Source organism: Chlorocebus sabaeus, chromosome 4, assembly GCF_047675955.1.
Source record: "Chlorocebus sabaeus isolate Y175 chromosome 4, mChlSab1.0.hap1, whole genome shotgun sequence".
NCBI classification, from domain to species: domain Eukaryota; kingdom Metazoa; phylum Chordata; class Mammalia; order Primates; family Cercopithecidae; genus Chlorocebus; species Chlorocebus sabaeus.
Genome location: NC_132907.1, coordinates 51,544,949 through 51,833,306, shown reverse-complemented (window position 1 = coordinate 51,833,306; position 288,358 = coordinate 51,544,949). Strand labels below are relative to the sequence as shown.

Here is a 288,358-nt window from a genome sequence, read left to right as displayed (position 1 = left end):
CCGAATCCGCTGGTTTCGCAGGACGCAACGGGCGAAGGTGCGGCGGAGAAACCGCAGGTTCCGTTCACGGATTTTGCTGCGGGTGGGCTGGGGGTGGGGCGCAGGGTAAAGGGGAAAAATGCTAAGTTGTGAAACCAGCGGCGCTGGGACCCAGCGATCACCTGTCCCTGGCAAATGCCTATGCTGTTTTAAGACAACTTTTGGCGCCAAGAATATTGCCGCCGGAGAGCATCCGCTGACGCTGACAAAGGAGTGGTATTGGCGTTAGAAACCGCCGGCGCTGAGAAAGGAGCGGTGCAGCGATGGGCCAACTGAGCTCTCGGTTCCACCAAAGTGCTGCCCGCTCTACCCACTCTGTCCCCCAGTGGCTTAGGGAAGTCTGTTTTTGTTTGTTTGCTTTTTTTTTTTTTTTTTTTAATCCAGCCGTCTAGGCCTCCCAAAGTGCTGGGATTACTGGCGCGAGCCACCGTGCCTGGCTCTGTTGTCTTTTTCTTTTCTTTCTTTTTTTTTCCCCCTTCTGTCGCCCAGGCTGGTGCAGTGGCGCCATCAAGGCTTAGTAAAGCCTTGACTTCCTGGGATCCAGCGATTCTCTGGCCTCAGCCTCTGAAGTAGCTGACACCATAGGTGCGCACCACCTCCCCCCCTCATTTTTTGCATTTTGTATTTTTTGTAGACAGGGGTCTCGCTATGAGGCCCAAGCTTCTCCCGAACTCGTGAGCTCAAGCGTTTCGCCCTCCTGGGCCTCCCAAAGTGCTGGGATCACAGGCGTGGGCCACCTGAGGCCGGCAGAAAGTCTGCGTTGTTCTTGCATTCCACCCAGGGCCTTGCGCATGGGGAGAGGAGTCGGTTTAGGTGCTGAGAACCAAGCAGATCCAGCTGGTCCCAGGAATAAAGTAAAAACCATTCTGGTCGCCAACAGTTTCCTATGCAGGAAACAGCCCTTCCAACCTCCGTGACTGGGCTCTTCCAGGCCACCCCTCTCTCCCAGCCTCTTCTCCCCCTCCAGAACCCTCAGGATCCTACAAGAGGGGCCGACAGACCTGCGGTCCCGGTACCTCTCCTGCGGGATGGAATTCTGAAGGAATCGCTCTTTGATTCTGATGATTAACTCTGTCAGATGTCCTTGATATTTTGGGATAGGAGTTAGAAGGCGGCCAGAGAGAAAAATGGACTGCAAGACTCCAGCACAGGAGAAGGGATTGATGGCAGATGTCCGCTCCCTCTCCAACCCCAGGGAACCTCTCAAACTGCCTCCACTTTCCTATACCCTTGATCTGCGAAATGGATCCCTGACGTTTTCTCTCTTTCGGTAAATGCAAAGCAGGCGAATTTCCAAGCGCTTGAATTCTCACACTTTTCAGTCAGAGTGTGGCTATAAACTCCTTCCTCATAGGAAATAAGGAACTGCCACTGCCTGGAAGAAAATCGTCCTTTTCCCATAAGCTTTCACATTTCCCCCAAAATCTAAACATCCGGATGTAATCTCCCCAAGAGACCTACTGATCCTACCAGGAGCCTTCCCACTCGAACTCATCATCTCCCAGCCGCATCCTTAAGATGCTGTGCAACCAATTCTTTTCTAGATGAACCTGGACACAGGACATGTCCAGAGGAGCCCAGATAAGGGTCTTCACAGGTCAGGAGACCCAATATGAGGTAGCAATTCTCACCCACTCCCAAGGCGTTTGCCTTGATCTTGCCCTCCACCATACTACATCTTCTGCTAGCGGGTTTCTCCCTAGTATTTGAGGATCCTCCAATTGCCTCCTGGTCTTTCAGAGGGGAGAATAAAGGAAAAATGGCATCGTTTCCACCTAAAAAGTACCACCAGTTCACCAGAAGTAACAGCAAAGTAACTTTTTGAAACAAATGCCCGCCCACTGCTTTGCTTTCATTTCCACCCCAGCAGAGCATTTTAGCAGAAAAGCTGACCGGGAGCAGTAGCTCACTCCTGTAATCTCAGCACTTTGGGAGGCGGAGGCGGGAGGATTGCTTTAGCCTAGGGGTTCAAGACCACCCTAAGCACAAAGCAAGACCCCGCCTCTACAAAAAAAATTTAAAATAGCTGGATGTGGTCACGTGTGCCTGTACTCCCAGCTAGGTGGAGACTGAAGTGGGAGGATCTCTTCAGCCTGGGAGGTCCTGCCTACAGTGAATGGTGATCCATGACTGCACCACTGCATTTCAGCCTGAGTGGGAGATGTTGTCTCAAAAAATAAAATAAAAAATAAAGCCAGTATTAGGAACCCCATAAGAATACGTCACCTGAGACATTATTACATATACCATTAACAGAAGAAAATGCTGCAAATTATACTATGTCCCAATGGTAAGAGGCCACCCATTTAAAAATATATACCTATTTCAGAGACACTAAAATAAGAAAAATATTTTCCCTAGAATTGATTAAATTCAGGTATCCACTCCTTTATTTTCAACCGGTGGTGTAATTTTAGCTTGTTTGCCTCTTGAAAATTGCATAGAGATTAGAGTTCTTATTTTTTATTTTTTAAATTATTTCTATTTATTTATTTATTTATTTTTGAGACAGAATCTTGCTCTATCACCCAGGCTGGAGTGTAGTGACATGATCTCGGCTCACTGTAACCTCTGCCTCCCAGGTTCAAGCCATTCTTGTGCCTCAGCCTCCTGAGTACAGGGACCACAGACACTTGCCACAATGCCCAGATAATTTTTGTTATTTTAGAAGAGACGGGGTTTCGCCATGTTAGCCAGGCTGGTCTCGAACTCCTGGTCTCATGTGATCCACCTGCCTTGGCCTCCCAAAGTGCTGGGATTATAGGCATGAGCAACCGTGCCAAGCAGAGTTGTGATTTTTAAAACCTATTTCTATTATCACATTTGTTTTTTCACAGTGTAATTCGATACATTGAAATGGTTGGGTTGAGTGGGAAAATCATCTTCCTCACTCCTCCAGTATCTGTAAGGTGCAATTTCTCATAAACACTTTCAGCTCCTTGGCTCCCCTTTTAGTTCTCCTCACATATTGTGTGGTTTGTGGCACAAAAATCATTATTTTCAATAGACACTGTGCCAACTGTATTTTGTGCTTTACCTTGTTTCATTCTCAACCAAAAACCAGTGAGCACAAGCTTTGTTCTGGGCTTGCTTCTTAGTTCTCTCCATTATGTAGTTGCACAACCTCACTTAAGGAAGTTGGAGTGTGTATAGCTCTGCCTGTGGTTGAATAGATAAATGTAATTTTAGCATTCAGTGTTAAATCAACTTTTGGTGTAAATTTAGAGCTCATCTTCTAATATTTTGTGTGTGTGTGTGTGTGTGTGACTTACTGTGTTCCTTCCCCCTAACACTCCAAGATACCAACCTAAACTCTGAGTTGATTGTTCTGGACACACTCCCTCAAAATATGACTGTAGGACACCAAAATACACCACCCCAATACACCAATATACCTCTGGCATATTGACTATTTCAGGCTGGGCATGGTGGCTTACACCTGTAATCCTAGTGCTTTGGGAGGCCAGGAGTTCGTGAGCAGCCTGGGCACATAAGGAGACCTGTCTCTACAAAAGTATTTTAAAAAAATTAGCTGGGGTTGGGCACCATGGCTCACTCACACCTGTAATCCTAGCAATTTGGAAGGCCGAGGTGGGCAGATTACCTGAGGTTGGGAGTTCATGACTAGCCTGGCCAACATGGTGAAACACCATCTCTACTAAAAATACAAAAAAAGTAGCTGGGTGTGGTGGCAGGTGCCTGTAATCACAGCTACTCGGGAGGCCAAGGCAGAAGAATCACTTGAATTCAGAAGGTGGAGGTTGCGGTGAGTTGAGAACACTCCACTGCACTCCAGTCTGGGCTACAGAGTGAGACTTGGTCTCAAAAAAAAAAAAAAAAAAAAAAAAAAAAAAAAATTAGCTGGGCATGGTGGCATGTGCCTGTAATCTAGCTCCTGGGGAGGCTAAGGCAGGAGGATGTCTTGAGTCCAGAAGTTTGAAGTTACAGTGAACTATGATTGCACCACTGTATTTTAGCCTGGGTGACATAGTAAGGTCCTGACTCTAAAAAAACAAAACAAAACAGGACCAGGCACTAGTTGTTCATGCCTATAATCCCAGCACTTTGGGAGGCCAAGGCAGGCTTTGGCCCACTTGAAGTCAGGATTTTGAGACCAGCCTGGCCAACATGGTGTCTGTCTCTACTACACATATGAAAATTACCCAGGTGTGGTGGCACATGCCTATAATCCCAGCTACATGGAAGGCTGAGGCACAAGAATTGTTTAAACCCAGGAGGCAGAGGTTGCAGTGAGCCCAGATCATGCCACTGCACTCCAGCCTGAGTGACAGCACAAGAATCTGTCAAAAAAAAAAAAAAAAAAATTAGCCACGCACACTGGTTCACACCTGTAATCCCAATACTTTGGAGGGCCAGGCAGGCAGATCACCTGAGGTCAGGAGTTTGAGATCAGCATGGCCAACATGGTGAAACCCCATCTCTACTAAAATAAAAAATACCAAAAAATACAGCCAGGCATGGTGGCACACACCTGTAATCCCAGCTCCTCAGGAGGCTGAGACAGGAGACTCGCTTGAACCCAGGTGTTGCGGGAAGTCAGGGATCCCGAACAGAGGGACCAGCTGAAGCCATGGCAGAAGAACATAAATTGTGAAGATTTCATGGACATTTATTAGTTCCCCAAATTAATACTTTTATAATTAACAATTTTATAATTTCTTAGGCCTGTCTTTACTGCAATCTCTGAACATAAATTGTGAAGATTTCATGGAAATTTATCACTTCCCCAATCAATACTCTTGTGATTTCCTATGCCTATCTTTACTTTAATCTCTTAATCCTGTCATCTTCATAAGCTGAGGATGTATGTTGCCTCAGGACCCTGTGATGATTAACTGCACAAATTGTTCGTAAAGCATGTGTGTTTAAACAATATGAAATCTGAGCACCTTGAAAAAGGAACAGGATAACAGCGATGTTCAGGGAACAAGGGAGACAACCATTAGAACAGAGCCATATTTCTCTTCTTACAAAAGCGAATAGGAGAAATATTCCCGAATTCTTTTTCTCAGCAAGGAACAGCCCTGAGAAAGAGAATGCATTCCCAGGCATAGGTCTCTAAAATGGCTGCTCTGTGAGTGTCTGTCTTTTACAGTTGCAGATGAGGGATGAAATAAGGCCCGGTCTGCCCTAGCGCTCACAGGTCTATTAGGATGAGAAAATTCCTGCCTAGTAAATTTTAGTCAGACCAGTTGTCTGCTCTGAAACTCTGTCTCCTGATAAGATATTATCAATGACAATGTGTGCCCAGTGGGTCATGAAACTTCATTAGCAATTTTAATTTCGCCCCGGTCCTGTGATCCCACTCTGCCCCCATTTGCCTTGTGATATTTTATTGCCTTGTGAAGCATGCGATCTCTGTGACTCACACCCTACTGGTACATTCCCTCCCCTTCAAAAATCACTAATAAAAACTTGCTGGTTTTGCAGCTCAGGGGGCATCACGGAACCTGCCGACATGTGATGTCTCCCCTGGACACCCAGCTTTAAAATTTCTCTCTTTTGCATTCGTTCCCTTTATTTATCAGACTGGCTGACACTTAGCAAAAATAGAAAAGAACCTATGTTGAAATATTGGGGGCCAGTTCCCCTGAAAACAGAGGTTGCAGTGCATCCAGATGGTGCCACCGCACTCCAGACTGGGCGATAGAGTGAGACTCCATCTCAAAAAAATTTTTTTTAATTAAAAAACAAAACAAGATGAGAGAAAAATCTCATCTGTACTGTACTCCTGTACTCCTCTTCATGACAGAACACAGAAAGATAAAGACAAAGAAAAGATTATTCTGGCAGGAAAGGGATGAAACATGATTCATACCACAAACTACCAGAAAGTACAACAGAGTTGATACACCAGCACTAGTCACACAAATCCTTTTCTCCCATCAGTCAAGATTTGGACAGGAAAAATAGAGAGTGATTTTTACTCTCTGCTTGACCAGATTCCACAGAGTGGGGCCTGGAATCTGGCTGGTAAAAATTCTTTATCCTTATGCTGGCCGATCAGCTCCTGGTTTCCCTCAACTATGGGCTTCCAAAGGAGCCAAATTTTCTGTTCCTGCTCACAGCACCAAATTTTCAGGGGCCAAGGGAAATCTTTCTCTTAGCACTCTGAACGTTTGCTCTAAAATCGACTCAGAGGCAGATTAATAGGAGAAAACACTACAAAATATATGATTACCCAGCCCCTCAGTGAGGTGCAGGAGCTTATATACCATCTTGAGGTTACAGAAAAAAGTGCATCATGCCAAAACAGGTTATAGGAGAGAGAAAACTTTTAAGGTTTCAGACTCTGTTAATCCTTCCTAGATCTAGACAAAAGAAGGCCTATATGAATCAATGCAGATTTTCTACAGATGCAAATTTTTCTCACAAACCACGGCATTGCAGGGCTACTTCTTTCGCTGGTTCTCTGACAGTCATCTGAAAATATGTCAAATAAATATATTTTGAGGTTAAGCATTTTTATTTTTTTCAAGGTGGAATATTAACTGTATGTCTCATATATATTTTTAAGGGAATCCACTTTTTCTAATTTGTTAAGATACATTTTAATAATGACAAGGGGTTAAATTTTTAAAAGATTTTCTGCATTTACTGATATTATCACATGGTTTGCTTCCTTTTTAATGTTAATATGTTGAATAATATTAACTGATTTTCAAGTGCTAAACCAATATTGAGTTCATGGGATAAATCCCACTAGATCATGATGTATTTTTTAAAACATATATTGCTGGATTCAGGACGCTAATGCATTATAATTTTTAACACATGTGATCATGAGCACTATTGGCTAACCAAAAAATTGGGGGATTGACAAGAGTGATATACAAAATAGGCATATAAATATTCATACTTGCTTGGTATTTAAAAGGGCCTTTTTATTTTTCTGCCCCGCTCAGGCAGATTTATTAAATACTGGCATCATGTCTCACTTGGGCCCATTCAACAGTCAATAGTGACCCGAATCATTGTAGGCATCCTCATAATCTTTTCAATACAGATTGAATTATTTAGGATTCAGTCCGCAGAAGAAAAAAGTCAAAGCATGTAAGGTAAACAGAGAGGCATATTTTATTGGCCTGGCTTCCACAGGAAGCATTAGCTAAAGTGAAAACTTTGTGACACTTTTTAATTCAAAAGTGTTTTTTTTAAGAAAGTGAGAGTTAAAAGACAGGGTAATTGGAATAGGAAGGAGCAAGAGACAATTCAATGCTGTGCAACTGAAGCAGAAAATTTAAAAATAAATAGGCATTCATTTACTCCAAGAAAAGTAACAGGCAGGGCAAGGGTTAAAAAGAAAAGAACAAGTTTTCCCCTGCCTAGCAAGCTCACTACAAGGACAGTTATAAGATACCCCTGTCTGGAAAGCCAAGGTCAAAGGATTGGACTCCAGATACCTGCCCCCGCTCCAGAGCAAGGCTGAAGGGAAAAAAAAAAAAAAGAGAGAGAGAAAGACAAATTCTTTTACTGTTACTCCTTGTCCAGGCTTCTTAAGCATGCTTATGTTTTACAAATGTCTGTATTTAGCCAGTTCTTGTTTTTCTTTCAATGCAGCTACAAGACTACCAGCTATGCAAGGCCACAAATTATGCTATGCTATAGATTATGTGACCTATCATATGATTAGCTGCTTTTGTTTTACTTTTATAAGCCAGCTTATAAAAACCCCACTCTGTCTTTGTTCTAGGCTCAGCTTTTTGGATGCGAATCCACTGAGCTGGTGCGTACCTCAAATAAACAATCCTCCTGTTCTCCATATCAGTCTCTCTGGTCCTGAGTTTCCCACACCACTACCTCATTGGCCCATACTGGGTATCATGCAAGGTCAGAAGTGAATTTACCATGCAGCTAAGGAAGCTTAGCTTTTAGGATCCGTTTGAACAGGACTGTAATTTTGTACGCAAAATTTTTATTCTTTTTCTTAAAGAGAATCCCTCACTACTTTTATGAACATTGGGTTCTATGAACTGAACCCACCCTGAACACAACAGTTCGCTTGATCACATGCAACCATCTTCTAGGAAGCCCTGTCTATGACAGCTTCTAAGAATAATCCACTTAGGAGGAAAGAAAGGGGAAGAATATATCCACTGTGGGAGAAATAAAACAATCCTTACAACAAAAAGACAGGGGTCTTTTTGCACTCTTGTCAATCCCCCAATTTTTTGGTTAGCCAATAGCGCTCATGATCACAGGTGTTAAAAATTATAATGTATTAGCGTACTGAATCCAGCAATATATGTTTTAAAAAATACATCATGATCTCATGGGATTTAGAAGAGAGAGAGAACATTAGCATTGAGTTAGCCTTAAGAGATTCACATGCATGTAAGGTAGCATGACAATAACTATAATGCTGGGTCATATCTCATATGCTTTGAAAAAAGAATGGGGAAGAATGAGAACTTCCTTTACTGCTTCAAAACAAAAGAGGGTACACCTTGTGACAGTTTCCCCTATACTGAGAAACCCCCTCAGCTCATCCTTGGAAGTGCTGTTAAAAAACATCTGAATGTTATTTTCCTACAGCCTTGGGTACATTCTGGAGACCAGGCTTAATCCCTAGAGATATTATATTTCCACTGTTAGAACAAAGATTCAGAGTTGTTACCATGTTGAATGTAATATCACTGTTTTCTTTCCTTTGTGGTTTTTAGGAACAGAAACAACATACTCAGACATGAGAAACTGGTCTGACTTAAAAGGGTTCCTGGCCTTACAGGTGAGTAAGAAATGTCGCTTCCTGGCAGATTGAGGAACATCAGGATATCTGGAGGACTTTGACAAGGGAAGAATTCACCCAAATCTATAGGTATTCCAGGCAAAGTGTGATAGCAAGATCCTGGTATGGTTTCCTAGCCTTGAGAGGCTTTTAAAAGTCTAATTTGAGATTCCTTATTAAAATATCCAGAAAAGCCAACTTAAAGAGAGCCTATGTGGCAAAACACTATTCCTGCTGCATTTGTGTAAACAGTAGGCCAACTTTAAAGACACAAAATTTATTTTGCAAACAAATTACTTGTACTAATACTTTGATGATGTTTGATAAAAAGGGAGTAAGTATAGAGAAAAAAAAATTTCAGAGAAAAAAAAATTATAGTGCCCCTGTTATTAGACTTTAGCTCATTGTTTTTGAGGTTTTGTCATCTACCCGAAATCTAGACTGGATCTTGAATATTTTTTTTTCCTGTAATATCTGGCAATGGGCTGGGTGTCAGAGCTCGCACCTGCAATCCCAGCACTTTGGGAGGTCGAAGTGGGAGGATTGCTGAAGCCCAGGAGTTCGAGACCAGCCTGGGCAAAAGGCGAAACACCGTCTCTACAAAAAGTTCAAAATTTGCTGGGCATGGAGGCATGTGCCTGTGGCTGCAGCTACTTGGAAGATGGAGATGGAAGGATTGTTTGAGCCAAAGAGGTCGAGGCTGCAGTAAGCCTTGTTTGTGCCACTGCACTCCAGCCTCAATTACAAAGCAAGACCCCGTCTCAAAAAAAAAAAAAAAAAAAAAGGGGGGGGGGGCCGGACGCATTGGCTCATGCCTGTAATCCCAGCACTTTGGCACGTTGAGGGAGGTGGGTCACTTGAGGCTACGAGTTCAAGGCCAGCCTGGACAACATGGTGAAAACCCATCTCTACTAAAAATACAAAAATTAGCTGGGTGTGGTGGTGCATGCCTGTAATCCTAGCTACTCAGGAGGCAGGGGCAGGATAATTGCTTGAACACAGAGGTGAATGTTGCAGTGAGTGGAGATGGTGACGCTGTACTCCAGCCTGGGCGACAGAGCAAGACTTCGTCTAAAAAAAAAAACCTAGCTATGGCTCTTAAAACTAATATTTCTGATTTTTCTTCTACCCTTCTGGCTTTGAATTACTGAAATTAAACTATACTTTTCCTGAAGTCTTGTCAGCTGAAGCTGGATGGGTTAATACAGACTGCAGAGAAATCACCACCACTCATACATGGACTAGTCAGAAATTTAACCAGAATACCTCATGCAAACTGCAAACCAGGAAATTCTGTCAGATTGCCACTGCCTGCCCCCATTCAAACTGAAGATACTTCAAGCTCAACATCTAAAAATTTCTGACTGACTGCCTTCTGGACCCACAAAACTGAGTTTATAGTCAGTTCCAATCATTAACCTTTGTTTTTCTCGTTTCAATGAAAATATCTCTTTTTTTTTCTTTTTTTTTTTTGAGACAGAGTCTTGCTCTTGTTGCCCAGGCTGGAGTGCAATGGTACAATCTTGGCTCACCGCAACCTCCACCTTCCGAGTTCAAGTGATTCTCCTGCTTCATTCTCCCAAGTAGCTGGGATTACAGGAATGTGCCACCACGCCCGGCTAATTTTGTATTTTTAGTAGAGATGGGGTTTCTCCATGTTGGTCAGGGTGGTCTCAAACTCCCTAGGTGATCTGCCCACCTTGGCCTCCCAAAGTGCTGGGATTACAGGCATGAGCCACCACACCCTGCTGGAAATATCTCTTATTAAATGAATGATTGCTTAGCCCTAACTTTGGTGGATGCCATTCTGCAATCCCTGACTTGAGACAGTCCTGTTAACTGTGTAACTGGGCTGACCTATTCTCAGGACTGAGAAACTGGTATAATGACTAGATAATACAGTGACCCAGTTCCTGAACTGAAAAACTTCACAAGGAGGTTTCATGGTACCTTGACAATTGAGAAAACCACAGAAACAAGAAGGTCAGTATTACTACAATCATTATGCCTTTCTGTGTGGCAGCTGGCCATAAAGGAATGCTCTGACCTACCTCCCCTGAAAGTAGGGCATAAAGGCCTTATTCCAGAGTACTTCCTTACCCAGAGGCCAAAAGAATCTGAACAGAGAGCCACTTCTGGGTTCCCCAGTGCCCATTTATTAGCACTAGATAATACACTTATTGTGCAATCATACTTCTACATGACTTGCCTATAGAATCGAAGCATAGAAATATATGCTTTTCATTGGGTCTTTAGTCTTCATTTCTGAGGGCTCCCTTGTCATGGAAAACTTTGTTAAATAATTTTTTTAATGGTTTTCTCTTCTTAATCTGCGTTTTGATATAAGATTATAAGCCATAACTCTGGTAATCGGTGACAAAAAACTATTAACTTCTTTTCTCCTACAATAGACACTGTTAGTAACTGGACTCTAACCTTCCATGGAATTTCCCTCACTACTTCTTTTCTTGCGTGATTCAGTCATAACAACCCTGCTGACTCAATTGTGCCTACAATTTTCACCTTAATGCTACCAGGTCCTAAAGAAATTTTTCCAGACAAATTAGTGATAATCTCCCAACTATTTGGACTTTGGTGTCTGCTATTCTGTATATGACAGAACACACTATAAAAGCACACTCCGTACTGGACAGAATCATTTACTCCCCTTCCTAGACCAGCCACATAGCTTGGCCTGATCTGGAGGCTAAAATATGGAGCCCCACTCATCATCTTTGGAAGAGCTGTTGAAGGCAGCATGTCCAGAGTCCCACGTGCCACCTGGCCTAAGCCTAAAGTAAGCTGGGACTGGGCACTGGACAACTTCACTGCACTGAGCCAGTGCTGCCAATGTCCTCAGTTCTATGCACATATGAAGTGCAGTGCATTCAGGCTGCCATGCTGTGCTTACATAGGCTAGAGTCATTCCTGAAGTTTAAAGGGGACAAAAATGCTGTTGAGACCCACACTCTGAGGCCATTGAAAAGTAAGTATATGCTGAGATTGTTCGAAGAGGGCCGAATAGGAACAGCTCCAGTCTACAGCTCCCAGTGTAAGCAATGCAGAAGAGAGATGATTTCTGCATTTCCAACTGAGCTTTGAAGAGAGCAGTGGTTCTCAGCACAGAGTTTGAGATCTGGTAATGGACAGACTGCCTCCTCAAGTGGGTCCCTGGCCTCTGAGTAGCCTAACTGGGAGACACCTCCTAGCAGGGGCTGACTGACACCTCATACATCCGGGTGCCCCTCTGAGACGAAGCTTCCAGAGGAAGGATCAGGCAGCAATATTTGCTATTCTGCAATATTTGCTGTTCTGCAGCCTCCGCTGGTGACATCCAGGCAAGTAGGGTCTGGAGTGGACCTCCAGCAAACTCCAGCAGACCTGCAGCTGAGGGTCCTGACTGTTAGAAGGAAAACTAACAAACAGAAAGGAATAGTATCAACACCAACATAAAGGACATCTACACCAAATCCCCATCTGTAGGTCACCATCATCAAAGACTAAGGGTAGATAAAACCATGAAGATGGGGAGAAACTAGAGCAGAAAAGCTGAAAATTCTAAAAATCAGAGTGCCTTTTCACCTCCAAACAAATGCAGCTCCTTGCCAGCAATGGAACAAAGCTGGACGGACAATGACTTTGATGACAGAAGTAGGGTTCAGAAGACCAGTAATAACAAACTTCTCCGAGCTAAAGGAGGATGTTCGAAACCATCGCAAAGAAGCTAAAAACCTTGAAAAAAGATTAGACGAATGGCTAACTAGAATAAACAACATAGAGAAGACCTTAAATGACCTGATGGAGCTGAAAACCACAGCATGAGAACTACATGATGCATGCACAAGCTTCAGTAGCCGATTTGATCAATGGGAAGAAAGGGTATCAGTGATTGAAGATCAAATGAATGAAATGAAGTGAGAAGAGAAGTTTAGAGAAAAAAGAGTAAAAAGAAATGAACAAAGCCTCCAAGAAATATGGGACTATGTGAAAAGAACAAATCTACGTTTGACTAGTGTACCTGAAAGTGATGGGGAGAATGGAATCAAGTTGGAAAACACTGTTCAGGATATTATCCAGGAGAACTTCCCCAACCTAGCAAGGCAGGCCGACATTCAAATTCAGGAAATACAGAGAACGCTGGAAAGATACTCCTCAAGAAGAGCAACCCCAAGACACATAATTGTCAGATTCACCAAGGTTGAAATGAAGGAAAAAATCTTAAGGGCAGCCAGAGAGAAAGGTCGGGTTACCCACAAAGGGAAGCCCATCAGACTAACAGTGGATCTCGCAGAAGAAACTCTCCAAGCCAGAAGAGAGTGGGGGCCGAAATTTAACATTTTGAAAGAAAAGAATTTTCAACCCAGAATTTCATATCCAGCCAAACTAAGCTTCATAAGTGAAGGAAAAATAAAAATCCTTTACAGACAAGCAAATGCTGAGAGATTTTGTCACCACCAGGCCTGCTTTACAAGAGCTCCTGAAGGAAGCACTAAACATGGAAAGGAACAACCATTACCAGCCACTGCAAAAACATGCCAAATTGTAAACACCATCAATGCTAGGAAGAAACTGCATCAACTAATGAGCAAAATAACCAGCTAACATCATAATGATGGAATCAAGTTCACACATAACAATATTAACCTTAAATGTAAGTGGGCTAAATGCCCCAATTAAAAGATGTACACTGGCAAATTGGATAAAAAGTCAAGACCTATCAGTGTGCTGTATTCAGGAGCCCTATCTCAGGTGCAGAGACACACATAGGCTCAAAATAAAGGGATGGAGGAAGATCTACGAAACAAATGGAAAACAAAAAAAGGAGGGGTTGCAATCCTAGTTTCTGATAAAACAGACTTTAAACCAACAAAGATCAAAAGAGACAAAGAAGGACATTACATAATGGTAAAGGGATCAATTCAACAAGAAGAGCTAACTATCCTAAATATGTATGTACCCAATACAGGAGCACCCAGATTCATAAAGCAAGTCTTTAGAGACCTAAAAAGACACTCAGACTCCCACACAATAATAATGGGAGACTTTAACACTCCACTGTCAACATTAGACAGGTTAATGAGACAGAAAGTTAACAAGGATATCCAGGATTTGAAATCAGCTCTGTACCAAGTGGACTTAATAGACATCCACAGAACTCTCCAACCCAAATCAACAGAATATACATTCTTCTCAGTACCACATCGCACTTATTCCAAAACTGACCACATAGTTGGAAGTAAAGCACACCTCAGCAAATGTGAAAGAAAAGAAATTATAACAAACTATCTCTCAAACCACAGTGCAATCAAATTAGAACTCAGGATTAAGAAACTCACTCAAAACCGTACAACTACATGGAAACTGAACAACCTGCTCCTGAATGACTACTGGGTACATAATGGAAGAAGGCAGAAATAAAGTTGTTCTTTGAAACCAATGAGAATAAAGATACAACATACCAGAATCTCTGGGACACATTTAAAGCAGTGTGTAGAGGGAAATTTATAGCACTAAATGTCCACAGAGAAAGCAGGAAATATCTAAAATTGACACCCTAACATACAATTAAAAGAACTAGAGAAGTAAGAGCAAACACATTCAAAAGCTAGAAGAAGGCAAAAAATAACTAAGATCAGAGCAGAACTGAAGGAGATAGAGACACAAAAAATGCTTCAAAAAATCAATGAATCCAGGAGTTGGTTTTTTGAAAACATCAACAAAATTGATAGACCACTATCCAGCCTAATAAAGAAGAAAAGAGAGAAGAATCAAATAAAAAATGATAAAGGGGATATCACCACCGATCCCACAGAAATATAAACTACCATCAGAGCATACTATAAACACCTCTATGCAAATAAACTAGAAAATATAGAAGAAATGGATAAATTCCTGGACACATACACCCTCTCAAGACTAAATCAGGAAGAAGTTGAATCCCTGAATAGACAAATAACAGGCTCTGAAATTGAGGCAATAATTAATAGCCTACCAACCAAAAATGTCCAGGACCAGACGGATTCACAGCCGTATTCTACCAGAGGTACAAGGAGGAGCTGGTACCATTCCTTCTGAAACTATGCCAATCAATAGAAAAAGAGAGAATCCTCCCTAACTCATTTTATGAGGCCAACATTATGCTATACCAAAGCCTGGAAGACACACACACACACACACACACACACACACACAAGAATTTTAGACCAATATCCCTGATGAACATCAATGCAAAAATCCTCAATAAAATATTGGCAAACTGAATCCAGCAGCACATCAAAAAGCTTATCCACCACGATCAAGTTGGCTTCATCCCTGGGATGCAAAGCTCACTCTACATACACAAATCAATAAACATAATCCATTATATAAACAGAACCAAAGACAAAAACCACACTATTATCTCAATAGTTACAGAAAAGGCCTTTGACAAAATTCAACAGTCCTTCATGGTAAAAAACTCTCATAAACTAGGTATTGATGAGACGTATCTCAAAATAATAAGAGCTATTATGACAAACCCACAGCCAATATCATACTGAATGGGCAAAAACTCGAAGCATTCCCTTTGAAAACTGGCACAAGACAGGGATGCCCTCTCTCACCACTCGTATTCAACACAGTGTTGGAAGTTCTGGCTAGGGCAATCAGGCAAGAGAAAGAAATAAAGGGTATTCAATTAGGAAAAGAGGAAGTCAAATTGTCCCTGTTTGCAGATGACATGATTGTATATTTAGAGAAAACTCCATCATCTCAGTCCAAAATCTCCTTAAGCTGATAAGCAACTTCAGCAAAGTCTCAGGATACAAAATCAATGTGCAAAAATTACAAGCATTCCTATACACCAATAACAGACAAACAGAGAGCCAAATCATGAGTGAACTCCCATTCACAATTGCTTCAAAGAGAATAAAATACCTAGGAATCCAACTTACAAGGGATGTGAAGGACCTCATCAAGGGGAACTACAAACCACTGCTCAATGAAAAAAAGGAGGACACAAACAAATGGGAGAACATTCCATGCTCATGGATAGGCAGAATCGGTGTCTTGAAAATGGCCATGTAATTTATAGATTTAATGCCATCACCATCAAGCTACCAATGACTCTCTTCACAGAATTGGAAGAAACTACTTTAAAGTTCATGTGGAAACAAAAAAGAGCCCACATTGCAAGACTGTGGGGGAAAGAAAGAGACATCAGACTGTTACTGAATCTATGAAGAAAGAAGAAGGCATAAGAAACTCCATTTTGTTCTGTACTAAGAAAAATTTTTCTGCCTTGAGATACTGTTAATCTGTAACCCTAGCACCAACCCTGTGCTCGCAGAAACATGGGCTGTGTTGACTCAAGGTTTAATGGATATAGGTCTGTGCAGGATGTACTTTGTTAAAAATGTGTTTGCAGGCAGTATGCCTGGTAAAAGTCATCGCCATTCTCTAGTCTTGAGTACCCAGGGACACAATGCACTGTGGTAGGCCACAGGGACCTCTGCCCAAGAAAACCTTGGTATTGTCCAAGGTTTCTCCCCACCAAGACAGCCTGAGATATGGCCTCATGGGAAGGGAAAGACCTGACCGTCCCCCAGCCCAAAATCCGTAAAGAGTCTGTGCTAAGGAGGATTAGTGAAAGAGGAAGGCCTCTTTGCAGTTGAGACAAGAGGAAGGCATCCGTCTCCTGCTTGTCCCTGGGAATGGAATGTCAAGGTGTAAAACCCGATTGTACATTCTATTTACTGAGATAGGAGAAAACTGCCTTATGGCTGGAGGTGAGACATGTGGGCGACAATACTGCTCTTTACTGCACTGAGATGTTTGTGTAAAGTCAAACATAAATCTGGCCTACGTGTACATCGAGGCACAGCACCTTTCCTTAAACTTATTTATGACACAGAGTCCTTTGTTCACGTTTTCCTGCTGATCCTCTCCCCATCATTACCCTATCGTCCTGCCACATCCCTCTCACCAAGATAGTAGAGATAGTGATCAATAAATACTGAGGGAACTCAGAGACCAGAGCCGGTGCGGGTCCTCCATATGCTGAGCGCCGGTCCCCTGGGCCCACTGTTCTTTCTCTATACTTTGTCTCTGTGTCTTCTTTCTTTTCTCAGTCTCTCATCCCACCTGATGAGAAATACCCACAGGTGTGGAGGGGCTGGCCCCCTTCAAAGACAATCCTAAGCAAAAAGAACAAAGCTGGAGGCATCACGCTACCTGACTTCAAACTATACTACAAGGCTACAGTAACCAAAACAGCATGGTACTGGTACCAAAACAGAGATATAGACCAATAGAACACAACAGAGCCCTCAGAAATAATACCACACATCTACAACCATCTGATCTTTGACAAATTGACAAAAACAAGAAATGGGGAAAGGATTTCCTATTTGATAAATAGTCCTGGGAAAACTGGCTAGCCATATGTAGAAAGCTGAAACTGGATCCCTTCCTTACACCTTACACAAAAATTAATTCAAGATGGATTAAAGACGTAAATGTTAGACCTAAAACCATAAAAACCCTAGAAGAAAACCTAGGCAATACCATTCAGGACATAGGCATGGGCAAGGACTTCATGACTAAAACACCAAAAGCAATGGCAACAAAAGCCAAAATTGACAAATGGGATCTAATTAAACTAAAGAGCTTCTGCACAGCAAAAGAAACTACCATCAGAGTGAACAGGCAACCTACAGAATGGGAGAAAATGTTTGCAATCTACCCATCTGACAAAGGGTTAATATCCAGAATCTACAAAGAACTCAAACAAATTTATAAGAAAAAAATCAAACAATTCAATCAAAAAGTGGGTGAAGGATATGAACAGACACTTCTCAAAAGAAAACATTTATGCAGCCAACAGACACATGCAAAAACGCCCATCATCACTGGCCATCAGAGAAATGCAAATCAAAACCACAATGAGATACCATCTCACACTAGTTAGAATGGTGATCATTAAAAAGTCAGGAAACAACGGATGTTGGAGAGGATGTGTAGAAATAGGAATACTCTTACACTGTTGATGGGAGTGTAAACTAGTTCAACCATTGTGGAAGACAGTGTGGCGATTCCTCAAGGATCTATAACTAGAAATATCATTTGATTCAGCCATCCCACTACTCGGTATATACCCGAAAGATTATAAATCAAGCTGCTATAAAAACACATGTATGTTTATTGCAGCACTATTCACAATAGCAAAGACTTGGAACCAACCCAAATGTCCATCAGTGACAGACTGGATTAAGGAAATGTGGCACATATACACCATGGAATACTATGCAGCCATAACAAAGGATGAGTTCATGTCCTTTGTAGGGACGTGGATGAAGCTGGAAACCATCATTCTGAGCAAACTATCACAAGGACAGAAAACCAAACACCGAATGTTCTCACTCATAGGTGGGAATTGAACAATGAGAACACTTGGACACAGGGTGGGGGAATATCACACACCCAGGCCTGTCGGGGGGTGGGGGGAGGGAGGAGGGATAGCATTAGGAGGAATACCTAATGTAAATGACGAGTCAATGGGTGCAGCACACCAACATGGCACATGTATACATATGTAACAAACCTGCACATTGTGCACATGTACCCTAGAACTTTATAATAATAAAAAAAATTAAAAAAAAGAAAGCATTTTAAAAAACTACTTCCCAATAAATCACTTACAAACAAAAAAAAAGAAAACTAAGTGTATGCTATAGACAACACAACACAATGGGCCATGACCCAGCCAGGAGATGCCAACCAGCGAAGTTGGACAGATAGATGCCCAGAGCAGAGCCCAGGATGCCCAGAAGAAATTGCTGAAAACTAAGGCTTAGGACAGACTAGAACCCAGAAAACAAAGGAACCCCAGTCTTGGTCATGGCTCATGGCACCACTCCTTTCTATCAATGCCCTGGAAGAAGCTCATGCACCCCAGTGGGAGCCCTCATGCTGTTCTTGGGGACTTTCATAGGACCGTGCCCTGCCTGGAGCTGGAAGTCTCTGCAGTGGAGATCCTTCCATATTTTGTTCTTCATCTTCTGAATGCCTTCAAGGTTTTTCAATTGGAAAAATTCTATCTGCATAATCAACAATGTGCTAAAGAACTCTACTTTTAGATCTTCTCAGAGTTCATAGTTCTTTGTACATGAAGATTAAAGCATTCTTCCGTATTCTCCACCTGTGAAATAGATTTGAGGTTGGTGGAGTCAGGATTTGAAACACACACAGGTGGGCGGGGGCATGAAAGGGACTGGGACCCAGATCAGAGCTGGAGGCTGAACTCCAGGGAGCCTTTGAATAGCTATGGATATCACCAGGGTGGGAAGGAGCAGTGGTCCACTGTCCTGGGGTTCTCTTGAAACTGAGCTTGGCCTCCCTGCTGAGAGCAGAAAACAACCGTCAACAAATGTTCCTTCAATGGTGTAAAGTTTACATTCACAGGATGGAGGTGGAAATTAAATTTAGTGGGCCATGAGGAAGACCCCCAGCCCTTTGCCTTTTGAATTGACAATCATGGCATTTCAGGGCATGAGCTCCAGGTCAGGCATTCTCAGACAGCTGCATAATTCTGCCAATGTGGGGCCCGCCCACCTCAGAAATTCACATAGATTGGATCCAGCAAAACCAAATATTCAGCAAAACTTCAAGATCTAGCAACACTGAAGGCTAAAGTACATCACCGGTGCATACTTGGCCCAAGGAGGCTATTCTCTCACAAACTCTTATCCGTCTCAGGGCCTCCACATCTGAGACTCACTCCTTCCTGAAGGTATCCCAGGAGAAAGATTTATGCATCCTCATAGCTTCAACCTGCAATGTGTCAGGCACAGAAAAATGGTTGTCTTCAGAAAGAGAGAAAAAAACATGCAGTAGCAATCACCCTTTGGACTTTGAAACTTTTCTGTCATCTTAGATGTTAGAAACTAAAACCCAGAAACTTGGTGTTGGCATTAATTTGGTCTAGCTATGAAGACTTTTTTTCACACAGTGACAGTTCTGAATTTGAATATAAAGGAGCTTAGGTGCTACAATCCGAATGGAACATGGGAATAAAACTGTCTTTGTCTTGTACTTCTTGTTACATTAATTAAATACCAATTATCAGTATAAGAAAATGGCAACAAATTGTGAAAGTGGAATTGTAAAGTGTTTTTGTGATTTGGGTATGGAGCAGGCTTCCCATGTGACCATTCTCACTTCCTTTTTTTTCTTTTTTTTTTTTGAGACGGAGTCTCGCTCTGTCGCGCAGGTTAGAGTGCAGTGGCATGATCTCGGCTCACTGCAAGCTCTGCCTCCCGGGTTCACGCCATTCTCCTGCCTCAGCCTCCCGAGTAGCTGGGACTACAAGAGCCTGCCAGCACTTTGGGAGGCCAAGGCCGGCCGATCACCTGAGGTCAGGAGTTCGAGACCAGCCTGACCAACATGGAGAAACCCCGTCTCTCCTAAAAATACAAAAATAGCCAGACATGGTGGCGCGCGTCTGTAGTCCCAGCTACTCAGGAGGCTGAGACAGGAGAATTGCTTGAACCCGGGGAGGGGGTGGGGCGGAGGTTGCAGCCAGCCGAGATCTCGCCACTGCACTCCAGCCTGGGCAACAAGAGCAAAAGTCTCTATCAAAAAAAAGAAAAAAGAAAAAAAAGAAAGGCGGCAGGTTGGAATTTAGAAAAAAATAACATTTTAAAAATAGAAATGTAAAGGCACATGGAAGGAGAGAAATTGAACAACAGGAAATGGATACCATGCATTTCTGCAATAATAACTGTTGAAAATTAGTGTGTCAATTGTAGGGTTTAACGCATTAGTATAAACAAGTGGATAAACAAATATAAGTGCATATACCAGTTATGAAAACATGTCTTAAAATAAAGACTTGATTAAGACGTATCTATTAGTGTCATGCTTCTAATGGCCAGTTGTGTTTCTTTTAAAAGAAAAGTCCCTATAAATGTGGCTCCTAAATATCCAACCCTCGAAGTTGTTCCTTTGCAGGAGTCCGTTCCTTTTGGCCCTCAGCTAAACCTAGGGAGGCAGCATGGGATGGAGCTGGCAAACATCCTGCAAGTTCACGACCCATGAAGAGCTTCTATGGTACCACTAGCAGTGCTAGGACCCGGAAACTAGCGAAAATGTTTAGAAGCTGCGGGCTGGACCCACCAGTGGTGCTGCCACGGAGATCAATCCGGCTTGGACAGGTCAGCGGTGCTGCAACTGAGAAAGTTCCAGTTTGAGGAACCAGGGGTACTGAGACACAGGAAAAGGAGTTAGCCAGCTTGCTTTAGGCACACATTAAGGGAAGGGTCCCCACAGAACCTCCGGAATAAAAACTTGCACAGGGGCCTGACCTAAATATGCCCGCATATGCACTGGGGGAATGGGGGTGGAGCCACCAGGAATTTGCATCTTATACAAACAGGGAACCCAGCTCCATCAGCTTTTATATAAAAGCCTTTGTATTCAAATATGAAGGGGGCAACCGGAAACCTGCTCTCAGGACCCCTCTTTTTGCTGTGAGCTCTCCTTGTCGCTTAGTAAATTCTACTCCACTCACTCTTCGATGTCTGCGTGCCCATTTCTTCCTCATGGTGAAACAAAAACCCGAACTTAGCCGGGCGCGATGGCTCACGCCTGTAATTCCAGCACTTTGGGAGGCCGAGGTGGGTGGATTGCCTGAGGTCAGGAGTTCAAGACCAGCCTGGCCAACATGGTGAAACCCCGTCTCTACGAAAAATACAAAAATTAGCCAGCAGTGGTGGCGTGTGCCTGTAATCCCAGCTACTCAGGAAGCTGAGACAGCAGAATCACTTGAACCTGACAGGCGGAGGTTGCAGTGAGCAGAGATGGCGCCATTGCACTCCAGCCTGGGCGACAGAACGAGACTCCGTCTCAAAAAAAAAAAAAAAAAAAAAAAAAGGCAAAACAAACAAAAAACACAACAACCTGGACTTAGCTGAGCTGAGGAGCCAAAATCGTGCATCAAAATCAAGTGTCAACACTGAATAACCAGCGGTGTACCCTGCGGCAAACTTTATTTTTGGCGCAGTTAAGGTATTGCTAGTAAGAAACTCGTCTCTGAGAAATATCAGGGGTTGGAAGGTTGTACGGTGCTTCCACCGAGAAAGCGCCTACCCAGTGAAATGCGCCTGTGACAGAAAAACCAAGGCCAAGCCCTGCCAGCAAAGTCTCGCCCAGTTACGGTGCTGAGATAGTGAGACAGCCAGCCGGGGGAAAGTCGGGGGAAAGTAGCCGTGCTAGGACACAGGAAGCGATACCACAAAGAACTTTTGAGTCTTGTGAACGAGGAACGTTGTTTTGTTCAGCGCTACCAAGAGTGCAGCAACCGAGAAAGCACTGAGTCGCCCCTAGTGGCGAAAGTGCGAATGCGAAACCGCTGGCTCGGTATAAGAGCAGAGCTGCGGAAGAGAACCCTAGCCATCGGGCACCAGCTCGCCTTCAGTGCTCACGGGCGAAGGCAAGTTAGAAAGAACCTGAGATGTGACACTGAAAATCAGTAGAAGAAATACGCCACATTTATTCTACTGGGGAAGACAGTGGGTACGAAAAAAATACCGTAACATTTAAATTTAAAATAATTAAATTTTTAAAAGCAAATAGAAATGAAAATAAAATACACCAATAACCTTGCTCCCAAAACAAGATACACCAAAAAAAAATTTTTTTTTTGAGTATACATACAAAGAATCCTACAAAGAAATTGCAAACAGTGTCGAATGGTGCGATCCTACCATTATATTTGTTAACACTAAACCCGTGCCTCATGCGCCTATCCGAAGTTTCCTCGGATTAAGAACAGCCATGGTTAAACTGGTATTTGCGACACCAAAAATTATCTGTAGCCTACGTACCCCAACTTCTACATGAGTGAAAAATCACTAGTATAGCCAGGGCGAGAGTATTGCGAATTCTAACTTGGTATGATAAAAAATTCCAGGCACTGCTAAATTTTTTAAATTGCATTCTCCAGTACCCAGATTAATACAGGAGTTATAAACCACACGGGTGGCGATAATGGGGGTTCTTATTACGAAAGAGAAACTTGCTACTACTAAAATTATGTAGGCATGGTTAAAGTCAGAATAGTTACGGCTAGAAATCGCAAACTAGAATACATCTCAACTTGCTACGGTAAGAAATAGCTAAACTCTGACTTGGTCAGACTAAGAAATCAGGAGTTTGAGACCAGCCCAGGCAACATGGCGAAACTCCGTCTCTAGGAAAAATACTAAAAATTACCCGGGCGTGGTGGCGCGTGCCTGTGGTCCCAGCTACTCCAGAGGCTGGGGTGGGAGGATCGCTTCAGCCCGGGAGGCGGAGGTTGCAGTGATCCGAGATCGCGGCACTGCACACCATCCGGGCGACAGAGCCGGACTCCGTATCAAGAAAGAAAAAGAACCAAAGAAAAAGAAATTACCATCGCACAGTTAAGTCTGCCTTGCTAAACAATGACTTCTAGGACCAAGAAATCGCAGCCAGGGCTAGACCGGTGTTTGCCCTAAACTGGGACTTGCTTAGGCTGAGAAATCACATTTTGGCTATTGATTTGGACAAGAGGTAGCAATCGCAGGCACCGCGAAATCCAAACTTGCGAGAACCAAGAAGCCAACGACGCGCGAAACCGCAGAGGCCTGCGACAGAGACGCGAGCGGCGCCGCCGCCAGGGGACTGGGTTCTGGAGGCTAAGCCAGAACCCGTACGACGCCGCTCGCGGCGCTGTGAATAGAAGCGCCCGCGCAGCTCCTCTGCCACTTGGCTCAGGCGAGCGGCGGGCTCCCCCGCCCAGCGCCGCCGCCACCCGGGAACGCCAGACTGCGCAACTGGCTGCGACTCCAAGTCCCTCAGATCAGCTACCAGAGCGCTGCCGCCACCGAGAAAATGGAGGCACCGAGGAACAAGCTGTGCCGCCACCAAGAGAACTCGGCTCCGCGAAATGGCGGTGCCGGGGCTCTGCGAGTGACGCCAGCCGGAAGAGTTCCCAAGGACAACATCCGTTTTGGCGCAACCAACTGTGTTGTCACGGAGAAAATGACGACCCTCGGAAAAGAGAGGTTCTGCGACCGAGAAATTCGGTGCAACAAGTGCTGTGACAGAAACCCTCCCCCCAGCTCGGCGCTGTTGGCGAAAGAGCCAACAAAACGCTGGGTGCTGCCACCGTGACACCGACTTTAGGACACAGGCCTCGGATGGAGAAAGGAAGAGCACGGAGCCACCGCCTAACTTCCTAATGTCTTCAAATAGCGAAAGTGCTAACCGGAAACTGCCGGCTGGGTTTACCTATTGGTGTTTCGCGTGGGACCAGCAGATTCCAGAAACCAGAGGAACTGGAACCTAGTACACTTCGGCAATTGGGAAATGACCAACCAGGACAAATAACTGCTTCTGGCTCCATGGTGCTGCCCGTGAACATCCGCCGGCTCGGAGAAACGAGCTGCACTGTCAGTGAGAAACCGTGGGCACTGAGAAAGGAGCGGGCTGCAACTGATAACTGCCCACCCATTGCCACTAGGACGAAGTGCTGCCGGCTCTACTCCCACCCTCCGTCCTCAAATCAATCCTCTCCCGCTTAAGAAGACCTTTATTTTTCATAGCGAAGTCATACCGAGGGCCCCAGCAACCGACCCCTTGCGATGTGCATGGGAAAAGGAGGCAGTATAGGGATCGAGAATCGGGCGGATTAGGCTGGCCCTGGAAACAAAGTAAAAGCCATCCAGGTCGCCAGCCGTCTTCCACTGCAAGAAACAAACCTTCCAGTGGCTGGGCTCCGCCCTTCTCCTTGGTCAGAGCCCTCCAGACTCTTAAGGGGAAGCCGACACCTCATCCCTTTGGAATTTGAAGCTCTCAGTCCAAGACCTCAGTGGAGAGTGAAAGACACAATGCCGCCTGACCCAGGCTTCAGGCCTGCCCGGGCAGCTAGGTACCTCTCCAGGGGATGGAACTCTGTGGGAACTCCTATTTAATTCTGATGGTTAACTCTGTCAGATGGCCTTGATATATGGGAATAATCGTTGGAAGAGGGTAGAGGAAATAAGAACCGCAAGACTCTAGCACAGGACGTGTGGATTGATGGTGAGGCCTCTGTTCCCTCTCCCCTTGAAATCCTCAAAGGGCAGTTCCATTTCTATCACCTTTGACCTTTGAAATTCATCCCTGATGTCTTCTCCATCTTTGGGAAGTGCAGTGCAATTTCAAGCTCTTCATTCTTCCTTCTCCCCCATTTGTCAAATATGCTGACGCTACAAACTCCTTTTTTATAGGAAGCCTGAAACTGCCATTGAGCAGAAGGAAAACATCCCTTTCCAGAACCTTTCTCGTTTCTCTAAAAATCTGCACTTTTGGAAGTGATCCCCCAAAGAGACCTCCAGACTCTACCATGAGTGTCTCCAGCTGAATTCATCATGTCTAATCCTCACCCTAGCTTATCCTGTTCAAATCATTTCCATCTTTTTCTGGATGAACCTGGGCGGATGTCAGACCAGAGAAGAGCACAAAATGCACCAGAGGTAAGAAGACCCATTTTGGGCTCTCACTTCTCACCCACTCCCGAGATGGTCACCTCCAGTCTTCCCCCCATACCCTACCCTTTCTTCAGCTAGCCAAAACCTGCCCTGGTACTTGAGGCTTCTTCAATTGCCTTCTTTTGCAGGCAGTAGAATAAAGGAAAGAGGGCAGTGTCAATAGAAGAAAAGTTACAGTCACTCTATCTAATTGAAGATACTGTGCAGAGTCTTTGAAAAAACAAAATATCCCACCCACCATTCCTCTCTCTCCGTTTCTACCCTAGCTTCCTATTTTAGCAAAAATGCTGGGATCAGCACTTCTGGAGGGAAGGGATCGCCCTTCCAGGTTAGGAATGTGGAGAGGAGTTATGAAGCTCACTTCCCTAAAGGAGGGGGCATTCTAGTTCCGGCATTCAGATTCAGTCTGATTCCAATATGGTGTTTTTGTGGGGTGGTCAGAGAAAGGGCAAGTCAGGAACTGTATATTCCTCAGCTAGAGACTCTAAGACATTTGCATTTGGAAAATCAGGAGAGATGCTGATATTGTTTGGCTCCATGTCCCCACCCAACTCTCACCTTGAATTGTAATAATCCCCACGTGTCAAGGGTGAGACCAGGTGGAGATAACTGAATCATGGGGGGTGGTTTTCCCCATGCTGTTCTCGTGATAATGAGTGGGTCTCCAAGATTTTTTAGTTTTATAATTGGCATTTTCCTCTGCTGGCACACATTCTCCTGCGCCCCTCTGAAGAGGTGCCTTCCACCATGATTGTAAGTTTCCTGAGGCCATGCAGAGCTGTGAGTCAGTTAAACCTTCTTTCTTTATAAATTACCCAGTCTTGGATATTTCCTCATAGCAGTGCGAGAATGGACTAATACAGATGTGGTAGAGTTGGGTGCTGGGTGGCAGTGTCAGGTATATGCAGGTTCTAGGCACCAGGTCAAATCTGGAATGCAAACTATGGGACACAAACCGCAAATGATGTCCAGCCTTTAATATTTTCTTTCATTGTTTGTCAAATAGACGAAGAAACAAAGAATAAAGAAAAGCATTTTTTTTTTTTTTTTTTTTTTTTTGAGACAGAGTCTCGCTCTGTTCCCCAGGATGGAGTGCCGTGGTATGATCTCGGCTCACTGCAACCTCTGCCTCCCCGGTTCAAGTTATTCTCCTGCCTCAGCTCCGAGAAGCTGGGATTACAGGTGCACACCATCACACCTGGCTAATTTTTGTATTTTTAGTAGAGACAGGATTTCTCCCTGTTGGCCAGGCTGGTCTCAAAGTCCTGACCTCAAGTGATCTGCCTGCTTCAGCCTCTCAAAATGCTGGAATTACAGGCATGAGTCACAGTGCCCAGCCACAAAGTATATTTTTGTAAAATTTTATCAAGATAAACCTAGCTAAACCAATATACTAATAATAACAAAACTTGGGTTATTATTCACTAAAGGAAGGTGGCACAAAATAGAAACATTTTTAAACGTTCAAAAAAAAATCCGGCTAGGTGCAGTGGCTCACGCCTGTAATCCCAGCACTTTGGAAGGCCAAGGTGGGTGGATCACGAGGTCAGGAGATCGAGACCATCCTGACTAACATAGTGAAACCCCATCTCTACCAAAAATACAAAAAATTAGCCGGGCATGGTGGTGGGCACCTGTAGTCCCAGCTACTCTGGAGGCTGAGGCAAGAGAATGGCATGAACCCGGGAGGCGGAGCTTGCAGTGAGTCAAGATCACTGCCACTGCACTCCAGCCTGGGTGATAGAGTGAGACCCCGTCTCAAAAACAAAACAAAACAAAGGTAGTCTTTACACAGAAGTGGTATGCACAGGTGAATTGTCTGGGAAGTCAGGATGTTGCACAGAAGCTATTCAAGTCATAGATTAGAAAAGCAAGAATCCACATTCATGCTTTCCAGCATAGATGAGGAAATAGTTTTTCCCCACCTTCTTAGATTCAGTGGCTGGGGAGGGAGTGCTGTGAATTCATCTGACAACAGACAGATTAACAGGAGAAAAGGCATAAAAGTTTTTTTATGTTTTATTTTTATTTTTTGAGACAGTCTCGCTCTGTCTCCCAGGTGGAGTGCACTGGCACCATCTCAGCTCACTGCAAGCTCCCACCTCCCAGGTTCACGCCATTCTCCTGCCTCAGCCTGCCGAGTAGCTTGGACTACAGGCAACTGCCACCGCACCCGGCTAATTTTTTGTATTTTTTAGCAGAGACGGGGTTTCACTGTGTTAGCCAGGATGGTCTCAATCTCCTGACCTTGTGATCCACCCGCCTCGGCCTCCCAAAGTGCTGGGATTATAGGCATGAGCCACCACGCCAGGCCAAGTTTTTAAATTTTAATCTAATGTGCATGGAGGCATCATAGAAAGAACCGAATATCCAAAAGTGTGGTGAAATTTGAGACTTTATATACCATCTTAATGATAGTGGCAGGAGGCAGACAAATCCTAGGGAGACAAGGGCGGGTCCCTGGTGAAACCCCACCTTCAAACCAAAGACAGTTTAAAGCATGAAAGCGAAGCTACAAGTCTCCAATAAATCCACGGACCAGATTAAGAATCTCTCTTCCCATTTAGTGCACTTCCCTCTGATTGATCCACACACTTCACCTAGTGCACTTTCCTCTGATTGATCCCCAGACATCACCGATTTCACATATACCTGCCCTTCCCTAATTGGTTTTTTACACAGTTGTGCCCACCTTTGAGTGGTGCCTTTGTTTTAGCCTTTTTTGCATGTGCACAAACCAATCAGCACACACTCCCCCATTCTGAGCCTATAAAAGCCCCAGACCCAGCCACATTGGGAGAGAGACCACCCAACTTCTGGTGGGGGACCACCCTTGAATCCCCTCTCCACTGAGAGCTGTTTTGTGGCTCAATAAAACTCTTCTCTGCCCTCCTCACTTTTTGATTGTCAGCGTAACCTCATTCTTCTTGAATGCAGGACAAGAACTTGGGACCCACCTAATGCGGGTACAAAGAAGGCTGTAACATGGGAAGAAGCTGTTGGGCCAAGCCAGCCCTGGAGCTGTAGGCCAGAGCGAGACCACAGGACTGACAGAGCTGTTAACACGTTGACATATTTCGGGCTGCAGAAGGCAGGACTGAAAGCTATTCACATGTTGTAACACCGACTCTGGGGCTTTGGAGTCACGGGCATCCCTGTTTGGGTGCCATCACGTTCCCCTCATCTGGATGCCAGAGTCCACCATAGGAGTCACTTGCAACATGCCTGGTCTAGCCACAAGTCCCACACAGAGCCTGCTCCTGTGCTGGTGCTTGGAGCAACCAGCGGAACCCCACACTCACTAGCTCACACACCCCTCCTGCCAGGGGTTGAGTGCACGGTTGCAGTGGCTACAGGATCTGCACCAGAGGGCATGCCAGGCACAGCCCAGCAAGCCAGTAGACAGGGCATCTCCTGTGGTTAGCCTGGGCTCCAGCAAGGCCTGGGTAGGGCATCACCAACCAGAGGCCTCTGGCTGGCAACGTGGTTGAGAAAAATCCTGTGTCATTAAGGAGATGGGGCAGGGCAGAGGAGCACTTAAGGAAATATGAATGTTTTTTTTTTTTCTTTTTTTTGAGACGGAGTCTTGCTCTGTCGCCCAGGCTAGAGTGCAGTGGTGCGATCTCGGCTCACTGCAAGCTCTGCCTCCTGGGTTGACGCCATTCTCCTGCCTCAGCCTCCCCAGTAGCTGGAAGTACAGGTGCCCGCCACCACACCCGGCTAATTTTTTTGTATTTTTAATAGAGACAGGGTTTCACCATGTTAGCCAGGATGGTCTCAATCTCCTGACCTTGTGATCCACCCACCTCAGCCTCCCAAAGTGCTGGGATTACAGGCGTGAGCCACCATGCCAGCCACAAATGATTTTTTAGAAGATAAATGGTCCTTTGGAAGAACAGATAATAGATATGACAGTCTTTAGAGGATGTCTTTTTGTGTAGGGTGGGTGTAATCACCCAACGGTTTCATCTTGCCCATTGTCCGCAAAAGCCAATGCACTGAGAGCAGCAGCTTTTTGCAGCAAAGAAAGAATTTAATAATTGCAAGGCTGGCCAGTGGAAGAACAGGAGTTCATTCTCAAATCCATCTCTCTGAGAATTCTTAAGACAGGATTTTTTAAGGATAGTTTGGTAAGCATGGGGCTAGGGGATGGAGACTACTGATTGGTTGGGTTGGGGATGAAACCATAGGGTATTGAAGCTGTCTTTGTGCACTGAGTCAGTTCCTGGGTGGGGATCACTGGTCTGGGTGTCAGTTGTTCCAATGGAAATGCAAAGTCTCAAAAATATCTCAAACACCAGTCTTAGATTTTACAATGGCAATGTTATCTATAGTAGCAATTAGGGAAGTTACAAATCTTGTGACTACCCTTATGTGACTCCTGAGTAGTAAACCATGACTTGTTATCATTGAACTATGCATAGGTATTAGCAGAATTTAGGCACTTCCCAAAATTCTAATATTGTGTACTTTCATTTGTATTACAAAGATGGTTTCTTCGGTTCCTGAACTACATGGGAGAGTTTGGGGAAAGGGTTATTATGTTCCTTGTTTTAAGATTAAACTATAAGCTAAATTTCTCCCATAGTTAGCTTGACTTATGCCCAGGAATGAGCCAAGAGTTAGCTTGTCAGGTTAGAAGCAAGATGGAGTCAGCCATCAGATTACTGTCCTTACCAGCATTTTAAATCCTCCTAAATTAGAGAACCACCCTCCTAGAAGGTTTGTTGAGTCCCATCCCTTCCAGGTTTGGACTGGTACATGGGCTACTTTTCTGATGTTTGAAGTGATTTCTAGAACCCCTTTTCCGTTATTATCTATGTTAAGACAGCAATTAGAGATATTAAACCTACCACAGACCCCACCCTCTTCTGCTAATGAGTAGTCTAGTGCTGGCCTGTTTTGATAATTGCCGTGCACATTTGCTTTGTTGTTGCATGAGCATTTCCAGGGCTGAGGCGGTTTGGTTAGTGATTATCTCTAGAACTGCCTGTAGCCTTAATTATTCTATTTAGCATATATGTGGGAGTGTGATAACCCCATGAACAAGTGGCAGGACTGTAATATTCGATGATCTCTTGCGGAGGCCATTCGTCCTCTTGCCATCTTTGGCTTCCTCCTACCTTTAAGGATTGTTTTTCTCTGTTTAAGTTATCATACACAGGGACTCTGAGGATGTTGCCCGCTGTTAATGTTTTGGAGGGAGGTGTAGCCTTGGGGGTGAACTTGACACTGGTGCGATGGAACCAGTCAGGGAATCCTTGGACTCTTACTGCAATTGGCTTGCTGAGTGTCATGGTGTAGGGGTCTGTCCACTTCAGTTGTAGCTTTTGGTGAGGGTCGGATTGGCAGATAAACACATCTGTGCCTGCAAGACAGTTGAGAGGACAAGGAGGTGTCGATAGGGAGAGGCATGGCCTAATTTACTGCTTCACAAATGAAAGACCGTGTCTGGATTAAGGAGGGGAGGTAATTCCTGAGTGGCTCAGAGTCTGGTAAGGGTGGCGAACCTAGGACAAAAGTTTGGCCGTAAATGATTAATTTAAAGGGACTATAAAAAGAGGGTGCTTTTGATGTTGCGCAGTCTCATGAGGGTGAAAGAGAGATTTTTTTTTGTCCACGACTGGTGGGTTTCTAGAGCCAGCTTGGTGAGTTGGGCTTTAAGGACAGAGTTAATTTTTTCAACTTTGCCTGAAGATTGATGCCTGTAGGGTGTGTGGAGAACCTACTTTATTCTTAAGGATGTAGAGATGCCTTGGGTAATTTGACTGATGAAGGCGGGCCGGTTATCGGACTGGATGCATGTTGGGAGTCTGAAACAGGGAATTATATGCATGATGAGATATTTGCACCTTCTGAAGTTGTTGGGAAAGCTTCTACCTACCTGGAGAAAGTACAGAAAAAGACTAGAAGATAGCGGAGCTGTCATCGGGCGGCATGTGAGTGAAGTCTACTTGCCAATCTTGCCCGGGTACCTGGCCCCAGGCTTGGTGGGTAGGAAAAGGCAGTGGCTGGAGGGAGCCTTGGGGTGACACTGAGTGGCAGATAGAGCAGGACTGGGTAATTTCTTGAACACGGCTGGAAAGGTGAGGACAAGTGAGAATAGGGTGGAGAAGTTGCAAGAGAGGTTTGTAACCAACATGAAAAGAGTTGTGGAGGCGTTGGAGGTGAGGAAGGCTTTGAGAGTGAGGAAGAACGAAGTGCCCTTCCTTGACTTACCATGATCCTTGCTTTTGAAGGTTTTGGGCTCAAAAGTCCTCCTTTTCTTCTGAGGAGTAAAGAGGAGAGAACAAGGATGGGGACAGAAACTGGCTTTGCACGGGTTGTAAGGCTACTTGTTTGGCTACCTGATCTGCTAGCGCATTTCCAGCTGATACAGGATTGTCTGGGGTTTGGTGGCCCCTGCCGTGAATGATGGCAAGTTTCTGTGGGAGCCTGGTAGCTTGAAGGAGTTTGCTGATGAGAGAGCCATTTATGACAGGAGTGTTTTTTGCAGTTAAGAAACCCCATTCTTTCCAGATGGACAAGTGTGAGTGTACTATGGGGAATGCATAATGAGAATTTGAATATATGTTGATCTGTTGTCTGGCTGCTAGAGTGAGAGCTCAAGTGAGGGCGATGAGTTCAGCTTTTTGGGACGTGGTGCCTAGGAGGATCAGATTGGCTTCAGTAGTGTGGGGAGTTGACACTATAGCTTAGCCGGCATGCCAGCATCCTTAATGTAGGAAAGAGCTACCATCTACAAACCAAGTAAAGGAGGCACCTGGAAGGGATTGGTCTGTTAGGTTTGGAAAAGGTATAAGAAAGGTTTGAAGAGTGTTTACACAGAAGCATGTAGGGTCTTTGGCTGTTGTAGCTTCAAGTAAGAACGTGGCCAGGTTTAGACAGGAGCTGGTTAGCAGTTTGGGCAGTTTCTATGAATAGAGCATACAGTTGAAGGAGCCGTGGGGCAGAGATGAGACTTAGTACACTGCAGTGAGCTAGCATGTCTTTGATGTTATGGGTTGAATAAACTGTTAGGTTGGCATGGAGAGATAGTTTTAGGCTTTCAAGGGTGAAGACAACAGCTGCCACCAGTGCTTGGAGGCAGGAAGACCATCTAAGAACTGTGGCTTTGAGCTGTTTGGAGAGGTAGGTGACAACCTGGAGGGTGGGTCCCTTAGACTGGGTTAGAACACCTAGTGCAACTCTATGCCATTTGTCAGTATAGAGGGAGAAAGGTTTGGTGAGGTCTGGGAGAGTGAGGACAGGGGCTGAAATGAGAGCCTTCTGGAGTGGATGGAAAGGTTAGGTAAGAGACTGCGCAGGTTTGAAGGCTCATGGAGAGGGCCTTTAGTGGCTTAGTATAACGGTTTGGCAAGTAGAGCGAACGAAGGAGGGAACCCAGAGCCTAAAATATTCTAGTCCTAGAAAAGAGAGAATTTCTTGCTTAGTTTGTGGAGGCGGGAGGGACTGGAGGAGGGATATGCAGTCAGTTGTGAGCCCTCAGGTTCACGGAGTAAGAGCTAGGCCTAGATAGGTGACTGAGGGGGTGCATATTTGTGCTCTCTTAGGGGAGACCCAATACCCCTGTTCTGCCAAGTTTAAAAGAGAGAGATAGTTATGGGTGTTGCAGTCTCTTTGAGAGGGGCTACACAGGAGCAGATCATTAACACATTGAAGGAGAGTGGACCGTTTTAGGAATAAGGTAGAGGGGGTCGCAAGCAAGGTCCGGTCCAAAAAGGTGGGGGCTGTCTCTGACACCTTGAGGTAGTATGCACCAGGTGAGCTGACGTGAAAGGTGGGTGTTGGGGTTTTTCCACGTAAAGGCAGAAGTTTGGGGAATCGATGTAAGGGAATTGTGAAGAAAAAGCATCCTTTAGGTTTAAAACAGAAAAATGAGTGGTATTGGAGGGAATTGCAGAAAGTAAAGTATACAGGTTAGGAACTACTGGACATACTGGGAGTACAGCTTGGTTAACGAGCCTGAGGTCCTGGACTAAGCAGTAAGTTCCATCTGGCTTTTTAACAGGTAGAACAGGTATATTAAAAGAGGAGTTTGTTGGTTGGAGTAGGTGACTGGTGAGGAGGTGAGAAATGATAGCCTATGAGAACTGCTTGGAGGATGGGATACTGCTTCTGTGATAGTAACTGGGTGGGCTCTTTAAGGGTAATACAGATGGGGGTTTGGTATTCTGCGACTGAGGGTGTGGAAGTATCCTAAACACTGGGGTTAAATACGGATGGGGGATAAGGAAAAGTTGCATGTTTTAAGGTGGGAAGTTGGAGGAGTAGAAGAAAGTTAGATGCCCCAGAGGGTCTGGGTTGATATATTGGGTACTTTGGGGAACCTGGAAGTAGAGAATAGTGTGGAGCTTTGAAAGGATGTCTCTGCCTATGAATGAAGTTGGGCATGAGGGCAGGACTAAAAAAGAGTGAGTGAAGGAAAAGGTGTTCAGGGAGCAGAAGAGTGGAGGGGTAGCTTGGGGTTTGGAGACTTGTCCGTCAATTCCCACAACAGAAACTTGGGAGGACTGGGTGGGTCCTGAAAAATTAGGTAAAGCAGAGTAGGTTGCCTGGTATTAATTAAAAAAAATTACTGGCCTACCTGCCACCATCAGGGTTACCCTTGTCTTGGATGAAGCGATGGTAGTTGCCAGGGCGTCCGTTCCAGGGCACCGTCAGTCTTCAGCAGCAAGGCCAATGAGATCTGAGTAGGAGGTTTTGGCTGGCTCAGGAAGGGATGGAGGTGGTCCTTGCAGGGACTGCTCACAGTCCAACTTCCAATGGGGTCCTCCAGAGACGGGGCATGGCCTGGTGGGCTTACCTGGGTTTGGGCATTGTCTGGACCAGTGGCCTTCATTGCCATACTTGAAACAGGTGCCAGGTGGAGCCAGATTGCTAGGAGGCTTCTGTGTGGAGGTGCGGCCCTGTAGGCCCGTAGGGCCCCTGATGGCGGAGGCAAGCATTTGAAACTGTATGTTTTGCTCATCACGATTGTTAAAGATTTTGAAGGTTAAATTAAGAAGGTCTCGTTGTGGGGTTTGAGGGCTGTCGTTAAACTTCTGAAACTTGCACCAAATATTGAGGGTAGATTGGGAGATGAACCGAAGGTTTAAAATAGTGGTTCCTTCTGGGCTGGTTGGGTCTAGGTTGGTATATTTTCTCATGGCTTCAGTTAAACGAGAGAGAAAAAGGGCTGTTTTTTCATCAGGATCTTGGGTGATTTCTGAAAGTTTTTCATAGTTTATCGCGTAATGGGCACCCTTTTTGAGTCCTGCAAGGAGACACACAATCATGTGGTCTCAATGGTGGTGTCCAGAGGCCCTGTCTTGATCATCCCAGTGGGGGTCCTGGTTGGGTACTGCCTGTGTGCCAGTAGGCTGGGCAGGAGCTTGGTGATGAACTGCATCAGCATGTGCCTGAGCTAGGGTCCAGATATGGTCCCGGTCGTCTGAGGTGAGGGTGGAAGAGAGGACAATGTAGAGGTCATGCCAGATTAGTTCCTAAGAGTGGGTAAGTTACTGAAACTCCCGAATATAAGAGGTCGGGTCTTCTGGAAATGAACCGAGTCTTTTGCTAATTTGAGAGAGATCTGAGAGGGAGAAGGGAACATGAACTCTAACAATACCTTCAGTTCCTGCTACTTCCTGAAGGCGGCACTCTAGCACAGGCACTGAAGTAAGGGTGGGACATGGGCCAAACATGGCACCTGAAGGAGTGTGGAGTGTGGACGGAGAGCAGGAAGAACCTGGAAGTGGTTCCTGCTGAGTGCTTGAAGGGGGGAGCAGGGTTAACAGGCAGTGGAGGATAGATACGGGTGTAAGGTGGTGGGATGGGTTTACAAGCCTCAGGAGAGGGCAGTGGGGAGGAGAATGGGTACAGGCAATACTAGAATTGTCCTGAGGAGGGGACGGTGTAGGAAAAGAAGTGGATACTGCTGACTGGGAAGATGGCGGCTGGGAAGATGGTGGCTGGGAAGACAACGGGAGGCTTGGGCTAAAGAAGACGGTTAAGAGGAAGAGGTAGGGGCTGGGAGGGGTGGACAGCAGTGTGCTGGATCTAACAAGGGAAAAGAGGTGGAGTTGGGAGGAGAAAGGCAATCAAGGCAGCGAGAACGGAGGAGAAGGATTTGAACAGGTGAGCAAGAATTGCAGAGGTGGAGTTGTGATCTGAGTGTAAAAAGGCCTGAACATAAGCAATTTCTTCCCATTTGTTTAGTCGTTGGCAATAATTGCTTAAGTCAGTTAAAATTGTAAAGTTGAATGTTCCATTTGCAAGCCATTTGGACCTATTATCCAATTCGTATTGTGACCAGACTGAATTGCAAAAAAAAGACAAGGCACTTAGGGTGGATACTTTGCCTGAGGCCTAAGGTTTGCAGGCTTTTTATGAGGCAGCCTAGAGGGCTGTTTTTTGGAATGGAGGACCGGGAGTTTCCCATAACAGAGGGTAGACTCAGGAGAACAGGGGAAAAGGAGACCATCCTGGATGGCCAGAGGGAGACGATAAAAGGAGCGATCGTCACCGCTGCGCTTTCATTCCTGGAACGGGATCAAATGGCTTAGAGGTGTCTCCCTAAGGCCAGATGATCAGATGATCAGCGAGTACCTGGCACACACAGGAGCCTTTTGGACCAACGTTGGATTTTTCGGACTGTAGAAAAGAGAGGCCATGCAGCTTTTCCCTTGTTAACTGGGCTCCCAGGGAAACTTACCAGTAGGCAAGATCAGTGACCAATGTGCATGCACAAAGAGGCAACTGGAGGCTGAGGAGCTTCATTTGTTCTGCTGCTGTGGCCTGTTCTCCAGGGTGAAGGGGTAGATCCACAGAGCCTCTCCGGGGTTTTGGCACCAGATGTATGGTTCTTATATCGGTTTGAACCCCGAGAGCATGCCAACAGACAGCAGGAGGTGGTGTGGAGCAACATGCTATTTTAATGAGCATGTGGGTGCAGGTGGGCTGAGGCCTAAAATGGCATCAGCCCCAAGTAAGGACGGGACAGGGGATTTATAGTCCTCTGTAAACAGGACGTGTCCCAGTCTAACATGACTATGTAGTACACGACAGCCTCTTTCTCGATCTTCAGGGTTGGGAGGAGTTACTCATCCCTTCAAGCTTTCAGGCCCCAGGGAGAATCTTTCAAGTATGAACCTGGCCTTGTGAAAGCAGAGCTCTAATTACACAGTGTATCCTGAATCCATGAATGTTATGGTGCTATTTCGAACCACTAAGAGACCTTGTGAGAGTCTCTTCTTTACCAGAAAATGTGGGGAACACAGAGAGGGTCTTTCTGGATAGACATACCCAGGGAACTTCTGCTGAGGAAAGTGAAAGCAAAGATACAACTTCTCCCAGAAAAGGGAGTACATATGTAGATGGCGATAAGTAATATAGCCTGAAGTATTCACACAGATATAATTAGAGTTAGTGTTATAGTTAAGGAGGAAGGGAAGGGAGACAGAAAGAAAGCAAGTAAGAAAGGAAGCAAGAAAAGATAAAACTGTGTCCTAGCTTCTTACTTGTATTAAACAAATTATTTTTCTAGATATCATTAACCAAGATAAGGAATCCCTAAAGAGAGGCAGGCTTGATTTAGAGTTGTCTGAGGGCTTCCAAAAGAGCTGTTCAGTGAATAAGAAATCCAACCATGGAGTATCAGAGTCTAAGTTGGATGTATAGGTTTGTGTGTCTTCAGTATTGTCTTGTATTTTAAGACAGAACTAGATGTGCCCATCAGAAACGACTGTATGGCATGAAAAAGTTGCAGATGGTAGGCCACAGTGAACTCCAATTGTTTGTAAGGCTTAACTTGAACCTTCCTAGGCTGGAGAATTTTAAATGACTGAGATGTTTCTAATGTGTCTAGAACTTCTTTTCTAATGAGCCTAGGGAGGACTAGAATCTCTATCAGAGTTAGTCTGAGATGTAAAGGGGATCAGAATGTACCACCCCAATATATGCCACTTTAGCATATTTTATTTTAGCATATTAGATTATTTCGAGCAGTTGAAAAATTAGAAATAGCAGGCATGGTGCAGTGGCTCACACCTGTAATCCTAGTACTTTGGGAGACCGAGACAGGTGGATCACCTGAGGTCAGGAGTTTGAGACCAGCCTGGTCAACATGGCGAAACCCCATTTCTATTAAAAAATATATATATACAAAAATTAGCCAGGCATGGTGGGGCACACCTGTAATCCCAGCTACTCAGGAGGCTGAGGAAGGAGAATCGCTTGAAGTCAGGAGGTAGAGGTTGCAGTGAGCCGAGATCGCACCACTGCACTCCAGCCTGCGCGATGGGAGTGAGATTCCATCTCAAAAAAAAAAAGAAAAAAGAAATTAGAAATAGCAGACATATGAGGATCTCTCTGACCTCCCTTTCCTGCCAAAAAGCAGGGCATACATTTTGCTTTTGTAAAAAAAATTTCCATTTATAAAGACTTCCACCTCTCCCCTACCTGGAAGAGAAGGAAACTCTTCTATTCTAATACTTGGAGGGGGTCTGCCCCTCCACACCTGTGGGTATTTCTCGCAAGGTGGAGATGAGAGACTGAGAAAAGAAATAGGACACAAAGTATAGAGGAGAAAAGTGGACCCAGGGGACCGGTGCTCAGCAAGTGAGGACCTGCACCAGCACTGGTCTCTGTGTTCCCTCAGTATTTATTGATCACTGTCTCTACTATCTTGGCGAGGGGGATGTGGCAGGACTGTAGGGTAATGGTGGGGAGATAGTCAGCAGGAAAACGGGAGCAAAGGACTCCGTGTCATAAATAAGTTTAAGGAAAGGTGCTGTGCCTGGATGTGCACATAGTCCAGATTTATGTTTGACTTTACACAAACATCTTTCTTAGTGCAGTAAAAAGCAGTATTGCTGCCAGCATGTCTCACCTCCAGCCATAAGGCAGTCTTCTCCTATCTCAGTAAATAGAATATATGATCGGGTTTTACACCGAGACATTCCATTCCCAGGCATGAGCAGGAGACAGATGCCTTCCTCTTATCTCAACTGCAAAGAGGCCTTCTTCTTTTACTAATCCCCCTCAGCACAGACCCTTTATGGGTGTTGGGCTGGGGGATGGAGATCTTTCCCTTCCCACGAGGCCGTATCTCAGGCTGTCTCAGTTGGGAGGAAACCTTGGACAATACCAAGGCTTTCTTGGGCAGAGGTCCCTGTGGCCTTCCGTAGTGCATTGTGTTCCTGGGTACTCGAGACTGGAGAAGAGTGATGACTTTTACCAGGCATACTGCCTGCAAACATTTTTACCAAGGCACATCCTGCACAGCCCTAAATCCATTAAACCTTGAGTCAATACAGCACATGTTTGTGCAAGCACAGGATTGGGGCTAGGGTTACAGAAAACAACATCTCAAGGCAGAAGAATTTTTCTTAGTACAGATCAAAGTGGAGTTTCTTATGTCTTCCTTTTTCTACACAGACACAGTAACAGTCTGATCTCTCTTTTCTTTCCCCCACAATACTTGTCTGAGGACATGTATTATCACCAGAGAGAACTTGAGACTGCATAACAAACCTTACTTACCAGACATTTCCTAATCACCTTCCCACTGTTTACTCCCTCCCCTGATAATCCCAAAGCTCCCTTTTTCTTTGACTATTCTATTCTCTTCACAATGTATCACCCTTTGTTAAATGGTATATAAGCCCCCAGCCCTAAACAACTACTTGGGTTTTCACTTCTCTTTTGTGAAGCCTCATTATGTATGCAAAATAAAATTTTCCTACTGTTAATCTGCCTTTCAGTTTAAGTGACAGTCTGGAGCTGGGCGTGGTGGCTCAACGCCTGTAATCCCAGCACTTTGGGAGGCTGAGGCGGGCGGATCACAAGGTCAGAAGATCAAGACCATCCTGGCTAACACGGTGAAATCCCATCTCTACTAAAAAATACAAAAAATTAGCCGGTCATGGGTGATGGGTGACTGTAGTCCCAGCTACTCGGGAGGCTGAGGCAGGAGAATGGCGTGAACCCAGGAGGCGGAGCTTGCAGTGAGCCTAGATTGTGCCACTGAACTCCAGCCTGGGCGACAGAGCAAGGCTCCGTCTCAAAAAAAAAAAAAAAAAAAAAAAAAAGTGACAGAGTCTACACACTGAATTTAAGAAGGTAGAGATCAGGTTTTTTCCATCACCTACAGAGGTATTCTGCTTCTAAAATGAGTTAGAACAATGGATTTGACCACAATCAGATGGGCATTAAGGGTAAGAAAGAAAAGTGGCTCAGAGTAGCCTGAGGAATGTAAAGTATGCAAAATTTATCAGGCTCAGAGAGACCTGATCAAGAGCCTTCAGTCCTATCCCTCTCAGCCATACCCAGGAATAATTGTTTCAAGGCATTTTGACAGGGGCAGCAACTCAGCTCTTGCCTGTAATGCCAGCTACTCAGGAGGCTGAAATGGGAGGATCACATAAGCCCAGGAGTTTGAGGCTGCAACAAGCTATAATCAGGCTACTGCATTTCACCCTGGGCAACAGAGAGAAAACCTCTCTCTAAAAAAAGTTAAGATAAGTAAAAAATAAACAAGCAAAAAATAAATTTGGGACCGGGTACAGTATCTCACGCCTATAATCCCAGCACTTTGGGAGGCTGAGAGGGGTGGATCACCTGGGGTCAGGAGTTCGAGACCAGCCTAGCCAACATGGTGAAACCTCGTCTCTACTAAAAATACAAAAAATTAGCCAGGTGTGGTGGTGGGTGCCTGTAATCCTAGCTACTCGGGAGGCAGGAGAATCGCTTGAACCCGGGAGGTAGAGGTTTCAGTGAGCCAAGATCGCACCATTGCACTCCAGCCTGGGCAACAAGACTGAAATTCCATCTCTAAATAAATAAATAAATAAATACATTTTGGTGTTTTTTTTTTTTTTTTTTTTTTCATTCCTGTAGTTTCTAGACTAATAAATTACCTAAAATGCTACCACAAGTTGGGCAATGTGAGTCTCGCCCATTACTTTCTTGTTCCTGAAATTAGTGATATAAAGAAAAATGTATAGCCAACAATAGCTTATGTTATTTTAATAAATCAATGTAAAGTTTTGTTTGTCTTGTTGTTTGTTGTTTTGTTTTTGACAGAGTCTTGCTCTATCACCCAGACTGAAGTGCATCCAGGCTGAAGTTGGAGGCTATGGTGAGCTGCACCACTGCACCACTATGGGAGGCTGAGGCGAGCAGATTGCCTGAGCTCAGGAGTTTGAGACCAGCCTGGGCAATGCGGTGAAACCCTGTCTCTACTAAAAAGCAAAAAATTAGCCAGGCATGGCGGCCTGTGCCTATAGTCCCAGCTACTCAGGAGGCTGAGGCAGGAGAATTGCTTGAACCCAGGAGGCGGAGGTTGCAGTGAGTCGAGATTGCACCACTGCACTCCAGCCTGGGTGACAGAGTGAGACTCTGTCTCAAAAAAAAAAAAAAAAAAACAGAATATAAGGTGAAGAGCCAAGCAGACTGGCACATACCTGTTGTCCCATCTACTCAAAAGGCTGAGGCCAGAGGAGGATTGCTTGAAGCAAGTTCAACGCCAACCTAGAGAATATATTGAGACTCTGTCTCTAAATTTTATATATATGTATGTATATATGGTGAATTCACCTTTACCATATCTTTTATATACAAGCAATGGGATTGATTAGCAAGTAATGGGACTCTGAAATCAAATGGGTAAATTTGGGTAGATCTTTATAAATATAATAATCTTGAATCCCACAAATCTCTCTAAGCTTCCTTTAAAAATAGACTTTCTGTTTGAGTAGGTGAGTCCTTTTTTTGTTTGAAGATACTAGAAAGCTCTTACTTGAGACAGCTCCTAAAAGAATGTCAATTCAACAGAAGTCTCATAGCCAGTATAACTAATTCTAAACCCCTAACTAGAGGCAGATACTAGGATACCCCTAAGGGACAACAATGAAATCTGAATTTGGGTGTCATTGCTTACATATCAAAACAGTTGCAAGAGATAGTTAATTTATATTTGCAGAAACCATATGAATTGTATGAAAATGATTTTTTAAAGTGCTCTATCAAGAAGACTAGAGCATAATGCAGAACAAATAAAATTTACTTATATGGGTGCCAAGAATAGAAATTCTGGGTTCCACATACATCAGCATCTAGAAGAATCTGCAGTAGGTATGGATGGTTGATTGAGGCCTTTATTCAATGGTAGTCTACAAAGAATAAGACTGAGAAGTAAGAACTTTCCTGTTAAAATGGAAAGATAGAGTAAACAAGTTTAGGAATATCTCATAATCCACTGATTCCATTCTTAGGTCTATACCCAAAGGAAATTCTTACACGTACACAAGGAAACATGGAAGGGAATGTCCACATACGTACTGTTCACAGTAACAAAAATTTGCTGAGGAGGAAGGAACTAAAAGTCCAACAATAGGGGAGCAGATAGAAAGGAACATGTTATATTCACAGAATGGAATATTTTACAAAAATCAGAATAAACTACAACATTACTCAAAATCATGGCTGCATTATAGCAACATAATATTCAGAGAAAAAGTTTAAAAGACTACATAGAACTGTCAATTGAGGAAAATGACAAGACAAGTCTTAATCATTTTAGGAGGTTTATTTACCAAAGTTAAGGACAGGCCCAAGATACAGGTCTATGCCTTTCTCTGATGATGATTTTGAGGGCTCCAAATCTAAAGGGGAAAGGATGGGATATTGAGAAGCTCATAGTTTTCACATAAACCAAAGGGGCAGAGGAAAAATGTGGGGAATCTGCATTTTACATAAGATAACACAGACAAAATGGGGTAGGGGAACAATCAGATATGCATTTGTGTCTTGTGAGCAGGGTGACTGCACATGTAAAGATAAGCTATCAATTTGCATTGCCATGGTGAAGTTTTAACAGCTCACCAGGAATTTCCTGTTGGGCAAAATATGGCAGAGGTATATAGCTTTTCATCTTGTAGCCATCTTATTTAGGAACCAAAAGCGGGAGGCAGGTTTGTGTGACCCAGTTCCCAGCTTAACTTTTCCCTTTGGCTAAATGAGTTTGGGGTCCCAAAGTTTAATTTCCCTTCACAGAACACAGTTTTATTTTATAAAATTAACAAAAACACAATATGTAGATACATATTGATAAAAATTATGTAAAAAGGTAAACAACAGAATAATCAACTTAGTAATAAAATAACCAACTGTGGATGGTTATCTTGAATTGAAGGGTTGGAAATAAGGGATACAGGAAAATCACACACATAATAAACTAAATTGGAAGATGAGCCTAATGCTAACACCAAAAATGGACCTCTTGACACTGAACGGCAAAATTGCATTTATCTGTCCAGCCTCAGGAACAGTTACACAACCTCATGTTTCCTCAAGTGAGGCTGTGTGTCTATGAAGCGTGGGACATGGAGAAGCAAGCATAGCACAGTTTTCCAGGAGGAGCTGGCTTAACAAAAGAGGGTGGAATGTGAGGGGCCAAACTTTTTACATGCAGATCCCCCTCAAACTCTACAACCGGATAATTCATTAGTTTAGTGGTGAGAACTAAAAGATGAGACATGAAACTAAAATTATTCAGGTATAATTGTACCTTATAGAAACTGGACAAGGGGGATGCCACTTTTCACACTTATACAATCATTCAGTGTATTGAACTACCCTGTGAAAAGATAAGTACAATTGCATTAATAGATTAAGTAAACTACAGCAAGGTATGGTGTCACACACTTGTAGTCCCAGCTACTCAGAAGGCTGAGACAGGAGATTGCTTGAGCTCAGGCGTTTAAGGTTGTAATAAGTTATAATCATGCCACTGCACTCCAGCATGGGTGACAGAGTAATACTTCATCTCTTAAAAGATAAAGAAAGAAATTACAGCTTCAAACTCTATGCTATTTTGAAGACAAAGTAAAATGATAAAAAGGGTTGAAAATAAAAGAGTGGACAAAGATACATCTGAATCTAATCAATTTTTTTAACTTTTATTTTAGGTTCAGGGGTATATTGGGTACGTTTTAGGTTTAGGTGGGTGGAGAGATATCTTTCAGTTCTATCCTTTGTCCAGTTCCCATGAAGATAAGTTGTTAATTTACATTGTTAGGGTGAAATTCAACAGAACTATTTTAGGGTAAAGATATTAAGGTCCACAAGAAATTTCCTTGTGAGCAAACTGTGAAGATGGTATATAACCTTTTATCTTTGTAGCTATCTATTTAGGGAAAAAAGTAGGAGCCCATTTTATGTGACTTGGGTCCCAGCTTGACTTTTCCCTTTGACTTAGAAAATTTGGGATCTTAGTATTTTATTTTCCCTTGCTAGCTGTTATATGTAAGTTGCTCTGGTGACTTTTCCTGAAGTTTATATTGCTTAACTTCAGTTTGCATGGCTTGAAGAAAAAGCACAATTGTAATCTTTAGTGAGTCTAACCAAGAAAAATTGAAACATCAGTTTGGAAACTTGTAGAGACAAAACTATTCCATTTTTTTCTTTTTTTTTTTTATTATTTTATTTTATTTTTTATTTTATTTATTATTATTATTATACTTTAAGTTATAGGGTACATGTGCATAACGTGCAGGTTTGTTACATATGTATACTTGTGCCACGTTGCTGTGCTGCACCCATCAACTCGTCAGCACCCATCAACTTGTCATTTACATCAGGTATAACTCCCAATGCAATCCCTCCCCCCTCCCCCCTCCCCATGATAGACCCCGGTGTGTGATGTTCCCCTTCCCGAGTCCAAGTGATCTCATTGTTCAGTTCCCACCTATGAGTGAGAACATGCAGTGTTTGGTTCTCTGTTCTTGTGATAGTTTGCTAAGAATGATGGTTTCCAGCTGCATCCATGTCCCTACAAAGGACACAAACTCATCCTTTTTTATGGCTGCATAGTATTCCATGGTGTATAGGTGCCACATTTTCTTAATCCAGTCTGTCACTGATGGACATTTGGGTTGATTCCAAGTCTTTGCTATTGTGAATAGTGCCGCAATAAACATACGTGTGCATGTGTCTTAATAGCAGCATGATTTATAATCCTTTGGGTATTTACCCAGTAATGGGATGGCTGGGTCATATGGTACATCTAGTTCTAGATTCTTGAGGAATCGCCATACTGTTTTCCATAATGGTTGAACTAGTTTACAATCCCACCAACAGTGTAAAAGTGTTCCTATTTCTCCACATCCTCTCCAGCACCTGTTGTTTCCTGACTTTTTAATGATCGCCATTCTAACTGGTGTGAGATGGTATCTCATTGTGGTTTTAATTTGCATTTCTCTGATGGCCAGTGATGATGAGCATTTTTTCATGTGTCTGTTGGCTGTATGAATATCTTCTTTTGAGAAATGTCTGTTCATATCCTTTGCCCACTTTTTGATGGGGTTGTTTGTTTTTTTCTTGTAAATTTGTTTGATTCTTTATAGGTTCTGGCTATTAGCCCTTTGTCAGATGAGTAGATTGCAAAAATTTCCTCCCATTCTGTAGGTTACCTGTTCACTCTGATGGTAGTTTCTTTTGCTGTGCAGAAGCTCTTTAGTTTAATGAGATCCCATTTGTCAATTTTGGCTTTTGTTGCCATTGCTTTTGGTGTTTTAGACATGAAGTCTTTGCCCATGCCTATGTCCTGAATGGTACTACCTAGGTTTTCCTCTAGGGTTTTTATGGTATTAGGTCTAACATTTAAGTCTCTAATCCATCTTGAATTAATTTTCATATAAAGAGTAAGGAAAGGATCCAGTTTCAGCTTTCTACTTATGGCTAGCCAATTTTCCCAGCACCATTTATTAAATAGGGAATCCTTTCCCCATTTCTTGTTTCTCTCAGGTTTGTCAAAGATCAGATGGCTGTAGATGTGTGGTATTATTTCTGAGGACTCTGTTCTGTTCCATTGGTCTATATCTCTGTTTTGGTACCAGTACCATGCTGTTTTGGTTACTGTAGCCTTGTAGTATAGTTTGAAGTCAGGTAGCGTGATGCCTCCAGCTTTGTTCTTTTGACTTAGGATTGTCTTGGAGATGTGGGCTCTTTTTTGGTTCCATATGAACTTTAAAGCAGTTTTTTCCAATTCTGTGAAGAAACTCATTGGTAGCTTGATGGGGATGGCATTGAATCTATAAATAACCTTGGGCAGTATGGCCATTTTCACGATATTGATTCTTCCTATCCATGAGCATGGTATGTTCTTCCATTTGTTTGTGTCCTCTTTTATTTCACTGAGCAGTGTTTTATAGTTCTCCTTGAAGTGGTCCTTTACATCCCTTGTAAGTTGGATTCCAGGTATTTTATTCTCTTTGAAGCAATTGTGAATGGAAGTTCATTCATGATTTGGCTCTCTGTTTGTCTGTTACTGGTTTATAAGAATGCTTGTGATTTTTGCACATTAATTTTGTATCCTGAGACTTTGCTGAAGTTGCTTATCAGCTTAAGGAGATTTTGGGCTGAGACAATGGGATTTTCTAAATATACAATCATGTCATCTGCAAAGAGGGACAATTTGACTTCTTCTTTTCCTAACTGAATCCCCTTGATTTCTTTCTCTTGCCTGATTGCCCTAGCCAGAACTTCCAACACTATGTTAAATAGGAGTGGTGAGAGAGGGCATCCCTGTCTTGTGCCAGTTTTCAAGGGGAATTTTTCCAGTTTTTGCCCATTCAGTATGATATTGGCTGTGGTTTTGTCATAAATAGCTCTTATGATTTTGAGGTACGTTCCATCAATACCGAATTTATTGAGCGTTTTTAGCATGAAGGGCTGTTGAATTTTGTCAAAAGCCTTTTCTGCATCTATTGAGATAATCATGTGGTTCTTGTCTTTGGTTCTGTTTATATGCTGAATTATGTTTATTGATTTGCGAATGTTGAACCAGCCTTGCATCCCAGGGATGAAGCCCACTTGATCATGGTGGATAAGTTTTTTGATGTGTTGCTGAATCCGGTTTGCCAGTATTTTACTGAGGATTTTTGCATCGATGTTCATCAGGGATATTGGTCTAAAATTCTCTTTTTTTGTTGTGTCTCTGCCAGGCTTTGGTATCAGGATGATGTTGGCCTCATAAAATGAGTTAGGGAGGATTCCCTCTTTTTCTATTGATTGGAATAGTTTCAGAAGGAATGGTACCAGCTCCTCCTTGTACCTCTGGTAGAATTCAGCTGTGAATCCATCTGGTCCTGGACTTTTTTTGGTTGGTAGGCTATTAATTATTGCCTCAATTTCAGAGCCTGCTATTGGTCTATTCAGGAATTCAACTTCTTCCTGGTTTAGTCTTGGAAGACTGTAAGTCTCCAGGAAATTATTCATTTCTTCTAGATTTTCTAGTTTATTTGCGTAGAAGTGTTTATAGTATTCTCTGATGGTAGTTTGTATTTCTGTGGGGTCAGTGTTGATATCCCCTTTATCACTTTTTATTGCGTCTATTTGATTCTTCTCTCTTTTCTTCTTTATTAGTCTTGCTAGCAGTCTGTCAATTTTGTTGATCTTTTCAAAAAACCAACTCCTGGATTCATTGATTTTTTGGAGGGTTTTTTGTGTCTCTATCTCCTTCAGTTCTGTTCTGATCTTAGTTATTTCTTGCCTTCTGCTAGCTTTTGAATGCGTTTGTCCTTGCTTCTCTAGTTCTTTTCATTGTGATGTTAGAGTGTCAATTTTAGATCTTTCCTACTTTCTCTTGTGGGCATTTAGTGCTATAAATTTCCCTCTACACACTGCTTTAAATGTGTCCCAGAGATTCTGGTATGTTGTATCTTTGTTCTCATTGGTTTCAAAGAACATCTTTATTTCTGCCTTCATTTCGTTATGTACCCAGTAGTCATTCAGGAGCAGGTTGTTCAGTTTCCATGTAGTTGAGCGGTTTTCTTAGTCCTGAGTTCTAGTTTGATTGCACTGTGGTCTGAGAGACAGTTTGTTACAATTTCTGTTCTTGTACATTTGCTGAGGAGTGCTTTACTTCCAATTATGTGGTCAGTTTTGGAATAAGTGCGATGTGGTGCTGAGAAGAATGTATATTCTGTTGATTTGGGGTGGAGAGTTCTATAGATGTCTATTAGGTCTGCTTGGTGCAGAGATGAGTTCAATTCCTGGATATCCTTGTTAACTTTCTGTCTCGTTGATCTGTCTAATGTTGACAGTGGAGTGTTGAAGTCTCCCATTATTATTGTATGGGAGTCTAAGTCTCTTTGTAAGTCTCTAAGGACTTGCTTTATGAATCTGGGTGCTCCTGTATTGGGTGCATATATATTTAGGATAGTGAGCTCTTCCTGTTGAATTGATCCTTATACCATTATGTAATGGCCTTCTTTGTCTCTTTTGATCTTTGATGGTTTAAAGTCTGTTGTATCAGAGACTAGTATTGCAACCCCTGCTTTTTTTTGTTCTCCATTTGCTTGGTAAATCTTCCTCCATCCCTTTATTTTGAGCCTATGTATGTCTCTGCGTGTGAGATGGGTCTCCTGAATACAGCAGACTGATGGATCTTGACTCTTTATCCAGTTTGCCAGTCTGTGTCTTTTAATTGGAGCATTTAGTCCATTTACATTTAAGGTTAATATTGTTATGTGTGAACTTGATCCTGCCATTATGATATTAACTGGTTATTTTGCTCATTAGTTGATGCAGTTTCTTCCTAGCCTAAATGGTCTTTACATTTTGGCATGTTTTTGCAATGGCTGGTACCGGTTGTTCCTTTCCATGTTTAGTGCTTCCTTCAGGGTCTCTTGTAAGGCAGGCCTAGTGGTGACAAAATCTCTAAGCATTTGCTTATCTGTAAAGGATTTTATTTCTCCTTCACTTATGAAACTTAGTTTGGCTGGATATGAAATTCTGGGTTGAAAATTCTTTTCTTTCAGAATGTTGAATATTGGCCCCCACTCTCTTCTGGCTTGTAGAGTTTCTGCCGAGAGATCTGCTGTTAGTCTGATGGGCTTCCCTTTGTGGGTAACCCGACCTTTCTCTCTGGCTGCCCTTAAGATTTTTTCCTTCATTTCAACTTTGGTGAATCTGGCAGTTGTGTGTCTTGGAGTTGCTCTTCTCGAAGAGTATCTTTGTGGCATTCTCTGTATTTCCTGGATTTGAATGTTGGCCTGCCCTACTAGGTTGGAGAAGTTCTCCTGGATGGTATCCTGAAGAGTGTTTTCCAACTTGGTTCCATTTTCCCCCTCACTTTCAGGCACCCCAATCAGACGTAGATTTGGTCTTTTTACATAATCCCATACTTCTTGCAGGCTTTGTTCATTTCTTTTTCTTCTTTTTTCTTTTGGTTTCTCTTCTCGCTTCATTTCATTCATTTGATCCTCAATCGCTGATACTCTTTCTTCCAGTTGATCGAGTCGGTTACTGAAGCTTGTGCATTTGTCACGTATTTCTCATGTCATGGTTTTCTTCTCTTTCATTTCATTTATGACCTTCTCTGCATTAATTACTCTAGCCATCAATTCTTCCACTTTTTTTTCAAGATTTTTAGTTTCTTTGTGCTGGGTACGTAATTCCTCCTTTAGCTCTGAGAAGTTTGATGGACTGAAGCCTTCTTCTCTCATCTCGTCAAAGTCATTCTCTGTCAAGCTTTGATCCGTTGCTGGCGATAAGCTGCGCTCCTTTGCTGGGGGAGATGCGCTCTTATTTTTTGAACTTCCAGCTTTTCTGCCCTGCTTTTTCCCCATCTTTGTGGTTTTATCTGCCTCTGGTCTTTGATGATGATGGTGACATACTGATGGGGTTTTGGTGTAGGTGTCCTTCCTGTTTGATAGTTTTCCTTCTAACAGTCAGGACCCTCAGCTGTAGGTCTGTTGGAGATTGCTTGAGGTCCACTCCAGACCCTGTTTGCCTGGGTGTCAGCAGCAGAGGCTGCAGAAGATAGAATATTGCTGAACCGTGAGTGTACCTGTCTGATTCTTACTTTGGAGGCTTCCTCTCAGGGGTGTACTCCACCCTGTGAGGTGTGGGGTGTCAGACTGCCCCTAGTGGGGGATGTCTCCCAGTTAGACTACTCAGGGGTCAGGGACCCACTTGAGCAGGCAATCTGTCCCTTCTCAGATCTCAACCTCCGTGTTGGGAGATCCACTGCTCTCTTCAAAGCTGTCAGACAGAGTCGTTTGCATCTGCAGAGGTTTCTGCTGCTTTTGTTTACTGTTCCCTGTCCCCAGAGGTGGAGTCTACAGAGATAGGCAGGTTTCCTTGAGCTGCTGTGAGCTCCATGCCGTTCACGCTTCCCAGTGGCTGTGTTTACCTACTTAAGCGTCAGCAATGGCGGGCGCCCCTCCCCCAGCCTCACTGCTGCCTTGCCGCGAGATCACAAACTGCTGTGCTAGCAATGAGGGAGGCTCCCTGGGCGTGGGACCCTCCCGGCCAGGTGTGGGATATAATCTCCTGGTGTGCCTGTTTGCTTAAAGCGCAGTATTGGGGTGGGAGTTACCCGATTTTCCAGGTGTTGTGTGTCTCCGTTCCCCTGGCTAGGAAAAGGGATTCCCTTTCCCTTTGCACTTCCCAGGTGAGGCGATGCCTCGCCCTGCTTCAGCTCTAGCTGGTCGGGCTGCAGCAGCTGACCAGCACCAATTGTCTGGCACTCCCTAGTGAGATTAACCCAGTACCTCAGTTGGAAATGCAGAAATTACCAGTCTTCTGTGTCGCTGGCGCTGGGAGTTGGAGACTGGAGCTGTTCCTATTCGGCCATCTTGCTCCGCCCCCTCGAGACAAAACTATTTAGTATTTGGTCTAAATTGTAGCCAAATAACAAAAACTCAAAAACAATTGGCAGGGCTAGAGTCTAATAACAGGTGTACTACAGTGTTTTTTCTGAAATGCAATTTTTCTTTCTTTTTTTTTATTGAGATGGAGTCTTGCTCTGTCGCCCAGGCTGGAGGGCAGTGGCACTATCCTGGCCCACTGCAAGCTCCGCCTCCCAGGTTCATGCCATTCTCCTGCCTCAGCCTCCCCAGTAGCTGAGACTATAGGCGCCCACCACCTCGCCTGGCTAATTTTTTGCACTTTTAGTAAAGACGGGGTTTCACCATGTTAGCCAGGATGGTCTCCTGACCTCGTGATCCGCCCGCCTCGGCCTCCCAAAGTGCTGGGATTACAGGCTTGAACCACTGCGCCTAGCCCCCACAATTTTTCTTTCTTTAGTCTCTTATTTATACCAAAGACAAATCATAGTAACACTAATTTATTTGTAAAATGTTTTAGTTTTACTATATTTGGCCTGATTATTTGCATAAAGTATAGCAAGAATAGTATAGAAAGAACTTTTTATTTTCCTTTTTTTTTTTTTTTTTGAGATGGAGTCTCTGTTGCCCAGGCTGGAGTGCAATGGCACGATCTCAGCTCAGTGCAACCTCTACCTCCCAGGTTCAAGCGATTCTCCTGCCTTAGCCTCCCAAGTAGCTGGGATTACAGGCATCCACCACCACACCCAGCTAATTTTTATATTTTTAGTAGAGACAGGGTTTTGCCATGTTGGCCAGGCTGGTTTCGAACTCCTGCCCTCAGGTGATCTGCCCACCTCAGCTTCCCAAAGTGCTGGGATTACAGGCGTGAGCCACTGTGCTCAGCCACTAGAACTTTTTCATAAGGAATCTCAGGTTAGACTTTTAAAAGCTTCTTAAAACTGAGAAGCCAAGCCAAAGATTTGCCATCAGACTGTGCTTATAAAACCAGTGTATAAAACTGTATAAAATATGTGTGTATAAAACCAGTGAATTCCTCTCTTTTTGAGGTTCCCAAAATATCTGAAGAGTCCTGGGCCTGTCATAAGGTGATATTATTTACTTACCACAAGGTCAGGAACCTCGTAAGGGAGCCGTGTAGATGAGGCACCAGGCCAGTCTTTCCAAGGAGCTTTTTATGCTCTATGAAGACAACCTAAATTGCTCAAAGCAGTCTGGTCATATCTAAAAATATGTCATTCCAGTTAAAGCCTTGGTAAAATAACCAGTATATCTAACTGTGAGCTGTCACAACAGAAAGCAGATTCTTACTGAATGTATGCAAATAACTATATTGCCATAAGAATACTCACAAATAACTTCCAAATTTTGGAGAAATCAGGTAGAGACAGGTAAATGTTTCAATTTGTTTTGTTTTGTTTTGTTTTGAGATGGAGTCTTGCTCTGTTGCCAGGCTGGAGTGTAGTGGCGTGATCTCGGCTCACTGCAACCTCTACCTCCCAGGTTCAAGCGATTCTCCTGCCTTCAGGCACCCTACAGGGACTACAGGCACGTGCCACCACACCTAGCTAATTTTTGTATTTTTAGTAGAGATGGGGTTTCACCATGTTGGCTGGGATGTCTCGATCTCTTGACCTCGTGATCCGCCCACCTTGGCCTCTCAAAGTGCTAGGATTACAGGAGTGAGCCACCACGCTCAGCAAATGTTTCAATTTTATTCACAAAAGTATACTTTACCCAACTGTTGTAAACTATAAATATTAAGGTTAAAAATAAAAGTTTTTCTTGACTCATAAACAAACAAGAATCAGCAATATTTTAAGCAAAAAAGTTACAAAAATTATTTTAGTCTTTTATCAGTTTAGTTCCATGTAATTCATTTCCTTTTGTGCTTGAAGTTATCAACTTTCATGAACTATTAACTTTTTTTACTAGACTTTTGAAAAATTTCACCTTGTTCAATGTTATGCTCTCCAAAGTTATCAAAAACCTGTATTCAAGAGTACTTGTCAGGATCCTTATTATGACTTTTTTTGAAGAAGAATCAAATTTAGGACTTAGCTTATTATAAACTGTCTTTCAAGAAGAATAAAAATAAAGCAATAAATGTCTATGGATGGCAAAAGACTTAGAATAGCCATAATTAAAGACACAGTTGATGGTCAGGTGTAGTGGCTCATGCCTGTAATCCCAGCACTTTGAGAGGCTGAAGCGGTCATATCACAAGGTCAAGAGATTGAGACCATCCTGGCTAAGATAGTGAAACCCCGTCTCTTCTAATAATAATAAAAAAAAAAATTAGGTGGGCATGGTTGCAGGCGCGTGTCGTCCCAGCTACTTGGGAGGCTGAGGCAGGAGAAGGGCATGAACCCAGGAGGTGGAGCTTTCAGTGAGCCAAATCACGCCACTGCGCACATAGCGAGACTCCGTCTCAAAAAAAAAAAAAAAAAGACCCAATTGACAAGAAAATTTGCTTATTTCTGTGGCATATAACAATTTAACACAATAATCATATGATTCATTACACAGGCCATGATATCTCATAATTTTAGGAATCTCATACAATTTTGGAGCACATATTAATAACACATTTCTGCAAATGTAACCCAGAGTTAAATGCCACTATTTGACAGTGTTTTCCATATGATTTTTATATACCAAAATTAAAAGTTTCAGGTAAAAAAAAAACCTTAATTTTAGAATATAAAATTTGATTTTGAGAAGTTTGTCAACTATTAAAGGCTTAAAACACTTGATAGGAAAATAAGAAAGGTTTCAAACCCTGAATCAGAATAGGATCACACATAAGTAACCCTTAACTTATACAAATAAGTTACTCATTTAGCCAAAGTGATAATTCAAAGATTTCAAAAAGCAAAAACCTTTACTCTTTGATAGAGAGGAGACTCAGTTCTCTAAACAATCAAAAAGACAAAGACAGCATGAGGCAAACTCTCTTTTTTCCTTTTGCAATGTATTTAAAAAGTGAACAAAAAATCTTGTATTTGTTATCTCTTATTATATGGAAATTTTGTTAAAAAATTTTATCTTTGGCCGGGCGCGGTGGCTCAAGCCTGTAATCCCAGCACTTTGGGAGGCCGAGATGGGTGGATCACGAGGTCAGGAGATCGAGACCATCCTGGCTAACACGGTGAAACCCCATCTCTACTAAAAATACAAAAAAATTAGCCGGGCGTGGTGGCAGGCGCCTGTAGTCCCAGCTACTCGGGAGGCTGAGGCAGGAGAATGGCGTGAACCCAGGAGGTGGAGTTGCAGTGAGCCGAGATAGTGCCACTGCACTCCAGCCTGGGCGACAGAGCAAGACTCCGCCTCAAAAAAAAAAAAAAAAAAAAAATTATCTTTATATCAGTATATTATTAATGCTAAAGCTAATTTTAGTAAAACCTTACAAAAAGATCTATCTAATCTCAATTAGTTTTGACCACAGAAGATAAGATTTGTATCAACCTTTTATAACCTTTTATAATTTTTTAAATTTAGTTTTGTCTATTATTAACTATTAAAAATTTAAAACATTAAAAGAAACATCTAAACTAAGATAGGTGTGGCATCTCACACCTGTTATCCCAGCACTTTGGGAGGCTGAGGCGGGAGGATCCCTTAAGTCCAGGAGTTCACAACCAGCTTGGGTAATAAACGGAGATCCCGTCTCTACAAAAAAAATTTTTAAATTAGTCAGTTACGGTTGTGTGCACCTATAGTCCCAGCTACTTGGAAAGCTGAGGCAAGAGGAACCCTTGAGCACAGAAGTTTGAGGTTATAGTGAGCTGATAACACCACTGCAGTCCAGCATGGGAGACAGAGTGAGACCCTGTCTCAAAACAAACAAAACCCTCAAAACTGAACAACATTTTTCTTACAAACAACTATAATTTTATGTCTTTTTAATAACCCTTATTTTTTTTTTTTTTTTAGGAGAGACTAAGTCTTGCTCTGTCACCCAGGCTAGGGTGCAATGGCACGTTCTCAGCCACTGCAACCTCTGCCTCTTGGGATCAAGCGATTCTCCTGCCTCAGCCTCCCAAGTAGCTGGGATTACAGAAGTGCGCCACCACACCCAGCTAATTTTTGTATTTTCAGTAGAGACAGGATTTCGTCATGTTGGCAAAGCTGGTCACAAACTCCTGACCTCAGGTGATCCACCCCCCTCTTCCTCCCAAAGTGCTGGGATTACAGGCTTGAGCCACTGCACTCTGCCAACCTTCTTTATTTAAAACATCTTTTTTGTGTATGTTGCATGTAGAAGTGTTTTTGTGTATGTTGTATATATTTTGTATATAGAAGCACTTTTTATATCTAGAAGCCTTTTCTTTTCCTTTTTTTTTTTTTTTTTTGAATGAGAAGATCTTACACTCTTACTCTGTTGCCTAGGCTGGAGTGCAGTGGCATGGCATGGTCATAGCTCACTGCAGCCTAGACCTCCTGGGCTCAAGCAATCCTCCACTTCAGCCTCCTGAGTAGCTGGGACTACAGGTATGTGCCACCATGCCTGGCTAATTTTTTTTTTTTTTTTTTTTTTTTTTTTTTTTTTTTTTTTTGTAGACACAAGGTTTCATCATATTGCCCAGACTCATCTTGAACTCCTGGACTCAAGCAGTCTACCAGCTTTAGCTTCCCACAGTGCTGGGACTATAGGCATGAGCCACCATGCCTGGCCTAACCTAGAAATTTTAATTATACATAATAATTATAACATTAATGCTTAATAACTCTGATTTTTAGCTAAAAATCAAGGAAATAAGTAATTTTAACTGTTATGTACCAGATGTAGAGACCAAGACAAAGGAAAGGGCTCTCAAGACAATCTCTGTAGCACCTGATTTCTCTCAGCATGGCCAGGAGGCACAGCTGGAATAGGGAAAATGAGGCACAGGTCATGTCCCCAGTCCTCACAATGGCCACTGGTCTAGGCCACTGGTATGGGCCTCTCATATATATATGGCTTGAATATCAGCTTTTAATTAAGCTGACTTCTGACCATGTAGCTTTTTTTTAATTAAAAAAATCTTTAAAAATTTCCTATCAGATTTTAGCTGAGACAAACAGCTAACATTGCTAGATTTTGAGCTTTTTAACCAAAGGCACCCTACATAACCAAGAATGCATGAGGTGTCTCCAAAGAGGTACAGAGAAGTCCTCACAAGATCCAGAACTAACTTCAGAGATAACTCAAAGAGTAAGAGTTTTGCTAATCACAAACGGGGTATAATTTGTATCTGTCTGATTATATTCTCTCTAGCGTCTCAGCTTCTCAGCTGGCCATCACAAAGGCCCAAAAAGCCCCACGTGCCCTTACAGATGGAAGACGAACAATCAAAAGCTGTCCATGGAAAGGAAAAAGATGAAAAACAAATGGGTACCCCCAAAAGTAAAAAGTCACACAATTATTAAACCAAAAGGGGCTGATTCCCTGCCCAGGAGTCAAAGCCAGGCCACTCTGGTGAAAGCACAGAATTTTATCTGAACTACAAGGTGGAGCATACTACTTAGTGAATCTCAAACAGTATCCAAAGTAAGGAGTTTGAGTTCATAAAGGGTCTTAACTTTGTTTTCAATTAGGGGTTTGCTCTTTAATTTTGTCAAGAGAATTTCTAAGGCTAGCCATTACACCATTATATGTCTTTCTTTTAATGTAATCTTCCTATAAATACAAATAAGGCAATTGTTGAGAATGAGAGATCTTTAAAAATGTTTTTTGAGTTTAGGAGTCTTTCTAACTTAAATGCTCCATTGTCTGGACATTGGAAATTAGAATTTCCACTGGTATACTTAATTCAATGCGACTTAATGCAATAGCCTCTTCATTGGAAAACCCAAGATACAAATTTCTAGGTTTAATGTAAGTTTTTATCATTTAAGAAAAAGATGTTTCTTGAAGAGGCATAGAAGTGGCAATCCCAAAGAGTGTCTCCCTCAAAAATTTACCCCCAGGAATAAGCCAAGACAGAAAGATTCTTGTTGCCACACATGGTTAAGGATGCTGTGTGTGCATACAGTGCCTCTGGTGACTTAGAACTTTGTGGGGATCACCAGTCACAGACTTCTTAATCTGTGACACCAAGTAGGCTCTCTTAGGATAGGATTTTTCCAGCACTAACCAGGCAACCAGGGTTGAGGTGACAAAAGCCCTGTAGAGATGGGACTTTTAAAGACAAACTACCTCGAGAGCTTGACACATTTGGAACAAAAAGTGTGTTGCTTCAAATCTTATATGACTCTGGTTCCCAGCCATTTTCAGACTGGCCACCAGACATGATCCGAAAATCATGCCACCTAAATGATGGAGACAAAGAGAGAGTGCTCCCACTTGGCCACAGGTCAAGCTCTAAAGGACATAAGACAAGACGGGAACCCCATCCAGTTTTTATTTTGGAGACCCACAGCAAAGTTTATATGCTACTCTGATCACAATTACAAAACTGACTAGTTTTCAGGGTTGGCTTGAAAAACGGGCTTATCGGAGGTTTAGGCCCATGTTCCACCCTATGGTGTCCTTCTTTATCACAGAACAACACAGAAAGACAAAGAAGACTATTTCTGGGAGGAGAAAAACCAAACAATATGAATATTCATACCAAAAAGTACATCAGAGTTGTTAGACCCACTACTAGCCACACAAATATTTTTTTCCTATTAATCAAAATTTTGTAGAGGAAAAAGAGACATACAGTGATTTTTGCCATCCACTTGACTGGATTCCACAGAGAGAGAGAGACAGAGAGGCTGGTTGGTAAGAAAATCTTACCTTTCTGCCATCTAGTCAGGTCCTAAGTTCCCTTCACTGCAGTTTCCAGAACAGCAAAGAGACTTTGGGATCCTGCTGACAGCACCAAAACTGTAGAAGCTAAGGGAAAATTTCCCTTCATCCTCTGAAGGTTCAATGAAAAATCAACTGACAAAAGTCCGATTACTAGGGGAGATGGCATAGAAATTTACTAGCATGCATTGGGGGAAAGTCACAAGTGATTACCCTAACAATGGGGTATGAATGTTTATATACCAACTTAAGGTTACCAGAAAGAATGGGGGCTTAAGCCTGGCTACATCAATGCAGGTTTTCTCTACAGATGAAGGTCTCCCCCATAAAACACAGTTTTTAGGACTACTTCTGTTTGCAGGCCCTCTGAGCCACTATCATGAAGTATGTCAAAGAAATAGATTTTGGAGTGAAATGTTTTTATTTCCTCAGGAAACCAGCCCTAACAACTCTGAGGCAAGAAGAGGCTTCAGGACTTGATATGGGACTTATGGGACAGAAAGTCTCCTACCTCTTCAAAAGCGCAAACATACTTTATTTCTGTTAAAAAAAAAAAATTACATAGTTGTTAAGATGGTAAAGCAGACTTTATTCAGCATTATTGTCATAGGTATACTTCGCAGTAGAGGATAGAGATTGGGATCAGCTCCTAATACAAGGAAAATAAGGGATTTACAGCCAAGGACAGGTAGGGATGGAAAGTGGGGAAGGACCGGGGTTACTAAATGGAAAATTACTAAAAGGATAGGTTAATTTTTTCTAAAGTGACCTCACAGTATTCTTGCTATAGGCAGACCAGGGTGATCAGATATCAACTGGAGAATAAGGAATGTGGTCAGCTATTGAGGGTGAATCAGATATTGAAGATAGGGGATTCTGGCTAAAATTGGGCTCTTGAGGCGATGTCCGAGACTGTGTCTAGGGTTTGGTCAAGGAAGGTCTTTGTCAGTCCCTTCTACTTCACTCTGTAAAACCCCCTAGTAATTTTATTGGAACCTTAGGGAAGGTGTTACCCAAACACAATTTAAGCTCAAGGTTGCCAGGAGATTTTGACCCCTTCATCCTAGAAATTCATGTGGTGGCCACTGTGGTGAAAGAAACCCACATATCCTGGAAGACGGGAGGCTTTGCCCATTTCTCCCAAATCTGCTCATCCAGAATTGGCCTTACCAGTTAGGAGACTCAATTCATTTGGACCAATCCTGTCTTTCCACTAGAACTTTCCTGGCTATACTTTAGTCCATTTTCCCCAAACGTGCTCTTCCGGAATTGGCCTTGCTAGGTGACTGCTTGGTTCTCTCTGCCTCTTCCTCATGTGCCTTCCCAGTTCAGCATAAGCCACCACACTGATCCTAGGTTGACCCTTTCTTCAACACCTGGAACAGCATCCAGGAACCTTGACAAGTCAGTTTGGAGATTTGTTTGGCATCCTGGTCCCCACCTAAAATTGAGGTCCTAGGTCTGCAAACCGCCCCCAGAGTACTCTGGTGTCTCCATCATGCACTCCTGCCTTCTCTTCCCATTCCCAGCTTTCCTATGGTGCGGGAAGGTGCCTCCCCTTTGGCCCCACATCCCCAGTAATGTACTTGAGACAAAGTTGCAATGTAAAAAGCCATGTTTGCTCCTTTCTGTTGCCAGCATAATTTCACAAAGCCCCTGACTCTGTGATGATGTCCTTCTATCTAAGAGAATGCTTTAAAAACAAAATGGGCTGGGCATGGTGGCTCAAGCCTGTAATCCCAGCACTTTGGGAGGTCGAGGCAGGTGGATCACCTGAGGTCAGGAATTTGAGACTAGCCTGGCCAACATGGTGAAACCCCGTCTCTACTAAAATACAAAAGTTAGCCAGGCATGGTGGCAGGTGCCTGTAATCCTAGCTACTCGTGAGGCTGAGGCACAAAAATCGTTTGAACCCCGGAGGTGGAGGTTGCAGTGAGCCGAGATTGCACCACTGCACTCCAGCCTGGGTGACAGAGCGAGAGTTTCTCTAAAAAAAAAACAAAAACAACAACAACAAAAACAGATACAGCACATTGCCCCCCACATCTCCTGTCTGAGTCACCATATTCCTTAAAAGATAAGTGGGCCGGGCGCAGTGGCTCATGCCTGTAATCCCAGCACTTTGAGAAGTCAAGGCAGGCGGATCACCTGAGGTCAGGAGTTCAAGACCAGCCTGGCCAAAATGGTGAAACCCTGTCTCTCACAAAAATACAAAATTTAGCTGGGTGTGGTGGTGGGCGCCTGTAATCCCAGCTACTCGGAAGACTGAGGCAGGAGAAACGCTTGAACCCAGGAGGCAGAGGTTGCAGTGAGCCAAGATCGCACCACTGCACTCCAGCCTGGGCGACAAGAGCAAAACTCCATCTTAAACAAACAAACAAAAAACATAAATGAACTCAGTCCTTGCACATAATATGTGACACATATTTTCCTGCACATAATATGTGACAGGGTTAGTGATTATGCTCTATAATCTATAACCAGATGTACTCTTGCACCCAAGCATTGATGTGATTCTGCTTTAATGTGACATCTGAGCAAGTTTGATGTAAATTCTGAAGACATACTGAAACCTCTGTGACCTGTATATAAGTTATGAGCAGAAACGCTGTTTCTAAGCAGTCAGCAAAATCTCTCTAAAAGACTCCTCCAGGGCTATAAGTCCTCCATCTGTAGTCCTCAGAAATACTTCTAAATAAAACTAAATTTAAATATTTAAAAGCTTGTTTTTTTGTTTCTTTCTTTAGTTGACATTGACAAAGATTATCCCCTTGACCAATCTCTAGATAGGTTCCTGGGAATACTCTTTACTAAGCTTCAACCTTGGTCTATAAAGACTTGAAAAACACTAACGCATTGTTTAACAGCTCAAGGCTACAACTCGGATGACCCTAGCCCTCCTTCAGATGCCTAACTGAGAAAGGTCAAGGCTGCAGAAAGAATATACTGTGTGTTCCAGGCAAGACCTGAAAATAGAGCTGCTATCTCCCAGCCTCTGTGGGAGGGCAGGAGCCTAGCTAGCTTTGTTTAGCCCCAGTTAGGAGACTCAGTTCATATGGACCAATCCTCCCTTTCTACTTCCTATAATTTTTCACTATCCTGTTTCTACTCAGGTCTTCCTCACTCACATCCCTCCCTATTCCCTCTGCCTCCCTTTAAAACACCCAGTCACCTCTATACAAATCAAAGTTGTGTTTATGCTGGACTCCTCCCTATTACACCAAGGGCCATGCACCTGTCCTGGCCAAGCTCCCGGCCACCAGCTCCTCTGCTCTCTGTCCTTCCTCAACAGCCAAACCAGAAACATGCATGGGTAAGAATTTTGCATTTTTGCACAGTTTTATCTCATGGGCAAAAACACATGTACAGAGTTCTCTGCTGGCACAATCTCTACCATTGTGTTTGAGCAAACCTAGAGGTGTCATGGTAACAATATCTTTTGGCACAGGATCACCCATTGAAGAGTCTCAGTGAAAGAAAAAGGAGGCCAAAGGCAGGTGGCAGAGGCAGGCGTGCATCAACTCAGTCACTGCTCCTGGGCTCTACTGCCAACAAGACTTGGAACATTGGGTGGTGGCTGTTGGAGGCAGAAGGAGGGTGATGCTTGGTAGGTCTCCATCATCAGATTTCTCAGGCTCCAGTTGTCTGTTCCTGGAGCAGGGTGATCCAGCCAAGTGAGGCAGTCAGGGAGTGCATTGGCAGGGCTCAAGGGGGGCTGTGACTTGGGGGCATCTCTGGGGGCATCTGTGTCTCCTCCTGGGTTGCAGTGATCAGTTCCTAGGTGGATGGTTCTGTGCCCGGCTAAAGGTGCTATGCACTCTGGGTTCTTGTCTCATGTGGGCCCATTTCAGAAGTCCACAGGAATAGGAAAGCGGTTCAATGTCCTGGTGGTCCCAAGAGAAGTGGCCCAGCTTTGGATAGAAAGCAGGCTGCCAGGGACTTGAATCCTCTGGTACACTGGAACATGCTCTACGAAATCCCAGGCCTCAAGCACAAGTTGTTGAAAGTGCCTCACATCTGTCCTGTTCCAGGTGACAAAAGATGAGTGCCATTTTTTTAATGATCTTCTGGCTGATTAGGCAGTCCCAAGCAGATAGGGGCAAGCTGGGTAGTGACAGGAAGCCCAGAGCTGATTGCAACGAAGAATGGCCTGGTGTTATTAACATAAAAGCCAATCAATTACCTTTGATGAAATTTTCTAGAATGAAATCCTTTTGGTGATAGATTGGGTTAGAAGTTGGAAAGAAAAGTATTGATGGTTCCAAGATGGCCGAATAGCAACAGCTCCAGTCTATAGCTCCCAGCATGAGCAACACAGAAGATGGGTGATTTCTGCATTTACAACTAAGGTACCAGGTTCATCTCACTGGGGCATGTCAGACAGTGGGTGGAGCCCAGCGAGTGACAGCCAAAACAGGGCGAGCTATTGCCTCACCTGGGAAACTCCAGGGGTCAGGGAACAGACAGCATCTGGAAAATTGGGTCACTCCCACCCTAATACTGCACTTTTCCAAGGGTCTTAGCAAATGGCACACCAGGAGATTATATCCTGCACCTGACTCGGAGGGTCCCACACCCACGGAGCCTCACTCATTGCTAGCACAGCGATCTGAGATTGAACTGCAAGGCAGCAGCGAGGCTGGGGGAGGCGCGCCTACTGATGCTGAGGCTTGAGTAGGTAAACAAAGTGGCCAGGAAGCTCGAACTGGGTGGAACCCACTGCAGCTCAATGAGGCCTGCCTGCTTCTGTAGACTCCACCTCTGGGGGCAGGGCATAGCTGAACAAAAGGTAGCAGAAACCTCTGCAGATTTAAATGTCCCTGTCTGACTGCTTTGAAGAGAGTAGTGGTTCTCCCAGCACGGAAGTTGAGATCTGAGAACGGACAGACTGCCTCCTCAAGTGGGTCCCTGACCCCCTAGTAGCCTAACTGGGAGGCACCCCCCAGTAGGGGCAGACTGACACCTCACACAGCGGGGTATGCCTTGAGACGCAGCTTCCGGAGGAACGATCAGGCAGCAACATTTGCTGTTCAGAAATATTTGCTGTTCTGCAGCCTCCACTGCTGATACCCAGGCAAACAGGGTCTGGAGTGGACTTCCAGAAAACTCCAACAGACCTGCAGCTGAAGGTCCTAACTGTTAGAAGGAAAACTAACAAACAGAAAGGACATCCACACCAAAACCCCATCTGTACATCACCATCGTCAAAGACCAAAGGTAGATAAAACCCAAAGATGGGGAATAAACAGAGCAGAAAAGCTGAAAATTCTAAAAATCAGAGTGCATCTCCCCCTCCAAAGGAATGCAGCTCCTCATCAGCAACGGAACAAAGCTGGAGGGAGAATGACTTTGACGAGTTGAGAGAAGGCTTCAGACGATCAAACTTCTCTGAGCTAAAGGAGGAACCCATCGCAAACAAGCTAAAAACCTTGAAAAAAGATTAGATAAATGGCTAACTAGAATAACCAGTTGGAGAAGTCCTTAAATGACCTGATGGAGCTGAAAACCATGGCACGAGAACTATGTGACGAATGCACAGGCTTCAGTAACGATTCGATCAACTGGAAGAAAAGGTATCAGTGATTGAAGATCAAATGAATGAAATAAAGTGAGAAGAGAAGTTTAGAGAAAAAAGAGTAAAAAGAAATGAACAAAGCCTCCAAGAAATATGGGACTATGTGAAAAGATCAAATCTGCGTCTGATTGGTGTACCTGAAGGTGACGGGGAGAATAGAACCAAGTTAGAAAACACTCTGCAGGATATTATCCAGGAGAACTTCCCCAACCTAGCAAGGCATGCCAACATTCAAATTCAGGAAATACAGAGAATGCCACAAAGATACTTCTCGAGAAGAGCAACTCCAAGACACATAATTGTCAGATTCACCAAAGTTGAAATGAAGAAAAAACTGTTAAGGGCGGCCAGAGAGAAAGGTCAGGTTATCCACAAAGGGAAGCCCATCAGACTAACAGCAGATCTCTCAGCAGAAACTCTCCAAGCCAGAAGAGAGTGGGGGCCAATATTCAACATTCTTAAAGAAAAGAATTTTCAACCCAGAATTTCATATCCAGCCAAACTAAGCATCATAAGCAAAGGAGAAATAAAATTATTTACAGACAAGCAAATGCTGAGAGATGTTGTCACCACCAGGCCTGCCCTACAAGAGCTCCTGAAGGAAGCACTAAACATGGAAAGGAACAACTGGTACCAGCCACTGCAAAAACATGCCAAAATGTAAAGACCATTGATGCTAGGAACAAACTGCATCAACTAATGAGCAAAATAACCAGCTAACATCATAATGACAGGATCAAATTCACACATAACAATATTAACCTTAAATGTAAATGGACTAAATGCTCCAATTAAAAGATACAGACTGGCCAATTGGATAGAGTCAAGACCCATCAGTATGCTGTATTCAGGAGACCCATCTCACGTGCAGAGAAACACATAGGCTCAAAATAAAGGGATGGAGGAAGATCTACCAAGCAAATGGAAAACAAAAAAAGGCAGGGGTTGCAATCCTAGTCTCTGATAAAACAGACTTTAAACCATCAAAGACCAAAAGAGACAAAGAAGGCCATTACATAATGGTAGAGGGATCAATTCAACAATAAGAGCTAACTATCCTAAATTAATATGCACCCAATACAGGAGCACCCAGATTCATAAAGCAAGTCCTTAGAGACTTACAAAGAGACTTAGACTCCCACACAATAATAATGGGAGACTTTAACATTCCACTGTCAACATTAGACAGATCAATGAGACAGAAAGTTAACAAGGATATCCAGGACTTGAACTCAGCTTGCACCAAGCAGACCTAATAGACATCTACAGAACTCTCCACCCCAAATCAACAGAATATACATTCTTCTCAGCACCACATCGCACTTATTCCAAAACTGACCACATAGTTGGAAGTAAAGCACTCCTCAGCAAATGTAAAAGAACAGAAATTATAACAAACTATCTGTCAGACCACAGTGCAATCAAACTAGAACTCAGGATTAAGAAACTCACTCAAAACCGCTCAACTACATGGAAACTGAACAACCTGCTCCTGAATGATTTCTGGGTACATAACGAAATCAAGGCAGAAATAAAGATGTTCTTTGAAACCAATGAGAACAAAGATACAACATACCAGAATCTCTGGGACACATTTAAAGCAGTGTGTAGAGGAAAATTTATAGCACTAAATGCCCACAAGAGAAAGCAGGAAAGATCTAAAATTGACACTCTAACATCACAATTAAAAGAACTAGAGAAGCAAGAGCAAACACATTCAAAAGCTAGCAGAAGGCAAGAAATAACTAAGATCAGAGCAGAACTGAAGGAGATAGAGACACAAAAAACCCTTCAAAACATCAATGAATCCAGGAGCTGGTTTTTTGAAAAGATCAACAAAATTGATAGACCACTATCAAGCCTAATAAAGAAGAAAAGAGAGAAGAATCAAATAAAAAATGATAAAGGAGATATCACCACCGATCCCACAGAAATACAAACTACCATCAGAGAATACTATAAACATTTCTACGCAAATAAACTAGAAAATATAGAAGAAATGGATAAATTCCTGTACACAGTCACCCTCCCAAGACTAAACCAGGACAAAGTTAAATCCCTGAATAGACTAATAACAGGCTCTGAAATTGAGGCAATAGTTAATAGCCTACCAACCAAAAGTCCAGGACCAGACGGATTCACAGCCGAATTCTACCAGAGGTACAAAGAGGAGTTGGTACCATTCCTTCTGAAAGTATTCCAATCAATAGAAAAAGAGGGAATCCACCCTAACTTATTTTATGAGGCCAACATCATCCTGACACCAAAGCCTGGCAGAGACACAACAAAAAAAAGAGAATTTTAGACCAATATCCCTGATAAACATCGATGCAAAAATCCTCAGTAAAATACTGGCAAACCGAATCCAGCAGCACATCAAAAAGCTTATCCACCATGATCAACTGGGCTTCATCCCTGGGATTCAAGGCTGGTTCAACATACGCAAATCAATAAACGTAATCCAGCATATAAACAGAACCAAAGACAAAAACATGATTATCTCAATAGATGAAGAAAAGGCCTTTGACAAAATTCAACAGCCCTTCATGCTAAAAACTCTCAATAAATTCAGTATTGATAGGACATATCTCAAAACAATAAGAGCTATTTATGACAAACCCACAGCCAATATCATACTGAATGGGCAAAAACTCGAAGCATTCCCTTTGAAAACTGGCACATGACAGGGATGCCCTCTCTCACTACTCCTATTCAACATAGTGTTGGAAGTTCTGGCCAGGGCAATCAGGCAGGAGAAAAAAATAAAGGGTATTCAATTTGGAAAAGAGGAAGTCAAATTGTCCCTGTTTGCAGATGACATGACTGTATATTTAGAAAACCCCATCGTCTCAGCCCAAAATCTCCTTAAGCTCATAAGCAACTTCAGCAAAGTCTCAGGATACAAAATCAATGTGCAAAAATCACAAGCATTCTTATACCAATAACAAAGAGAGAGCCAATTCATGAGTGAACTCCCATTCACAATTGCTTCAAAGAGAATAAAATACTTAGGAATCCAACTTATGAGGGATGTGAAGGACCTCTTCAAGGAGAACTACAAACCACTGCTCAATGAAATAAAAGAGGACACAAACAAATGGAAGAACATTCCATGCTCATGGATAGGAAGAATCAATATCATGAAAATGGCCATACTGCCCAAAGTAATTTATAGATTCAATGCCATCCCCATCAAGCTACCAATGAGCTTCTTCACAGAATTGGAAAAAGCTACTTTGAAGTTCATATGGACCAAAAGAGAGCCTGCATTGCCAACACAATTCTAAGCAAAAAGAACAAAGCTGGAGGCATCATGCTACCTGACTTCAAACTATACTACAACGCTACAGTGACGAAAACAGCATGGTACTGGTACCAAAACAGAGATATAGACCAATGGAACAGAACAGAGCCCTCAGAAATAATATCACACATCTACAGCCATCTGATCTTGGACAAACCTGACAAAAACAAGAAATGGGGAAAGGATTCCCTATTTAATAAATGGTGCTGGGAAAACTGGCTAGCCATATGTAGAAAGCTGAAACTGGATCCCTTCCTTACACCTTATACAAAAATTAATTCAAGATAGATTAAAGACTTAAACGTTAGACCTAAAACCATAAAAACCCTAGAAGAAAACCTAGGTAATACCATTCAGGCCATAGGCATGGGCAACGACTTTATGTCTAAAACACCAAAAGCAATGGCAACAAAAGCCAAAATTGACAAATGGGATCTCATTAAACTAAAGAGCTTCTGCACAGCAAAAGAAACTACCATCAGAGTGATCAGACAACCTACAGAATGGGAGGAAATTTTTGCAATCTACTCATCTGACAAAGGGCTAATATCCAGAATCTACGAAGAACTCAAACAAATTTAGAAGAAAAAAAACAACCCCATCAAAAAGTGGGCAAAGTATATGAACAGACACTTCTCAAAAGGAGACATTTATGCAGCCAACAGACACATGAAAAAATGCTCATCATCACTGGCCATCAGAGAAATGGAAATCAAAACCACAATGAGATACCATCTCACGCCAGTTAGAATGGCGATCATTAAAAAGTCAGGAAACAACAGATGCTGGAGAGGATGTGGAGAAATAGGAACGCTTTTACACTGTTGGTGGGACTGTAAACTAGTTCAACCATTGTGGAGGACAGTATGGTGATTCCTCAAGGATCTAGAACTAGAAATAAGCATTTGACCCAACCATTACTGGGCAAATACCCAAAGGATTATAAATCATCCTGCTATAAAGACACATGCACACATATATTTATTGTGGCACTATTCACAATAGCAAAGACTTGCAAACAACCCAAATGTCCATCAATGATAGGCTGGATTAAGAAAATGTGGCACATATACACCATGGAATACTATGCAGCCATAAAAACAGATGAGTTCATGTCCTTTGTAGGCACATGGATGAAGCTGGAAACCATCATTCTCAGCAAACTATCGCAAGGACAGAAAACCAAACACCACATTTTCTCACTCATAGGTGGGAATTGAACAATGAGTACACCTGGACACAGGAAGGGGAACATGACACACTGGGGCCTGTGGTTGGGTGGGGGAAAGGGGGAGGGATAGCATTAGGAGATATAACTCGTCATGTAAATGACGAGTTAATGGGTGTAGCAAACCAACATCGCACATGTATACATATGTAACAAACTTGCATGTTGTATACATGTGCCCTAGAACTTAAAGTATAATTTAAAAAATAATTAAAATAAATAAATTAATTAAATATCTCACAAAAAGAAAAGAAAAGAAAAGTATTAGCTTTCTGGAAGGAAGCTCTTTTGGGGAACACTAGCTTGTAGAATGCTGATTATTGCCCCAGATCATGTAGGTAGTTCTGAAACCCAGGTCTCTTAGCAAAGGAATTCTTGGGGTGATACCTAAGGAATGGTTTTGGTTTTGGATTAGAGGTGGGGCAGAGATAGTTATACATTCCTAACTTGGACTTTCACAAGCCCAGTTTTGGCTTTTACTGATGAATTGCTGAGTTAGAAGGATTTCAGAGTGTGTGTACATGTGTAACAACAAGAAGTCAAGTTCTCCGGCTGGCTGACTCGGTTAGCCAGCTGTAGTGTTCCTTTCCAGATGGTGGCCCTCAGAAAGTTATTTAATTTACCTGGATCTTATTTTATCATCTCTGAAATGGAAGTGAAATTTGCTCGCATTTTACAAGGTGGCTTTCGTGAATGCATTCCATATAAAAGTGAATATTCAACAGTGCATAGCAGAAAATAATTTGGTCAATTGCTATTAATACAAATATCATTATTATTGATTTTATCATGGATTCAAAGACAACGTAATGAGAACAAATGTAAAATGGTAACTTTCTTGGAGTATTCTGTCTGAAAGTGGATTGTGTTTCCTTCTCATATCATAGCCATAATGAAATTGTATTGCAATACATTTTCATCTGAGTCAAACATTCCGTTTGCAAAAACATCAAGGGCTATGAGAACTAAAAATAAAATCCTAAGGCCTCCAACCAATTGAATGGACCCTCTATTGGCCAAGGGGACGCCAGAGAAACCTGAGTTCCTAGCTATGACAAGACAGCAGATCAGACATAGCTCTTTACACCTACTCCTTTTTGCAGTTTAAACATGACTGACTGGCATTATTACAATAGGGATCATGAGACTGACAGAACAGACTCCTTGTAGCATTAAGACACCAAATTATAAATGAGACCTAAAGCTGTGCCAGGCAAGGGTTAAATCACACATCTCTAAACTTAAAAAAAAAAAAATTATGTTCTAACTACCACAATGTTTTTCTTTTTCTCTAGCAGCTAATCAAGCACTGGCCTAGAGATAAGCATTATTAAAACCATTACAGTTCATCCATTGCCGGACAGTGACTAACTGAGGCCCTTGTTCCACAAGCTATAACTGAAGCTTTGATTGGACAAGAGACTGAGTTCAGTAACTTTCTTCTAATAAGAAGACCACCGACAGGAACTGTTCACACAGTCTGCGCACTTGAGTGCCTTCATGTCCCTGCTTCACCTTTTGACGTATATGGCCTAATTGTAATACATTTGAATGTTGTCTCCACCATAGAATGAATAAGGACTATATGTAACAGGCATATTTGTTCAGTACACATGCATTAGGAACACATTCATGAATATTTATATGCCTCCTGTAACCTGTTGAATATGTATACTTAGTCAACTCATTCAACATAAATCCCTGTTCCACCCTCCACTTCCTCAAAGTGCCTGCTTCCGTCTTTGGCTGGGGAGTACATTTTCCAGCCTGTCAGAATAACCACCCTACAGGCCGTAACACTTTATAAGAAAATAAAATTAAGTCTGGACATGGTGGCTCACACCTGTAATACCAGCACTTTGGGAGGCCAAGGCGGGCAGATCACTTGGTGCCAAACCCAGCCTGGAGTTCAAAACCAGCCTGGCCAACATGGCAAAACCACATATCTACCAAAAAAAAAAAAAAAAAAAAAGAAATAAAGTTGACCGGGAACAATGACTAACACCTGTAATCCCAGCATTTTGGGAGACTGAGGCAGAGGGGTCACCTGAGCCCAGAGGTTTGAGACCAGCCTGAGTAATATGGAGAAACCCCATCTCTACAAAAAGTACCAAAATTAGCCAGGCATGATGGCACATGCCTGTAGTCCTAGCTACTAAGGAGGCTGAGGTGGGAGGATCTCCTGAGTCTGGGGAGGCTGAGGCTACAGTGAGCCATGATTGTGCCATTGCACTCCAGCCTGGGTGATAGAGTGAGACCCTGTCTCAAAAAAAAAAAAAAAAAAAAAAAAAGGAAAGAAAATCTCGTTTCTAAATTAATGATTGTGTGATTTTTTTTTTTAAGTTGACAGATACAAATACAGATTTTTTTTTTTATCAAATATCATTCTTACTGTAAAAGTCTGATTAGTTTCAACATTTCACAAGCATGTGTTGATATCCTTCCATATGCCAGATGCGGTGATGGGAGCCATATACACAAAGATGAAGGATTGGCTACAGCTTTCACAGACCTTACAACCTAGTGAGAGAGCAAAGACACAGAGAAGAGACCATTCAGAATACAGCCAAACTCCAAGATCATTGGGAGAGCTTATCTGAAGACGAGAAAGGTTACTGAACATGGTGACTCTCTTCAAAGCTAGACCTTTTTCCTTGAATTTAGGGCTTAAAAAAACAATAGTAGGGCCGGGCACGGTGGCTCATGCCTGTAATTCCAACACTTTGGGAGGCCAAGGTGGGCGGATCACCTGAGGTCAGGAGTTCAAGACCAGCCTGGCCAATATGGTGAAACCCTGTCTTTACTAAAAATACAAAAAAAAAAAAAAAAAAAAAAATTAGCCAGGCGTGGTGGCAGGCACCTGTAGTCCCAGCTACTCGGGAGGCTGAGGCAGGAGAATGGTATGAACCTGGGAGGCAGAGCTTGCAGTGAGCCAAGATCTTGCCACTGCACTCCAGCCTGGGCAACAGAGCGACATTCCATCTTAAAAAATAAGTAAATAAATAAATAAATAAATAATAACTGAGGCTGGGCATGGTGGATCATGCCTGTAATCCCAACACTTTGGGAAACCAAGGCAGACCTTTGGTTTCTGATGACCCAGAAGTATAAAAGTACAAAACGAAGCCTATCACATCCTTCTCACTCTCAGCACAGATGTATTGTTTCACCATCTAGGAACCTGAAGGTTTGAAGGATGTGTATGTTTATTTGCATGCAAGAGCGGAGATCCCAGGTTACTGCCTGCTTGCACAGGACAGAAGTCTGGACAGCTTCCATGTGCTGAGTGATATTCAGAAAACACCCAGTTTTGCTAAGATGGGAACTACTCTATGTGCAGGGAAATGACTGGGACTCAGAGACTTTCTCATTGTCATGGGCATTTTGGAAGGCTGTCCAGACAGGCCTGTCTGTGGACAGATGTCCCAGTTTCAAGTGCCTTCAAGGGAAGTGAGTGCTACAAACCACGTGGCTGAGTGAGACTAAGAAAAGTCAGAAGACACAAGAGCTGGCAGACATGAGAGACTAGGGTCATGTTGTCCATGTGGACAGGAATCCTGGAACTCTGCCCTTCTTTAAGGGCTTTTGTTTCCTACTTAACATCCTTCCCTCTGGGCACTGATGCTATAGCCACTAGCCTGCCCAATGCTGAGTTCTTCTTACTGCACACGTCACCTCTTGGATATCTTTCAAATCATGTATCCCATTTTATTTCCAAGGGCTTAATCATTTTGGAATTTGCAGTTGCACTCTAACTTATTTTTTCCCAATCCTTTGTTGAAAAGCACATTTGGGCCGGGTGCAGTGGCTCATGCCTATAATCCCAGCCCTTTGGGAGGCCGAGGCGAGCAGATCACGAGGTCAGGAGTTCCAGACCAGCCTGGCCAACATGGTGAAAGCCCGTCTCTACTAAAAATACAAAAATTAGCCGGGCATGGTGGCAGGTGCCTGTAATCCCAGCTACTTGGGAGGCTGAGGCAGGAGAATCGTTTGAACCCAGGAGGCGGAGGTAGCAGTGATCTAAGTGCCATTGCACTCTAGCCTGGGCGACAGGACAAGACTCCACCTCAAAAAAAAAAAAAAAAAGGCCGGGCGCAGTGGCTCATGCCTATAATCCAGTAGATTACGATAGTAATCAGTAGTAGAAGAAGTGTGACAATTCTAAATCGATCTAGAAGCAAAGTTCTTTAGTACATTAGTACACGCCATTCATGAAGAGAGTTTTTCTAATTGAAAAATCTTTAAGTCATTCAGAAGAAGAACAAAATTGAAAATATTTCCAATAACTGAGCCCTAGAAGCTCTTAGGTCTGAAGGGTTTAGTCCCCGTGAAGTCCACAGGGCAATATGAGGGCCCTCACTGGGGTGTCTCCGCATAGGGAAGAGGGCAGTACTGCGAGCCAGGAGCAAGTCTGGGGTTCCTTTCCTTTCCTGGTTCCACCATGTATTTAGCCTTTCTTCACAGCTTCAGGGGTGGCCTGTGCTCTCCAAGGCACTCTGGACATGTGTCTGTATACCTCCCCAAGTGCTGGCTTTTAGCTAATGTAAGCCCCATTGGGCTGCAGCATCTGTGTCTTCTTGAAGGAACTGCAGCATCTTGGCAATTTCAGTCACTGATTCTTAGGCAGGTGGGTCTCACTGTTTTGGCCTCTCTCAACTCTGGGAATGTCTCCTTGCCCTACGTATACCCAACACAACAGCCAACATGCATGAGAGTTCAAAAAGGGCAGCTGGAGTGATACTTACCTGATTCAGTGTTTTCTAATTTCTGACCGTTTCACCCTTAGGGAGCCAGTTTGCAGTTTGGTTCTGAGAGCCGTTCCTGAAGTTCAGTTGAAAATCTGCCTTCACCTTTCCATCAAATTTTAAGTTATCTTTAACCCCTAATAAATCTCTATATGCTTAAACTATTTGAGTGTGCTGTTTCTTTTCCTAAAAACCAGAAAAGGAAATATAAGAGTGATATCACATTCAGTTTTATGTCTACAAACTTATTACATCCTTTTTAAAAATAATATTCTTAAAGAAATGAATCTAGGCCAGGGGCGGTGGCTCACGCCTGTAATCCCAGCACTTTCGGAGGCTGAGATGGGCAGATCACGAGGTCAGGAGATTGAGACCATCCTGGCTAACACGGTTAAACCCCGTCTCTACTAAAAATACAAAAAAATTAGCCGAGCATGGTGGCGGGCTCCCAGCTACTCTGGAGGCTGAGGCAGGAGAATGGCCTGAACCCAGGAGACGGAACTTGCAGTGAGCCCACATCCCGCCACTGCACTCCAGCCTGGATGACAGAGCAAGAGTATGCCTCAAAAAAAAAAAAAAAAAAAAAAAAAAGAAAGAAAAAAAAAATGAATCTAGATTCCTTAATAAAACATGTAAATATTCAAGATATATTTTGTTTTTAGGATGTTTTGAGAATGTTTATTTTTTATGATCACAACTTCTAGATAAGAAAAACACAAAAGAAAAACTCTCAACATTTCATCTTGAAAGTTTATAAATATTTTTTCTTAATGCTCTCCCACAAAGAAGTAAAATATTTAAATAGACATTTTGATCTCTTTTGTACGTGTCAATTCATATCTTTTTTATTTTTTATTTTTCATTTTACTTTGTGTGTGTGTGTTTGTGGCAGGCGGGGGGAGGGGGGGCTACCCTGCCTGCAAACAGAAAAATGTCATTTTCTAAACCCATGCTAGGATGACTGCAGAATAGGCCAGAATCAGACGTCTGTCCCCTACCACTTGCTCTTCTCCAGCCCGATTATTTGATCCAAAGCATCAAGAAGCAGGAGAACAGTAGAGATGGCAGGGAGAGCAACAGGAAGGCTTCAGAAAGGCGCCCTGGCACACTCGGACTAAATGTTAGAAGGACCAGTAGAGGCATTTCAGGGCTAAGCACAGTGTGTGGGCTGTTGTCTGCCAAATCTTTCCGCAGCCCAGCCTATGTCGGCAATTATGACTTCTGGCAGTTCTCTACCCTTGGCCGGCTTCCCGCTCCCAGAAGCCCTCAAACCCCGACCACAGACAACCCCACCACACACCCCTTGGCCAACAAAGCCAAAATACCTAGGATCAAGGGCCAGTTCCCCCAATGAGCCTCCCCACCACCACCCGCCCCACCAACTCCTCTGTCCTCAACGAGCAACCAGGAACACAAGTGTAATCCCAGCACTTTGGGAGACCGAGGTGAGTGGATCACGAGGTCAGGAGTTCGAGACCAGCCTGACCAACATGGTGAAACCCCGTCTCTAGTAAAAATACAAAAATTAGCCAGGCGTGGTGGCATGCACCTGCAATCCCAGCTATTCAAGAGGCTGAGGCAGGAGAATCACTTGAATCCGGGAGGCGAAGGTTGCAGTGAGCCGAGATCACCCCACTGCATTCCAGCCTGGACTACAGAGCGAGACTCCGTATCAAAAAAAAAAAAAAAAAAAAAAAAAAGCCTGCATGAGTCCTGATGGCCTTGGAAAAGATGATGAGGGCACAGGATCTAGGAGCTATCCGAGCAAGTGAATCTAGGGAGAAAAACAATGTGGAAAAAAGAAAACGGAGAGGACAGGAAGCCTTGGTTGGGAAATATAAACAACAAACCAGGGTAATTGAAGAGTGAATCAAACTACAACGGACCTTTTGTCCACTAGAGACACTACTGCCACACGCGCTCCCTTCCCAACCGTAACCTAAATTCATTTGCGGGGGCGGGGGGAGGGGGGAGAAAGACAGTTTGGCTTTGGGTTCCTGCTCATTCTGTCCTCAGTCCTCCTCCCCTTGGTTTTGCACCTTTGAAAGCAGGGAATGGCACTGAAGAGGACTAGCGGTGGGATCCTGCATTTCAGTTGAAGGACCAAATCCCAGTGTTGGGCCTGATGACTCCTGCACTACTTGATGATCTCGGATGCCTTAAGGGGAAGACCATGGACTTGGCTGGTTAGAGCATCCCAGCGGATTTCAGCGTTTGATAACCTGGAAGTTTTGCTGCCCCCTCACGTTGGGAGAAAAGCAGTGGATCCTGCACAGGCAGAAGAACCACTAGAGGGCAGCAGCACACCGGGCTCCATTAGACTGTGGTTGAGTGTCGACCGTGGCTCATAGAGTGCTAAGAGAATTGATCAATTCTGTCGTTCTAAATTCAGTCACGAGGAGGTGGTGCTGCTTTCCACAGACTGGGATGTTTCTAGAACTTTCTAGGACTTTCATGTCTAGCATACACCTGAGATGACTCTAGAAAGCCGCTCAATGAGTCAACCCTTGGGTTTATCGCTAATAAAATGGGTTCATGGAGTCAGGAGTTGAGGTATAGATTTCCTGTATTTACTGCCTTCCCTCCCCCTCCACACACACATCCTTTATGCTTAGATTTTTCCATGCCAGAAATTTGAATCGTGTTAGGAAAGCATGAAAGACAATCATCCATTGTAAGTTTAGTAACAGTTTGGCAAAGCCTGAAAATTATGTGTAAAATAGTGCTTTAGGAGTTCTAGAAACTGAATAGCAAACTCATTTTCTGGTATCTTGACTTTCAGAAGTCAAATGAACCATATTTAAAACAGTTTAGTTTAAAAACAAATGTCAACAAACATTTGTTGAGTGTCCACCATGAAGCAACCACTGTACTAGGCTTGTGGTACAAAGATGAATAAGACCAGGGCCAAAACAAGAATTTGGACTGAGGGAGATGGCAGGCACATTTGACTTGTCACTTCTTATATGTGGAAGGCCTCACAGACAGAGCTACAGTGACAGGACTGAAAGATGCTAATTCTTCAACTTTAAACTTTTGTCCCCCTAGGGCACAATGAATTATTAACAACATGTTCTTTCTTAGAATTCTGAAACTTAGCTTTTGAAAACCATGATTATATTGTATTATATTTTGATTTGTGAAAAAGTAGAAATTTGTTAAATGTAACTATTTAAAATCGGCTACAATTTTTGGAAACTTGGGATTTCTTGATTTTTTTTGGAAATGGAGCTTCGCTCAGTCTCCCAGGCTGGAGTGCAGCGGCACAATCTCGGCTCACTGCAAGCTCTGCCTCCCAGGTTCACGCGATTCTCCTGCCTCAGCCTCCAGAGTAGCTGGGAGTACAGGTGCCTGCCACAAAGCCCGGCTAATTTTTGTATTTTTAGTAGAGACAGGGATTCACGTGTTAGCCAGGATAGTCTCAATCTCCTGACCTCGTGATCTGCCCGCCTCGGCCTCCGAAAGTGCTGTGATTACAGGCCTGAGCCAACGCAACCGGCCGATTTCTTGATTTTTTAATATACCAGGAACCTCCAACATGGAAGTGACCCTGATGACCTCTAGGAGACCACAGGGAAGATATAGTCTCAGTTTCCTCAAAAAAATTCTAATCTAGGGGAGAGAGACACATTAACAGGCCACTTTAGTACTGTGTAAGAGAAAGCTTTCTTAGGCCCTATGCATGAATCCTTCAAGACAAACCAACACCAACAATTTGCCAAAACCATGTCCTAAACTGCACTGCTTAGTGCTGAGAGAAAGCATGCTGAATTTTTTAAAAATATTTTTTGAGTCAGAGTCACAGAGCCATGAGAGTGCTGGATTTTATCATTCTATGTATTCTTTATTTTTCAATTAATTCCATGTCCTATTCTGCTATTCTTATTTTTTCAATAAAGATTCTAAATGTGTTGATATGGCTACCTTGTCTGTTTTCATGTAACTAAAGTCATCTTATTAAGTGATGATATTAGTAATCTCTATTTCAGGAAAACACAAATTATTTGATTAGAAGTATATTCAAATCAAGGGTCTGCACTAATGCCATCCAGATCTCCCTATCACAGGTTATCAATACAATCCTCAATGTCTCTATCTTCACCACTATAATGTTATTTTTTGGCCAGGACTCTGCTTGGCCCTCAAAGAAAACAACAGGAGCTTAAAAGATTCAGAAGAACCCAATGAACATATAAGAAAGTGTTACCTTCATCACTAAAAATAATGCTTTGGACTCTAAAGTTTACACACAAGAGATGAAAAGGGACGGAGCCTGACTAAACTCATGCTTCCTCACTATCTCTCCCTGGTTTTCTCCCAGCCTTTTGAAACTCATTGATCACTATCATTATCAAAGTAGCCATGAGCATGGGCACTGCTTCCCTTTTAACTCTGTCTGACCCAATTAAGGACAAAACATTGATTACCAACTTACACAAAAATGGAATATTTAAAGGAGTCTTTAGTGATAACATCTCAGAAATGAACAATGAGAATAAATCCAAAAAACCTTTTTTCTTTTTTTTTTTTTTTTTTTGAGACAGAGTTTTGTTCTTGTTGCCCAGGCTGTAGTGCAATGGGGCAATCTCAGCTCACCACAACCTCTGCCTCCCAGGTTCAAGCTATTCTCCTGCCTCAGCCTCCCAAGTAGCTGGGATTACAGCATGCACCATCATGCCTGGCTAATTTTGTATTTTTAGTAGAGACAGGGTTTCTCCACGTTCGTCAGGCTAGTCTCGAACTACCAACCTCAGGTAATACGCCCGCCTCAGCCTCCCAAAGTGCTGGGATTACAGGTGTGAGCCACCGCGCCCAGCTCCAAACAATCTTAATAAAGAGGAGGCCTCGGATGTGGGTTAAAAGCCTAAGGTGCTACACTCTAGGAATAAAGGAGAACGGGTAATAAACTAGTCCTCAAAAGGAAGTAAGTTAATCTTCAAATTATCTCCATTTCTTTTTTTTTTTTTTTTTGAGACAGAGTTTCGCTCTGTTACCCAGGCTGGAGTGCAGTGGCGCAATCTTGGCTCACTGCAACCTCCACCTCCTGAGATCAAGCGATTCTCCTGCCTCAGCCTCCTGAGAAGCTGGGACTACAGGCAAGTGTCATCATGCCCGGCTAATTTTTGTATTTGTAGTAGAGACAGGGTTTCTCCATGTTGGTCAGGCTGATCTCAAACTCCTGACCTCAGGTGATCCGCCCACTCGGCCTTCCAAAGTGCAGGGATTACAGGCGTGAGCCACTTCGCCCAGCCGAATTATCTCCATTTCTAAAATTGAATTAAGGTTTTCCCAATTGCCAATACCTCTAGCTGCCAACCAAAAGCAAAAATCTTCTATAGAGAAAGATACAATTATTGCAGGCCTCAAATTATTTGTAAAAAATTTCACATACAGTATCCAGCATTCAATTTAAAAAAATGATTAGACAATTGAGACAATAGAACAACATGAAGAAACACTGAGAGAAGCAACAAAGAAACATTCTCTAGATACTGAAACATAGACTGTGAAATACATTCAATATGAATAAGAAAATAAAAAACAAGATTGAGAAACTCATAGAAAATTAGTAATGATAATAAAGAAGCAAAAATAACTGAAACATAAAGCAGCCATGGCCAGGCACACTGGCTCACACCTGTAATCCCAGCACTTTGGGAGGCCGAGGCAGGTGGATCACTTGAGGTCAGGAGTTTGAGACCAGCCTGGACAACATGGTGAAACCCCGTCTCTACTAAAAATACAAAACTTAGCTGGATGTGGTTGTGGGTGCATGTAATCCCAGCTACTCGGGAGGCTGAGGCAGGAGAATTGCTTGAACCTGGGAGGCAGAGGCTGCAGTGAACTGAGACTGCGTCACTGTACTCCAGCCTGGGTGACAAAGTGAGAGTCTCCCTCAAAATAATAATAAATAAAACATATAGCAGCCAAATCAACAACTCAATGAGTTCAACAGAAGATTAGCACAGCTGAAGAGAATTAGTGAACTGGAAGAAAAATCAGAAGAAAATGTCCATGAGGAACCAAGGAGAAAAACAATAGATGGGAAATACAGAACAGATGGGAAACGACATAGAGTATACAACAAGAAAGTCTAATAAATGGGTATTTGGAATCTCAACAGGAGGTTGAGAATTGAGCAGCAGTAACTTAAAAAAATATTGTGCCACTTCCTTCTGGCCTCTGTGGTTTCTAATCAGAGGTTTGCTGTCACTTGAATTGTTTTTCCCTGTAGGCAAGGTTTTGGGTTTTGTTTCCTTTTCTGAATGCTTTCAAAAATTTTTTTTGCCTCTAATTTTTATAAGTTTAATTATGATTATTGGGGTTGATTTATTTTAGTTTATACTTTCTAGGGTTTGGTCAGCATCTTGAATCTGTACCAAATCTTACCAAATTTGGGATGTTTCAACCATTATTTCCTCAAGTACTTTCTCAGCCTCACTCTTTCTCCTCTCCTTCAGGGTTTCTGAGAACACGAATGTTAAATCTTCCATTACAGCCGCATAGATTCCTGATGCTCTACTTATTTTTTTCAGTCAATTTTTTCTCTGCTCTTTAAATTGCGTTGTTTTGATTCTTTTGTTTTCCACTTCACTGATTCTCTGTATTCTCTAGTATTCTGTTCAGCTCATCCACTGAACTTTTAATTTCAGTTATTGAATTTTCAGTTCTAAAATTTCTATTTGCTGCTTCTTTATATCGTCTGTTACTTTACTGAGGCTTAAAAAAAATTGTTTCGGCCCAGCACAGTGGCTCATGCTTGCAATCCCAGCACTTTGGGAGGTTGAGGCAGGCGAATCACAAGGTCAGGAGATCAAGACCATCCTGGTTAGCATGGTGAAACCCGTCTCCACTAAAAATACAAAAACAAAATCAGCCGGACATGGTGGCAGTTGCCTGTAGTCCCAGCTACTCAGGAGGCTGAGGCAGGAGAATGGCATGAACCAGGGAGGCGAAGTTTTCAGTGAGCTGAGATTGCGCCACTACACTCCAGCCTAGGCGACAGACAGAGACTCCTTCTCAAAAAAAAAAAAAAAAAAAAAAAATTTGTTTCAAGCATGTTCATAATTGCTCCTTGAAGTATTTTTAATCATGGCTTTTATCATGGTTTTTGTCTACTAATTACAACATCTCTTTTATCTCAGTGTTGGTATCTATTTATTGTCTTTTACGTTTAGTTTGAGAGTTTCCTGATTTTTGCTTTGAAGTATGAGTGATTTTAAAAATTGAAACCTGTATATTTTCAGAAGTTATGAGACTCTGAGTTTTCTTTGAACCATCTGTTTTACCTGGCTTTTTATGACACTGCTCCCATAGAGGAAGGAGGTGGGGTGCCAGCTCATTACTGCTGGATGGAGGCAGAAGTCCAAGTTTCCCAACTGACCTCCATTGACACCCAAAGAGGAGGCTGCACCTGGTTATTACTGGGGAGGAGCAGGAGTTCTGGCTCCCCTCATGGTCTGCATCAACACTGGAAGTGAAGATAGTCCTATTCCTGCGGGATAATGGTGAGAGTCTTGACTCTCCATCACGCCTCCTCTGACATTACCTTAGAAGAAGAGAAAGGAGAACCTTGTTACTGCTGGGTGTGGATGAAAGTCTGAGCTCTGACTGAGACTTGGCCTCTGACACCACCCTAAAAAGGTGGGAATTGAGGTGCCTTGTTATAGCCTGAACAGGGCAGATGCTTAGGCTCCTCACCAGAACAGTTCTCGCTCTGTCACCCAGGCTGAAGTGCACTGACTTACTGCAGCCTCAACCTCCCTGGGCTCAGGTGATTTTCCCACCTCAGCCTCCTGAGTAGCTGGGATTACAGGCGCGCCACCACACCCGGCTAATTTTTGTGTTTTTAGAAGAGATGGGGTTTTACCACGTGGGCCAAGCTGGTCTTGAATTCTTGAGCACAGGCAACTCGCTGGCCTAAGCCTCCCAAAGTGCTGGGATTACAGGTAGGAGCCCCTGTGCTGGCCACCACAGTCTTTCTGACATGGATGCAGTTGGGTTCACATTTCTTTCCATGGTATTTAGCCTCAACACTGTGACTTTTGTCTAAAAGTTTTGTTTTGCTAGACAGCCCCTTTCCTGAGCCTTTGGCTAAAGAGCAGGCTTTCCTTAAGAGTTTTGTTTTTTCCTACGCTCATTGGCATTCCTGGCTTGCCTGGCTTCTTTAACTCAAAGTCTGTGACATGTAAAAAGAAAATTCAGGGAGTTTGCCACTGTGTTGTTCTTCAGTTTCTGAGATGCCTATAGTCAGTTTGCTTTTTTCTCTCAAACTTTCGGGTTTTTGTTTTTTGTTTTTGTTTTTTTTCTTTTTTCACTCTGTCCCTCAGGCTGGAGTGCAGGGGTGCGATCTTGGCTCACTGCAACCTCCACCTCCAGGGTTCAAGCGATTCTCCTGCCTCAGCCTCCCAAGTAGCTGGGATTACAGATGCCTGCCACCACGCCCGCCTTGTTTTTTTGTAGAAGCAGGGTTTCACCATGTTGACCAGGCTGGTCTCAAACTCCTGACCTAAAGTGACCCGCCCACCTCGCCCTCCCAAAGTGATGGGATTACAGGCGTGAGCCACCGTGCCCGGCCAATTTTGTTTTCCAGATCATATCCAGAGTTTTAAATTGTACTTAGTGGGAGAAATAAGGAAAAATACAACTACTCCATCTGCCCCAAAATCAAAGTCTTGTGTTCATTTTGCTTTTTAAAAATGTTGTGGCCAGGTGCGGTGGCTCACGCCTGTAATGCCAGTACTTTGGGAGGCTGAGGAGGGCTGATCTCGGAGTCAAGAGTTCGAGACAGCCTGGCTAACATGGTGAAATGCCGTCTCTACTAAAAACACAAAAATTGCATCAGGAATTGGTTCCTTTCAGTGTGTTCTTGGTCTCGCTGACTTCAAGAATGAAGCTGCGGACTCTCGCGGTGAGTGTTACAGTTATTAAAGATGGTGTGTCTGGAGTTCGTCCCTTCAGATGTTCAGATGTGTCCAGAGTTTCTTCCTTCTGTTGGGTTCATGGTCTATGCTGACTTCAGGAGTGAAGCCACAGACCTTCTCAGTGAGTGTTACAGCTCTTAAAGGTGGTGCGTCCGGAGTTGTTCCTTCTTCCCAGTGGGTTTGTGGTCTCGCTGACTTCAGGAGTGAAGATGCAGACCTTTGTCATGAGTGTTACAGCTCATAAAAGTAGTGCAGACCCAAAAAGTGAGCAGCACCAAGGTTTATTGCAAAGAGCAAAAGAACAAAGCTTCCACGGCAGGGAAGGGGACCCAAATGGTTTGGGGCTGCTGGTTCCCATGGCCAGCATTTATTCCCTTATTTGGCCCTGCCCACATCCTGCTGGTTGGTCTTTTACAGAGCACTGATTAGCCCATTTTACAGAGTGCTGATTGGTCTGTTTTTACAGAGTGCTGATTGGTGCATTTACAAACCTTTAGCTACACACAGCGCTGATTGGTGCGTTTCTACGGAGGGCTGATTGGTGCATTTACAAACCTTTAGCTAGATACAGAGTGCTGATTGGTGTGTTTACAATCCTTTAAGCTAGACAGAAAAGTTCTCCAAGTCCCCACTTGACCCAGGAAGTCCAGCTAGCTTCACCTCTCAAAAGTAGCCACACAGGGTGGCTCCTGCTTGTAGTCCCAGCTACTCGGGAGGCGAGGCAAGAGGATCGCTTGAACCCAGGAGGTGGAGGTTGCAGTGAACCGAGATAGTGCCACTGCACTCCAGCCTGGGCAACAGAGTGAGAATCTGTCTAAAAAAAATAAAAAAAGAAAAAAAAGAAAAAGTTGTGTTGGCCAGGTGCAGTGGCTCACACCTATAATCCTAGCACTTTGGGAGGCCGAGGCAGGCAGATCATGAGGTCAGGAATTCAAGACCAGCTTGACTAACATAGTGAAACCCCGTCTCTACTAAAAATACAAAAAATTAGCCAGGTGTGGTGGCACGTGCCTATAATCCCAGCTACTTGGGAGGCTGAGGCAGGAGAATCGCTTGAACCCGGGAGGTGGAGGTTGCAGTGAGCCGAGATTACACCATGGCACTCCAACCTGGGCAACAGAGTGAGACTCCATCTCAAAAAAAAAAAAAAAGTTGAGTTAAACCATTACTTATCTTGATTTCTGAGTTTTTGGCACTCCAGACAAATGCCTCACTCTCCTCACTGTAGTACTGGCCTTCTTTGGAAATCATCTTAGAGGCTGCCTATCCAGCAAGTGAAAATAAAGGTGACTTCAGAAAAAATCTGTGAGAATCTGTCACCACCAGAAAGTGAAAATAGTTAGAAGTTTGGAAGTAGAAATTAAATAATGCATAACATAAAGGATTTACGCTTGTGTGCAAATCTGAATGGAAGTTAACCACGTGAAACAATCAAAACAATGTCTTCTGGGACTTAAAATACATGAATTTAAAAAGCAAAAGACCTTGGTGGTGGGAGAATGAAGGAAATTAAAGTGTCTTGGTTTGGGAACAGGGTAACTGATTTAGATGTTTTAAGTCTAGAATTCATGATGTAATCTCTAGGCTAACCACTAAAAGAATGTATAACTATCAAGTTAATAGGGAAATTACAATCATTAAAAAATCCAAAATAAGGTAGGAAAGAAGAGGAAAGTAACAGAACAGTAAGACAAGTAGAAAAAAAATGTTAACATAACAGATTTAATCCCAAATATATTAGAATGACATTTAAAGTGATGAACTGGCTGGGCACGGTGGCTCACGCCTGTAATCCTGGCACTTTGGGAGGCTGAGGCGGTTGATCATGAGGTTAGGAATTCAAGAAACAGCCTGGCCAACATGGTGAAACCCCACCACTACTAAAACTACAGAAAAAAATTAGCCAGGTGTGGCGGCGGGCACCTATAATCCCAGCTACTCAGGAGGCTGAGGCAGGAGAATCGCTTGAACCTGGGAGGTGGAGGTCACAGTGAGCCAAGATCACACCTCTATACTCCAGCCTGGGCGACAGAGCAAGACTCTGTCTCAAAAAAAAAAAAAAAAAAAAAAAGTTATGAACTGGGACACTCCAGCACTAAGAGGTAGAGGAAAAGAGGTTGATCCACAAAAAGATGAAGGAGAGGGGTCCAATGAGTTCCAAGTTTGCAATAAAAACAAAACAATAAAGGCAGAAGTACTTGGATATTAGTGGACCCTTTGAAAATAACAACATCCTGGAGGTCTCCAATCTAGGAGAGCAGCAACTATTTCCACACCTGGTTATTATTGCTTTTCATATTATTATGCCAAGATGGGACAAGAGCCAAATTTGGACAAAGGATTTTTTTTTTGAGACAGAGTCTCACTCTGTCGCCCAGGCTGGAGTGCAGTGGCCAGATCTCAGCTCACTGCAAGCTCCGCCTCCCAGGTTCACGCCATTCTCCTGCCTCAGCCTCCCAAGTAGCTGGGAAGTACAGGCACCCGCCACCTCGCTAGTTTTTTGTATATTTTAGTAGAGACGGGGTTTCACTGTGTTAGCCAGGATGGTCTCGATCTCCTGACCTCGTGATCCACCTGTCTCGGCCTCCCAAAGTGCTGGGATTACAGGCTTGAGCCACCGTGGACAAAGGATTTAACCGCCACTGTGAACAACATTGCTGAAAAGAAAATTTCTGGCCTGGTGTGCAGTTCCTACTTAGCACACTATCTTCTGTGATTTTTGCTATCTGGCCCCTGTCCTGCCTTCTTTCCCAGCACCACAGGAATGATGCAGTGCCCCCAAAATTGGGAGTTTCCAAGCCAGCATTAGAGTTTACTATGTAAGTAAAGGCCAATATCCACCAGCTGGGAAACAACTAAGTAACTTTCCTTAAGTGCGTGCTACTTTCCTGAGTACAGCAGGTTGCCTGAAAAAGAAAAGAAGGAAATAGCCCCAACAATTGTGTCAGTTTCTTATTTGTGGCATATGTAAAATATCATGTGCTCTTCCAAAAGTTTGGACCTGTCATGATCCTTTTTTAATCTTGCTGTATCTGAGGGCTCATTGGGGATGCCCTGAATTTTCAGTTCCTTTGGACAAACACAAAGACAAGCTCATTTTTTGTTTCATAAATGCTTTTTTTTTTTTTGAGACGGAGTCTCACTGTCACCCAGGCTGGAGTACAGTGGCGCCATCTTAGCTCACTGCAACCTCCGCCTCCTGGGTTAAAGCAATTCTCCTACCTCAACCTCCCGAGTAGCTGGGACTACAGGCGCATCACCATACCCGGCTAATTTTTGTATTTATTAGAGATGGGGTTTAACTATGTTGGCCAGGCTGGTCTCGAACTCCTGACGTTGTGATCTGCCTCCCTTGGCCTCCCAAAGTGCTGGGATTACAGGCATGAGCCACCGTGTCCGACCACTTTTTTTTCTTTTTTTTAAGTCCAGCAGATAGAATGTAAATCTTATGCTGGAATATAACGATAATGACCGCTTGCTGAAAGCTAATGTATACCAGCTACTAATCCAAGTGTTTCCTGTATGTTACCTCATTTGCTTCCCACAACACTGTTTCAAAGGTGAGGAAATGGAAGCTTAATGAAGTTAAACTACTTGCCTGAAATCACCCAGCTAATAGGTCGAAACAAGATTTCAACCCAGGCTGTCAAACCAACCTTCTTAACCACTCTGTTATTTCCTTCCTAATGTTGCCCTGAAACATATAAAAGTGCCTGGATACCACTAGGGTAGCCAGAACTATTTGTCAACTCTTACTAAGTTTGAATAATCTATTTCAATTCCACAGAAAATCTATAAATCTGCTTATTATTAACTGGCACAACATCTGCACCACAGGGAACTGTGTTTTAACAATAACTCATTCTAAGTCATTTACCATGTACCTGACTACCAATGTTACTAGTGGAAATCATAATGTCTGGCAGATTGCTATCATATAAATTCCTGGCCACCAACTCCTACTGCATGCTGTTATTGCTGTGCTTCCTGTTGATGCTACTGTGTTATTACTGTGTCCAGGGTCCATTTCAAATCCTTTCCATTCTGTTCTGTGGTACGCAGCGTCTATGATTGTTCCCAATGATCATGCCTTCTGCTATTTGTGCCTTTGTGTCATTACTTTCCTTTGAGTGTAGGCTGACCCTGGTGGCTTACTTCTAAAATATAGAATATGGCAAAAGTGATGGAATGTCACTTCTGAGATTGGAATACAAGAAGACTTTGGTTTCTGTCTTGCTCACCCCTTCTTGCCTTCTCACTCTGATGGACTCTAGCTGCCATGTCCTGTGGAGAGCCTGGCATGAACAGAGGCCTTGCGGAGAACTGAAGTCTTCAGTCTAAGAGCCAGGGAGGAACTGAATTCTGTCAAGAACCACTTGAGTGACCTTGGAAGCAGATCCTTCCCCACTGGAGCCTTGAAATTAAAGCCACCTTACCTGACAACTCCATAGGGGCCTTGTGAGTGACCCTGAAAGCCCAGCTATGTGACACTTAGATTTCTAACCCACAGAAAGTGTGAAATAATAATATTGTTTTAAGCCACTAGGATTTGGGATAATTGGTTACCTTGCCTTCAATAACTAATACATCTTTCAACCTCATGAAACTTCTTCATCCCCAACACACAAACACTTTTTCTCTCCTATTCTTGACTTTTTAGTAGATGACATGACCATCTATCTAAAGAAGAAAATAGAGGTCTTCAGTTTGATAGGAATTTCCTTAACTTCTTGAAAGCTAATCTACACTCCTAAGAACTTTCAATCCATTAATCCCTCTCTTGTACAATTACTCCTTTTCCTCTTGTACTTTTATCTTCTTCCTCTGCTGGATCCTTCCCCCTCACCATTTAAATAGCCTAAGTCTCTCCCACCCAAACACACAAAAATAGTAAAACTGGCTATACTCTATAGGTACTCCTTTCATCTCTTTTTTTTTCTCTCTCATTTTTAAATGAATTGCTGTCCCAATTTTCCTAGCTATTTCTTAACCTACCTGAATATAGACTTCTCACCTCCCCTTTCTTCCCCTCAGAACTCCGTTAAATCTTTTCTTGCTAAGGTCTTCTGCCAAAGACATTCATGATGCTAAATATACCAGACCATTTCCAATCTTTTTTTAGCCTGACCACTTGGCAGCATTTGGCATTGCTAACCACACTTTTTTTTTTTTTTTTTTTTTTTTTTTTTTGAGACGGAGTCTCGCTCTGTCGCCCAGGCTGGAGTGCAGTGGCCGGATCTCGGATCACTGCAAGCTCCGCCTCCCGGGTTCACGCCATTCTCCTGCCTCAGCCTCCCGAGTAGCTGGGACTACAGGTGCCCGCCACCTCACCCGGCTAGTTTTTTGTATTTTTTTTTTTAGTAGAGACGGGGTTTCACCGTGTTAGCCAGGATGGTCTCGATCTCCTGACCTCGTGATCCGCTCGCCTCGGCCTCCCAAAGTGCTGGGATTACCGGCTTGAGCCACCGCGCCCGGCCTTTTTTTTTTTTTTTTTTTGAGACGGAATTCTGCTCTTGTTGCCCAGGCTGGAGTGCAATGGTGCCATCTCAGCTCACTGAACCTCCGCCTCCCGGTTTCAAGCGATTCTCCTGCCTCAACCTCCAGAGTAACTGGGATTACAGGTGCCTGTCACCACCACACATGGCTAATTTTGTATTTTTAGTAAAGATGGGGTTTCTCCATGTTGGTCAGGCTGGTCTCGAACTCCTGGCCTCAGGTGATCCTTGGCCTCCCAAAGTGCTGGGATTACAGGCATGAGCCACTGCACCTGGCCCACACCCTCTGTTTTGAAACACTCTCCTTTCACGGCCTTATTGATGTCATACTCTTCCAGTTTTCCATCTTTCTTCAGCTGCAGTACTCAGTCCTTTCAGCTTCTTCCTTTTCAACTCAATCCATAAACATTGATACTTCTTAGGTAAAAAGTCTTACACTCTCTTCTATTCTGACCCTATAGAATAGGAGTCCCAAACTCAAATGCCTTTAGGCACTAAGCAAATAAGGAAAATGAATTAAGATAGCTGAGTCCAAAACATTAGAAACTGGTGGGGATTGTAGTGAACTGGACAGCTCAAATCCTATATAGAAAAAGGTTCTCCATTTGGTTAAATTCAATTGCTATAAGAGAAGAGCGGCCCTATATACTGGAATTTCCAAAAATCCCATTTTTTGTATAATTTCTTCATCTTAAGAAACACCATGGCCAGGCACGGTGGCTCACGCCTGTAATCCCAGCACTTTGAGAGGCGGAGGCAGGTGGATCACCTGAGGTCAGAAGTTCGAGACCAGCCTGGCCAACATGGCAAAACTCTATCTCTACTACAAATACAAAAAATTAGCCAGACGGTGGTGGCGGACTGTGTGAATAGTAACGATTATGATACCATTTAATTTAACTTATGTGTTATTGATTTATTTATTTGAGATGGAGTCTCGCTCTCTCACCCAGGCTGCAGTGCAGTGGTGTGATCTCGGCTCACTGCAAGCTCTGCCTCCTAGGTTCATGCCATTCTCCTGCCTCAGCCTCCCAAGTAGCTGGTACCACAGGAGCCCGCCACCACGCCTGGCTAATTTTTTTGTATTTTTAGTGGAGACGGAGTTTCCCTGTGTTAGCCAGGATGCTCTCGATCTCCTGACCTCATGATCTGCCCGCCTCAGCCACCCAAAGTGCTGGGATTACAGGCGTGAGCCACCGCGCCCAGCCTTTTTTTTTTTTTTTTTTTTTTTGAGACGGAGTCTGGCTCTGTGGCTCAGGCTGGAGTGCAGTGGCACGGTCTCGGCTCACTGCAATCTCCGCCTCCCGACTTCAAGCAATTCTCTTGCTCAGCCTCCCGAGTAGCTGGGATTACAGGCGCATGCCACCACACCTACCTAATTTTTGTATTTTTAGTAGAGACAGGGTTTCACCATGTTGGTCAGGCTGGTCTCAAACTCCTGACCTCGTGATCCACCCACCTTGGACTCCCAAAGTGCTGGGATTACGGCATGAGCCACCACGCCCAGCTGATGATAATATTTTAAAACACCAATTCAATCTACAAGCTGCTAGCCTATCACCCCTGCAGACTCTCTTTAAACAATCCCATCTATTCTTAACACTTCAATATTCCTTCTATGCTGTAAACTTGCAAATCTCTATCTCTACCATTAGTCTTCTTCCCTAAACTATATGTAGGCCCATATATCCAAGGGCTTCTAACATCATCTCCTTATAATAACACCTCTCGTTCCATCCTCTCTCCCCATCCAGCTCCGCCAGTTGTATTTTCTAGTTTGGTAGATGGTACCAACAATCTACAGGCTCAAGCCAGAAATCCAGGAGCCATCTTTGACTATTCCTTCTCCCTTGTCACCAATATATCCAGCAATATTTATTTAGTATCTATGGTATGCTTTATAGCCAATGTTGGTTCTATCTCTAGATTTTTTTTTTTTTTTTTTGAGACAGGGTCTCACTCTGTTGCCCAGCCTGGAGTGAAGTGGCACCATCTCAGCTCACTGCAGCCTCAACTTCCCTAAGCTCAAGCAATCCTCCCACCCCAGCCTTCCAGGTAGCTGGAACAACAGGTGCACACCATCACCAATTTTTTTGTATTTTGTAGAGACGATGTTTCACCATGTCACCCAGGCTGGTCTTGAACGCCTGGGCTCCAGCGATCCTCCCCGACTGGGCCTCCCAAAGTGCTGGAATTACAGGCCTGAACCACTGCGCTCAGCCTATCTCTAGATTCTGACCAGCTCTCTAGTTCCATTTTCCCCCATGGTTTCATCTACATTACTAACAGTCTCCCAATTGATCTCTACTCCTAGCAGCTTTTCCCATTTAATCTGTTCTCCACACTAAGGCTAGAATTATCTCTTTAAAAAGCAAACATTAGGATGTCACCATACGTCAAGGCTTCCCCTTGCAAAAAGAAAATCTAACATCTTCAACACTATTTATAAGGCACCCTTGTGCGTCCAGCAACATTCTTTCAGTTTCCTGAATGCTATAATCCTGGTGCCTTTGCATGTGCTATACTTTTGGCTAAGAACACTTAGACTTCACATCACTTAAAAACATTTTTTTGTTTTAATACAGATGGGGTCTCGCTATGTGCCCAGGCTGGCCTCAAACTTCTGGGCTCAACAACTCCTCCCCAACTCCGGCTCCCAAAATGCTGGGATTACAAGCATGAGCCACCGCACTCGCCCATATCTCTTCTTACAGGTCAACTGGCTTTCCTTGACACCCAGTTACTTTGTTCTTCAGGTGTTGCAAAACTCATCAGTAAGCACCTAGGCAATTAGTGTTCAAAATATCTATGGACTCTACGACTTAAGATTCAGAAAGGCAGAAACCACACGTACCTTGTTCACAGCTCGATTTCTCAGTGCCTAGTACTAGGATTCTCAATACATGTCTGTTGAAACAATGATTACATTTTTAGCATATAGCTATTTGAGTTCCTCCCTAATCCCAATTCTCAAGTTCTTTGAGAGAGAAAAAAATAAATCTCAATTATAGAATTATCCTCAAAATTTACTTATATATATTTCTTTGGAGGAATGAAGGAAGCAGTCACATGCAGCTGACTGTGGGTCACTGGACTTTTTTTTTTTTAGACGGAGTCTCGCGCTGTCGCCCAGGCTTAAGTGCAGTGGCACTACCTCGGCTCACTACAACCTCCACCTCCCTGCTTCAAGCTGTTCTCCTGCCTCAGCTTCCCAAGTAGCTGGGATTACAGGCGCCTACCACCACGCCCGTATAATTTTTGTTAGTAAAGACGGGGTTTCGCCATGTTGGCCAGGCTGGTTTCGAACTGCTGACGTCATGTGATCCGCCCGCCTAGGCCTCCCAAACTGTTGGGATTACAAGCGTGAGCCACCGCGCCCGGCCTGGATTCTTTAATGGAGTGGGGAAGGTCTGCAGTAAGGGGATCCGGTGTAAATAATTCTGAGCAGCCCCAGGTCCTGAGCCCAGCAAACACGTGCTGCAGCCGGGCGCTGGGAGGGCGCGCTTCGCCGAGGAAGATCCCGGGCGGCCCGAACGTGCTCGCGCCCGTCGTTGCCGCTGCGGCGCCGCGGCCGCCCGGGTGCCCAACCGAGCGCACCTGCGCCAGCGGGGCCCGAGCAGAAGGGGAGCCCCTATTCTCACGAAGAAAATGGAGGAGGAGCCACGGGTTAGGGGTCAGGAAAGGTGTGGGGCGCATTATGCCCTGGGAGGGGAAAGCAGGGAACCAGAGGCTCTGAGGGGCCAAGAGGAAGGAGGGCGGCACACGAGCTAGGTAAGGCGGGTCGACCAAGGTCTCGGAAGGAAGGGGGCGGGGCAGGACGGGGCGGAAGGGGCCGCGCAGTAGCTGGGTTGAGGACGGTTGGCGAGTTCATTCTGGGCTCGGGTCGGGAAGTGTCCGCCCCTGAAGTCAAGCTCGGGAGGGTGAGAGGTGGAAGGGCGGCGATTTAGGTTCCCAGTTTCTGGCACTGCCAGGCCCTCCACGGGCTTAAATCGACCGCAGCCCAGTTCCTTCTCAGAGCTCAAGTCCTTGCCTTTCTTGAGCGCCAAATCCCCGCGCTGGGCCCCGCCCATCCACTGAGGGGTGTGGAAAGGGGCATGGCCCGTTCCCTTGCTGGTCGGCGCCCGGAAGGCGTCCGCGTCAGCCGGAGCTTGACGTGGTGACGCTGTGCGTCGACGTAAGTGACGCGCAAGCCTGGGCCGCTCCTCCTTCCCTCAGTGAGTGCCGGCCCGGTCGGGGCGGGGGAGAAGAGGGAGGGCGGGGGAGGGAGAGGCGACCCGAGAGTCGTTGTGGGTCGCGGGCCGGACCGGGTCCCGGGGCGGCGGGAGCCCCGGCCGGGCAGAAGGGCTTGGCGGGCCGTTAGAGGGCCGCCACCGCTGTCGAGTCCCCTCCCTTGTTGGACTTGCGCGCCCCGGCGCTTGGAGCCTCCGGCGCTGTGCCCACCCCGCTCCAGCTCGCGTCTCCCGACTCCAATTAGGTCAGGCTCGGAGTCCCGCGGCCGCGACTCCGGCCCCCAACGCGCCGCGGCCGCTCGGCTCGCCTTTCTTCCCTCGCCTTCTCTCCTCTTGCTTCACCCTCCCCCTTTCTTTTCACGTTGCTGGGTTTTTTTGTTGTTGTTTTATGCTTTAGGGGTTTTGTTCCTCGGCCCGAGCTCATGGGTGTACATTATCATGCTCTTCTTTTGTAGAGCAGCCCGATGGCCATGGAGGCTGAAGAGACGATGGAATGCCTTCAGGAGTTCCCTGAACATCATAAAATGATCCTGGACCGATTGAATGAACAGCGAGAGCAGGACCGCTTTACTGACATCACCCTAATTGTCGACGGTGGGTAGGGCAGTGGGCAGTGGAGCATTTTTGGCTTCAGTTTTTTTTCTGTCCTTCGGACACCCGCCTTTGTTTTTGTTTTTGTTTTTTTTAAAAACACATTATGGTCTCCCTACCAAAGCCTGCAGACCAGATTGCACTTGTCAGTGTCCACTCTCACAGAGCGTGCTGCAGAAGACTGGTTGATCAGACACGCTTTCCACGTAGTCTGGTGTTCATCTCATTTTAACTTCTTACATCCTGTTGAGTGCAAGATGATGGCGTTGGGGACAGGATGTCTCAAAATGTTTGGTTGATAGCCTCTTGTTGGTAAGCTTCTTTGAGAAGTCCCTCACAGGAGTCATTTGGGAAGTGTTGATTTCTAGTTTCCCAAATGGTCTAAAAGGGAGGAGGAGAGAGATTCCTTTGCAGCACTCATACCCCCTTTGACAATCTCCAAAATAAAATAGGGTCTTTACCAATCTTAGAAGTTGCCTCTATAATAAAAGGAAATCAGCTTGTGTATGTTTTCTGTTTAGTGAAAATAGGTTTCTCAAGGTAAGCTGTTTTTAAAATTATGGGTCTGCCATAGATGGAGCCTCCAAATATTAGGCATATTAAAATGTTTTTCATAGCAGACATATCCAGCTTTGTGTTTATGGCTTTTTTCTCTTTTTCCAAATGATATGTGACCTTTTAAAGGGTTGTCCTTTTATTTAGCAGTTTTAACTGAGTTGGATATGCCTCTCACGACTTAATTGGAAATAACGAAGTGGCAAGAGGCTCCTTACCTAGTGTTGTAAATTCGCCTTTATAAAACTAAAGGGGTTTGAAGTGAAGTTTTAGCTTCCTATCTAATTAAGATTAACATTTGCCAAGATAGCTGCCAAGAATATTCTGCATTTTCAATAATTTATATAGTTATGTAATGAAGGAAAACCTATTTTTTGTTTTATATAATTTTTCAGTCTTTTATATAGTTATACATTTGATTTTCCTGCTTGTGTATTATTTTCTTTCTTAATTTTACCTAGGACACCATTTTAAGGCTCACAAGGCTGTTTTGGCTGCTTGTAGTAAGTTCTTCTACAAATTCTTTCAGGAGTTTACCCAAGAACCTTTGGTGGAGATAGAAGGTAAGTGATTGTTTATTTTTTATTTTTTGTTTAATAAATCAAAGAAGCCATTTTATTTAAATACTGGTTTTAAATACAATACTTAGCAAACAATTGGTGAAGCAGTTTTAGACAGTTTATCAAGACACCATAGGAAATAGGCATCAGTAGTTCTATAGGTAAAGGTAGATAAATTGTTCTTTTGATACCTGAGAAGTCTTACTTTCAGTGAAGTGCTTGGTTGAATGATCTGCCAGGAAAAACTTAGATGGTAAGTGTTGGTCTTTTCCATTGTGGAAACTGGTGGTCATTGTCTTTTGAAAACACGTATTAAACGTGAATTACCGTCTTTGTTCAGTGGGTTTATGTTTCAGACCGGTGGAGATGCTGCAGGTTACAGTAGAAACTTTTACTGTACTCTGTAGCAGAAGTAGTGATGTAGTAGCAGAGGTACAGATGACATGCACAGTGTGAAGTGGGCTGCCATAATAGGAAGAAAGCTAGTAAAAATGAACTGAAGTAGCGTTCAGAGGAAATTCTGGCTCTACAATGGGATGGATCAATACCTGTTACCTTGAAGCAAAAAGTGATTTTTGTACTTTCTAAACATTTTTCTAATAACCTGCCAAGTGCCAGGCATTGTAATATGTAGTTTGTGTATTGTCTAATTGCTCACAGCAATCCTTTGATGTTGGGCATGATGACTTTTGCTTGTAGTCCCAGCTAATTGGGAGGCTGAGGCAGGAGGATTGCTTGAACCCAGGAGTTCAAGGCCAGCCTAGGGCAACATAGACCCTCTCTTTTCTTTCTTTCTTCCTTTCTTCCTTTCTTCCTTTCTTCCTTTCTTCCTTTCTTTCCTTTCTTTCCTTTCTTTCCTTTCTTTCCTTTCTTTCCTTTCTTTCCTTTCTTTCCTTTCTTTCCTTTCTTTCCTTTCTTTCCTTTCTTTCCTTTCTTTCCTTTCTTTCCTTTCTTTCCTTTCTTTCTTTCTTTCCCTTTCCTTTCCTTTCCTTTCCCTCCCTCCCTCCCTCCCTCCCTCTCTCTCTCTCTCTCTCTCTCTCTCTCTCTCTCTCTCTCTCTCTTTCTTTCTTTCTTTCTTTCTTTCTTTCTTTCCTCTCTCTCTCTCTCTCTCTTTCTTTCTTCTTTCTTTTTTAAAGGGAAATGGTGTTACATTTACACTTCAGGAAAGAGACTCTAAAAGGTTACTTGCCCGGGGTTGCCCAACTAGCAAGGAATTAAGTTTGTGCTATTAATTACCATGCTTTTTCTTCTGCTACTGCAGTAACTCTTCTCCTACCACCGGCATCAAAATCCGAAACAGTAGGAAATAAATCTGTTTGCTTACGTAATTAAAAATTTTAGCTTCTTTTAGGGTTCTTGGATTTTGGTTTTGTATCTATTTCATCGTGTATGTATTCTTTGTTTTGAATGGGTTGCCTAGAAACATGCTTTTTTTCCCTTTGATGCCTAGAGGAGTAAAGAAAACAAAAAAGAGTTAAGAATATTCTTTACTTTTGGTATGTTCCAGTTTAGCATTATAGCTGATATATTTGCAGCTAGATTATCTTTTAATATCTATGATCAGGACAGAGATATAATTATGGAAATCCACAAAACTTAATAAAGTGAGAATCTGACTGCCCAGATGATAGTGGTTTCTACTACAAAGTAAGCCTCCATGAATTCATTCACACCTGAGGCTTATTAAATATGTTACCTCAGGCAGGTTACTTTACCTCAATTGCATGCTTTTCTCCTCATCTGAAAAGTGGGTTCATAGGCTTATAAAGACTAATTGTGATAACATGCAGAATGCCTGGCATAATACTTGGTGTATTGTCAAAGTTTAATAAAACAGGGACCGGCCTAGGAAACATTAGGGAGACCGCTTCTCTACAAAAAAATTTAAAAATTATTAGCTGAGTCTGATGGCATATGCCTGTGGTCCCAGCTATTCAGGAGACTGAGGTAGGAGGATTGCTGGGACCCAGGAGGTCAAAGCTGCAGTGAGCCATGATTTTGCCACTGCACCGTAGCCTGGGCAACAGAGCAAGGCCCTGTCTCAAAAAAAAAAAAAAAAAAAATATCGTATTGAATACCTATATTATGTACTATGTTAGACCCAGGAGATGAAGAATTAATGAATAAGATATCCCTTAAAGAAGTCGGAAAATTCCATAGCAGGTGAGCAACAGGCAAATAAAGGAGTTTAAAAAGTATTACAAAGACTATTACTGTGAAATGGTATCACTGAAGAGGGAGAATGAATGATTTGGTCTTCCTTAGAGAGGAAAGATTTCAAAGAGGAGAGTCTGAGCAGAATTTTTTTTTCTTTTTTTTTTTTTGGAGATGGATTTTAGCTCTTTTTACCCGGGCTGGAGTGCAATGATGTGATCTTGGCTCATCGCGACCTCTGCCTCCCAGGTTCCAGCGATTCTCCTGCCTCAGCCTCCCGAGTAGCTGGGATTATAGGCACGTGCCACCACGCCCAGCTAATTTTGTATTTTTAGTAGAGATGGGGTTTCTTCATGTTGGTCAGGCTGGTCTTGAATTCCCCACCTCAGGTGATCCACTCGCCTCTTCCTCCCAAAGTGCTGGGATTACAGGCGTGAGCCACCGTGACTGGCCGAGTCTGAGCAGAAATTTTAAGTCTTAAAAAACAAGTGGCCTAGCCGGGTGCGGTGGCTCACACCTGTAATCCCATCACTTTGGGAGGCCGAGGGTGGGCAGATCACCTGAGGTCAAGAGTTGGAGACCAGCCTGACCAACATGGTGAAACCCCGTCTCCACTAAAAATATACAATTAGCCGGGTGTGGTGGCGGGCACTTGTAATCCCAGCTACTCAGGAAGGCTGAGGCAGGAGAATCCCTTGAACCTGGGAGGCAAAGGTTGCGGTGAGCCGAGATCACGCCATTGCACTCCAGCCTGGGCAACAAGAGTGAAACTCCGTCTCAAAAAAAAAGAAAAAGTGGCCTAAGCTGGAATATTTGTTGCTGGTTGAATGAGCACACACTACCTGGAGGAGTAGAAGTAGAGCCTAGTCTTCTGAAGATTAGTCGCCTTGAGATTTGGGTCCGTGGGGTCTTCGGTATTTGAACTCGAGATAGGTAAGAAAGCAAAATAGACACTCTTTTATTTCTGTCATTTGGTCAGATTCAGGTTTAAATAATTAATTTGGTTCAGTATCTTAAGCCCTTAACTCTGGGGTTACTGTACTGTCTAGCAAGGTCACCTGGCTGTGGAGAAAGCCCTGGGCATATAGTTAGAAAACTGAGTTTTAGCCCTGTTTTAACTGTGTGTTGTGTGACGTTAGACATCTTGGATTCCTTATTTTTCATATATCACATAATTTTGGAGTATGTCATGGATATTTGAATATTTTGTTACAAGACTGGATGCTGTTAAAATCCTCTGGAAAAATATTTTTAGTTTTTTGGTTTTGCTTTAGCGGGCAGTTAACCTGGTTAGGTTCAGACTGCCTCTGTGGGCTGCGATCCAATTTGAACTTAGTTTTCAAAACCTTTGTATTGCCGTTCAGGTCCCAGGTGTGCCATCCGTGCCATTGTGCAGTTCTCAAAGCCTTTACTCTGCCGTCTTGGGTCAGTTCCACACATGGGCATCTTGGTGGCAAACTTGAGATTGTATACACAAATGCGGAGGACTTTTCTCCTTTCCATGATATCCCTTATACACAAGCTCCCAAGAGTTTCTTTTCGTGGTTCTTTAGTGAGAAAACTGGGATTTTAGCTTCTTCGTGCTTTCATACGTTTTCTGTGGAGGGGCTCATTTCCTGGACAAAATGGAGAGAGAGAAAAGTTAAGAGAAAAAAATAAAATGAATTCCCTCCTCCATACTCTTCAGATCATCATCTTTTTCCTAGTTTTTTTTGTCAGAAGAACTTTCTTTAATAAGAGTTTAGGAGACCTCTACCAGCCACAGGTGTGCAGACTCAGAATTGGGACTTGCTTTGAGGCAGAGCTGAGAGAGAAGAAAAATTACCAGATATCCACCCCTCCCCATCGTCCCTCTCCCGTTCATCGTCTTATCTGGTTCTCTATCCAGAAGGAGTTTCTCTTGAAACTTTTCTCTGTCTCCACTCACTGCACAGTTAGATTTGGGCTGTCCTCAAGTCTAAGCTGACATTTGTGGGAGGAAAAAAACAGGAAACTCACTACTGTTTGAGTTTTGATTTCTCTTCCCAGTCTGCTTGCTTCAGCTTACTTTTCAGCGTCCTTGTATGTTTGCTTTATGTGTCCTTTCCAGGATTTTTAGTTGTGATCAACGGACAAGATAGGGTGGAGTGTGCATTCTCCATCTTAGCTAGAACTGGGACCCCATCCCCCACTCGTAAAATATAAATAATGACTTACAGCATGGAACATTAGATGGGCATTAGAGACACCAGGGAAGCTATCAATACAAATGTCCAGGTTGCGTTTCCAGATAATTAAGTCTTTCAGTAGTGGGATCCAGGCAACTATATTTAAAAGTTCTCTAGGTTCTTGCTATATAGGTTGTGGTCTGAGGACCACATACATGGGGATCATTAGGAAACTTGTTAGAAATGTAGACTCAGGTTCCACTCCAGACCTGCTGAATTGGAACAAGGTCTCCAGATGATGCCTATGCACAGTAAAATTTGAGGAGCACTGCCCTAGCATGCTTCTAGTGTGCAGTCAATGTCGAAGACCACTGTCTTAGAGGATTGCGTAAAAGCAGATGACGTGTATAAATTAAGATTGTAATATTCTCTATGAGTATAAACTCATTAGGTGCAAGCTGAGCGCACCCTCCCTGTTTTCTGTGTTCCTGGTTAAAGTAAGTTACCTTTGATTAGAACCACAGGTTCATCTTTGACTTCAATTCAGATTTGTTGCTATTGAAGCTAATTGGATCCCAGCTCACCTTTGTGACTTGGATTCACACCATACAAAATCTTCAACAGACCTTCATTCCTTTGTTGAGAACACACAACCTTCTAACCTGAACCTCCAATTTTCTAAATTCATTCTTTTTCTACTTCACCTGAAACCACAGATCCATAGCACTTAGTTTCTCTGTAACAGCAACTCTAACATAGTGTCCAGAAATTTTAGCCCCTCCTATCAAGGACAAAAAGCATCCTTGTACGTGTTTGTACATCTTTTTGAGTAGGAGTTTTCCACCAGTTGCAGGGATTCGCTGAGTCTAGAATAATGCAAGAATGCTGCCCCCTTTTACTCCGTTCTAAGCATTGCTGGCAGGGAGAAGACTCAGATTAAATTGTTCACTTCAACATTTTCCTTAGATACTCTCTTAGAAAAGTTGTATTCTGCACACTTCTGTTATGAAGGGAGTAAGGGATTGCTGAGATTGTTAAGTTACCAAACTAATCTTGATGTGTAATTACTATACATCTACCATCACTTCACTTAGGTGGGCAAGCGTTACCAGTTTGGTTCATGTTAGCTAATTAGGTCACTGGTTTGTTCCTAGGACAGTGTTGGGCTGGTCATATAAGTTAGAAGCACCTGGAGGCTGGGCGCAGTGGCTCACACCTGTAATACCAGCACTTTGGGAGGCCGAGGCGGCCAGATCATGAGGTCAGGAGATCGAGACCATCCTGGCTAACACGGTGAAACCCCGTCTGTACTAAAAATACAAAAAAAATTAGCCGGGTATGGTGGTGGGCACCTGTAGTCCCAGCTACTGGGGAGGCTGAGGCAGGAGAATGGTGTGATCCCGAGAGGCGGAGCTTGCAGTGAGCTAAGATTGCACCACTGTATTCCAGCCTGGGCGACAGAGCGAGACTCCATCTCAAAAAAAAAAAAAGCACCTGGGGTGCTCATAATAAACAAAAACCCAGATATTTATCCCAGTTTTGATTCCGAAGATCAGGTACCAGTACTTTTTTTTTTTTTGGAGACGGTCTTGCTCTGTCACCCAGGCTGGAGTGCAGTGGTACCATCATGGCTCATTGCAACCTTGACCTCCTGAGTTCAAGCAGTCCTCTCATCTCAGCCTTCTAACTGCAGGCACATGCCACCAAGGCCAGCTAGTTTTTGTATTTTTATTTTTTGTTATTATTACAGTTTTTGAGATGGAGTCTCTGTTGCCCAGGTTGGGGTGCAGTGTGGTGCGATCTTGGCTCACTGCAACCTCCGCCTCCTGCATTCAAGCAATTCTCATGCCTCAGCCTCCAAGGGGCTGGAATTAAGGCGCCCGCCACCATGCCCAGCTAATTTTTTTTTTGTATTTTCAGTAGAGACAGGGTTTCACCATGTTGACCAGGCTGGTCTCAAACTCCTGACCTCAAATGATCTGCGTGCCTCAGTCTCCCAAAGTGCTGGTATTGCAGGCATGGGCCACCATGCCCAGTCTAGTTTTTATATCTTCTGTAGAGAAGTGATCTCACTACTTTGCCCATGCTCGTCTTGAACTACTGGCCTTAAGCAATGCTCCTGCCTTGGCTTCCATAGTGCTAGGATTACAGGCATGAGCCACCACACCCAGCCCTTGGTACCGGTGCTTTATTTAGTCTATAGGTGATTCTAATCAGTCAAGACAGGGAGCTAGGTCCACAATTCCTTACTCACATCTTCTTGGAGGCCAGACATACTTCTCAACGTTCCAGATTTTAGAACTTTTCTAAGGGCAATGAAAAACATAATACTTGCAAATATTAATAGTTTAGCAGCATAGCATGTTAGTATTCACTGTAAGTGGGATAAAGACTGTACATAGCCTCATGTCAGTTGAGATCAAGTTTTGCTGCCAGATTTATGGAGAAACTTCTGGTTTTTTTGTTTGTTTGTTTGAGATGGAGTCTTGCTCTGTCACCCAGGCTGGAGTGCAGTGGCACGGTCTCGGCTCACTACAACCTCCACCTCCTGGGTTCCAGCAATTTTGCTTCCTCAGCCTCCCGAGTAGCTGGGATTACAGGTGCGTGCCACCACGCCCGGCTAATTTTTATATTTTTAGTAGATACAGGGTTTCACCATGTTGGTCAAGCTGGCTTCGAACTCCTGACCTCACGATCTGCCTGCCTTGGCCTCCCAAAGTGCTGGGATTACAGGCATGAGCCACCACACCCAGCTGAAACTTCTGGTTTTAAGAGAAATGGGAGGCCAGGCGCGGTGGCTCACGCCTGTAATCCCAGCACTTTGGGAGGCCGAGGCAGGCGGATCGTGAGGTCAGGAGTTCGAAGCCAGCTTGACCAACATGGTGAAACCCTGTATCTACTAAAAATACAAAAACTAGCCGGGCGTGGTGGCATGCATCTGTAATCCCAGCTACTCGGGAGGCTGAGGAAGCAAAATTGCTGGAACCCAGGAGGTGGAGGTTGTAGTGAGCCGAGACCGTGCCACTGCACTCCAGCCTGGGCGATAGAGCAAGACTCTCTCAAAAAGAAAAAAAAAAAAAAGAGATACAGGAAAGTAGAGACAATGTGGCTGAGATATAACAAGGCAGAATCAAAAAGATTTGTCATTGATTCAGTATGGTGGTGAGGGAGAGAAAGAAATAATGTATATGTTTTGTGAGATGAGTAATACAAGAAGAGTAAGAGCAGATTCAAAATGATATTTTTTCTTTAATAACTTTCTTCTCCTAACTTCAAAATCAGTTTTCCTGAATGCTAATAGTGCTGGTTGTTAAATGAGAAAAATGTCTGTAGGCCAGTTTTGAAAGGGTTGATGCTTCGATTCTTTTACCACATTTTTGTGTTTTTTTTGAGATGGCATTGTGCTCTTGTTGCCCAGGCTGAAGTACAATGGCGTGATCTCGGCTCACCACAACCTCCCCCTCCCGGGTTCAAGCGATTCTCTTGCCTCAGCCTCTTGAGTAGCTGGGATTATAGGCATGCACCACCACGCCTGACAAATTTTTTGTATTTTTAGTAGAGACGTGATTTCTCCATGTTGGTCAGGCTAATCTCGAACTCATGTTCTCAGGTGATCCACCCGCCTCGGCCTCCCAAAGTGCTGGGATTACAGGCATGAGCCACCGCGCCTGGCTATTTTGTTTGTTTTTTGAGACGGAGTCTCACTCTGCCACCCAGGCTAGAGTGCAGTGGCACAATCTTAGCTCACTGCAACCTCCATCTCCTGGGTTCAGGTGATTCTCCTGCCTCAGCCTCCTGAGTAGCTGGGATTACAGGCACTCACCACCATGCCTGGCTAATTTTTGTATTTTTAATAGAGACGGGGGTTTGCCATGTTGACCATGCTGGTCTTGAACTCCTGACCTCAGGTGATGTGCCCACCTTGGCCTCCCAAAGTGCCGGGATTACAGGTGTGCGCCACAGAGCCTGGCCTCCAAGCTTACTACTTTTTTTATTTTGAGATGGAGTTTCACTCTTGTTGCTCAAGCTGGAGTGCAATGGCATGATCTCGGCTCACTGCAACCTCTACCTCCTGGGTTCAAGCGATTCTTCTCCCTCAGCCTCCTGAGTAACTGGGATTACAGGCATGCGCCACCACACCTGGCTAATTTTTTGTATTTTTAGCAGAAATGGGGTTTCACCGTTTTAGCCAGGCTGGTCTCCAACTCCTGACCTCAGGTGATCCTCCTGCCTTGGCCTCCCAGAGTGCTGGGATTACAGGTGTGAGCCACCATGCCTGGCCCTTATCACATTTTTTGACTGGCTCTGTGTTGACATGGCAAACGGAGTTTTCTCCAAGTGGAAGATCTGCCTCTAAAGATTGTCAACAAGTATTTGGACTTGAGCAGGAAAGCAGAGGAATGATCCTGAAATTCTAATATATTTGAGAATGCTAGTGGTATTAAGATTTTCTGGCTAATATAGTTTATATCTCTTAGCATATGGTTCTCTCAAAGTTCAGCAAAGCCTTTCTGGTGAAAATGTTAATAAAAGTCAAGATGTAAATTGGAAGAATAAGCAGTAATTCACCCATCCTACCACCAGAGAATAACATGGAGGGATAGGCGTATGTGCGTATGTACAAAAAAAATAAATTGAGGGGACTTTAGAATTATGAGTAAGAGATTGTGAACCTATAGTGAATGAGAACATGTATCTTCAAACTTTTCCAAGCAGGAAGGAAAAGTTTGAAGTTTTTATCCTGTTAGTATCCTGTTTAAAATCTTTGTCATAGATTAGGAGTCAGACCATCTGGGTTTTATCACTTTATGGAGATGTTATGAGGATTAAGTAAGTTAATGCTTGTAAAGTATTTAAGGCCTTGCTTTTTATATATATAGAAAGTGTTATGTATGTGTGTTTGATTAAAAATCAAAATCTCATTTGACTTTGGAAACATTTACACATTGTTTTAAAAAGGATTTTTCTTGTGCTTTTAAACTTTTGGCCAAAACTTCTGAAAGACAGCAAAAGCTCGTTGTGTTTTCCTTGGGCTACTCTTATATACTGAAGAATAAATGATAGCAACAAGGAGAAAAAATACAAAGGGAACCAAATAAAACTAGCCCTCAGTGAGTCCAGTTATTTTTGTTTGTTTATTTGGTAGAGTGTAACTCGGTCTTTTTATATTTTATGGTGTTTCTCAATATTCAGATTGCTTTTAGACGTTTTGAAAATGAGTTTGCTGAGGTTCAGAGTTTCTGAATTGCCCCAGATAACTCAGTTCATGTAAGAGCTGTGAGTAAAACATGAAAGTTATAACTTCCTGAATGGTATCTTTTTTTTTTTTTTTTTTGAGACAGAGTCTTGCTCTGTTGCCCAACCTAGATTACAGTGACATGATCTTGGCTCACTACAACCTCCACCTCCCGGATTCAAGCGATTCTCCTGCCTCAGCCATCCCAGTAGCTGGGATTACAGGCACGCGCTACCACACCCGGCTGATTTTGTTATATTTGTGGTAGAGATGGCGTTTTGCCATGTTGGCCAGGGTGGTCTCGAACTTCTGACCTCAAGTAATCTGTCCACCTCATCCACCCAAAGTGCTGGGATTACAGGCATGAGCCACTGCGTCCAGCCAGTAACCTTTCTTTACACAAATAGAGGATGCTGCTTTGAATGCTTAAATCATATTCCACCAGCATTCTTATTGTTGTCCTGAAGGCTGCATTCAGATGTGTAAAACAGATGGGAAGAACATATTTTTGTGAATTGCAGTTTTACCTATTGTGTGCAATTTGGACTTGGGCATTTCTTAGTCTAAAATTTATGTTAAATATAGGTTTTCTTTTTGTTTTTCTTAATAACGCCTCATAGTCTTTCATTAGCAAACTGAACCAATAATACATAGCACTGAGAGACAAACAGAGTATGACTTTAGGACTAAATTTTAAACACAAAACTGTCAAAAGTATCAATGATAAATGCATAATTTTGAAAGTCACTTTAGGCCTGGCGTGGTGGCTCACACCTGTAATCCCAGCACTTTGGGAGGCTGCATGAGGTCAGGAGTTTGAGACCAGCCTGGCCAACATAGTGAAACCCCATCTCTACTAAAAATACAAAAAATTAGCCAGGCGTGGTGCTGGGCACCTGTAATCTCAGCCAGTCGGGAGGCTGAGGCAGGAGAATCGTTTCATCTGGGGAGGTGGAGGTCGCAGTGGGCCAAGATCACGCCATTTCACTCTAGCCCAGGCAACAGTGCGAAACTCCATCTCAAAAGAAAAAGAGAAAGTGACTTTAGTATTTATTGATTTATTCCTGCTCTATGTTCCTCCATTTTAGGAGGCACTGTTAGGTACTGTGATGTGTGTACAGATCAAAAATCTTTTTCCTCAAGTAGTTTACAGTCAAGAGATGTCCATGAACTGTCATTATCAGAGTGGGTACAGTTTATAGAATTGAGTCTTGGAGAAGTAATTAAAGAATGTTTCATGGTTAACCCATTTATACCTGAAATTGCAATTTTTTGAATTTGAAAAATCAGACCTTGGTTATGCCCCTGAGCAGTAGGATATTAATAACTCCCACACACTTAGCGTTCAAATAATGGAACACTAGGCATAAATGGATTAAATAATGAAGGAATAGAAAGTGTGAACAGACCTGCAATTGCTATAGCACTTGTATCAGTTGTCAGAAACCTTCCAACAAAGAAAAGCGTGGGACCAGATGGCTTCATTGATTAATTCAATGAAATGTTAAAAGAAAAGTTAATTTCAGACCTTCTCACAGCCTTCCAAAAAACCTGAAGAGGAAGGAATATTTCCAAATTCATTGGTAGGCATTATCCCAGTACCAAAGCAAGACAAAGAGGACGCAAGAAAGAAAACTAGAGCTCAATATCCTTGATGAATATAGATGCAAAACTCTGCAGTGAAATACTAGCAGACTGATTCTAACAGCAAGGTACAAGTATCATATTCCATGACTAAGTGAGATTTATCCTTAGGATGCAAGGATAGTTCAACATATGAAAACTAGTTGATGTGATATGCCATACTAACAATAAAGAAGCAAAATGACATGAGCATCTCAATAGATGAAGAAAAAGCCTTGGACAAAATTTAATACCATTTCCCAGTAAAAACTCTGAACAAACTAGGAATAGAAGGAAATTATCTCAAGGTAATAAGGGCCCACAGCTAACATACTCAACGGTGAATAACTGACACTTTTTTCTCTAAGATCAAGGAACAAGACAAGGATGCCTACTCTTATCACTTCAATATAGTACTGGAAATCCTCCCTAGAGCAATTAGGTAAGAAAAAGAAGTAAATGCCATCCAAATTAGAAAGGAAGAAATCAGTCTTTTTTGGCAGGTGACATCTTATATATAGAAAACTTTAAAGACACCACAGAAAACTACTAGAACTAATAAATGTAGTAAAGATGCAGGATACAAAGTCAGCGTACAAAAGTCAGTTGCTTTTTTTTTTTCTGGAGATGGAGTTGCATTCTTGTAGCCCAGGCTAGAGTGCAGTGGCGTAACCTTGGCTCACTGCAACCTCCACCTCCTGGATTCAAATGATTCTCCTGCCTCACCCTCCCGAGTAGCTGGAATTACAGGCACCTCCCACCACACCGAGCTAACTTTTTGTATTTTTAGTAGAGATGAGGTTTCACCATTTTGGCCAGGCTGGTCTCGAACTTCTGACCTTAGGTGATCCACCCACCTCAGTCTCCCAAAGTGTTGGATTGCAGGCATGAGCCACCGTGCCCCGCCATCAGTTGCATTTTTATATGCTAGCAATGAACCATCTGGAAAGGAAATTAGGAGAACAATCCCATTTATATTGACACCATAAAGAATAAAATAAGAGTAAGCTTAACCTTTCACCTCCTTAGGTGAGATACATGCAATACTGAGAACCATAAAACTAAAGAAATTGGGCTGGGCACAGTGGCTCACGCCTGTAATCCCAGCACTTTGAGAGGCAGAGGCAGGTGGATTGCTTGAGGTCAGGAGTTCAAGACCAGCCTGAACAACATGGTGAAACCCTGTCTCTACTAAAAAAAATATATATACACACAAAAATTAGCTGGGTATGGTGGCCCATGCCTGTAGTCCCAACTACTCAGTGAGCCTAGATTGCACTACTGCACTCGAGCCTAGGCGACTCCTTCTCAAAAAAGAAACTAAAGACACTTAATAGATCTTCATGAATTTGGAACACTTAGTATTGTTAAATTGTCCATACAGATTGAGCATCTCAAATTTGAAAATCTCAACTGCTTGCCAGGTGCAGTGGCTCACACCTATAATCCCAGTGCTTTGGGAGGCCGAGGCAGGCATATCACGAGGTCAGGAGTTCAAGACTAGCTGGCCAACATAGTGAAACCCCTTCTCTACTAAAAATACAAAAATTAGCCGGGCATGGTGACGCGTGCCTGTATAGTCCCAGCTACTCGGGGGCCTGAGGCAGGAGAATCGCTTGAACCCGGGAGGTGGAGCTTGAGGTGAGCTAAGATCGCACGTCTACACTCCAGCTTGGGCAACAGAATGAAACTTGGTCTCAAAAAAAAAAAAAAAAAAAAATCTGAACTGCTACAAAATTTGAAACTTTCTGAGCATCAACGTGACTCAAATGCTTGTTGAGCGTTTTGGATTTCGGATTTTCAGATTTGGGATGCTCAACCTGTGTCAAGTATAGTGCAAATATTTCAAAATCCAAAACAGTTGTGATCCCAAACTTTTCATATGAGGCATATCCAGCCTGTATTACAGAAAGTGTGCTACAGGTTCGCTATAGTCCCTCTCAAAATCCTGATGGGATTTTTTTTTTTTCTTTTTGTGGAAGCAGGAAAAGCAGTTCTAAAATTCATATGGAACCACAGAAAATCATGGACTAGCCAAATATCAGTCTTGTGAAAGAACAAAGCTAGAGGCATCATACTTTTTTTTTTTTTTTTTTGAGGAAGTTTTACTCAGTTGCCCAGACTGAAGTGCAATGGTGTAATCTTGGCCCACTGCAGCCTCCGCCTCCCTGGTTCGTGTGATTCTCCTGCCTTAGCCCCCCAAGTAGCTGGCATTACAGGTGGGTGCCACCACCCCCAGCTAATTTTTTTTCTTTTTTCTTTTTTCTTTTGTTTTAGTAGAGATGGAGTTTCACCATATCAACCAGGCTGATCTTGAACTCCTGACCTCAGGTGATCCACCAGCCTTGGCCTCCCAAGGTGCTGGGATTACAGGCATGAGCCACTGCGCCCAGCTGGCATCATGCTTCTTGATATCAAAATATTTTACAGAGCTACAATAATCAAAGGGACTAGCTTAAAGAGACATACAGACCAATGGAGCAGAATAGAGAGCCCACAAATAAATCCATGCAGATAATATGGTCAACTGATCTTCAAGGATGCCAGGAATGCACAATAAGGAAGGAATATTTTCTGCAATAAATGATGTTGGAAGAACTCTAGGTATTCACATGCAAAAAGATGAACCCCTATCTTCTACCATAAAAAGAAAAAAAACTCAAAATGAGTTAGAGACTTAGACATAAGACCAAAAAATGTAAATCTCCTGGAAGAAAACATGAAGGGAAGCTTCATGACATCGTTTTTAGTGATTTTGTGGATGTGACATCTAAAGCACAGCCAACAACAGAAAATAAGACAGGTGGGACTACATCAAACTTAAAAGCTTCTGTACAGCAAAGGAAACAACTGAGGGTGAAAAGGAAATCTAAGGAATGGGAGAAAATATTTGCAAAACCAAATAAATGATAAGGAATGAATCCCAAAAATATGTAAGAAACTCCCACAACTGATCGTAAAAAAAAAATCTACTCAATTAAAAAATGTAACTTTACAGTCCAAATGATGCAAAAAAAAATTAAAAATTTTTTTTTAATGTGCTAAGAACTTGAATAGACTTTTCTCCAGAGAAAACATACAGATGGCCAACAGATACATGAAAAAAATAAAAAAGTGTTCAGTGTCACTAGTCGTCAGGGAAATGCAAATCAAAACCACTATGAAGTATCACTTCACACTTTTCAGGATGGCTCTCAAAAAAAAGACAAAAGACAACTAGTGTTGGTGAGGATATAAATAAATTGGAATCTTTGCACAATGTTGGTAGGAATAGGTGCAGCCATTATGGAAAACAGTATGAATATTCCACAAAAAATTAAAATACCATACAATTCAGCAATCCCACTTACTGAACATTTATCTAAAAGGACTGAAATCAGGATCTTGAAGTTTTAGCCCTCCTATGTTCATTGCAGCACTATATATAGTAGCCACGAGAGGAAATAAATACTCGTCAGTAGATTAATGGGTAAAGAAAACGTAGTATATGTATCCCATGGAATACTATTCAGCTTTTAAGAATAAGAATATTCTGCATATGCAACCACATGGATGAACCTTGAGGACATTATGCTAAGTGAAATAAGCCAGGCACAGAAAGACATACACTGCGTATTTCCATTTATCATTTTAGAGGAATCTAAAATAGTCACTTCTACTCATATGAGCTTTCTAAAATAGATTGAAAGAGTGGAATAGGGGTTGCTAGGAGCTGGGAGGGAGGAGGAAATGGGCAGTTACTCATCAGTGGGCATAAAGTTTCAATTGAGCAAGATGAATAAACTAGAAGTCTATACAACATTGTACCTGTAGTCAATAATGTACACTTAAAAAAGTGTGTTAAGATCTCATGTTCTTATTACAATAAATGTTAAAAGGTTTCATTGAACATGTGACATTAGAGTTGGACCTTTAAGGGGTGAGTGGTAGGATGAGTATAATCAGAGATAAAATGATTAAGCATCCAACTAGGAAGGTGTTAATAAAGGCAAGTCAGGTCAGGCGCCATGGCTCACGCCTGTAATCCCAGCACTTTGGGAGGCTGAGCGGGCAGATCACCTGAGGTCAGGAGTTTGAGACCAGCCTGAAAAACATGGAGAAACCCTGTCTCTACTAAAAATTCAAAATTAGCTGAGCGTGGTGGTACATGCCTGTGATCCCAGCAACTCGAGAGGTTGAGGCAGGACCATCTCTTGACTCGGAGGCAGAGGTTGTGGTGAGCCAAGATCACACTATTGCATTTCAGCCTGGGCAACAAGAGTGAAACTCCATCTCAAAATACATTAATAAAATAAAGGCAAGTCAGCTTTTAGAAAGTGCAGGGTTTGTTTGAGAAACAGTATATAGTGTGTGTGTTTGTGTGATATAGTTTAAAATTTGGAAAGGTAAATAGGAAATGTGAAGGGCCTTGAAATAAGGTCAGAGAGGTACTAAATTTTGTTTGCGAAGTTGTGAAAAGCTATTGAAGATTTTGGAGCTGAGTTGGCACAGCTGTAATCTCCCTGGCAAGAAATGTAGCATGTCTGACATGTAATAGCCAATTCATATATTTGAGTGATAGAATCTTAACTTCTCCAAGAGCCTCAAGAAATCTTCCGGAAAAATCTTAGTTTAAGATTTTCCAGCTAGGTAGTGTTGGAATTTAGCTGCAATATTATTGTATTGCTAATGAGAATTCTGCCAGAATATAGTTTTCAAAAATAAATACTAATCAAGCTCCAAGCCCTGGGCTTTTCTTTCTTTACTAAACATTGTAAGATTTGAGGTCAATATGATTACATGCTCTAATGTACATCTTCTTTGCAGGTGTTAGTAAAATGGCCTTTCGCCATTTAATTGAGTTCACATATACAGCAAAATTAATGATACAAGGAGAAGAAGAAGCCAATGATGTATGGAAAGCAGCAGAGTTTCTACAAATGCTAGAAGCTATCAAAGCCCTTGAAGTCAGGTACTTATTTCTTTAATGGGGTTCAGATAGTCATTCAGTCATGTTCATTCTGTTAGTGAAGAATAGTATGTGTCATGCCATGAACAGAGTTCTTCAGAAGAATTAAGAATAAGGATCTATAAAAAATTTTTCTGGATGCTGATCTTTCACTTGACTTTGATTTTCTGTTCATGTGTTAAAACTGCTAATATTAAAGTAGCATCTTTGATATCTAATAAGTCTAGACAGCTTTTTAAGGATCTGGATCCCTGTAAACTGTTTTGTTGGATTCAAGTTACTGTTTGTACCAAGCCTTATCCTACAAAAAGGGTTTGGCTTACAAAGATTAACGTAATACTGTTTAAAAATAGGGAACTAGGTGGAAATAAATTGGTGGAATAAAGAGATAATCATTAAAAGTTAGAAGTAGAAGTATGATAGCCAAAAACGTATACTATAAGTCTGTATAGTAGATGTGGTAAATCTAGCTCTTAAGTGCACCTAGTTCAAAGAAAAAGAGTAGTCAGTTACTCCTTCTTAGAAGCCGAGAACAAATCAATTGCTGAGGAGCCGTTCCTAGTATTAAAATTTCTCCTGAGAAGTATTAAGAAAACATTAGGCCAGGCCCAGTGGCTTATGCCTGTAATCTCACCACTTTGGAATGCTGAGGTGGATGGATAGCTTGTGCCCAGAAGTTCACAACCAGCCTGGGCAACATGGTGAAACCCTGTCTCTACAAAAAATACAGAAATTAGCTGGGTGTGGTAGTGCACTCCTGTGGTCCCAACTACTGAGGAGCTGAGATGGGAGGATCACCTGAGCCTGGTAAGGTGTGGCTGCAGCGAGCCATGATCACGCCACTGACTGCATACCAGCTTGGGCAACAAGAGTGAGACCTTGTTTTTTTTTTTAAAAAAGAGAAAACATGAAAGGCTATAATGAATAGAAACCTTAACATCCTTACTTAATGGATAATGGCAGTGTAACATAGTTACTAAGAACAGGAGCTCTGGAGTCAGTTTCCCTCAGTTAATATCCTGTTTCTACCACTGTGGCCTTAATTAAGTTACTTAATCCTGTCAGCTGTGTCCTCTGTCAAATGAGAGTAATAAACGGTACTTACTACATGGAATTTGATTATTTGTGAGGGTTGAATGAATTAATGCATGCAAAGCATTTAGCATGGGGTCTGACTAAATGAGTACTCTTAAGTATGAACTATTATCTCCTGGTACTGTTTTTTATGTTTCTCAATACAGATCATTGGCATGATGCCAAAACAGTTTGGTAAAATCAGTTTCACATAGCGGCACAATGATTTAATCTTAACTCACTGTTGTGGTTTAGTTAAAAGATCAAATTTATTTCTCTGAGGATTCTACTGGAATGTTATTTTATCTTATTTTTTTGAGACGAAGTCTTGCTCTGTCTCTCAGACTCGAGTGCAGTGGCGCAATCTCAGATCACTACAACCTCCACCTCCCGGGTTCAAGCAATTCTCCCTGCCTTGGCCTCCTGAGTAGCTGGGATTACAGGTGCCCGCCACCATGCCCAGCAAAGTTTTGTATTTTTAGTAGAGATTTCGCCGTGTTGCCCAGGCTGGTCTCAAACTCCCAACCTTAAGTGATCTGCCCGCGTCAGCCACCCAAAGTGCTGGGATTGCAGGTGTGAGCCACCGTGCCTGGCTGAAGAAAAGTTTAAGAGATAAAAATTTAGATAACTCTAAGAACACTGAACTGTACTCGTCCATAAATATCATCTCTTAGTTTGACAGTTCAAGAGTATACCTTTCTGATAAGAGCTTGGTATGTATATATATTCTTTGATGCTTAGCACCTGGCATATAGCAGGTGTACAGGAAACATTTGTGAATAGATAGATGGGTACATGCTAATTAAAACCAGGTCAGTACTCTCTTGCAGAGACCTGAGCATGGATGTCAAACTAGAGATGCGTTCTGAGGATATATACCTGATCAGGCCATCTCTTTTCAAAAAGATTAAAGGAAATACATATGGATGGGGCGATGTCAGATTTGTGGTTAAATCTTGAATGAGAGCCTTCTGAAAGAATGTTCTCTGTGGCCCTTTTGCTACTCATGATAGTGAGTGGTATGTCACTTTGGAGAAGGTTGGGGCTCATGCCTGTAAATCCCAGCACTTTGGGAGGCCAAGATAGGTGGATTGCTTGGGCCTCAGGAGTTTGAGACCAGGCCCTGGGCACCATGGCGAAATGCGAACTCTGTGAAAAATACAAAAATTAGCTGGCATTGTTCCGTGCAACTGTAGTCCCAGCTACTCAGGAGGCTGAGGTGGTAGGATCGCTTGAGCATGGGAGACTCGGAGGTTGCAGTGAGCCGAGATTGCACCACTGCACTCCAGCCTGGGTGAGAGTAGGACCCTGTCTCAAAAAAAGCAAAAAACTGGGATCCCAATAGTACCTAAAATCATCAGGGCTTTTCAGTATAAACACAGTAACGTTGATTTGTTTCTTGAGCCAGATAGGCATGTAATATGTTCTGAAGAGTTCCCTTTGAAAAGAAGAAGACAGTAGTATTATATGTTGGCTGTTTATAATAATGCAATTTTTAAACTTCTACAGGGATGGTTTCTGTTGACTTTTTTCCCTGTTCATGAGCTGTATTTTACTGTTTATTCGTATATTTTTTAAAAAAGATATCGTATATCTTTTTTTTGTTAAAAATTAGATTTTTGGCCTGGGCATGGTGGCTCACACCTGTAATCCCAGTACTTTGGAAGGCCAAGGCAGGTGTATCATGAGGTCAGGAGTTGAAGACCAGCCTGGCGAAGATAGTGAAACCCCATCTCTACTAAAAATACAAAAAAATTAGCCAGGCATGGTGGCGGGCTCCTGGTAATCCCAGCTGCTTGGGAGGCTGACGCAGAGAATTGCTTGAACCAGGGAGGAGGTGGTTGCAGTGAGCCGAGATCTCGCCGCTGTACTCTAGCCTGGGTGACAGAGCGAGACTCCATCTCAAAAAATCGTTTTCAAAATGAAAAGAAAAAAAACAAAACAAAACAAATATATATATATATATATATATATTTTTTTTTTAGTTGGAGTCTCGCTCTGTCGCCCAGGCTGGAGTGCAGTGGCGTGATCTCGGCTCCCTGCAGCCTCCACCTCCTGGGTTCAAGCAGTTCTCTGCCTCAGCCTCTCGAGTAGCTGTGATTACAGGCGCCTGCCACCAAACCCAGCTAATTTTTTTGTATCTTTAGTGGAGACGGTGTTTCACCATCTTGGCCAGGCTAGTCTTGACCTCCTGACCTCGTGATACACCCGCCTCGATCTCCCAAGGTGCTGGGATTATAGGCATGAGCCATGGCGCCTGGCCAAAAATTGGATATTTTAAAATAAGTTGTATTTAGATCCCACCCCCTACCTCCCCACCCCCATTCTCTCTCTCAGACCTGATTTGTTTGGGTTTGGTTTGTTTTTTGAGGCAGAGTCTTGCTCTGTCACCCAGGCTGGAGTGCAGTGGCACAATCTCAGCTCACTGCAGCTTCAACCTCCCGGGCTCAAGAGATCCTCCCACCTTAGCCTCCCAAGTAGCTGGGACCACAGATGCTTGCCACCATGCCTGGCTAATTTTTGTATTTTTTTTAGAGACAGAGTTTCATCATATTGCCCAGGCTAGTCTTGAACTCCTGGGCTCAAGAGATGTGCCCACCTCAGCCTCCCAGAGTGCTGGGATTATAGGCATGAGCCACCATACTTGGCCAGACATGGTTTCTTTTTTTAATCTTTCAAGCTTTTTTTTTTTTTTTTTTCTGGAGACGGAGTCTCACTCTGTTACCAGGCTGGAGTGCAATGGCGCGATCTTGGCTCACTGCAGCGGCTGCCTCCCGGGTTCAAGCAATTCTGCTACCTCAGCCTCTTGAGTAGCTGGGACTACAGGCACATGCCACCACGCCCAGCTAATATTTGTATTTTTAGTAGAGACGGGGGTTTCACCATGTTGGCCGGGATGGTCTCAATCTCTTGACCTCATGATCCACCCGCCTCTATCTCCCAAAGTGCTGAGATTACAAGCATGAGCCACCGCGCCCAACCTCAAGCTTTTATTTAAGTGCAGTGATCCAGGATGGATTTTAGATCTTGTTGAAAGCAGCCACATCCATGGACTACATCATAGTCCTCAAAAGCAGTGATCTGCTTCTCCACTGTTGCAAGTTTATCATCTTCGACTACATACTGTATTTGAAGTTTCTTAATTTCCTATCCCACTGGAACTAGTTTAGATGAGCCAGACATTGTTTGATTGTTGTTACTGGTTTAGCAACTTTCCTGGACTTGTGTAATTCCTTTCCTGTAATTCTATACAGTCTGTATTTTGTGTGTATGGCCATTGAAGTCTCTGCATAGGTAGTTTACTGAACAAAGTGATCATTGGACAGAAATTTTCTTAAATGTCTTAAACCAGTAAGTCTCCACATTTTTGTTGGGGAACTCTTTATAGGGAACACCATCAGTGTCCCATCGAGCAGTTTACAACTACTTTAGCCTTTACTTCGTGTGTTAACAGAACCTCAAGGTCACGTAGAGAGTTGCAAAGGTCTTTCCTGGACATGTATACAGCTCTGTGCTTGTGCATGGCCTTCTAGGTTCTCTGGAATATGTCAGAGCTTTTTTTTTTTTTTGAAGTTGGAGTTTCGTGTTGGTATGATCTCGGCTTACCGCAACCTCCACCTACCAGGTTCAAGTGATTCTCCTGCCTCAGCCTCCTGAGTAGCTGGGATTACAGGCACTTGCCACCATGTCCAGCTAATTATTTTGTGTGTTTTTAGTAGAGTCGGGGTTTCACCATGTTGCCCAAGGTGGTCTTGAACTTCTGACCTCAGGTGATCCACCGGCCTCGGCCTCCCAAAGTACTGGGATGACAGGCATGAGCCATCAGAGCCATCAGAGTCCAGCCTGTCAGAGCTTTTTAAAGCCCCCTATGAACATCTCATTCTCCAGTTTTTCCTTTCAGTTTTTGTTCAGCTTCTTGATAACCCAAACTTGTAATGCCACCACAGTAGCTGCAATAATAAACAGTTGCCATTGATTGTTTTTTGACAAATGTCTTGTGGTTAGAGCTATTTGAAAAGTGAGCTGTGAGTCAGATCAAATCTCCAAATATTTTATCCTGTCTTAGATGTATCTTTTAAGGAAGTGGCATGTGTAAAGCTCTTAAAACCATACCTGCCACATAATAACATGATTATATGTTCGTTTCATTTCTTGGAATGCCATCTGTCTGGTTGTTCATTGGCAAAATTTTACTCATCTTTCTGGTCTCAGGTGAGAGTCAGCAACCTGTTCTCTGAAACTTTTCCTCACTGAGCCAAGCAGGTTGACTTAGGTACTTCCATTATTCAGTATTTTTGTTTTACATTTTTCATTGAAACAGTAATCATATTAGTGTTCCCACATTTTTCTAAGAGTCTCCAACCTCTCTGAGGCAGGGATTATGTGTTTTTTTCATCTTTAGGAGGCGTTTGGATGGTTTTGAAAAACTACCTCGAAATTACGCCTCTTGGAATACTCAGTTGCCAGGTTTATGTCCTTTTCTTCCCTCATAAGCCTTTAAAATCTCCTTCCTTGCTGTTCAGTTCTGAATACAAGCTGGCTTACCGCACTTTGCAAAACAAAAGCCTGGTAGCAGCACTTTTCTTGTTCTTTAATTATTCCTGTTTGGGATAGGGATCTGAGTTCAGTAGGTCATACCTAAAGTTAAGACAAGCATAAGAAAACTGGTTAAGAAGTAGTTTATAGCTGGGTGCAGTGGCTCACACCTGTAATTCCAGCACTCTGGGAGGCTGAGGCAGGTGGATCACTTGAGGTCAGAAGTTTGAGACCAGCCTGACCAAAATGGTGAAACCTTGTCTTTACTAAAAATACAAAAAATAGCCAGACATGGTGGCATGCACCTGTAATCCCAGTTTTTGGGAGGCTGAGGCAGGAGAATCGCTTGAACCCGGGAGGCAGAGGTTGCAGTAAGCCAAGATCGCACCACTGTACTCCAGCCTGGGTGATAGAGTGAGACTCCATCTCAAAACAAACAAACCAAAAAAGTAGTTTACAATTTACCTCAACACTTGTACTTGAAAAGAACAAAAAGAAACCGTACTTTTTCAACATAAGATGCACAATTTTTTTCGTTATTTTAATATATTTCTAATAGGAATTCCCTTCAAAAGTGAGTGGCCAGGCAAGAGTTAACAGTTAGTTTCAACTGTTAATAAATTATTGTAGTTATTTGTGTTACTGATACCAGACAAGTTGAGTTTGTCATTTAAAATGTCTTCCAATTGATTATACCGTGAGTTGATCCTTAAGTGGAAAGTTATGGTAGAATTGGTATTGGAGTGTTTCTAAGTGGGGTATTAATTTCATATTAATGGAGCAAATATTTGTCATCAAAGGAATGACTACAAAAGCAATAACCAAGGGCTTTATGGGACCTTAGGAAGACGTGATTTAACAGGCTAAACAATTCAGGAATAAAAATTAATTTAGCTGGACTACTTAAGGCAATTGTATGACTATTTTGCAAATACAGAAGGTGCGTAAGGTACGCTTGTCACATATGTATTATAGAATTATTTTTGGAATATAGGGTAAACCTTTTGAACAACACCGAAAAAAAAATTAGGACATCATTTTGCTTTGCTGAAATTACATTATTGTTTACTTAAAACTGTATGGCGGGGCACGGTGGCTCACGCCTGTAATTCCAGCACTTTGGGAGGCTGAGGCGGCGGATCATGAGGTCAGGAGATCGAGACCATCCTGGCTAACGTGGTGAAACCCTGTCTCTACTACAGATACAAAATAAAATTAGCTGGGCGTGGTGGCAGGCACCTGTAGTCCCAGCTGCTCAGGAGGCTGAGGCAGGAGAATGGCATGAACCTGGGAGGCGGAGCTTGTAGTGAGCCGATACTGTGCCACTGCACTCCAGCCTGGGCGGTAGAGCGAGACTGTATCTCAACAACAACAACAAAAAACAAAACTGTGTATGAGTTGGGCGCAGTGGTTCACGCCTATAATCCTAGCACTTTGGGAGGCCGAGGCAGGCAGATCACCTGAGGTCAGGAGTTCGAGACCAGCCTGACCAATATGGTGAAGCCCTGTCTCTACTAAAAATGCAAAATAGCTAGGTGTGGTGGTGTGCACCTGCAGTCCCATCTACTCAGGAGGCTGAGACAGAATTGCTTGAACCCAGGTGGTAGAGGTTGCAGTGAGCCAAGATCACGCCATTGCATTCCAGCCTGGATGACAGAAAAAGACTCCATCTGAAAATATATATATATATATATATATATGTACAGTGATAAAGATACCACCACAATCAAGATTGGGGAACACTTTTATCATTCTAGAAGCTTGTCTCATGATTCTTTGCAGTTGATCCTGATCTCTAGCCCCAGGCAATCATTGATCTGATTTTTATCACTAGTTTTTCTATAGTGTACCGTACAAAGTTCATATTTGACTTTATTTACCTTAGCAGTGTGTTTTAGAGATTTGTCCCGGTGGTCATAGGTGTTATTTTGTTCCTTTTCATTGCTGAGTAGTATTCCACAGGGTGAGTATACTACAATTTGTTTATCTGATGACTTGGGTGGTTTTTTTTAGTTTTTGTCTATCAGAATAATGCTGCTGTATACAACTCTTTGAGTGGATGTATGCTTTCATTTCTCTTAGTAAATATCTAGAAGTGGAATAGAGCTTAGTTGTTTGGTATGTGTATGTTTAACTTTGGAAAACAGTTTGTCAGTTTTTTAAAAGGTGGTTTTATGACTGGGTGTGGTGGTTTATGCCTTTAATCCCAGCACTCTGGGATGCTGAGGTGGGCGGATCGCCTGAGGTCAGCAGTTTGAGACCAGCCTGACCAACATGGTGAAACCCCATCTCTACTAAAAATACAAAAAAATAGCTGGGTGTGGTGGTGGGCACCTGTAATCCCAGCTACTTGGGAGGCTGAGGCAGGAGAATTGCTTGAACTTGGGAGGCGGAGGTTGCAGTGAGCCGAGATCGTGCCATTGCACTCCAGTCTGAGCGACAAGAGCACTTTTTTTTTTCTCAAAAAAAAAAAAAAAAAAAAAAAAAAAGTGGTTTTTTGTGCTGGGCATGGTGGCTCATGCCTGTAATCCTAGTACTTTGGGAGGCTAAGGCAGGAGCATACCTTGATCCCAGGAGTTTAAGACTAGCCTGGGCAACATGGTGAGACCCTTGTCTCTACAAAAAAAAAAAAAAATTTTTTTTTTTAAACTAGCTAGGTGTGGTGGCACATGCCTGTAGTCTCAGCTACCTGGGGAGCTGAGGTAGGAGGATTGCTTGAGCCCGGGAGGTTGAGGCTGCAAGTGAGCAGTGATCATGCCGCTGTACTCCAGCCTGTGCAACAGAACGAGACCCTGTCTCAAAATAAAAAAGTGGTTTTATCCATTTACATATTTGTGTGCAACACAACTACTTATGCCCTATCTTCACCAGCACTTGATATTGTCAAGATTTTTTTAAACTTTAGGTCAGGAGATGGCAAACATTTTATTAAAGGGACATAAATATTTAGACTTAAATGCCATATAGTCTCTGTTGCAGTTATTCAGATCTGCTGTTGTAGCAAGACAGCTATAGACAGTATGTAAATGAATGGATATAGCTATGTTTTAATAAAACTTTGTTGACATAAAACATGCTACTACTGTTAGGCCAGAGTTTACTGATTCCTGCTTTAGTCATTCTAATTGGATATATAGTGGTGTGTTATTGTAGTATTAATATTTTTAAAACTTTAATAAGGTATAATATGTAATAAACTGCCCATCACTCTCTAGTTGCCTTGTGTAATTTTGTAATCTATTCCTCTCTTCCTATTCCTATCTTCATCCCTACAATTTTATGTACACGTTAATAGTATGGTAGTGCTTGTCTGATTTCTTTCACTTATCATAATTGTTTTGAAATTCATGCCGGGTGTGGTGGCTCATGCCTGTAATCCCAGCACTTTGGCAGGCCGAGGCGGGCAGATCACTTGAGGTCAGGAGTTCAAGACCAGCCTGGCCAACATAGCGCAACCCCATCTCTACAAAAATTAGCTGGGCATAATGGCGGATGCCTGTAATCCCAGCTACTTGGGAGGCTGAGCGAGGAGAATTGCTTGAACCTGGGAGGCAGAGGCTGCAGTGAGCCGAGATCGTGCCATTGCACTCCAGCCTGGGAGACAGAGGGAGAAAAAAAAGACTGGGCACGGTGACTCAGGCCTATAATCTCAGCACTTTGGGCAGCCGAGGCGGGTGGATCAAAAAATAAATAAATTCGTGTATATTAGTGTGTGTATAAGTAGTTCATTCCTTTTTCCTGCTAAGTATTCCATTGTATGGCTATATCACAATTTGTTGACTCACCTGTTGACAGACATTTAGGTTGTTTCCAGTGTTTGGCTATTACAAATAAAGTGGCTGTGAATGTTTGTGTAACAAGTTTTTGGATATATGCTTTCATTTTTCTTGGTAGATACCTCTTAGTAGAATAGCTGGCTTGTATGGTAAATATATGCTTAATATTTTAAGATACTGCCAGACTCTTTCAAAAATGGTTGTGCCATTCTACATTCCATTCTGCAGCCTATGAATGCTCCAGTTTTTCACAGCCTTGTTAATACTTGATATGGTTGGGCTTTTTTATTTTAGCCGGGCTGGTGGGTATATGGTGGCTTAAATTTGCATTTCTCTAATGACTAATGGTGTTGGATATTTTTTAATGTGCTTTTTTGCCATCTGTTTGTATTCCTTGGCAAGGTGCCTGATCAGATCTTTTGCCTATGTTTTAAAATGGGGTTATTGTCAAGAACTGGGTGGAGGCAACATTGCAGGGGTCTGAGATTTTATCCTATTTGCAAGGTAGTAACTTTTTAACCAACAGTTTCATGGTTGCCGGCAAGAGACATGAGACTCTTGAGTCAGAGAGAAAAGGACTTGATTACTTAGAGCAAAGAAAGCAGCATGAGTTCCATGTTTGTATCAGTTTTTCTTGTTCCCTGTGCCCTAGTCCCACAGGGGTGACACAGTGGCCTAGGCATGTACTGTGCTCACAGTTTGTTTGCATCACAATTGAGGAATTCTGAGCTTTAGGAAACCCAAATCTTTATAATGAGCTGCAAGCAAACCTGCCTAACCTTTGCTGTAGAAGAAACATTATTATACTAGACAATAAATAAACCTACTCTCCACTCTGGAAGAGGACGGGCTCTGTTTTCCAAAGTCCTTTGCTATACAGACAACTTTGAAAAGATAGTCCAAAATAAAAGGCTCTCAGTGTCTTAGTTTATAAGACATGCAGAAACAGGATCCATGGAGAGTTGTCTTGTTCCATATCCTTGTTTCTGTATTATCCTGGCTGGTACTGAATTTTCCCCATAAGTACATCACTTTCTTTAGCCACTCTGAGTAATCTGACCATATGGACCAGGACCTGGCTGGGTACAGTGGCTCACGCCTGTAATCCTAGCACTTTGGGAGGCTGAGACGGGTGGATTATCTGAGGTCAGGAGTTCGAGACCAGCCTGGCTAACGTGCTGGAACCCCATTTCTACTAAAAATACAAAAAAATTATCCGGGCGTGGTGATGCATGCCTGTAATCCCAGCTACTCAGGAGGCTGAGGCAGGAGAATTGCTGAGGCTGCAGTGAACTGAGATCGCGCCATTGCACTCTGGCTTGGGCAACAAGAGCGAAACTCTGTCCCAAAAACAAACAAACAAAAAACACAGGGACCAGGACCTAATCCATTCAGTTTTTCTCATACTGGATTTATTTAAGGATTTATTGAAGTCAACAGAACTTTAAGCAGCAGGATTTGGCCACCCTGCCCTGTTAACCTTAATCATGCACCCACCCCACTAAGGTTCATTCTGGACTCAATCAACTGAACAAATCTCTAGAAAAACAGGTGACTTTCTTTTTCAGTTTCTGTATTGACTTTTCCACTTAGCCCTGGGCATTAATCTAAGTATAGCAAGATGTTTTACAGTTACAATTACAGACTCCACATTGTCCCATCGGGAGGATGTCTACTAGGGCAAGTTTATCATTCATGACAAACCTGGCCCCCCAGTGGCTTGAAGCTGACATAAATGCCTTCCAGAGCCCAAGCAGTAACAGTGTACACATCAGCTTAAGTCATGCACAATGTCGTACCACTTTTTTAATTGGATTACTCCTACTGTTAGGGAAAACTGCCCACAGGATGTGCATAAATAAGTCAGTTATTACTCTAGGAAGCATCCGTTTGAGAATTTCTAACCAAGAGTATCCTTAAATGAGACCTCCACAGTCACCCAAAGGCTGCTTGGTCTTCCTTAAACACTTGATGGTCTCCTATAACCACCTCTTAGGTGTAAGTCATTGTTTTGTTTTGTTTTTTTGAGATGGAGTCTCGCTCTGTCGCCCAGGGTGGTGTGCAGTGACACAATCTCAGTTTGCTGCAACCTCTGCTTCCCGGGCTCAAGCAGTACTCCTGCCTCAGCCTCCCTAGCAGCTGGGATTACAGGCACCTGCCACTGCACCCTGCTAATTTTTGTATTTTTAGCAGAGTTGGGGTTTCCCCATGTTGGTCAGATGGGTCTCGAACTCCCGACCTCAGATGACACACCTGCCTCGGAGTCCCAAAGTGCTGGGATTACGTGCGTGAGCCACCGCGCCTTGCAAGGCGTTGTATTTTTTTGAGGCAAGGAAATTAGTACCTGGCTTCCACACAAGCACAGTCCCAGGGGCACACAGGAACCCTGAAAGGAAAGTACTATTTGCAATTGTACATGCTTCCAAAGTAGGACCTGCATCAGTGTAGAGGCACAGATTGACATGGCCTCCAATATAGTCTCCTTTCCCAGTTCAATTAGAATGATTGAGTCTAGTTCTGGTTTTTGGAGTGACTGTGAGGACAGGACAGTCCTATTTATTTTTATTTATTTATTTATTTATTTATTTTTTGAGATGGAGTCCTGCTCTGTTGCCCAACCTAGAGTGCAGTGACGCGATCTTGGTTCACTGCCTCCGCCTCCCAGGTTCAAGCGATTCTCCTGCCTCAGCCTCCCCAGTAGCTGGGACTACAGGCATGTGCCACCAGGCTGAGCTAACTTTTGTATTTTTAGTAGAGACGGGGTTTCACCATGTTGACCAGGCTGGTCTCGAACTCCTGACCTCAAGTGATCTGCCGGCTTCATCATCCCAAGGTGCTGGGATTACAGATATGAGCCACCACGCCCAGGCGAGTCTGTCCTATTTATCACAAGCTCCTGAATGCCAGCTGAGTTAAGTAGTAGCTGTCCACGTCATGGACTGATTGCAGCTATGAGAATGGTAGTGGAGCATGGTGTTTTGCCTCTGACACACAGGAGTCATCCCCAGCTGTTTTTAGAAGACATGTTGGTAAAGTTAAGGGAAACAACTTGGCAGGGAATGGCAAACACAGCAGTCAGTTTAAAAATGCTTATAGCCGTTGGAGAGACTTGCAGCTGAGCATTTTTCTTAATTTGAAAGGTTCTAGGGGCAGTTCTGAAAGATAAAGTTGGTTTGTTTTGTTTTGTTTTTGGAGACAGGGTCTCACTGTGTCACCCAGGCTGGAGTGCAGTGGTGCAGTCACAGCTCACTGCAGCTATAACTTCTCAGGCTCAAATGATCCTCACACCTCAGCCTCCCAGCGGAGCTGCGACTGTAGACATGTGCCACCATGCCCAGCTAATCTTTTATACTTTTTTGTAGAGATGGGGTCTTACTATGTTCTCCAGGCTGTTCTTAAACTCCTGGACTCAAACGATCCTCCCGCCTCAGCCTCCCAAAGTGCTGGTATTATAGGTGTGAGCCACCACGCCCAGCTTGACAAAGATTATTGTCCCTCCTGCCCCATATCTTCTAGAGTCGTAAGATGTTTCTCTCCCTAGATGTCAAGATTGTCATTCCTCCTTCACCTCTTTTCCAGTCATCCCCTCCTCTTATCCAGACCTTTCATCTGGTATGGTCAGATACAAGAAGGGCAAGGACATTTAAAACTTAGAGACCCATTATGTTTCCCACTTGGGCTCACATGGGCTGTTATAAGTGAGTGTACTTGGCAAGCAGTGAATTCAATCCAAGTGGTCAGTATTCCTATAAAATGATGTCACTCCATTAAGAGAATCCAGATGGCCAAACTAGAATGAAGTTCGAATTTCCTAAGCCTGGTTTTGACCAGGCTGTCACCTTCAAGAGGTACCAGGCTGTTCCAGGATTATTGTCGGGGAAAAGAAAATGTTCAAGAATGTTCAGGACGGGCCAGGCGCAGTGGTTCATGCCTGTAATCCCAGCACTTTGGGAAGCTGAGGCGGGTGGATCACCTAAGGTTAGGAGTTTGAGACCAGCCTGACCAACATGGTGAAATCCCGTCTTTACTAAAAAGAAAAATACAAGATTTGCTGGGCGTGGTGGCACATGCCTGTAATCTCAGCTACTTAGGAGGCTGAGGCAGGAGAATCCCTTGAACCTGGGAGGCGGAGGTTGCAGTAAGCCAAGATCGTGCCATTGCATTCTAGCCTGGGCAACAAAAGCAAAACTCCATCTCAAAAAAAAAAAAGGATGTTCAGGGCACAGAATCCTGCTTTTTCAGATTAGGTTTATATTACTTCCCTCACCTTCTGTCTTCATCATTATCCAGGAAGTAGCCAAGAAGACATGATCCCTTTCTAGGGACAACGAAATTCAATGATCAAACTGCTTTACTCAGATTTTTGGACAAAGAGGATGTGAGGGAAGTAGAGTCAGAAATCATTTTGAGTCAGTGTTTGAGAAAGCTGTTGCCATACTCAACAAGATACTCAGTATCTATGGATGGTAGCATGAAAGGTCCATCATTACCTTGACTATTAACCAATTATTGATTAGCTTTTGTGGTCATTTTTGTGTATATGATAAAGCTGAACCATTATCAGACTGCAGATGGTCTAGAAAGGTGAACATAAGACATAGATTAGTTTCAAGAGCCATAGTGGTGTGGCCAGAACCAGCTGATGAGACTGGAACAGCAACAGTTTAACCTAAAGAAGTGTCAGCATGTCACCATGGCGGGGTGGGGTGGCTTACACCTGTAATCCCAGCATTTTGGGAGGCTGAGGTGGGCAGATTGCCTGAGGTCAGGAGTTTGAGACCAGTCTGACCAACATAGTGAAATCCTCTCTGTACTAAAAATACAAAAAAATTAGCCAGGTATAGTGGCGTGTACCTGTAATCTCAACTACTTGGGAGGCTGAGGCCTAATTGCTTGAACCAGGGAGGTGGAGGTTGCAGTGAGCTGAGATCGCGCCATGGCGCCCCAGCCTGGGTGACAGCTAGACTCCGTTTCCAAAAAAAAAAAAGGTGTCAGAAATGTCAGCAGTGGTGAAGCACCACTGACAGCCCTGCATTGGGGTCACAGCTCCATAGTCAGTCTGCAAGGAACAGTCAGAGACAGTGCTCTGTATTATGTGATCCTTCCCTATGAGACAAGCAGACCAAGCTGTAACAGGTGTCACAAGTCTGACGTAACAGTGGCAAACTTCTGCATAAGAAACATAGGGTCCTCTAATTTGTGCCCAGTCTCTGATGGTGGTGGATGTGTTACCATATCCAGAATAATGTTGGCTCTAGACTTCGTTAGTGGCAATCTGGGCAGTGCAGGCTTGGTTAGCAGCTTGATTCCAGTTGGTCTCATTAGAGAATAGTCCCTTATGCACATCTAAATGAGTGACCCAGATAGTTCCGGCAACAGCTGCTATTTTTTCTACAGTTTTGGCCCCAGAGGCGTGGATGTCTTTAATCTGCCAAGTCTTCCAACTAGCAGTCTAAACAGACCATTGGCAACAACGTAAGTGCCAGTAAAAATATAGCAAGGTTAATTTGGGGGAATGTTGACCAGAGTCATGAGGACAGCCTTGAGTTCTGCCCACTGAGCAGAGTGACCATGTCTGCTTTGGGTTTTCATTGTTGGTGCAGAGGCTGAGCACTTGCAGCAGCCCAGTGAATACCATCAAATTTCAGCTTAGCCAAGCCATCAGTGAATTAAGGGCTCCATTAATCTGGTGACTTTGCTTTGGGCAACAGTTGGGCAGCTGCTACTTTTTCATGATGGCCAAGGGGTCCACTGCTTTCTTAAGTATACCATTTCTATTTGACAAGTGAAACTTGGTGGACATTTCTCATACCTTGTTAGTCATGAAGTCTGAGTTGACTCACCCCCAGATGGGAATATCAGGCTGGAGAACCTCAAGACCTGCATGGGTGGTTAGGGATCAGTTTCAACAAGAGCCCAAAAGCAAACTAATTTTTTTTCCTCAGATTTGGTGTACCTTGGGAGCTTTGTCATGGTTCAGCAAGTCCAAAACCCAAGGAATAACCTTTGGGTAGAGACTGCCTCCTTTTGCCAGAAGCTCTAATCTACAAAAGCATCGGGTTCAGACTAGTAGCTCAAAGGGTTCATTAGCGTTGTGATGCCCTAAAGGTAGAGAGAATGCACTGCAGTTCGTTGGTTAACTTCCAAAGCAGCCTGTTGGTTGGAGCCCCACTTAGAGGTTGCTGATTTGCTTGCAGGTTAGCTGATAGAAAGGAGAAAGTAGAATGCCTAAGTAAGGCACATACTGCCCAGCACCCAGAGAGTCCAATAGGATGCTGGGCTTTATTTTTGTTGGGAGGAGGGTAGGAGAAGAAACAGTTTTTCTTTGTTGGATGGAGTGTTGTGAATCTATCTTTATAAACTTTACCTGATGAGTAGGCCTCTGAAATTTGCTGGGGTTTATCAGCAACCCCTGCTGATGGAGGTGTGATAACATTGCAGTTCAGGGCCTTTGAGACTGAGACTTCTGACTTACCAATCAATAGGATATCAATATAACATAAACTAGACATCAGAGAATAGAGACACTGCACTAAATCCTGACCTCACCACTAGTGGCAAATGTCAGGGAGGTTTGCGCCACTGTTCTCTTAGCTTTTCTTCTCAGTTGGGGTGATTCCCTCTGGTACTTACGGGATGAAGAAGTATAAAGGCACTTCCTGCTGTACATTCACATGTTGAAGCAACAGCAGTATGCATAGAATCAGCCGTACCACAAGGTCAAGATAGCTTCCCTTTCCTGCTGTGAACCATGCCCAAACCCCATCAGTTAAAAAATGCAAGTCCATCCTGTCCCCATGGAAAAGTGGTTATGGTGAGTTTGGCACCTTAATCTGAAATAGTCATGGAAGTTTGAGTCCTTCCATTCCTGAGTTTTCCCCAGTATACTTGGATGAGTATATTGCTTTCAGTCCCCTTTGAGAATAGGGAGAATTTGGCTCCATTCCTAATTATCTTTCTCCTAAAAGCACTAAGTCAGAGGAGAGGGTAGAGGAGGACGAGATGTGGAGGGAGAAAGGTGACTCTGTGCCAATAAGTAAGGAACATTTACTTTTGGTTTCAAGCAGCACAGAAGCTGCATGTGGCTTGACTAAACAAACCTCCAGTGTTTTAAGCCCACCCAATGACCTCAGTCAGTGTAACGTCATCCCTACTGACACTCATCTATTTCAGCTTCGGTGATTCCTGAAGAGTACACTCTTCAGTCACTGGCTGGGTGCAGTGGCTTACGCCCGTAATCCTAGAACTTTGAGAGGCCAAGGTGGGAGGATCACTTCAGCTCAGGAGTTTGAGACCAGCCTGAGCAACATAGTGAGACCTTGTCTCTCCACCCCCACCAAAAAAAAATTACACCTTAATTCTGGACATCGCTGCCCTGTTGTTATTCTTTTGCCTGGTTTTAACATAAAGGTTAGGGAGCTTTTCAGCAGCACTGACCGTAAGAATTCATATTACTTTGGATCCTTTTCTCATTCGCCAGTGGGAATCTTCATCAGCATTGTAAACCCAATTGGACTTCAAGGCTCTATCTATTCAATATCTTATCTATGGTTTCCCATAGGAGTTTATCTCAAATACATCTCTCAAAGAGGGCCCTTACAGAAGCCAAGACTTGACTGCAAAAAAATAAAAAAACTCGGAGACCTTTTACTGTCCTCTCCAAATAAATCAAAGGTGGGCATGATAAACTGCAGGAAGAACTGAGCCCAAAGCTGGCCCAGGTTTTAACATTCTTCCTTGATAAGTATTATGTTCTCCCCTCATCTCCCATGTGAACCGGCCAGAGCCGTGACTCACCTGGCTTCTGCCTATAGCAATCACAAATTTCCCTTCTTTTACATTCATTGTAGGTGCGTATTATTGTAACTTGTCTGAAAAGAGGCAGAACCTTCTGTCCCACCCACCCATTCCCAATGAATCTTAGTATGGTTGTTAATCATGGGCAGACATGGTACCAGATTGATAAAAGAGTCTCTCTTTCTCCCACAGAAGAGTTTGCAATAACCAGGGCACCATTTCAGCCAGCTATTCTTGAACTTGCTGCCTAGTACTCTTCCTGCAACCACCTTCCAAGTTTTGCTTCATTTATAGGTACTTTTGTTTCCTAAAGCTACTACTGTAACAAAGTACCATAAACTGGGTGGCTTTAAACAACAGAAACATGTTGTTTCTCAGTTCTGAAGGCTAAATGTCTGAAATCAAGGTGTTCATAGTGCCATGATGCCTCCCAGGACCCTAGGGGGAGCATCCTTTTTGCCTCTTCTAGCTTCTGGCTAAAAGGTGTTTCTTGGCTTATGGTAGCAGAACTCCAATCTCTGCCTTCATCTTCCCATTGCCATCTTCTCTGTCTTCATAATGGCTTTCTCCTGTGTCCAGGTTTCTTCTTCCTTGTAGATACACTAGTTGTATTAAGGCTCATCTTAATAACCTCTTTTTTTTTTTTTTGAGACTGAGTTTCACTCTCGTTGCCCAGGCTGGAGTGCAATGGTGCCATCTCGGCTCACCACAGCCTCCAACTCCTGGGTTCAAGTGATTCTCCTGCCTCAGTCTCCCAAGGAACTGGGATTACAGGCATGCACCACCATGCCTGGCTAATTTTGTATTTTTAGTAGAGACAGGGTTTCTCCGTGTTGGTCAGGCTGGTCTCAAACTCCCGACCTCAGTTGATCCGCCTGCCTCGGCCTTCCAAAGTGCTGGGATTACAGGTGTGAGCCACCGTGCCAGAATTTTTTTTTTTTTTGGAGACAGAGTTTCACTCTTGTTGCCCAGGCTGGAGTGCAATGGCGGGATCTTGGTTCACCACAACCTCCGCCTCCCGGGTTCAAGCAATTCTCCTGCCTCAGCCTCCCAAATAGCTGGGATTACAGGCTTGTGCCACCACACCCGGCTAATTTTTGTATTTTTAGTAGAGATGAGGTTTCTCCACGTTGGTCAGGCCGGTCTCGAACTCCCGACCTCAGTTGATCCACCTGCCTCTTCCTCCCAAAGTGCTGGGATTACAGGCATGAGCCACAGTGCCCGGCCAGATGTGCACACTTATTTCCAAATAAGGCCCATTCACAGATATTAGGGGCCAAGACTTCAACATACCTTTTGTGGAAACACAATTCAACCCATAATAATAGGCAATAAAGTAGAAGGCCATTTTTTGCTTTGTTGACTGTACAATGTAGTCAACATGTGTGCTGCTGGTTCCGGTGGATTTCCCTCAAATCTGATCAGTTGCTCTGTGATACCTCATCCTTCCTTTTCCAGAAAGCCTTTTTTTCCCCCAACATCTTATTCTCAATGCCAAAAAACTGGCAAAGAGCTATGAGGGATCTGAGATTTTACTCTACTTGCAAGCCTGCAAGTTTTCCTGCCACAGTGTCATGGATGTTGGAAGAAGATACAAGACTTCTGAGTCAGAAAGAAAGGATTTTATTACTCTCTACATAGCAAGCAGTATAAATTTCATTTTTATACCAGTTTTACCTTCTCAAGTCCCACAAGAGTGACATAGAGTGGCCCAGGTGAATGCATATGATTGATTTCTATAGTAACTGACGAATCTCCAGCTTAGGAATCCCAAATTTTTTATAGTGGGCTACAAACAATCATCCTAACCTTTTTCCCAGAGGTGGGGGGCATTCTCTTTTTTATATTGAACAATAAACCTGCCCTTTCTTCTACTATACTATACTGCAGACATTCTTGAAAAGTCCAAAACAAAAGTTTTCAGTTCACAGGATGTGAGGAAACTGAAGAGACTCAAGGAGAATTGTCTCCCAACAGGTGTCGTCTTTTACTGAGTTGATTGAGTTGTGAGAATCCTTTCTTTACTCTAGATATAAGATCTTTAGGCTGGGCACGGTGACTCTTACCTGTAATCCCAGCACTTTGGGAGGCCAAGGTAGGCAGATCACGTGAGGTCAGGAGTTCAAGACCACCCTGGCCGACATGGTGACCCTGTCTGTACTGAAAAATACAAAAATTAGCCTGACATGGTGGCGGGAGCCTGTAATCCCAGCTACTCAGGAGTCTGAGGCAGGAGAACCACTTGAACCTGGGACGCAGAGGTTGCAGTGAGCTGAGATCGTGCCACTGCACTCCAGCCTGGGCCACAAGCGATACTCCGTCTCAAAAAAGAAAAAGATATTTGACAGATAAATGTTTGCAACTATTTTCTTCTGGTCTGTGGCTTGCTTTTTTGTTAACTGTATTTCAGAGGGCAGTTTTTAATTTTGATGAAATCAATTTTATCAATTTTTGCTGTTTTGATTTCTGTCTTTTGTGTGCTGTTTATGAAATCTTTCAGCTGGGCACAGTAGCTCATGTCTGTAATCCTAGCACTCTGGAGGCCAAGGCAGGAGGATCACTTGAGCCCAGACTACCCTGGGTGACATAGTAAGACCTCAATTCTATGAAAAATAAAATTAGCTGAGTGTGATGGCATGCATCTGTAGTCGCAGCTGCTTGAGAGGCTGAGGTGGGAGGATCACTTGAGACCAAGAGGTTGAAGCCACAGTGAGCCAACATTACACCACTGCACTCCATCCTGGGTGAGAGAATGAGAAATCTTTCACTAACCAATGTCACTAAGGTCTTTGTTTTCTTCTAGAAATTTAATAATTCTTAAATTTAGGTCTGTGACCCATTTTGAATCTTTTCATGGATGATATAAGGTAAAGGTTGAGGTTTGTTTTTCCCATGCACATACTTGTTCCAGCACCACTGTTAAATGATTACCTTGGAACTTTTTTTTTTTTTTTTGAGACAGAGTTTCGCTGTTGTCACCCAGGCTGGAGTGCAATGGTGCGATATTGGCTCACCGCAATCTCTGCCTCCCGGGTTCAAGCGATTCTCCTGCCTCAACCTGCGGAGTAGCTGGAATTACAAGCATGCCACCACACCTGGCTAATTTTGTATTTTTAGTAGAGATGGGGTTTCCCCATGTTCGTCAGGCTGGTCTCGAACTCCCGACCTCAGGTGATCCACCTGCCTTGGCCTCCCAAAGTGTTGCGATTATAGGTGTGAGCCACCGCACCTGGCGGGCACCTTTTTTCTCCCCCCAAAAAAATCAGTTGACTAAGCGTGGGTCTCTTTCCATGGACTTTGTTCCATTAATCTTCATGTCTATGCTTTCACGAGTACTATTGTCTTAATTACTGTAGCTTTATAGTAAGTCTTAAAATCAGGTAGGATAAGCCCTGCAGTCTTGTTTTCTAACTGTTTATATAAATTTTATTGCCACTTTATCGGTTTCTTCAAAAAAGCCTGCTGGGATTTTCTTATATTTTTTAAACCCCTACATTATGTATTTCAGGAACAAAGAAAATTCAGCTCCATTAGAGGAAAATACCACAGGAAAAAATGAGGCCAAAAAAAGGAAGATTGCAGAAACTTCAAATGTTATCACCGAGTCATTGCCATCTGCAGAATCAGAACCTGTTGAAATTGAGGTAGAGATTGCCGAAGGCACCATTGAAGTGGAAGATGAAGGCATCGAAACATTAGAGGAAATGGCTTCTGCCAAGCAATCCGTAAAGTACATACAGAGCACAGGTTCCTCTGATGATTCTGCTCTAGCACTGTTGGCAGATATTACCAGCAAGTACCGTCAAGGTGACAGAAAAGGGCAGATAAAAGAAGATGGCTGTCCATCTGACCCCACGAGCAAACAGGTAGAAGGTATTGAAATTGTGGAACTTCAGCTGTCACATGTGAAGGACTTGTTCCATTGTGAGAAATGTAACCGTTCATTTAAATTGTTTTACCATTTTAAGGAACACATGAAATCACACTCCACTGAGAGTTTCAAGTGTGAAATATGCAATAAACGGTATCTTCGAGAGAGCGCATGGAAACAGCACCTAAATTGTTACCACCTTGAAGAAGGTGGAGTCAGTAAGAAGCAAAGAACTGGGAAAAAAATTCACGTATGTCAGTACTGTGAGAAACAGTTTGACCATTTTGGACATTTTAAAGAACATCTTCGAAAACATACAGGTAATTAGCAAATACTTTCTTAAGATATTTTTTTTCCCACATGTACTTCAAATTTAAATTTATAAATTCTTTTTTAAAAAATAGTGCCTCAGAAGCCATCTAATGTATTATCTCTAATGTGTAGGCTAAGTACACATTGTGTATAGTATTACATGTTCAAATATTGATGCTTTAAATGCAAATCAGTATCAACTTTGGAAGTAATTGTTATTTTTATGCCTTGCCCAATTTTTGTATTTTTTAAAGAAATAGAGAAAATAGTTTGTGATTTATTTCCTAAAGATTATAAATAATTAAATAATTAAATCTTATAGTGAGACTTTACCATTTCTATTTTTACGTTTCTTGTGTTGTGTTACTTAGAGTACATTTACAAGCAATCCCTGACGGCCGGGCGCCATGACTCATGGCCTGTAATCCCAGCACTTTGGGAGGCTGAGGCAGGCGGATCACTGAGGTCAGGAGTTTGAGACCAGCCTGGCCAACATGGTGAAACCTCATCTCCACTAAAAATACAAAAATTAGCCAGGCGTGGTGGCGGGCACCTGTAGTCCCAGCTACTCCGGAGGCTGAGGCAGGGGAATCGCTTGAACCTGGGAGGCAGAGCTTGCAGTGAGCCGAGATTGTGCGGCTGCACTCCAGCCTGGTCGACAGTGAGACTCCATCTAAAAAAAAAAAAAAAAAGTGGCTGGGTGCCGTGGCTCACGCCTGTAATCCCAGCACTTTGGGAGGCTGAGGCAGGTGGATCACCTGAGCTCAGGAGTTCAAGACCAGCCTGGACAGCATTGTGGAACCCCGTCTCTACTAAAAATACAAAAAATTAGCTGGGTGTGGTGGCAGGCGCCTGTAATCCCAGCTACTTGGGAGGGTGAGGCAGGAGAATTGCTGGAGCCTGGGAGGCGGAGGTTGCAGTGAGCCAAGATCACGGCATTGTACTCCAGCCTGGGCAACAAGAACAAAACTCAAGAAAAATGAAAAAAAAAATGCAATCCCTGACATGTTTATACTTCTTTTCGTTTTTTTTTTTTTTTTTTTTTTTTGGAGATGGAGTCTCTCGGTGTCACCCAAGCTGGAGTGCAGTGGCACCGATCTCGGCTCACTGTAACCTCTGCCTCCTGGGTTTAAGTCATTCTTCTGTCTCAGCCTCCCGAGTAGCTGGGACTACAGGCTTGCACTACCACGCCTGGCTAATTTTTGTATTTTTAGTAGAGATGAGGTTTCACCGTGTTGGTCAGGCTGGTCTCAAACTCCAGACCTTGTGATCCACCCGTCTCAGCCTCCCAGTGCTGGGATTACAGGTATGAGCCACCACATCTGGCCCTTGTTTATACTTTTTAATGTACATTGAATTACCTGCTTTGGCACAGTAGGTAATATATGTCCATCTCTCTCCACCTTTTCAACAGCAAATATGTCAGGACTGGCGGACATCCAGGGAGCTAAGGAGAATAAGGTTTTTATACTTCTCCTGGGAGCCATGCAAGCATGATGGAAATGTCCCAGGATACCTACCTCAGGGCCTCTCCCACATAGTTATTCATCCCCTATTCCAGTCATCTTCCTTTCAAGAGTCCCTGACCTTGCTCAGGTCTCTTGTTTGCTCCCACTCCCCAAACAATCTTTACTAGGTCTCCTGCACCAGACACAGTAGCTACCACCAACGAATTGAATCTTAGATAGTCCCTAAATGTACTGTTACAAGGGTATGGAGAGAACAGTTAATACAGCATGCTAAGTGTCAGACTTCTGGACATTTGTTCCCAATTCTTTGTTATATGTGGTGGTTAAGGCTGTTTAGACTGTTAATACAGTAAATACAACATAGATATCCTACAGTATTCAGAATCTTTCTCTTTGATGCTGGAGTTTGGAGAGCTTCTGGTAAAAGTTTTTTAAAATAGGTTTCTCACCGTCACTTGGTATACATCACTTGAAATTGAGGAACCACATAGATTCAGATGATGTTATCCCCCCCACTGTCCAAACTCTGTCAGTATTCGAGGACTGAATAAATACAGGAATAGCAAAGGGATCTTGTACTTAAGGCTCAGTATGGATTTAAAAGTCTTTAAGGTACTAGTTTGGATAACTAATAGGCGTTCATGAAATCTTTTGGGAAAATGCTTTCTGTTTTCAAACATATGTATATACAGTGTACTCTTGAACAACATGGGTTTGAACTGTTTGCATCCACTTATATGCAGATTTCATTCAGCTAAATATGGATCAAAATTATAGTATTCCCAGGATGCAAAACCCATATATGTAGAAGACCAGCTTTTAGTATGTGTGGTTCCACATGGCCGGCTGCAGGACTTGAATGTGCATGGATTTTGCTATCTGAACCAATCCCCCGCATATACCAAGGGACACCTACCTGTTTTATATAGTATTTGGAAACTGCCTATAGTTATAATTTTTGGTCTTTAGAAAACAATAGTCTGTTGGTGAACATATTTGTGGTAATTGGGTTAATTATGCAAAACGATTGTTATACCAGCAGCACAATAAACAAACGTTGGTGGCCAGGCATGGTGGCTCATGCCTGTAATCCTAGCACTTTGGGAGGCCGAGGCAGGTAGATCAGCTGAGGTCAGGAATTCAAGATCAGCCTGGCCAACATGCAAAACCCTGTCTCTACTAAAAATACAAAATAGCCGGGTGTGGTGGCACATGCCTGTAATCCCAGCTACTTGGGAGGCTGAGGGAGGAGATTTCCTTGACCCCGGGAGGCAGAGGTTGTGGTGAGCCAAGATCGCGCCATTGCACCCCAGCCTGGGCAACAAGAGCGAAACTTCATCTCAAAGAAAAAACAAAACAAAACAAAAACAAACGCTGGTAAGTAACTTGCAAACTTTGATAGCAGTTTCCAATACCCCAGCAGATAATCAGTAGCTTTTATAGCCTATGAATGTGAAAGTAGCCGCAGTTACCTCTTTCACCCAAAACATTACCTACTGACTTTTACCTCTTAGAAAATAGGACAACACAGACCTCTTTGGACATCTTTAAATGTGCCTCTCAGGTCTTAGATTTTTTATTTTGGATTGGACAGCAGAATATAGAGTTAAGTACATTATATTCTATGTCTTTCCCTTAGAAATGATGTGAGATAAGTAATTTAAGTAGTTATAAATTACTGAACCATATACCCATTGGAGGAACAGTTGAGCACGTAAAGCAAACTGAACCCCCACTTCATTGTTTTTTAACTTCAACCAATTTCTATACTGGTAATTAGTTCCAAGATAGTTGTTCTCTTCTCTCCTCTCCTCTCTCCTCTCTCTCTCCTTTGAAACAGGGTCTTGCTCTGTTTCCCAGGCCGGAGTACAGTGGCGCCATCATAGCTCACTTGCAGTCTCAACCTCCTGGACTCAAGTGATCCTTCTGCCTCAGCTTCCTGAGTAGCTGGGACTACAGATGTGTGCCACCATGTCCAACTAATTTTTCTGTTTTTTTGTAGAGACGTGGTTTCATCACATTCCCTAGGCTTGGAACATAGGCATGAGCCACCATCTCAGCCCTGTTTTTGTTGTTGTTTGTTTGTTTGTTTTTAGCTTTAACAACAGGAATTCATTTTCTCACAGTTCTAGAGGTTAGAAGTCCAAGATCAATCTGTTGGTTTCTTTTGAGACCTCTCTTTTTGGCTTGCAGATGGCTACCTTCTCTCTGTGTCCTTACACGGTTTTATCCTCTTCGTGCATACATCTCTGGTGTGGCCTTGTATTTCTTAATAAGACTGGAAAGTCAGAATTACTTCTTGATCTGTGGGCTGCAGAATAGCTGTTGTGTTTGCAGACTGAAAACAATATTAACGTTCTTGTACCTCTCCCTCTGAACTCTTGGGTGACCAGCTGCGTTGTCAGTGAGCAGTAGTATTTTGTTTGTGATTGTTTGTTTGTTTTTGAGCAGTAGTATTTTGAAAGGAGTCTTCTGTGCAGTAGGTTTCAACAGTGTGCTTAAAATAGTCAATAAACCATGCTGTAAACAGATGTTCTGTCAACCAAACTTTGTTCTTCCATTTCTGTAGCCCAGGCAGAGTACATGTAATAAGATTCTTAGGGACCCTAGGAGATTTGGAGTGATAAATGACTGATTTATTGGCTTTAACTGAAAGTCAACAGCTGCAATAGCTCCCAACAAGAAAGATATCCTGTCCTTTAAAGCTTTCAAGCCAGTCATTGACTTCTCCCCAACTATGAAAGTCCTAGATAGCATCTTGCAATAGAAGGCTGTTTTGTCTACATTGAATATCTGTTTAGTGTAGCCACCTTCGTCAGTGATCTTAACTAGGTATTCTGGATAACTTGCTACAGCTTCTGCATGAGCATGTGCTGCTTCGCATTGCACTTTTATGTTATAGAGATGGCTTCTTTCCTTAAATTTCATTAACCTCTTCTAGCTTCTACCTTTTCTTCTGCAACTTCTTAACCTCTCTCAACCTTCACAGAACTGAAGAAAGGGCCTTGTTCTGGGTTAGGCTTTGGCTAAAGGGAATGTTTGTTTGGTTTAATCTTTTATCCAGGTTATTCACTCTTTCTCCATATCAGCAGTAAGGCAATTTTGATTTCTTACCATTCATATGTTCATTAGTGTAGCACTTTTAATTTCCTTAGAGAACTTTACCTTTTCAGTCACAACTTAACTACCTGGCATAGGAGACCTAGCTTTCAGCCTGTCTCAACTTTTGATATGCCTTGCTCTCATAGACTTCATCACTTCTACCTTTTGATTTGCAGTGAGACACATGTGACTTTTTTTTGTGGCGTGATCTCGGCTCACTGCAATCTCCGCCTCCCAGGTTCAAGCAATTCTCTGCCTCAGCCTCCTGAGGATATGGGATTACAGGCGCCCGACACCATGCCCGGCTAATTTTTTTGTATTTTTTAGTAGAGATGGGGTTTCACCATGTTAGCCAGGATGGTCTTGAACTCCTGACCTCGGAATCCACCCGCCTCAGCCTACCAAAGTGCTGGGATTACAGGCGTGAGCCACCGTGCCCAGCCGAGACACGTGACTCTTCCACTTAAAGACTTAGAGGCTGTTGTAAGGTTATTAATTGGTCTAATTTCAATATTGTTGCTTCTCAAGGAATAGAGAGACTTGAGGAGAGAGGGAGGGAAGAGAGAAAAGCTGGTTGGTGGAATAGGAAGCATACAACATTTATCAGTTAAGTTCTTTGTTATGGGTGTGGTTCAGGGCACCCCAAAACAATTGCAGTAGTAACATCAAAAATCACTGATCACAGATCATTATAAGAGATGATAATTTAAAAATTTAAATTTAAATTTGAAATATTGCAATAATTACAGTGACACAGAGACATGAGGTGAGTACATGCTGTTGGGGAGAATGGCACAAATCTTCAATTTTTCAAAAAATCCAATAAAGTGAAGCACAATAAAAATAGGTATGTTTGTAAGCAGTTTTAAACTATGTTTAAGTTAATAAATGGACAATTTTTCCTTGTAACAAACTTAAGACAGACAATCCTCTTCCTGTTTCCTATTCTCAAAATGTATACCCCATTAGTTTCATATTTTGCATATCTTTATTAGTTTAATGGTTTGGTTTCCTGTATGCTGTTAAAGCATGCACTGTAATCTATGGCTTGATTTGTAAAATTTTAGCTATTTTTTGTCCTCTGAATTTACTTTTATTTGGAAAATAGTAATGATAATGCCATATACCACTAGGCCATGAATATAAAACAGTTTTAGAGTCCCTGCCTTCAAGGAGCTCAGGATATGCTGCAGGGGGGAGCAAGCATGTACAATCTGTGTAACATGCTAAGTGCTGACCACAGTAAGCAGAATCCTGTGGGAATGCCTGCCTGGGTTGCTTGTTTGTGATGGAAGAGACAAAGGTGATATCTTAGTCTGTTCTGTTGCTTATAACAATACCTGAAACTGGGGAATTTATAAAGAAAAGGAATTTATTTCTTACAGTTCTGGAGGCTAAGAAGTTCACTGTTATGAGGCCACATCTGGTGAGAGCCCTGCCAGTGGTGACTCTGCAGAGTCCTGAGGCCATGCAGGGCATCACATGGTGAGGAAGTTGAGCATGCTAGCTCAGGTTTCTCTTATTCTTCTTTTAAAGCCACCCATTCCATTCCCATGATAACCTGTTAATTCATTGATCCATGAATGGATTAATCTCTTCATGAGTGCAGAGCCCTCATGATCCTATCACCTCTTAAAGGTCCTACCTCTCAATACTACCAAATTGGGGTTTAAGTTTTAACCTGAGTTTTGAAGGAGACAAACATTAAAACTATAGCAGGTGGCTTCCGGGGGTCGTTAGCCTTTGATGACTCAGAAAGGAAGAGGAGTTAGCCTGGAAACAGGTATTCCAGGCAAAAGGAAATGACACAGACACAGAGGAATGAGAGGAAACAAATTGTTTGGATCACTGTTAGTAGGGCATTATGGCCAGAGGCTTGGGTCCAAGTAGAGGAATGCCAGGAGATGTGGCCAAAGGGGTTGGAAGGGCTAACCATGTTGCATGCACTTGGGCATCATATGGGAGATCTAGAGTGGTGTAAGGGTAAGAAAGAGGGAGAGTAATGAGAGATGAGTTTGAGATCATGGAGTTATTTTCATAAATTCCATAAATGAGTTTGAATAATATCTTGGAAGACTAGGTCATTTTAAAGGCGTTTCAGCCAGGCAGATAGCTCATCAGATTCATATTCTAGAGAGATGACTGGCAAGATAGATTGGAGTGGGTTGAAACCTGCTAGCTCAGTGAGGAATCTTCGAGTAATCTAAACCAGAATGGGAGGTTGGGTAAAGGCAGTGTTAGTGGAAAAGAGAGATTTGAGTAACATTACGTAGCCTGAATCAGTAGGATTTGGTGGTCAGTGAGGTGTAGGAGTAAAAGAGAGCTGGTGAGTCCCAGCTTTCTGATTTGAATGGCCACTGGAGGCTAATTAACTTAGAAAAAAATATGTAGAAGAGTAAGCAGATGGGGAAGGAGGGAAATACCAGACATGTTGACAGATACACCTGTGGGACACACAGTGTCAAAAGAGAACCTAGAGGTAACCTTTAGCCATGTTTTCAAACAACTACTCCCTAGTTTCCAAGAAAGGTAGTGTGGAATCATAGAGGGAATGTGTGTCCAGAAATCAGAATTTCAGTTCCATCTCCAGTTCAGCATTTGCCAGCATGATGAATTTGACCGTTCACTTTATCTTTGGGCTTTTCTTGTCTGTGTACCTACTTTATAGGGTTGTGACAAATAAGAAAATGGTGAAAGCACATTGAAAACTGTACTGTCCACACATCTAAAAGAATTAATATGTTGCTATTCCTACATTTTACTGAGCTTACTAAATTTTTTAAATAGGAAAAGCTCAGATGGCACACAATGAAAATTGAGTCTTGTTTCTACTCAAGTAGGTCTTTTGAAGTAACTACTGCTATCCTTTTCTGATTTATCAGATACATTCCTTGCATTTTCAGGTAGCCATACACACACAGGCACACATGCTTTTGGAAAAACAAACGAGCATACGGTAGTACAGCGTCATGCCATTTAGTTTATCTTTGAGTCGTTTTGAAAAATATATGGAACATTTATGAGTATTTAAATTTTCTTCCTGTGGCTGCACAGTATTTTAATCTATGGGTATATCATCAACTAGTATTGATGAACATTTAAGTTGTTGCTAGGCTTTTGGTATTACAGACTATGCTGTAGTAAGCATACTCGTACATATGCCTTTTCAGATGTTCAAGTAATTTCATTTTTAAGAGCAGAATTGCAAGGTCAAAGAATATGCACTTTTTTTTTTTTTTTTTTTAAGGCAGAGTCTCACCCTATCACCCGGACTAGAGTACAATGGCATGATCTTCACTAACTTCAACCCCCGCCTCCTGGTTTCAAGCGATTCTGCTGCCTCAGCCTCCCAAGTAGCTGGGATTACAGGCACCCGCCACCATGCCTGGCTAATTTTTTGTATTTTTAGTAGAGACGGGGTTTCACTATGTTGGCCAGGCTGGTCTCAAACACCTGACCTCGTGATCTGCCTGCCTCACCCTCCCTAATAATATGCACATTTTATATCTTGACAAAGATGATTAAATTACCATTTAAGGAGAGGCTATGCCAGTTTGTTTCTAGGTCTCACTGATAATGAAAAATTATTGATAAAACCACTAAACCATTTCATTTAGCAATATTGCCCATCATTTTGGTAGTTGAGAATAGTTTTTGTATTGCACTAATTCCAGCTAATTAGGTCTTGTCTCTCAAATTAACTTTTCATCATATAAAAATTGTACAAAATAAGCTATAAATGTTTTGTCAGATGATACATATAGCTCAGTTACTTGACTGTGTCATTGTATTTAAGTGTAAGGCTCACATCTAGGACCTCCTCATTACGGGGGTTCCACCTTCCATCCTGGAATCATTCAGTTATTTACTCCTACCCGCTGGTTGCTGAGGACTGCTGGAGAAAATTGATATCTCAAACCTTAAGCACTTTCGTGTCTGATTTATCTCTTTTTCCTAATTGCTATTTCAGAGCTTCCCAGTATATTCAAAGACCTCTGCCCACACCCCTCCTCTAGCAGATAACATACTTACCTTCCAACCCCCAACTTACCTGTAATAGCATTAATCTTTGCCCCTCTTTTTTTTTTTTTTTTTTTTTTTTTGAGATGGAGTCTTGCTCTGTCACCCAGGCTGGAGTACAGTGGCACAATCTCGGCTCACTGCAACCTCTGCCTCCCAGGTTCAAGCAATTCTCCTGCCTCAGCCTCCCAAGTAGCTGGGACTACAGGCGTTTGCCACCATGCCCAGCTAATTTTGTGTGTGTGTGTGTGTATTTTTAGTAGAGACGGGGTTTGACCATGTTGGTCAGGCTGGTCTCCAACTCCTGACTTCACGTGATCCACCTGCCTCGGCCTCCCAAAGTGCTAGGATCACAGGTGTGAGCCACCGTGCCTGGCTTATACCCTCTTCTTTTATTCCAGAAAAAGAGATTTCCCTTTTCTTCAAAGCCAATTCTAGATCCCATGCCTTGATGTCCCTCTAAAACCATGTCCCATCTATCATTCCATCTCCTTTCTCCATTGCCTCTTTGCCCATCAACAAATAAATAATGGATGTCTCTCCTGGCTTAAAGAATCCTATTATTGGCTGGCCATGGTGGATCACTTAAGGTCAGGAGTTTAAGACCAGTCTACTAACATGGTGAAACTCTGTCTTTACTAAAAATACAAAATTAGCTGGGCATGGTGGCACACGCCCGTAATCCCAGCTACTTGGGAGGCTGAGGCAGGAGGATTGCCTGAACCTGGGGAGGTGGAGGTTTCAGTGATCTGAGATCATGCCATTGCACCCCAGCCTGGGCAACAAGAGTGAAACTCCATCTCAAAAAAAAAAAAAAAAGAATGCTATTATTGACATGCTTCCCTCTAGCTAGTCATCTCTCTTCTTGTAGGTCATTTTATGTTTTTTTTTGAGATGGAGTCTCACTGTGTCGCCTAGGCTAGAGTGCAGTGGTGTGATCTCAGCTCACTGCAACTTCTGCCTCACGGGTTCAAGCTGTTCTGTCTCGGCCTCACAGGTAGGTAGCTGGGACTACAGGCTCTCACCACCATGCCCAGATAATTTTTGTATTTTTGGTAGAGACGAGGATTTGCAATGTTGGCCAGGCTGGTCTTGAACTCCTGACCTCAAGTGATCTGCCCGCTTCAGCCTCCCAAAGTGCTGGGATTACAGGTGTGAACCACCACACCTGGCCAGCTGTTTTATTTTTAAACAGAGATGGAGTCTCACCATGTTGCCCAGGCTGTTCCCGTCAAGCAGTCCTTCTGCCTTGGCCTCCCAAAGTGCTGCTGGGATTACAGGCTTAAGCCACCACATTTGGCTTTCTGGGCCTTCTTGAAAGAATTTTGGTACTGACTGTTTTCATTGACATGATTCTCACTCACTTTTGCCCCATGGCAGTGGGCCTTCTGATCCAGTTACATCACTGGTTAAAGTCATTTCCTTGTTTTCTTTCCTTCTACTTCTGGCTATTTCATTTCTTTTGCTAGCTCATCTACCTGCTGTTTTAACTTGGTGTTTCACTGGGTTCTGCCCTTGATTCTTGTTATCATACAACATACTCAGAAATGTTTTCCTGCCTAAAGGTTTTTACTATCACTTAACCCCTAATTTGGCCAGGTGCGGTAGCTCATGCTTGTAATCCCAGCACTTTGGGAGGCCAGGGCAGGCAGATCACCTGAGGTCAGGAGTTGGAGACCAGCCTGGCCAACGTGGTGAAACCCCATTTATACTAAAAATACAAAAAAATAGCCGGGTGTGGTGGCCCCCACCTGTAATCCCAGCTACTCCGGAGGCTGAGACACGAGAATCACTTGAACCCGGGAGGTGGAGGTTGCAGTGAGCCAAGATTGTGCCCCTGCACTCCAGCCTAGGTGACAGTAAGACTCTCTCTCAAAAAAAAAAAAAAAAAAAAAAAAAAAAAACACAAAAGACCCTATTTTATATATAAATCACCCTCTATTTGGCTCCAGGATTATCTTTACAACTATCTACCGGACATCTCCACTCTGTTCTGAGTACCGTAAACTCAGCAGACACAAAACTGAATTTATAGTCTTTCCCAGCATACCATGTTCCAAACCTACATGTATTCCTGTGTCCTATTTCTTTATTCTTATTGGTATTCTAAGCCAAGGATCTGGGAATCTCCATCACTGATTCCTCCATCCTTACTTCTCACCCACCATGCTGTTTTATACCTCTGTGCCTCTTTCTTTTTTTCCTCTTATTTAATTCCAGGCCGAATTGACCCCTTCCTCTGTGCTGCTGCAGTACATATTCCATCGCTTTTCTGTGACAGATCTTTTACAGTGCATTACATTTGTTTATTTTCATGTATTTCATCTTTATACCTTGGCCTTTGATAGGAAGTTTTTTGCAAAGGACAGTTTATCTTCCTACCTTCATCACCTAGCACATGGTCTAGCACATGGTAAGTGCAAGAAATGCAGAAAGGATAATGATGCATTTCCGCAAAATAAGAGGTTGATCATGATTTTTATCTACGGGAAAATAAATAATTTTTTTAAGAAGTGCAAAAACATGGAACAGTTTAGATGTAAATTATATTTATCTTTGTCAAAGCATAGATACAATTAAATATTAAATTTTATTATTTTTGCTACCTCTAGAAAAGTCTTTGGAATATGGTGAAAATACTTGAATTATGAATTGTGATTTCTCCTTTTAGGAATTTACTATTAAAATTGCCCTGTCAAAAAAACAAAGTAAATATTTAAAATTATTTGCTCTTAGGATTTTTCTTAATTTGCCAACATATGTTTTTTCCCCTCTAATAGGTGAAAAACCTTTTGAATGTCCAAATTGTCATGAACGATTTGCTAGAAATAGCACTCTTAAATGTCACCTCACTGCATGCCAAACTGGAGTAGGGGCAAAAAAAGGAAGGAAGAAACTCTACGAATGCCAGGTATGTGCAGTTACATGCATTCAGTTCTTCACAAAGGAGTGTTGTGTTTGCAGTCATCAAAAGCAAAGGGAAACAGTCTCAAGCAAAGGTATAGGGGCTGATGGTCTGGAAAGAAATGAGAATAAAAAACATTATTGTCTTGGGGACTAAACTGGTTTTTTTAACCCAACCATAGATGACACCAATGTCAATAAAAATTATGTCCTAAATAACAATCTGGAACTGTAGTTAACCATGGAGCAATTATTAGAATTTGGGATGGGGATTGGAGGAAACATTTCAGTTATAATTAGATTTTTTCCCCCATGATTAGTGTATTTTTATATCAGATATCAAATAATTATTACATTATTTGATATAAAAATATAAAAATATTTGATATAAGTGTTATATGTTATGGGAGAAATTAAAATATTGTTACTTTATGTTTAAACAATGAAGGCAGTATTGAAATGTTTCTCAAAATGTATTTTGGTGGCCAGGCACGGTGGCTCATGCCTGTAATCCCAGCACTTTGGGAGGCCGAGGGAGGTGGATTGCCTAAGGTCAGGAGTTTGAGACCAGGCTGGCTAACGTGGTGAAACCCTGTCTCTACTAAAAATACAAAAGTTAGCCGGGCGTGGTGGCAGATGCCTGTAATCCCAGCTACTTGGGAGGCTGAGGCAGGAGAATCACTTGAGCTCAGGAGGCAGAGGTTGCAGTGAGCCAAGATCGCACCATTGCACTCCAGCTTGGGCGATAAGAGCGAGACTTCATCTCAAAAAAAAAAAAAAAAAGTATTACTAGCTGTGTGAGCTAAAAGTCCAGATGAACCAAAGAATTATGAAATAGTTTGGACTAGATTCTCTTGCAGGTACCACGTTTATAACATTTACAGAATAAGCCTTCAACTTTTTCTTTACAGAGAATAAATGCATTCATATTTCCTTCAGTTCGGATATAAGTATTGTCTACATCATATTTTTGATTATTTCAGGTCTGCAACAGTGTGTTTAACAGCTGGGACCAGTTCAAGGATCACTTGGTGATACACACTGGAGATAAACCCAACCATTGTACTTTATGTGATTTGTGGTTTATGCAAGGAAATGAATTAAGGAGGCACCTCAGTGATGCTCACAATATTTCAGAGCGTCTAGTAACAGAAGAAGTTCTTTCAGTAGAAACACGTGTGCAAACTGAACCTGTAACATCAATGACTATTATAGAACAAGTTGGGAAGGTGCATGTGCTACCATTGCTTCAGGTTCAGGTGGATTCAGCACAAGTGACTGTGGAACAAGTCCATCCAGATCTGCTTCAGGACAGCCAGGTGCACGATTCACACATGAGTGAGCTTCCAGAGCAGGTCCAAGTGAGTTATCTAGAAGTGGGCCGAATTCAGACTGAAGAAGGTACTGAAGTACATGTAGAGGAGCTGCATGTTGAACGGGTAAATCAGATGCCAGTGGAAGTACAAACTGAACTTCTAGCAGCAGATTTGGACCATGTGACCCCAGAAATCATGAACCAAGAGGAGAGAGAGTCTAGCCAAGCAGATGCTGCTGAGGCTGCCAGAGAAGATCACCAAGATGCTGAGGATTTAGAGACCAAGCCAACAGTGGATTCTGAAACTGAAAAGGCCGAGAATGAGGACAGAACAGCTATGCCAGTTTTAGAATGAAATTACACATGAATATATTTTTAAATTTACTTGTTGGGTTTTTGAACTGATTATGGGCAGTATGACTGTCCTTAAGCCTAACAGACAAGTGGACCAAAGTTAAGCTGTTTCCTGTTGTGCTGAACTGTTTCTGTTGAAACACATTGATTCCCCTCCCCCTACTTAATGCCACAGAGGAGGGATCTTTTTCATAACTGAAGGGGAGTTTTGAGAAGTATATTTCTGGAAACTTAAATGGATTATATTCTTATTATATAGTTGGGTACGAATGTATCTATTTTCATTGTGGTAAAAGTTCTTCCTTTTCTCTTTCCCAGGTCATGTTCTTCCTCAAATTTTTTCCATATTGTAAAATCAAACTTAAATCATTAGAATACAAGTTTATGTATTCTAATGCATGTTAGAAAATTGAATAATATAGGAAACACAAGGCTGCATGATGAAAAGTGCATTGTTACTGTGCAGTAAATTTTGGCTTCTGGCTTTCTTTAGTTTGAACAGACGTTCTTGTCTACCCCAGTAGTCACAGATGCCATCTCTGCAACAGAAAGAGTGGTGGTGGCAAAAGTTCTAGAATGTTTAAAAAAAAAAAAAAAAAAAACACACACCCATGTGCCTTCTCAAAACCAACTAAACTTCTATAAAGCATCTCTGGTTCTTTCAAAGTTTGCGTTGTAAGGAGCAATGTAGATGATGCTATAATACTTTATATTTTTGCTTATAATGACAGCCATCAGTTCTTTTTCACTTAGGTTGAGAAATTTTATTTAATGGCCACTGAAGGGCCATTTTCAATTGGGAAAATGTATTTACATCTGTGGTAAACTTTATTTTGATGAAAAGTTGCACTAGTATTTTACCACCAGATGAAAAAAAGATGAGCAGCATTTAAAAATTAATGTATTTAAAATAAAGTACAGAGAAAGACATGTATATAATTATCAGGCTTTTGTTTTGAATGGAATCTTTTCCCCCGATCCTTAATGTAAAGATCTTGTGCTATAACTTTTAAAGCCATACAAATAAGAGTGCTAAACTGTGGACTTAAAAGTAGGTGTGTAAATATTTTTAATCAGTATTACTTGGAAAATAAAATATAACAAACACGTAAACCAATATGCTATTTTCTTTACCTGTTAAATATTGGGAGTTCTTTACATTTTTTAAGTAAAGTTTAAAAGTATGTGTTCATGACTCTTCTTTAAAAAAGTACCAGTGTGAAAGTTTGTATCTGGGCAGAGATAGTTCCTTATGTGTCTTTACCCGTGTTAACATGACTGATTCATGAATTGTGATAAATTTTCAATCATACCTTCAACCCCCAAAAATCAGCTCAAAAGCATGGAAGAATTTCATATTCTTTGTATTAATAGTTCTTACATGGTAGGCACAACAGCAGGAATTCAGTTAACTGTGTCAAATGTAAAACACCAATTCGATTAGCCCCCTTTGGTAATCCTGATGTTAAATGGTATCACATTTACAAAAATATACTGAAGAGAATGGCTTCCCACCATTGGAGAAGTCAGATTTAGATATAAATCGAGATAAAGCCAACCACTGTATTAAGGGGGCCACATTCTTAAGATCAAAATAAGGATATGAACACTTCCAAGTGTGTACTGTTTGGTAGTTGGGTACCTACTGCAAAGCTTATTTAACTATATTTTTTCATTGAAATTGTAAAATACCGATACTACAATTAAATTATATCCCAGTGAATTTTCAGTTTGCCTTAGGATGCCAATGTTCCTGAGTTGTTCAAGAAAAAAAAAAAAACTCTTAACAGATAGTGGTCTCAAATATGTAAATTGCTAGTTAGTGTCTAGTAAATTTTGAATGCTGAAAATAGCGCATACTGTGCCCTTAAGCCAAGGTATGAAACAAGGATTTTAAAACGAGTTTTGACCACAAGGTAAAGATCAAGGACAAAGGTACATCACCTTTCCTAGGGTTCCTCTAGTGACCCACGCCCATCTTGAAACTCTCTAGGGGCCCCTCTGCCAATAGTCATCTCATTAGCATAAACTGGTAAGGTCAAAAGGGGCTTGTAATGAATAACAAAAGACATTCTGGAAATTCCAAGAATTTTTGGAACTGTGTGCAAGGAACCAGGTAGAAAAACCCAAATCCATTCTTTTGTTTTGTTTTTAGACAGCTTCACTCTTGTTGCCCAGGCTGGAGTGCAGTGGTGCAATCTCTGCACACCGCAACCTCCGCCTCCCAGGTTCAAGCGATTCTCATGCCTTAGCCTCTCGAGTAGCTGGGATTACAGGCATGCGCCACCATGCCCGGCTAATTTTTGTATTTTCAGTAGAGACGGGGTTTCACCACATTGGTCAGGCAGGTCTCGAACTCTCAACTTAAGGTGATCCACCCACCTCAGCCTCCCAAAGTGCTGATATTACAGGCGTGAGCCACCGCTCTTGGCCTATTTTTTTTTTTTATTATATCACACGTATCATTTGAGATTGAAAAACTAAACAATACATTAGCAATGCGTTTAAAAACTAGACATCTTTTGGATATGTACAAAACCAGAAGGCTCTTGTAGTCTTACCAGTTTAAAAAGGCTCCCTGGCTGGGTGCAGTTGCCCACGGCTGTAATCCCAACACTTTGAGAGGCCAAGGCGGGCAGATCACCAGGTCAGGAGTTCGAGGCCAGCCTGGGCCAACATGATGAAACCCCATCTCTACTAAAACTACGAAATGAACCAGGCATGGTGGTGGACACCTGTAATCCCAGCTACTCAGGAGGCTGAGGCAGGAGAATCGCTTGAACCGAGAGATGGAGGTTGCAGTAAGCCAAGATGGTGCCACTGCACTCCAGCCTAGGCGACACAGCAAGACTCCATCTCAAAATAAATAAATAAAAATAAAAAGGCTACCATACTCAGAATACTGAATATAGGAACCTTTTCATGAGAATTTGAATGCTTCTGCTCCCACTAGTTTGAACTTGGAATTAAAGATTTCATTATTGGAAGGGTCTATGAAAGTTCTCTAACTACCCATTTCATAGTTTGAATAAGCCAACAGGCTTATTAAGCCATAGAGTGAGGCCTAAATGTAGATAACCTTTACCAATCAAGTGGATTTTAATTCACATTTTCAATTTAACATGGGTTGATTGTTTTAAACAAGTGATCCTATGATCATTAAACTAGCCACATAAAAAGTATTTTATAACTCTTACATGCAAAATTACAAACAACTGCCTGACCTACAAAGTTTAGCCTGATTTTGTTGGAGAAAACTTAATAGCTTTGAATTCATTAGGTTAACACTGACCTTTGTGTTAATTACATCAGGAGAGGGACGTCTAGACTGTTTCTCTTGTGTAATCTGCTGAGCTGTGCTATACCTCTTACAGGATTTGTCATAAAGGATTCAAATGAGAAGTAGGAATTAAAACAAACCCTTATCACCCCACCAGTTAATAAAATCCTTCATAGTTAGAAGCCTAGACATTTCTTACTTTAAAACCCATAAATACAGAGGCTGTCATAATAGTCTGAACTTAAAACTCTACTCCCTGACCTACAAATGTAACTTCATTAATTCCATCGACATGGTAAAGAAGGCAGCACGTGAATTCAATCTTTTTCTCTTCACCCTTCCTGCAATTCAATCTTTTTCTCTTTGCCCTTCCTGCAACCCAACATGTCCCTATAAATACTTTCTTTTTTTTTTTTAGACAGGGTCTCGTTGTGTCACCCAGGCTACAGTGCAGTGACGCAATCTCGGTTTACTGCAGCCTTCACCTTCTGGGCTCAAGCAGTCCTCCCACTTCAGCCTCTTGAGTAGCTCTGACTACAGGTGCATGTACCACACCCAGCTCCTTTTTGCATTTTTTGTAGAAATAGTCTTTCTGTGTTGCCCATGCTGATTTAAATCTCCCGGGCTCAAGCACTCTACCCGCCTCAGCCTCCCAAAGTGCTGAGATTACAGGCAGGAGCCCTGTGGCCAGCCAAATATGACTCTTAACTATTCAACTGAAGCAATATCCTCACCTTTATATTTGTACCAAAATGCAGTCTGGGAAAGAAAAAAATTATTGTAACATAATAGCTATCCTTTATGGTTTTGAATACATTTAGTTATCTCAATATCCTCATTGAAGTTTCTGTATTATTAGCTATCATTTTACAAACAGAGGAAAGGAAGAGAAGGAGAAGCTGAGAAACAGCTTGTTGGAAGTGGAGCCAGTACTTGAATTGAGCAAGCCTGACTTCACAGACTACACTCTTTTTTTTTTTTTTTTTTTTTTTTTTTTTGAGACGGAGTCTTGCTCTGTCGCCCGGGCTGGAGTGCAGTGGCCGGATCTCAGCTCACTGCAAGCTCCGCCTCCCGGGTTTACGCCATTCTCCTGCCTCAGCCTCCCGAGTAGCGGGGACTACAGGCGCCCGCCACTTCGCCCGGCTAGTTTTTTTTTGTGTGTTTTTAGTAGAGACGGGGTTTCACTGTGTTAGCCAGGATGGTCTCGATTTCCTGACCTCGTGATCCGCCCATCTCGGCCTCCCAAAGTGCTGGGATTACAGGCTTGAGCCACCGCGCCCGGCCACAGACTACACTCTTGGTCACTAAAATAACTCTCTATGAGATTTCTTTGTAGTTGACTACATCGGATTGCACAAAGCATAGGATAATCAGCTACATTCTTCTTTGGAATCCATACCAGTTCTTGATGGAGTTGGAAGTGCAGGGGACAAGAGATCAGAAAAGCCGACAAGATACATGCAGCCAATTGCCTTTTAGTATCTTCTTGCCCTGAGACTACATCATTTAGGGAATTGTTCTCTAACTTTAGCAAACATCAGAATCTTGTTGAAACATGCATTGTTGGACCACACACCTGTTTCCGGGAGAGGGTGTCCAGGTTCTTGGCATCTTGAACAAAGAATTGGACAAAATGCACAAAGCAAGGAAAGAATGAAGCAACAAAAGCAGAGATTTATTGAAAATAAAAATACACCCCACAGTGTGCGAGCAGGCCCAAGCACAGGGGCTCAAGAGCCCCGTTACAGAATTTCGGAGAATTTAAATACCCTCTAGAGGATTCCATTGTTTACTTGATGTATGCCTTATGTGAATGAAGAGGATGCAGTAAAGTTACAAAGTCATTTACTCAGCATATGCCCTATGAAGAGGATATTTCCTGTCATAGCTGATGTGTGAATTGGCCTTAGGTTCCCTGCCTCTAGACCCTATTTTCCTGTCTCATCTCCCCACTGAGAGATGTGATCCTCATAAATCTTTATGGGAGGAGGAGGGACCTATGGTCTTTCTCCTGTAACTGCTACATGCTGGCTTGGGGTGTAGTCCCTTCCTACTGGGGATAACGGAACTCTCGATTTGCTCTGTCTAGTGGAGGCAGGGTAGCTTCTTGATGGCCAGGGGTGGTTTCTTCACCTGGAACTGGCTGGAACCTTTGTTGTGTGATCAACTAAAGCTTCATAGTCGCTAGGCAAGAGGAAATGAATTTAATTAAAAGATTTAGGCGGGCACAGTGACTCACACCTGTAATCCCAGCACTTTGGGAGGCCAAGGTGGGTGGGTCGCCTGAGGTCAGGAGTTCGAGACCAGCCTGACCAACATGGTGAAACCCCGTCTCTACTAAAAATACAAAAATTAGCTGGGCGTGGTGGCGCACACGCCTGTAATCCCAGCTACTCCGGAGGCTGAGGCAGGAGAATCATTTGAACCTGGGAGACAGAGGTTGTAGTAAGTCAAGATCGTGCCACTGCACTCCGGCCTGAGTGACAGAGTGAGACTCTGTCTCAAAAAAATAAAATTAAATTAAATTAAAAAGGAGAGATTTGCAGGAAAAAAACCCAAAACCTGGCTTATTCTAGAATTTATGTGTTTCTTTAAAGTCTTAGCACAAGCAACTCCATTTTGATTTGGTTTGGTCTACTGGGGCCTAATATATGAGCTTAGTCCAAAACAATGGCCTCCCAGAATTTTGTTTAAAAAACCCCTTTTGGGGCAGGTTCTCACTTTGGTGAGAGTGTGACCAAAACTTAGGGCCTAGTGCCACTCTCAGTTACCATCATCTTGGGTTTCCAGTCTTAGAGCGTCATTTATAGGTTATGATGTCTTCCTGGTGGTACATATTTTTTCTTTTTTTTTTTCTTTCTTGAGACAGAGTCTTGCTCTGTCTCCTCAGGCTGGAGTGCAGTGGTGTGATCTTGGCTCACTGCAACCTCTGTCTCTCGGGTTCCCGCAATTCTCCTGCCTCAGCCTCCCAAGTAGCTGGGATTACAGGCGCTCACCACCACGCCCGGGTAATTTTTGCATTTTTAGTAGAGGATGGGGTTTTGTCATGTTGGCCAGGCTGGTCACAAACTCCTGACCTCAGGTAATCCGCCCGCCTCGGCCTCACAAAGTGCTGGGATTACAGGCATGAGCCACCACACCCATCCGGTTGCATATTTCTTTCAGCTCCTGTCATTCCAGTTGAAGAGCGATCATATGACGCTCTAGAGATGGCTGCATACAAGCATTTAAAACCTTTGAGAGAATACAGCACCCCAGGGAGACTATTATTATGACCACTGGGAGGATAATAGCAAGAGTTTGAAGTGTGCCCCTTACCTGAGGTTCCCATAAACCAAACCTAAAATCAAATTGATCAAACAATGACTTAACTAAGCAGTTTCTTCATTAATCTGCTACAACTGATTTTTTTTTTTTTTTTTTTTTGAGATGGAGTCTTGCTCTGTCACCCAGGCTGGAGTGCAGTGGCGCGACCTCCATTCACTGCAAGCTCCACCTCCCGGGTTCATGCCATTCTCCTGCCTCAGCCTCCCGAGTGGCTGGGACTACAGGCACTCACCACCAAGTCCAGCTGCCCAGCTAATTTTTTTTGTATTTTTTTTAGTAGAGATGGGGTTTCACTGTGTTAGCCAGGATGGTCTCAATCTCCTGACCTCGTGATCCGCCCGCCTCCACCTCCCAAAGCGCTGGGATTACAGGCATAAGCCACCATGCCCGGCCTACAACTAAATTTCTATAATACTTAATGTTTTCTCCAAAGGCCATGAGTGGAGCAGCTGCACAGATACTTCTCTGTTCAGCTAATTCTATCATAACTTTCACAAGAGAATACAAAGTCTGTTGTGTAACTGTAACCTTTACAGTAGAATCTGTGTAGGCTGGGCGCCGTGGCTCACACTTGTAGTCCCAGCACTTTGGGAGGTGGACACGGGCAGATTACCTCAGGTCAGGAGTTCAATACCTGCCTGGTCAACATGGTGAAACCCTGTCTCTACTAAAAAAATACAAAATTAGCCGGGTGTGATGGTGCGTGCCTGTAATCCCAGCTGGTCGGGAGGCTGAGGCAGGAGAATCACTTGAATCTGGGAGGCAGAGGTTGCAGTGAGCTGAGATTGCACCCATTGCACTCCAGCCTGGGCAAAAAGAGTGAAATTCCACTCAGAAAAAAAAAAAAAAAAATCTGCTATAGAGCCTATTATGGGGGATACATTTCTAATCATTGCCTTCTTGAGACAGAGTCTTGCTCTGTCACCCAGGCTGGAGTGCAGTGGCGACATCTTAGTTCACTGCAACCTCCACCTCCCAGATTCAAGTCATTCTCCTGCTTCAGCCTCCCTAGGAGCTAGGATTACAGGCACCTGCCACCATGCCTGGCTGATTTCCGTATTTTTAGTACAGACAGGGTTTCACCATGTTGGCCAGGCTAGGCTGGTCTCAAACTCCTGACCTCAAGTGATACGCCTGCCTCAGCCTCCCAAAGCGCTGGGATTACAGGCAGGAGCCATCATGCTTAGCCTTGGGCCTACTATTTTTTATCTATCAAAGCATAAGGTTATTCATTTATAAGGATGGCTGTAGACTTCTTCACAAATAAAAGTATACCCCATAAGTGCACAAAACAGACCCCTTTCCACTTTTATTGTTCATAGAGGCATAAGCAAGAAAAAAATATTCAGAGTTTCATGATAGAAGTCTTAATCTGTGAACTTGGGAAAAGTTGTTCACATCAAGGATGGCTTCTTCTTCTGAGGAGAAACTTCCCTGGTTAGTCTTATCCCAAGGGTTCCAAGGATGTACAGCTCCAAGAGCGTGGAGGGACCCTTCTTAGTTGTGAGATTATAAATCCACAGTTCAAGGTTCCAAGGTTTTGTTGTAGTATGGATGGCAAGAATAGTTTTCTTTAATGTTCTCAGAAGGTTCAAACCATAAAAAGCTTTCTTTCCTGTCGAAAATACACTGTAGCATAATAATTTACCATTGTAACATCAGCCTTCTTGCATGGGAGAGCTTGTATACCACCAGAAAACATACATTGAAAATAATAATTGAATGAAATCCCTTTACAAAATGTGTAAGGCCGGGCGCGGTGGCTCGCGCCTGTAATCCCAGCACTTTGGGAGGCCGAGGTGGGTGGATCACGAGGTTAGGAGATCGAGACCATCTTGGCTAACATGGTGAAACCCGTCTCTACTAAAAATACAAAAATTAGCCAGGCATGGTGGTGGGCACCTGTAGTCCCAGCTACTTGGGAGGCTTAGGCAGGAGAATGGTGTGAACCTGGGAGGCCGAGCTTGCAGTGAGCAGAGATTGTGCCACTGCACTCCAGCCTGGGTGACAGAGCAAGACTCCGTCTCAAAAAAACAAAAAATTTAAAAGGCCCATCAGGTGACCAAATATACCTGAAGCTTTGTTTTTTCTATGAATATGAGATCACACGTTGGTTATAAACTATTTTAGTAACTTATAAGTCACAACACCAATGTATTCAAATTGGATCATTTTATCTTTTCCATGATGAGTCATACAATGCAGAACTATTAATAATAAAAGCATTAAGGACTCAGGAATGACAAGGTGTCCATCCTGGTTCTCCATGAATCCATGCTTAATTAACATTAGACTTATATCCTCTTGAATACTACTAGTTTTTCCAAATTAGGTGCATAGCACTGATAACTGATGGATTATCATGGGTGATTTGACTTAGACCATGGAGTTTATTAAACTGTTTGTTTGTTTATTTTCGAGACAGAGTCTTGCTCTGTTGCCCCGGCTGGAGTGCAGTGGTGTGATCTCAGCTCACTGCAACCTCCGCCTCCTGAGTTCAAGCAATTCTCCTGCCTCAGGCTCCCGAATAGCTGGGATTACAGGCCCGCACCACCATGCCCAGCTAATTTTTGTATTTTTAGTAGAGATGGGCTTTCACCACATTGGTCAGGCTGGTCTCGAACTGCTGACCTTGTGATCCACCTGCCTCAGCCTCACAAAGTGCTGGGATTACAGGTATGAGCCACTGCACCCAGCCTAAATTGTATATTTAAACAATTTTAGTATCAGCTGGTTTAACATGAAAATCTGACAAAGTATTTCCTTGGTATTTAATTAATTTTTTTGTTCTACTTGGGTTAGTAGATTTATGCAAGGAAATTTGGTTATTTCTGTGGTTTACAATAACTTAACATAATAACCATAATTATAATTGATAGCATATACTTAGACATTAGAATTTTAGAAATCCCATACATATTGAGTATACTTAATGTCAGTCCTCTGAGCCCAAGCCAAGCCATTGCATCCCCTGTGACTTGCACGTATATCGCCCAGATGGCCTGAAGTAACTGAAGAATGACAAAATAAGTGAAAATGCCCTGCCCCTGCCTTAACTGATGACATTCCACCACAAAAGAAGTGAAAATGGCCGGTCCTTGCCTTAAGTGATGACATTACCTTGTGAAATTCCTTTTCCTGGCTCATCCTGGCTCAAAAAGCTCCCCCACTGAGCACCTTGTGACCCCCACTCCTGCCTGCCAGAGAACAACCCCCCTTTGACTGTAATTTTCCTTTACCTACCCAAATCCTATAAAACGGCCCCACCCCTATCTCCCTTGCTGACTCTCTTTTCAGACTCAGTCCGCCTGCACTGAGGTGATTAAAAAGCTTTATTGCTCACACAAAGCCTGTTTGGTGGTCTTTTCACACGGACACACATGACATTTTGGTGCCTTGACTCGGATCGGGGGACCTCACTTGGGAAATCAATCCTCTGTCCTCCTGCTCTTTGCTCCGTGAGAAAGATCCACCTACGACCTCGGGTCCTCAGACCAACCAGCCTAAGGAACATCTCACCAATTTTAAATCCAGTAAGCGGCCTCTTTTTACTGTCTTCTCCAACCTTTCTCACTATCCTTCAACCTCTTTCTCCTTTCAATCTTGACGCCACACTTCAATCTTTCCCTTCTCTTAATTTCAGTTCCTTTCCTTTTCTGGTAGAGATAAAGGAGATGCATTTTATCCATGGACTAGACTCAGGAAGACAGTCTTCCCTTGGTGTTTAATCATGCGGGGATGCACACCTGATTATTCACTCACGTTTCAGAGGTGTCTTCCCACGCAGGGAAGCCTGCCTTGGTCCTTCACCCTTAGTGGCAAGTACTGCTTTTCTGGGTGGGGACAAGCACCCCCAACCCCTTCTCTCCCTGTCTCTACCCCTTCTCTGCTTTTCTGGTGCAGGGCAAGAACCCCCAACCCCTTCTCTGCTTTTCTGGGGAGCAAGAACCCCCCGACCCCTTATCTCCATGTCCCGACCCCTTTCCCGCTTTTCTGGAGGGCAAGAACCCCCCAACCCCTTCTCTCCGTGTCTCTACTCTCTCTTTTCTCTGGACTTGCCTCCTTCACTATAGGCAACCTTCCACCCTCCATTCCTCCCTCTTCTCCCTTAGCCTGTGTTCTCAAAAACTTAAAACCTCTTCAACTCACACCTGACCTAAAACCTAAAAGCCTTATTTTCTTCTACAATGCCGGTTGACCTCAATACAAACGACAGTAGATCCAAATAGCCAGAAAACGGCACTTTCTCGATTTTCCATCCTACAAGATCTAAATAATTATTGTCGTAAAATGGGCAAACGGTCTGAGGTGCCTGACGTCCAGGAATTCTTTTATATATCAGTCCCTCCCTAGTCTCTGTTCCCAATGCAACTTGTCCCAAATCTTCCTTCTTTCCCTCCCGCCTGTCCCCTCAGTCCCAACCACAGGCGTCGCTGAGTCTTTCTAATCTTCCTTTTCCACAGACCCATCTGACCTCTCCCCTCCTCACCAGGCCGAACTAGGTCCCAATTTTTCCTCAGCCTCCACTCCCCCACCCTATAATCCTTTTATCACCTCCCCTCCTCACACCAGGTCTGGCTTACAGTTTCGTTCCGCAACTAGCTCTTCCCCATCTGCCCAACAATTTCCTCTTAGAGAAAGTGGCTGGAGCTGAAGGCATAGTCAGGGTACATGCTCCTTTTTCTTTATCTGACCTCTCCCAAATCAGTTAGTGTTTAGGCTCTTTTTCATCAAGTATGAAAAAACCAGCCCAGTTCATGGCTTGTTTGGCAACAACCCTGAGATGCTTTACCTAAAAGGTCAAAAGGCCGTCTTATTCTCAATATACATTTTATTACCCAATCTGCTCCCGAAATTAAATAAAGCCCCAAAAATTAAATTCCAGCCCTCAAACTGCACAACAGGACTTAATTAACCTTGCCTCCAAAGTGTACACTAATAAAGTAGAGGCAGCCAAGTAGCAATGTATTTCTGAGTTGCAATTCCTTGCCTCCACTGTGAGAGAAACCCCAGCCACATCTCCAGCACACAAGAACTCCAAATGCCTGAACCACAGCAGCCAGGCTTTCCTCCAGGACCGCCTCCCCCAGGAGCTTGCTACAAGTGCTGAAAATCTGGCCACTAGGCCAAGGAATGTCCACAGCCCAGGATTCCTCCTAAGCCATGTCCCATCTGTGCAGGACCCCACTGAAAATCAGACTGTTCAACTCACCTGGCAGTCACTTCCAGAGCCCCTGGAACTCTGGCCCAAGGCTCTCTGACTGACTCCTTCCCAGATCTTCTCGGCTTAGCAGCTGAAGACTGACACTGCCGAGCACCTCAGAAGCCTACAGGACCATCACAGACACTCTAGGTAACTCTCACAGTGGAAGGTAAGTCCGTCCCCTTCTTAATCAATACGGAGGCTACCCACTCCACATTACCTTCTTTTCAAAGGCCCGTTTCCCTTGTCTCCATAACTATTGTGGGTATTGATGGCCGGGTTTCTAAACCTCTTAAAACTCCCCAATTCTTGTGCCAACTTTGACAACATTCTTTAATGCACTCCTTTTTAGTTATCCCCACCTGCCCAGTTCCCTTATTAGGCCAAGACATTTTAACTAAATTATCTGCTTCCCTGACTATTCCTGGGCTACAGACACACCTCATTGCCGCCTTTTCCCCCAGTTCAAAGCCTCCTTCACATCCTCCCCTTGTATCTCCCTCCTTGGCGACCGATCATGCACCCCTTACCATCTCATTAAAACTTAATCACCCTTACCCTGCTCAACGCCAATATCCCATCCCACAGCACGCTTTAAAAGGATTAAAGCCTGTTATCCCTCGCCTGTTACAGCATAGCCTTTTAAAGTCTATAAACTCTCCTTACAATTCCCCCATTTTACCTGTCCTAAAACCAGTCAAGCCTTATAAGTTAGTTCAGGATCTGCCCCTTAATAACCAAATTGTTTTGCCTATCCACCCTATGGTGCCAAACCCATCCTCAATACCTCCCTCCACAGCCCATTATTCTGTTCCGGATCTCAAACATGCTTTCTTTACTATTCCTTTGCACCCTTCATCCCAGCCTCTCTTCGCTTTCACTTGGACTGACCCTGACACCCATCAGGCTCAGCAAATTACCCAGGCTGTACTGCCGCAAGGCTTCACAGACAGCCCCCATTACTTCAGTCAAGCCCAAATTTCTTCCTCATCTGTTACCTATCTCAGCATAATTCTCATGAAAACACACATGCTCTCCCTGCTGATTGTGTCCGGCTAATCTCCCAAACCCCAATCCCTTCTACAAAACAACAACTCCTTTCCTTCCTAGGCATGGTTAGTGCGGTCAGAATTCTTACAAAAGAGCCAGAACTGCGTCCTGTAGCCTTTCTGTCCAAACAACTTGACCTTACTGTTTTAGCCTAGCCTTCATGTCTGCGTGCAGCGGCTGCCACTGTCTTAATACTTTCAGAGGCCCTAAAAATCACAAACTATGCTCAAGTCACTCTCTGCAGTTCTCATAACTTTCAAAATCTATTTTCCTCTCCCCACCATCGCTCAAGACAACTCTTACGCTGATAAGGTAGCTAAAAAAGCAGCCATCAAAAGGCATCAGATCCCATCGCTCAGGACAATGCTTATGCTGATAAGTTAGCGTTCCAACTTCTACCCCTCACAGCAGTTTTCCTCCTTCACATTGGTCACTCCCACCTACTCCCCCACTGAGATTTCCACCTATCAATCTCTTCCCACACAAGGCAAATGGTTCTTAGACCAAGGAAAATATCTCCTTCCAGCCTCACAGGCCCATTCTATTCTGTCGTCATTTCATAACCTCTTCCATCTAGGTTACAAGCCGTTAGCCTGTCTCTTAGAACCTCTCATTTCCTTTCCATCCTAGAAATCTATCCTTAAGGAAATCACTTCTCAGTGTTCCATCTGCTATTCTACTATGCCTCAGAAATTTCTCAGGCCCTCTCCCTTCCCTACACATCAGGCTCAGGGATTTGCCCCCGCCCGGGACGGGCAAATTGTCTTTACTCACATGCCTCAAGTCAGGAAACTAAAATACCTCTTGGTCTAGGTAGACACTTTCACTGGATAGGTAGAGGACTTTCCTACAGGGTCTGAGAAGGCCACCGCGGTCATTTCTTCCCTTCTGTCAGACATAATTCCTCAGTTTGGCCTTCCCATCTCTATACAGTCTGATAATGGACCAGCCTTTACTAGTCGAATCACTCAAGCAGTTTTTCAGGCTCTTGGTATTCAGTCAAAGTTTCATACCCATTTCGGTCCTCAATGTTCAAGAAAGCTAGAACGGACTAATAGTCTTTTAAAAACACACCTCACCAAGCTCAGCCACCAACTTAAAAAGGACTGGACTATACTTTCACCACTTGCCCTCTCAGAATTCAGGCCTGTACTCAGAATGCTACAGGGTACAGCCCATTTAAGCTCCTGTATAGACGGTCCTTTTTATTTTTATTTTTTTTGAGACGGAGTCTCGCTCTGTCGCCCAGGATGGAGTGCAGTGGCCGGATCTCGGCTCACTGCAAGCTCCGCCTCCCGGGTTCACGCCATTCTCCTGCCTCAGCCTCCAGAGTAGCTGGGACTACAGGCGCCCGCCAACTCGCCCAGCTAGTTTTTTGTATTTTTTAGTAGAGATGGGGTTTCACTGTGTTAGCCAGGATGGTCTCGATCTCCTGACCTCGTGATCCACCCGTCTCGGCCTCCCAAAGTGCTGGGATTACAGGCTTGAGACGGTCCTTTTTATTAAGCCCCAGTCTCATTCCAGACACCAGACCAACTTGGACTGTGACCCAAAAACCTTGTCATCCCTACTATCTTCTGTCTAATCATACTCCTATTCACCATTCTCACCTACTCATAAATGCTCTGCTCTTGTTTATACTGCTCGTTTACACTGTTTCTCCAAGCCATCACAGCTGATATCTGCTAGTGCTATCCCCAAACCGCTACTCTTAACTCCCTCTTAAAGGTTAAAAGTCTAATGTGCTCCATTAATTACTGTGGGCCCGACAAAGGTATCTTAGGAATTCCAGATAAATGGAACAAATGATGGCTTGCTAGAAATGCATAGGAAACAACATACCTATCCACAGAACCAAATTAGAGCCTTAACTATATTTTTTAAAAAGTTGTCAAACTGCTGATGCATTTCTCTATACTTCTTACTTTACTGTAATCAAGACTAAGAGCTTTAACTGTGAAAATGTTAATTAGCCAAATGTCTCCAATTCTCTATTAGGTTTTAAAGAACATTTTATTACATAAACGTTTCCTATAGTTTTCTTCCCTACTTAATGATTCCTTACTACATTGTTTCATAAATAACCTTTTCACATCTGTAATTTGAACTAACTTTTGGATAACTTCTGAATTAGACAAAATTATTCTTTTTCTCACTAATAACCCTTTCTGGCACATTTTGTAAACAGAATTATGTGTTAAGGAGAATTCTCATCCTTGGTAAATTAAAACTTTTGCAAGACCCTAAAAAGCAATAAATCCTGAACTATCAGATACAGGCATTTATACATAAGAACAATTCCACAATTTTAGAAACATATTTCCCCATATCACAACCTTTTCTTTTTTTTTTTTTGAGATGGAGTCTCGCTCTGTTGCCCAGGCTGGAGTGCAGTGGCCAATCTCAGCTCACTGCAAGCTCCGCCTCCCAGGTTCACACCATTCTCCTGTCTCAGGCTCCGGAGTAGCTGGGACTACAGGCGCCCACCACCACGCCCGGCTAATTTTTTTGTGTTTTTAGTAGAGACGGGGTTTCACCATGTTAGTGAGGATAGTTTTGATCTCCTGACCTCGTGATCCACCCACGTAGGCCTCCCAAATTGTTGGGATTACAGGCCTGAGCCACCACGCCCGTCCACAACCCTTTTGTAATTGGAAATGACCTAGATATTAAATGAGTGTCAGAAATAACTTTAAGATTTTAATTTATGCAAAAAGTTTACCTAAAACATTTATTCCATTCACTGTACTCAATTCTTTCACCTTGTTTTTTTTTTTTTTGAGATGGAGCCTCACTCTTGTCGCTAGGCTGGAGGGCAGTGGTGCCATCTCGGCTCACTGCAACCTCCGCCTCTCAGGTTCAAGCTATTCTCCTATCTCAGCTTCCCGAGTAGCTGGGACTACAGATGCACGCCACCATGCCCAGCTAATTTTTTTTTTGTATTTTTAGTAGAGACGGGATTTCACCATGTTGATCAGGATGGTCCCAATCTCTTGGCCTCGTGATCTGCCCGCTTTGGCCTCCCAAAGTACTGGGATTACAGGTGTAAACCACCGTGCCCAGCCAATTCTTTCACTTTTAACAAGGAAGCCAGGAGATATCAATTAACATGTAAAATGAACATTGGTTAGGTCAGAAAGGCAGGGGATGGGGCTTGGGGCTTCCAGGTCACAAGTAGGTGTGAAAGGAACAGCTGCATTCTTCTGAGTTTCTGATTAGCCTTTCCAAAGGAGGCAATTAGATATGCATTTATCTCAGTGAAATTGAACAGAATATGAGGCAGGCTTTCCCCAAGCAGCTCCTAGCCCAAATCTTCTCTTCAGCCTAGTAATTTTTGGGGGACCCAAGATATTTTCCTTTTATAGATTACTCTCATTCGTCAAAAGAAAGCACACAAACCAAGATTATTTTGTTTTGGCTGGGCTTATAGTTTTATAACCTTCTATACCAAACACTGACATCTCAAAATATCTGGCAAAGACAAACATTACATTCAGACAAAATGTATGCTGGCAATTCTGAAGGCATTTTGTTTTTATTCCACCAATAATTTTAAAGCTAGCTTATATACACCATGGAATATTATGCAGCCATATAAAAGGATGAGTTCATGTCCTTTGCAGGGACATGGATGAAGCTGGAAACCATCATTCTCAGCAAACTATCGCAAGGACAGAAAACCAAACACCGCATGTTCTCTCTCATGGGTGGGAATTGAACAATGAGAACACTTGGACACAGGGTGGGGAATATTACACACTGGGGCCTGTCATGGGGTGGAGGAAAGGGGGAGAGATAGCATTAGGAGATATATCTAATGTAAATGATGAGTTAATGGGTGCAGCACACCAACATGGCACATGTATACATATGTAACAAACCTGCACATTGTGCACATGTACCCTAGAACTTAAAGTATATATATATAAAACAGCTAACTGGTTTAGTTAAGTTATACTTAAGTCATGTGAACTTTAAAATTGCTTAGGCTTATTTATTTAATTTATGAGTACTCTTTTACTTATAAGCCAATTTTGGTAGATATAACATATAACAATAAGTGTACATACAAATAAACACATCTAAACATGTATATGTACACACAAATGAAGATCCAATAGCTTGGAATCTTAGACATCAGCTATCATGCCTGTTGTCATGCCTTTAAGCCCAGCACTTTGGGAGGCTGAGACAGGTGGATCACCTGAGGTCAGGAGTTTGAGACCAGCCTGACCAATATGGCGAAACCCCGTCTCTACTAAAAATACAAAAATTAGACAGGGCGCAGTGGCTCACACCTGTAATCCCAGCACTTTGGGAGGCCAAGGCAGGTGAATCACGAGGTCAGGATATCGAGACCATCTTGGCTAACACAGTGAAACCCCGTCTCTACTAAAAATACAAAAAAATTAGCTGGGTGTGGTGGTGGGCGCCTGTGGAGTCCCAGCTACTCTGGAGGCTGAGGCAGGAGAATGAAGTGAAACTGGAAGGTGGAGCTTGCAGTGAGCCGAGATCGCACCACTGCACTCCAGCCTGGGAGACTGAGCAAGACTCCGTCTCAAAAAACAAACAAACAAAAAGAAATTAGTTGGGCATGGTGGCATGCATCTGTAGTCCCAGCTACTCGGGAAGCTGAGATAGGAGAGTAGCTTGAACCCGGGAGGTGGAGGTTGCAGTGAGCCGAGATCAAGCCACTGCACTCCAGCCAGGGTGACAGAGTGAGAGTCCATCTCAAAATATATATATATATATAAATAAGTAAAAATAAAAACAGGGTCACTATGCTAGTTTTAATTCTTTCAGTTTAATTTTTATTGGATTTAACAGAAATAAGAAGGAAAGCAGAATACATTGCTAAACCTCAGAAGAAAGTTTTTCACCACAAGAAATATTAGTTCTTACAAGTTTCCTATAAAGTTAAGGAAAAAGGGATTTTGATAATACTAGTTGTTGTAAATAAGTGATTCAATTTTAAACTATAAATTCACCCCCTGCTGTGAAAGATGCTGAAATTGGCACTCTCAAACTTCTACCTCTTGATTTAATTATATTTGCATTATAAAGTCAGTGTGCAGGTTAAACAGTTGATTAGATATAGTGCAAGAGAAAATTCATGAACAGAGGATAGATCTGAGGAAATTACCTAGAATGTAGCACAAAATGTAAAAATCTAGAGAATATGAGAAAAGACATGAAGTAGAATGAGAAGGTCTGACACGCATAGTATCAAATAGAGATTCCTGAAAGAAAGATAAAAGTTGGGAAGGGTTCTGTTGTTGGGAAGGGTTCTGTTATGGACTAAATTTTTGTATCTCCCAATTCATATGTTGAAATCCTAACTCCCAATGTGATGGTATTAGCCTAAAGTCTTCAGTAACCTTGGGCTACTAGAACCTAGCATCAACTCTGCCTTGTGCATGCTCTTCGGGTGTGATGGTGAGGATCTATGTCACAGACAGCCTCTGTCAGATTGGGTGTTTGAGGCTCTTGGTTTCTAGGCAATTTCTCTATGAAATTTTATTCCGTGTATTGTCATGTTAATGAATTCAAGGGGTCTTTTATATCTTTAAAAATATGTAGAGTTTCACCCTGCATTTTATTGCTTTAGAAAGAAAATACACTGATGGCATGTACTGTTTCAAAGACTACTCTTAAAAAAGAACAAAGACAAAAACAAAACCTCTTGTCTTTTTAGGAGGGCATGTCTCTTTAAAAACAAATTTTCTCAAGAGAACCCTTGTTCCACATAAGTAGATGATCACTCTCAGAAGCCAAGGAAGCAATTGTTTTAGGTTTTTTCAATTTTCTTTCCAATCTCAACCGTCCGTGCGTGGAGCTGTCCAAGGTTTTTATTTCTTCCCCTTCCCGTTCCTGACCCCGTTCCTTTAATCATCACACAAACAGGCAGCAGAGAGAGTAATAATAAAGAACACCAACTCTGGAGTCAAACAAACTGGGTTAGAGTCCCAGAGCCAGCATTCAACAGTTGTGTGATCTTGATCAAATCCTATAACCTCTCTGGGCTTCAGTTTCTTCATCTATCAAAACAAGGATGACAGTAACAGTACCTAACCCATAGATTATCATGAGGATTTAGTCAGTTACTCTTTGTAAAAGTGTTTATTACAATGCCTGGCAAATAGCAAAAAAGGAAATTTGGGGTTCCCTAATTTCTACCATAAAAGAATTGTAGACATGGGTTGTTTTGCTACTTAACACTTTTGCTCTTGTAAATGTTGCTCTGGCAGTCAATACAGGATGGGGAGCAGGAGGAAGTAGAAAGAATGCTCACAGAACTATGGCTTAGGGTGTCCAGTCCTGGCTCTGCCATTAATCAGCTGTGTGACCCTTGCTAAGTTAACTGACCCCTCTGAACTCTTTTTTTTTTCTCTCTCTGTAAAAGGAAGGGCTTAAACTTCAGTAACTATAACCTGTATGTTTTAGTATTTTGCGAATCCCATTTCCAACTCTACATTCAATCCAGTGACAGTATTTCTAGTTTGTAAACTAGAAAAACAATCTTTGGCATTTGAAGGTCACAACCGAGAGTATCTCCATAGCAGGAGATTAAGGAGCCACTGACAAAGTGGCACCAGGAGAACCTGATGTATGCCAGGAATCCAGGCAGAGGGTGGCATTAACACTTCTTTCTGCAGAACCTAAACCCTGCCCGACTCACCCGGAGGAGCTGTCACAGTGGTTTGCTGGAAACCCCCTTTCTGTTGGGAGGATTACTGGGTCACCGTCTCCCAAGGACAAGGAAACCCTTGCTGAAGTGCTGGAACGGCTCGGCACGAGGCGTATGTTGGTGGGAGCTGTGTCAGCCCGCTTTCGGCCATGTAGCTGCTCCCATCCAGGCTCTAGAAGGGGTCCTGTTTGCGTCAGGCCCAACCACCCCCCTCCCCGAGCGACTGCACTGGGTGTCCCTGCGCCGCGCGTCCCCTCCCTCTTGCCCCTCCCTCCTGGCTGCCATAGAAGACAGCCTACGAGGTCCAGGCCAGAGTCCGGGTGCCCTACCGGTCCCCCTGTCCCTCCCTCCTTCCCCAGGCCAGCCCCCTGCTCCGGATTGGTCCTTCAGGAAACGCTGCGGGGAGTCTCGGTCCCCGCTGCGGAGCCGGCCTAGGCCGGAGGGCGGGGTTTGCTCTGGGCCTCTGCAGGTCAGGTCGGCCGCCCCTGACAGCTCCGGGAGCCTCAGGCGCCACAGCGGCGCCCTCACCTCGGGACATCCACACACCGACCGCTCCTGCTCCAGCGGCAACCACCCCGCGCGCCTGGCCTGGCGCCGTGCAGCGAAGCCCAAGAGCTGGCCTCGCCACGAAGGTAAGCGAGGGGCTGGGGGGCTCGCCGCCAGCACCCCCACCCCGCCACCCTTCCTCTGATAGGCTGTAAACCTAGGTGGCTGAGGAGGAGGCGCCTCTCCTCCCCACGACCCAAGGGAGAAAGGGAGCCCTGCCGCGGGGTGTCTGCGAAGTGGGGTCAGAAGAAGGTTAGGCGCTTTCTGGGGCGTCCCCCCACACCGGCCCAGGCCGATCCACGCGCGAGAGGAGGGGGCATTAGAGCCAGGGCAAGGGCGTGCTCGCTCGTGTGTGCCCGTGTCAAGTGCGGCGCCCATGTCTATGTGCGCGCGTGTGGGCACCCATGTCTCTGTATGGTGTCTGCGTGCCCGTCCACACGTGAGCCAAGGAAGGCATCTTAGCGCCTAGCAGTGCACACAGCGGGTGCACTGGACCAGAGCCCTAAGGCACCAGCCCAAATCTGCAGTTTGTTACAAGGGCAGAGGACCTGCGTGACCTCCCCACGCGCGCCGGCCGGTGCTGGTGGTGGAGGGCACTGACAGCTAACGCCTGTGGCCCAGGAGAACAAAACCTCCCATTGCACTCCACGCCGCGACGCTCCCCAGCGAAAGGTGCTTCTTTTGGAAGACCGCACGAAGTAAGAAAGAGCCTCTTTTCCTCTTCCTGGATATCCCTCCAGGAATATTAGAAGCTCCAGGACTTCTTGATACGTCCAGGAAAAGATCGCAACCGGGTCATTAAAATATCGAATCCAACCAGCTTCTACGTGCCTGACACATCTGGGCAGATGGAGAAGTCAAGGCAATAAAGGTGCTTTTATCCCTAACATGGGCAGCGAAGATTCTGCTATCGGCACTTTTTTCCTTTCTGTTTTTTCCTTCCCTCCTTTTCCTTCTTCTCCCTCCCTCCTTTCCTCCTCCTTCTCCTCTCCCCTTCTTTTCTCCTCCTCTCTCCCTTTCTCCTCTCTTTTCCCCTTCCCTCCCCTGTTTTCATCCTCCTGAGTAGACAAGAGGGCTCTCTGTCTACCCACCCTCCCCCACCCCATTCCTCATCCCGTTTCAAAATAAGAGCGAATGAATCACATTCTAAGCTCTTACCCGTGCAGTTCTGACAAGTTTGGAAAGTACACAAATCGCGTTTGCAATCGAGGCCGCAGGAATCCAAAAGGGAAACAAAACCAGACGAAAAAAAATGATTCCAAAAAAGTGATTTCAAATTGGAATCTAAGGTGATTATTTGTTTATGGTAATAAGATTTTTTTTAATGTTTGAAAAGTATGTATCACACTAGCTTGCATCATCAGTATTCAATGTGATTCATAGAACCGCTTCAAAAGATGGTTTCTGCTAGTGTTGCAACGGCACTTCTAATTCTGGTTGTCATGGTTACTGAAGAAGTCGCCCTGCACTATTGAGAGGCTGTCTAGCTAGAACCAGGAACTGTTTTCCAGAGGACCTTCTCTTGTACCCTCGTGTAACCATGGTAATAACCGAGTTTATGAAAATGTACTTACTTTTTCCCTTAAAGTAATAAAATCCCAATGCATGTTGTTGTGTTTTTTTTTAATTTTTTTTTTTCAGAGTTTGCAGTCTGTGCAACACAACTTTCTGCTCACACAAATGAGAGTAAACACTGCCCTCCAGCAAGTTAAATGGCCCCAAATAGTCATGCGGCCCAGCTCTCTTCCCACAGCTCACTGCAGGAACAGAGGACAGAGCAGGGTGTTAGATGTTCCAGGAATCCTGGCCTGAGCCCAGATCGCCCTCTCCATTTAGCATTTACATTTGGAAGCCTAATTAGCTTTCTAATTATGAGATGGGAGAATATAGGTGGGGGTCCTGGGAGAGGCTAGTGGGGAAAAAGCTGAATCCAGCTCCCCATGGACTAGTGTTTGGTTTGCCATTGAATTTGCCTTGTAAACCCTCATGGGTTTATTTTTAGCTGGACCACTGTTAAATGGTAAACCTGGAAAAACCTTCAAAGAAGCCTCCTTCTGTGTTAGGAAAAAATGTGGATTGGATATTTGGTTTGAGGTGTGTGCTTTTTTTCTAACTACATTTAAAATAAAGACAGGTTTATATGAAATCTAAATTCCCCAGTAATAACTACAGATAGGTTATAGAGCCCTTTATATTCTTGGCTTAACCCTAGGTTTTTAGTTGAGAAGGCTTTATTTGGGGCAAACAGTGGTGCCATTTCAAATGCTTTTATCAGCAAATGTTGGTTTCTTTAAAGAACCATAACTCATTACACATCCACAATTTCTGAGCTTCAAATTCTAACATTGATAGCATGTGATGGGACAGTTTGAAGCCCTGAGACTTACAGTTTTATTTTCTTTTTCTTTTAGAGACTGGGTCTTGCCATGTTGCCCAGTCATGTCTCAAACTCCTGGGCTCAAGAGATCTTCCCGCCTCACACTCCTGAGGAACTGGGACTACAGGTGCATGCCAGACTTATTATACATTTTTTAAAAAAGAAAAGCAAAGATTTTTGTCTTAGTAGGTTAATGTTTTTAGTCACATACATAGTTTCATTTTGAGAAACTTAAAAATTAAAATATAACGTTAAATCCAACTTCATTCTTTGAATCTGATCACTGTATTTCTCTAGGGATTAAAGAGCTTTAATTCATTGGTTGATTTTCTTTCACTTGTTGAAGGGACAAACTGTTGATAAAATTTGTTTCATTCTGTATTTTGACATTTCCTATTGTCATTCTACAAAAAGGTCTCTAGAATTGAAGTTTTAATTTTCAGGAGAAGAAGAAAATATTCAAATTGCATATGAAGATAATAGTCTACAACTTGAATTAACCACATCATAGTTCTTAAATTACTTTCTCTCAAGAACTTCAAGGTTAGCTTAGCCATTATTATGCAGCATCCTGAGGAATATTAACCAGTTTTACAGATGGACAAGTTATGTTCAAAAGTCAAGTGATCATGCCTGTAATCCCAGCACTTTGGGAGGCCAAGGCAGGTGGATCACCTGAGGTTGGTAGTTCGAGACCAGCCTGACCAACATGGAGAAACCCCATCTCTACTAAAAAAAATACAGAATTAGCCTTGCATGGTGGCACATGCCTGTAATCCCAGCTACTTGGGAGGCTGAGGCAGGAGAATCCCTTGAACCCGGGAGGCGGAGGTTGTGGTGAGCCGAGATCACGCCATTGCACTCCAGCCTGGGCAACAAGAGTGAAACTCCATTTCAAGGAAAAGAAAAACAAAAAAGCCAAGTGATAGCTCAGCGCCGTAGCTCAGGCCTGTAATCCCAATACTTTAGGAGGCTGAGACAGAAGGACTGCTTGAGCCCAGGAGTTCGAGACCAACCTGGGCAACATGGTGAGACCCTGTCTCTATAAAACATTTAAAAAAATTAGCTGGGTGTGGTGGCGCATGCCTGTAGTCCCAGCTACTGGGTAGACTGAGGTAGCAGAATTGCTTGCGCCTGGGAGGTTCAAGGCTGCAGTGAGCTGTGATTATGCCACTGCATTCCATCCTGGGAGACAGAGAAAGACTCTGAATCAAAAAAAAAAAAAAGGATTTCAGCTAACCACCTGGAAAATCGAGACAAAAATCTAAATTGCCTGACATAAGCATTATGAATATGAGCATTAGCCAAGACTTAGAGAAATGCAGGGTGTGGATAGCAGGAAGAATTTAAGATTAGAGAGTAAAATAAAACTGTTAAGGGGAAAAAACTAAGGAGAAAGCAGATTAATAGAAAGAAAGTAAAAGCGAAAACATCAAGTGTAAAGAGGGTTGCACAGAAGAAAAACCAAATTGCAGAATAGGAAACTAAAAAGAACTCCACTCTTCATCTTCCACAGAGAACATTGATAGTTTTCCAGAAAGCAGTAAGTACCCTATTTAGCAAAATCGTGTGACTTGGGAGGCCTTAGTGGCAGATCTTAGTTTGTTCTGACTCCCTGCCACCCGTCCAAGTGTTGTGGGCTGAGGCAGCTTTCTTTTCAGGTCTCCTGAACTAGCTGCTCATTAGACCTTTTCTCCCTAATTCTAAGGCCACCAAGAAGCTTTCTGCATCTCTATTTGTTGGAATTATCTAGTTGGGATAATATATGGATACACTTGATTACATAATTGCATCGGAAATTTTTCTTTTAATTTAAATTGTTATCGTCATAATGCTTTCACCTAATTTTATGAGAGTATATTAAAAGCTTATAACTAAAACAACAGTCCCAGTCTCCAGAGGCAATCATTTTGAACTCTTGGCTGTTTGATCACTTACCTCCCTATGTCCGAATAATTAGCTTATGTTGCTGTTTTTTGTTGTTGTTGTTTTGTTTTGTTTTTGTTTTTGTTTTTCTTGAGACAGGGTCTCACACCATTGCCCAGGGTAGAGTACAGTGGTGTGATCATGGCTCACTGCAGCCTTAGATTTCTGAGTTCAAGCAATCCTTCCCCCTCAGCCTCTTGAGAAGGTGGCACTGTAAGTGCACGCTACCATGGCCATGCCCAGCTTTTTTTTTTTTTTTGGTAGAGACAAGGTCTCACTATGTTGCCTAGGCTGGTCTCAAACTCCTGGGCTCAAGCAATCCTCTCACTTTGGCCTCCAAAGTGCTGGGATTACAAGCGTGACCCACCATGCCTGGCCACTGGTTCTTGATTTATCAATTTTGGACAGAATCTATTGACTTATTTATTTATTTTTATTTATTTATTTTTTTAGAAACAGGATCTCACTCACCCAGACTACATACAGTGCAGTGGTACAATCATAGGTCACTGCAGCCTAGAACTTCTGGGCACAAGTGATCCTCTCGTTTCAGACTCCAGAGTACCTGGGACTACAGGCATGAACCATCATGTCTAGCTAAGTGTATTATTTTTGTAGAGTTGTGGGGTGGGGGGCTCTCTATGTTGCCCAGGCTAGTCTTGAACTCCTGGCCTCAAGCCATCCTTCTGCCTTGGCCTCCCAAAGTGCTGGGATTACAGGCGTGAGCCACCATGCCTGGCCAAATTAGTTCTATTCTTGGCTAATAAAATATACCTTAGTCATTTTTAATCATGAAGATTTTTAAAGAGCCTTTTAAACTTTTTGGAAATTTGAAATGTAGCCAAATACTCCCTTATCCCGGCCCGCGGGATTGTCGAAGCAGGCCCTGGAGGAGGGAGTGGGAATTTGGGGAACAAGAGACACGAGAAATGGAGACAAGACAGTGCTCTGATCAAGTCTCGTTTAATGGCGGTAATGCAGTGCCTTATATACACTTGGAGAGGAAGGGGTTGGGCCAAGGCGGAAATGATCTCATTTCAGAGGGCGCGGCCAGGCAGGTTTCGGTTTCAACGGGTAGTCATGTTGCGCCTGCGCTAGGAAGTAACCATTTTGCTACGAAGTAACAATTTGCCAATTTTCGCGCGCGCGGGAAAGATGGGTGAAGAAGAAGCAGGAAGAGCGCCATCTTGTGTGAGGTATTTAATACAGGGAAAAGACAAATCTGGGAAGGAGGTGAGAGGTGGAAATGAATAGAGCTCAGGCATCTAATCGTCAATAATTACTCGCTATGGCCGGGGCGCACAGCTCCGGACAGGTCCCCCTTTTTATTGTTTTATGACAAGAAAACGACCCCCCGGGAACTGCGCCTGTCTTAGGTTGGGTCAACTCATCCCCACCTTCTAGGCCCGTCATGGGATAAGGCAGCAGCAAAGGCGGCCCTCCTGTCTTAGGCTCCGGTGGAGATAGTGTCCTCTTACCCGTCATTGACTGTCCAGTTCAGCACACAGGGGAGGTGGTCTTATTGAGGTAAATAAGACTCACCATTTTCAGTCATCTCAAGGCGATGATAATGGACCTGTATAGGTTTGGCCTGGAAGGCCTCGATTTGTTGTCTGACGAATGCCATAAGCTTATTAAGGATTATAGGCCCGAGAGTGAGGAAGAGTAGAAGAGTAAGTAAAGGACCAAGAAATGGCAGGAGATAGGGGAGAAGTCCATCGAGTCCCGTCCACAATGGATTGGCGGCTAGGCCCTTTCTGCGCTTTTCTAGTTCTTCTTGTAAAGTCTTTATCTTATCTCTGACAATTCCGGATTTGTTGGCGTAAAAACAGCACTTTTCCTGTAAAGCCAAACAGATCCCTCCCTGTTCTGCTGTTAATAAATCTAGACCTCTTCTATTTTGGAGAACTACTTCAGCTAATGAGTCTACTTGGTCTTGTAAATCTTGTATAGTACTGGATAAGGTCTGTACATCTGAAATTAATTGGTTGGATAATTTAGTATATTGGGTTAGTGAGACCCCTAGGCCTGTGGCTCCTGTGTCTATTAGTCCAGTGAATGCCTTCCCGTCTAACCATAAGGTTAGAGAGGGTTTTTGATTTGTAATTGGTTGCACCCAATATATGTCTGATGATCCGAAACCTTTTATATTTCTATTAAAGTGTTGAATATTATTATTTGTTTTGACCAAAGGTAGCAGGATTAACTGAGCTATTCTAACTCCTTGAGGGACAGTAATAATACTATCAATAGCTCTGGCCATAATTTTAATTTCTCCTTCATAATCATTATCGATAACTCCAGGGAGGACTTGTAAGCCTCTCATGGTGACACTACTTCTTCCCAAAAGCAGCCCAAGAGTGTTAGGTGGTAAAGGTCCATATATTCCAGTATTTAAGGTCTGTGGTCCCATTTCAGGTGTTAGTACTGTGTGGGAGGTGGAACTGAGGTCCACTCCTGCACTTCCTGGGGTTGCTCTACTAAGTTTTGAAATGGATTGCTGCTGCTGGCTGGAACAAAGCTGACTGCCCCATATGCTTGTTTCGGGGCCTGAGGCTGGCCCCTCATCCCGTTTCCCTGCCTAGGGGATAAAGGATTTCCTTGACTGTCAGTTTTAGATTTACATTCGTTTGCCCAGTGCCTTCCTCTTTTACACCTTGGGCAAAGGCCTGGAATTTTTGCTTCTGGATTTTTATTTTGGTTTTCATGGCAATCTTTTGCAAAGTGTCCCCTTTTACCGCATCTAAAACATCCCCCTTTTGGAACATGTTGTCCAGGCCGCTGAGGTGGGCGCAAGGAACCCTCCATAGCGTCTGAGTTGGGTATTTTTTCATTTCCTGTCTTTAGCTTTTGGAGCCTAATTATCAATGATTGATGTAACTCTTCAAGTTTAATTTGTTCCTCTAGTTGAGCAATTTTTTGTTTTAATTCTTCTTTGGGATCTATTGCTGCCATAACAATGGGCGCAGAAGCCTCATTACGTGTCCCATTATATGGGGGTGGGCGTGAAGTAAAGGGAGGCAAATCAGGGTTGTGATATTTAGCCGCCTCTTCCTCTAAATCATCCCAATTTATGTCTGATTGATTAGGCTTATTAATTTCCTCCTCTTTTTGAAGCATCTGTAAAATTGGGTATTTTTTTGGTTTGTTTTCGTGTGGCATTTCTTTATCTGTTACAGAAGGAGACTTGATTTCCTCATGATCACTTTCGAGGGAAATGAGATCCTCCTCAGTATCTTGCGGAGGCTTTGTAAGGTTAGAGCGGGAGCTAACCTTTAAAATATGCTCTGTCTGAGCGACCGCAGCCATGACTTGCGGATCGGCCTCCTTCTTATCTATTAAATCTCTAATGAGGTTCCAATAAGAGAAGGCGGTCACAGGAATTTTTTCTGGCCCAAAAGTATTATAATAGTCCTGAAGACAATCCCCTACTCTACGCCATCTTTTAATATCAATAGTTCCTTCCTGTGGGAACCAAGGGCAAGTGTCTTTTACAAAATCAAAAAATTTAAACAAATCATTACCTTTAACCTTTACTCCTCGTATCTTTAAAGCCTCTTTTAATTGTCCTACATAGATCTGATGTTGGCTTAATTCTTGTCCCATTTCGGACGCGTCACTTACCTTCGATTCTGACGCGGCAGGTTCCCGCGGTGATCGGAAGAGTTCACTTTCTTTTGTCTTCGTTAGCGGTCGACCGTCCTTTGGCGTCCTCTTCCTCACGGAGTCCCTTGTTTCCAGGTCCCTGTTCGGGCGCCACATATCCCGGCCCGCGGGATTGTCGAAGCAGGCCCTGGAGGAGGGAGTGGGAATTTGGGGAACAAGAGACACGAGAAATGGAGACAAGACAGTGCTCTGATCAAGTCTCGTTTAATGGCGGTAATGCAGTGCCTTATATACACTTGGAGAGGAAGGGGTTGGGCCAAGGCGGAAATGATCTCATTTCAGAGGGCGCGGCCAGGCAGGTTTCGGTTTCAACGGGTAGTCATGTTGCGCCTGCGCTAGGAAGTAACCATTTTGCTACGAAGTAACAATTTGCCAATTTTCGCGCGCGCGGGAAAGATGGGTGAAGAAGAAGCAGGAAGAGCGCCATCTTGTGTGAGGTATTTAATACAGGGAAAAGACAAATCTGGGAAGGAGGTGAGAGGTGGAAATGAATAGAGCTCAGGCATCTAATCGTCAATAATTACTCGCTATGGCCGGGGCGCACAGCTCCGGACACTCCCTCAGATGTAATCAACAGCACCAGCCCTTGAGCTCCTATGGAACACAGAGGTACTGATTTTTGCACCCTTTATACTGCCTCAGTTTCCATGATCCATACTCCATACCCCCTCTCCCATTTTACCATTTCCCTGACCTACATTTCTCTTTCAGTACTTGCTTAATCACACCTGCAAATTCCTTCAGGCCTCGTCTCCCAGATGTTCTCTTTTGGGCCCACCCTGTCTGCACCTATCTCTAGTTTAGCCTTTGGCCATTATATTTAGATGATCTGTTTATGCATCTACCTTGCCCCACTGGCTGTAGATTTAGTTATATCTACATTGTTCCTGGGAGTAACTTGTACACTTAAACATGGAGGACGGAGCTTAAAAATAATGTTTGTTGAACTGAACACTTCATCTTGATATTGAAGGAGTATTCCATAGTAGAGTAAGAGAGGTAGCAACCTCACATTGCTTAGAGTAGGGGTGAGGGCAAGGGAGTAGGGGTAAAACATGATCTATTTCTTTTCTTTCCTTTTTTTTTTTTCTTTTCTGACGGAGGAGCCTTGCTCTACACCCGCACCCGGCCAATAAGATTTCTTCCTTCCTTCCTTCCCTCCCTCCCTCCCTCCCTCCCTCCCTCCCTCCTCTCTCTCTCTCTCTCTCTCTCTCTCTTTCTTTCTTTCTTTCTTTCTTTCTTTCTTTCTTTCTTTCTTTCTTTCTTTCTTTCTATAGTGAAAACTGTCTTTATTTTTATTGCCTTTTATTTTCAACAATGATTACTTGAACTTAAAAAAAAAGAGCAGACTTTATTAACTAATGGTTACTTAAAAGTCAAACCTTTCCAGCCCATTTCATATTCTTTTTTAACCATTTCAGACCATGATCTATTTCTTACCCTCCTACTTTCTAGCAGCATCTGTTCAGGGGAGATTGCCTGTGGCACACACATCTCCTGCTCATGAGACAAGGTGAAGCAGCCTCATCTGTTGTGTGTGAGGCACAGACTCTGAGATCAGACAGGCTTGGGCTTGAAATTAAACTTGGATGTTAATTGCCTATATGGCTTTGGACAAATTACCAAGCCCTTTTGAAGTTAATTTCTTCATCTGAAAAATGAGGATAATAGCAGGCACCTTTTAGGGCTGTTGTAAAGATTTTTAAAAATATGTATAAAGGGCCACAGATGGTGGCTCACACCTGTAATCCCAGCACTTTGGGAGGCCAAGGCGGGAGGATCACCTGAGGTCAGGAGTTCGAGACCAGCCTGACCAACATAGAGTAGAACCCCGTTCTACTAAAGATACAAAATTAGCCGGGCGTGGTGGCACATGGCTGTAATCCCAGGTATTTGGGAAGCTAAGGCAGGAGAATCACTTGAACCTGGGAGGCAGAGGTTGCAGTGAGCTGAGATTGTGCCATTGTACTCCAGCCTGGGCAACAAGAGTGAAACTCTGTCTCAAAAAAATGTGTGTGTGTATATATATATATGAAAAATGTATATATCTATAAATGAAATGCCATCTCTACTAATATATATATATATGTATAAAGTAGTTAAAATGAAATAATGATTATTCTTCTAAGTTAGGAATGCTTTGGGCTGCAATTAACTAAAAAATCTTCCTGCTTAGCTAGAAGTTTATTTTTCTTGCAAAAGAAGAGGTCTCGATAAGCAATTAATAGCTTTGTTTTAGCTGCCATCAGAGACCTAGTTTATTCCTATCTTTCTGTTCTGCTGTCCATCCTTTGCCCTCATATTTATCACTTCATGGTCTCTAGGTGGCTACTACTTCTCTGTAAGTTCCACATAGGAAGAAAATGAAAGAAGCTGCTCTAGCTGCAACTATCCCCTTTCAACAGGAAAGCACTAATTATCAGCAACACCAAACTAACGTCTTACTGGCCAAAACTGTGTCTCAGACCTATCCCTGTCATTGAGGGAGAAGGGGAAACTGGGATCGCCAGTACTATAACAGAAGGTAAAGAAAGGAGAAGAGTTAGTAGTGATGTTAAGTGAACCAGCCTGAGTGATGTCTGTCACACTATCATTTATTGATAGGGTGGCCATATGTCCCAGTTTGTCAGTGCAACCCCGAATTACACCTGTTGTCCTAGTGTGATTATTATTATTATTATTTTTCGAGATGGAGTTTTGCTCTTGATGCCCAGGCTGGAGTGCTATGGCGCAGTCTTGGCTCACTGCAACCTCTGCCTCCTGGGTTCAAGCAGTTCTCCTACCTCAGCCTCCTGAGTAGCTGGGATTACAGGCATGTGCCATCACGCATGCACAGCTAATTTTGTATTTTTAGTAGAGATGAAGTTTCTTGGTCAGGCTGGTCTTGAACTCCCGACATCAGGTAATCTCCCCACCTCGGCCTCCCAAAGTGCTGGGATACAGGCCAGAGCCACTGCACCCAGCCGTCCTAGTGCAATTATTAATAGCACCCATTCTCAGAGGTGTCTTGGTTTGAATGACAGATTCTATGTTCACCCTTCTTATTGAGCACTTGCTATTTATTGTAGGCTCTCATTAAGTAGTAGTTATTAAAAAGACAGCTAGAACACAATCGTAAGATACACAACAAGTCAAGTTTACATGCGGTGATTGCCTGTATGGTACAGGCAGGAGGTACACTGAGTTTACAAGGGAGAGAAATGAGTATGAGTTGACAAAGAGTTGAGGTCAGCTGGTCTGGATGGAGAGGAAATATATGGGGAAGGTGTAACACCAAGGCGAGAGAAGTAACTGGGTTGGACACAGTTCAAAATATGCAAAAGTGGCTGGGCACGGTGGCTCAAGCCTATAATCCCAGCACTTTGGGAGGCCAAGGCAGGTAGATCACGAGATCAGGAGTTCAAGACCAGCTTGGCCAAGATGGTGAAACCCTGTCTCTACTAAAAACTACAAAAATTAGCCGGGCACAGTGGCAGGCTCCTGTAATCCCAGCTACTTCAGAGGCTGAGGCAGAAGAATTGCTTGAACCTGGGCGGCAGAGGTTGCAGTGAGCCGAGATGGCGTCACTGCACTCCAGACTGGGCAACAGAGCGAGACTCCGTCTCAAAAAAAAAAAAAAAAAAAAAAAGGAAAAGTACACACTTGACATGCCAGGGGCTTTTCTTTGAAGACTAACAACAAAGTTTTCATGCTGCCTTTGTTTGAATGATGAACACTTTGTAATATGAGGTACAATGCTAAGATATGATTGGGTCTAAGAGCATTCTTGGAACTGATGACACAAAATAAAACAGCCGTTCATATTTGTGAAGCCAAATTTTTTTTTTTTTTTTTTTACTATTACAAAACCTACTACAAAAGTTTAACATGTGAGAAGAAAAGATATTTTTCTGGCTGGGCGTGGTGAGGCTGAGGTGGGTGGATGATGAGGTCAAGAGATTGAGACCATCCTGGCCAACATGGTGAAACCTCATCTCTACTGAAAATACAAAAATTAGCTGGGCATGGTGGCGCGCACCTGTAGTCCCAGCTACTCAGGAGGCTGAGGCAGGAGAATCACTTGAACCCGAGAGGCGGAGGTTGCAGTGAGCCGAGATCACGCCACTGCACTCCAGCCTGGTGACAGAGCGAGACTCCCTCTCAGAAAAAAAAGAAAAATATTTTTCTAAATTATTCTCTTGAGCCTATAGTAGATTGTGACCTTGAGATATTTGGTAATAAATCCTCCTATATCAAGAGAAAATATTTGCAAATTCCAAATTTTCTTTTGAGTTGAGATTAAAGGAAAACATTTATGGTCATTAATTTTTTTTCTTGGCTTGACTTTTAAATCCCCCCAATTTTTTTTTTTTTTTTTGAGATGGAGTCTCGCTCTGTCGCCTGGGCTGGAGTGCAGTGGCCGGATCTCAGCTCACTGCAAGCTCCCCCTCCCAGGTTTACGCCATTCTCCTGCCTCAGCCTCCCAAGTAGCTGGGACTACAGGTGCACGCCACCTCACTCGGCTAGTTTTTTGTATTTTTTAGTAGAGATGGGGTTTCACCGTGTTAGCCAGGATGGTCTCGATCTCCTGACCTCGTGATCCGCCCGTCTCGGCCTCCCAAAGTGCTGGGCGCCCAGGCTGGAGCGCAGTGGCCGGATCTCAGCTCACTGCAAGCTCCGCCTCCCAGGTTTACGGCATTCTCCTGCGCCAGCCTCCCGAGTAATTGCGACTACAGGCGCCCGCCACCTCGCCCGGCTAGTTTTTTTTTTTTTTTTTTTTTTTTTTTAGTAGAGACGGGGTTTCAGCGTGTTAGCCAGATGGTCTCAATCTCCTGACCTCGTGATCCGCCCGTCTCGGCCTCCCAAAGTGCTGGGATTACAGGCTTGAGCAACCGCTCCCGGCCATCCTCAATGTTTTTTATTTTTATTTTTCAGAAACAGGATCTCCCTCTGTCATGCAGACTGGAGTGCAGTGACATGGGCATAATTCACTGTAGCCTCAAACCCCTGGGCTCAAGCGATCCTTTCTCCTTGGCCTCCCAAAGTACTAGGATTATATTTGTTTTAGATATTTATTCCTTCTGTTAGGCTGGTTGGTGAGCTGATATAGCTGAAAGAGACAAAGTAAAGAAATTTGGTTCTAGTCTCATCCCTGCCACTAACTAGTAAGTCTCTTAACCCCTCTGAGTCTGTTTATTCCAATACAAAATGCGAGATTGAAAAATCCTACAAGTCCCTCCGCAGTGGACTCCTAAAAGTCCCTTTAGTGTGCTTGGGTAATCAAGGGAAACTGAATTAGCCAGTCGGCTTGGAGCCTCAGGTTAATTTGGTTTAGTGAAGTATTAAGAAGTACGATTGCAGAGGAAAACTGAGATAAGACCCTGAAGTGCCTCATATTCGGCTAAGTAAATTGCCATTTGTTTTTGCCATTTACTAAGCAGCATTGCAGAAAAGTCAGTGTGAAAACGGGTATGCTGGATGCGTTGGAAGGAGGAAAGACTGACAAGGGATAAAAATACTTGTTTTATTCTGAGTTTTGAGCTATTTTACAATGTTCAATAACCTCACAACATACCTGGTTCAAATGGCAGAGTAGTAGTCCCTAGAAAGCCTCACTGCCATGCTCAGCTTACCTGCTGCTGGCTCCATGTCCTGAAATTTTCAATGGCACCTCACAGTACTCATCATCTGGACACAGTCTATTGCTGGTTGCTCTTCAGCTCCAGCCTTTCGATGACTATTTTGCTTCTGCTGGAATGTTTGTTGGCAGCCTTTAGTTTTGCTCCTAACCACCTCCCATTATCCCCGCAACCCCACCGCCCCGCCATAACTCCTTCACTACTTAGCAGCTGCACAAGAAGACCTCCCTCCTAGGCTCCACTCAGTTCCCAGAAGAGCAATTCTTATTGCTCTAGGATTAAATTTATGCTACCGCTGTTAAAATTTTAGGATATCTATAGTGTTAAATCAAGTTCAGCCTAAAGCTGCCTCCCTACATATTTTAAGTTTGGCCTAAAAGTTTATCTGAACATTGTGAACTATAACCTAAATGCACTTGTTAATGGACTGAAGCCTACTCTTGTGCCAGTCACTGAGTTTTGGCCAATGAAAGGTGGCCAACTTAGTCAAACCGTGTTCAAATAAGGCAAATGTTGAACTGTGACCAATCCGGCTGTTTTTGTACCTCACTTCCATTTTCTGTGCATCACTTTTGTTTTTCTGTCCATAACTCTTCCACCACTTGGCTATGCTGGAGTCTCTGAGCCTACTCTGGCTTGGGAGGCTGCCCAATTCATGAATAATTGTTTGCTCAGCTAAACGCTGTTAAACTTAATTTGGCTAAGGTTTTTATTTTAATAATAGTCATATAGTATACTAATCTGTGGTGTTTCTTTATTGAACTATGGTGACATTACCAGAGCTAGTCTCAACTTTCCATAAAAAAATCCTTCCTTTGGCTGGGCACAGTGGCTTATGCCTGTAATCCCAGCACTTTGGGAGGCTAAGGTGGGCGGATCACTTGAGGTCAGGAGTTCAAGACCAGCCTGGCCAACATGGTGAAACCCTGTTTCTACTAGAAATACAAAAATTAGCTGGGCATGGTGGCAGGCGCCTGTAATCCTAGCTATTCGGGAGACTGAGGCAGGAGAATTGCTTGAGCTGGGGAGGCGGAGGTTGCAGTGAGCCAAGGTCACGCCATTGTACTCCAGCCTGGGCAACAAGAGCAAAACTCTCAAGAAAAAAAAAAGTGTAATCCCTGACATGTTTATACTTCTTTTCCTTTTTTTTTTTTTTTTGGAGATGGAGTCTCGCTCTGTCACCCAGGCTGGAGTGCAGTGGCACCCAGAAAGCAGAGGTTGCAGTGAGCTGAGATCTTGACACTGTATTCCAGCCTGGGCAAGAAGAGCGAAACTCCATCTCAAAAAAAAAAAAAAAGTGGTGTAATTTGTGTATTTGCTATCACTGATAGTTCCAATGGCTTTTTTTTTTTTTTTTTTTTTTTTTTTGGAGACGGAGTCTCACTATGTGGCCCAGGCTGGAGTGTGGTGGCTCAATCTCAGCTCACTGCAACCTCTGCCTCCTGGAGGGTTCAAGAGATTCTCCTGCCTCAGCGTCCCGAGTAGGATTACAGGCACATGCCACCACGCCTGGCTAATTTTTGTATTTTTGGTAGAAACAGGGTTTCACCATATTGGCCAGGCTGGTCTCGAACTCCTGACCTCAAGTGATTCACCCGCCTTCGCCCCCCAAAGTGCTGGGATTACAGGTGTGAACCACCACGCCCAGCCTGATAGTTCCAATGGTTAATTCGAAAACAAGGCACAGGCCAGGTGCAGTGACTCACGCCTGTAATCCCAGTGCTTTGGGAGGCTGAGGCGCGTGGATCACCTGAGGTCAGGCGTTCAAGACCAGCCTGGCCAACTTGGTGAAATCCCGTCTCTACTAAAAAATGCAAAAAATTAGGTGGGCGTGGTGGTGGGTCCCTGTAATCCCAGCGACTTGGGAGGTTGAGGAACAAGAATCGATTGAACCCAGGAGGCGGAGGTTGCAGTGAGCAGAGATGGTGCCACTGCAGTCCAACCTGGGCAACAGAAAGAGACTCTATCTCAAAAAAAAAAAAAAGGTCACAGCTGGGTGTGGTGGCTCACGCCTGCAATCCCAGCACTTTGGGAGGTCAAGGCGAGTGGATTGCTTAAGCCCAGGAGTTTAAGATCAACGTAAGCAACATGGCAAAATCAAATATACAGAATTTAGCCGGGTGACGTGCTGCTCGCCTGTAGTTCCAGCTACTTGGGAGACTGAGATGGGAGGATCTCTGGAGCCCGGGAGGTCGAGGCTGCAGTGAGCTGTGATTGCACCACTGAACTCCAGCCTAGGTGACAGAGGGAGACCCTGTCTCAAACAAACACAAACAAAAAAACAAAAACAAGGCACGTCAAAGAATCTTCCTTTCTAATTCTCCTGCCTGCTCTTGCTACTATCACTGACTTTTGCCATCCCAGGCTGATGCTGGACTTCATGGCAGTGGCCTGTTTCATAGTGTTAGGTTCCACTACACACCAGAGGGAGGCAGCAAGTGGAAATGGGTGAAACTGGACCCCAGACTGGCCTTGTCACTCACTGCTCTCTGAGTTTTAACAAATGTCTCATCCTCTTTAGTAATCTCATCAAGGTAGTGAGAATTTTAGTATCTATCTTATAGAGTTTGTTGTAATGGTTAAATTAGTCACATAAGCATATGCAGCACAATGTCTGGTGTATAGTAAGTGCTTAATAAAAGTAGCTTTTAGTATACTTTCCCTGTTACATTGAATAAAATGCTAGTAACACTACTCTAACACCAACTAAAAGAATGGCTACTTCCAGCTGGGTATGGTGGCTCATGCTTATAATCTCAGTACTTTGTGAGGCCAAGGTAGCGGGGACCACTGGATCCCAGGAGTCAAACCAGCCTGGGCAACATAGCGAGACTCTATTTCTACAAAAAATAAAAATTAAAAAAAATGGCTACTTTCAAATGTCCTTCAAAAGGTGCTATTGCTTTGTGGTTTACAGTATATCACCTTTCATAAATTACGTTTTACTTCTTGTTTGCTTGTTTTTGTTTTGTATTTTTTTTTTTTGAGATGGAGTCTCGCTGTGTTGCCCAGGCTGGAGTGCAGTGTGCGATCTTGGCTCACTGCAAGGTCCGCCTCCTGGGTTCACGCCATTCTCCTGCCTCAGCCTCCCGAGTAGCTGGGACTACAGGTGCCCACCACCACGCCTGGCTAAGTTTTTGTATTTTCAGTAGAGACGGGGTTTCACTGTGTTAGCCAGGATGGGTCTCGATCTCCTGATCTCGTGATCCGCCCGCCTCGGCCTCCCAAAGTGCTGAGGTTACAGGCATAAGCCTTCACACCCGGCCTGCTTGTTGTTTACTACTAATATTTATTTTGTGCCTACCATATCCTAGCACTACATATTAGGGAATATTGAAGATATGAAGATAAATAAGCAGCAGAAGGTCAGTCTTAGAAAGGCTAAACGTAATGAGCATGTAAATTTATACTCTGTCAGTTCAAAGTGTGAGCAGAGTTCAGTGGAAATACTGAGATGAAGCAATTAACTCTGGGTAAGTAGAGAAAAGAAAATACCACCTTGCGGGGTGGCTCTATGCCTGTAGTCCCAGTATTTTGGGAGGCTCAGGAGTTCAAGACTAGCCTGTGCAACATATTGAGACCTTGTCTCTACTAAAATTAAAAAAAATATTAGCCAGGAAGGGTGGCGTGTTCCTGTAGTCCCAGCTACTTGGGAAACTAAGGGAGAAGGATTGCTTGAGCCTAGGGGTCAAGGCTGTAGTGAGCCATGATTGTGCCGCTGCACTCCAGCACGGGTGACAGAGTGAGACCCTGTCTCAAAAAAAAAAAAAAAAAAAAAAAAAAAAAAGAAAAGAAAAAGTTAGTTGGGGGAGAAGAAAGAAAATCCAAGAAAGTAAATTAGGAGGGTCTTGAAGGCTGAATAAGAAAAGAGCAAGTGCTAGTCCTGGCCTCCCTGGGTGCAGCCTGACTCAGCCCCCCAGTCTCCCGAGGCCATTCCCCCAGGCCTCACTAAGGCAGCAGCACAGCAGGCTTGACTTCATGCTTGGCACCAAAGCTGGTGGTGAGACCATTCTAAAAAGCCTCCAGTCCATTTTCCAGAGTTGGGGGATGGCGGAGTCGGTGCACACCTGGAAGGACCATGGCTATTTAGCAACCTGCACAAACAAGAACGGCAGCTTTGCCAATTTGAGAATTTACCTACATGGATTGTGTTGCTGGACCTTCAGAGTTACGACGGTGACACACAAGGCAAAGAAGAGATCGACAGTATTTTGAACAAAGTAGAAGAAAGAATGAAAGAATTGAGTCAGGACAGTACTAGGCGGATAAAGCGATTACCACCCATAGTTGGAGGAGGAGCCATCAACAGATATTGGCCCATTGCCGATGGGCGCCTGGTTGAATACAACATAGATTGAGGTGGTATATGATGAAAATTCATCTTATCAAAATATAAAAATTCTATACTCGAAGCAGTTTGCAAATATTCTCATCCTGAGTGGGGATGTTAATTTACCAGAGAGTGATTTGTTGTATACCTGGGCCATCATGGGCAGTGGCAAAGAAGATTACACTGGCAAAGATGTACTCATTCTGGGAGACAAATGCGGGGGCATATTGTGTGAAATAGTCAAACTAAAACCAAAGATGGTCACTATGGTAGAGCTTGACCAAATGATGATCAATGGATATAAGAAGTATATGTGAAAAACGTGTGGCGATGTCTTAGACAATCTTAAAGGAGGCTGCTATCAGGTTCTAATAGAAGACTGTATTCCGGTACTGAAGAAGTACGCCAAAGAAGGGAGATAATCTTATTATGTGATTAATGATTTGACAGCTGTTCCAATCTCCATGTCTCCAGAAAATTCCACATGGGATTTTCTCAGACTGATTCTTGACCTCTCAATGAAAGTATTGAAACAGGATGGGAAGTACTTTACACAGGGGAAATGTGTCAATCTGACAGAAGCGCTGTCACTCTATGAAGAACAGCTGGGGCGCCTGTATTGTCCTGTGGAATTCTCAAAGGAGATCGTCTGAGTCCCTTCGTACTTGGAATTGTGGGTATTTTACACTCTTTGGAAGAAAGCTAAACCTTGAAGATGAATAGCCCCTAAATCACATGTGCTGCAAATGGCCTTCCTGACTGCCATATGTTGTACATGACATCAAAATGAGTCAGGTAATTGATTGTGAATTCCTCAAAGTTTTCCTTTTTTTAATTATTATTTTTAATTTAAAAAAGCAAATGGGAAATCTGTATTTTGATGAGCTTAGGGTGTTATTTTTTTGAAAGTCAGCTGAAGGATGGTTAGACAGCACAGCGAAGACTGCTAAATGCACTGACCCCTCCCGGAATGTGATTTTTGTTCCTTTTTATTTCTCTGTGGGCTTTTGTTTTTGTTTTGGTAGATCTTCAGTTTAGATGTTTGGAGGAATGAACATCGTTGTTTTGTGCTGAAGGAAAGATCTTGATGATGTTTCTTTCCCCAAAAGTTGACTTAGATATTAAAATTTGGTGCTTTCAAGAGAAAGTTAAAAAAATGAGTAAGAATTGCTTCAATTAAAATTACAAAAGAGAAAAAGAAAAAAAGAAAAAAACAAGTGTGGTTGGGTGCAGTGGCTCACGCCTGTAATCCCAGCACTTTGGGAGGCCGAGGCAGGCAGATCACAAGGTCAGGAGTTCGAGACCAGCCTGAACAATATAGTGAAACCTCGTCTCTATTAAAAAGACAAAAATTAGCCGAGCCTGGTGGCAGGCACCTGTAGTCCCAGCTACTCGGGGGGCTGAGGCAGGAGAATCGCTTGAACTGGGAAGCGGAGGTTGCAGTGGGCTGAGATCATGCCACTGTATTCCAGCCTGGGTGACAGAGTGAGACTCTGTCTCAAAAAAAAAAAAAAAAAAAAAAAAGAAAAAGAAAAAAGAAAAGAGCAAGTGTGTTCCAGTTAGGGAAAACTGGGTATGTAAAGCCACATGGGCATGAAAGGATACGTTATGATAGATAAAACTTAAGGAATAAATGTTATAGTTGAAGCAGCTCTCAGAACTTTCCTTCAAGGCTGGATATTTAACAGCAAGTCTTTGATCTTTGGGGGAAAGGGACTAGAGATGGTTGGAATCCTGGGTAAACACTGACCGTTTAGTATCCTAGAGGTGAGATTGAATTCACTGCTAATTAGTGTTGGTTTTGGCTCCCCTAGGGAAGAGTAAACATAAAGAAGGCAAGGAGCAGGAACTTGGGCAAAGGCAAGTGCGTGGGTGTGTACATTTCCAGAACTACTTGGAGAAATTGAGAAGTGCAAAGAAGGTCTTGAAAATAGAACAGGAATTATGTCTCATGCTTTAAAATAAAGTAAATTCTGCTGGAAGCGACTAACACATCATACCCTAAAAATAAAAACAGAGGGAAAATGGAGCCTCTTTTACTGTTGATGTGATCATTTTAACCTCGGCAGCCTTCCAAGGGAAAACCATAATCAGGTTGTTTTTATTGTTTGCGGGCTGGAGCAAATGCTGGTTTGTAAACATTGTAATGTATCCAACTCAATAGCCTTAGGAATGTCTACCCGCATTTGAGGTATGCTTCACTGGGAGCCCTAAGAGTGTTGTGCAAAAGCAATGGGGCAACTCATCAAACCCACAATGTTTCAGAAATTTTCCAGCTAGAGAGGTGCTCTGGTTTAGGGGCACATTGAACAAACCTGCCTTTGTTTCAGGAGAAAACACTGGAAAGGGTTTTGCTTTTTTTGTTTGCTTGCTTTTAAATTTTTGTCCTTTCTTTTTCTTCATAGAACAGTTGTTTGTGGTGATTTTTTTGTTTGTGGTGATTTTTTTTCCAACCAAAAAAGGATGTTTATGAGAGAAGTATCTATTTCTGTATCTTCTGGTATCCACGCTACCTTTATTTATTTATTTTAATTTTATTTTATTTCTTTTGCTTTTTGAAACAGAGTCTTGCTCTGTTGCTCAGGCTGGAGTGCGGTGGCATGATGTCAGCTCACTGCAACCTCCGTCTCCCGGGTCCAAGTGATCCTCCCACCACAGCCTCCAGAGTAGCTGGAATTATAGGCGCCACCACACCCATCTAATTTTTGTATTTTTAGTAGAGATGGGGTTTCACCATGTTAGCCAGGTTGGTCTTGAACTCTTGACATCAAGTGATCCATCCGCCTGGGCCTCCCAAAGTGCTGGGATTACAGGCATGAGTCACCACACCCGGCCCCATGCTACCTTTAAAAACATCTGAACAATTCAAGTCAATTCAGCCAGTGGTTACAGACTCTTCCCTGGTGCCCAGAATTTGAAATGAGTAAGATCAAGGACCTGCTCCACAAAAACACACATTACGGTGGGGAGGACAAGTATGTACACAGAAACTGAAACACCAGACAGGATTTCAAGATGTTGGAAATACTAGAGGAAGAGCTGAATTCTGCTTAGGGTATTAGAAAGAGAAGAGACCAGGAGGGGAGGAGAAGGGAGGAGAGGAGAAGGGAGGAGAGGAGAGGGGAAAATTTAAGCTAAATTTGAATAATAGGTAGAATTTCAACCATTAGATGGTTGTGATAAGAAATGGAATAAAATTAATCTCTTGTAAAGCAAGAATTTAAAACAAATTTTGTGCTCAGTAACAAAGTAAAACCAGTTTTTATTTATTTATTTATCCATTCCGTAAACATGTATTGAGTATCTATGAGGTGCCAGGCACTGTTTAGAGACAGAGATGCATAAAACATCTTCCCTGCCCTCAGGTGAAGAGAGATGTGAATATAAAAACTTATGCTACAGAGAGTCAATTATCGACAGAGGGGTGCACAAAATACTCTGGGGGCACCACGGACTGGAAGGAGTCAGAGACTTCACAGAGGAACACAGACTTGGAGGTTCAGTGGGGAATGGGATGAGGAAAACATTATATGCAGGGGGAATGTCATGTATTGTCATGTACAAAGACACAGAAGCATGAAACTGCATGGGATTGTAGGGGAGCCAAGAGGAAAGTTCCCTTCACCCTCTGCAGGTTCACTGAAAAGTCACTGACATGAAGCAGATTAATAGGAGAAAAGGCATGCAAATTTGTTTAACATGTATACACGGAGGCTTCAGAATTAAGACCCAAACCCCCAGTGAGTTATAGAAGCTTATCTGCCATCACATCTTGATGTTACAGAAAGAGTGGTGACTTGGATCTGTGTGTGGTGGCTCACACCTATAATTCCAGTACTTTGGGAGGCAAGGCTGGTGGATCACTTGAGGTCAGGAGTTCAAGACCAGCCTGGCTAACATGGTGAAATCCCTATCTCTACAAAAATTACAAAAATTAGCAGGGCATGATGGCAGATGCCCGTAATCCTAGCTACTCAGGAGGCTGAGGCAGGAGAATCACTTGAACCCGGGAGGCAAAGGTTTCAGTGAGCCAAGATTGTGCCACTGTACTCTGGACTGGGTGATAGAGTGAGAACCTTTCTCAAAAAAAAAAAAAAAAAAAAGGAAAAGAAAAGAAAGAGGAAAAAAAGAAGACTTGGATCATGGCAAAAGAGATTATGGGAGGTGGGAGAAAAGGAATTCTGTTAAGGGGCAATGAACCGATAGGGAACAGAGATTAACTTGTAAATAGGTCTCTTTGACAGTGGAAGGTTCTGGTCTGCTCAGTTGTGGTTACATTCTTACTCTTGTAGTGGGGGAAGAAAAAACAGTTGTTCTCCTTGGTGGGTCTGGATCTTAGGCAGATAGGAACTTCAACTTTCCCAAAGAAGTTGTCTGTCTAAGATCCATACCCAGCAAGGTCTTCGGGAACGACCGTGGGGACTTGGGGGAATGTCAGTGAGACCTTGCAGTTTCTTCAGTTCAGCATGTCAATGTCTCATGTTTTGGAATATTGTCTGTTAAGCCCCAACAGGATGTTTGTGAGACCTCAAGTACTTGGAGACATCTCAAATATAGGGCATATGGGGGGGCAGGTGGGAACAGGGGAGATGAGAAATGAAGCTAGAAATAAAGCCAAGAACTAGATCTTGAAGAGCTTTCTAGACCATGCAATGGAAATCTAATTTTATCCTATAGGCATTTTAATGAAGGATTTTAAGCACGGCAGTACTATAGTAAAATCTACATTTTGGAATAATCACACAAGTGGTTTCCTGGAGAATAAAATTGAGCTGGACAAGATGGGAAGTAGGGAAGCCTGCTAGAAGGTTCTTTCAGCCACCTAGGCACAGGATGGGATTAAGACCATTAGAGTCCATCACCCTTCATCAAACCACACATGCAACTCAAAATTCAAGCAAAGCTAACCATATAAGACTAACAAAAACAAAATTCGGATTTTTCTTAGGATGATTACCTAGATGCATTGAGAAGTATATATATTGAATATAAAAGTATTTTAAGACTTATTTCCCCTTCTCTTGGATGCCTCTCATCTGCTGGTGCCTTAAAGCATGTGCATCTCTACCTACTGTGGGATCCCAGGATGGAAATGTAAAAGGATTGGGGTGGTGTGGAAGTAGGAGGATCAAAAGGATTGGGTGAGGGGAGCATAGAGGCCAGGGATGGCACCTAGGTTTCCTGCTTGGCCAACAGATAGCACATCATTTCTGGGTCTCTGTTCCTTATCCTTCCCAACACATGGCAGAGGCCTCCTCCCAGACAGGAACGGTCCAATCTGTTCCTGTTGCAGAGGCCCTCTATCCTTTGAGCTTAGTCCAGGTTCCAATAGGGATTTTCAAATACCCTCACGTGAGGACCAAAAATAAATCCCTCCACAGTTTTCAAAATGCTCAGGACCAGAGTCAGCCTGTAACATAACGTGGTTTCAGCACCATTGTCATGAGGCTGCAGAAGCAACCCTGGGGCTCAGGAGAGGAGGGCTCAGCAGGACTTCCTCATTCCTTCCTCCCATTGCTAGTCCTCCTCCTTTTAGTGGCTCCTGTGTACGAAGATAACCCAGTCCCCTTAGTCACTCTGGGACTGTGACTCAGTGACAAAAGGAGAGGATGCAGCCTGATAGACACCACCTCTACATGTCTGGGAACAAGGCCCCAGGCAGCAACTACATATATCACTGGGATTGCTCCTGAATGTTCTAGAGCACCAAAGACTCTGTTGGGAAGCATATTCTTACCATGCACTTGGGTCCAGTGTTCATTGCACTGTTTCCTTTCAAGAGCCTCAAAGCCCTAACTTCAAGAGCAAACAAAAGCAAATTTAGAATGTGTACCAGATATATTCTCAATTATAGCTTTAGCTTCCCCTCTGTGTTCGCCCAGGCGCAGAGTATGGGCTCCCATATGTGCCATTTATTGTTTTTCATCAATATTTAAGCATCCACCTTTGCCAGAGGGTGTCCTCAGGCAACAGGTAACTATGCCACCATTTCAACCACTTATTTGGTGCCTGATATCATTTTTTCTAAGTCATCCTGTTTCTGGATTCAAAACTTTGGAAAAAATCTCCATTTTTTTCTTCTTCCTTTCCTTTCTCTTTCCTTTCTTTCTCTCTCTCTCTCTCTCTCTCCCCCTCCCTCCCTCCCTCCCTTCCTTCCTTTCTTTCTTCCTTCTCTTTCTTTTCTTTTCCTTTCTTTTCTTTTCAAGATGGAGTCTCATTCATTGTCACCCAGGCTGGAGCGCAATTGGCTTGCTGCAACCTCCACCTCCCAGGTTCAAGTGATTCTCATGCCTCAGCCTCCCAAGTAGCTGGGATTACCAGCATGCATCACCACGTCTGGCTAATTTTTTTTTTTTTTTGAGACGGAGTCTCACTGTGTCACCCAGGCTGGAGTGCAGTGGCACATTCTTTGCTCACTGTAATCTCCGCTTCCCAGGTTCAAGTGATTCTCCTGCCTCAGCCTCCCGAGTAGCTGAGATTACAGGTGCCTGCCACCACACCCGGCTTATTTTTATATTTTTTAAGTACAGACTGGGTTGGCCAGGCTGGTCTTGAACCCCTGACCTCAGGTGAGTTGCCCACCTCGGCCTCCCAAAGTGCTGGGATTACAGGCGTGAGCCACTGCCCCAGCCAATTTTTTATTTTTAGAAGAGATGGGTTTCACCATGTTGGCCAAGCTGGTCTCAAACTCCTGATCTCAAGTGCTGCCTGCCTCAGCCACCTAAAGTGCTGAGATTACAGGCAGGAGCCACCATGCCTATCTCACTCGCTCTTTCTTACTTTCTCTCTCTCTCTCTCTCCTTCCTTCTTTTCTTTTCTTTCTTTTTTTTTTTTTTGTCTTACCTTTTTACCCAGGCTGGTCTTGAATACCTACCTGGCCTTAAGCAATCCTCCCACCTCAGCCTCTCAAAGTGCTGGCATTACAGGCATGAACCACCACACCCAGCCAAAAATATCTCAGTTTTGGAATGCTGGACTCGACCATCCCAGGCAGCTGAGCCAGTTTACTGTATCAGGGAGGATTCACTCACTTTTACATACATGGTTATCAGAGACAGGTCACATTCCCAGATCACAGTAGAGATATATGCATATTTTTAGCCCTTAAACCAAGAAAATCTCTGTTGTAATTATAAGTAGGCAAAACAATATCATCATCAACAATAAAAACACACCCAGAAGTATACATTGTAAACTTTGAAAAAACTTGAATTCTCCAATTCTACCCCAATTTCATTTCCCTCCTTCCTGGCAACAACTGGGCCTTCATTTGTGCAGAACTTTTCTTGAACTTTGCGAATATCTTTCCTTATCTATGAATAGACGTCCAATTACATGAATAGTGACTATCATGAAACTCTCAGAAATGTGCTTATTTTGTGAACTTCATGGTTATTTAACTTACACCCTCTTTATCTTCACACTTACAAATAATTCTTAAATTTCAAGCTAAAGTTGTACAGAGGTGGGGGTAGGTGTGAACTGAGAATCAGAAACCTTCTCCATACATACTTCTAAATATTTTTATGTTTAGGCTGTGATCTTTTTGTGGTTTTCTGCATTTAAATAATGTCCAGTCTCTAGAGCTCAAGCTTTTCTCATGAGCTGCCCTGTGATTTGACAGGTCTTCATTATCTGCTTTCACTTACCTCCTTGGGGAAATGTTTTCAGCCAGAAATACCGGGTCAGTTAGCAAGTACTATGGAACAGTGTGTAATTCTCAGAACTGGCTCCCAAAGCCCTCTGGCTCCCTGGTGAGCAACACTTAAATGCCTCTCCAACATTGTGTAATCACTTCTTCAATCAGCTGCACATCAGTTCCCGCTCTGGGGAGGGAAGTGTGCCTAATTTCATTTGCCTTTCTCTTCATCACTCATGAAGGATGAAGGTCTTCTGTGCAGATGCCTCCTGAGCCCAGCAGTTCTTGGAGTAGTAAAGGCTCAGCCAGCAAAAGGCCCATCCATTTGTCTTTTTTCAAGATGGAATCTGGCTCTGTTGCCCAGGCTGGAGTGTAGTGGCATAATCTCAGCTCACTGCAACCCCTGCCTCCTGGGCTCCGGTGATTCTCCTACCTCATCCTCCTGAGTAGCAGGGATTACAGGCGTAAGCCACCATGTCCAGCTAATTTTTGTATGTTTAGTAGAGACGGTGTTTTGCCATGTTGGCCTGGCTAGTCCCTAATCCCTGGCCTCAAGTGATCTGCCCACTTGGTCCTCCCAAAGTGCTGGGATTACAGGCATAAGCCACCGTGCCTGGCCCCATTTTCCTTTTAACAAGCAGTTTACTTTGCTTTCCCAAGCCAAGTAGACCTGCATGAGCTTTGATTTCACGATTCTTGTTCTTCAATGGATTTACGTTATTACTTACTACGTTCCCTTCAGATATAGGGCCAGTTTGGATTTGACGTATTTTCTCTTCATATAATGACTGCAGATACCTACATAACTTATGGTTTTCCTGGCTCCCCAGGAAATATATCACTGGAGAGGCAGGTACTCCCCCAGAGGCTTTTCTGTTTCTCATCATGATGAATATTTATTTGATTTGAAAAAACCTACTCATTCTTTTGATCTTGGTGTACATATAGGTATATACCAATGAGAAATGTAAATACCCTTTATTGTCATTTTATTTCCTGAGTAGCATTTTAAAATGTAGTATTGTTTTGTATGGACTAAATAAGGCTTTTTCTGAAGACCCCAGGCATGGTTTTCTGTGAAGTGAGTTGAGGAAATGGAAACTGGTGAGTCTGACTCTGTTTGCTCAGGGCTGGTACTCAGTGAGCCCCCTGTGAATTTTGAACAGTCATTCATGATAATCGAGGAAAGAAAAGCTGTATCAGGAGAGAAATCAGATGCGATGAGCATGAACACAAAAGGCCTGCCTTTTTTCTCTGAGGTGCAGGATGTGGACTTAAATGTTAATCTCTTGAGATGAGTGCATTTCCTATCTTTTGACAGTGCAATAAAGAAAGGTATCAGAGATTGGGTAAAAAGATAAAGAAATATTGGCACTTAGTGTATGAAGGCTTTTTGGAAGAGGTGAGCAAGAAGTGTTTTGGTTACTGCGGACAAGTCATGGAAGCTTTTTGTCCTTTGTCTCCTAATTCATAAAGCAAGGAGGTAGGAGGAGAGAAGCACTGAGGTGTCTTCAATTTCTTGCCTTCCCCGATTGTATAAGTCTTTATATTTTGGACAGTTTAAGCAAAGACCAGTGGGCAGGATCTAAATAAAAGTATGAAAATGGAGATAGCTGTTGAGAATGTAAGCTGGCTGGAAAATGTGGGCAGAGATGGGAATGACAGAAAGAGAACATAAATGGTCTGGAATCAGAAAGTTATATTTAATCCGAAAATGTGGTCAAGGTAGGAAAAGGATTTTGGGGGCAGCTGGCTGGATGGTTTGCATGAAGTGAATATTTTCTAGTGTGACATTTTAATTCCTTTGGTTATTTTAACAGCTTTATTGAGATATAATTTAGATACTATACAATTCACTCATTTAAAGGATACAACTCAATGGTTTTGCATATTCAGAGAGTTGTGCATACACCACCACAATCAATTTTGGAACATTTTCATTACCCTAAAAAGAAACCCTGCTTTGCTTAGCCAGCTTTACCAATCTCTCCCCTCATACTCCAGTCAACCATGAATCTACTTTGTCTGTATAGATTTGCCTCTTCAGAACATTTTATGTAAATGGAATCATACAATGTGGTCCTTTGTGACTGGTTTCTTTCACTTAATGTAATGTTTTCAAGAGTCATTTATGTTGTAGCATGTATCAGTACTTCATTTCTGTTTATTACTGAATAGTATTCCATTGTATGGATATATTACATGTATTTATCCATTCATCAGTTGATGAATATTGGATTGTTTCCACTTTTTGGCTACTGTAAGTAAAGCTGCTATGAGCACTCATGTACAAGTTTTTGTGTGGACATGCAAAAAAAAAAAAAAAAAAAAAGTCCTGCACCGTATTACATTCCAACCAGCAGCATATTAGGGTTTCAGTTTCTCTACTCCCTTGCCAACACTTGTTGTTAATTATCTTTTTTATTCTAGCCATTCTAGCAGGTATGCAGTAGTATCTGACTGTGGTTTTTGCATTACCTGATGGATAATGATGTTGAACATCCTTTAATGTGCTTATTGGTCATTTGTTTATTTTCTTTGGAGAAATGTCTATTCAGATCTTCTGTCTTTTTTTTTTTTTTTTTGAGATGGAGTTTTGCTCCGTCGCCCAGGCTGGAGTGTAGTGGCACTTTCTTGGCTCACTGCAAGCTCTGCCCGAGTTCAAGAAATTCTCCTGCCTCAGTCTCCCAAGTACCTGGGATTACAGTTGTGTGCCACCACGCCTGGCTAATTTTTGTATTTTTAGTGGATACAGCGTGTCGCCATTTTGTCCAGGCTGGTCTCAAACTCCTGACCTCAGGTGATCCACCCACCTCGGCCTCCCAAAGTGCTGGGATTACAGGCATGAGCCACCGTGCCCAGGCCTCTATTTCTTTTCTGAGACTGAGTCTCACTCTGTCGCCCAGGCTGGAGTGCAGTGGCTCGATCTGAGCTCACTGCAACCTCTGGCTCCTGGGTTCAAGTGATTCTCCTGCCTCAGCCTCCTGAGTAGCTGGGATTATAGGCACCCACTGCCATGCCCGGCTAATTTTTGTATTTTTAGTAGAGATAGGGTTTCACCATGTTGGCCAAACTAGTCCTGAACTTCTGACCTCAAGTGATCTGCCTGCCTTGGCCTCCCAAAGTGCCGGGATTACAGGCATGAGCCACTGTGCCCAGCCTCCTCTGTCTATTTTTAATTGGGTTATATGTTAGTATGTTTTGCATTGCTATAAAGGAATACCTGAGACTGAATAATTTATAAAGACACCTATTTTGCTCACAATTCTGCCAGCTGTACAAGAAGCATGGTACCATCATCTGCTTAGCTTTTGATGAGGCCTCAGGAAGTTTGCATTCATGGTGGAAGGCAAGAGGATCCAGTGTGGCACATGGCGAGAGAGGGAGCGAAAGAGAGAGGAGGAGGTGCCATGCTCTTTAAAACAACCAGCAATCCGTGAACTAATAGAGCAAACACACTCACTAACACGGGACAACATGAAGCAATTCATGAGGGATCCTTCCCCAGGACCCAAATATCTCCCATTAGGCCCCACCTCCTTCAGAATTGAGGATCAAATTTTTCTTCTTCTTCTTTTTTTTTTTTGTGACAGAGTCTCATTCTGTCTCCCAGGCCCCAGTGCAGTGGTACAGTCACATTCACTGCAGCCTCAACTTCTCAACTCAAGAGATCCTGCCACCTCAGTGCCTCCACTCCACCCCCTATGAGCTGAGACTACAGGAATGATATGGTTTGGCTGTGTCCCCACCCAAACCTCATCTTGAATTGTAGTTCCCGTAATCCCCATGTGTCATGAGAGAGGCCAGGTGGAGATAATTGAATCATGGGGGCAGTTTCCCCCATCCGTTCTTATGATAGTGAGTGAGTTCTCATGAGATCTGATAGTTTTATAAGGGACTTTTCCCACTTTTGCTCAGTACTTCTTCCTTGCTGCTATCATGTGAAGGAGGACATGTTCGATTCCCCTTCTGTCATGATTGTAAGTTTCCTGGGGCCTCCCCAGCCCTGCGGAACCATGAGTTATTAAACCTCTTTCCTTTATAAATTACCCAGTCTCAGGTATGTCTTTATTAGCAGCATGAGAATGGACTAATACAAGGCATGAACCACCACACTGTCTAATTCTAACAATTTTATTTGTAGAGACAGTGTCTCACTATGATGCACAGGCTGGTCTCAAACTCCTGGGCTCAAGTGATCCTCCCACCTCAGCCTCCCAAAGTGCTGGGATTGCAGGTGTGAGCCACCATACCTGGCCCAGGGATCAAATTTCAACATGAGATTTAAAGGTGACAAATATCCAAATGATATCAGGTGATGTTAAAACAATTATTGAGTTGTGTTACTTACAGATTCCATATACAGATACAAGTTCCTTATTAGACACACAGTTTGCAAAAACATTTCCTGTTCTGTGAATTATCTTTACACTTTCTTGTGTCTTTTTTTTATTTTTTATTTTTATTTATTTATTTATTTTTGAGATGGAGTCTGTCTCCGTTGCCCAGGCTGGAGTGCAATGGTGTGGTCTTGGCTCACTGCAACCTCTGCCGCCTGGGTTCAAGCGATTCTCCTGCCTCAGCCGCCTGAGTAGCTGGGACTACAGGTGCATACCACCACACCTGGCTAATTTTTGTATTTTTAATGGAGATGGGGTTTCACTATGTTGGCCAGGCTGGTCTTGAACTCCTGACCTTGTGATCTGCCTGCTTCGGCCTCCCAAAGTGTTGGGATTACAGGCGTGCCCAGCCAATTGTGTCCTTTGATACATATGATTTTAAAATTTTGATAATGCCCAGTTTATGTGTTTTTTTCTTTTATTGCTTATATTTTTGGTTTCATATCTAAGAAATAATTGCCTAATCCAAGGCTGTGAAGATTTATGCCTATGTTTTCATCTAAGAGTTTTATATTTTTAGCTCTTACATTTAGGTCTTTGATGCATCTTGAATTAAATTTTGTTTATGGTCTAAGGTAAAGGTCTAAATTTACTCTTTTGCATGTGGATATCTCTCTTTTTTTTTTTTTTTTGAGACAGAGTCTTACCCAGGCTGTAGTGTGGTGGTACCATCTTGGCTCACTGCAACCTTCACCTCCCAGGTTCAAACGATTCTCCTGCCTTAGCATCCCGAGTAGCTGAGATTACAGGCCTGGCTGTAATGCCTGGCTAATTTTTGTATATTTAGTAGAGACAGAGTTTCATTGACCAGGCTGATCTCGAACTCCTGGCCTCAGGTGATCCGCCTGCCTCAGCCTCCCAAAGTGCTGGGATTACAGGCGTGAGCTACCGCCCCACGGTGGCTCTCTTTAATTATTTTGTAGTTATATATTTTTATTTTCTTAACATTTGCTCTAAGGCATACAATATACATTTTAACTTAATCAAAACCTAGTTTAGTTTTATACCAACTTCATTTTAGTGGGATCCAGAAACTTTATTCCTTTGTAGCTCCATTTCCTCCTTTCCTTTGTTACGCTATTATTGTTATATGTATTACATCTGTATATGTTAAAAATATGACACATAGTTATAATGATTACTTTATATAACGTTAAGTGCTTTGAAGAAGCCGAGAGAAGAAGGTAGTAAGCATAGTGGGGATCATGAGAGAAGAAGGCAGTAAGCAGAGGGCGATCATGATAAGCCGTGAGAGTGCAGAGATGCCCTCTGCTTTGCCCTCATGACATCCCCTCTCCTGGAACAGTGTCTGCCACATATTGGTGCTCACTTGATACACAAATGAATGAATGATGATTTCCATATAGACATTAATACATGAACTCCCAGCGAGTCCCACTAAGGTGTGGAGATAAATAAGTAAGAGATTAAGAGAATACTGTTAAGTGAATTGTGGTGCTGTTGGGGCAGAGAGAAAAGAGCGTCTTTCTGATTTGTCGAAAGAAAAGCCTTAGGCCTGGTGCTGTGGCTCATGCCTGTACTCCCAGCACTTTTGGAGGCGAGGTGGGCCGATCACTTGACGTCAGGAGTTTAAGACTGGCTTGGCCAACATGGTGAAACCTGAGCTGGGTGTGGTAGTGCATACCTGTAATTCCAACTACTCCTGAGGCTGAGGCATGAGAATCGCTTGAACCTGGGAGGCAGAGGTTGTGGTAAGTCAAGATCGTGCACTCCAGTCTGGGTGACAAGTGACACTGTCTCAAAAAAAAAAAAAAAAAAAAAGAAAAGGGAAAAAGAAAGAAAAGAAAAGGAAACCTTAGACAAATTAAAGAGTTTCATTGAGCAAAGACCGATTCTCCAGTTGGGCTGCCCCCAAATCAGAACAGGTTCAGAGAGGCTCCAGGGCAACTGTGTGGTCAAAGAAGATTTATGAACAGAAAAAGGAAAGTAATGCACAGAAAACGTAAGTGAGGCACAGAAATAGCTGGATTGGTTATAGCTCAGCGTTTGCCCTATTTGAACACAGTTTGAACAGTTGGCTGCCTTCGATTGGTTGAAACTTGATGATTGGCACAAGGGTAGGTTAATCTGTTTATGCATTTAGTTAGGTTACAGTTCACTATTACAGAGAAACCATTAGGCTGAACTTGGAATATTTAACCTGGCAGCTTTAGGCTAATCTTAACAGACTCAAGTAGCTCCTTGAGGACAGGAACTATGTCTTATGCATTTTATGACCAGCACAGTGCTTGGCATATAGTAGATGCTCAGTAAATGTTGAATAAACGGATGAAGCATTCTGTGGCTAGTGCAGATCTTGGAGGATGAGGCAAGAGAGTTTCAGTCCCTTTGCTTCCCAAGTGGACAGACACTACCTCTGGCTCATCTCAGTGTCTATTATGGCTCTACACTGGTGCTGTTGCTGGGGTCCTGAGGCCATCTATTTTTTTGTGAAAAAGTTCTTTTGGCCTTGCCTTATGTCCTACATTCGCCAGGGGACTGTCAGTTCCCTTTGTGAATTCTGAGCAGGATGTCCAATCACTGAAGGATGAGAAATACCATCTTATGGTTTAGCACAGAGCAGGGGGAAGACAGGATGAATTCATAATAATCAAATTGGTGGGTTGCCGGGTGGGCAGTGAGAAGAGAAAGAAGAAAACTGTTAGTGATAGACTAAGGCAGCTGAGAGAAAACCAGTGGTATTCCACATTTATGTACTCATTCATTCACCCCTGAAACATTTATCAAAAGCCTACTTTGGGCTGGGTGTGGTGGCTCACACCTGTAATCTTAGCACTTTGGGAGGCCACAGTGGGAAGGCTGCTTGAGCCCAAGAGTCAAAGTCAATACTGGGCAACATAGGGGGACCCCCGTCTCTACAAAAAATGAAGAAAAAAAATTAGCCAAGCATGGTGGTGAATGCCTTTAGTCCCAGCTACTTGGGAGGCTGAGACCAAAGGATCACTTTAGCCCAGGAGTTCGAGGGTGCAGTGAACCGTGATCTTGTTACTGCACTCCAACGTGGGCGACAGAGTGACCCTGTCACTTAAAAAAAAAGAAAAAAGAAAGCCTGCTTTGTACCAGGCTAGAGACAGCATATAACAAAGTGTTCAGCTTACCTTATACTAAGTATTAAATCCTGGACTTTAAAAAAACGTTAGGTTGTGCTGGGCACAGTGGCTCACGCCTGTAATCCCAGAACTTTGGGAGGCCGAGGTGGGCAGATCACGAGGTCAGGAATTCGAAACCAGCCTGACCAACATGGTGAAACCCCATCTCTACTAAAAATACAAAAATTAGCCTGACGTGGTGGTGCATGCCTGTAATTCTAGCTACTCGGGAGGCTGAGGCAGGAGAATTGCTTGAGCTTGGGAGGTGGAGGTTGCAGTGAACCGAGATCACACCACTGCATTCTAGCCTTGGCAACAGAGCGAGACTCCATCTCAAAAAAAAAAAAAAAAAAAAAAGGTTAGGTTGTTATAAAGGCATTCAGGAAATAACTATATGGCACACAGTGGTGCTTGAGAATCCTGAGGCTGGGGCCTCCCTGCCTGGGCTCGAATCCCAGCTGGGTAGAGTTACCTGATAGCATCTCCCTGTGCTGACTAAAGCTCCCTGTTCTGAAACCTGATATATTAGCACCTACCTTCTAAAATTCTTGTAAGGATTAAATAGTTAATACACATACAGTATCTAGAATAATGCCTACCACATAAAATGTATATATAAGAGCTAGGTATTATTGACATAATAATTTTTATTAAGGGCCAGAGTAGTTCATTGAGATTATTCTCTAAATTTCAATAACATTTTGGATATCTCATTTTCCATATTGCCTTGCTACCTAGACATTTTCATAGTAACAGCCATGTATGTATGTATCTATCATACAGCTTGAGCTATTAAGAACCAACAATTCTCTTCTTATTAATGTTACTTTCCTTTTGTTAAATGATTACCATGGCAAGGAGCTGTTTTCTGCCTTTGAAAAATCAGCTTCACTCCAGAGGTTACCAGAACAGAGAAGAAAATCTGATAGGTGGGAAACCTTTGAGCCCCTAGGTGGATAATTCAGAGGTCAGGAAAGCAGCTGCTTTTGTTTCAAATTAGGTTGATATAAATGAATTCCTGCCTGAGATTTCAGCGCTTTGGCAGATCAATGGACTTAGGAATCAAAGGCATCATAGGTGATGTTCTAATGTAAATGTATGAGCCTTTTAAAACACTAATTAAAGACTGTCCCTAGTTGGTTTTATTGTGCAAAAATAGCAGCATCATGAAAGATTCTTTTTGAGGCTTAAAAAGAAAAATCCGTTGATTAGAAAGATGCAGTAGAAAGGTTGAATATATTACTTTATTTTCATCACTGAATACAAGAACCTATGCACTGTCCTCTCGCCCCTAACACCCCCAATCGAAGTGTCCCATAATCCACCTGCACTGCTTGGACCCCTGAAGTACAATCCATTTGTACAATTAATATTTGGAAGGCTGAGGCAGGAGAATCGCTTGAACCCGGGAGGCGGAAGTGGCAGTGAGCTGAAATTGTGCCATTGCACTCCAGCCTGGGAAACAAGAGCAAAAAACTCATCTCAAAAAAAAAAAAAAAAAAAAAAAAAGCCAAAAAAACCCCAGATTTGTTTTACTGTAGAAATAAATTATCTGTTCCAGTCAATTTCCTTAGTAGAAACACAGAATGTACCGTTGTCCCTCAGTAACTGAGGGATTGGGTTTTTGACCTAAAAGGAAGAAGCTGAGACAAAATTAATATAAGTAGAGGGTTCATTTGGGTCAAGCTCAAGGATTACAATTCAAGAGCACAGATTCAAGTTGCCCTGAAAATACATTCCGATTAACAGCAATAACAAGTGAATTTTTTTTTTTGAGACAGCTTCTCGTTCTGTCACCCAGGCTGGGGGGCAGTGGCATGATCTTGGCTCACTGCAACCTCTACCTCCCGGGTTCAAGCAATTCTCTGCCTCAGCCTCCTGAGTAGCTGGGATTACAGGCATCTACCATCACACCCAGCTAATTTTTGTATTTTTAGTAGAGATAGGATTTCACCTCTTGGCCAGGCTGGTCTTGAACCCCTGACCTTGTGATCCACCTGCCTTGGCCTCCCAAAGTTCTAGGATTACAGGCTTGAACCACCGTGCCTGGCCACAAGTGGATTTTTAAAAGGGGGACAGAAACAAATAGAGTGGGCTGATACAAAGTTGTTTTCCAGGGATTCTCATTCATTTACAGAAATAACATTGATTTGCAATTGACTATATATTCTTCAGCTACAGTGTCAGGTTTATAGTGGCCAGTGTGGAATTATTAGTTTAATTTTTAGCTTCTTGTGGCAATAGCAAGCAGTGTCAAGAGATGATTGCATATTGCACCACTACACTCCAGCCTGGGCAACAGAACGAGACCCTCTTTCCAAAAATAATAATGATTAAAAAAAAGAGATAACTACATAGCTCAAAAAGGCATGATTACTATCTTATTTTAATATCTCTTTGGACCTAACAATTAAAAGGACTTGCATTCCTCAGATAAAAATTATTTTCTTTTTTTTTAAGTTGAACAATTTTAATTAAGTTACTCGTAAGCAGTAAAATTTTATGCAGTTTCATGAAAAGGCCCGTGTTTTGCATGCCTAAATTATTTTTCATTGTCTTTACTTGAAGGTTTTGAAGGTAGGAACTTCTCCTGAATCATTCTAGTGGTTGAATAAAGTACATATTCTGGGGTGCTACTCACAGTGAATTTATGACTTGTCCAAATAAATTTACTAGCAATAGTTGATTTTGTAGGAGGATCTTCAGTCATACAGTGAAGCCAATGAAGCCACTCAAGAGGCACCAGGCTTCCATCCACATCCCAGGATGTGCTTCTGCCATTCATTTCAGTAGCATATATAACCTCTCTGTGATGGCCAGAAAACCACTTGTTGTCTTCATAGTATTTGTTTCCTTATTTGTCTTCAATGTCGAAAAGGGTCACCACCCTTAAGAAGCTGACAACCTGACAAGAGAGACAGCCTGATATAAAAGTCATAACTGTACAAAGTTGTGGAGAAAATCACAATGTTAGCGGCAGGTGTTGGAAGTACAAAAGAGAACCCTACCTGGTTTATGATGAGTGGGTCGGTGAGGGAAGCTTCCTGAAAGAGGTATCACTGAAATGAGTCTTAAAGGAGCAGTAGGAATTTGCAGAAGGTGGGAGCATGCCTGGTGCCTTCAAGTAAGAGTGGAGGAGACTAGCATGGCTGTAGTGTAGTTTCAAGGGTGTGATTGAGAATGACTTTAGGAAGGATGGGGACCATGTTGGGCAGGGCCTTGAATGCCCTTTTAAGGGTTTTAGCTTTTACTCTAAGTGAGATGGGAAGCCATCAAAGGGTTTTGAGTAGAGAAGTGACATAAATTGACATTTTTAGAAGGATCTTTCTGGATGCTTTGTTTGAAACAAGCCCTGTTAAAGGTGGGCAGGAGGCAGGGAAGGACAGAGGCTGTAACAGGATCAAAAGCCAGTGGTGGCTTACACTTGACAGTGAATGACTGTATTCTGGAAATATTTTGAAGGTAGAGCCCATAGGATTTCCTGACAGATTGGGGTATGAGAGAGAAACAGGAGTGAGGATGTTTGACTTCAGCTAGAAGGATGTGTTGCCATTTACCAATATGGGGAAAACTGTGAGAGGAATAAGTCTGGAGAAGAAAATCAGAAGTTTAGTTCTCCTACTTTAAAGTAAATATGAGAGATTACTCCCCAAAGGATGGTAGTTTTTCCTAAAGAGGAACTAGATGGAGGACATAGTGAAGATAAAGTCATCTTCTGAGTGTCAAGTATAATGCACTCAGCATGATGCCTGTGATGGCAGGTAGAGTGGGTGGATGAAGCCCTCAGTGCATGGAACCTGCTCTCAAGAACAACTTGTGAGGAGGCTTAACTCACACAAATGAGTTAGAAAGATATGAAATCAAGGACCAGATTATGGGATACAGATCTCAAGTGGCACAGGATAATAGCAGAGGGAAATGTGAGTGTAGTAGTCAAAGTAGTCTGAAGTAGTCAAAGAAGGCCTCTAGAAGGCAGTGGGGGCAGGAGCCATCCTCATAGTATGGGGACTACTTGGACTGAGTGGAAAAGAGTCAAGATTGTGAGAATAAGCAGGTTCCATTTGGGGCACAGATAATTCGTGCCTGACTGGAAGAGTCGCTGGGAGGATTTTAAAAGAATTTGTTCATCGGGCGTGGTGGCTCGCACCTGTAATCCCAGCACTTTGAGAGGCTGAGGAAAGCGGATCCCCTGAGGTCAGGAGTTCAAGACAAGCCTGACCAACATGGAGAAATCCTGTTTCTACTAAAAATGCAAAATTAGCAGGGAGTAGTGGCGCATGCCTATAATCCCAGCTACTTGGGAGGCAGCGGCAGGAGAATTGCTTGAACCTGGGTGGTGGTGGTTGCGGTGAGCCGAGATCACGCCATTGTACTCCAGCCTGGAGACAGAGCAAGACTCTGTCTCAATAAATAAATAAATAAAAATAAAAAATAAAATAAAAGAACTGGTTCTTGGCACATAATAGGCACTTGATAATAGATAGCTAACAATATTTCTTATACTGGGGGAATAGCTGGAGATAGAACTGTGTAAAACTCTCTTGAATTCAGCCCGCCTTCCACATCCCTGTGTTTCCTACAACTTTACTACCCTTTGCCCTTTTTCCTTTCCTGGGTTGTCCTCTAACGCTTCTAGTAGAGCACCTTCAAATGTGACTTTCTAGGTTATCTCAGGGGAGAAAGGGAATTGGGCTATGCTATTTCACAAGTCCATCTAGGGTTCATTATGGATTTTTTATATTTGTGATTTATTATGAGTTTTTATTATTTTTATGGATTTTATCAATCTCATCCATGTGGATACTACAAAGGTCCAGAAGGGGGCAATGTGACACTTGGATTTAAGTGGTTTTTTTTGCACAAATGTTTTGGAATTCACCCCGTATTGTCTAATCCAGGATTTCAGAAGGGCAGGGCTGGAATGATCTGTAAACATACTAGGGTCCAACACTCTCACTTGCCAGTAAAGATACTGAACCCAGAGAGTGGAAAAGACTGGCTTAAGGTCACAAAGACATTTTGTGGGAAAGCTGAGACTGTAATTTTGTTCTGACCCTGAGTCTGTATTATTCCATGACCTCACTTGGTTGTTTAATTTGGGGAAATCTCCCTCAAAAGCAGAGATTCTTAAAACTGTGTCATCTACTGATAACTTTTAAAGGACTAAAATTCTCATAACTCCTTGGTTGAGACCTTTTTTTTTTTTTCTTGACTCCAGTCACCCAGGCTGGAGTGCAGTGGCACAATCTTGGCTCACTGCAACCTCTGCCTCCTGGGTTCATGCCATTCTCCTGCCTCAGCCTCCTGAGTAGCTGAGACTACAGGTGCCCGCCACCACACCCAGCTAATTTTTTGTAATTTTAGTAGAGACAGGGTTTTACTATATTAGCCAGGATGACCTCGATCTCCTGACCTTGTGATCCGCCCCCTTCGGCCTCCCAAAGTCCTGGGATTACAGGCGTGAGCCACCGTGCCAGGCCGAGACCTATTTTATTATAAATAAATATAAACAAAAATTTTATGTTAAAGATACTAAAAATGTACAAATATAAAACTCCAATTTAAATGTATTTTTCCAACCAGGTGCTGTGGCTAACTCCGGTAATCCCAGCGCTTTGGGAGGCCGCAGCAGGCAGATTACTTGAGCCCAAGAGTTCAAGACCAGCCTGGCCAAAATGGCAAAACCCTGTCTCTATGAAAAAAAACCCCCAAATCAGCTAGATGTGGCAGAGCGCATCTTTGGTCCCACATACTTGGAAGGCTGAGGTGGGAGGCTCTCTCGAGACCAGGAGGTGGAGGGTGCAGTGAACTGAGATCATTCCACTGTACTCCAGCCTGGGTGACAGAATGAGACCCTGTCTCAAAATTAATTAATTAATTAATTAACTTTATTTTCCTTAAAGCTTGTATACATATAAAGCAAAACAAATTTTACTGAGTTAAGTACAAAAAAAACCTTCAAACCAATGAAATTTAGATTAACAGTATTACACGAAAGTGTAGATGATATTGTTTTGTTGAAATTAATTTGCTACTCACAAGTGAATGTAGTACTTTTTAAAACAATGACACACTTACTTGCTTCACCTTAGTTTCTTTAACATGACCAGTCCTCAACAAAGATTCTTGGGCCGGTCGTGGTGGCTCATGCCTGTAATTCCAGCACTTTGGGAGGCCGAGGCAGGTGAATCACCTGAGGTCAGGAGTTCAAGGCTAGCCTGGCCAACATGGAGAAACCCTGTCTCTACTGAAAATACAAAAATTAGCTGGGTGTGGTGGCAGGAGCCTGTAATCCCAGCTATGCGGGAGGCTGAGGCAGGAGAATCACTTGAACCGGGAGGTGGAGGTTGCAGTGAGCTGAGATCGTGCCATTGCACTCCAACCTGGGCTACAAGAGCAAAACTCCATCTCAAAAAGAAAAAAAAAGAAAAAAAAAGATTCTTTAATTTAATTTGCCTGAAGGTATAAATAATTGGAAATATTTTGACGTATCAGAAAACTAAAATCAGGACTCTGTCATTGGTCCACTGTACTTTATATCTACCTATCTAAATCTCTATAGGCTATACAGATAGATGTAGACAAGACAGATAAAATTTGTCTCTATTTATACATATTTATCAATATCAACCTATATCTGTATCTTTTTTTTTCTTTTTTAAACTTTAGCCTTTTTTTTTTTTTGAGATGGAGTCTTGCTCTGTTGCCCAGGCTGGAGTGCAGTGGCACAATCTCAGCTTACCACAACCTCTGCCTCCTGGGTTCAAGTGATTCTTCTGCCTCAGCCTCCCAAGTAGCTGGGACTACAGGCTCATGCCACCATGCCCAACTAATTTTTGTATTTTTAGTAGAGACAGGGTTTCACTATGTTGGCCAGGGTCTCGAACTCCTGACCTCGTGATTCACCCGTCTTGGTCTCCCAAAGTGCTGGGATTACAGGCGTGAGCCACTGTGCCCAGCCTAATTTTAGCCTTTTTTTTTTTTTTTTTTTTTAAAGAATGAGTACTTCCCTTGAAATATCTCTATCTTTACCTATAGATAAACATATACTGATTACATATAAATTTCAAGTTATAAAACTAATTATACATGTTATAAAACATTCAAACAACCCAGAAACAAATGGAGTAAGAAATGAAAGCCCTCTTGCACAGACATTAGGTTGCCATAACAAAGGTTGAAACAAGAAAGGCTTAAAGAAGATAGAATCATATCTCTCAGGTCATAATATGCAAGGTAGCAATCCTGGATTGATCTGATGACTGTGTAGTGATGAGTTTAGGCTCTTTCTCTGTGGCTCTGCAATTCTCAGCACATGGCTTCCATCTTGGTCCAAGGTGGCTGTTTCCATTTACCCCACTGTGTCCACATTCTAGCTAGCAAGAAGATGGGAAGAAGGAAGGGGCGGGAGGTCATGCTTCTTTTTTTAAGGTCACAACATGGAAGTCAAATGTGTCACTTCTGCTCACAGCCCATGACTGGAACTCAGATACATGGCCAAACTAAGCTATAGCCAAAACTGGGAAATACAGTCCTCAGCTGGATAGCAATGTGCCCAGCTAAAACTTCTCTGTTATAGAATAGTGGTTTTCAAATTTGGCTGCACAACAGAATCACCTGGAAAACTTAAACAAATAGACACCTCCCACTCCACAGGCCAATTCAATCACAGTATTTGGGGAGCAGGGCCTAGACTTCTGCATTTTTTGAAGGCTGTCTGGTGATTTTCATGTAGGTTAAGGCTGAGAACCACTGCTATAGAAGAAAGAACAGATGAACGGGGACAACTAACAACCCCTATCACACTCATTTTCACTCCTCCAAAATTCTGTACCTCACACTCCCTCCCCATTTGTCACCCACTAGTTCAACCTACATTTTACCAGAGCTTTTTTTGGTGCGTGTACAAGTACACACTACATACATATGCACATGGTCTGTCCTGACACCCAGTAGTGACTCCAGCTTTTCTATATGGGTGTGTCTTGGAATAGTAATATTACAAGAAGAGGCATGAGCCTCTGTATTTGCATGGCACTTTACACTAATAAAAAAATATATTGTTTTCTTGGCTGGTTGCTGTGGCTCACACCTATGATCCCAGGACTTTGAGAGCCTGAGGCAGGGGGATCACTTGAGCTCAGGAGTTCAACACCAGCCTGGGCGACATAGTGAGACCCCATCTCTACAAAAATAAAAAATTAGCTGGGCATGTTGGCACAAGTTTGTTGTTCCAGCTACTCAGGAGACTGAGTTGGGTGGATTGCTTGGGTTCAGGATTTCAAGGCTGCAGTGAGCCATCCTCTCATTACTGCAGTCCAGCCTGAGTGACAGAGTGAAACTCTATTTCTCTCTTTATCTATCTATATCTATATATCTATATTTATAGATATATAATTTTCTTATCTATATCAAAGAATGAGGGCTACTGAAGAATTTGTGGTGGTGCGAGAGCTAAAGCCGTCTCTTGGTTTAGCCCCTACAAGCGTCATAATATTGAATCATTTACCTTTTCCCAGTGGTCTGAAATGCCATCTTTATTACATATTAAATTTCCATATATATGAAGATTTTTAAAAAGTATTATTTATTCTGTTCAGATTGTTACTGCATATTTGTTCACTTTTTAAAAATATTTATTATTATTATTATTATTTTTAAAGACAGGGGATACTTTATTCAAAACTCATCACAGAAACGGACAGTTTGGGTCTGCAAAATCAGTCATGTTTTAAAGCATAGGTCAGTAATTGTATATTAGAGCATACACTGCTACATACAAATTAACTGATCAGACCACAACTTTTCAATGTTTAAAACAGAATAAGCTTCCCTGTAAAAGCAGCACCTTTGTGACATTTTTACTTTAGTATTCCTCTCTTTCTTCCTCACCTTCTCCTTCAACAGGATCCACACCAACCTCCTTATAATCCTTCTCAAGGGCAGTCATGTCCTCACTGGGTGGTGAGGATGGAGTTGTAGGACTCAACTACAGCTGTGGAAACCTGGGGTGCTGACTTAATGGAGAACTCCAGCTTGGACTTCTTGCCATCATCAACTGGGAGTTGTTCCATGAGCAGGGAGGTGAACCCAGAAACAATTCCTTCACCAGAGCTGTGGAAAACCAAGAAGCCCTGGAGAACCATGCACTGGTCAGCCAGTTTACAAATTTGGTCCAAAACGAGGTCAGTGATCTCCTGGCCAATAGCATAGTTACTGGCAGCATCTTCCTTGCCTGTGATGAGCTGCTCAGGGTGGGAGAGCTGGTGGCAGGTGCCAGTGCAAACTTCATCATCAATTACCATGGGTTCCAGATCTAGAAACACTGCCCTGGGCACGTGCTTGCCGGAGCCCGTCTCACTGAAGAAGCTGTTGAAGGAGTCATCTCCTCCCCGAGTGGTCTTGTCACTTGGCATCTGGCCATTGGGCTGGATGCCATGTTCCAAGCAGTAGGCCTCCCAACAGGCATTGCCAACCTGGACACCAGCCTGGCCAATGTGATGGAGATGCACTCACGCATGATTGCTGCTTCACGGCTGCTGAGCAGATGGCGGAGACAAGGAGGAGAGGTTGTTGCTTCTTACAGTGCGACTTTTAGGTGGTCGATGTAAAAGAACCTGCCTGTTATTTTCTTTCCTTCTTCTAAGGCAACAGTGACATTTAAAAAAAAAAACAAAAAAAACTTAACCTTCCTCTTGTCCCTAACAACTGCCACCTCTCACTTACCTCCAGTGCTGGGTAAATATTTAAAAATTATCAGATGGATTGCTTATTCTGTGTGAAGGGATCACTTACCAGGTATGAGAGGCTCCTAATAAAGGTTTCAAATCCACTGGAACGTTTTATGATTATAAAACTAAGAGCTTTTGTTCTACAACACTCTTTTCCTTATCCATGGCCATAGCTTTGTGGCCTGTTACCCTGATAGACTTTCTTGAGTTTTGCTCAAACAGAAAACAAGGTTTTTCTAACATCCGCTAAGGGCATCACTCAAGTGTTCTCGGCTTCTTAGTGTGCACACTGCATTAGAGCTGAATAAAGTTACAAGGCAGCAAAAGAGCAGTTTCTGCTTTGACTTACAAATTTTTTTTTTTTTTTTTTTTTTTTGAGGCGGAGTCTCGCTCTGTCGCCCAGGCTGGGGTGCAGTGGCCAGATCTCGGCTCACTGCAAGCTCCGCCTCCCGGGTTCCCGCCATTCTCCTGCCTCAGCCTCCCGAGTAGCTGGGACTACAGGCGCCCGCCACCTCGCCCGGCTAATTTTTTGTATTTTTTTAGTAGAGACGGGGTTTCACTGTGTTAACCAGGATGGTCTCGATCTCCTGACCTCGTGATCCGCCCGTCTCGGCCTTCCAAAGTGCTGGGATTACAGGCTTGAGCCACCGCGCCCGGCCTGACTTACAAATATTTTTAATGCCCTAAAAATAAACCATGAGCTGCAAACGGGTATGAGTGTTCCTGCACTGTTTCTTCAATTAGTTATTTCTGAGCAGATGAAGAATACATTTTGTTTGGCTGCTCAGGTCCACCTTCTTGTGATTCAATGCATGATTCCATTCAGTATCTTAATGCTATCCCTTTTGTTTGGAGGCAGGCATAGGTCCTCAGAGAAGATGGGAAGATTTGTGTTTTGGGAATGAATTATAAATGAGATTAAAATTTTCTAACTTGGGTTTCTGCAATGTTTCTATTGGGATATGACTTCATTCTCTTCTTTAGATCTTTGAAATTCATGGTTTCACATGTTGTAATGTTTACTTAAATACACAGTTTTCACCTTCATGGAGCTAACAGTCAAGAAATCCAGGGCAACTGCCTTAACTTCAGATGGTTTTAGTTTTGGTTTTGGTTTTGGTATCTGTGAAAAGGGAATGACAATACCTCACTTTACAGAGTTGTCATGTTGTGTCATTCATTCATTCAGTCAGTCATGCACGCATTTAATGAGCACTGTTGCCTGTTGTAAAATGAGTAACATTTTATTACAAATATTATATTTTTTGATGTGGTTAATTTTAACAATTATTTTAAAAATTGTATTATAAGCAATTTTAGATATACACAAAAATTGTTTATAGAACATTACAACCCTCATGTACTCATCACCTAGCATAAAAAATTCCCAGCTCATGGCTAATCTTGTTTAATTTAAACTCCTCTTGGCCAGGCATGGTGGTTCATGGCTGTATTCCCAGCACTTTGGGAAGCTGAAGTGGGCAGATCAACTGAGGTCAGGAGTTGAAGACCAGCCTGGCCAACATGGGGATGGGAATTTGTTTTATTTTATTTTATTTATTGTGTATTATTTTGACACAGTCTTGCTCTGTCACCCAGGCTGGAGTGCAGTGGCGCGATCTTGGCTCACTGCAACCTCTGCTTCCTGGGTCCAAGCGATTCTCCTGCTTCAGCCTTCTGAGTAGTGGGGATTACAGACGTCTGCCATCACACCCAGCTAATTTTTGTATTTTTAGTAGAGACAGGGTTTCGCCATGTTGGCCAGGCTGGTCTCAAACTCCTGACCTCACATGATCTGCCCTCCTTGGTCTGCCAAACTGTTGGGATAACAGGCATGAGCCACCATGCCCGGCCTCCTATTTTAGACAATAATTTTTAAGGATTAATGTTTGATCCCATTCAAAGCTTAAGGAAAGCTTTTTAACCATTTTAAACTGCATTTATTATTTGTTTCATTTCCTTTTAAAAAACTTTATTTGATAACAAAAATGCTTCCAGAATACTAGTAATTCTTACAAATATAATGATTTAAACATATAGACAAGGGTGAACCTTAAGCTCTTTTAAATACATTTAATTCAGTGCTATTTTAAAACAACAAAACTTCAACTTAAAATCACAAATCTAAATTATCCGATTTTTCATTTTAAATTAGAGTCACAAAACTATTTTGTTACTTTAATATGCCAAATTCTCTTCACATGACAAGTACATTGAAATACAAATTTCATACAAGTTCATCAAGACAAAAAATATTAATACCGGAGGGTTTGAGTCTCTTAAGCATTTCTGTTTTTAACACTAAATCTTTCCAAGGTTAAGAGATAATTGTTAAACTATTACTGTGTCATCCCAGACCCCACAGGTGGGTAGCTCCTACCTCATGTGCTGCATTGGTGGATTAAACTCAACTATCTATTTTCTGTTTCATTCTATACTGAATCATTTTCATAATCTTCCTGTTGGGACCTAAATTCTTACAGATGTTTGACAACTTTGTCCACCTCTGAGGTTAGAGTCATAAGGAAAATGTCAATGACAAAAATGTATTCAACAAGGATGAATTAGATGGTTAAATAAACTTGGGGAACGCTGAATTAAACAGACATTTGTTTGTGCATGTGGTTTTAAAACTACAAGACTGTAAGGTACTAATGCAAATATCTAAGAGGGGTATAATGTGCAGCAGTTCCAGATGTATTTGACTATGGACCTATGAACTATTCCCTCCCCATCTTTTTTTTTTTTTTGGATGATTCTCCCATGAAACCTAGAACAGAGCCGGGAAATGACCAACCTAGAGGCCAAATCCAGCCTGACACTTCACTTTCACTTGACCAGTGTTTTAAAAGCATTTAATCTATACTTTAAAAATTGACAGTTGATGGGCATGGTTGCTCATGCCTGTAATCCCAGCCACTTTGGGAGGCCAAGGCGGGTGGATTACTTGAGACCAGGAGTTGCAGACCAGCCTGAGCAACATGGCAAAACCCTGTCTTTACAAAAAATAACTGTCATGGTAGTGTATACCAGTAGTCCCAGCTACTCAGGAGGCTGAGGTGGGAGAAACACCTGAGCAATGGAATGTCAAGGCTGCAGTGAGCTGTGATTGCAGCACTGCACTCCAACTTGGGTGACAGAGTGAAATCCTGTGTCAAACAAAAAACAAAACAAAATTTGAAAACCACCAAAAAAACATAAACATACAAAAAATTGAGTTACCAGGCATGGTGGGTGGATTGCACCTCTAATCCTAGCTACAGGGAGTCTGAGGCAGAAGGATTTCTTGAGACCAAGAGTTCAAGACCAGCCTGGGCAACATAGTGAGACCCTGCCTCTAAATAAAAAAACAACCGGGAAATAAAAATTTGAGAGAGTTTACCAAAAAATTCTTAATTGCCAGTTTCTTTTCAAGAATTATAAGATCTGGCAAAAGTAAACCTGCATTTTGGCATGGCTGCCCTGGCTAGAGCTGAGCAAGGACTGCCTTACCACACCGGGCATAGGCACTGCACTTGGTCACTGACAGAACTCCTGCACTGTTCTCCTAGGCGTTTGAGTCTGTGGCGTTGATGGCAAAGGGAACCTCAAGTGCGGTAGAAGTATATATGGGAAGAGCTGACGTAAACCCATCAGACTAGATGGACTGTCCCTGGATGCTGAGTGCGAACTGGATGGGGGTAGACCTGGGCTGAGGGCCTCCCCCTGAGACCAAGTAGGGGAGAGATGGTGTCACAGAGCAGAACTGCTGTCCTAGAAACCAGCCCACACTGACTGCTTTTCCATTTGCTTTGGAATTTCCCCCACTGCACCGCATGGTAATCTTGACATGTGTGTTGAGAAATAAAGAGCTGAGGTAAAAGCAAAGATGATGCAAATGATTTCAAAATGGTAAAATAAACTTTCAAATGAGATTAATTTGCTAATTATTCTCCCTGAAGGTGCACCTGCCCAAGAAGGATTATAACTGAGGACTGGCTGTCTTGAACCTTGTTGCCACACACAGAGAAAACCCAGCTTTTCTTTCAAGGAAACCAATGCCTGACCTTGCCAACCAATGAAAAGGTTGCCTAAGAGCCTTGCCCAGAAGTTTTATCAGTTAAACTCAGACTGAGAGAACAAAGGTGAGATGGTTTTCATTGATACTATTTTTACAGTGGGTTATAAGTCAAGAAAATGAATTACCAAGTAAGCTCTATTTTCTTTCATCTTATTTAAAGGATTGCTATATAGCAACAGCAAGCTAACAATTAAGGACCATTTTACCTCCTCCAGAGGCTTTGATCTGCAGTGATGTGACTCCATAATTTGGTCTGGTTGAGTTTCTAAGCTCTCATTAATGTCCATAAAAATCGGACAAAATCTAAAGGGCAAAAGGCAAAAGAACAACAACAAAAAACTTACTTACATCTGAAATTTGGTTTTCAGTTAGGTACGTGTGATCACTTCCATTATTTGCTTTGCTTTTAACATGATGAAGCTTGATGTTTTGGACTCTACTAGAAAGTAGTCAAAAATATATACTATTTAGAGCAACCCCACAACCTGTGCTCAGAACTCCTATTTCTAGATTTCTAAGGAAAATCTCTAGGAAAAAAATTATGCAAAATAAGAATGAATTTTTAAATACCCATAGATGCACACACCCAAACAGGATTTATCTTTTCTTTTAGCTTTTTTCCTTCTACTTTTTTATTTCATTAGAATGTGTGAGAATTCAGAGTTTTTTCTCACTGTACTATTTTTTAAATTTCTGAGATTCGCTGGCAATTCAGGTACAATAGAAACAATATGTTTTACTTTATTGGGAGCATAATAGCGTAATGGGAAATTCTAATAATTAGATGTTGGACTTTCTGAATTGATTACCCAGTTTTCGTGTCTTCTATATTGCTTATCTTTTCTAGATTTTTCTTTCACAATTCTTCAATTTAATTCTTTAATTTCCAAGACAGCTCTACAGCTCTTTCTTGTGGTCTGAATTGTCCTTAAATTTTTTTTTTTTTTTTTTTTTTTTTTTTTTTTTTTAGCATTTGTTCTGGTTTTATGGATCCAATACCTTATCTTTTATCTTCTGCTTCCTCATGGCTCTCCATTTCCTTCAAGTTCCTTTTTGTTGTAGAGGTTGTTGTTTAGGTTGAGCAGGGTTTCTTTCTCTCATTTTGAAGCCTTTCCTCAGATGTCTCATGCCTCTTGACTGAACATTTATTCATTCATTCATTCTAAGCAGAAGGCACTGAAACTTGGTTGGAAGCTCCCTGCGTGTGCATGAAACTGGCACCTGGAGGATTGTGCCGTAGATGGCTATGTGGCTTTTTTGATGGAGAACTTTCAAACATAGGTTTCAGAAAGTCTTTTCTCTTGAGTTAGTCTATCCAAAAGAGGAGTAGCCAGCCTCGAGGTTTTTATGCTTGTTTTCCTCCATTCTGGAAACCAAGAGTGCAAGAAGAAGAGAATGAGGGATTCTACAACACAGACTTTTGCCTAATCATCTGACCTGTGCCTTGTGTTCCTGAGCTGGGGTGGGGTAGAGAAAGTAACAACCTATCTTTGAGGAGGGAAAGGCTGGTGGGGGTGGGGGGGAGGGTCTCACTGCTCTACCTTCAAACAATTTCCATGATTTTGATCCTGCTTTATTCCTCTAACCTTTGAGGTACTTGGTCTCTTATAGTTTGAAGCCTTTTTGAGCACTCAGAAAGGTGAATCTCATTGGTATGCCCTTATGTATGAATTTAGGTTGCAGTTTTCTTCCTTGTCTTTGCCAAATTGCTTATCACTAATTTTCTTTCCATCTCTCCATCTCCCCCAAAACGTACTGACATTTCTCTGCTGCTATCTCATCTCTTATTTTTATTTATTTATTTTTTTAAGTTGGAGTTTCACTCTTGTTGCCCAGGCTGGAGTGCAATGGCACAGTCTTGGCTCACTACAACCTCCACTTCCCGGGTTCAAGCGATTCTCCTGCCTCAGCCTTCTGAGTAGCTGGAATTACAGGCGCCCGCCACCGTGCCGGGCTAATTTTTTTGTATTTTTAGTAGAGTCGGAGTTTCACTGTGTTGGCCAAGCTGGTCTCGAACTCCTGACCTCATGATCCGTCTGCCTCGGCCTCACAAAGTGTTGGGATTACAGGCATGAGCCACTGCGCCTGGCTTTTTTTTTTTTTGAGATGGAATTTCACTCTTGTTGCCCAGGCTAGAGTACAATGGCGCAATCTTGGCTCACCACAACCTCTGCCTCCTGGGTTCAAGTGATTCTCCTGCCTCAGCCTTCTAAGTAGCTGGAATTACAAGCGTGCGCCACATTCTCGGCTAATTTTTTGTATTTTTAGTAGAGACGGGGTTTCACCATGTTGGTCAGGCTGGTCTTGAACTCCTGACAGGTGATCCACCGTGCCTGGCCTCCTCTCTTATTCTTTTTATCCTCATGGGTTTGTACCTTTCCTCCTCTTATTTTGTCATTTTTAGGATTTTTGGTTTTTGGAATAAAGTAGAAATAAATGAGATCATTAAATTTATATTTCACCAGAAGTCCTGAATTATCTTTTTATTTTAAAAGCAATCCATTAGATATTAGAGAATCAGGTATGATAATTTCCCTGTGTAACCAAAAGTAAAGCAAACTTATTGTACACCAACTTTGTAAGGGGCAACACATTAAATGTTTTTAATTGCTTCCTTTTTCTTTTCTTTTTTTCTTTCTTCTTTGAGACAGAGTCTTGCTCTGTTGCCTAGGCTGAAGTGCAGTGGTGTGATCTTGGCTCACTGCAGTCTTGACTTCCCAGGTTCAAGTGATTCTCCCACTTTGGCCTCTTGAGTACCTGGGACTATAGGTGTGTGCCACTCAGCTAATATTCTTTGTTTTTTTTTTTTTGGAGAGATGGGGTCTCACTGTGTTGCCCAGACTGGTCTTGAGCTCCTGGACTCAAGCCATTCTCCCATCTCGGCTTCCCAAAGTGCTGGGATTATAGGCGTGAGCCACCACACCCAGCCTGTTTACTTTTTAAAGGTAAATATACGCACATGAAAAAAATGTAAATCATATGAAAAAGTAAGCAGTAAAAAGTATATGATTTTTTCCACTCCATTCCCCTGTCCAACAAGTCCCTTCACCAAATGCAATAACTCTACCTGTTTTTAGGGATTCCCTCCGCTGTCTTACCCCCTTTTTTTTTTTTTTTTTTTTTTTGAGATGGAGTCTCTGTCGCCCAGGCTGGAGTGCAGTGGCGTGATCTTGGCTCACTGCAACCTCCGCCTCCTGGGCTCAAGCGATTCTCCTGCCCCAGTAGCTGGGATTACAGGTGTGTGCCACCATGCCCAGCTAATTTCTTTGTATTTTTAGTGGAAACGGGGTTTCACCATGTTGGTCAGGTTAGTCTCAAACTCCTGAGCTCAAATGATCCACCCACCTCAGCCTCCCAAAGTGCTGGTATTACAGCCATGAGCCACCGTGACTGGCCCTTTCTTACACTCCTGATTATCATTTTATACACACTCTTCCCACCTCTTAACCGTATATCTTGGATACTGTAACTCATTCTTTTTCACATCCATCTTTATGTCAGAAATACACATCTTTGCATATGTGTGCAAAGAAAAATTCTAGAAGTAGAATTGTTGAAGCAAAGAACACATACACTTGTAATTAATAGTTATAGCCAAATTTCCTTCCAAGCAATTGTACCAATTTATACTTCCAGTAACAATGAATGAGAATTCCTGTTTCCCCATACTATCTCTCACTAGTGCACTATCAAAATTCGTTTTGCAGCTTTCAAATTTAATATGTGAAAAATCTAGTTTCAGTGTAGTTTATGGGTATTTCTTTAATTATAGGGTTGAGTATATTTTTATATATTATGGAATCATTTGTATTTTCTGTGAAATGTCTGCTCATGTTCTTTATCATTTTTCTTTTTTGGGAGGATATTGGTATTTTTCTTTTCTTTTTTTTGAGACGGAGTCTCGCTCTGCCTTTAGGTTGGAGTGCAGTTGTGCTATCTTGGCATTTGGCACTGTCTTGCCTCCGCCTCCTGGGTTCAAGTGATTCTCCTGCCTCAGCCTCCTGAGTAGCTGGGACTACAGGTGTGCACCACCACGCCCAAAATATAATATTTTGTATTTTTAGTAGAGATGAGGTTTCACTGTGTTGGCCAGGGTGGTTTCAATCTCTTGACTTCGTGATCCCCCACCTCAGCCTCCCAAAGTGCTGGGATTACAGGTGCGAGCCACCGCGCCTGGCTGGATATTGGTATTTTAAAAATCAATTTGTAAAATTCTTTATTTAGAAAATTGTTTATTTTTTATTTGTTTATTATATTTGTTGGAAATTTTTCCCTATAAGGTTATCATTTGATTTTTGCCTTTTTGTTTTTGATACTTTTGGGCAAACAGAAACTTACAGCTTTATGTAGTCAAATTCAATGTTTTCTTTTATGGCCTTCGCTGAGATCATAAAAAAAATTCTGATTTTTTTCTAGTATTTCATTTTTTTGTTTATTTTACATTTACTTAGATGATTTATTTGGAACTTATTTTGAAGTAGGAGTGAGATAGGCGTTTGGCTTTTCCCCCAATTGGTTTGCTAGCTGTCCCAAGTTGCAATTCATCCTCAAGGCAAACCACAGCAACATCTGTAAAAGTGTAACAAAAACACTTTATCTGATCTAAATGGAAGATTAACTGTCTCCTCGACCACTAAGGCAAGACAATTGGTTCAAGACCGTTTTGCAAGAAGTTTCATTTGTAGGTGTAGGGTACGTGATTCAAGACAGAGACTGATCATATTTGGCGATTGTATCTGAGCCCTCCCTCTCTGTTGAATTGGGAAGGGAGGGAGAGGAATTCCGGGGAGGCACCTGAAGTCTCAAACTCTACTGTAAATCCCAGGCCCTGAATAGAGCTCAGGATATAGAGCCCAAATCAGGAAAGTTGGGGAACAGGAAAGCAGAGAAAAAGCCCTGAACCAGCAGCTGGGCAGGAGATGGAGGGGAGCAGGTGCAGAGGGAGGCAGGAGGCCTGGGCGCCTGTGGGGAGCTGATTCTTCCAAAGTGGCAGGGATGGGGGAGACTTGCATTTCTAAGCAGTTGTGTCACAATTCTTAGGGGGATGATGGACTTTGGACTAAGCTTTTACCTCCACAAGAAGATGGGGCCAGGAATTCTAATAGCTAGTAAAGGGTAGCCCAAATCTTAGAAATGGGGACTGAAATAAGCTGTCTGAGATGATTAAATTCTGGGATAGTGTTAGTAGTTAAAAAATAAAAATATTTGCCTCTACTAACTCATACCTAAGTGTAATGGTGGGTTAGTTGGTAAATTAGTTCATTCCTTCTTCAACAAACTTTTATCAGCTACTGTGCAGAACTCCCAGAGACAGAGGGAAGAGTAAAGCACAGGTTCCTGCTCACCTGGTGCCTTTTTTTTTTTTTTTTTGAGACAGAGTTTCACTCTTGTTGCCCAGACTGGAGTGCAATGGCACGATCTCAGCTCACTGCAACTTCTGCCTCCCGGGTTCCAGCAATTCTCCTGCCTCAGCCTCTCGAGTAGCTGGGATTACAGGTGTGTGCCAACATGCCCGGATAATTTATATATTTTTAGTACAGATAGGGTTTCTCCATGTTGTCCAGGCTGGTCTCAAACTCCTGACCTCAGGTGATCCACCCGCCTTGGGCTCCCAAAGTGTTGGAATTACAGGTGTGAGCCACTGTACCCGGAGCCCTCCTGGTGCTTTTGTAGTTGTGGTCCAAGTACATTAGTGACAAGCACAGCATGGTAATGAGGACACAAAGCCAGTAAGTTCTTCACAGAGTCTGTTAGAACACAAAGTGATCAAGTACTGCATTCTATGGAAAATCCATATTTTCTTTTGCCTTAGGTTAAGCTAAAGTTTCTTGCAGAATTACTACTTCATTCTAGTCTGTCATAAGCTGCATGGTGTTCTTCTGCCAGGAATCTGGGGAGATCTAGTGCCACTTGGCCTTCACAGAGATTCTTAACCTGATAGGTTTCAGAATGTCATCTTAAAATCGGATGCAAATTGTATGGGTGAGGATTATTTTTTTCCCCTGGGGATAGAGTCACAGGTTTTGTTAGCATCTCAAAGGAGTCTGTGACCTCAGGATGATTAAGAATCAGTGATTTTGGCTAAGTACAGTGGTTCACACCTGTAATCCCCATACTTTGGGAGGTAGACGTCGGTAAAGAAAATAAAGAAGAATCAGTGACTTAGATTTTCTTCACTCTAATTAAGAACCTTTACCTTTTTTGTTTTGTTTTGTTTTGTTTTGTTTGAGACAGGGTCCGGCTTTGTCATCCAGGCTGGAGTACAGTGGCTTGATGTCAGCTCACTGCAACCTCTACTTCCTGGGCTTAAGCCATCCTCCCACCTCAGTCTGTAGGTGTAGCTGAGACTACAGGCACACACCCTGCTAAGAGTTATACCACCACACCCTGCTAAGGGGACCTTTATCTTAAAAATGTTTTTTAAAAAACATCCTAATCAGTCTCTAACCTAGAGATGTGCTTAGTTACTGATACCTGGTCCCTTTTAAGCCTATGTTCTTCATCCTTCTTCCAGATTCCTTTCTCCCTATCCAGAAATAGGAGCAGTACTGGGCATCAACCTCCTCTTTACTTCCCTTATTTATGTTTATTTGGCAACCCCATACTTAACCTTAAGTATAAAGTTAGGAAACCTTATTTATGCTTAATTGTACTAATGTGATATTATTGAGCAGAGTTGGAAATCCATACATCCAAGGCAGTCTCTCACGTTTTCAGTCAAATTTTTGGTTTGGAATGCTCAACTCCAAAAATCAAGTTTAACACACATTTTCTTAGTAAACACCTTTATATGTAAGAACTTATACTCCATTTTGAAGGAGAGAGGAGGAGAGCAAGATATACATATGAGTCAAAACCAGTTCCCACCTTCATTGAGATGGGACATTTTGGAAAATGCACGAAGTGCTGTGGGAATTCAGAGACGAAGAGAGTATTTCCTGCTGGAGAGTGCAGAACAAAAATCCGGAAGACATCGTAGCTGGGCAGCATTTCTTATCACCAGCAATGCCGTAAACCCTCCTTTTCCACATCTTCAAAAGAAGGTGCTGGGCCTAGACACTGACACCTGCTCAGAAAAATTCAAAAAGTAAACGTAGGAGGAAAAATCAGCCTTTATCGTAGAATGACATAGAAAGAAAGAATGGAAGCAACTAGCATAGGACAGGTCGTACAAGAACAGAAAGTAGTAAAGGAGATAAAATATTACTATTTGAATGCATATGAGAAATTTTGAAAACCAATAGTAATCCAGAATGTTTGTCATCATTGCTATCATATTACTTTTAAAATTTGGTTTTAAAGCAACACAAGGCAATATGCATATTTTCTTAAACTTTAAGAAATAGAAAAATTGTTTTGCTGGAAATATGTACAGACCCTAGGGGCTTTTCTAAAATGTAGGTTGAGAGGTGTGTGTATATACTCTTTTCTTCTTACTAGATCACGTGTAATCAAGCATCTACTACTGATATGAGTCATAATTTAAATTTGTGGAGTACTTTTAGATCAATGCTCACAAAGCAGTTTCACATTCATTATAAATCCTGTACAGTACATTAGCATAGGCTAATAATTTTCTTACTCTTTATTCTTAGGTTGAACCAGCCAAATTTTCGAGACAGCTCACGGCTTAGAGGAAGGCTCATCTAAATAAAGGCCAGCTAAAGTGACATTGCAGGGATTAAATCCTTCTCTGGCTGCCTGTGTGACCAGAAGGCTTATTTGCAAGTTTCTTCTTTCCCGGGGTCCAGATTATTAGGTCTCCAGGGCCCTGCGGCTTGACAGCAAGAGAAGCACGAAATGAAGCTCAGAGATGAGCTCCCGCAGCAGGGTCTTGAGGTCCTCCCAGGGGCATTTACACATCAGAATGCAAGATTCTCTGGCCATCAAGGGGAATAGCAAACAGAAGCCTTTGTCCTGGGGCACAGCCACCTACCACAAAGCATCAGACTCCACGTCTGGCCACAAAGTTCCTGGAGTCCCATCAGGGCAGTGGGTATGTAACGTGTGCCTAATTGTACAGCTAGAGCTTGCAAGTTCAATGTGAGGGAAGGTGGGAAATGTCTTGAGTGAGGTGAGCAGCTCCGGACTGGACAGACTCAGCTACCACGTTCACTGCCCTCCTCTCACTAAACCCAAGAGGGAGGCTGCTCAACTCTCAGGAAAACTCTCTTGAACCCTGGGCACCTGCTGTCCTCAGTTGGCATCTCCCACCCTCTGAGCCTCTTCTGCTCCTGCACAACCTGCCCTTGATCGGTGGCTCTTTGCTGAGATGGAGACGTGAGCCCCCGTGGACGATGACTGCAGTGTATACAAATGGAGGCGGCCTGGTGAACCCCCACTATGCCCGGTGGGATCGGCGCGACAGCGTAGAAAGTGGCTGTCAGATCGAGAGCAGCAAGGAGGGCGAGGAAGGACAGCCCCGCCAGCTGACGCCCTTCGAGAAACTGACACAGGACATGTCCCAAGATGAGAAGGTGGTGAGGGAGATCACTCTGGGGAAACGGATAGGCTTCTACCGAATTCGAGGGGAAATCGGAAGTGGCAACTTCTCCCAAGTGAAGCTTGGGATTCACTCCCTAACCAAAGGTAGGATCCGACTTCCCAAGGGTCATCCCTGGCAGTATTGGGACCTAGCGTAGGTGCAGGGTTAGGTGGCCAGGGCTAAGGAAGCAAGTAAAGTGACCTCAGCGGAGCCCCTGCAAGGCTCACATCCTGTGCCAGCCGCCTTCTGTGGTCTTCTCAGTTAATTTCCACAGTAAACATGTGAGGTCAATATTTTTTTTTCCATTTTACAGATAGAGAAACTGAGATCCAAAGAAGGTAAATGTATCTTCAGTTCAATCGTAGAGGTTTTTGACTCCAAACACCCTTCCACCATACCATGCATATAAACCCACTCAAACATGAGAAGAATCTCTCTGGTGAGGCCTTCGAGAAGTGGAGTGGAGTATGGCTTGGAAACAAGCCACCTCATCTCCCAAGCCCATATTTATAGTTTCCATTTATATTTGTGTCTCAGTGATAATGGCACAGTGCAGCACAGGAGACCCTCCAGATGGGCACTGTCTCTGGAGAACGGGGTCCAGTTTCCCTTCCATTCAGAGGCTGCTACTTCTGTCATATTTGAGAGAAAGGGATTTGATCTCAGGACCTTTTCTGTTCAGTCCACCCTGTCCTAGCTCTCATTGTTTGGCTCCTCATTCCACATTTGCTTGGCTACCGGACACTCTGAGATTCTGGACTAGCAGTGCCCAGCACTTTGGCCTCAGGGAGAAACCATATGGAGAGCCCAGCACCCTTCTGCTGCTCCGACCCCACTGTGGGCACTTCCCCAATTTAGCAGAAGTCTGGGGATTATCATAAGGGACTTACAAGACAGAAAAAGAACACTTTATGACTTGGCATAATTTACTGAGTCCTAAAACCCATGGACTCTACTGTCTCCCGAGAGTCCCTGATTGACATTTTCTCTGCTTGGACTCAGTCAGCCACCATGTCTCCAAAGCCTCTCTTTTCTTATATTAGAGTTGTCTTTTGCTTCCTTTTCTTCTCCAACCCCCAATCCCATGCCCCTCCAATCCCTTTGGTTGGCCTTTATAGAAAAAGCTCCACACACATGTGTGCATACATGTACCTCCCCCTGGCAACTGACCCACACACTCCCAAGTCACTGGAGTTTCACATCTTCTGTACTCTTGTTCTGAAGCCTGTGTATCTGGGTTCATGTCTTCACATCTTGGCTACTCTACTTACTCATCTGGGTAAATTACAGTACTTGTCTGAGCCTTAGATACCTCACTTATAAAATGCAGCCAATAACAGTGCTTACTTCATAGGGTATCATAAGGATTAATAAGTGCTCAACAAATGTTAGTTAGTGGCATCATTTTGCAGTTGCTTAATAAGCCTTGCCTTGCCTTTGTGCAACTGAAGATCAACTAAAGTATCTTTATCGGAAGTTCATTCCTGCCCATCCCAATACACAAACTGAGATCAATGCAGCTGCCATGCCCTACAGCCATAGTTTTCAACTGACTGCACGTTAGAATTACCTGGGAAGGTTTAAAAGAGAATTAGTGCCCAGAACTCACCCTCAGAGCTTCTGATGTGATTGGTCTGGAGTGGGACTGGGCATGGGTAGTATTTGAAAACTCTCTAGGTGATTCTAACTAACATGTAGCACTAAGAAATACTTGCCTACAGCCACTTGCACATACTGCAGACAGCTTTTAAAATAGCACTTTCTCGGTAGTTGCCACAAATGGATAATCCAAGTATTATTTGTATTTTAAAATCATTATGAGGTATTGTGTCAGGTTTCCATGCCATGTTTAACTTTCAAATTTCATTTCACTTGAGAGAATATTCATTTATTATTCATTTAGGTCAACAATAGAAGCACTATATTAGGCCTTGGGGGATATAAAGATGAAATAGATACAGCCTTCATCCTCCAGGATAAGGGAAAAGAAGAGGTGTACAAATAAGTATAATACAAACCAGAATTTGAAAACATAGAAGAGAAAAGCTACGAACTTAAAGGAAGGAAAGAGACTCTTCCACCTTAGAAATACGGTGAAAGGCTTTAAGTGAAGATAAAATTTGAGCTACATCTCAATGAAGGATAAGATTTTGGATAGGCAGTGACTATAGGACAGAGGAGGGTTAGGGGTTAGCTAGAGGAGAATGTGAACAAACGCATTAATGTAGGGAAATGACATATATAGTACAGTTACCCTAACAGTAGGGGAAGTAGGGTAAAGGGCTGGAAAACTTAGCTGTGGCTGAATCATAGGGGACTTTGAACATTATCCAAGGATTTTGGATTGTTTTTCTTACAATGAAGACTTTAAAAATTTTGTGATTAGAATTGGGCTTTTGGAACCATATAGTGATGAGAATGAAGGCTGAAAAACAAGAGATGCAGGAGACAGGGAGCTATCAGGAATCTATGGTGATGGTCCAGCCACAGGGAAGAATATCCTGAGCTAGGTGAATGTCAGTCAAAATAGAAAAGAGTAAGGAGCTGACCATGCCAAAGAGAAGAATCTGGAGGATTGGTGTGTTAGTCAGTGTTTTCCAGAGAAACAGTACCAACAGAAAAGAGAGAGAGGGGGGAAGAGAGAGAGAGAGAGAGAGAGAGAGAGAGAGAAAGAGAGATTAAGAGAGAGAGAGAGATTGAGAGAGAGAGAGACATTTACAAGGAACTGGCTTACACAATTATGGAGACTGCCCCCAAGATCCACAGTCAGCAAGCTGGAGGCGCAGGAGAGCCAGAGGTGTAAGTTCCAGTTTGAAAACCAACAGACTCAAGACCCAGGAAGAGTCACGTTCAGCTTGAGTCTGAAGGCTGAAAAAGACCAATGTCCCAGGTAAAGGCAGTGAGGCAGAAGCAGTTCCCACTTACTCAGTCTTTTTTTTTTTTTAATTAATTGCTTAATTAATTATTTTTGAGACTGAGTCTTGCTTAGGCTGGAGTGCCTATCCTCCACCTCCCAGGTTCAAGTGATTCTCCTGCCTCATCCTGAGTAGCTGGGATTACAGACATACGCCACCTTGCTCAGCTAATTTTTATTTATTTATTTATTTATTTATTTATTTATTTATTTATTTAAGACAGAGTCTCGCTCTGTTGCCCAGGCTGGAGTGCAGTGGCGAGATCTCGGCTCACTGCAAGCTGTGCCTCCCAGGTTCATGCCATTCTCCTGCCTCAGCCTCGCGAGGAGCTGGGACTACAGGCGCCCGCCACCACGCCAGGCTAATTTTTTGTATTTTTAGCAGAGACGGGGTTTCACCATGTTAGCCAGGATGGTCTTGATCTCCTGACCTCGTGATCTGCCCACCTCGGCCTCCCAAAGTGTTGGGATTACAGGGGTGAGCCACCGCACCCGGCCGGATTAGTTTTAAATATGCTAATGGAATAATTCACTGTTGCTTCATGAACACTATGATTTTTCAATGTCATTAAATATAGATATTTTTTGATATCTGTATATATGTGTATATATTATCCATGTATGTGTATTTATTATCCATACTCTCATCTTTTAAAGAGGACATATTGTTTCACATATAGCTGCAGCATAAATTCTTTAACTTAGCCACTATTGGTTAACATTTGGACCATTTCTAAAGTTTTGCTGTTAGTTATAATGCTACAGAGATTATTCTTTTCTATACTTCTTTACATATACGTATGTTTTCTCTCAGCGTACATTCCTAGAAGTTAACTGTCTTGGTCAAGGGGAATGCATTGAAAAATTTTAACACATAGCACCCAAAGAGCAGCTTTTGAATCCTTACTCATAGAGTATATCTATCTGCAATTCAAATCTCATACGGACTAATGTTGCTTTTCAGTAGTCTAGAGCCAGCATGAAAGACAAAAGATAAAACACATAGGGCCACGAAAGGCCAAAAATCGAGACAGAAGATGTGATTTGGAAGGTTACAAGAGAAGTTGGATAAAGCCAAACAAGGAGAGTAATTTAGAAAAAAGTGTCCAATGCTGCAGAAGGGTCACAGAGCTACAGTCTGAGCAAAGGCTACTGCACAAGTGTGGGTTCAGATGTTAGATTCCAATAGAAGGGAGGCAGGATGGGACAGTAGGAAAAGCGTGGACTTGGGGACCAGACAAATTTATCTGGAATACTCATTCAGTAACTTATAGGCTTCTGACTCTAGGCGTATTAAACTCTTTGGTCCTCAGTTGCCTCAGCTGTAAAATAGAGATAATGGTTTTTAGAATTGTTGGGGAAATTGGAAATAATATATGTGAAGTACATGACATATATACCACATATATACCACTCAAAATGGTAGCTGTCATTGCTATAACTTTACTTTTTAATTAAACTTATTTCAAAGGGTATTTAATGTTATTACAATAACAAAAAACCAGTATCACTTACTATTAATAGAAGGTGATGGTAAAAATAAATATAATGCAAACAAATTAAAAAATATTAAAGGAAAATTACCAAGTAACAAAGTAATTTTTAAAACATGCTAACAATCAATCTCAGACTTTCTCTTTGCCTTAATTAGGAGAATTAGAGGAGAGCTGAAATGGGAATCCTGTTTTAATGCTGTGATTCAGTGCTATTTAAGGCTGTTTCCATGCCCTAAAATCATTTCAGTCTCCTGAGTCTTAAAGGTTCCACTTTGGGAAGCACTGACATCATCTAGTTCTCCCATGTTTTACAAATGAGGAAATGGAGACTCAGAAGAGGCTGTCCCAAGGTTTAGAACCTGTTCACAGGAACTCACATGGAAGGAGGTGTATTGAGTACAGGGGAATTCTATGTACCCACAGCAGGGAAGTAGGGCTGGGTCTTAAGATGATATTCTTTCGATCTTCACTTTCTCTGGGGCTGTGTGCTTTCTCATTTCTACTTTTCTTGATGAATTTGTTCCATCCTTGTACCTCTTTCTGCAAAATGGTTTTCCACACTTAATTATCAGAAGGTATATATGGTCAAAAATGGTTGTTGCCAGTCCCACAGCTACATAAACTCTCAGCGTTATTGACCATCTCCATCCCATGTGTTTCATTCTGTTTCAGTTCAAATTTTAAAGAGATATATATACTTGATTACTAGCCAGTTGACAAGGAGCTACCTTTGAGTCAAGGGCATGCCCATGTCAGTGAGCTGTAGCCCTTTGAGTCACGTGGGCCACTACTGTCTCAGCAGAGCCAAAGGTCCAAAGAAGTGTCTCTGAGAAGGGAGAAAATTGACAGACATATCCACCATAGTGGCATTAGCTAGCTAAGCCGAGAAGTTTCTACAAGCGGGGAGCAAAACAGTGTCCAATTCGGTAGACAGGATATTATGTGAAAGGACAGAAAAAAAAGGTGGAATAATAATTGGTGTTTATATACTGACTTCTCGGGTTCCAAAGACTTCTTGTCTGTTGTATTACAAAATTAACTTCATACTTGTCCCCATGAGTTTCAGAGAGCATGGCATTTTCCTGCTGTGTGGGTGTGGGTGGGTGCCTTGTGTGGCCTCACTGACATGCCCTCCTTATACCTAACCTGCTACAGAGTAGCTCTGTTTTCAAAGAGACAGTCTCACCCGCTGGTTCTGGGACAGTATGTGCAAAAAGGGCAGGAAAATAGATAGCAGTTTGTACATATATGGCCCCTCACCAAACCAACTTGCCCAGAATTGTCATCAGCTTTTCTAGGAATATAAGGACAGTTTGAATAAGATAATAGAGGAGATTCCCAGGAAAGCAGACAGTTGCAATGCTAGGAGCAGCTCCCAGGACAGTAGTCTAAAAAATTTAAAAAAAAAATAAAGAAATACAAATCACCAAGTACTCTGGATCTCTACAAAGGAGGCTCCAATATGGGTCCCTGCTGGCCGGGGTTTATTTTTATAGCTCACAGTTTGGAATTCCCTTGCGCTCTCCAAGCTGATAGGGAAGGTTGAGAGTCATCATGAGCCCCCTTTTAGGTTGATTAGAAATTTCTCATAAGAGATGATGCACTTGGCTTCTGAATATTTTATGTCCCATCTGTTGTTACAAACAAAAGAAGTGGCAATGGATGTGGGTGTTTTTTTTCTGTTGCTCCCCTTCCTACTTCTTCCTTCTGTTACTCTAGTCTCATGTTTCTAGGACCCTTTCTTCCTCCCACTTTACTTATCTATTTATCTATTAATTCATTCTTTCCTTCCTTCCTTTTTTTGTTTTCTTTTGAGGAAGAGTTTTGCTTCGTTGCCCAGGCTGGAGTGCAGTGATGCGATCAAAGCTTACTGCTGCCTTGGACTCCTGGGCTCAAGTGACTCACCCACCTCAGCCTCCCAAAGCACTGGGATTACAGGTGTGAGACACCGTGACTGGCCTTCATTCCTTTATATATATATATGTGTGTGTGTGTGTGTGTTTATGTATATATATGTTTATGTGTATATATATGTTTATGTATATATATAGTTTAATGGAAGCAGACAGGAAACAATTGATAAGTACTGTCCACAGTAAGGCAGCAAGAATGTGCTTACCTGTGCCCAGTGAATCCAGGAAGGGTCTATTGAGCAGGAAAGGCTTGCGATGGGTCTCGAGGTCTGAGGAGCAATTTCACAGGAGAAGGGGGAATGAGAACTCCAGAAAGAGAGATAGGGTGCAAAGTACATAGAAGCATGAACCAGTGTGGGGAGTATTTGGAGATTTAAAAGTAATTCAGCAAAGCTAGAGCATGAGGTGCACCCACAGAGTCATGGGAAAGAGATAAGGTGGTTGGGGTTTGATCGTGGAAAATCTTCTTGGATATCTGGATTTTGTCATTTAGGTATTGGAAAGCTATTGAAGAGCTTTTTTTTTTTTTCTTTTTTTCTTTTTTTTTTTTTTGAGATGGAGTCTTGTCCTGTCACCCAGGCTGGAGTGCAATGGCATGATCTCGGTTCACTGCAACCGCCGCCTCCCAGGTTCAAGCGATTCTCCTGCCTCAGTTTCCTGAGTAGCTGAGATTACAGGCACACGCCACCAAAGTTGGCAAATTTTTTTTTTGTATCTTTAGTAGAGATGGGGTTTCACCATGTTGATGAGGCTGGCCTCGAACTCCTGACCTCGTGATCTGCCCACCAGTCTCCCAAAGTGCTGGGATTACAGGTGTGAGCCACTGCACCCAGTCGTTGGGGAGCTTTAAGCAAGCCATCAATGCAAGTGATTCATATGATTTTATTTCAGTGCGGAATGTGAATTGGAGAGTAAGGAGAGTCAAGGAAGTCAGAAAAAAATGTTAGTCAAATGGTCCAGATGGATGATGATATTCATCTCAACTAAGGAGAAGTGGCAGTGAGAACGGAGAGAAGGGGATGCATTTGAAAAATGTCTTAGGATATTGGAAAACCTTGTGATCAATGGCATGGGTGAGAGCAGCACGGGACATGGGAGAGGAAGAATTGATGATGACTCCCAGTTTCCAGTTTTAATATTTACCAGTAAATAATTACAGGAGAAGTGGATTTGAGAGTAAATTTTTGGAAGCACTGACCTGGAGGTGTATGGAATTCATGAAATGAATGGGTCTAGCAGCTTTATTGGAGCCCAAGAGAAAGTATGATATGTAAAGATTTGCGGCTTAACAAACTCTGGGATGTAGTGAAAATCTTGGGAGTCCTAGTTACAAGCTCCTTGGTGTCAGACCTTTTATCACATTGATCCTTAAAGTTCCTCCATGTGTGTTATAAATAATAAACCCTCGACAAATATTTGATGATTAAGTTAGTATAACTTCTCATGAAAAGCCAGGAGTGGTGGAGGAAGAAATATTCGAGGGAGCAATGCATAGCAGCACCTTCTGGTAGGTGCTGTATGCTATGATCTCCCTGGAGGACAGGGCTGGAGCACCAACTCAGTCTGTAGCAGAGCTGCATAAAGATAGCCCAATGGTTTTGTCTTGTTTTGCTTTTTCTAGAGATGAAGTCTCAACTATGGTTGTCCAGGCTGTTCAAGAACTTCTGGGCTCAAGCAATCCTCCTGCCTCAGTTTCCTAAGTAGCATGGGGGACAGCTATGCACCACTGCACCTGGCTGCTCACTGGTTTTAAAAAAGTGATTCTCCCCTCTTGAATACGTTCATTAAAACAGCAATTTGAAATTGTATTTTCTTACTTTAAAAATGGTTAGAGATTTTGGGAATTCACCCTAAAAATAAATCATATATTGGAAATACTATAACCAAAAAAATGTTCTTTGTTGTGTTATTTATAGTGTTGAGAACTAGTAATACCTTATGGAATCCAATGATACAGGAATGGTCAAGTAAAGCATATACACTGGACAGAAGATTCCATAGCCATGAGAAATCATGATTATGAAGACTCTGTGGTAACACGGAAGATGGGCAGGACATGAGAGTAAGTGAAAAGCCAGGTGCAAATCGAGTGCACACTATGATGATAATACTCTGGGTTCTTCAGTGAGATTATTCATTCAACAAACACTTGTTGAGCACTTACTATGCAACAGCCACTATTCTAGGGACTGGTGATACAGCAGTGAACAAAATAGACAGCAATCTCTGTCCTTATGGAACTTACACTCTAGTGAGAGAGAAGGCAGACAAAAATAAATGTGTAAAATATTTATTGTATTATGTAGTGATAAGTGATAAGAAAGAAAAGAGGGCCAGGCGTGGTCGCTCACGCCTGTAATCCCAGCACTTTGGGAGGCCAAGGTGGGCGGATCATGAGATCAAGAGATGGAGACCATCCTGGTCAACATGGTGAAACCACGATTCTACTAAAAATACAAAAATTAGCTGGGCATGGTGGTGTGCACCTTTAGTCTCAGCTACTTGGGAGGCTGAGGCAGGAGAATTGCTTGAACCCAATAGGGGGAGTTTGCAGTGAGCCAAGATCCTGCAACTGCACTCCAGCCTGTTGACAGAGCCAGACTCCATCTCAAAAAAAAAAAAAAAAAAAAAAAAAAAGAAAAGAAAGAGCAGGAGGGGAGATAGAAAGCATTGAGGATGACAGTTTTTAGATAAGTTGGCCAGGATAGCCTTACTGAGAGGTGATATTTAAACTGAAAGAAATGAGGGAAATGGCTATGCATGGGGGAACTCCATCAAGCAGAAGGCATAGCAGGCGTAAGAGTGCCCAGATGGGAGATGCCTGCAGTACTCTTGAAACAGCTGAGGGGAAAGGGCAGAGAGTGACAGGGAACAGATTGTGGAGGACCAAGTTTGTCAAAGTAAGGAGTTTGGCTTTTCCGGGAATTTCGCAGGAGCCATCAGAGGGAACCAGGGATTTCACAAAGGGAACCAGGGATTTCCTGGGATTTCACAGGAGCCATCAGAGGGAACCAGGGAGTGACACGATCTGGCTTATGCTTTAACAGGATCCCTCTGGCAGCTTTGTTGAAAATAGACACAGAAGGCAGAAAAGGAGAGATCAGTTAGAAGCCTATTGTATTAATCCAGGCAAGAGATAAAGGTGGTTTGACCTAGGAGGGTAGCAGTGGAATGCTGAGAAGTGGTTGGAGCTTGGCGGTATTTAAAAGGTTAAAGATAGCAAGACTTGCTAACAGATTGAAAGTGGAATATAAAAGAGAAAAGTCAATTACTCAAAAGGTTAGATAAACACAAGAACAGTTTACATTGACTGCAATGGGGAAGATTGTAGGAGAAGCAGGTTTGGGTCAGGAGAAATCAAGAGCTCAGTCTTGAGCATGTTATGTTTGACATGCCTATTACACATTTATGACACTACAGAGCAGACATTGTGAGTGCCTCCGTGTCCCCTTGGGCCTTACCATTTCAGTGCTTGCAAGACTGACTTTCAACTGCTAGTCTCTCTGTCTCTCTGCCTCTGGGCTTTCTCTAGCCACTGGAGCCTACTCTGCATGTATGGTAGCCCAGAAGTACAGAATGCACTTCCTGGTGGAGTGGCCAGCAACCACTGACTGGTAGGAGTTAATGTAAAAATACTCCAGTTCTCTCAGTCTCCTAACAATGAAATTAAGGCATAACTCTTAGCAGAATTTACTGGACACTTGTTTAATAACACCCTCTATAGGCTGCCTTTCTTGTCTCACTTCCCCATTCTTCTACTAGGGTTTTCTAGGATCACCTCCCTCACAAAATGCTTGCAGTTGAACCTCTGCCTCAGAGTCTGGCTCTGGCCGAACCCAAACTAAGACAACACCCAAGTGGGCAGGGTATTTATGCGTATAGAATCACCAAGGAGGTGATTGTAGAGAAGAAGTCTGAGGACTAAGCCTTCAGGTATCATTGAAAAGGCGGCTAGGGAGATGAAAAGGAGGATAAGGAGTTGAAAAGGAGGCTAGGGAGATGAAAAGGACACAGCTAAGAAGTCTTAAATGAAGTGGCGAGAAGTAGGAGAAAAGCCAGAAGTGTGGGTTGTCCTAGAAACCAAGTGAAAAAGATAATTTTAAGAGGAAGATTGAAGCCTGAGAACTGCTCACTGATTTTATCAATTTGGAGGTCGTTGGTGACCCTAAGAAGGGCATTTTTTTTTTTTTTTTTTTTTTTTTGTGAGACGGAGTCTGGCTTTGTCACCCAGGCTGGGGTGCAGTGGCCAGATCTCAGCTCACTGCAAGCTCCGCCTCCTGGGTTTACGCCATTCTCCTGCCTCAGCCTCCCGAGTAGCTGGGACTACAGGCGCCCGCCACCTCGCCCGGCTAGTTTTTTGTATTTTTTAGTAGAGATGGGGTTTCACCGTGTTAGCCAGGATGGTCTCGATCTCCTGACCTCGTGATCCGCCCATCTCGGCCTCCCAAAGTGCTGGGATTACAGGCTTGAGCCACCGCGCCCGGCCCAAGGAGGGCATTTTTAGTAGTGTTATCTCTTGGGTTCAAGAGAAGATAATGAGGGGAGAATTGGAGACAGTAAAGTGACCAACTCTTTTTTTTTTTCCTTTTTGAGACGGAGTCTCGCTCTGTTGTCCAGAGTTGGATGGACTGCAGTGGTGTGATCTCGGCTCACTGCAAGTTCTGCCTCCTGGGTTCAAGTGATTCTCCTGCCTCAGCCTCCTAAATAGGTGGGACTACAGGTATGTGCCACCACGCCCGGCTAATTTTTTGTATTTTTAGCAGAGACAGAGTTTCACCATGTTAGCAAGGGTGGTCTTGATCTCCTGTCCCGCCTTGGCCTCCCCAAGTGCTGGAATTACAGGTGTGAGACACTGTGCCTGGCCTTGACCAACTCTTTAAAGGGGTTTTACTATAAAGAGAATGAGAGAAAGAGGTCTAATGCTAGAGGGGGAAGTGGAGTCGAGAGAGGCTTTTTTGTGATATATATATATATATTTTTTTTAAGCCTGGCATGGTGGCACGTGCCTATAGTCCGCAGCTGTGCTGGGAGGGTTGCTTGAGCCTAGGAGTTCAAATCTAGCTTGGGAAACATAGCAAGACCCTGTCTTTAAAACCAAAACGCAAACCAAAAAAACCACACACATAACAACCTTTTTATGTTTAACATATATCAATACCAAAAAAGCATAAAAATCGTAAGTATTCATTTCATAAGTATCGGAAGCGCCACCAACATCAAGACAGAGAACACTTCTGGTACTCAGAGCGCTGCCCCCACCTGCTCATCATTCTCCATTCTATTCTCTACATCCTCATGTGTAACCACTATTCTGACTTCTAATACCACAGATTGCTTTTGACTGTTTTAAACTTTACATAGTGGAATCATCCAATACGTATTCTTTTGTCTTACTTCAATTATCCAATTTTAAGTTTGCGACTACCATCCATACTGTTTTATATAGTTTAGATGTTTCATGCCCATTGCCATATATACATTGGCATTCATTGTATGAATGTACCACAATTTATTTATCCATTCGACTGTTGATGATGTGACTAATTTCCAGTTTGGGGCTATTATGAATAATGTTGATGTGAACATTCTAGTACAAGTCTTTTGGTAAACTTTTTTTTTTTTGAGGCAAGATGTTGCTTTGTCACCCAGGCTGGAATGTGTGGCACAATCACAGCTCACTGCAACCTTGACTTTCTGTATTCGAGTGATCCTCCCACCTCAGCCTCTGGAGTAGCTGGAACCACAGGGGCATGCCATTATGCCTGGCTAATTTTTTAAATGTTTTGTAGATGTGGGGTCTTGCTATGTTGCCCAGACTGGTCTCAAACTCCTGGGCTTGAGTGATCCTCTTGCCTCAGCCTCCCAGAGTGCTGGTATTGCAGGTGTGAGCCACTGAGCCTGGTTTGTATGCATTTTTATTGGGGATTTTTACTTATAAATTTTTTTCAATGACTTTTGGGGTACAAGCGGTTTTTGGTTACAAGGATGAACTGTATACTGATGAAATCTGAGATTTTAGTGCACCTATCACCTGAGTAGTGTACATTGTACCCAATACATAGTTTTTAATCCCTCACCCCCTCCTACCCTACTCCTTCTAAGTTTCCAAAGCCCATGCCTTTTCATACACATAGCTTAACTCTCCTTTCTAAGTAAGAACACACAGTATTTGATTTTCCATTCCTGAGTTACTTCACTTGGAATAATGGTCTCCAGCTCCATCCAAGTTGCTGCAAAATACATTATTTCATTCTTTTTCATGGCTGAGTGGTATTCTATGGTATATATACCAGGTCTTCTTTACCTACTCATTGGTTGGTTGGCATTTAGGTTGGTTCCAGATCTTTGCAATTGTGAATTATGCTGCAATAAACATATGCATGCAGGTGTTTTTTGATATAATGACTTCTTTTCCTTTGGGGAGATACCCAGTAGGGGATTGTTGGATTGGTAGATCTACTTTTAGATTTAGATTTTAATTTACTTTTAGATTTTAGATTTAGAAATCTCCATTCGGTTTTCCATAGAGGCTATACTAATTTACATTCCCACCAGCAGCGTATAAATGTTCCCTTTTCACCACATTCATGCCAACAGCTAGTGTTTTTTGATTTTTGAATAATAACCATTCTGGCTGGGATAAGGTGGTATCCCACTGTAGTTTTAATTTGGATTTTTGTGATGATAGTGATGTTGAGTGTTTTTCCACATGTTTGTTGACCATTTGTATATCTTCTTTTGAGAAATATTTATTCATATCATTAGCCCACTTTTTGATGAGATCTTTTTTGTTTGTTTGTTTGCTAATTTGTTTGAGTTCCTTGTAAATTCTGGATATTAGCTCTTTGTCAGATACATAGTTTGCAAATATTTTCTCCCATTCTGTGGGTTGTCTGTTTGCTTTGATGATGGTTTTTCTGTTGTGCAGAAGCTTTTCAGTTTAATGAGGTCTCATTTATTTATTTTTGTTTTTGTTGCATTTGCTTTTTAGTCATAAATTCTTTATCTAAGTCAATGTCCAGAAGAGGTTTTCCTGTTTTTTTTTGTTTTTGTTTTTGTTTTCCTGTAATTTTTGTGGTTTCAGGTCTTAGATTTAAGTCTTTAATCCATATTGAGTTGATTTTTGTATAAGGTGAGAAGGATTCAGTTTTATTCTTCTACATGTGGCTATCCAGTTTTCCCAGCAACATTTATTTAATAGGGTGTCCTTTCCCCAATTCATATTTTTGTATGCTTTGTTGAAGATCAGTTCGTTGTTAGTTTTAAAAAAAGAGGAAAATCTATGAGTCTTTTGAAGGAATCTTTAGGGTTTTCTAGGTATAGGATCATATCATCAGCAAACAGAGGTGGTTTGACTTTTCCCTTTTCCAATTTAGATGTCCTTTATTTCTTTCCCTTGCCTGATTGCTCTGGCTAGGACTTCCAGTACTATGTTGAATGGAAGTGATAAAAGTGGGCATTCTTGCCCTGTTCCAGTTCTCAGGGGGAATGCTTTCAACTTTCCCCCATTCAGTATGATGTTGGCTTTGGGTTTGTGATATATGGCTTTTGTTATTTTGAGTTATGTTCCTTCTATGCCTAGTTTGTTGTCATTGTTTTTGTCATAAGCAATGCTGGGTTTTGTCATGACATTGTTTTGTCATAGAGCAATCCTGGATTTTACTGAGTGCTCTTTCTGCATCTATTAAGATGATCATATGGTTTTGTTTTTAATTCTGTTTATGTGATTTATCATATTTATTGACTTGAATATATATACATTTTTGCAGATTTTTTTATTATTTTACTTTAAGTTCTGGGATACATGTGCACAATGTGCAGTTTTGTTACATATGTATACATGTGCCATGTTGGTGTGCTGCACCCATTAACTCGTCATTTACATTAGGTATATCTCCTAATGCTATCCCTCCCCCTTTCCCCCACCCCATGACAGGCCCCAGTGTGTGATGTTCCCCACCCTGTGTCCAAGTGTTCTCATTGTTCAATTCCCACCTATGAGTAAGAACATACGGTGTTTGGTTTTCTGTCCTTGCGATAGTTTGCTCAGAATGATGGTTTCCAGCTTCATCAATGTCCCTACAAAGGACATGAACTCATCCTTTTCTATGACTGCATAGTATTCCATGGTGCATATGTGCCACATTTTCTTAATCCAGTCTATCATTGATGGACATTTGGGTTGGCTCCAACTCTTTGCTATTGTGAATAGTGCCACAATAAACATACGTGTGCGTGTGTCTTTATAGTAGCATGATTTATAATCCTTTGGGTATATGCCCAGTAATGGGATGGTTGAGTCAAATGGTATTTCTAGTTCTAGACCCTTGAGGAATCGCCACTGTCTTCTACAATGGCTGAACTAGTTTACATTCCCACTGACAGTGTAAAAGTGTTCCTCCACATCCTCTCCAGCACCTGTTGTTTCCTGACTTTTTAATGATCACCATTCTAACTGGTGTGAGATGGTATCTCATTGTGGTTTTCATTTCCATTTCTCTGATGACCAGTGATGATGAGCATTTTTTCATGTGTCTGTTGGCTGCATAAATGTCTTCTTTTGAGAAGTGTCTGTTCATATGCTTTGCCTACTTTTTAATGGCGTTGTTTGTTTTTTTTTCTTGTAACTTTGTTTAAGTTCTTTGTAGATTCTGGATATTAGCACTTTGTCAGATGAGTAGATTGCAAAAATTTTCTCCCATTCTGTAGGTTGTCTGTTCACTCTGATGGTAGCTTCTTTTGCTGTGCAGAAGCTCTTTAATTAGACCTCATTTGTCAATTTTGGCTTTTGTTGTCATTGCTTTTGGTGTTTTAGACATGAAGTCCTTGCCCATGCCTATGGCCTGAATGGTTTTGCCTAGGTTTTCTTCTAGGTTTTAGGTCTAACATTTAAGTCTTTAATCTATCTCGAATTAATTTTTCTATAAGGTATAAGGAAAGGATCCAGTTTCAACTTTCTACTTATGGCTAGCCAGTTTTCCCAGTACCATTTATTAAATAGGGAATCCTTTCCCCATTTCTTGTTTTTGTCAGGTTTGTCAAAGATCAGATGGCTGTAGATGTGTGGTATTATTTCTGAGGGCTCTGTTCTGTTCCATTGGTCTATATCTCTGTTTTGGTACCAGTGCCATGCTGTTTTGGTCACTGTAGTGTTGTAGTATAGTTTGAAGTCAGGTAGCATGATGCCTCCAGCTTTGTTCTTTTTGCTTAGAATTGTCTTGGCAATGCAGGCTGTCTTTTGGTTCCATACGAAGTTTAAAGTGGTTTTTTCCAATTCTATGAAGAAAGTCATTGGTAGCTTAATGGGGATGGCATTGAATCTATAAATTACCTTGGGCAGTATGGCCATTTTCAAGATATTGATTCTTCCTGTCCATGAGCATGGAATGTTCTTCCATTTTTTTGTGTCCTCTTTTATTTCATTGAGCAGTGGTTTGTAGTTCTCCTTGAAGAGGTCCTTCACATTCCTTGTATGTTGGATTCCTAAGTATTTTATTCTCGTTGAAGCAATTGTGAATGAGAGTTCACTCATGATTTGGCTCTCTGTTTATCTGTTATTGATGTATAAGAATGCTTGTGATTTTTGCATATTGATGTTGTATCCTGAGACTTTGCTGAAGTTGCTTATCAACTTAAGGAGATTTTGGGCTGAGACAATGGGATTTTCTAAATATACAATCATGTCATCTGCAAACAGGGACAATTTGACTTCTTCTTTTCCTAATTGAATACTCTTTATTTCCTTTCATTGCCTGATTTCCTGGCCAGAACTTCCAACATTATGTTGAATAGGAGTGGTGAGAGAGGGCATCCCTGTCTTGTGCCAGTTTTCAAAGGGAACTCTTCCAGTTTTGGCCCATTCAGTATGATATTGGCTATGGGTTTGTCATAAGTATCTCTTATGATTTTGAGATACGTCCCATCAATACCTGGTTTATTGAGAGTTTTTAGGATGAAGGCTGTTGAATTTTGTTGAAGGCCTTTTCTGCGTCTGTTGAGATAATCATATGGTTTTTGTCTTTGGTTCCATTTATATGCTGGATTACATTTATTGATTTGTGTGTGCTGAACTAGCCTTGCATCCCAGGGATGAAGTCAACTTAATCGTCGTGGATAAGCTTTTTGATGTGCTACTGGATTCAGTTTGCCAGTATTTTATTGAGGATTTTTTTGCATCGATGTTCATCAGGGATATTGGTCTAACATTTTCTTTCTTTGTTGTGTCTCTGCCAGGCTTTGGTATCAGGATGATGTTGGCCTCATAAAATGAGTTAGGGAATATTCGTCTTTTTCTATTGATTGGAATAGTTTCAGAAGGAATGGTACCAGCTCCTCTTTGTGCCTCTGGTAGAATTTGGCTGTGAATCTGTCTGGTCCTGGACTTTTTTTGGTTGTTAGTCAATTAATTATTGCCTCAATTTCAGAGCCTGTTACTGGTCTATTCAGGGATTCAACTTCTTCCTGGTTTAGTGTTGGGAGGGGGTATGTGTCCAGAAATGTATCAATTTCTTCCAGATTTTCTAGTTTATTTGCATAGAGGTGTTTATAGTATTCTCTGATGGTGGATTCTATTTCTGAGGGATCGGTGGTGATATCCCATTTATCATTTTTTATTGCATGTATTTGATTCTTCTCTCTTTTGTTATTTGTCTTGCTAGCAGTCTATCAATTTTGTTGATCTTTTCAAAAAACCGGCTCCTGGATTCATTGATTTTTGATTTTTAAAGGTTTTTTTTTGCATCTCTATCTCCTTCACTTCTGCTCTGATCTTAGTTATTTCTTGCCTTCTGCTAACTTTTGAATGTGTTTGCTCTTTCTTCTCTAGTTCTTTTAATTGTGATGTTAGGGTGTCAGTTTTAGATCTTTCCTGCTTTCTCTTGTGGGCATTTAGTGCTATAAATTTCCCTCTACACACTGCTTTAAATGTGTCCCAGAGATTCTGGTATGTTGTATCTTTGTTCTCATTGGTTTCAAAGAACATCTTTATTTCTGCCTTCATTTCATTATGTACCCAGTAGTCATTAAGGAGCAGGTTGTTCAGTTTCAATGTAGTTGAGCGGTTTTGAGTGAGTTTCTTAATCCTGAGTTCTAATTTGATTGCACTGTGGTCTGAGAGACAGTTTGTTATAATTTCTGTTCTTTTACATTTGCTGAGGAGTGCTTTACTTCCAACTATGTGGTCAGTTTTATAATAAGTGCGATGTGGTGCTGAGAAGAATGTATATTCTGTTGATTTGGGGTGGAGAGTTCTGTAGATGTCTATTAGGTCTGCTTGGTGCAGAGCTGAGTTCAATCCCTGGATATCCTTGTTAACTTGCTGTCTCATTGATCTGTCTAATGTTGACAGTGGGGTGTTAAAAGCCTCCCATTATTATTATGTGGGAGTCTAAGTCTCTTTGTAGGTCTCTAAGGACTTGCTTTATGAATCTGGGTGCTCCTGTATTGGGTGCATATATATTTAGGATAGTTAGCTCTTCTTGTTGAATTGATCCCTTTACCATTATGTAACGCCCTTCTTTGTCTCTTTTGATCTTTGTTGGTTTAAAGTCTGTTTAATCAGAGACTAGGATTGCAACCTCTGCCTTTTTTTTTTTTTTTTTTTTTCCCATGTGCTTGGTAGATCTTCCTCCATCCCTTTATTTTGAGCCTATGTATGTCTCTGCACATGAGATGGTTCTCCTGAATACAGCACACTGATGGATCTTGACCCTTTATCCAATTTGGCAGTCTATGTCTTTTAATTGGAGCATTTGGCCCATTTCCATTTAATGTTAATATTGTTATGTGTGAATTTGATCCTGTCATTATGATGTTAGCTGGTTATTTTGCTCATTAGTTGATGCGGTTTCTTCCTAGCATCGATGGCCTTTACAATTTGGCATGTTTTTGCAGTGGCTGGTACTGGTTGTTCCTTTCCATGTTTAGTGCTTCCTTCAGGAGCTCTTGTAAGGCAGACCTGGTGGTGACAAAATCTCTCAACATTTGTTTGTCTGTAAAGGATTTTATTTCTCCGTCACTTATGAAACTTACTTTGACTGGATATGAAATTCTGGGTTGCCGAGACCAGCTCAGTTGTGGAGACCCTAACCCAGTGGTACTAGACGATTTAAAGACACACAAACAGAAATATAGAGGCATGACATGGGAAATCAGGGGTCTCACAGCCTTCAGAGTTGAGAGTCCCGAACAGAGTTTTACCCCCATATTTATTAACAGCAGTCATTAGCATTGTTTTACTCACATATTTATTAACAGCAAACTAGTCATTAGCATTGTGAGATATTAAATTAGCTAAAAGTATCCTTTATGGGAAATGAAGGGATGGGCCAAATTAAAGGAATAGATTGGGCTAGTCAAATGCAGCAGGATCACGCCCTTAAGACGCAGTTCACTCATGCTATTGTTTGTGGCTTAAGAATGCCTTTAAGCAGTTTTATGTCCTGGGTGGGCCTAGTGTTCCTTGCCCTCATTCCTGTAAACCCACAACCTTCCAGCTTGGGCATTAGGGCCATTATGAACATGTTACAGTGCTGCAGAGATTTTGTTTATGGCCAGTTTTGGGGCCAGTTTATGGCTAGATTTTGGGGGGCTTGCTCCCAACATGTCCCTCTTCTCTGATTTGCGGAGATAAAATGAAGGGCAACTTTGTCATGGTGAGTTACTTCTCGCAGGAGTCGGGATCCACATCTGCATACAAATACAACTATACAAAGACAAACAACTTAGATTAAAAGTACAGTCATCATTGAAATCACAGAGCTTCCAAGTGTTTTTATCCATTTTAGTGGGTTACTACCTGCTAATTTGTCTGCAGCTCCTTTAAGCACTCCAGTTTCTGGCATTAGGGTCAGGTGTGCCTCAGAGGCTTTAAATGTTTGTTCTTTTAATTTTGCTATATCCAAAAACAAGTTTGTAGAGTGTCCTTCTAGATGCTTTTTTATTCTTTCCCAAATTTTGATCTTATTAAGAGTATTTAATAGTTTCCACAAATCCTTATGTTAAGCTCCTAGAGCAGGCCATATTATTTGAGGTTGAGGTGTCACTATATTGCCATAGTTCCAGATAATAGGAACTTTTGCCGTACTTCTTATCATTTCTACCATCTGACCATTTTGTTCAGCTCATCTGAATATAGTGTGACTGTGGCACGCAGACTGAGAGGTGCAATTCAAGCTGAACATCCCCTTAGGGGACCAATTAATAATGATTCCATAGGAATCGTTGTGCAGCACCTCTGCCTGTTCTGCAAAGCAATCTTCCTAAACAAGTATGCTCATGTTTTCTAATTGGGTCCAATCTTGTTTACAAATAGGTTTTTGAGGGCGGTATGCCTCAATTATAGGAACAGATTTATTATGGTAAATACTGAGATCAGAAAGCATGTGTAACTATGTCATGGAGTGATTGCATCCAGGCATTATTACCAGCCCTTATTGAACAAATACTCATGGCAGTGGTGATAACCGCTATCATAGCTACCATTAAATTATTCATTGTGCCTGGTTGTCCCCTTTTCCTCAGGTTTTCTTCTGCCATCTGTGACAACTTCTTGATCTGCCCCCAGGTGGGTGGCTGTGTTCAACGGGTATTGCTCGTGACAGTTGGGGTCCTCTTAAGCATCAGCCTTGACATGGCTGCACCTGGGGGGTCCTTGGGATCCTCCCGGAGTCTCTTCCTCGGCATCTGGCTCATGATAAGTTTTCAGATGTCTTTCAGATATCCAAATTGGCTGTTGATTTTGGCCTGGAGAAACACAAGCATAACCTCTACCCCAAGTTATTATTTTACCTATTTCCCAACTTTTTGTTATCGGATCTCTCCACCAAATCAGTTGTTCTGTTTCTGTCTTTGCACCTGGTTTCTGTAGATGCTCTTCAGCTGCTGATAATGTCTGGCCTTTGGGCAGGCTCAAAAAATTTAAAGTTAATAATGCTGGGTTCAGTTGCATTTGTGGGGTTCCATATTCTCTATCTCTCCCTTTCTGCTTTTGCAACTGCTGCTTTAGGGAGAGATTCATTCTTTCCACTATGGCTTGTTCTTGAGAGTTGTATAGGATACCAGTAATGTGTTTAACATTCCACATAGAGAAAAATGTAGCTAGAGCTTGGCTAGTATAGCCTGGGGCATTATCTGTTTTAATAGAAGCTGGAATGCCCATCACCGCAACATACTGCAAAAGGTGACATTTAACACAGGTGGAAGACTCTCCTGTTTGGCATGTAGCCCAGACAAAATGAGAAAAGTGTCCACAGATACATGTACATAAGCTAGTCTCCCAAACGAGGGAACATGTGTGATATCCATTTGCCAATTAGAGTTAGGTTCCAGTCCTTGAGGATTAACTCCTCCTGTAAAAGATGAGGAATGTACCGTTTGGCAAGTTGGGCATCACTGGATAATAGCTTTAGCTTCTTTCCAGGTAATGCTGTGTCTGTTTTTGAGACCAGAGGCAGTAACATGGGTTAAATTGTGAAAGTGTCTAGCATTAGATATTGCATTAGCAACTAGGCCATCAGCCATTTGATTCCCTTCAGTCAAAGGTCCTGGAAGAGGTGTATGAACTCTAATGTGAGTGATGTAAAAAGGATGAATTCTACTCCTAACTGCTGTTTGCAATTGGGTAAAGTCATCAGTTGTTTATCTGTATGAAATCATAACCCAGAATTTTCAATTAACTGTGTAGAGTGAACCACATATGAAGAATCAGAAATCACATTGATAGGCATATCAAAAGCAGTCAATACCTCAATTACAGCTACAAGCTCTGCTTTTTGAGCTGAAGTATAGGGTGTCTGAAAAACTTTATTTTTTGAGCTAGAATAAGAAGGTTTACCATTACTAGACCCATCTGTAAAAATATTCTTAGCACCTTCAATTGGTTTAAATTTAGTTAATTTAGGGAGAATCCAATTAGTTAATTTCAAAAATGGAAACAGCTTCGTTTTAGGAAAATGATTATCGAGAATACCCACAAAGTCAGCTACATGGGTTTGCCAAGTAAGACTATTTATAAAAGCTTGCTGTATTTGTGCCTTCGTGAGAAGGACAATAATTTTTCCAGGATCATATCCATGTAATTTAGCAATCTGAGTTCTCCCAATCCCTATCATAGTAGTGATTTGATCTAAATAAGGAGTTAGAATTTGTGTAGTATGTGGAAGAAAAAGCCACTCTACTAAGTCCTGTTCTTGGGCAATAACATCAGTAGGTGAATGCTGAGTTGAAAAAATTAGCAAATCTAGAGTCTTCTCTAGATCTATTCTATTTATCTGAGCTTTATGGACTTGCTTCTCAATCAGTTGTAATTCTGCCTCCACCTCTTTTGTTAATTGCCGAGGGCTAGACTAGGATTTCTTCTAAGGATAGAAAACAGATTACTCATGGCATAAGTAGTAATGCCTAGAGCAGGTCATATCCAATTAATATCCCCTAGTAATTTTTGAAAATCATTTAATGTTTTTAATTTATCCCTACGTATGGCTACTTTCTGTGGCACAATGGTAGTGTCATTTACTAAGGTCCCCAAGTAGGAGTAAGGAGTAGTCTGAATTTTGTCAGGAGCTATAATTAAACCAGCGCAAGAAATTGAATATTGCAAGTGATCATAACATTGGAGTAATATTTCTCGAGTGGGGGCAGCACAAAATATATCATCCGTATAGTGAATAATGTAGCACTGTGAAAATTTTTTACGAGTAGGTTCAATTGCTTGCCCCACAAAAGTCTGGCAAATAGTTGGACTCTTTAACATGCCCTGTGGCAACACTTTCCAATGATAATGCTTAGCAGGTTGCATGTTGTTTACTGCAGGAATTGTAAATGCAAACTGTTCATAGTCTTGCTCAGTTAAAGGGATAGTAAAGAAACAGTCTTTTAAATCTATGACTATTAAAAGCCAATTTTTTGGAATTATAGCAGGAGAAGGCAATCCTGGCTGTAATGCTCCCATAGGTTGTTTAATGAATTGATAACTCTTAAGTCAGCTAACATTCTCCATTTACCTGATTTTTTCTTAATTATGAAAACTGAAGAATTCCAAGGGGAAAATGTAGGAGCTATGTGCCCATTTTCTAATTGTTCAGCAACTAATTTCTCTAAAGCCTCCAGTTTTTCTTTACTTAGCGACCATTGTTCTATCCGAATTGGCTTATCTGTTAACCGTTTTAAAGGTATAGGTTCTGGAGGCTTAACAATGACCACTACCAAAAATTATTTCCTAATCTTGGGTGGGAACTTTGTTTTTCCACTTGAAGCAGTTCTTCCAAACCTTGCAAATTTTTTTCTAGTCCCATACCAGGGACATACCCCGTTTCATGCATTGTATGTTGACTGAGGGCTGTATAATTGTTCTGGAATTAGAACTTGTGCTCCCCATTATTGTGATAAGTCTCTTCCCCATACATTTATAGGTACAGAAGTTATAATTGGTTGAATAGTCCCAGGTTGTCTGTCGGGCCCCTCACAGTGCAAAATATAACTACTTTGATATAGTTCAGCAGCTATACCAACTCCAACTGTGTTAAATTGAGTGGGTTGAATTGGCCACGTGGATGGCCAGTGCTATAGAGAAATGATTGAAATGTCCACTCCTGTGTCTACCAAACCTTTAAATTTCTTTCCTTGACTAGTTATTTCATAGGTAGGACATTTATCAGTAATTTGATTTACCCAATAAGCTGCTTTGCCTTGTTTATTTGTGTTTCTAAATCCACCTGTTCATTTGATTTCACTTTTTCCTGTTCCCACATATGACACAACCAGGAGCTGTGCTATGCGCTCTCTTGGCTCTGCTTTTCAGAGAACAGAAGTAGATATAACAATTTGAATTTCCCCATTATAATCTTAATCAATGATTCCTGTATGTATTTGTATGCCTTTTAAACTTAAACTAGACCTTCCTAAAATTAATCCTATTGTCCCCACTGGCAAGGGTCCACAGACTTCTGTTGGGACCTTTTGCAGGGGTTCCCCAAGCAGAAGGCTCACAGCTTTTGTGCAGCATAAATCTACTGTGGCACTACTGGCTGTGGTGGGGGACAGACATTGTACAGGGGTGAGGGAATGGCCTGAGCTGGAAATGCCCTGCTTTAGAACGGGGCCTGGGACAGGCCCCTCATGGCATTTCCTGAAATCGGGTTCCCTTCTTTATCAAACTTAGAGTGACACTGATTAGCCCAATATTTTCCTTTTTTACATTTTGGACATATTTCAGGCTCAACAGTATTCTTTTTTCCCCTATTTGGCAGCCTGACTTGCTGATTTTTTTCTACCTTCTTTTTTAGTATGACCATGTTTCCCACAGTTAAAACGAGCTCCAGGAAATGGAGTATTTCCTTTATCCACTCTCAGTCCTGCCACTGCCTGTGCCAACAAAGTAGCTATATGCAGATTACCTGCGATACCATCACAGGCCTTGACATTATCAACTAAATGTTCTTTCCCTCTACTAGGTTGCAGAGCAGCCTGGCAATCGGGATTAGCATTGTCGAAAGCTAATAACTGCAGCACTATATCCTGAGCAGCCGAATCTGCAATCATCTTTTTAAGAGGCTCTTGTAACCGAGCTATCAAATCAACATATGATTCTCTTGGTCTCTGTTTTATAGCACTAAAGGAAGGGTATTGTTCCCCACCTGAAGTGATTTTTTTCCCCAAGCTCTAATGCACACCCCTCTAAGCTGTTCTATGGCATCATCCTGCATGACCAGTGTTGCATCTAAACCAGCCCAGCCGCCAACCCCCAAAAGCTGGTGTGCAGTTGTATTAATTTGAGGTTGGGCCTGGGCATTGCGACCAGCCTGAATGGAAGCTTCATCTGCCCACCATGTTTTAAATTGTAAGAACTGAGCAGGAGTTAAACAAGCTCGAGTAAGAGCATCCCAGTCAGTAGGAATCATCTGACTGGAAACAGTAACATTCTTTAACAGTCCCATGACAAAAGGAGAACATGATCCATACTAACTTAATGCTTGTTTTAATTCTTTGGTAATTTAAAAGGAAAAGGCTCAAATGTAGATGTAATATTTCTCTGTTGATCTGGGGGGTGTATTCTAACACGAACTGCCAAGCCTCTAAATCACCCTCTTGTCTAGCTTGCTGAATTCCTGCCTGAATAGAACTAAGAGCCATCGCTTGAGGCGCTGCTTGAACAGTCACTAGGGCAATGACTTTTTGCCCAGTGTCCTCTGGAAAAGAAAGATCTGGGGGGTCATTTTCTTCAAAATATTAATGAGGGGGTGCAGAAGGGTAGGGATGAACCTGTCCTTCCTTTGCCACTTTAGCTTTAGCTGGCAAATAAACATGCTCTGTAACCTCTTCTGTTACTTCTCTATACTATCCATCCTCCTCATCAGTGTGAAAAAGTTCCAAGGTGAAACGAACCAGACCCCAAGCCTGTCCCATTGTTACCCTGACACTTCTGAGCTCCCCTTCTTACTCACCACGGGGATTGCTTTAAGAATACTCAGGTGTCCTCCAGCTAGTTTTCCATTCCAACTCTCACTCCAGCAACCCTTCGACCTGTATTCGAGCTCCCATGAATGGATGCCACTTGCTGAGACCAGCATGGTTAGGGAGACCCTAACCCAGTGGTGCTAGAGGAATTAAAGAACACAAACAGAAATATAGAGGTATGAAGTGGGAAATCAGGGGTCTCACAGCCTTCAGAGCTGAGAGCCCCAAACAGAGATTTACCCACATATTTATTAACAGCAAACCAGTCATTAGCATTGTTTCTATAGATACTAAATTAACTAAAAGTATCCTTTATGGGAAATGAAGGGATGGACCAAATGAATGGAATAGGTTGGGCTAGTTAACTGCAGCAGGAATACACTCTTAAGACACAGATTGCTCATGCTATTGCTTGTGGCTTAAGAATGCCTTTAAGCGGTTTTCTGCCCTGGGCAGACCAGGTGTTCCTTGCCCTCATTCCCATAAACCCACAACCTTCCAGCTTGGGTGTTAGGGCCATTACGAACGTGTTACAGTGCTGCAGAGATTTTGTTTATGGCCAGTTTTGGGGCCAGTTAAACTTCTTGGCTAGATTTTGGGGGGTTTGCTCCCAACACTGGGTTGGAAATTCTTTTCTTTAAGAATGTTGAATATTGGCCCCCACTCTCTTCTGGCTTGTAGAGTTTCTGCCAAGAAATCTGCTGTTAGTCTGATGGGCTTCCCTTTGTGGGTAACCCAACCCTTCTCTCTGGATGCCCTTATCATTTTTTCCTTCATTTCAGCTTTGATGAATCTGACAATTGTGAGTCTTGGAGTTGCTCTTCTTGAGGAATATCTTTGTGACATTCTCTGTATTTCTTGAATTTGAATGTTGCCCTGCCTTGCTATGTTGGGGAAGTTCTCCTGGATAATATCCTGAAGAGTGTTTGCCAACTTGGTTCCGTTCTCCCTGTCACTTTCAGGTACACCAATCAGATGTAGATTTGGTCTTTTCATATAGTCTCACATTTCTTGGAGGCTTTGTTCATTTCTTTTTACTCTTTTTTCTCTAAACTTCTCTTCTCGCTTCATTTCATTTATTTGATCTTCAATTACTGATACCCTTTCTTCCACTTGATCGAATCAGCTACTGAAGCTTGTGCATGCATCACATAGTTCTCGTGCCGTGGTTTTAGCTCCATCAGGTCATTTAAGGTCTTCTCTATGCTGCTTATTCTAGTTAGCCATTTGTCTAATCTTTTTTTGAGGTTTTTAGCTTCTTTCTGATGGATTCGAACATCCAATCAGAAGTTTCTTATTACTGATTGTCTGAAGCCTTCTTCTCTCAACTCAAACTGAATTCCTTTGAAGGGGAAGGGGCACTCTGATTCTTAGAATTTTCAGCTTTTCTGCTCTAGTTTCTCCCCATCTTTGTGGTTTTATCTACCTTTGGTCTTTGATGATGGTGACGTACAGATGGGGTTTTGTTGTGGATGTCCTTTCTGTTTGTTAGTTTTCCTTCTAACAGTCAGGACCCTCAGCTGCAGGTCTTTTAGAGTTTGCTGGAGGTCTACTTCTGACCTGTTTGCCTGGGTATCACCAGTGGAGGCTGCAGAACAGCAAATATTGCAGAATAGCAAATGTTGTTGCCTGATCCTTCTTCTGGAAGCTTCTTCTCAGAGCAGCATCTGGCTGTGTGGGGCATCAGTTGGCCCCTACTTGGAGATGTCTCCCAGTTAGGCCATTCGGGTTCAGGGACCCACTTGGGGAGGCAGTCTGTCCATTCTCAGATCTCAAACTCTGTGCTGGGAGACCCGCTACTCTCTTCAAAGCTGGCAGACAGGGATGTTTAAGTCTGCAGAAGTTTCTGCTGGCTTTTGTTCACATATGCCCTGCCCCCAGAGGTGGAGTCTACAGAGGCAGGCAGGCCTCCTGGAGCTTCGATGGGCTGCACCTAGTTCAAGCTTCCCAGCTGCTTCGTTTACCTAGTCAAGCCTCAGCAATAGTGGATGCCCCTCTCCCAGCCTCACTGCTGCCTTTCAGTTCAATCTCAGACTGCTGTGCTAGAAGTGAGTGAGGCTCCATGGGCATGGGACCCTCTGAGCCAGGCACAGGATATAATCTCCTGGTGTGCCATTTGCTAAGACCGTTGGAAAAGTGCAGTATTAGGGTGGGAATGTCTCGATTTTCCAGGTACCATCTGTCATGGCTTCCCTTGGCTAGGAAAGGGAATTCCCTGACCCCTTGCACTTCCTGGGTGAGGCGATGCCCCGCCCTGCTTTGGCTCACATTCTGTGGGCTGCACCAACTGTCCCACAAGCCCCATGAGATTAACCTGGTACCTCAGTTGGAAATGTAGAAATCACCCATCTTCTGCATCTCTTATGCTGGGAGCTGTAGACTGGAGCTGTTCCTATTCGGCTATCTTTGAACCTTTCCCATGACTTGCATATGTTAAACCTTCCCTCTGTCTCTGGGACAAAGCCCATTTGATCATGATGTATTATCTTTTTGATTTGCTGTTGGATTCTGTTTGCTGGTATTTTCTTGAGGACTTTTGCATCTATGTTCATCAGGAATATTGATCTGTAGTTTTCTTTTTTGTTATGTCATTTCCTGTGTTTGGCACAGGGTGATACTGGCTTCGTAGAATGAGTTTGGGAGGATTCTGTCTTTCTCAATCTTTTTGAATAGTTTCAGTAGGATTGGTTCCAATTCTTCTTTGACTGTCTGGTAGAATTCAGCTATGAATCCATCTGGCCCTAGGCTTTTTTGTTGCTGGCAATTTTAATCAGTAAATTTTACTTATTCAGTCTCACTGCTTGTTATTTGGTCTGTTCAGGATTTCTATTTCTTCCTGATTTAATCTGGGAGGGTTGTAAATTTCCAGGAATTTATCCATTTCTTCTGTTTTTTAGTTTGTGTGAATAGAGGTGTTCATAGTAATCTCAAATGATCTTTTGTATTTCTGTGGCATTGGTTGTAATGTCTCTATTTTCATTTCTAATTGAACTTATTCAAAACTTCTGTCTCCTTAGTTAATGTAGTTAATCGTCTACCAATTTTGTTTATCTTTTCAAAGAACCAGCTTTTTGTTTTACTAATCTTGTGTAATATTTTTGTTTTAATTGCATTTATTTCTGCTCTGGTCTTTGTTATTTCTTTTCTTCTCTAGCTTTGGGTTTCTTTTGTTCCTGCTTATTTAGTTCCTTGTGGTGCAGAGTTAGGGTGTCAAGTTGTGACCTTTCAGACTTTTTGATGTAGGCATTTAGTGCTATCAACTTTCCTCTTAGCACCACTTTTGCTGTATCTCAGAAGTTTTGATAACTGTGTCATATTAACATTCATTTCAAGTAATTTTTAAATTTTCACCTTGATTTCATTGTTAACCCCAAAATTAAACAGGAGCAGATTGTTTAATTTCCATGTATTTGTATAGTTTTGAGAATTCCTTTTGGAGTTGGTTTCTAGTTTTATCCTACTGTGGTCTGAGAAGATTCTTGATATGATTTTGATTTTTAAAAATTATTGATACTTGTTTTGTAGCCAATCGTATGGTCTATCTTGTAGTATATTCCATGTGCTGATGAGAAGAAAGTATATTCTATAGTTCTTGGGTCAGATGTTCTGTAAATATCTGTTAGGTCTATTTGTTTTAGACTATTGTTTAAGTCCATTGTTTCTTTGTTGACTTTCTGCCTCGATGGTCTGTCTAGTGCTGTCAGTGGGGTCTTGAAGTATCCCATTATTATTGTGTTGCTCATTATATCTTTCTTTAGGTCTAGTAGTAATTGTTTTATGAATTTTGGAGTTCCATAGTTAGGTACACATATATTTTGGATTACAATATTCTCTTGTCAGATTAATCCTTTTATCATTATATACTTGTAACCACCTAACAGGTTCTTTCTGCCCACTGCACAAGCCAAATCAGTTCATGGCATTGTGGTGAAGAAAGAGTTTAATTGATGCAAGGCCAGCCATGCCATGTGGTCAAACCAGGATGGAATTATTACTTAAATCAATCTCATCAAAGGCTTGTACATTAGGGGTTTTTCAAAGACAGTTTGGGGGAAGGGATTGGGCTGACCAGACCAGGGGCTTACTGCTAATTGTTTGGGTTGGAGATGAAATCACAGTTGAAGCTGTCCTCTTATGCTGAGTCATTTCTGTGGGACCACAGGAGTGGTTGGTGGGTCCATATGGGTCCAAGTGAAGCCATCTGTGTCAGACATGCAAAAAACCTGAAAAGATATCTCAAAAGGCTAACTTAGGTTCTATAACAGTGATGTTATCTGCATGAGTAATTGGGGGAGTTGTATATCTTGTGATCTCTGGAATAATGGCTGTCAATCATTTATATCCACACCTTAGCAGATTTCAGGCTCTTCTGCTCCTCCTAAGTCTGGTGGTCTCTCATTAGCTTTACAAAGGTGGTTGAGTTTTGGGAAAGATTATTATCAGTTAAACTACAAATTAAATGTCTCCCAAAGCTAGCCAAGCCTAAGCCCAGGAATAATTAAGGCAGCTTTAAGGCTAAAGGCAAGAGGGAGGTTGGTAGATCAGTTCTCCCCCACTGCCATAATTCTCTCAATGACATAATTTTTGCAAAGGTGGTTTTATAATGACCTTCTTTGTCTTTTTCTTTTTTAACTGTTGTTGGTTTAAAGTCTGTTTTATTTGATATAAGAATAGCTACTCCTAGCCAGGCATGGTGGCTCATGCCTGTAAATCCCAGCACTTTGGGAGGCTGAGGCAGGTAGATTACCTGAGGTCAGGAGTTCAAGACCAGCCTGACAAAGATGGTGAAACCCCATCTCTACTAAATTTACAAAAAAATTAGCCAGGCATGGTGGTGGGCACTTGTAATCCCAGCTACTCAGGAGGCTGAGGCAGGAGAATTGCTTGAACCTGGGAGGCAGAGGTTGCAGTGAGCCAAGATCGCACCTTGCACTCCAGCCTGGGCAACAAAGTAAGACTTCATCTCAAAAAAAAAGAAAGAAAGAAAGAAAGAAAAGAATAGCTACTTCTACTGGCCTTTGGTTTCCATATACACAGAACATCTTTTTCCACCCTTTTACCTTGAGTTTATGTGAATCCTTATGCATTAGATGAATCTCTTGAAGACAGCAGATATTTGGTTTGTGATATTTTATCCACTCTGTCAATCTATATGTTTTAAGTGGAACATTTATGCCATTTATGTTTAATATTAACATTGAGATGTAAGGTACAATTCTAGTCATCATGTTGATTATTACCTGGATCCTTTTGTGTGTGTGTGTGTTTGTGTGTGTGTGTGTGTGTGACCGTTTTATAGGTCCTGTGAGTTTTATGCTTTCAAGAGGTTCTATTCTGATGCATGTAGACTTTCAAGATTTAGAACTCCTTTTAGAATTTTGTGTATGACTGGTCTGGTAGTGACAAATTCCTTCATCATTTGCTTGTCTGGAAAAGACTTTATTTCTCCTTCATTTATGAAACTTAGTTTTGCTGGATACAAAATTCTTGACACTTATTCTGTTTAAGGAGGCTAAAGATTGGACTCCAATCCCTTCTGGCTTGTAAGATTTCTGCTGAGGGGAAGATTTTTTATTAATGGCATAAATGTGTGATGATGGAAATAATCCAGTGGGAAGAGAAAATCAATGATGCGTAAGAGAAGGAAAAAAAACATTTTTGGAGGGCTGCTCTTTAGTATATGAGAGCAGATGGAATCTATTCAACATATAAAGGAATCTTAACTAGGCCTTAGATAAGAGTAGGAATTGTTTATCCAAAGTAAAAGGAAGGACGACAGATTCAGGTAGGTTAGAAGACATGGTGGGAAGGACTTGAGGAAATTCTCCTCTATTGCCTACTTTACTCAATAAAGTAGGAAGCAAGGTTACTAGCTATGAGTGAGGAGTGGAAGAAGGCATTAGAGACTTGATGAGAGAAAAGAAGCCATGAAAGAGTTATCCAAAAGTGTGTGAGGTTTATTGGACTAGGGAAAGAATGTCTGCCAGGAGCTTTAAAGGGCCACCTGAGGTTAGTGATCAGAAATTCAAAGTGAGACAAGCCATTATATTCAACAGCATGGGTGCAGGCAGAGAGCAGTGGGAAGCTGGATTTAACCAGAGTCATGGTTTAGCAAAGTGAACACAACAACCTGGGAGAGAGACAGGGGAACTTAGGGAGTGCCCAAAGGCATTATAACATTAATAGAGATCCTCCTCCAGTGAATGTCACCAGCCTCTCAGTTGCTCAACTGAGAAACCTTGACCTTTTCCTCAACCCCCTAACACCCAAACACCAAGTCCTATTTATTTCACCTCCTAAATATCTCCTCCTTTCCTCATTGGATTAAGCTACTGTAATTTGTCTTCATGTTTATATCATTTCCCCCATAGCAGCCAGAGGCGATGTTTCAGAAATTGCAAGCCTGATCATGTAACTCCCTGCTTACAAGTTTCCAACAGCTTCTTACTGCCCTTAATGTGAAATGACTCACAATACCTTGGCTATGGCCAACTCTCCTGCCTCTTTTTTGGCTTATATTTTTCCTTCTTCACCATATGGCAGCCCTACACTCTTCTTTCAAGTCTTCAAAGTCAGTCATCTCTGAAGGTGCATATACCCCCAGAGGATGCCCAAGATGATTCACTGGGATGAGGGAAAAAATATTAGAACTTCCTTCTATATTTATTTGTGATTATATATTTTTAATTTCTGTGATTATATATATTGAAAATGTGTAAACCAGTAGTACATGAATACACTTTATAAATACATATACATATATTAGAGTAGTACTCAAAAATGTTTTATTATGCACATGCAGTTGTAAGAATATGTACAGAGACCACATGGACCATTTACCCAGTTTCACACAAACTTACATCTTTCAAAACTATGATCATAACCTTGATATTAATATTGATTTAATTCACTGATCTTATTAAGATTTTCCCAGTTCTTGTATTCATGCGTGTGTACGTATTTTAACTCTATGGAATGTTATCACATAAATAAGTTGTTATATTCACCACCACAGTAAAGATACAGGACAAGTCCATTATTACAAGGGCACTTCAAGTGGCTCTTCTATAGTCACCTCCTAACCCCCATACCCTGTTCCTGACTCCTGCCAGCCACTAATCTGTTCTCCATTTCTATAATGTTGTCATTTCAAGAAAATTATGTACAAGAAATCATGCAGTAGTAACCTTTTAGGATTGGCATTTTTCACTCACCATATTTCTTGGGCAATTCATCTAAGCTATTGTATCAATAGTTGGTTCATTTTTATTGCTGAGTGGTATTCCACAGATGAAGGTACCACAATTTGCTTAACCATTCACCAGCTGAGGACATGTAGATTATTTCCAGTTTGGAGCTATTATCCATAAAACAACTAATGATGTTGAATATTAAAAAAATGTTTTATTGACAAAGGAAGACAATCAAAAAAGCTTGTAGACCATAACCCTAATGTTTCAGGTCTGTCTTACCTCAAGATCTTCTGTCTTACCCATCTCTCCTTTTAGAACCTCTCCCTACTTTTCTCTAGCTAACTCTTGGACTCCAGAGAAAGTGTTAAAAGTCTTCTCTAACCCCCAGACCAGGGGTACCTCCACCTGTTTTATGCCCCCAATGCCCCTGGCACTTTCCCCCCTAAGCCCACTGTACTTGATATTTTCTATCTGCTCCTCCAGATCTACTCTCCACCCTTCTTCATTCTGCTCTCAGCCCAACACTACAACAAATCTCCTTAGTCCTCTGGGTTCCAGTTGACTTTGATCTCTAGGGAGCCCTTGCAGGGGAAGGAAGGAGAGAGAGGGCCTAATCTTATTCCCCCAGCCCCTCACTGTAAGGCTGACTCAGGAAACTTGTGTGTCTAGAAGGAAAGCCTCAGCTTCCTTCTACACAACACTATCTTCCTAGGTTTTAATATCTGCTCCCTTCCCTTTGTCCCCTTGGTCCTGTAGATGTATTTTGCTTGGTCTAATCTAGGTTTTGAAATTTGAATTAGTTGTCGACACTTAATAATGGGAAGATTTTGCATAAAATTTCAGATGTCTGGCTTCTCTTGAAAAGAAATCAGAAGAAAGTTTGACAACACTGAGCCTGCATTCCAAATAGTAACCAAATAGTGTGGCCGTGAGTAGAGCCACCGCTTCCACTGGGGCAGCTACTCTTAAGGATTCACCATCACCAGTGACTCCCTGTTGCATACAATAATCTTGCTTTGCTATTACCACCCTGGCACTGGGAGTCATGGTTTAAAGAATGTGTTGCCTGCTAGGTAGGTCCTGTGTCAGACTTCTCATCAGATTTGGAGAAAGGGCATGGCTGGCCTCTCCCATCTGTCTGCTTTACTCTCTCTTCCCTTGCACCACCTACAGCGTCCTCTCTCTGGGATTTCTATCATTCTATCATCCCCTCCTAGACCCCACTTGCTCCCAGGCTTGCTGCTCCTCTCCGCACTTCTCACACCCTGCCAGAGTGCCTTTTTTTTTTTTTTTTTTTTTTTGAGGCAGAGTCTCACTCTATCACCCAGGCTAGAGTGCAGTGGCGCAATCTCGGCTCACTGCAACCTCTGCCCCCTGGGTTCAAGCAATTCTCCTGCCTTGGCCTCACAAGTAGCCAGGAGTACGGGCAGCTGCCACCGTGCCCGGCTAATTTTTTGTATTTTTAGTAGAAGCAGGGTTTCAATTTCACCATCTTGACTAGGCTGGTCTTGAACTCTTGACTTCGTGATCCACACGCCTCGGCCACCCAAAGTGCTGGGATCACAGGTGTGAACCATCACACCCGGCCCAGAGTGCTCTTCTTAAATGGGACTCAGATTACAACCCTCTCTCTTAAAACCTTGCTAGATTTTCTCATTGCCCTATAGTTAAAGCCTGCATTTCTAAATCAATCTCCTGGCTTATCTGACCTTTACCTACTACCAGGCTGATCTGGGGCCACTCCTCCTCATTCTGCTTTTCCAGAACAGTGAGTTCCTCAAGCACACATCTTATGTCTCGCCTGGGCAGCATACTTGCAAGCTCCTGGGCCAAGTATGAGGCCTCTCTCCTCAATTCCTGGTCACAACCTAAGTGCCCTTACCCAGATAGTGCCTTTCCATTCTGTGTCTGTATCTCTTCCTAATAGGTGCTATACTTGTAAGAAGGGATTTTTTTTTTTAGTCTTTCTGTCATTGGACTATGAGAACAGTGTTCATCTTTTTCACTGCCTGATTTATAGTAGGTGCTCATTGAACATATATTGAAAGAGCAGATTTAGAGATCTAGCTCTTCATGGAATAGCAGTTTCTACCACTTAGTGACAATGTGGAATGCCAGGGCTTCTAAAGTGTTTAGCATGATCATACATTTATGCTATGAGGCCTGCCTGTAGGGTGATTGTACATGAGGTGAGGCCATTGGGGCACCTACAGCAGAGGATTTAAGGAAGCTTTCACGCTTACAACGCCTCTCCTGCCACACTCTAGACCTGGCTCTGGGAGGGAAGCCTTTGCTAAGAACCATGAAAGGAAAAGAGAAAAAGAAAATTAGGGTGATGCTAGAGGGAGATTTGTGATGGCAGCCTGACACCCACCACCTGATTCTTGAACACTCACTGTGGATAGAATGGTGTATGGTGGCCACAGGGCGGAGAGGGCGGCAGAATGATGATACCTTAACTGACACCTGAGTATGTGATGGGAGAACTGAGGAGAAGCAGGGGGTTCTTCTACAGGAAATCGAAGGGTAGAATTCATTATCCTAGCCCTTAAAACAACAGCTTACCCAACAGGTTACACAAAACCAGGTTTCTGTTTCAGATAAACAGGTAAAGGAACTCTTAATCCTAAAGACTGAAAAGTAGAAAAGAAAGGGAAGAAGAGTGCCCCAGGATTGCCATTGCAGGTTCTTTTTTCTGGGGCTGATTGCCAGCTGAGCTTATTCAAACCCCAGAGCAAACATTCTGCTCCTGCTCTCGTAGAGCCGCCCTCCTGCTGTTCAGTACTGCCTCCTGCGATGAAGGGCTGGCTCAGCAGACACCAGTGAACCCTTTTCCATTCCAGAAGCCCCAGTGGACCTACTTTAATATACCAATAACACTCCTATTTTAAACTAGCTGTATCTATTTTCGTGCTAATAATCACAGTGCCAAAGTTCTTTAAAGCAATTATTTTGTAAGTAGGTTAAACATGTACTTTGGGATCCTGTTCTGTCTGTTTACTGGCCGGGTAACCTCTTTGTTATCTAATTCAAAGTCCGGTACAGTTTCAACCAAAACAAAAAATGAATGATGTTTCACTTGTAGTCAAGATTCATTCATTTTCTAACATTAATCATTTTCATTATGCAATAAGTCTATATTCATGACAAAAAAATAGAAAATACAAATAAGCAAAACTAAATTGAAAGGAAAACCATCTGTGATCTGCCAATTAGAAAATCTCTATTCTAAACATTTTGGTAAATATGCTACCAGATTTTTATCTATGCAAACGTGTATTTGTATTTTTCCTCACTTGTATATTGAACACCTTTTCATATTAATAAACTAGTTAGCATCATTATTTTTGATAGCTTCATGGTGTGCCATTATAAAATTAGATGTACCACACTTTAAGTATCTCTCTTGCTGGATACTTAAGCTATTCCCAATATCACAGAAGTCTTTTTATACATACATCCTTGTACATGCATCAGATTCTTTAAGATTGCCAAAGGTGAGGTGGTTGGGTCCCAGGGTGCAACTGTTTTTTAGCATTTCAATACATAATATCAAAGTACAGTCCAGAACCATTGTACCAACTAATGCTCCCACCAGCAGCACATTGCAGTGTTGATTTCCTCCTGGTCTCACCAGCACTCTGTCAACACTGGGTACTGGTGCGTCGTGTACATGACATTATATGCCAGGCACTGAGAGTGAATTAAAACAGTTCATGTTGGGAATGGGGCAGAAAGGGAGATAAACAAGGGAGTTGACATCTACAGACCAGTTAGCTGAGATTACAGTACATTAGAGCTCCAAATGCACAGAATCTGAACATCATGTTCATCCTAGGACAAGTGTTACAGAGGCTTCCTGAAGAGGTTCATTCTGAGGCTCACCTTGAAGGATCATCAGGAGTTAATGATGAGTGTATTAAGCCATTCTCGCATTTCTATAAAGAGATGCCTGAAATTGAGTAATTTCTTTTTTTTTTTTCCTGAGACGGAGTCTTTCTTTGTCACCTAGACTGGAGAGCAGTGGCGCGAACTCAGCTCACTGCAACCTCTGCCTCCCCAGGTTCAAGCGATTCTCCTGCCTCAGCCTCCCGAGTAGCTGGGATTACAGGCACCTGCCACCGGGCCTGTCTAATTTTTGTATTTTTAGTAATGGGGTTTCACCATGTTGGCCAGGCTGGTCTCAAACTCCTGACCTCATGATCCTCCCGCCTTGGCCTCCCAAAGTGCTGGGATTACAGGCGTGAGCCGCCGCACCCAGCCAAAATTGAGTAATTTATAAGAAAAAACTGTTTTATTAGCTCATGACTCTGCAGGCTGTACAGGAAGCGTGGTGGCATCTGCTTCTATAGAGGCCTCAGGAAGCTCCAATCATGGTGGAAGGTGGAAGGCACGTCACACTATGAAAGCAGGAGCGAGAGTCAGGGGAACATGCCACAAGATCCCATCACTTTTAAAGAACCAGATCTCATGTGAACTCAGAGCGAGAGCTCACTTATCACTAAGGAGACAGCCCAAGCCATTCGTGAGACATCGGCGCCCATGACCCAAACACCTCCCACCAGACCCCACCTCCAACAGCGGGGATTACATTTCAATGAGATTTTGGTGGGGACAAATGTCCAAACTATATCGATGAGTAAAGAACAAGAGTAAGGAACAGGGAAGCAGTGATGGAGAGAATGATCCAGGTAGAGAAAAGTTTCCAGGCATGAATGTCCAGCACCTTTTCAGGGAGTGACAAAAAGTTCTGTAATGGTTGCAATAAAGGGTGCGTGGGGTGTTGGGGATGGTGGACAGGAATGATGGACAGTGAGGCTGATGAGATGCGCTGGGTCTCATCAAGAAGTGTCCTCCGGGCTTAGCAAAGGAGCTCTAACTTTATCTGGAAACTTTCCTTGGGAGGCAGGATTTGGCATCAAAACCTGTGTGTGGAAGACTCACACTGATCCAAGGGAAGGGCACTGATGCTGGGCTCAAGCATTGCCTTGTCATTCCCTGATGAGCTCTGTGAGCTTGGGAATGTGTCTAGTAAAGGAAAGGAGCTGATCCAGGTCCTCTTGAATTCTGTCACAGTTTTTTACTTTTTTTCCTTGCAGAAAAGGTGGCCATTAAGATCCTGGACAAGACCAAGTTAGATCAGAAAACCCAGAGGCTACTATCCCGAGAAATCTCCAGCATGGAAAAGCTGCACCATCCCAACATCATCCGCCTTTACGAAGTCGTGGAGACCTTATCCAAGCTGCACTTGGTGATGGAATATGCAGGGGGTGGGGAGCTCTTCGGAAAAATTAGCACTGAGGGGAAGCTCTCTGAACCAGAAAGCAAGCTCATCTTCTCCCAGATTGTGTCTGCCGTGAAGCACATGGTGAGCAGGGGTGACGAGTGAGAACCTTGTTCCCATTCCACCGACATTGGGAGAACAGGGCTTTAGGTTACCAAGCCTCAAGTGTCCCAGAGGGCTTTTGTCCTACAAAGCAGACAGTAGTCCCTTCTGAGAGTCAGAAGTCTGGCTGGGATCATGCTCCTTGCCTGTGAAGCAATATCCAGGGATGTCCAGTTACACATCAACCTCCTAGCTTCTGCAGACGTTGGCAGGACTCACTGGGAGCAGCTGATGAATATCGCCCACTCCCTGGCCATACCCATTTCTCCAACCTCATCTTCCACTATCTGGATAGCTGGCTCCTCACTGCTTCTTGGTTTTGCTTTCCTATTTCTGTCTAGGATGCCCTCATATGACATCTCACATTCTAAATCCTATTCATACTTCATGCCCAGCTCAGTTAATTCTCTCTCTCTCTCTTTCCCACCCCCCGCCCCATGTGTGTGTATGTGAGAGAGAGATGTTCTTCAATCTCACATCAGTAATACTGATCTTTTGCCTTCAGTAAGATCCCCTAGCTCTTATTGCCTCTGTGCCTAGTAGATTAACACTTGGTTCTATCTTCCTTCTTTCCTTCGTTCCTTCCTTCCCTCCTTCCCTCCCTCCTTCCTTCCTTCCCTGCCTCCCTCCCTCCCTCCCTCCTTCCCTCCTTCCTTCCTTCCTTCCTTCCTTCCTTCCTTCCTTCCTTCCTTCCTTCCTTCCTTTCTTTCTTTCTTTCTTTCTTTCTTTCTTTCTTTCTTTCTTTCTTTCTTTCTTTCTTTCTTTCTTTCTTTCTTTCTTTCTTTCTCTTTCTTTCTCTTTCTCTGTTTTTTCTTTTTCTTTCTCTTTCTTTTTCCTTCCTTCCTTTCTCTTTCTTTCTTTCTCCCTCTCTCTTTCTTTTCTTTTCTTTCTTGCCTGCCTTCCTTCCTTTCTCTCTTTCTCTCTCCTTCCTTCCTTTCTTTCTTTCTTTCTTTCTTTCTTTCTTTCTTTCTTTCTTTCTTTCTTTCTTTCTTTCTTTCTTTCTTTCTCTTTCTTTCTTTCTTTCTTTCTTCCTTCCTTCCTTCCTTCCTTCCTTCCTTCCTTCCTTCCTTCCTTCCTTCCTTCTTTCTTTCTTTCTCTCTTTCTTTCTCTTTCTTTCTTTCTTTTTTTTTTCTTTAGACAGTCTTGCTCTGTTACCCAGGAGTGCAGTGGCATGATCCTGGCTCACTGCAACATCCGCCTCCTGGGTTCAAGCGATTCTCCTGCCTCAGCCTCCCAAGTAGCTGGGATTATGGGCATGTGCCACGATGCCTGGCTGATTTTGTATTTTTAATAGAAATGAAGTTTCACCGTGTTGGTCAGGCTGGTCTCGAACTCCTGACCTCAAGTGATCCACCTGCCTCGGCCTCCCAAAGTGGTGGGATTACAGGCGTGAGTCACTGTGCCTGGTTGGTTGTGTCATTCTTATTTTAGTTCTTTGGTTACTTCTTTAGATAAATCTGGACTCCTAATGCACACTCTATAGTTCCCCCAAGAACTGGCTCTTTTGCTGCCTCCTTATTTTTGGCCATATTGCTGGCCATACAGGAGGAACCTGACTTGCAGACCTGACTATCACTTTTACTACCAAAAGTTTTGGTCAGTCACTCTCTTTACTCAGATCCCAGTTGAATGGATCTGTCAGAAAAGAGACACTTGTCTAGGGTCTATATTAGTTGAGAGGCTATTTGTAATTTGATTCTCGGCCTGCATGTTTGTGGGAGCAAGAACGGGATCAGTGAGCCACAGTGAACCCTATTATATGCCAGGCACTGAAAAAGTCAAATAAAACAGTCCATGCTGGCAATGGGGAAAAGAGGAAGAATTTGCAAGGGAATTCATGATGTAGAGGCCCAAAATAGCAGTAGGGAAGGAGAGGAGGAAGAAAAATAAGTGAGCCAGGGAGAAGAACTTGACTGTAGTGGTGGTGGGTGTTTCAGACCTGTGATATATGACCAGTCATCATTTAAGTGGCTTTGGGCTGTGGTGAGCTTTCCCAGGGCCAGAGAATAAGCCAGATCCATACCAAGAAATAGAACAGATGGGCAGAGTCTTCCACATTCTACTTAGAAGAGTAACCTGGTGGGAGAATAGAAGAGAATCCAGCAATAGAGGGTACAGACGTTAGTCTTCAGCAGCTCTACTCCCTGCCATTTCTCCAACTCTTTGCAAACAGGAAGTGTGTTTCGTAGCCATAGATCCACATCTTATTGAGTTTTTTAATATGTCAAGACCATGCTGAGCACGGTTCTCATCATATATAGTTAGCATCACATATAGTTCTCACCACAGCCTATGGTTATCAGTATCCCACTTTATGAAGAAGGAAACTGACATTCACAGTACCCAACTGGTATAGTTGAACCTGGAATTGACCAGACTGTCCCCTCCAAAGCCTGGATTCTTATTCCAGGAGGGCCATCAAGACAGGTGACAAACACAAAGCCATTTTCCCAGAGCCCTTGGGACTGAACAGGTCAAGGGTCCTCTGAAGATTGTCTGGATTCAGGATGCAAGGGTGGGAGTGCAGCACGTGCCCACAATCCACAGTGTGTTCTGTGGCTAGATCCTTGCCAAATGCAACCACCTCCCTTCTGCTGAATTCTGTAAAGATAAAAGAGTCTACACCAAAAAGCATGGCCCGAAAGTTAGGGGAGGGCTCCAAGCTTTCCTGGTCTTGGCCCTGGTCAAACGATCCATCAGCCAGAAAAACCCATGTAGGACCTCAACAAATAAGGATTACTGTTTCATTGTATTTCAGAATGTGTAGTTTCATAAGATCTGGATCTTATTTCTGGTGTTAGTTTCTCAGTCCACATGTGTGGAACAGACTCCAACCCTTACCACACAGAATAGGAACTTTGGTCTATTTGGGGAGGTGTGGGCATTACATTGGGCTAAAAGTTATGACAGGGTTTGCTATCACGACTTAAGTTGATCCTCACTGAATTTGTTATTACACCATCATTATCTCACTGTTTCAGAGCAACTTATACATTTTTTATTTTGGCATTTTACTGTAAAAATGACTGTTCTCTATGTCTTCTTCCACAGCATGAAAACCAAATTATTCACAGAGATCTGAAAGCAGAAAATGTATTCTATACCAGTAATACTTGTGTGAAGGTGGGCGATTTTGGATTCAGCACAGTAAGTAAAAAAGGTGAAATGCTGAACACTTTCTGTGGGTCTCCTCCCTATGCTGCACCTGAACTCTTCCGGGACGAGCACTACATCGGCATTTACGTGGATATCTGGGCCTTGGGGGTGCTTTTGTACTTCATGGTGACTGGCATCATGCCATTTCGGGCAGAAACCGTGACCAAACTAAAAAAGAGCATCCTTGAGGGCACATACAGTGTACCACCCCACGTGTCAGAGCCCTGCCACCGACTCATTCGAGGAGTCCTTCAGCAGATCCCCATGGAGAGGTATGGGATCGACTGCATCATGAATGATGAATGGATGCAAGGGGTGCCATACCCTACACCTTTGGAACCTTTCCAACTGGATCCTAAACATTTATCGGAAACCGGCACTCTCAAGGAAGAAGAAAATGAAGTCAAAAGCACTTTAGAGCATTTGGGCATTACGGAAGAGCATATTAGAAATAACCAAGGGAGAGACGCTCGCAGCTCAATCACAGGGGTCTATAGAATTATTTTACATAGAGTCCAAAGGAAGAAGGCTTTGGAAAGTGTCCCAGTCATGATGCTACCAGACCCTAAAGAAAGAGACCTCAAAAAAGGGTCCCGTGTCTACAGAGGGATAAGACACACATCCAAATTTTGCTCGATTTTATAAATTACACTAGACTGCTTATAATTAACCGAGATCATTATTGCTGCTTCTAAATTTTTTTCAAGGACAACATGAGTGGAGACATTTTTGTAATTTTTAAATAAACTTAAATTTGAGATATGCATTTTTTTCTCCAAAAGGTCTATTAGCTCGGATTCTGGCTTGATTTGGGATCTTGTTTTATTATCAAATTTCAGCATTCATTCATTTAATCAAGAAATATTTTTCCAGTGCCTCCTGTGTGCCAGACACTATTTAAGGTGCTACAGAAATAGCAAGAAATAAATAGGCAAGGTCCCTCCTCTCATGTGTGGGACATTCTAGCCCAGGACAAAGGTGCTAACAACTACATTTTTTAAAAAAGAAAAAGATCAGTGATAGATGCTATGCAGAGAATTCAAAAGGGGTGATCTGATATCAGAGGCTTGCTACTTTGGATTAGTCGTTAAGGAAGGTCACTTTGAGTACATATCAGTTTAAGATCTGAATGAGAAGCAAGAGTGACTCTTACAAAATGCCAGAGCATTCTAGGCAGCTAGGGGTTTCAGACTCAGTTCCCCTCAAAACAGAGCCTAAGACAAATGATTCCATGTAGAGCAGTTTATTTGGGAAGTGATCCCAGAGCACAGGAGTGAAGTACCGGGGAAACAGTGAAAGCTAACACACAGACACCTTAGCAAGTTGGCTAGTGCTACAGTTTCTGGTACTTGGTTTTGCAGGATCCTCAGAGGAGCCTGATGAAATACATCTCAGGTGTCTGCCCTGGGTATGGAAGGGGAAAGCATTTAACCACAAGCTTTTGCTCACTGCTGATCAAGGTGGCCCTTGGTGTCATTTGCCCTGCACTTCCAGATTGGGCTGTGTGAGTGCCAAGTGGGTTCCCTATGCTTCCCTTGCCTTCATGTCAGAGAAGTCTTGGAGCAGGAGGGAAGAGGTACACCACCAGTATGATACCTCCTTTCTGTGCCTGCTTGTCCACTGGCATGGGGAGACCAAAGTGACCATGTGACACTTGTAGATTTCAATTCACTGGAACCCTTATCAAGTCCCCTGATGAAAGCATCCCTGATCCCCTGGGAACCAAACCTTTTAATTTAGCCTAGATTGTAGAAAAAAAGAATAGAAATTAATCAAGTGCGTCACCAATTGCGTGATGGTAACAGGGGTCAATCTACTTCCACCTAGTGGTTTCCAGACCTGTGTGTTTTAACGATAGGGACATGTATCAGTCATTATTAAAGCTCATTACCGAATCCTGGAGGACAGCACCCCAACCCTGCAGGCTGCTGTCTCATCTCCGGTGTCTTAGCTGAACCATTCCATTGTTCTGCTTATGTTGGCTGCTTCTGGTGTTGAGGTATATGGTAAGATGAGGGGATCCCGTTGTTATGTGCCCGTCGCACCACTTCCTTTATCAAAAAAGTGGTCCTTGAGGCAATGTTTGAGATATCATAACAGTGAATCAGGTATTCTGTATGTCTTAGTGTGCTTGTATGGAAAGACACATTGCAGGCAGAAAAGGCAAACTCGTACCCTGAGATGTCAATTCCAATAAGGATGACTCACTCCTGGGCCCATCTGAATTCGTGACTCCATGGATCTGATAACGCCCAGCTCATATGTTAACAGCTCTGTTTACCTAGTCCTTGGTATCTCATAATTTGGTTCTCAGCCTCCACTGGGGCCCAGTAGCACATCAGGAGTCTGAGTAGTTCTCTGTTGCAGGAAGCATGGCGTTACTCCAGGATCCTACAGAGTTGTGCTGTTATCTCCTATTGGGGCTTTCCAGAGGCCCCGCACAATATTTTTAACTGCCACATACACGGCCTGAATAGCAGTTTGTTCAGAAGCCAAAACTGCTGTAATCTTTTTTTTTTTTTTAAATGGGATCCACTTGAAACTGGCATTAAATGGGTGAGAGGAATACACCAAATACAATATACGTGCTTCCAAAGTCCAGAGGGACCTACTAAATCCTATGCCTCTATCTTAGTGTTAAGAGGTTGGAAGATACAAGAAATTGTTCTTTACTATAGAAGAAATATCTAGGCATGCCTCAACTCATTGGTCTTCTAAACTCTTCATCAATGTGGCATGCCCCAGATTCTTCATAGAGTCTATAATCCACACTCCGGCACATGTAAGCCTTACTAGGGCATTTGTAATACTTGCCGCTTCCTGATAGCCAATTCCCCTAGCATGCTGTCACAATATAGTGGGCTGGCATGATGTCCTGTAGAATGTAAAGATGATCAAGGTCCTTTTGGATTTTATTGTGATATAGAAAAGGAGATTTAAGATTTTTGGGGGCAACAGAGTAAATGAGAATCGCTGTCCATCCCAGAGAAATGTGAACTGCTTTTGATCCTCCTTTCTGATGGAAATTTAGAAGAGTGAATTTGCCAAATCAATAGCTGCATATCAAATGCCAGAGGATGCCAGTAAAGATACCACATCCAATACAGCAGCTACAACTGAGACTAGCAGTAGTCCGCCATCATTCTCCATTATCTATCTGCTCTTTTTCAGGAGTCTGATGGTAACTTAAATGAGATTATGATGGAACCCATTACGCTTGCATCCCTAAAATTTTTTGATGGTGACACTGATGTCTGCCATTCCTCATGTGGATTGCTCATAATTTATTAACATGGCCAGGGAGAGGTTTCCTCTTCCTCCCATAATGGTTGTTACTTCACAGGTCTAAGACCTCCACGGGGATCTAAGTATATTGATCCCAAATATATACTTAGAGATTGGGAAAATAATTGCAAAGTGGGAATCATTATGTGATAGACTGGCCAGGACTCCCTTTATCATATGGTTTCCATAACCCCTCATCTACATACAAAGCCATAATAGTATCCAGTTCTGAAAAATTCTGGGCATGTACATCATATATACTTGTGAAAGCAAGGCCTTTCCTCAAGACCAGTCCTCCTCTTCATTGTGCACTGGATCTGTAAATTGACTTAGATCTAGAAGCTGATGAAGAGACCATGATTTTCCCATTGTGACAGGCTACCTTAGCTTTACGCTCACCAGTTTTCCTTGTTTTTTCTTTTTTTGGTCATACTAGTCAAGTAACATACCAGTCAGCTGTCTCCCAAAATTCCATGATTTATTAGCCATTGTCACAAAGCCCTGCAGATCAAGGCAGCCTGATTGATTTCCACTCCAGCCTTACTGTTCATTTTATTGTGTCCACCTTGCCTCTGACATTTAAGTGATAATACATGACCTCTACCATTCTAGTCTCATCATCATCTCCACTGATGATATGCTCAATTCCGTGGCAGCATTTCTTACCATCAACACCTGCCTGCAATGGGCAGCCACCACTGAACTTTTCTTAGGTGCTGCCGCAACCCTCACCAGTGCATTCCTTTTTTTAAAAAATTATTTTTTATTCATACACAATTGTATGTATTTATGGGGTACATGTGATATTCTGATACATGTATACAAGGCATAATGATCAAATCAGGGTATTTAGGATACCCCATAACCTCAAACATTTATCATTTTTTTGGTGTTAGGAATACTTCAACTTTTCCAGCTATTTTGAAATATACAATAAATTATTGTTAACTACAGTCACCCTGCTGTGCTATCAAATAGTATAACTTATTCCTTCTAACTGTATATTTGCACCCATTAACCAACCTGTCTTCATCCTCCACCCCTACCATCCTTCTCAGCTTATTAGCACCATTCTACTCTCTACCTCCATGAGATCAACTTTTTAGCTTTTATATACAAGAACATGTGATATTTGTCTTTCTGTGCCTGGCTGATTTCACTTAACCTAATGACCTCCAGTTCCATCCATAATGCTGCAAATTACATGATTTCATTCTTATTTATTTATTTATTTATTTAGTTTTTTGAGACAGAGCCTCACTCTGTCGCCCAGGGTAGAGTGCAGTGGTGCCATCTCAGCTCACTGCAACCTCTGCCTCCCGCGTTCAAGTGATTATCCTGCCTCAGCCTCCCAGTAGCTGGGATTAGTCGCCTGTCACCACACTCAGCTAATTTTTGTATTTTTAGTAGAGACGGGGTTTCACCATGTTGGCCAGGCTGGTCTCGAACTCCTAACCTCAAGTGATCCACCCACCTTGGCCTCCCAAAGTGCTGGGATTACAGGCATGAGCCATCACCCCCAGCTGATTTCATCCTTTTTTACGGCTGAATATTCCATTTGTGTTTATATACATTTTCTTTATCCATCCATCCATTGATGGAAACTTATGTTGGTCCCATCTCTGCTATTGTGAATAGTGCTGCAACACACATGGGAGAGCACAGGTATTGCTTTGATATACTCGTTTCCTTTCCTTTGGATAAATTCCCAGTAGGTGGACTGCTGAATCCCACGGTGGTTGTATTTTTAGTTTTTTCAGAAACCTCTATATTGTCTTCCATAATGGCTGTACTAATTTACATTCCCAACTGTGTATAATAATTCCCTTTTCTCTAGAAAAATACAAAAAGAAAACAAAAAATTTCCTTTTCTCTGCATCCTCACCAGCATTTGTTATTGTCCTTTTGATAATAGTTATTCTAACTGGGGATGAGATGCTATCTCATTGTGGTTTTGATTTGCCTTTCCCTGATAATTAGTGATGTTGAACATTTTTCCACTCACTTGGCCATTTGTGTGTCTTCTTTTGAGAAATGTCTTTTTAGGTCCTTTTCCTACTTTTTAGTGGGATTATTTGTTTTTTTGCTGTTGAGTTCCCTGTATATTCTGGATATCAGTCCCTTGTCAGATAAACAGTTTGCAAACCTGTGCATTTTATATTACCTTAGTGATGGCAGTGTCTTCCTGAGGAACGTAGTTAGACGGTTGTTCAGTCTCACATAATGAATCCATTCTAACATTCACACCTCCTGGAACTTTCCAACCCTTTCTTCAATACTATACCAAGGCAGTTCCGCCATCTTCACCTCATTTACTGTGTGCTATAATAATATCCAAGCCTCAGCAGCCATCCCAACAGAATATTATGATCAAATTCAGGTGTTGTTCACTTCTAAGTCATGGGTAAACATTCCTATAGTAATTTTTTTTTTTTTTTTTGAGACTGAGTTTCACTCTTGTCGCCCAGGGTGGAGTGCAATGGAGCGATCTTGGCCCATCACAACCTCCCGGGTTCAAGTGATTCTCCTGCCTCGGCCTCCCAAGTAGCTGGAATTACAGGCATGCACCACCATGCCCAGTTAATTTTGTATTTTTAGTAGAGACGGGTTTTCTCCGTGTCGGTCAGGCTGGGCTCAAACTCCTGACTTTAGATGATCCACCTGCCTCAGCCTCCCAAAGTGCTGGAATTACAGGCATGAGCCACCGTGCCTGGCTCCTATAGTAATCTTTCTTATCCCGCCTTATATTCTTCCCTCAACTTCCACCTCTGGCCTAACACCCTCAAAATCATTCACACACATTTCCCCTTGGTTACTGATAGTATATATCAGGTTCTGCAGCTCCTTCAGTATCTACACTATTTCCCCCCAGACAGGGGGTTGTATTTCTCCACTCAGGCTCTACTGAGAAGTCACCCTGGTTCTTGGTTTGGAGAATAATAAGGTTTTGGAAGAGATAGTATATATATCAGGTTCTGCAGTTCCTTCAGTATCTACACTATTTTCCCCCAGACAGGGGGTTGTATTTCTCCACTCAGGCTCTACTGAGAAGTCACCCTGGTTCTTGGTTTGGAGAATAGTAAGGTTTTGGAAGAGAATGTGGATGTCAAGAGCTGCCTCACTAGAAGCCTTGGCAGGGTCTTCAGGCAAGGGAGCATGAGCTCCCTCCGTCAGCCCCACATTAGGAAAATCCAGGTTTGCAATATTTTCAGGGTTATCCACTGTATTACTAACTTAGGTCTCAGTGTCCCATTCTCTTCTTGTCAAACCTAAACTTTCATAAAGGAAAATTATCAAGACTTAGTATTTTCCAAACTTACAACTAGATACTGGGTCTATTTCAGGTCGTTTTCTCTCCACTGCAGGAGATAAGGTTCTCTCCTTCAACCTTGCCTTAAACTGACAGTTGGCTGACTTGAGCCTGTTATTTTGTTTTCCAGGCTTCTAAAGCAGTTAATAAAAGCTGGCCAAGTCCACAGTCTTTATCACTGCCCCTCTACTGTTCAAGTGCCACAGGTACTACAGGATCCAATGCTTCATCTTCTACCTACACCTACAGATGACAGTGTCAGTGGTGATTGTGCTGCTCCTGCATGCCACAGGCTATAACCACTCTGCTTACCAACACTGCACCAGTGTTCTCCTGATGTCATCACAAATTCACAAACTTAGTGGCTTAGAACAACACAAATGTATCATCTTACAGCTCTGGGAGATAGAAGTTTGACACGAGTCTCAGTGGACTAAAATCAAGGTGTTTCCAGGGCTGTGCTCCTTTCTGGAGGCTCCAGGGGAAGAATCTATTTCCTTGTCTTGTTAACTTTCTAGAGGCTGCCTGCATTCCTTAGCTCATGGTCATCTTCCTTCATCTTCAAAGCCAGCAATATTGCATTTTTTTGGCCAACCTTCTGTAGTCACTCTCCCTTGACCACCAGCCAAGAAAGGTTCTCTGCTTTTAAAGACCCACATGGTAAGGTTGGGCCTATACAGACAATCCAGGATAATCTCCCCACCTCAAGGTTCTTAACCTTACTCACACCTGCTTCTGACATTTAAGGTAGCATATTCAGATTCTGGGAATGGACAACTTTGGTAGGCGCTGGGAGGGCATCATTCTGTAATGAGGTTTTGTCATTTGGTGAGTAAACCAGCTCCGATCTCCCATCCTGAATGCCTGCTTTCTAGGGCCATTCTGGGTACCGATTGTCTTAGTTCGGATTCCCCAAAAAACAGAGCCTGAGAGAAAAGCTTGAATGAAAGTCATTTATTTGAGAAACGATACCAGGATGCAAGAGATGCACAGGGGTGAAACAAAAGAGGAAAGCCAATATAAGGATGGTTATTGCCAAACCCGCCACAGAAGTCTCCTCCTCTTTTGAGGAGACTTACGAAATGCATTGCAGGGAGGCTGTCGTGAAAGGTATACAGCTAGAATTCAAAGAGATGTACTATCATAGTCTCTGAGAACCTGGTCAAAGATTTCATGGAATTAGTTGCCACAGCAGTGACTGGAGTAGAAGGCAGGGCAGAGAAGATCTGAAGTGGGGCCCAACGTTTCTGATGCATACATCAAAGGCTTAAGGCTGGAATAAACTTAGCATGTTTGAGGAATGCAAGAGAAGGGAGAGTGGGTGAAGACATACTAAGCCTTGGTGAGTATGGTACAGAGTTGAAGCAGGCAGAGATCAGATCCCACAGGAGTCTGCAAGGCTGAATAAGGAATATGATACACAGAATGAATAGTGCTTACTACTGAATAAAGTAGTCCAGTAAAGACATTCTTTTTATTATTAAAAGATAAAGCCCCAATATATAAACCATCTGAGGATTTCTATTCATAATCTTCAGCATCAAATTACTGCCTTTATAACATAATTTGGGGAGATGAAAACAAAAATCACAGATCAACTATTTTCTCCCACCACCAGTAAAGAAAAACTGAGGAACCTATGACTTAAGAGCAGTTGCTAGAAATCTTAAAAGAAAGGGTTCACTTTTATGTCAAGATTAGACAGCTTTAAATTATTTAAAGATCCTGTTACCCTTGCTCTATTGACTTCCACTTCAGTGTTTCTTTCAGGACACTCCAAACAGCAGACAAGAGATAAAGTGTTTCAACTGTGTCACAAGAGGACAGAAAGTGGCTGCATCTGTTTGGGTCTAGTGTCAATCTCAAACTTATTCATTAGTATCTATAAAAATAAAAACTTAGGACAAAAAGTTAAGTGCACAAATAGAGGAAACACACATTCCATAAAGGAGAGGGCGAAAGATTGAACTCTTAAAGCCATACTAAATAATATCCTAGAATTTGCAAGCAGAAGTGACCTTAGAGAACACTAGCCTCTAAACGACCTAGAAAGTAAATTATTACTAAGTATGAAAGCCAGACATGACATGATGATAAAATATGAGCTGATCAGTATAAGAAAATATATAATTTGGTGTATTTCCTAATTCATAGAACCCTAAGAGTTGATAGTGCTCTTAGAGATCATCTAATCCAAAATTACTACCCATGTAGGGATTCCCTCTACAAAACCCCTGGGGATCTCTAGCAACATGGGACTTTTAGGTTGGAGGCTCTAGCTGGTAGTGGGCAGTTCTATGTTCACCACCAAATTTTCTCTTCTTTGATCGTCAGCCCTGAGTCCTAGCTTTTGTTAAGGAAAACAGTAACTCATTTCATAAATATTTATAGCAAAGTCTACACATGCTTGCCACCCAATATGAGAGTTAATTTATTTGTTTCAAGTGTAAGAATAATTATCAGTGTAAATTCCTCCATTCTAGATGAAAAGCTCCTTAAAGAGAAGACCACACATCTTGTACATTTTTAAATTTATGCCTTAAACAGAGCACCTTGCTTATATTAGGATTTCAAATGTTTGTGAAATGATAAATGAATGGAATGAGTGAATGAACTGAAATGAAATTAATGCCCATATTTAAAAATAGAATAATAGCTGATTTCTTGCCTAAGTTGTTAGTTCAAGAGTGAAAAAGAATACTCAAGTATCTGAAATATTTCTCTAAAACTTTATTTCAAAGTTATTCACCTCACCGTTAATAAGGTGTATGATTAATGCTCTGTGCCAGTATTTGCAGGCCTGCCCATTGCCGGCAATGAACTTTGAGAAAACCCATTTCCTGGCACCCAAAAGTTAAATTACTCTTTTCAAAACATACCGATCTCCCCAACAGTTGCAAAAGTATTACATGCACCATTTTCCCACCATTCTTTAAATCAGAACTTACATTATTAATCTATATCAGTGAATGTTAAATGAAGTCATTTTAACAAATTATGACTGTACAAATCAAAATACTACTAGTTAATATTAGACAAGAGTATCTTACAAACACTACATTACATATTACCTTGCAATCTGAAACATTACATTTCATATTTGTGTGTTTATTTTAGATAACTGAAACTTCACAGAATTTAACAGCAAATAAAGTTTAAAAAATTTAGTTCTGTACATTAGTTCCAACTATCTCTATTTTACAATCTATAAGGCTCATGTCATAGTTCAGCACCAAAAAGATCTACACAAAACTGTTTAACCAATCTTCTTATCCATCCTGGTGACAGTTTTTGTTTGTTGTCGTCTTTTTTTTTTTTTTTTTAAGGTAAAAGTACTACTTCAGACCTTGAAGTGGAATACTTCTAGTCAGACTAGGTAAAAACTTGTGTTGTACCTTATTTTCACTGAACAGATACAGGAAAAAAAAAAAAAAAGGAAAAGAGCTGTGTTACACCATGAATTTAGGTTGTCAGCCTATATGTTGAATTTATAACACTGAAGCATCAGAAGTAAGCTAATAATGCCTTGCCTCTATTCTTCCCTTCCACTTTAAATTTTTAAAAAGGTAACCAGAAAAAATGTTTCATTTATTCTTTAAAATAAGGTGCAAAGAAGGACTGCAACAACAAACTTCCTCATCCACACCTCCAACAACATCTCACTGTTGTTCAGCATAATCTACCATGAACTGATTCAGGGGCACAACTAGAGTTATCTTCACAGCTCCTGAAGGTACCATGTTTTCTATACCAGAAGCCTGTTCAATGGCAGTGTTTCTCTGTTCAGAGGTCATTACAATAACTTTTGTCACTGCTGGCCTGGACTTAACATTCCAGATTCCAGAGCCAGTGTTTTATTGTCCCACCTTTTTTCTTCCTCTTTAGGATTTATCAATTTTAGAAAAAGGGCATGTTTGTCTTGCTATTTTCAAAGGGTTTATGCATATCACATTTTACCCCAATTTGACCACAATGGGGAATGTGGTCACATTCCCCAAGCTAGAAATGTTTTTCAAAAACCACAGGTACTTGCTGTAATCTTGTTGTTCAAAGTACAAAATTCTTACATGTTAAAAAAATTCTTAACTGGAGATTAGTACCTCTGCTTTCTTCTGACAGAAGTACACAATTCATTATAGCATGTTTAAAAACCAAACATCATGCATACGAATGGCCAAAGAGGTATGAAGTTTTACAGAGCCCTTAACATCATTCGAGTACATTTGGCATTGGCCAGACCACAACAGGAAGTATGTCAGCAAATTGAGCAAAAAGACTTTCCCAAGTACACGATAGTGATCCAGGCTCCATGTCAGTCACATAAAAATTTACGTAACACGTAATCCTTTAAAATTATCCCCAGATATCCCATTCCTCCAACCGTTCCCATCCTCCCACCCCATGCCCACCCCCACCCTGAAGTCTTGCACCTCATAGAGTATCTTAATGTTCCCCGTTACTAATGACAGCTGCTTCAGGTTCTGCTGCTGTGGCAGGGAGTCTTGGCACTTTCTTAGCAGGGCTTGGAATATGCTAAAATGAAAGGAAAAAAGTTGATGGCTCTTATGATTCTTTCCCCCCCAAGAATCATGGCACCAATTAAAGTTTCTGTAAAGAAACTTAATAAAGGACAACTCTGGAGAAGTTTATGCTAAATATATATTCTATATAACTTTTCAAGAAGGGAACTAAATATCAATTTTTCACCTTGTGGTGAATTTAGTATACAATTATCCATATAGGGGGAGAGAGGAAGCCTGCCACAGAGACCCACCACATACAGTATTTTACTTGTTACATCTTGTATTTGCAACTCAAACACTGGTGGTTTGACTTGCTACCTAATTTGCATAATAGCAAGAAGCAAGACTATCCATTTACCAAACTTGTAATAAGCAGATAAATAAGTAGTTTCAAGGTTATAAAGTCCTTAGTTTATAACCTAGTTTCAACACTTACTAGCTATAATCCTGGGCAAGTAATGTAACTTCTTGGAGGCTCATCTCTAAAGGGAGGACAGTATCATTTATAAACTTCAAGGAGGTTGTTGTAAGGATTAAATAAGAAAACGTAAGTAAAGTGCCTAGCATGTAACAGGAATTCAAATTATAGCTATGATTGTTACTTCTTGACAATGTGAGGACAGATTTTGACCATGATCTAGGATGAGATGTGAAAGGATCCTTGTCCCTCTACTCCATCTCTTACCAAGACACACCCCACAAATGAACCTTCTCTCTACATCCATCTTCCTTTAAATCCTGGTATCCTTAATAAAACCTAGTTATATACTGCATATTCTTTCTTTTTTTTTTTTTTTTTTTGAGATGGAATCTTGCTCTGTCGCCAGGCTGGAGTGCAGTGGTGTGATCTCAGCTCACTGCAACCTCTGACTCCCTGGTTCAAGTGATTCTCCTGACTCAGCCTTAGTGGGCATATGCCACTAAGCCCAGCTAATTTTTGTATTTTTAGTAGAGACAGGGTTTCACCATGTTGGCCAAGATGGTCTTGATCTCCTGACCTCATGATCCGCCTGCCTCAGCCTCCCAAAGTGCTGGGATTACAGGCATAAGCCACCGCACCCGGCCTTTACTGTATATTCTTAAAATATTAATAATTCAAATGCAAAGCACTTTATACAATTGGAAATAGTACAGCTAGAATCTACTCCCAGAGCCCTTACTATGAATTACTCTTCTTTACTGACATTTATTTAAGTTGCTAAATCCCAGTTAGGTCTCCTAAACCCTAAGATACGGAGATAGGAACTCTTTTACTTACCTCAGTTGCTGTGTTTGAATGCACAAGTCCTACTCCTTCATCCAAAGTGTCATCATTTGGAGTGGGACGCCGAGCGTAAGTTCTTCTGTGCTTTTCATCCACCCTAACTAAGTACCATGTTCCTTCAAAGAGTGAATCTATTGAACCCTGGGGAATATAGTTGACTAAAGGAAAGGGAGAGAATATCTACAATTAGTTATGATATACAACTCATCTGGTAATAAAACTAAAGATAAGTTTCATATATCCCAGTAATTTTCACTGACATCAGATTAGTACTGAGTAAAGTCTTGACATCCTTATCTTATATGTAGCATCCTTAATGATATCAGCCCTCCAAATAAGCTTTGGGTTAAAGAACATTTAATATTTTTACCCAAATGATGGGTGTCCTCTCTGAGCTTCATATTTTCAGCGAAGACATCTGGTGCCACACAAGTTCTTGAATCAAGTCTTGATTTAAGATCACATAAACTTGCTGTTATTTTATCAAGAGCAGACCCTAAAATAGTAAATAATTCCAACATTAAAAGACTTTAAAAAAAAATCATGTCCAAAAGAAGCCTAAGTAAAATGTTGCCAAATGAGATAAAACAACTTTTCATTTTTGTTAAAACTACTGGCTATTGATTAGTTAAAAGATAAGATACCTATTTGACAAATCTCCTATGATCTCAGACTGGAAATCTATTATTGAGTATCCACCACTAGACAAGTTAGGAAACAGGTAGAATTTGAAACTATAAATAACTTGTCTACAATTAATTCATGGTATAATTATTTTATTATTATTATTTTTTATAGAGATGGAGTCTCACTATGTTGCTGAGGCTGGCCTTGAACATCTGGCCTCAAGCAATCCTCTCACCTCAGCCTCCTGAAGTGTTAGGATTATAGGTGTGAGCCATTGCACCTGGCCCATGGTATAATTTTTAAAGTTATGTCAAGTTTTCATCAGTTTATCTCTACATTTTTGCTCATTGCTGCTCAGGGAAAGCACAAACATGACCTTAAATATAGCCAGGACCATAAGCCTAAAAAAATTAGATAACTTAATCCTATCCTTTATCCAGATAAAGTAGAATTTTTTTTTTTTTTTTTTTTGGATAAGGTAGATTTTTAGGGCAGAGTGTAAAAATCTATTGAAGAAGTAATGAAGACTAAAATATTGTAATGATCTGTAGGACAGATTCAGGTGCTCACTTGAGAAGCCTGCAGAAGCCTGCAAAATCAACTTCCCCACAGTAGTTTTCAATACATTCTTTTTTTTTTTTTTTTTTTTTTTTGAGACAGAGTCTCGCTCTATCACCCAGGCTGGAGCACAGTAGTGCGATCTCAGCTCACCACAACCTCGCTCTCCTGGATTGAAGTGATTCTGCTACTTCAGCCTCCCGAGTAGCTGGGACTACAGGTATGCACCACCTCACCTGGCTAATTTTTTGTATTTTTAGTAGAGATGGGGTTTCACCATGTTGGCCAGACTGGTCTTGAACTCCTGACCTCAGGTGATCTGCCTGCCTCGGCCTCCCAAAGTGCTGGGATTACGGGTTTGAGCCACTGTGCCCGGCCTCAGTTCATAATACATTATTTTTGAAAGATTCAGCCCTTACCTGGTGTAGCATCTTGTGTGACTTTAAGAGAGTACAGAGTGGCAGCCAAACCAGAACCATAAGAAAACACTCCAATTCTCTTCCCTGCTAATTGCTGAGGTGAGTACCTATGTAGGGTGTAACAATAGTTAAGAAGTTTGATCCAAAGCTACAACGTGTGGGAAGCTATACAAGTAGCAATAAAAATTCAGGCTATAAGTTAAAGTAGAATCTAACTTAAAGTTTTAAAGATATAACTCAAAGTGTTAATATTACAGTAGGGAATCTAACTTAGTTTTAATATTGCAGCATGTGAGTTTTCATCTTGTGGGGAATGACAGAGCTTGTGAAAGTCATGCCACAAAACAAGTTACTTCATTAACCAGGTATTTGTAGTTCAACTGTAGGTCAAGAACAAAAAAAACCATGGAGCCAGGAAAGCCAGTATGAAATTAACAAATACTTCTGGAAGAACTGTAGCCTCAACCCATACATCCTTCAAGTCAATGGACAATAGCAGATTAGAGAGCCTCAAGATAAAATTTTCTGTGATCTACCACCAACATGCTTGACACCAGATTTGGTCTTAGAAATCTAACATCTACCAAATAAGGGGAGTTAAGTAGTAGGTGAAATTTATACTTACTGTGCTAGAACAGATGCAAGGGAACCATATACTGAAGATGTGTACATATTTCCATTTTGATTTGATACAAGTAAAGATGCCTTTGTTTTCTGACTGAAGAGTTCAGAGCTAGCCTTCATAAATGCCTTCTCCACATCTCTATCAAAGTAGGTGTCTTCTAATTTAACATCCCTGAAAGATTTATTTTACAGTTTTACAGTGTTCAAAGCCTATGTTTTTATTACTCTAAACAACAGCCTAATTAGGATTCAAATCTTTAAGTGTATATAATTGTTTTCCCATTTATTAAAAGCCAAGTAGCAGCAATCTAATTGCTATAGAAATCATAACAGTTGTACATATATGGTTCTTTTTCTCAAAAGTTTTCATAAGCAAGTTAAGACTGTTTGATTTGAATAGGTTAATAGACCTGCTGTAGCTTTACTGGCAGTGAATAGAATACTATTTCAAGTTCACAATAATATTTATTTAGTTAGAAAAGTCATGGTATTACAGGAGCCAAGTTTTAAAAGTCACAGATAATTTTATCAGATAGAGAAAGGACACACAAGAGATACGGGGAGAAACAGAATGAGTTGAACACGCATAGCATGCTAGGGAGCCTAAAGTGAGAAAAAGGCAGGTGGAGTACAAAAGCTGACTTCATCTGTGGCAGTGTGCAGGATGGAAAAGGACATGGGGGCAGGGGTGCTGAGAGAGGCAAGGAGTTAAGAGGCTGCTGTAGTGAATATAGGCCCTTGTGCAGTTATTTTATCGTGACAACATGAATGCAGCTGAAAGAAAGAAATCAGAAAATCTGAATAGAAATGTCTAAATAATTTGTGCATGAAAGCTACCACCTCTCTGGACTTAGATTCTTCACTGATTGAGACACATAGATTAGACCAGATGACTTCTAAGATCCTTCTGACTCAATTTCTCAGTCTGTACAAATAACAGCTTAACAGATATTAAAAATGCTATAATATAGAAGGAAAAAACTCATAAGAGCTCCTCTTACCCAAAGGCTTCCAGGCCACTATAGATACTATTTTTATCTCTATTCTGGTCATTAAGGAAGTCATTCAACAACATCCGAGCTAGAGATTTCTGAACCAGTTTACAATATGGTGAGTGAAAGATCATGAAGCCAAAATCATTCAAGGTAAAATCTTTATCATTTCCCTCTGAAAGAGAAGTCCAAGGAAACTATGAAATTCATATAAGCCATGAAATCTTAAAGTTTGACTTTAGAATAAGGCTAGGATATTTTTATATGTTTAAACAGCAACCACAAATATACTGTATAATGAAACCTCTCTATACCTTAAAATGTACATTTAAAAAGACACTCAAAGATGAAACAATATATACCATGTCACTAATTTTCAAATTTAAGAGTCATACATATTAGCAGGTTACATAATCAATTTAGTGGGTCAGGATTCGGAATTTTTTTTTTTTTAGTAGAAGAGTATTTTAAAAAACAAAATACAGTAGAAAAATAGCAAACTGCATAACTTGCAGCAAGGGTAAGTAATGTCATGACATTTTTGTTTCAGTCTGGCATACACATACAATGTAACATGCACTTCTTACTGTGGGTCCTAATAAAAAGTTAGAAAACCACCTTTCTGTTAATGTATACTGCAAGAATGATTCTTATCCAGAGCCACTAAATTCACTGATATTTTCACTGAATATGATTTTTAACCCTTTCTCATAACCTCTAAAAAGCAAAGCTGGACTATAGAAAAAGTATACTTTATGTAATAATGTGTTAAGATAGCATTAACTCAAATACTGTCCTTTCAGTGCCTCAACAAATGTCTAGATTAATGACAACGGTAAAAAAAATACAAACTCACAGGTCAAGTGCAAAGAGATTATTTTTGGGGGAAGATCACTTTAGTAATTCATTTTCATTAGTTTTCCCTGAATCACAACTGTAGTCCAAAACCTTCTTAAAATACCTCTCTCAAAAAAACAAAATTCAAGTTACCTTCTTTTACTCCACTTTGATTTTCTTATAAGGGGTAAACCGACCTGAATATTTTTGCAGAGATATACCTCAGTTTCAAAGTTTACCTCTTCTAGTAAATTACACTTTCCCAGAAACTACGGGAAAATGCTGTTTGGTGAATGAGGAATTAATGGTAAAAGGACATTAAATGAAGAAAGCCCACAAAGTAGTTGCTTACTAAAGATACCTTACACTGCTCTCAACTGGTACATTACACTGCTCTCAACTGATCCCAAAACCAAGGAAAATGGGTAAAACTTACCTTTCTGCCACTGGGCACGGATCTTTTTGCAGTAGACAGAATAGCAGCGGTCTAATGCACTGAGGTAGCACTGTATGGAGAGTTTTCCATCTACTATAGGATATTCAGATAGCATATCAGGCTTGTAAAAATCATAGGCATGTTGCATATGTGTCCCACGAAGCCCTATTGGAACCAAAAAGGAAGATGTCTATATATTTCTGCTTCTTGATGTCTGTATGCTAGTAAGTATATTGAATTATCTAAGGACTTTTCTTAACTATCTGATCAATTCTCACCACTTACAGTAGAGAAATCACAAGGTGAAGCCAATAAAAGTGAAATGATACATAACAGTATCCATGGACAGTCCTAAGACTCCTTTGGTATACAACTTTTCAAGCCAGTTTCATAACTCTAACAGAGATCACAGTTACTCTACTACACTGAAGACAAATTAAACTTGCCACTGACTAAGCAAGTTACTATTTATCACTTAAACCCTACATTAACCCACTTCTCTGTAAAGTGGGGATGAAACCACCTACCTCATAAAACTGCTATAAAAATTAAATACAGGCCGGGGACAGTGGCTCATGCCTGTAATCCCAGCACTTTGGGAGGTTGAGGGGAGCAGATCACCTGAGGTCAGGAGTTCCATACCAGCGTGGCTAACATGGTGAAACCCTGTTACTAAAAATACAAAAAATTAGCCAGGCATGGTGGAGCATGCCTGTAATCCCAGCTACTCAGGAGGCTGAGGCAGGATAATCACTTGAACCCGGGGTCACAGGTTGCAGTGAGCTGAGATCATGCCATCACACTCCAGCTTGGGCAACAAGAGCGAAACTCCATCTCAAAAAAAAAAAAAAAAAAAAAGAAAAGAAAAACATAAATACAGTAACACACATAAAGCTCTTAGCAAGTAGTACCTGCATTTAATGACCATTAAGTAAGTGACAGCTCCTATTTCTATTTTCAACTTTCTCAGCATACTGTGCTAAAAAAACCAAAAATGCTTTCCCAAGCACTTACCTCGTTCAAAAATTAAAGGAGCATTTGGCCCAATTAGCAGAGCTACTGCTCCAACTCCACCTGTAGGTCTAGCATTTCCTGTGGCATATACCGCAATATCTCCTGCAACTACCAGGGCATACCGTCCTGAAAAATATTTTTTGTTATTTCACAAGAAGGAATTCAACACTATAACCATACATGGAAACTGAAGTCTGTTATATTTCCCCCAGAATATGCTTTTCCCATCTTTGATAAAGAAAGAAATGCTCTAATTTTTTTTTTAATTCATCTGCCAAGGCTCTGTCATCTATCTGACTAAATTTTGAATAGACCATTTGTCCTACAAGATTAGATAACCAATTCACAATTCAGATAACAACAGACAGGTATAATATCTTTCTTAATATATCCAAACAAGTATAAATTACAGAAGTTTGCATATTGCATTAACTAAAGTGTCATTTGGGTCTATTGAATCTCAGAAAAAAATTTTGGGGGACGAGGGGAATAGGCATGTAACATACCATCCCAAGAGCTGGATTCAATCCAGTTAACAGCATTGAAGACAGCAGCTGTGCCTCCATAGCATGCATTAGTTGTGTCAATTCCTTCTATATCGGTATTCCCAGACTCTTCAAACAGCTGCATCAAATTAGTCTTCACAGACTTTGATTTGTCGATGATTGTCTCTGTTCCAACTTCCAGCCGCCCAATGCAATCATAGGAAAGGTTATTTCTCTCCATAAGATTCTGAACCACAGTCATGCAAAGAGAGTTAATATCTTCTCTATCTGTGCAGAAGCCCATTTTGGCCTGGCCCAAGCCAATGGTATACTTTCCAGCATCTACGCCATCATATTTTTCCAACTCTGCTTGATCAACATATTGAGAAGGAAAATAGATCTCAAGGGCAACAATTCCCACATCTTTTGGCCAGCAAGCTTCCGCATTCAAAGGAAGCGATCCAGGCATGGTGAAAGAGCTTTAGAAAGGAGAAACAGAAAAAAACATTGTATTAGGTTATAAGTTGCTGGTTTTCAAGTTTGAAATTGAGAAATAGATATTAAGAGTTTAGCAATCACCTGAAGTATTAGTTTAGTTTCTTTAAGTTTAGTATTTAGGGCAGTCAATTGTGTACATGTGAAGTAGCAATTATTATACAAATGGAATATTATCATTTAAAATTATAGTCTTTTAGAAACGCTTTCATTTTATTCAAAATTGGGCATCTCTAGATTTAAAACATGATTATTAGAGGTAAACAACACTCAAATAAGATTTTCTACATTGTAAAGAACTGTAAGATAAAATACAATGACAATTTAGAAATACGGCTGACAAATCAGAATTACCTGACCACCTGAAAGTTTAAATAAATCAGGCCGGCATGGTGGCTCACGCCTGTAATCCCAGCACTTTGGGAGGCCTTGGCGGGCAGACCATGAGGTCAGGAGATCAAGACCACCCTGGCTAACACAGTGAAACTCCGTCTCTACTAAAAATACAAAAAAATTAGCTGGGCGTGGTGGCGGGCGCCTGTAGTCCCAGCTACTTGGGAGGCTGAGGCAGAAGAATGGTGTGAACCCAGGAGGAGGGGCTTGCAGTTAGCCGAGATCTCACCACTGCACTCCAGCCTTGGTGACAAAGTGAGATTCCGTCCCAAAAATACATACATACATACATACATACATAATTTATTCATCACAGATAAACCAGTCCTCTTTTTTAAAAAAGGGACTAAAAAGTGGTGTCTAGATTTACTTACCAATAGTAACAAAAATTGCTAGCTACACAAGACCATTGTTGGGCACTTAACCTATCAGAGCTTCAGCTTCTTCAACAGGTTGTATCAGTCAGGAAAAGAAAAATTACTCCAGATATTTCAAACAGAGGGGAGTTTTAATGCAGGGAAATAGCTACAAACTTGTTGGCTGGGCTGGAAGAACAAAGTGGGAAAGGTGGTTTTCAGATCCCATGAGCCTGCACTCCTGCTGAAGCTGCTAGAGCTACAGTACTAGCACCTCTGCTGCTGAGCTGGAACCCAGAGACCCAAAGTCCCACTGTTGCTGCTGCCACTGACAAGAACAAGACAGGTACCTTCTTCCCACCTTCTAATCTTTCTTGAGTACTTCCATCAGCCCTCTAACCAGAACCCAGATGGCATAAGAACCAATGAAATGTAGTTGTGAGGCTCCGAAGAGTGGCACACCTCCTCAGTTTTAGAGAAAGAATCCTAAAACCTAAAATTCTACAACTCAATTTCCTTTTTAGTTATGACATCACTGGATGGTGCCACTTACGTGGCAGAATTTCATTGACCCAAAGGTCTTGGTTTATGAGTTACCTGGGCTGAACTGATTCATGAACATTCTGTATCACTTGTCAACCCACCACTAATTTGATACTTAAAAATGAAAGCCAAATCCTATATTTATGTCATTTGTCCTCTGCCACTCTGCAATTAAAGGTCTTAAGGGGCCAGGTGCAAATGGGAGGCTGAGGCAGGAGGATCACTTGAGACCAGGAGTTCAAGATCAGCCTAGGCAACACAGCAAGACCTTGTCTCTACAAAATTTTTTTAAAATGAGCTGAGCATGGTGGTGCATGTCTGTAGTCCCAGCTACTAGGGAGGCTGAGGCAGGAGGATCACTTGAGCCCAGGAGTACAAGGGTGTAGTGAGCTGTGATTGCACCACTGGGTGACAGTGAGACCTTGTCTGTAGAGGGAAAAAGAAAAAAAAAAAAAAAGACTTAAGAGATACCAGTTGTGTCTCCCTTCCAAACAGAAGAATTGTTTTTGTTTCTTTTTTTTCATTCATCCAAACAATATCAACATGTTACATGCTAAACATTATGGATGTTTAATGGGAGACTTCCTTATCCTCCCAAATATTCACTATTTTATGGGATAATAAGAGAAAAACGCATAATAATAAACAGGTAACAACATTGAGAGTCACATTATATAATGGAGAACTACCTAACCCAGCCTGGTGGTAGGGCAAGGAGTGTTAGGAAAATCATCCTGGTTATAGGGGCCTAACTTGAGCCCCAGGAATGGGTAGGAGTAAGCAGTAACGCACTGAAGAAATGGAGGGTAGTAGATTTTCAACAGAGTGGACAGCATGAAGAAAGGCAGACTACAAGGAATTACAAAAAGCTTTATTTGTCTGTTGGAATGAAACATGAGCCCCAGTGAGTAGATCAGGTAAATAATAGATTAGGATAACTAGGTAAGGGTTAGGTCATGAAGGTTCTGGTATACTGATGTTGAAGGCTTCAAATTTATCATGAAGACAGTAAGAAGCCATCGGAGAGTTTTAAAAAAGGAATAACATGGTGATATTAGTTGTCAGGTCAGTGTTTTTCCAACTCCGGAATCGATTTAGTGGATGGCAAGCACACATTTAAAAAAATGAAACAGAAAATAATACAAGATATAGAATTGCATGGCACAGGGTAAACGTAAAGATTTTTCTTGAATCAACCTTTTGTTTTAATTATTCATACATACATAAAGTATACATAAGTTGCAATACAAAGCATATTTTTTTTACTGGGGGCCACAGTCAAAACAGTTTGACAGCCACTGTTTTATCATCACTAACGCTGTTTTACAGTCACTGGTGCTGTGAATGGTTGAGTTAGGAAGCTGACATGGCAGTCCAGATAAGACACGGGTCATGAACTAGAGCAATTACTATGTGTGGAGTGAAGAGGAACAGCCTCCAAAAATATGGAAAAAGCAAAAGAACTAGCAGAAACTGTAACTGACTAAATGTTAGGGAAAGAAGAAAATGTATAGAATTCCAAATTTCTATTCTCAAGTGTTTTATCACTTGACAAGCACACTGCCAGATACACTAAATGAACAGAGACCCTCTCCACTTTGTTCTACCCCACTTCTTCCACACAAACCCTGTTTCCTTTATGCCCTTTTCCCTGGTAAGTGGAGTTCAGCCACACCAGCGCTCAGAACCACCACTGAGGAAGTGAAGAGATCAGGCTCAGACAAGCTGCTTTCATTCCTGTCATTTCACAAACACCTCCATACATTTTTCCAGTTTGGTCTTCCTATCTACTTCCTTCTTATATGGGACTTAACACAAGATTCTTAACTTTCATGTATGCAATTTATACTAGAAAACACACAAAGAGAACTATACTAAAGTCAACAATCAAGGCTAAATGCTAAATACTACCCAATCTTTCCCCATCTTACAACTATTTACCTACATAATCCTCCCTCTACTCTTTACTCTCAAATTATTATATTCTTTATCCAAAAAATTTAGTGCTTTCTTCAACAACCCACCTTGTGCTTCTGCTTATTGAAATCCTTTATAGCCCTAGATCACATAGGTCACATTTTACCCATGAAACCTTTCTAAATTACCTTTTGCATTTCTTGCTTGTCCTTCTACACCATCATACTTTGTCAATTAAAAGTCACTTTCTTGGGTAACATTTCAGAAACTGGGATTCCTCTTACAATTGCTATCAGACAGAAGCCAATTATGATGCTGTCATTGCTTACACATGGGACAATAACAAAACTGCCAGCATGACATTTGCAGCTGACAGTCAACAGCCTGAAAGAAATTCTCAGATATGATACTGAAGCACTCATTTCACACTCTAGGAACCAAACGGACTGGGAAGGAAGTAGAAGGTGGTGAATCCCTAAGCAGGAGTCAAAGTAGGCTGGCTTTGCATAATCGCGAAGCTGAAGGTCAGCACCATAAGCTTCCCATTCGTTTTTGGGCTCTTGAAAGGAATGCTACATCACCAATTCTCTTGGCTGCACAGAGGATGTTTAATGGAAAATTACAGGTATTAATAACTCTGACTCCAAAAACAATTCAGAAGGCAGACTCTAAATATGTGAAATTTAGCAATTCTTTGTGTGTTTTCCATCTTATTGAATATGCAAGTGACACATGACAAAAATCTATGTCTAACTCTAAAAGAGCTCTTTAAAACATTCTAAGTAATCAAAAAAGCATTGTATCTTAATTTAATTGGCAATGAAACATCTTAAATTTATTATATCCCAGATTCTTCAGATAGTACAAAATACAGCATTCAGTGCTTCAACTGTGTTACTTCCCAAATATCTGCCTGTATTATGGATTGAATGTCTGTATTTCCCCACCAAATTCATATGTTGAAGCCTTAACTCTCAATGTGATGGCATTTGGAGATGGGGCCTTTGGAAAATAATCAGGTTTAGATGAGGTCATGAGGATGGGCCCTCATGATGGGATCAGCACCCTTATAAGAAGATACCACAAGAGTTTGCTCATGCTCTCATACTCTCCCTGTGCCATGTGAGGACACAGCCACTTGCAATCCAGAAGAGCCGTCATTGGGAACCAACCACGCTGGCACTCTGACTTCCAGACTAAAGACCTATGAGATCATAAATACCTGCTGTTTAAAACACCTACTCTATGGTATTTTGCTGTGGCACCTAAGCAGATTAAATAGTCTGGTCACCTCAACTACATCCAAGTTTCTTAAGGTCTTCTCATGTCTTAGACTACCGTATGGCCCATTTTACCAGACATAGTATATATACTGCTGCTACTCAATTCCACAATGGAAAGGAAAACCCCTAAACACAACAATCTACTTCCCAATTATATCCTCTTAATTCTTAAAGTACTGGCCATATTTCTGTATTCAATACAGGAAAAACAATGTCATCACCAACATTCAGGGACAGGAGCATAAAGAAAGACTAAGGGAAGTTCATTCTTGTTAAAACCTAAAGCTGGGGAGGATAAAGATAAGGCTTTTACATTCCTACTCCATTCATCCTCAACTCCTTTCCTGTGTCTACAACTCAGATGGAAGACTACTGATTTTCTTGATATGAGGTGCTTGAAATGCTCTACATCTATCCTTACTCTGAGCCTCAACAAACTTTTCCCATCAATTTTTTGATAAAGTTGGTTCCCACTTTGCTGAAGTTGAAACGAAAATATAAAAGGGCTGTCTAATATGCCACTAGGCATGAATTCTAAGTTTATAGTAAAATAAGATACCGGATAGTCCACCAGAAAGTGCCCTACAACTACTGTTGCCAGAAAAAGACTAGTCCATAGGCATATAAGCTGCTACATATGATCTCTTAAGTCACTGAAGTAGGAGTAACCACCTTCCCAGCCTTTCCCACAAGGCTACCCTTTAGATTATTTTCAACTCTTCAAACTGCTTTAAACATGCTGAAGACAGTATGGTCTTCCTTGCCTGGCTCAGTTGTTTTTAACACTATTGGAAATAAAATGAACAGGTTAATATACCGTTTTGAAGGTATAAACCAGTTTGCAATATACTTGTACTCACTAATAAATTCAGTTTAGTCTTTTAAGAGCATCACGCAGCAACACTGGCAACATATTTAATTATCCTTGTAATGCTTGTACAATTCTCTATAAAATAAAGCTATAATGCAAGGCTTCAATTTCAGAATTAATCTGTATTTGTCATAGTCTGATGAGCACTGATCAATTCTTTATATTATAGTACTCCTAAAATAAGGTACAACTCTATGACTCCTAAATGTCCTACATTAACTACATGACTTGTTTCATTTGAAAACAAACAAACAAACAAAAAATGTAGGTTAACTAAAATAACCCACATACATCAAATGGAAAGTGAATCACAATTCTGACCTTGATGGAAAAAATCATTTTTACATTGTCCAACTCAGTCAATATTACTGATCCTCTGAGGGTTTCTGACAGCCAATGTTTTTTCCCATTATGTTCTTGGTAAAAAGCCATCTAATCTGAAATATTTAGCCTTTGGTTCAAATTGAGAAAAGAGAGTAAGTTGACAGGAAAATTAATACAGAGAAATAACTGCTTTCATGACATTTAGAAGAACAGAAAATTGTTTCTGGTTTCAAATGTTACTTTTTGAGACGGAATTTTGCTCTTGTTGCCCAGGCTGGAGTGAAATGGCATGATCTCAGCTCACTGCAACCTCCGCCTCCCAGGTTCAAGCGATTCTACTGCCTCAGCCTCCCAAGTAGCTGGGATTACAGGTGGATGCCACCACACCCAGCTGATTTTGTATTTTTAATAGAGATGGGGTTTCACCATGTTGTTCAGGCTGGTCTCAAACTCCTGACCTCAAGTGATCCACCTGCCTCGGCCTCCCAAAGTGCTGGGATTGCAGGCGTGAGCCACCGTGCCCAGCAAATGTTACTTTTAACTATCCTATTGAGGATGTGCTCTTACACTGCCCTTTCAAATGCTCTCACAAATATGGCTAGATATAGCTAGGTATAAATTAGGTGAAAAAAAGACTAGCTATAGGTCTGAGGTGCTCACATTATGGTATTCACTCTTTACCCTATCAGAGAATAGAATATTTTGGTTAATTCACTATTTAAGAATAAAGAGGCCGGGTGTGATGGCTTATGCCTGTAATCCCAGTACTTTGGAAGGCCTAGGTGGGCAGATCACTTGAGGTCAGGAGTTCAAGACCAGCCTGGCCAAAATGGTGAAACTCCGTCTCTACTAAAAATACAAAAATTCACTGGGTATGGTGGCGGGCATCTGTAATCCCAGCTACTTGGAAGGCTGAGGCAGGAAGGCTTGAACCTGGGAGATGGAGGCTGCAGTGAGCTAAGATTGCACCACTGCACTCCAGCCTAGATCACAGAGTGTGACTCCATCTCAAAAAAAAAAAAATTTTTTTTTAATTTAAAAAAAAAGAGACAAATCACAAAAATTTTCTAAGTAGAATATAATTTTAAAAATCTGAGGGTTAAAAAACTTACATATGTTTTTAATTTTTTGCAGATAATGCATTTTATTTTTCAGAGTACTATATTCACCATAAAATAAGTCTAAGGAGAATAATGAAGACTCTGTAATTATAATAAAATATATACATTTTTTAAAAAATTCCATCCTTAAAAAAGGAGAGAAAAGGCAACTTTCAGAGAACTTTGTAAACCTTTCAAGTTTTCCAACAAAGCAGTACCAAGAGACGACTAAAGTCTTAAACAAGTCTCATTTAAGTGAGGGCTCACTCCCTCTGGTGGACAAAAGAAACTCCATATCCTATTTCCAGAGTCAGTAAAGCAAGATAAGGAAGCCTTGTTAATGTTTTCTGAATGCTTCCTGCCTACAATACATAAAAGACCTATATAGTTATTCTGAGAATAAATCTGGAAATGAAAGAGAACTGGAAAGGGGAGAAAAAGGGGAGGGAAACTAGCTGATGATACTGGTGTAAGGGAAGTCCTAATCTAGCTCCTCAATGGCTGTGTTGGGGAAGGACTTCAGCATCAGTCCCTCCTAATTGAGCTCTGCCTCTGCTCTCTTCTCTATCATAGGCCAACAGTTCTTTCCAAACTGCATATCTAACCATTGTCAAGATGCTGCAGGTTGAGCATTCCTAATACAAAAATGCAAAATCTGAAATGCTCCAAAATCTGAAACTCTTTGAGCACCAACATGATGCTCAAAGGAAATGCTCATTGGAATATTTTGGATTTTCAGATTAGGGGTGCTCAACTGGTATGTTTTCTCAAATATTCCATGATTCAGAAAAATCCAAAATCTTTAACGGTGCTGGTCCCAAGCATTTCAGATAAGGAAAATTCAATAACTCTGCCAAGTTTCTCTTCTACTATTAAGGCTTAGCCTCTCTGCATTAAACAAGGAGCTTTTGGAGAGCAGGAACCGTGCTTTTTTCATTTTTGTGTCCCTGGTACCCAGCCCACTGTTTGGCATATGGTAGATGCTAATGTTGAATAAATGAAATTGCACTAGACTTCTAATCTAACGTCATTAACATCCATAGGAAATCATAATCTTGAAATACAAGAAAAGCAGAATCGTAAGAGAAGCACTCCCTGGCAATATGAGAAAGCACTGGCTGCAAATAATTAGATTACCAGTTGAAATACATTTGCAATTACTGTCCATTCTCACATAATTTTTTCTTTTTTGAGACAGAGTCCCACTCTTGCCCAGGCTGGAGTGCCGTGGCGCAGTCTCGGCTCACTGCAACCTCCGACTCCCGGGTTCAAGCGATTTTCTTGCCTCAGCCTCCCAAGCTGCTTGAATTATAGGCACCTGCCACCATGCCCAGCTAATTTTTTTGCATTTTTACTAGAGATGGGGTTTTACCATGTTGGCCAGGCTGGTCTCGAATTCCTGACCTCAGGTGATCCGCCCACCTCAGCCTCCCAAAGTGCTGGGATTACAGATGTGAGCCACTGCGCCTGGCCCATTCTCACATAATTTTAAACATTCATCCACAGCCCAGATACATATCTTTTGAGGCTGTAATTTAAAAAGCATTACTGGCAGACATGCTTACCTCTGATTGTTTCTGATTAAGTAGTTCATGTAGTTACATTTTATTATATGCAATTTTTCTCTTATGAGTGAACGCTAATTTTTAAAATTTGTTTCTAGATTTTAAACATTAGTCTAATAAACACAAAATTAGTCTCCTGAAGCATTACAGCATTAACAAAATTTTAAAGATAAGGCAGAACCCTAAAAGGGGTTTTAAGAACATATGGCACAAACAAATTGTTATTCGCTCTAGGATACCAAAATTTCTTCCTTCCATTAGAGAGGAATACTTTCCTTAAGTAGCATGACAGGATGCCATACCTGTGTGAAGGATAGAGAACTGCAGTCTCCAGGTCTGTCACTGTTTCCTCCTTCGGGCACTAGGAATTTCAAATAAGAACTGCTTTTAAAGTTACAAATCACTACCCAAATTCAAATACTAATGAATCCAACTCAAAGTGAGTTAAAATAAGCAATTCCTTATCCAACTACATTATGCAGAATAGAATTTGACATTTGCTTAGAAAACACATACTTAAAGCTTATAACACATTTTCCACCTGATTTTCTTAGCCCTTTTAGTGATAGGTTCTGTCCTGGTAATAAATGGATATAAGAAGATCACTATTGTGGGAAGGAAAAAACAAAAAACCTCAAGGAAATAAGAAGCCCATGTCACCAATTGAGGCTTTAAACCAAGGTTTTCAAGAAATGGAGGAAAGGAATATAAACAAGTTGTAACGAGTTAGCAAACTCCTAGAGTAAAGAGATCTATGCATTCAAGAGCCTGCACTGCATATAAGAGATTGTGGCTTTGGCACCAATTTTGGACCTCAGTTTCCTCATCGATAAAATGAAGCTAATACAGTTGCCCTCCTCAGATCATTGTGAAGGACTGCTGAGATGGTAACATACGTGAAGACACTTTGTAACATAAAGCACTAATACATTGAATATTACCTTAGTTCTTATACAAAGGTATTTTTTCTAGCAAGATCTAAACATTTTCAACACTGCCACCTTCACCCTCCAAACCTTTTAGAAAGTGATTTTCCCCCTTAGTGCTTATGTTAAAAAATTAAGCATTTAGACACAGGACCATTAAACATTATTATGTAAATTAAGTAGAAATAATTTTCGAAGGTGACTGGAACATATTCTTCAGTCCATCTATTTTGAAAGACTGTTACTTGAGATGACAGCTTCTGTGTTTAACACAGCATACACCATTTCCTCTGCTCTCTATTTAATTACTGGCAAATTTAGCATCTGCCCTTAATGAATTCACTGGTGACTACATTCAGATGTTATTAGTATTTAGTAAAGCTTTACTTTATTTACATAATTACATAATTTAAGAGCTCCTCACAGCCATACTTCATTGACTAAGTTTACTACCCACCTACCCCCACCGCCCCGTGAAAAGAAATAGATCTTAAGTTTTGTAGGCAAAGACTACTACAATATTCCAAAAATGTCTCTACAGTATTATATATACTTTGAGAAAATAACCTATCTTTTGTTCTTTATTATCTCAAATTATGCCTTTGTCTTCTGCAAATTAAGCAGACTACAGAGACCAGTTCTTGAAAAACATGATTCCTTCTCCATGTTAAGACTACTTAAATAATATTTCTTCTTGATGTTCATGTATGTATATGCATTTGACACTGCTTGTGACAAGGAAATTTTCCTTGAACTGCCTATATTCCCTCAATTTTTTTTTTTTTTTTTTTTTTTTTTGAGACAGGTGTCTCTCTGTCACCCAGACTGGAAGGCAGTGGCATGGTCACTGCTCACTATAACCTTGACCTCCCAGGCTCAAGTGATCCTCCTGTCTCAGCCCCCCAAGTAGCTGGGACTACAGGTGCATACCACGATACACAGCTGATTTTTGTATTTTTTGTAGAGATGGGATTTTGCCATGTTGCCCAGGCTGTTTTCCAACTCCTGGGCTAAAGCAATTCACCCACTTTGGCCTCCCAAAGTGCTGGGATTATAGGCATGAGCCACCTTGCCTGGGCTACTCTTTCTATTTTGATTACTTAAATTGGAAAGAGAGGTTAGGTGGGAGAGACACAGAGAACAAAGAAGAAACAAATAGAAGATTCAGACAGAACTGCTGTGCTACTTAAGGATTTCTCCATTCTGGCTAAACCAGTATTGCCAAAGTCTCAAGCAGATGACAAGCTTATTTCTAACAGGTCTTTTCAGAGTAAGTGACAGAGGGAATCAACATGGGTCAAGAAGCAGTTAATGAAGGGCAAGTAGCTGGGCAGGTTACCGCAAAGCAGGTTTGCAGACTCCTGGGATAAAATATAGGCACTTTGAGTCGGGCAAAGACTAAAACACAATAATGATAAGAATTGTCTAGGGCCAATCAGATTTATGCAATGATGGTTTCTTCTGGAGTTTACTCAGGGTTCTGAATACCTCCTTCTGGCTCCCTCCTTAGCCTTGATTCAAACAAGTGGTTGGAGAAGTTCATCACCTACACATTTTAGTATATAAACTATAAAACATAAACAGTTACCTGTTGATCTTTCTCATTGTTACAGGAGATAAATCTAGGAAATTAAGAACAAGTTGGCAACCTTTCCTCCTTAGGAGCAAGCAAGTAAAAACTAATGTTAAGAAAGACTTGCTCAAACCT

General features: G+C 42.3%; 3 protein-coding genes, 1 long non-coding RNA gene and 2 pseudogenes across 19 annotated transcripts in view; 3 read left to right on the top strand and 3 right to left on the bottom strand.

The window, feature by feature from the left end:
- The first annotated feature begins 87,903 nt into the window (after positions 1-87,903).
- ZNF131 (zinc finger protein 131) lies at positions 87,904-143,669 on the top strand. 12 transcript variants are annotated; one of them, XM_037990793.2, is made up of 8 exons: positions 87,904-89,754; positions 90,668-90,806; positions 91,820-91,921; positions 107,885-108,029; positions 128,718-129,075; positions 129,178-129,400; positions 140,764-140,894; positions 141,871-143,669. In XM_037990793.2, exons 2-8 carry the CDS (start codon positions 90,677-90,679, stop codon positions 142,555-142,557), a joined length of 1,776 nt encoding a protein of 591 aa, XP_037846721.1. In that variant the 5' UTR covers positions 87,904-89,754; positions 90,668-90,676; the 3' UTR covers positions 142,558-143,669. The 12 variants fall into 12 exon arrangements, with proteins under 12 accessions (XP_037846721.1, XP_037846725.1, XP_007959696.2 ...); XM_037990797.2 differs by having other exon boundaries at positions 128,718-129,082; XM_007961505.3 differs by having other exon boundaries at positions 87,904-90,197.
- LOC140711516 (uncharacterized) lies at positions 142,444-162,352 on the bottom strand. The gene is made up of 2 exons (XR_012092784.1): positions 162,096-162,352; positions 142,444-142,507 (listed from the first exon to the last, which is right to left on the bottom strand). It is a non-coding gene; the product is annotated as an uncharacterized lncRNA (long non-coding RNA).
- A 155-nt stretch (positions 162,353-162,507) lies between these two features.
- Positions 162,508-259,269, top strand: NIM1K (NIM1 serine/threonine protein kinase). Of its 4 annotated transcripts, XM_073014777.1 has the most exons (7): positions 162,508-162,736; positions 165,062-165,154; positions 209,389-209,571; positions 214,885-215,003; positions 217,103-218,096; positions 255,061-255,329; positions 258,399-259,269. In XM_073014777.1, the coding sequence occupies exons 5-7, from the start codon at positions 217,805-217,807 to the stop codon at positions 259,146-259,148; spliced, it is 1,311 nt and encodes a 436-aa protein (XP_072870878.1). In that variant the 5' UTR covers positions 162,508-162,736; positions 165,062-165,154; positions 209,389-209,571; positions 214,885-215,003; positions 217,103-217,804; the 3' UTR covers positions 259,149-259,269. The 4 variants fall into 4 exon arrangements, with proteins under 4 accessions (XP_072870878.1, XP_072870876.1, XP_007959685.2 ...); XM_073014775.1 differs by lacking the exon at positions 165,062-165,154; XM_073014776.1 differs by lacking the exons at positions 162,508-162,736; positions 165,062-165,154 and adding an exon at positions 204,796-204,901.
- Positions 180,037-181,280, top strand: LOC119621476 (spermine synthase pseudogene; annotated as a pseudogene).
- On the bottom strand, positions 204,671-205,236 carry LOC103215212 (tubulin alpha-1C chain pseudogene; annotated as a pseudogene).
- An 8,544-nt stretch (positions 259,270-267,813) lies between the features above and the next one.
- The window catches only part of HMGCS1 (3-hydroxy-3-methylglutaryl-CoA synthase 1), a 23,841-nt gene continuing 3,296 nt past the window's right edge, over positions 267,814-288,358 (bottom strand). The window contains exons 2-11 of one of the 2 annotated variants that reach the window (XM_007961508.3): positions 286,027-286,085; positions 276,899-277,356; positions 276,393-276,518; positions 275,379-275,543; positions 274,115-274,280; positions 273,115-273,285; positions 272,490-272,596; positions 271,256-271,381; positions 270,880-271,043; positions 267,814-269,631 (exon numbers count right to left, since the gene is read on the bottom strand). In XM_007961508.3, coding sequence (XP_007959699.2) covers positions 269,542-269,631; positions 270,880-271,043; positions 271,256-271,381; positions 272,490-272,596; positions 273,115-273,285; positions 274,115-274,280; positions 275,379-275,543; positions 276,393-276,518; positions 276,899-277,346 — 1,563 coding nt within the window. In that variant the 5' untranslated portion in view covers positions 277,347-277,356; positions 286,027-286,085 and the 3' untranslated portion in view covers positions 267,814-269,541. The remainder of the gene's footprint in view (positions 269,632-270,879; positions 271,044-271,255; positions 271,382-272,489; positions 272,597-273,114; positions 273,286-274,114; positions 274,281-275,378; positions 275,544-276,392; positions 276,519-276,898; positions 277,357-286,026; positions 286,086-288,358) is intronic. The other variant, XM_007961507.3, reaches the window with a different exon arrangement.

Bases quoted from the DNA above. Each gene is read 5' to 3' on its own strand.
- ZNF131 (XM_007961501.3), top strand. From the start codon at position 90,677: ATGGCCATGGAGGCTGAAGAGACGATGGAATGCCTTCAGGAGTTCCCT. The intron at 108,030-128,717 runs GTACTTATTTCT...TATGTATTTCAG, and splicing joins ATCAAAGCCCTTGAAGTCAG to GAACAAAGAAAATTCAGCTC. The intron at 129,401-140,763 runs GTAATTAGCAAA...CCCCTCTAATAG, and splicing joins ACATCTTCGAAAACATACAG to GTGAAAAACCTTTTGAATGT.
- NIM1K (XM_007961494.3), top strand. From the start codon at position 217,805: ATGACTGCAGTGTATACAAATGGAGGCGGCCTGGTGAACCCCCACTAT. The intron at 218,097-255,060 runs GTAGGATCCGAC...TTTTCCTTGCAG, and splicing joins GATTCACTCCCTAACCAAAG to AAAAGGTGGCCATTAAGATC. The intron at 255,330-258,398 runs GTGAGCAGGGGT...CTTCTTCCACAG, and splicing joins TGTCTGCCGTGAAGCACATG to CATGAAAACCAAATTATTCA.